Genomic DNA, 288,346 nt, shown 5'->3' on the forward strand with positions numbered 1-288,346 from the left:
CGTCAATGACCACGGTCAAGTACAATCCTTGTGCCATCGTCAGGGTCATCAGAACACCATTAGGGAAGTTGCAGGTGTTCTTGCTCACAGAAATGACCTATAATGAAGACATTGACTCAAGTAGGGATTAACACCTTCACAACGCTCACCCACGAAAGTTAGGCTAAATTGAAACCTCTGAGGTTTTATCATTGGTCTGTGTTCGTATTGCATCTTTGATAGTGGGTCATTACGGTCGTAGGATGCTGCTTGACTCATTGTGAATAGGGAATTATCACGTTCCGTGTGAAAAGCTGCTTTAGTGGTTCTATTCTGGACAGGGATCAATTGTCCTTGCCAGAATCATTCTCACTATACTACTACTATTATCACCCATTCACATAATGGACAGGTTCCTGTCGTGCTGTCACAACCAGCCCACTCGTCCACCCATCCTGTGTTGCACACCACTTCACAGTTGATGCTTGTGTAAGGCCAAACCTTTCAATTGTTTTTGTTTGTGGATTTCTCAAAATTTGAGGGTTATACCGTATTCGACGTAATAAGCGCCCCGCTTTAATAAGCGCCCACGGCGATATTTGCTGATATATTGGCTAGGGAACAATCCCAATTAGCATCCCTTCCGACTGATCAATGTACACAAGACTTATTTATTCGCGTATAATACACACTCGTGTGTTATATGCCCCCTTAATTATGGGCAATTAAATTCTGGAAAAATATATCTGTCGTACATAAACATTTCAGGCTGTCACTATAAACCAAGAAATTTATCTTTTAACTCTGTTTTTTTCACCAAAATAATATTCTTATAAGAACCCCCTATTTCTAATTTTGAGAGCGCACTGGGCGCTCGTTATGTCGAATACGGTAGGTGGAAACAAATTCAAAGTGAATTGTACGGTCAAATACGTTTATAACAAACACGCTTATAACAAACTGATGGATATAACGAACTTAATTTCTGGTCCTGGTCATTTGCTGTATAGATGTTGTATATAGGGTTATAATGAACTGTGGATATAAAACTTAGTGGTCCATTTGAGTTTGTTATAACAATAGTATACTGTCCATTTTTTTATTATCTTAAAGTTCTTTTGGATCAGTAGGTAATGAAAGGAAAACACCAAGTCTGGTTTGGGTCTTATAAGTATTATAAATTTAAAATCTGAGTTGTAGTGATGAATTATTGTTGGAATATTTTCTGTTTTAGTCATATATAATCTCTTTGATTATTTTTAGTATCAAAGCAATCTTTACCATCAGTACAATGTAAAAAAACACTTGTCATTCCGTTTTGTTTTTTTTCTGTATTTTCTATTTTCAGTGTCAGTGGATTTGTAAACCAAGCAAAAAAAATGCATATAAGGCCTAATGAGGAATATATGGCCATGTCAGGATTACAATGTTATCACCACTTAATACAGCTTTGTGAACTCTGGACACTCCTCTTGGGGGGGGGGAATTTACTTTATTCAGAAAAGATTTTTGGTTCCACAACAAGAACCATTATGGATATTGACTTGTTCATTGCCTGATTTAAGCTACCCAGTTCGATTGGATATGGTTATTATGTTTTACAAAATATTTTAATTGGACATTGTTCAATGTATTGAATTTATTTTGTATGAATCATTTTTGTTTGTAAAAGTTATTTTTTTAGGTCATTAAAGCACGGAGCTAGGATTGATTGATTGTTTGTTGTTTAACGCCACTCTCAGCAATATTTCAGCTATATGATGGCGGTCTGTAAATAATCAAGTCTGGACCAGACAATCCAGTGATTAATATCATGAGCATCGATCCCATGATTGGAATCGATGACATGCATCAACCAAGTCAGCGAGCCTGACCACACGGTCCAGTTAGTCACCCCTTACAACAAGAGGTAACTAGGAAATATATGAAGGTGAACATGTAAAATGTCATGTTCAAGGATGTTATCATCCAACAATATAAATTTCACTTAAGATGAATAAAGTCTTTGAGTGATTCTTTAAAAAACATACACTGAAACTGCCCTAGCATCTTATCTCTAAAAGGTACCTAATCATGAATTCTCTAAACCATTTCTCCTGAACAAATAGACTCCAATGTTGGACAGTTTACCAACACATACACTGAAACTGCCCTAGCATCTTATCTCTAAAAGGTACCTAATCATGAAATCTCTAAACCATTTCTCCTGAACAAATAGACTCCAATCTTGGACAGTTTACCAACACATACACTGAAACTGCCCTAGCATCTTATCTCTAAAAGGTACCTAATCATGAATTCTCTAAACCATTTCTCCTGAACAAATAGACTCCAATGTTAGACCAGTTTACCAACACATACACTGATACTGCCCTAGGATCTTATCTGTAAAAGGTACCTAATCATGAAATCTCTAAACCATTTCTCCTGAACAAATAGACTCCAATCTTGGACAGTTTACCAACACATACACTGAAACTGCCCTAGCATCTTATCTCTAAAAGGTACCTAATCATGAATTCTCTAAACCATTTCTCCTGAACAAATAGACTCCAATGTTAGACCAGTTTACCAACACATACACTGAAACTGCCCTAGCATCTTATCTGTAAAAGGTACCTAATCATGAATTCTCTAAACCATTTCTCCTGAACAAATGGACTCCAATGTTGGACAGTTTACCAACACATACACTGATACTGCCCTAGCTGAATCAGGGATTTCTGAGTAGCTGTCTTAAGATTGACAAGTTGTGTTTAATGTAATTTTTTAAAGTGCATTGTTATCAAATTATGTTCCAGGACTACAGTCTCCCTTCAGGTTGCCATAATCATGAAGATAAACAAACAAATGATAGACAGTGCTGCTTTGTGCCCACCGTAAATCAATTTCTCCTGGATGCCTTCAACTCAAGGAACATATTCTACCTTAAAGACGACTCCCAGGGCTTCCTGGCAACCATCAAGCTAGGGTGTTTGCAATAACCTTACCACAAATTATTCAAATTGATAAGAGTTAAGATCTAAATCCACGAATACCTTTTTTCCTTGGCTATTTAAGGGGTGTTGACCTTATTAAGGGATCGAGAGGTGTGCAGGTCACCATAATATGTCAAACATTATATTTTGAGTTGTTTGATGTTTGAGTTTTAAAGGCAGATACAGTGCTAGTTTGTCTGCCATGGGGTCTTCAGCTTAACAACGGTGTAGTATGTCACGTAGCAGCATTGCATTGTGGGTAACTGCGGAGCAGGACATTACAGAGACTCCCTGTACGTAATAGCTTTATTGTCCATTCAGGCACACTTCACTTTCTACTTAACAAAGGTCGATCGGATTCCTCTGTATTATAAACAAACTTTCAAGTGAATTTTTTAAACCTAATTGAGTGGCTTTTTGTGTCATTGAGTGTTTAAAGAGGGAATATTTTGTGAATCCAGCAAGTCACAACATAGATTTATTTAAGAGTTTTCTTTCATGAAATCATAACAATTTTGCGTTGATGTTTACAAGACAGTAATGAGTTTTTTGTCCGTTTTGTGCTGTATGTTTGAACTAACACTTTCAGAAAGTTCTTAATTATAGAACGGTCCATATTAACATGACAAATCATCAAGCACTTTGGAAACTTTTTTGAGAAAGCTGAATATTAATTTATTTAATATTTGTGACTGCGCAGAGCTTCTATGGTGATCCTCCGCCTGCTCCCATGACACCAACACCTGGGACCCAGATCACCACCAGGGTCTGTGAGAATGTGATGTGCTGACACAAGCTTTTTTCCTCTTTTGGGAGGGGGAATCCTGGAATTTGAGACCCATATTCTCTAAAACTCTTCAAAATGTCATAATTTAAGAAAAGGCAGTCACATGTATAATCTTGAATCCTTCAAACATTCATATGTAATTATGTCAGACATATATATCCTCATAATCTCTTCACACAGTCAAATCTGGACAGTCATCAGTTTGCTCTTTATCCCTACATACATTCCTGACTGAAGACAGTCATACTGTCTGAATAACATTCATGTATTCTCATTCTTTTCATTAAGTGACAAAAGTCAAATACTCTCAAACTCTTTTTAGACAGAAGTTGTGACAGTCAGATATATCAAACTCTTCACATAGTCAGAAGTGGTGACAGTCAGATATATCAAACTCTTCACATAGTCAGAAGTGGTGACAGTCAGATATATCAAACTCTTCACACAGTCAGAAGTGGTGACAGTCAGATATCTCAAACTCTTCACATAGTCAGAAGTTGTGACAGTCAGATATCTCAAACTCTTCACACAGCCAGAAGTTGTGACAGTCAGATATCTCAAACTCTTCACACAGCCAGAAGTTGTGACAGTCAGATATCTCAAACTCTTCACACAGCCAGAAGTAGTGACAGTCAGATATCTCAAACTCTTCACACAGCCAGAAGTTGTGACAGTCAGATATCTCAAACTCTTCACACAGCCAGAAGTTGTGACAGTCAGATATCTCAAACTCTTCACACAGCCAGAAGTTGTGACAGTCAGATATCTCAAACTCTTCACACAGCCAGAAGTTAAGAGAGTCAGATGTATCAAACTCTTCACACTGTCAGAAGTGGTAAAAGTCTGACATCTCAAACTTCTCACAGCAGTAAGCGGTCTAATTTTATTACACTCTGATAGATTTGAAGAACACACTTTAATATTCATTCCAACACACACACAAAAGATCCTCTGTGAACATGGATCCATGTGTTATAGCTCCATCTGTGAAGTGACTATGCATTATAGATGTAGGATTTAATTGTAGGGGGTGAGTTTACATGTTGTAACTTATTGGAGTGTTGACACGCAGTCACTTGGGGATGAAGTCAGTTGTGAGATACAAACAACGACAAATACTCCCGTGTTGTAATTGGCTGTCACAGACACACATATCTATCTCCATACCCGGAGAGTGACACCTACTCTAGAGAATTGCCTATGGCAAAAACCACGATTGATTTCAAGTGTGGTCTATTTTCAAGTGTCGTGCATACGGCCCTGGGGATTATTTAGAACCAATATTTGAGTGTAGTTCTGCACCAAACCTTCAAACTTGAGTGATGTTTCTCATATTTGTAATTTAAATTAGAGTTTTGACACCTTCTCTCACTTTTGCTGGGATTTGAGGAGGCCATCTGAGGGAAACATTACTTCCTAGTGGTTGTTATCTGAAGTGGATCTGGCAGCCCGATAATGACCATCATTCATAGTCTATCCTGAACTTGCGCATATGATTTGCATAAAGACCCGATTCACTTGGCAGAACTTGGTGGGTATATACGCCCTGCGACTCGTCAGTGATAGCCAGCGATAATGACAGGAATGATCATGATTTGAAATGGGATTAAATGTTTTGCTTGATGCACTCAGGCTCCCAAGGTGTAAATCTACATCAATGAAAATATTTGATGAGAATGTTGTTTGTGATCAGATGGATTAAAAGATATATACTCCAGAGAATCTATTTTGTGAAGGCCAAAATGTTTATTCTAATGAGTGAAGGCTCTTAACTCAAGAGGTTGTGTGTTTTTGTTTTTTAAAAAGCTCTATGCTCTTAGTGATATATTAAGGTAAAGGCTATATTGTACTAAAGGTTCTATGCTCTGAAGGCATTACTGTATCAACAGCTCTATGCTCTAAATGATATATTGAGGTAAAGGCTCTATGCTCTATAGGCTATATTGTACTAAAGGTTCTATGCTCTGAAGGCTTTACTGTATCAGCAGCTCTGTGCTCTAAATGATATATTGAGGTAAAGGCTCTATGCTCTATAAGCTATATTGTACTAAAGGTTCTATGCTCTGAAGGCGTTACTGTATCAACAGCTCTATGCTCTAAATGATATATTGAGGTAAAGACTCTATGCTTTATAGGCTATATTGTACTAAAGGTTCTATGCACTGAAGGCTTTACTGTATCAACAGCTCTGTGCTCTAAATGATATATTGAGGTAAAGACTCTATGCTTTATAGGCTATATTGTACTAAAGGTTCTATGCACTGAAGGCTTTACTGTATCAACAGCTCTATGCTCTAAATGATATATTGAGGTAAAGGCTCTATGCTCTATAAGCTATATTGTACTTAACGTTCTATGCTCTGATGGTCTAACTGTATCAACAGCTGTATGCTCTAAGGATCAATTATAGTAAAGGCCCTATGCACAATATGCTATATTGAACAAAGCCTCCATGCACTAAAGGCTCTTGCTATAAACACTATATACAATAGTTAAGGGTCTATGCACTATATGCTATGTTGCAGAAAGTCTCTAAGCCCTAAAGGCTATATTGTACTGAAGGCTCTATGCTATGAAGGAAATAATGTACATAAAGTTTTATGCTATAAGGCTATATTGTTGTAAAGGCTCCTGCACTATAGGCTTTAATGAAATAAAGGCTTCAGATTCTTGAGGCTATGTGGTACTGAAGGGGCTAAACTCTGGAAGAATATGTAATCATATAGCCCTTTAAGAAGGCGGTATGCCAGTCCCCAGTATTGTATTTTAGTATTCAAACAGAAATGCATAACTTCAAACCAAAATGACTTTTTGATGGGAATTTATGTGAAGACCCATTGACAAATGTAGGTCAGAACCTGAGACAATCTCCAAGAGTCTGCAGATTCATATATCTCAAATACCTTTGACTGTGAACAAATTCCTGCAATGCAAGGATTATGTAGACATGTTTAGTGACCCTGTTTAGATGTTGATGGTGTTTGTGTTGGTATTGATGATGATGATGATGATGATGATGATGATGTGACGGTAAGACTCACGGGACATTTTTAGTGACCCTGTTTAGATGTTGATGGTGTTTGTGTTGGTATTGTTGATGATGATGAGGAGGAGGATGATGATGATGATGATGATGATGATGCGACGGTAAGACTCTCGGGAGATTCAGGATTCATAACGTACCATGTTTCACTGGCCACATACAAATCTTAATATCACTAATGGTATAACAACTGAGCAGGCAACAACAGCAACTCTTCTGGGAGTAAATATTTGCTGCTAGAATATGAGCATGACTAGGCCTGCCTCAATCTGCTGGGACGTAAAGTAGACTTTTTAGTCGGGAGACGTGTGAATGTCATCATGCTAAGCTTTCTATTCCTTTTAAACTTTGAAAATGTTTCAAAAGCTCATCAATTTATTTACAGTCTTGACCAAACTGGTCATAAACTAATTTTATGAAACTTTAAACTAAATAAACTAAACTAGATATATCTTAGGGGGAATAGTTTATTCTAGAAGCTGATCAAAACAGGCAAACTCAGTGAGTATGGTAATTCCTGGCAGTGTCTAGGGCTATGATGGATCTCTGACAATGTCCGTACTCCTCTTGGGGAGGAGATGGGAGATGAACCATCTCCTCCACCCGACTCCAGCTCAGGCCCAGACATCTTGACTGACAACTCATTTCATATCTGGTCAGTCTTCAGGGAAATCATACACCTTTACAGACAGGAACAAACTCACGTACAATAGGAGATAAGTTAATAATCTGGCGTATATCTTCGCTAAATCTACATAGTCTGGTAAGTGCTGCCTGTGAATACTGGGGTACAATCTGGGGAAGCAATGTTTTGTTGGTGCAGTCCTGTGAGGAGAAACATATTACATAACAATCGAGAATTTTTACATGATGGACAAGTGAACTGAGGATTCAGCGAAATATGTGCATTGTCAGCATCTTGTAGAAGGTGGTATTCTTCTGCATGGTCGGTGTGACTCTACACATCACCTGAAGGACTAGTGAGTGAGTGAGTGAGTATGGTTTTACGCCGCTTTTAGCAATATTCCAGCAATATCACGGCGGGGGACACCAGAAAAGGGCTTCACACATTGTACCCATGTCGGGAATCGAACCCGGGTCTTCGGCGTGACGAGCGAACGCTTTAACCACTAGGCTATCCGACCACCCCCTGAAGGACTAACATGAATTAGTCCCAGAAATAAAGTTGTCTTATTTAGAAATATATATCTTGAACATATAATGTGAAATTCAGTTGGAACCCAGAACAATCCTTAATTTTCCGACTCGTTCAATTATCTGTAGCTATGTGATCATGCTACTGTGACGTCTATGGAAAGTCCCAGATCAGCCTTGCTCTGTGGACCCATGTAGATCCGGGGTAGAATAGGTCTTCAGTAACCCATGCTTGCCATAAAAGGTTAATCACTGGATTCTCTGGTCCAGACTAGATTATTAACAGACCGCCGTCATATAGCTGGAATATTGCTGAGTGCGGCGTTAAACAACAAACCAACCAACCGACCTTGCTCTGTGCAATTTCTTATTTTGTTACAGATATAAAAATAGAGTGTCTATTTTGCAAGAATGCCCATTAGCCAAGACTAAGGCTCACTATTGAATAAATTTAATTTGTGTGGTTTTGTCACAATGATGTAGGTTTGTATAAATCTAGACTTGAGTCGGATAAAAAAATAATTTATTCTCTGATGTCTGAGAGAGAGTTGAATCTCCTGCGCACAAAGACTGCAATAATTCAACTTTAAATTAACATCTTAACACCTAGACCTAGTAAAACATCAAAATTGTTTTTTCTCCTTATTAGATTAAAATATAAAATTATCAGATAAGAAATTCCAGTTTTGTTATGCCATGGTTTCATTATTAATGCATTTATTGAAAGAAATATGGTAAGAAGTGTTTTTTAATGAAAAACCCATTCACTCTGTATTTAATCTGTTTCAAGATGACTAGACATTGTCACTGTATGATATAAAATTGGCAGAATACCTTTTCCTGGAACAATATGACTGTGACTGGGAGTCGGAGTCGCAGACAATGGCAGGATTGGTATTTTCTACTATGTCTCCATCCTCAGCGTTATTATGCATGCAGCCAGGCCAAGTGCAGAAAATGAAAACATTATGATGACAGTGTGGTTCGCTGACGGGGATAAGACAGTGCATGAATGTGGATGAGGACTTGACAAAAATATACCCTGTCTGGTACAAGCACCATCATATGGCTATCACCCTGCTTATTGAGGAATAAATACCATCCACAGACTACTTGCTCTGTAAACAGGATATCTCGCTCTGGATATCAAGATAACACTGGTAGCTCAAGAAATGATGCATGATGCAAGAAAAGTGGATTACATTTATTTCTTCATCCAGGGGGTGGTTGGGTAACCTAGTGGTTAAAGCATTCGCTCGTCACGCTAAGGACCCAGGTTCGAATCCAGACATGGGTACAATGTGTGAAGCCCTTTTCTGGTGTCCCCCGCCGTGATATTGCTGGAATATTGCTAAAAGCGGCGTAAAACCCAACTCACTCACTCACTTCTTCATCCAGACCAACTGGGGAAAAGTTCAATTTGTCAATGTTCACTGTACAATACTTTCTCCATTCTTTGACAATACATCTGAAACAGTGCATCAAATAGTTTAAAAATTAATTAATTTAAGCTTGTTTGTTTGTTTGTTTGTTTGTTTGTTTTGTTTTGTTGTTAATGCCTTGTTGAGCAATATTCCAGCTATATGACGGTGACCTGTAAATAACGAGTCTGGGCCAGACAATCCAATGACTGAAATTATATATATTGGGGTACAATGGCAGGCAATCACCAAAGTCACCGAGCTTGACCATCCGATCCATTTCATCTCCTCTTACAGACAGCATAGGCAGCTCGGTACCAATTCAAACGCAGTCCCCACAGAGATTATTGTAGGCATTCGCACGCAAAGTCTTGATTCAACTTTTGCTTAAGAAAAGAGCTTGTGTGAGAAGATGATAATTGCGTGAAATATTTATGAAAATGTAGACGAAAAGAGAGAGAAAAAGGTTAATAGTGAGGTCTTTAGACGCACACTGACCCATCACATTAAGGGTCATGCACTTAACATCATCAATGTGGTTTTCATGATCCAAGCATTAATTATTCAAGTTTAGCAGAGATGCGCACAGGAGGTCAAGCATAGAACGGAGGTTTCAGACAGTCAAAATACCATCATCGTCTCTTCAGTGTCTCAAGGAATTATACCATGTTGTAATACAATTTAGGAGCTGTTTTTGATGCAGTAACTCAATTAACGTATTCAGTTTGACTGCATGCGTTAAAGTCGGAGTGAGACATAGAGACTACTTGGCTCGCTCCCTCAAGCATTTTATCACCCTAATTACGAATATTCATTAATATTTCAACATCCTTGTAAAGCCTAGCTGTTAGTGAAGACACTAGGAGGTCACTGTGACATGGAATGTTAACAATAGTACTATGATTCTGACAAAGGGGTGTCACCCTACTTCATGGTAGGTTTCTAATTAAACCTGTCAGTTCATTTGAATTCAATGGTTTTCTTTTGTGAGGATGCCAGCTACAATCCTACCCAAATTATTTCTTCATGCTCTGGATGTGATATCTAGATATGATTTGTTAGCTGTTAGTTTGATCAGTTATTAATTAATTCCTGACTGCATTTGGTGACAATTAATAAAACATGGGTCTAGTTGAATTTCTGTGTATTCATGCAAAACTCCCTCTTGCAAATGGTTTTCAACATATATCAGTTTCACTCATCGGCTTCAATGATGTTTATAATATTTTTGGAAGCACTTCACAAATATCCCTCAAGCCAACAACTTCAACCCCAGATGCGCCCATTATTTACTCTGACAGATTTCTGAAATCTGCGCACATTTTGTAATGACAATTTGGAGGGTATGCCATCTGCGTCTCGTGCCTCCCTTCAGGTCATTTCAGGAAGTGTTCAACATTCAAATCCATTTACTAGTTCTAAAATCTAGAATTTCACTTACGGATTACACATGCAAATCTGCAATCATGCTGCATGTAAAAGCTTACTGTCATTTTTTCCCAGACCCAAAGTGAGGTTCGGTGACAAACACGTGCCGTTGTGTGAGTGTAGACGCACCGTCGTCAGATTTCACTGATTTTCCCACTTCCTTCGATACAATTACTAATTAAATCCTCTTAATTAGGATAATTGGCTTTCTAAAATGTTGGATGGGTTTATCAAATTTGAACATTGTTGTCAAGTTTCAAGTTGAAACTTGGCAGTTTGGTTAAAATTGTGAATAAGAGATGTCATGTTGGTGCGGAAAAGATGTCTCTCCATGTTTACTTTGTACAGAAGCCTGGCCATGTAACTGCTTTTTCTTAATCATCCTGGATTTAATCTCAAGAGATATATTTCCAATGTATATGTATTAGATATAAGAACAATATTATTTCTATTTATGGATGTTAATTATTGATGTTTTCAAAAATGGAATATCAAATTTGCAACATAAGTGTAAGTGAGAAATATTTTTCATGTAATTATCAAAGTTGCCTGAGCTTGAGATGACTTTTTGGTTCAAATCAGTAACTCATTCAGTAAAAACGCCCAAAGTTTCATTTCAGACGGCAGTTCAAATTTTTAAGATAAGAGCTTTGAAATGCAATGCGTGTTATCAAGATGCACTTTCTATAGATTTAACTAGCTGAGAATAGGTCATAGACAAACAGTATCATGTCGCCTTCTAGGTTTCTTATAACATAGTCCACAGACATGACTCAACAACAAGCACCAACACATTTGTGTGCAGTAAGGAACTCAAAAAGAACCATTTTAAGCACCATGGGATAGAGGTCAAATAGTTCTCATCTGCTGTTTAATTCATGCTATAAAAAGTGCATAAAATATTGTCATCTGTGATCATGTTGTCGAAGACATAACGGAAAAACAGCTGCACTTGCAGCTGTGCAGCGGCTAATGTGCAGACATACATATACGTAATAAATGCCAGCTTGATGACCCTGCATGTCTCTGGCGGACTGCTCAAGTTTGCATTATATGGGTGTTACAGGGTCCATTGCACTTGTGTTTTTATTAATTCTTTTAATGTTTCTGATACATATGATGTCGAAATATTAACAGCTACAAAAGTGACACAACCCTTCAACCTGTGAAGATCCGAGTTAGAATAGGTCTTCAACCCATGCTTGCCTTAAGAGGTGACTATGCTTGTCGTACGAGGCGACTAGTGGGATCGGGTGGTCAGGCTCGCTGACTTGGTTGATGCATATCATCGTATCCCAATTGCGTGGATCGAAGCTCATGACATCAATCACTTGATTGTCTGTCCAGACTCAATTATTTACAGACCCCTGTCATAAAGCTGGAATATTGCTGAGTGCAGCGTTAAACAACAAACAAACAAATAAACAAACATAAGAAATCTTGGCTAAAACCAGAATCGATTGTATGATTCTGACTATATCATATGCATGTGTTTATGTATCACTATCAAATAGTGATGATGCCAGGTGAATGCAAAAAGGTCAGCGTATCCTGCCCCACTGATGGCACTCATCACAAACACATGCAAAGGCAAGTCAATTGTTTACTTTTTTTAAAATCGGCAACACATGGTACAAGTCAAAATAGAGAATTGCATCAGACATTATTTTTGTTACCGAAGTGACAACTTGGACCCTGTTTCTATCAAACCAGTTCAGAGAACACTTGTTGGAAATGTGTCACTCGGTATCTTGAAGGTGGAAATCAGCGTTTATTGTAAGTATGCTGCCATGGGTTGTGTGAGTGGTGGGTTCTACCGGTAGAGCAGGACATGCTTACCCTTTTGGCAAACACCTGGACCCACTTGATCAAAGCGATCTTAGCGCAAAGATGATCATACCTCCCATACTTTATCATAGGCTTCAATAGTCTCAGGGCTAAGATCTCTTTGTGCAAGTGGGCCCTGGTGTCATCACTGATTTTCAATGATCCATTCATCATAGTTTCACTGTTTTTTCCCCCTTTGATGCCCAATGGAATCTGTTTTGGCAAATGTTCGAGACATGTAATTCATGGACACTGAACAACTTCGGGCTGAGATCACACAGTACAAAGAACAGGAATACAATGATGCTCTTTTTCACATTACCAGATTCCTTTTGTTTAAACAGGATCATCAGGTCAAAATGGAAATTTTGAAAAAAAAATCATTTCACAGACTGATAGAAGAACAATTTATGGGGAAAGTTTATCTGATGTTATCTTGCAGTGTTATTTTCAAGGATTAGCTGTCAAGTGTAATGCAGTACTGGGGGTTCTCATTTACGAGCTGAGAAAAAATCACGACCTTTCACTTTGCGAGTGTGAAAGCTGTCATTAAGGAGAGAGAATAATATACCCCGTGGAGATTGCTGGATACACAAGGACTATGGAATATATATATATATTGTACTGAAAGCCTAGGCAAGTCTAGATCAAAATAAAGTAACTCTTGTTTCCTTGACCCCAAAGTAGAGGAGGAAAGGTTCTTTTGAAAAATATTAATTACAATGTTGAGTAAGTCTAGTCTGACATGAAACTGATCCTGTGAAGGTGGGGTGATAAAACACAATGTGGGAAGTTAGCAGAGTTGGGTTATTAATTAAGTCTAGAAACTAATGACCTTTTCTGAATCAAATCAATCCCATCTTCGTGACAGTGAGTTCTTATTTCAGGTACTGTCAAAATACCATCAGTAGATTAAACTTTGGTATTCACTTGTTGACGTACATTCTATTTCAACCTATACCTAAATGTCATTCAAGGAAGTTTTCATGTTTCTTGGAACTAAGTCTAACAATGTAGAACAAAGAATTCATTCTCAGAAAAACAGTTCTTAAAAGTTTAATTTCTGTCATAGTTGACATAATAAAACTTGAATCACCAACATCAACATCATCAACATCATCAAACCATCATCATCATCATCATCATCATCATCACCACCACCACCATCTCCAACAACACATCATCATCATCATCAACAACAACACCAACAGCACATCATCATCATCATCATCATCATCATCATCATCATCAACACCATCATCATCATCATCAAACCATCAACATCATCATCATCATCATTATTATTGTGTCCTTTTAATGTAAATTGAATTATTTCGATCTCATTTAAAGATTACTTGCCATTTGTATATGTGTTTTGGAGAAGAACCATGCAGGCATTTAGAATCTGTTTACTGCAAAAACTCTTTGATTCAACTGCTTAAAAACATTGTTTTGAGGAAAAAATCGCACAGTAACTTATCCCTTAAACCATCTCAATCATTTTGGTGTCTTTGCTAAAAGAGTATTTTTTTTCCCCCGGCAACATACAAAAAACTGTTGTCTAGGCTTTCCAACAAAGCCTGAAGAAGAGTGCAGTATTTCATAGGACTGAATGTATAGAACGAGAATATGTCCAGCAGACATTCAATCATTCTTGAAATTATTCTTTTATCTCACATTTAGAATATCAGTTAAATGTGTTTATTTAATAACAATTGAAGCTAATACCGCTTTCGGAATTTTTTTTGCCTTGCATTTGAAGCAAACACCAATACTTTTTGTCCAGACGTGTTAGTTCACAAAGGTTTCCAAAGCCATCTTCAGCCATATGCTAAAATGCTTATGGACTGTCTAGATGTTTAACATTGGCAGACTGTTTACCATTTGTGAGGCACCTATTGTTCTGGTTCGGTGTCTGGTTTGGACAGGTCCTGATGGACTACAGTTCAGTAGCGGTCAGATTGTCCTAATTATGTTGGTCTTCCTATGGTCATCTCTCCCAAGTTATGTCTGGCCCGGCTGGTGATATGTAAATTTCTGCGTGACCGAATTGATGGCCACTGAATGACCAGTCTAGACTGTGACATAGACAATTAGAAGACAGTCTTGGACAAGCAGCATCTCAGGAAACAGCTCCCCCTATGGTGCCTCCACCTCTTCCTCCTCCAATTCCAACATTGGTCAAGTCAGCTCCCATTACACGGCATCTCATCCTGTCATTCTGAGTATCTTTGTCCTTTTCCAACTCTGTTTATATCTGATCTTAATTCAGTCATTATCAGGACTGTCATACTGACTTCAGGAGGATTTTTATCACAATTGTCATTCTAATTTGTCTACTTGTTATCTTCTTGATGAGGTGTATTAGTTGGATTTGTTTCTTATCGATTCATATGATATGTCATAGTTGAAGATATTCACATACTTTGCATGGCTTAGGATTTCATTTATATGGAGGAAATTGTCATAAACATCCTTATTTACTTGTTATATGAAATACAAGAGTAAGTGAGTGAGTATGGTTTTATGCCATTTTTAGCAATATTCCAGCAATATTATGGCGGGGGACACCAGAAATGGGCTTCACACATTGTACCCATGTAGGGATTCAAACCCAGACCTCCAGGGTGTTGAGTGGACTCTTTAACCACTAGACTACCACAGCACCCCAATATATAATAGAAGGAGCACAAGGAATCTCGAGAAGAAGAAGAAGGAGGTGGAGAAGAAGAAGACAATGAAGGAGGAGAAGGAGGAGAAGAAGATAATGAAGAAGGAGGGGAAGACAAAGAAGGAGGAGGAGAAGGAGGAGGAGGAGAAGAAGGAGGAGGAGAAGAAGACAATGAAGAAGGAGGGGAAGACAAAGAAGGAGTAGAAGAAGAAGGAGAAGACAATGAAGGAAGAGGAGAAGGAGGAGGAGAAGAAGGAGGAGGAGAATAAGACAATGAAGAAGGAGGGGAAGACAAAGAAGGAGTAGAAGAAGAAGGAGAAGACAATGAAGGAAGAGGAGAAGGAGGAGGAGACGAAGACAACAAAGAAGGAGGGGAAGACAAAGAAGGAGTAGAAGGAGGAGGAGGAGGAGGAGAAGAAGGAGGAGGACAAGAAGACAATGAAAAAGGAGGGGAAGACAAAGAAGGAGTAGAAGAAGAAGGAGAAGACAATGAAGGAAGAGGAGAAGGAGGAGGAGAAGAAGACAACGAAGAAGGAGGGGAAGACAAAGAAGGAGTAGAAGAAGGAGGAGGAGGAGGAGAAGAAGGAGGAGGACAAGAAGACAATGAAAAAGGAGGGGAAGACAAAGAAGGAGTAGAAGAAGAAGGAGAAGACAATGAAGGAAGAGGAGAAGGAGGAGGAGAAGAAGACAACGAAGAAGGAGGGGAAGACAAAGAAGGAGTAGAAGAAGAAGGAGGAGGAGGAGAAGAAGGAGGAGGAGAAGAAGACAATGAAGAAGGAGGGGAAGACAAAGGAGTAGAAGAAGAAGAAGGAGAAGACAATGAAGGAAGAGGAGAAGGAGGAGGAGAAGAAGACAACAAAGAAGGAGTGGAAGACAAAGAAGAAGGAGTAGAAGGAGGAGGAGGAGAAGAAGAAGGAGGAGACAATGAAGGAGGAAAAGAAGAAGAAGATTATTGTTCAAACACTTTCCCAGGGCAGGGTACAAAGTACTTACAAATACTTTAACATCAAGTTATACATAAAAGGATGTGTGTAAACATAATGCAATGTTGTATATTGAAGTAATAGACAGCACTGGAATAAATGATAATGTATTCAGGAAGGGGGGAAGGACTGTTTTGTAAAAAGCATTTGAGATATGATGAACAAAAACAGTTAGCGATCATGAATATTTTTGAGAATTTTTGGTGATGAAGAGTTTATTTAAATGTGTAAGGTATATAAAAATATTTCATGATCCCAAACTTTTTTGTTCAGTGTGTAATTTTGGCGATGATAAGGAGAATTAGTTTCAGGATTTCTATAATCTTTCATCTAGGAGGGAGGTAATAGCATCTCTCTGAGGTTGTATAGATGGCTGTACAACAGAAAGTGGGCCGATGTAAGCAGGTTCAAAATAAGAATATTGTACATTTTGAAACAAACCATAGAAGACTCAATGAACTATTATACATGAGATGTTTAATATGGTGTTGGGTTTCACAAAGAGACACATGATGCCATTCTGATAAAACCTCATCACATGGAATGTTGCCTCGGAATATTGATACTGACTGTGCAGCAACTTCTTATGTACATATAAGCCTAGTTATCTGAAAAGAGGCTAATTTATGAAATCGTTGTTTGTTTAATGATGGCTATTTGATCCTGGCTTCCAACATGTTCAGAAGTTTTCAAAAACATCAAGATAAATGTCGACCAAAAAAATACTTTTCAGAAATCTTGTGTGAATAACACGTTAGTTGTTGGGAAAATATCATAAGTTTTACTGTTTCACATCAGTAGTTCATGCTCAGTCAGTTAAACTTGTTAAAAACTGCTGAAAATAATGTGTTTTATCAGTATCAGATATCTAAAAGTCCAGACAGTGAAGTTACGAAAATGAAATATGCATGAACATGTTTTTGTTACATACAGTGATAAAACTGAATCTTGGATAAGTACAGTATTGAAATATGCCAGTAGCTTGGTATAACAGAACATGTGACAGTGCCATTTTTGTCGTGTTGGATAAATGCCAATTCTTTGAAATTGAAACAAATTTAAAAGAACGCTTATCTCACACGTATATTTCTGTGTAGTTCGAGAAAAATATATTTTCAAAATGTCAAAACTGAAGACACTTGTAAAGTTTTGTAAAACTGAGTGTCCATATTCTCAAGCTAATGGGTATTTTCAATATTTTGCACTTGAGTACTTGAGGTCGGGTGTCTGATGAGAACGCTGCTTTGTGCTTAATAGATTGCACATTGCAACATCAGCAATATTGTACAGATCAAATTAGAAATTGCTCTATAAAGTGATCTTCTCTGTCAGGATCAAACAAATAAAAAAAAGCGAGCAGGCAAATTAATCCCTTTTGTGTAAAAGATTGTTTACTGGCAATAATTAGAACAATCTCCCATACCCTCGTTTACTATGTAATGAGCCCCATCAATTGAGTCTTCTGTTTATTTTCAAACTCTCATCAACTACCTGATAGTCACCTATCTTGATGGAGATAATTACGACAAGATTCTGCCACAGATTTCACTTTGAACTTCTTCAATAGTCTTGGAATGAGAGCAGTATTATCTCCCAGTTGGATTGTTTATTTAGATTTGTCTTGAGGTAAGCAGCATGATGTAAGATAATTCCTGGTGCTCTACTGGGACACAGCAGGTGCTCTTGACCAGGTGGCGGAGTGGTCAGGGAAGATGGGGAGACGAGGGGGGACCAGGGGAAGATGGGGAGGGGTCATGTGGTTAAATTAACACTGCATCATGATCTCATTAGAATTTTGTAGTCATCATTTTGTTTGTGGAGTGGAACGATTACCAACTGGTCTTCACATCAATATTTAGAATCACAGAAGGGGGTGTATCTTTTCATCTTGTCAGTTTACATTTCACAGAGAGATTAGTTAATATACCTCGATATTCTTTCTCAGGAAAAATGAATTTTTTTGGTTATGAAGAAGAAGAAGAAGAAGAATATTTATTGTACAAAACACCCACAGGGAGCAGGGTACAAAACATGAACATGACTAATTAAAAACATTGACATACAAAACAGAATACAAATATTACTATGATTATATTGTTAGGGAGGAGATGCAGATTTTCTTTGCCTGAACATTTTGCGAATGAAATTAGATATAGTTTTTGCAAAGGGCTCTGGTGGATTTAATAGCATTTTTAACGATAGTAGGTACATAGCAAAGCCGGGTGATGAATGTGAATGTGACAAAAAAAACTAACAAAATTAATATGTTCAATTAAATATTAATTTTGTATAAAAATTCAGTGCTATAAGTACAGTTGGGTCTTTCAAAATATAATTCAGTTCAATTTTGTATTCAGTGTCAATTAAACTATAATTTGCTTTGCATTTCATTGAAGTTCAGTTCAGTTCAGTTCAAATAAATGTTGGTGCTTTTTCCTTATATTTTCATGAAATATTAATCTCATGCATTATTTACAGATTGATAAGGGAATAGAAATAGTTCGCTCTAGTTATTCAAAGTTAAGTTCATTTTTAACAGAGATGTTTCAACGTGACAAGACCTCGTGGAAGATACAAGTAGATTTTGTCTGAGGTTCATTGTTGAGCATCTTTTGTCTTGGTAATACTCGAGTTGGACAAAAACTCTGTGACAATGAAAGCACCTCAACGACTAACGTGAATAAATCAAGTCTGATATCTGCATATTGCAGCAATTGACGACAGAGATATTTCCAATCTGTTAAATTAAGAGATAATTGTGACGTCAAAGAATTAATCTTGATTGGAATTTACGACCACTGTATGAATATTTTGATAGGGAAATATTGAAATTTAGGCCTATGTTTTTGGGGCCCAGATGTGGAAGTATTGAAGGTAATCTAGGCATGTGATACGTGAGGCAGTTTAGTATGATTGTCCGAGAGGTGCCTGTTTTATGCTCATTGTTCTGTGACTATATTTCTATTTGATGTGAAAGAGAGCAATTGTCCTCAGACCGCTGGCCTATACAAGTAATCACTGTTGGGATGACGACTAATCAATTCCAACATTGTCAGGATTAATTAATTATCTCCTAGTAAACAAGCCTGGTCACTGATACCAAGAGTGATGTGTTAGTTCTTGGATGAGAGGCTTTAGTTACTAGAGGACCTGTCTTGAAAAAATGTGATAAATGTACGTCTTTGACCTTAATGATCCGACATGGCAGATATCTGACACAAGACACTAATTTCAAGCAAATGAAAGTCATTGAAATATCTTGAATCAAATACAGTGATGTCCTCATCTTAGTAACAAATAAAAACTTGATATATTACTGAAAGAACAAAAAAAAGGACTCACAGTAAGTTATGAACACACAATGCCATTTAGAAAGTGATCAGTTGTAACAAATGTTATATTTGGGATTACACTTTCTGAGTTAAGTACAGATTCTCATACTTTTTTGGGTTGAGTCCCATCCAGGATTCGAACCCACACCGCCAGAGTGAGGCACCTTATTGCCAGCACACAAAGTAAGTTGTTGAATATAAATGTTCACATGAATCAGTAGTAAATTGAAAACATGTAAAATGAAAAAGCAGAAATGTGTATATCTGTGAAATGTAGGTATGGGTATTGGACGTTTAAAGTGTATCACAATATCTTGCAATGCACAAGACTGTATTGCGATACGTATCACGATATATTGTATAATTCTAAATTTTTAATTCAGAAGCAATCTGATACATTAAGGTTTGAACTGAAGTTCATAAATGGAACAAAACAAGATGCTGGTATAACATAATGTTTACTCCTTCAAGAAATGTGAAGCCATCTTAGGGTCCAGGATGCTCGCTCCTGGGCTGCGAAGACATTTAGCAAGTTTATAACATTAAACACATAATGAAAATCTCAATTTGAAGTCACCCTATATCGGACATGAAAAAATGATATTGCGATACGTATTGTGGAAAGAATGGACCTCAAGTTACCAATATACCAGTAATACCTCAAGATTATTCCTAATTTATGTAAGTAAGGTATTTTCAAAAGTGACTCCAATTTCAATTAACAATATTCCTGCAGCCTTGGTGTCTGCATTTGGTACAATCAAGCATGCTCTTTCTATGATGATTTCAAAGAGTTTCTGATGCATTTTGACTTGTACCATTTGTTCCCATGTTTTTTTAGGTGAATTGACTTGCCTTTGCATGTGTTTGTGATGAGTGCACCAGATGGGGCAGGATACGCTCACCTTTTTGTGAACACCTAGGCCCACTTGCACAAAATGATCTTAGCGCTAAGACTATTGTAAGCCTATGTTAAAGTATGGGAGTTACGATCATCTTAGCGCTAAGATCGCTTTGTGCATGTGGGTCCAGGTATCGTCACTGTTCATGCTCATGATATAGACGGAATCATATCTTATAAATATGGAAAGGGTTTTGTTGCTCTTATTCTATGTAACATTTAATGAAATGTCACCATAATTGGATATTTATGTTTGACCTTTTCATTGTCACTTATTGTCTTTCTGATAATTTTTGTAAACAAGGTCATCTCAAACACCCAACTACAGGAAAATGTGTCCATGAAAACACAGTGATTTCAAGCTGAGAACACCAAGCCATATGCAAGTAACTATTTGACTGTGTTTCTGAAATACAAAATAATGAGTGACTGGGGAGATAAATCATATCAAATGGTATTTAAAGTGAAATGAACACAGGTTGCAATATTAGTCAAGTAAAGTTCAAAAAGTTAAGCAGACCTTGACAAATGGGGAAACACCTGCTGTGTATGTGCTGAAGTAGGTTGAATTGCTAGAAAATGATTATTAATGAATCCATGTTTAATTGCTCATTAATATCAGGTCATTATTGAAACTATCCGTCTGACCAGTCCTCCCAATGAGGGTTATTGATAGCCTTCTGGACAAATGACCGCCTCATTACAAGCGAGAGGGCTACTTAGGGCGACCCTTTTGCTAATGGTCATTTGTCCTCACTCACTTTTTTCAATTCATTCATTCTTGTGTTTGGTTTGTTTACAAGATCCTTTTTCAAAAACAAATATGTGAGTCATAGTGCATTAACTAATAAATCTGATGATATTTTTAAAATCCGATACATCCATTTTCAACATTTTTTTAATCAATTTTTCTCTCACAAATCAGAGACAAGAAATTGTTTTGTTTATAGATTTATGTTTTCGAGATAGTACCATGGTGTTTCTCTTGTTATCGGTTCATTTAACTCAAACCAGAATAAATCTCATCCAGGTATTGATTTGGACATATTTTCAAGGTTAATTTGACTTTTTGACCTTGATAAATCAATCCACTATTTTCTTAAGATGCTCACAGCAGATTTTTTGAGAGTAATCAGAAGTAATTAGAAAACATCCAGGATTATCTCCTCTGTTGCCCCAGGTGCGACAAAAATCAACCTAATCTGTCGCTAAGATCAGTAAGATGTCATCGTACCCAGTGCCAGTAGGTACTGGGGAGGTAATCCTGCTCTTGACACTCTGGAGAGTTGAGCAGATGGCGGCACCGAGAATGGCTGCAGGAGACGAGACAGGAATAAAGGCCAATGATTGCTGGAGTGATAGAGCTTTAATGTGCTATAAAATTTGGTTTCATGTTGATTACCAGATTAAGGAAAATGCTTTAAAAGGAAAGGAATGCCCATTGGATAACTGGTAGACATGGTTAAGTTGCAGTGTATTCACCCACTGACTGTACACATGGAGGTTACGCCTGACGTTAGCATGAACTTGCTATTAAAATCAGAGCTTTATCAAGGCTTGGTTCGCTGTACATTATAAATGGGAATGATTACACAATAAGCATTGAATAACTGGCAGAATATCTATAGGCTGTGGGGTTGATAAAATACATGATTGTTATGTTTTGAAAAAAATAATTATGCTTCTACTTAATGTCAGACCAAATTGTGTTTTGTTGTTTTAAATTTTTCCAAACAAATATGCATTGATTCAGATAAAACATGAGGTCAACATCACAAATAAAATGACATGTAAATAAATAAGAAATTTTTAAAGCCAGGCCTTTGTTTTGAAACAGTGTATAAATTACTATATTACTATATCACGTATCTGTTTGAAATAAGAAGGAATTATCCAATAAGATGAAGGAGTTGCAGTCAAAGTCAGGCAAAATATTCATTAATATTACAATAATGATAAAGAAAATTAATGTTACTTTTGTTTACGGGACATTTTAAATCTCAGTATTTCAATAAGGATCTAGGTATGCTTGTGTCTACAGATGCACAATTTTGTAGAATAGCTTGGCGGCCCTAATGGGTTCTGTTCAGGCTTCCAGACTCCATTCCTACCCCATAAGGTCGTATTCCCACTGAGGTAGGACGAGAAGATTGCCAATAGCAGTATTCGCTTAGAATTCTTAGTGCACCTGCACCTTAGGGCAATAAGTGGTGGAAAGTGTTGCATTGTCTGTCATCTTTCTTCTCCCAATTTCCAAAAGATTTCCATGGCAACCATATTGCAATAGGTATGTTGGGACATGTATCAGACATTTTTTAAGATAAATTTAGCATATAGACAGTTTCTACATAAATTGTGTGTATTTCCCAATAGCTTGATTTTATACCTACAGCTTCTTTCCTCAAATGTGGTTGGAACCAGGTGAGCTATGAAGCCAGCATTCAGATCCTATTACCATCAAATCAAACGCAGTCTGATTCATGATTCATGATCCAAAACAACCATTTGTCACCACTGCTGTACTTTTATTATGACAAATATGGCAGTTAGTTTTAAAGAACATTTAACGCACATAGGCCAAGTACCTGTCTCCCTGTGTGTTGGTGAGGTCTTGATGTGTCCTTGTGAGTCATAGAGGAGATTTATAGCAGTGTAAAGTAAAGTGATGATTGTAATGGTGTATGCTTGTGATTTGGGGCACGCACTGGCTGGGTGGCGGACCCTGGCAGGCAGACACATTAAGGTGGCGGGGCGGACAGATGATGTCCACCGGGACTTGACAACTCTGTCACCCAATCCACCATCACTTTGATGTCATCCCAGGTCCAACTCACTGCATCCATTATGGAATTTGATTTATATAAGTGGCATTAGTTGCTTAAGGCAGAGTAGTGAGATTTAAGATGTGACCAGGTTTTACGTGGAGTCTGTGTGTGAAGAGCTTTTGAGGATGTAGATGGGAAGTGAGTGAGTGAGTGAGTAAGTGAGTATGGTTTTACCCCACTTTTAGCATTATTCCAGCAATATCACGGCGGGGGACACCAGAAATGGGTTCACACATTGTACCTATATCAGGAATTGAACCCGGGTCTTCGGCATGACGAATGAACACTTTAATCCCTAGGCTACCAGACCGCCCTATAGATGGGAAGGGATGTCCCCCGTCATCACTCATACTTTGTCATTTGCTGGTACTTTCACTAAGATTGTTTGTTTGTTTGTTTGTTTGTTTGTTTGTTTGTTTGTTGTTTAATGCCACACTCAATATTTCAGCTATAAGATGAGGCCTGTGAATAATTGAGTTTAGACCAGACAAAGCAGTGATTAATATTATGAGCAATGTCACATAGACAGTGTTTGACAATTACACGTTTTATAGTAGACATGTGGAGGACATTTTCAAATTTGATGCCTTATTGACCCAAATTATGCCTGATGAAGTTCCCTATTTTGACTTGTACAATACTTTCCCATGTTTCTTCAGGTGAACAATTGACTTGCCTTGGCATGTGTCACAAACACATGCCAAGGCAAGTCAATTGTGTGATGCTTTCACATTTTCGGAAAAACCTGGTTCGATTACTATTTGATAGTGATTCATACTTATGATCTAGTCAGAACCGTACGATGGACTTTAAGGAGAGATTATTTATGATTGTGGAAATGTTACTTTTAATTTAGTTTTTCCCGTCACCTATGCTTACTGCAGGTCTGAGACATGTCGGCCTCTTGGTCCCCTTGTTCAATCTTCGGCATGAATACTGTACACTTGTAAAACAGAAGGTTTCCCCTTGTGTTGAGTCGGGAGAACAAGGATGTCCATTCTTCCAATTCCGTACCAATTCCTCACGGCAGGTACTGGAGACCGCAGGCCTCGCAGGTTTCACACCTCGCAGACTGGCATACATTCAACACAAGCATGTAATGCTTACATAATGCCCCCGGGACATAAATATGTCAGTGTCTTGTACTGGGAGGATCAGGGACGGATACCTAAAGTCAGAATCAGGAGGAAAATCAAGAAAAAACACATATTTGCACAGCTATGATCTTAGTTTAGTTTTCAAACATTCAAACTTTCCCTGATATATCATCACTTAATTGCAATGAGGTGCATGGTTGTGTATGTGAATTTATGTCCTCTGTCAAATAATGGCCTTATTTTACGATCGCTAGTTAAACAATATGTATAACATATGTGTTTTTAAAATGACTTAGAAAAAACAGCAATTACATTTGTAAAGAAATAATTTATCTTGGCATTAATCTTGAAGGAATGTTTGTGCGTGCGACACGGAGCAGTTTCAATATAATAAAGTAATATTGATATTGGTATGCTAGAACCCCAAGTGTCAAATATTGATCAGTTACTATGGAAAACATTTGAATGATGGCTTCTTCCTGTGATGCTTTCAAAATTGAATTGTTGGAATATTTTCATGTAGCTACGACTGTCAATATTTGAAATATTAAATCCAATATAGTAAGATTAAATTTGAGAGGGTATCCCTTAAATTTAAGATTGTAGAATGGAGTTATTCCGATGGATATTGTGCAGGGACTACAGGGATCAATATGCCTAAGTCAGCAAACAGACTCAGTGAAAGCTTGAGGCCTGGCCAACTCACGAAATCCAATCATGGGAGATTTATCAATAATTCAAACTACCTTGGTCTACACTGAGGCTTGCCTGTCTTGTCACAAATTAAAATGCCACCAGAACTTTGCTTCCACATGTGATTATGTGGCTTTATTGGTGAAATAACCACTCACTTCCCAGTCATCCTTTGTGCTAATTAATGATTTAAGAATGTCAGGGAGTATTTTGTCGGGTCTGGTTTCTGATATGCTCTGGTTTAGCCTGAACCAATATGTCCACTTTGTCAAACCTCGAACTCTCCATCTGGCGGCATTCATAAATCGGTAAATCTCCATAGATTCCTGATTCCTGGAAGTACAGATACACTAGGCTAACATTTAGTCTATGAAATCTTATATTACGCAATACTCTTCTCGCCTCTAAAATTAAAGAAATAATTTTATGCTGATTTCATAGACTTAACATATATGGAATAGAGCTAGCTAGAGCTGGCTGGACTTGCTTTTGTATACATATATATCTAGATTGTGGTTTTTTTCATAAAATAATTATATTCCACTGTCATGGTGTTGGACTACAGATGCACATAAGAAAACCAATAATACAAGTTATTTAGCAAAAGTGCAGATATTTCATGTTATGGAGAAACTAAATATATACTTCGCACATTGTATATACCCAGATGAAGAATCTTACCTAGGTCTCAGCATGGCATGCTTATACTAGCTACCAGGCTACCAGATGCACAACTGAAATGTGGCTAAACATTTTATGTTTAACTCTAATTATTAAGTTCAGTATGCAAAATATGAGTGAAACTTAGATTTGGGGATGGGCGACTGCTGTATCCCCTGTTCCAGATGCAAATGGTGAAATTTGGATTCAGGAAACCACATTGGTATGATGTGAACTGCTTTCTTAAGTTCTATTTTGAAATAGTGAAATTTTGATTGAGAAAAATACCTTGGTATGAAGTTCCAGGTGCAAATAGTGAAATTTAGATTTTGAAAACTACATTGGTATGAAGTGAACTGTTGTCTTTAGATCTAGATTCAATAAGTGAAATTTTGATTGAGAAAACTACATTGGAGTGATGTGAACTGCTTTCTTTAGATCTAGATTCAATTAGTGAAATTTTGATTGAGAAAACTACATTGGAGTGATGTGAACTGCTGTCTTTAGATCTAGATTCAATTAGTGAAATTTAGATTTGGAAAACTACATTGGAGTAATGTGAACTGCTGTCTTTAGATCTAGATTCAATTAGTGAAATTTAGATTTGGAAAACTACATAGGTTGGAAGTGAACTGCTTTCTTAAGTTCTAGATGCAAATAGTGAAATTTTGATTGAGAAAACTACACTGGTATGATGTGAACTGCTGTCTTTAGATCTAGAGACCTAGTGAATCAGTTTCCTATCTACACCTTCAGGCCTGTTCCATGTATAACCACAGAGCTAGCTTAGAGACAAAACTCTTAATCATCTTGTTTGCATCAACACCTACACTGAAAACATATTTAACCGGTGGCTACATGATGTTTGATAAGATTTATCCCCAGGTTGATCAGTGGTGTGTGACATCTACAAACGCTTAATGGCTATTGCAGTAGGTATGCAGGGCATTGCTGCTCACTGTGAGAACTGATACAACTAGATACTAAGGATCCTGTGAAGAGGTGAGGTGAGGTGAGGTGAGGTGAAATGGGGTTTAATGTCGCGTCCAAGATTATTGCAGTTATATAGCGATGCACATGCATGTGTGTGTGTCGGGTTGCTTGTACGAGTCCAGACTGATGCCGATTGATAGTGCTAGCCCACTGAGATACCATGCCGCAGTTTTACATGAATACCCCACTCAGATACAGTATACTCCGAGCTGACCAGTCCTTGTTTTAGCCCCTTAATGCCGAGCGCCAGACAGGGTAACAACAAGTACCATTTTGGGGTATGACGCGGCTGGGGATCCGGGCAGAAGCTCTACCACTAGACCCAAAGGTGGTCCTATAAGATCTGGGTTAGAATTGGTCTTCAGCAACCCATGCTTGTTGTAACAGGCAACTAAGGGATCGCGTGATCAGACCTACTGACTTTGTCAATGCATGTCATCATATAACAAATGCGTAGATCAATGTTCATGATGTCAGTGACTGGATTGTCTGGTCTAGATTTGATTATTTACAGATCGCTGTCATATGGTTGGAATAGTGCAACAAAGATAAACAAAGATATTGAGGCCATGCAGTGTGATGAACAGAAGATGCTGATGGAGAGAGGGAGCCAATGGTTACATTAGGTTCTGTGTGTAAGTGCAGCTACATCCATAGCCACCTCCACAGCAGGGTACAAGGTGACAAGTCCGCTAATGCAAGTTCAGCACAGTTCAGGAACTTGTGACATATCCTTGTGGACTTGGGACATATCCTTGTGGACTTGGGACATATCCTTGTGGACTTGGGACATATCATTGGCAAATGGTCACCTTCCTGACTGTGATGCATCTCTATCTGAGTGATGACAGTGATCGTCTTCTTGACTGTGATGCATCTCTATCTGAGTGAAGGCGGTGATCACCTTCCTGACTGTGATGCATCTCTAAGTGAAGGCAGTGATCACCTTCCTGACTATGATGCATCTCTGTCTGGGTGAAGGCAGTGATCATGTTCCTGATTGTGATGCACCTCTATCTGAGTGAAGGCAATGATCACCTTCCTGACTGTGATGCATCTCTATCTGGGTGAAGGCAATGATCACCTTCCTGACTGTGATGCATCTTTACCTGAGTGAAGGCAATGATCACCTTCCTGACTGTGATGCATCTCTATCTGGGTGAAGGCAATGATCACCCTCCTGACTGTGATGCATCTCTACCTGAGTGAAGGCAATGATCACCCTCCTGACTGTGATGCATCTCTATCTGAGTGAAGGCAATGATCACCTTCCTGACTGTGATGCATCTCTATCTGAGTGAAGGCAATGATCACCCTCCTGACTGTGATGCATCTCTATCTGGGTGAAGGCAATGATCACCTTCCTGACTGTGATGCATCTCTACCTGAGTGAAGGCAATGATCACCCTCCTGACTGTGATGCATCTCTATCTGAGTGAAGGCAATGATCACCTTCCTGACTGTGATGCATCTCTATCTGGGTGAAGGCAATGATCACCTTCCTGACTGTGATGCATCTCTACCTGAGTGAAGGCAATGATCACCTTCCGGACTGTGATGCATCTTTATCTGAGTGAAGGCAATGATCACCCTCCTGACTGTGATGCATCTCTATCTGAGTGAAGGCAATGATCACCCTCCTGACTGTGATGCATCTCTGTCTGAGTGAAGGCAATGATCGCCTTCTTGACTGTGATGCATCTCTACCTGAGTGAAGGCAATGATCACCCCCCTGACTGTGATGCATCTCTACCTGGGTGAAGGCAATGATCACCCTCCTGACTGTGATGCATCTCTATCTGAGTGAAGGCAATGATCACCCTCCTGTCTGTGATGCATCTCTATCTGGGTGAAGGCAATGATCACCTTCCTGTCTGTGATGCATCTCTATCTGGGTGAAGGCAATGATCACCCTCCTGACTGTGATGCATCTCTGTCTGGGTGAAGGCAATGATCACCCTCCTGTCTGTGATGCATCTCTATCTGGGTGAAGGATACGATCACCTTCCTGACTGTGATGCATCTCTATCTGAGTGAAGGCAATGATCACCCTCCTGACTGTGATGCATCTCTATCTTGGTGAAGGCAATGATCACCTTCCTGTCTGTGATGCATCTCTATCTGAGTGAAGGCAATGATCACCTTCCTGACTGTGATGCATCTCTATCTGGGTGAAGGCAATGATCACCCTCCTGACTGTGATGCATCTCTATCTGAGTGAAGGCAATGATCACCTTCCTGTCTGTGATGCATCTCTATCTGAGTGAAGGCAATGATCACCTTCCTGACTGTGATGCATCTCTATCTGGGTGAAGGCAATGATCACCTTCCTGTCTGTGATGCATCTTTACCTGAGTGAAGGCAATGATCACCCTCCTGACTGTGATGCATCTCTATCTGGGTGAAGGCAATGATCACCTTCCTGTCTGTGATGCATCTCTATCTGGGTGAAGGCAATGATCACCTTCCTGACTGTGATGCATATCTATCTGAATGAAGGCAATGATCACCTTCCTGACTGTGATGCATCTCTATCTGGGTGAAGGCAATGATCACCTTCCTGTCTGTGATGCATCTCTATCTGAGTGAAGGCAATGATCACCCTCCTGACTGTGATGCATCTCTATCTGGGTGAAAGCAATGATCACCTTCCTGACTGTGATGCATCTCTATCTGAGTGAAGGCAATGATCACCTTCCTGACTGTGATGCATCTCTATCTGAGTGAAGGCAATGATCACCTTCCTGTCTGTGATGCATCTCTATCTGAGTGAAGGCAATGATCACCCTCCTGACTGTGATGCATCTCTATCTGGGTGAAGGCAATGATCACCTTCCTGACTGTGATGCATCTCTATCTGAGTGAAGGCAATGATCACCTTCCTGACTGTGATGCATCTCTATCTGAGTGAAGGCAATGATCACCTTCCTGACTGTGATGCATCTCTGTCTGAGTGAAGGCAATGATCACCTTCCTGACTGTGATGCATCTCTATCTGGGTGAAGGCAATGATCACCCTCCTGACTGTGATGCATCTCTATCTGGGTGAAGGCAATGATCACCCTCCTGACTGTGATGCATCTCTATATGATCGAAGGCAATGATCATCCTCCTGACTGTGATGCATCTCTATCTGAGTGAAGGATATGATCACCTTCCTGAGTGTGATGCATCTCTATCTGAGTGAAGGATACGATCACCTTCTTGACAACTGAGTTTATTGAATCTATTGGGCTGTATATTGTATCTGACCTTCACCTTTGCCTAGCAGTTTTAGGCATTCATAGATGAGAAGTGAAGCGCACATATCACGGTAAGATAGCAATAAGTGGCAACTCGATGCTGATGCCCTTTTTGAAATATGTATGGGTGGTATCAGAAAGAATAGGCAAGCACAGTTTAAGCTTCATATAGCAGTCTATACCAATACTGCTGACATTGCATAAATATTTGATATCACTTTCTATTGCTGTCTATTGCTTTTTCGTCAGAACCATCATCCACACTGTTCCACCATCCACACTGTTCCACCATCATCTACACTGTTCCACCATCATCCACACTGTTCCACCATCATCTACACTGTTCCACATCCACACTGTTCCACGTACTATCCACACTGTTCCACCATCCACACACTGTTCCACGTACCATCCACACTGTTCCATCATCCACACACTGTTCCACCATCCACACACTGTTCCACGTACCATCCACACTGTTCCACCATCCACACTGTTCCACCATCCACACTGTTCCACCATCCACACACTGTTCCACCACCATCCACACACTGTTCCACCACCCACACACTGTTCCACCATCCACACACTGTTCCACCATCCACACACTGTTCCACCATCCACACACTGTTCCACCATCCACACTGTTCCACCACCCACACACTGTTCCACCATCCACACACTGTTCCACCATCCACACACTGTTCCACCATCCACACACTGTTCCACCATCCACACACTGTTCCACCATCCACACACTGTTCCACCATCCACACTGTTCCACCATCCACACACTGTTCCACGTACCATCCACACTGTTCCACCATCCACACACTGTTCCACGTACCATCCACACTGTTCCACCATCCACACACTGTTCCACGTACCATCCACACACTATTCCACCATCCACACACTGTTCCACCATCCACACACTGTTCCACATACCATCCACACACTGTTCCACGTACCATCCACACATTGTTCCACCACCATCCACACACTGTTCCACCATCCACACACTGTTCCACCATCCACACACTGTTCCACCATCCACACACTGTTCCACCATCCACACTGCTGCACCATCATCCACACTGTTGCACCATCATCCACACTGTTCCACCATCCACACACTGTTCCACCACCATCCACACACTGTTCCATCATCCACACACTGTTCCACCATCCACACACTGTTCCACCATCCACACTGTTCCACCATCCACATACTGTTCCACCGTCCACACACTGTTCCACCACCATCCACACACTGTTCCACCATCATCCACACTGTTCCACCATCCACACACTGTTCCACCATCCACACACTGTTCCACCGTCATCCACACTGCTGCACCATCATCCACACTGCTGCACCATCATCCACACTGTTGCACCATCATCCACACTGTTCCACCATCCACACACTGTTCCACCATCATCCACACTGTTGCACCATCATCCACACTGTTCCACTATCATCCACATTGCTCCACCATCCACACTGTTCCACCATCGACACTGTTTCTTGTCGGAGGTGAATAGAACAACTTCATGCACACAAGTAGGTTGCTGTTATAGCAATGATACAGCCCCCTTGTAACACCCTTCACAATGAAGATACAAGACCCACCTCCAAAACATTTTTTTAATAATTTTAAGTCTTCCTGTCATGCAAATATGTAGTCCTATCATGTAGCAATCTTGCTAGGATTCTGCAGATTGCTTTTTCTCAGTAAATCTACAAAATTCAATAACTCCGCCGGCCTAAAGTATCATTTTGTGTTCATTTAGCTTAATTTCTGTCTGACTTATTTGACCCATTTTGACATCATGGTTGCTAAGGAAACAACTCTTATTCTTGGAATACAATGGTACATAAAAAAAGCCAGCACCAGAAACATGTTTGTTCTTCCTTACATAGATTTATTAAACTCTAAAGACAACATCTGATAATATATCATATTTGCTTTACACTTTAAGCATCAAAGAAGATATTCAATAGTATATAGAATTGGAGAATTAGAAATTATGAAGAATATAAGAAAGGGAAGATGTGATCCACTTCACGTTGGCATATCCAAATTATGATGTATTAGAGACAATGATCGATTTCAAATTTTAATTTGATTAATTTGTATTAATTTATGTTGATTTCCTCAGTATTGTAGTCCAACGTTCAACCACTGGAACACTGTCTTTATATGTAAAACATGACTCTATGCAGTCTCCCAGGAGCTGAGAATGAAAATCAAGTGCACACTGATCCATTGACCAGGGTAACAGTGCTTTGAGCACTCTTTAGAGGGCATCTTCCCGAGGATAGAGAGTTAACTGACTTTAAAAGTCCAGTTTCCACCCTTGCGAAACTAGGCTGGAATTTCTAGGCTCGATCGTAGTGCCACCAGTGGTTATTATGAATTATGTCCCTTCTATGCCCCTCCTATGGACCAATCAGATTCCACCTATCGTATCACTTGCATTTGCTTCAAACAAAATGGCAGCGCCCAGTCAAGACGATCTGACTGATAATCAAGATTTATATTGTGATAAAACGGGTCTTACATCGTGAAGTTCATCAAACCATGTCAGCACCTTGATTAAAAACATGAAAAGATTCGGAAAATATCTGTTGACAACGAGTTGGCGGTGCATATGCTTTGCAAGTCCTGCAATCGACCGACATCTGAATGATTTCGATTTCCTTGCACGATTTTGATTGGACTATGCATAGACTCATTAGTCCAGCCAAAATGTAACTCCATAACACCAGCCCAGTTCGGCAAGGGTGGAAACTGGACTTTTTTAGTCCGTTAACTCTCTTGCCTCGGGAAGATGTTTAGAGGGTGCATTTGGTGCATTATAGATCTGCACATTGTTACCATGCTCTTCACCAGTATAATAATATTCACAATTTTTACCTATTTACCTTCTGTTTTTGTACCACAATGCTGTGTACATTCCAAGTGTCTATAGTATTTGGGCCTGGCCTTACCTCACGGGAGCGAGTTAAGTATTTTATTTATCACTGGCCATTTATAACGTTTTTAGAAGTATACTGTTGAGTGTGAATAGGCTGACACCTACACGATCCACGGCATAATCCAACTGAGTTTAACACAGTAACACTTCAAACACGTCAAAAGTTGAAACGTATGAATTTAATACCATACAACGGTCCACCTTTAGAATTCAGGGGTCCGTTCCACAAAATTATCGTAGCGTTAAGGTTATCGCAACTCACATACTTTAACTTAGACCAACGACTGTCGTTGCGCTACAATACGATTGCTTGTGGAACGGGGCCTTGCACCTCAAAGTTTACAATCACGTCACAATACCCAATGACGTAATTTGTGGAATTTTGTTGCAAGATCCATCGTCAAAACAATGCCATGTGACGTCAGCCTAGCAACAAGGTTGCTGGGGTCATCGAGTGTGCATAAACTCCTCTCAGTGATCTATCATCTCCACACGCAGTGTCGATAAGCACAATGTGTAATACAGCTGTATGTTTATTAAATGGGTGATCTCTTCACGGCCAAGTAATAAATCTTATATATCTGATGTCCCCAAATATGGAAATGACAAATAATGTATCAGAAAGTGATTTATTCTGTCTTTATTCTTTGATTAATGGCTTTAAAACAAAAAAAAATTATATAAATAAATTGACATCAATATGTCGAAGACACCCTGAAGATCATCTTGTAGCTGATGATTGTCTTGAGGCTGATGCGGAGGCTGCTATGATGCAGCTCTGACCTTTAATTTCCTCACATCATTTACAAAGCACCCAGGGATATCATCCAAATTGTAAATGCAATGCAACATAGACGTTAAAATGAGACTTTCCACTTGGAACAAACACCGTGTACCAAGGCACCGACTACATGAAAAACACACAATATAATGCTGGGAGACCATTAGTGACTCTTTATAACTCAAAACAAATGTCCCTGGCGTCAAAAATGAATTTCATTTGGCAAAAACTGAACTTCTTGTGTCGATAATGCCTTACCTTTTTCATACACTTATCATAAATAATATATATGAAACATATATGCTGTACGGATGCTAATTAGAGCTCTTTCCTGGGAAAGGGAAACCCTTGATGTTGGGAAAGCCTTTGGTTGAGACCTCGTTTATTTCTGTAATCTACATTTATCACTGCTCATATTGTCACTATAAATATTCGTGGCTTTACTGTCCAGTAGCTATATTTGTAGTGAGAGATTTTATTATCTTGTTAAAATGGCCAGCACAGGTGATGGGGTGTGCAACGCAGCTTGGCAAACACAGGATAATTGAAAGAAAATAATGTGTTCAGCAAGGACATACCTATCATTAATATATATGTTGGTCTGTTCACATATCACTGGACACCTGCCCTCACAGAGCATGCATGGAAACTAACTGGAGATATATAGGATGTCAGATGTCGTGTTGAGGGTCATTGTATGGTTGAAACAGAATTTGTTGTTTTTTCAAAATGTTGTCATCCGATCTTGAGAGGTATATGGTGTGATGTACCCTGTGTTAGCTTATGTACCCTGGCTATCAGGCTCACACAGAGAACATCACACCATATGACCCATAAAGATCTGGGTTACAATAGGTCTTCAGCAACCCATGTTTGTCGTAAGAGGCGACTATGCTTGTCGTAAGAGGCGACTATGCTTGTCGTAAGAGGCGACTATGCTTGTCGTAAGAAGCGACAAACGGGATCGGGTGGTCAGGACTTGGTTGATGCATGTCATTGTATCCCAATTGTGTAGATCGATGCTCATGATATCAATCACTGGATTGTCTGGTCTAGACTCGGTTATTTACAGACCGCTGTGACAAAGCTGGAATATTGCTGAGTGTGGCCAATAGAGTGGGTTTCCCTGTGAAGACCTGAGTTAGAATTGGTCTTCAGCAACCCATGCTTGTCTCCCCTGTGAAGACCCGAGTTAGAATTGGTCTTCAGCAACCCAGGCTCGCTGACTTGGTTGATGCATGTCATTGTATCCCAACTGCATGGATTGATGCTCATGATATCAATCACTGGATTGTCTGGTCCAGACTCGAGTATTTACAGACCACTGTTGTGGTCTGAAAATGGAGCAGATGTCTTTTTTGTAATATATATCAGACTCAGATTAATTATTTGTAGAAAATTGCTTGACTGCAGGTAAACAAAATGTCATCTCCTTCAGCCTTGCACAATAGTCAGTTACATAGATATATGATAATTTGGGTGTTAGTTACAATATAACAGTATAACAATATATATGATTTTGAAAACTATCTTTGGTGGAGTAAGATATAAAAATGGTCTTACATGGTGTATAACCTCTGTTTCCTGCAGTCAAGGTATACATATTACATATGACTGGGAACCAATCTGTTCTGGTATTTTGAACAGTTAAAGGTCACCATTCTATAGCAGTAATGAAAATGTTAAATATTTCAATTTTATGTAGTCAGAGCTAGCTAGCAAGCAATTGATATTCAAGTCACACAGCAAATTGGACAGTTATGTGAAACAGTTTTACTTATTTCTTCCCAAATTGGTGGTATTATTCCAACTGTTAACACTGGCAAGGTCATGTTTAGACAAAGGTTTCTTGTAATGGAAGGTTTCGGATATGGTGCTTACAAAGTCAACCATTCAAATACATAGGGTGAATTTAAATTCATCGGAATGTTTGTGTAGGACTATTTAATGTTGGAAGGTGACAACATGGCCGTGGGCTGTCATTGTCATGACAATTATGTTTGTCTGGGTTCACACCTACTTCATAATTGCTGCTCAGTTGACTGTAGTTTCTTTCATAACGCTCCATTTGTTAAAAGTAAATAATGATTAGCGTCCAATTAGTCATGTTAGATCTGATAGCTGTGTCCACAAGACTCCTAGTTGTGATGGATTTGAACTGTTCACAAAGTGAAGTCACTTGAGAGGATTTGTAGCAGTGTCGGCCACACCATCTGAAATGTTTGTGAAAAAGTGCTACTGGTTTCTTAAATAAAGACAAGAAATAACTTACCATTATTGTTAATCTTTTCTAAAAATGGAGTCCATTGTAAGATTCCCAGTATATTACAAGCATATGTTTTTGAATCACTATCAAATAGTCGTACTAAGTGTTTGTAGTACTTGTCACAAACACATGCAAAGGCAAGTCAACTGTTCACTGATAAAACATGGGAACTTATGGCACAAGTTAAAATAGGGAATTGCATCGGACATAATTTTTGTCACTGACGGGTCAAATTTGGAAATGTCTACCATAAAGTATTTTGAAAGCTTTACAAAGGCCTTGAATGTTGTAATCCTGTAATTATTACACAATACATTTCTCTCCTCCAAAATACATCCTTTATTACACAATACATTTCTCTCCTCCAAAATACATCCTTTATTACACAATACATTTCTCTCCTCCAAAATACATCCTTTATTACACAATACATTTCTCTCCTCCAAAATACATTTTTTATTCCACAATTCATTTCTCTCCTCTAAAATACATCCTTTATAACACAATACATTTCTCTCCTCTAAAATTAAAACAAAAGATTTTCCTGATGCTGTGGAAAAGAGCTGGCTAGTTTTGCTTTTGTATGTACCATATTTGACGTAATAAGTGCCTGGGGCGCTCTCAAAATTAGAAATAGGTGGCTCTTGTTAGAATATAATTTTGGTGAGAAAAAAAAAAGAGTTGAAAGATCGTAAATTTCATGGTTTATGCTGACAGCCTGAAATGATACAAAAGAAAAGTATGTGTGTATCATACATGACAGATATATTTTCCAGAATTTAACTATCCATAATAAAGGGTGCATATAACACATGAGTGAGTATTATACACGAAGAAATAAATCTTGTGTACATTGATCAATCAGAAGGGGTGCTAATTGGGATTGTTCACTAGCAAATATGTTAGCAAATATCTCCATGGGCGCTTATTACGTCAAATACGGTATATATATATATATAGATATAGATATATATATATAGTGGTTTTGTTTTCATGAAATAAAAATATTCCACAGTCATGGTACAGGGCTAAAGGAAAGTCAAAGTCATCCCTCTTGTTTCACAGTCATGTGGATAATAGCTTTTTTCATGGATCTAAATATTAAACAGATGAGGCAGTTTCACTGATCTCTTTTGTTTCTGGCTCAGTGGTAAATCAGTGGCATGGAATGGGCTATTTGAACAATATCAGATCATCAATATACCTGAAGCTTAAGTTAAACTTGGTCAAATTCCCTTGTTTTGACTTTGCCAATCCGAACAGAAATACCCATTCATATGCATAAAGAATGGATCAGCTAGGATTGGAGCCCAGTTGGTGCCCATGGGGATGCCTACTTCTTGCCTAAATGTCCTATTACCAAATTTTACATAGATGTTATCAATAAGGAAGTTCAGCATTTGACATATTGTTGTCTCTGTAAACTTCAGATGGCATTTGCATTATATTTGACAAATAGTCCTGAATGTTTGAACATAGAGGTGAGGTGAAATTGGGTTTAACGTCGCATCCAAGATTTTTGCACTTATATAGCGACGTGCTTGTACCTCTGTATGTTTGTGTGGCTGCTTGTACTAGTCCGAACTGATGCCAGTTTATAGTGCTAGCTCACTGAGATACCATGCTGCAGTTTAACATGAATACCCCAATCAGACACAGTATACTGACTCCGAGCCGACCAGTCTTTGTTTTAGCCCCTTAATGTCGTGTGCCAGACAGGGTAACAACAAGTACCATCTTTTAACGCCTTTTGGTAACGCCTTTTAACACGGCCTGTGATTGAACCCCGGACCTACTGCGCTCAGGGCGGACGCTCTACCACTAGATCACGGAACACTAGATCATGTCTTTGAACATAGAGGTGTAACTATATCTATGGTCATATTTAGAACATATTTTGTGACAAATGCCCATGAATCAAGGAATGATGTTGTCTCTTATGTTTGTCATGTGGGATAGTGATGTACAAAGTTAACGTTTTGACATAATTGAACTTGTTTTTTTTTGGATATTGCAAATATTCAAGCAAATCCTTCGAGTTTTGGAGAGTCCACATAGTATTTAGAAATACTGATCAATTATTTGAGTTGCAATAAGCTGTGTTTCTGGGACTTGTTCCAAAAAATGATCTTAGCATGTAGACTGCAGTAAATCTCCAGGAAAGTATGGGAGGACAATAGTATTAGTGGGAAGACTGCAGCAAGTCTACAGTAGGACTGGGAGTCATGCACATGAACAGAGTTGGTCCTCACTCATGGAGAGTACAACTAAATGCTCTTTCCAACTTTGTTATATTGGAGTGTGAGTGAGTAAGTTGGGTTTAACGCCTCTTTTAACAGTATTCCAGTTATATCACGGCGTGTCAGCTTAATGTGGGAGGAAAGCCCGAGGTGATGCAGGTCTCAGACGTTTACCACTTCGGTGAAACCCACGAGCACGGGTATGGTGCTGACAAACCTAGAAACATAATCGGGGCAATCCGGGATTCGAACCCACAATCATAGGTTTCTGGCGCGACCAGGGGATGCAAATCTGCCCAGCGAATCGCGGTGCCTTAGACGACTGGGCCACCCGTGCCCCCTGTTATATTGGAAGTTTGTACAGCATGCAAGAACAACATTCACAAATACAGTGTTGTAATCCCAGATTTGGTTAGGAAGTATCTATTTGATTTCAATGGGGAGGGGGGTATTTTTTAAATGAATTGTTTGTTCGGAAATACACCCAAAATGAATAGTTTGGTGGAGGTGGTGAAAAAAATAAATAGATTGTTTGTGGAAAATACCCAACGTTTGTTGATTACAGCTGGAAAAAAATAAATCCTTCTCAAATCAACCCTCACCTATACAAATTAAATGGATACTCCCTTGTCTGTAAAAAGTATATCTATTTAACCCATGATCTAAAAGGCATGTTATGTGCTTCTATGCTTGAATTTGAGACTCTACTTATTTCCGAGATATCATTGATCCCTTTATTTCATCATAGGAATATTTATCTGATTTTAATCGTGAAATGTTAACCTCGTTTTACCTTTTTCATTCAAGTAGGGATTCCTGCACTCTCATGCTATATTTTTTCTAATTCTATCCTATTTGCAGTTCTCCGCAAGTATGGACATCAAAATAAATCACCTGAGCCAATATGAAATATTACATAAAGCAAAGTAAGGATCGTAATGATAGCAGATTAAGGCTTCACTGTGTCATCCCTAATAGATGCCAGGGGCATTAATGGAGTAATAGAGCTTAAAGCCATCAACATATTTTACGTAGTGAGTCAACGTTAAGGGCTGCCACAGCTCCAGGAGGCTGTAGGTGTCAAACTGGACATTGCGGCTTGGTCACTCTTATTGGTTTGTAATTGCCTGGCAGACGTCAAACATCCCTCTTCTCATATCTTCACTGGTCAAGCGGTCAAGCGTAACTGGCTATACATCATGGTCACAATGTCACATGCTAGCTGTGAAGCTGGTACACCTCTGTTCTTGTAGGGCCTCACACAGCAAGCTCTGAACACTGTTGAACTCTTTTCAAGAAGGTTTGTATTTAATGTTTTGTACTTTTCGGAGATAGGTGCAAGTATTTTCGGCCTTACAGTTCATTGTAAACTAATAATAAGGAATCAAAGACATATACGTCTTTGAATAAATGATAAAAGGAGTGGCTCGCTGTAGGTCTTTTGATGGTTATTTGTTTATAAAAAAAACCATATGGTTAAGGACACAACAGTTACACATACAAGTATTATGATTGATCATATTTTAGTATTTTGAATATGGATAAAGTTTCATCTTTATAAAAGCAATGAAAAACATTTCCTTATTCATAAGGGTAAACATAAGAAGTCTCTACTAAAAGCAGGTTCAATTCTGAATTCAGACTAGATCATAAGAATGTGTCCAGGTATTTGCAAACACATGCAAAGGCAAGTCAATTGGTCACCTGAAAAAACAAAGGAACGTATGATACAAGTCAAAATAGGGAATTGCACTCTTACATGTGCATAAAGAATTGCAAAAAAGATTCTGATGGTATGAACTCAAGTTCGCAAGCCATGGATAGCTGAATTTACCAAACTTTATTAAATATGTTTTATTAGGGTCTGTAGTCACCCCATTTGAATGCAAATACTTGATATAATATAAAACATCAAGACCAGAAAATAACCTCAATTATCCCACAAAACAGATTCCATTGGGCGTAAAAGGCAACATAGCAGTGAAAATTATTTGAATGGATCACTGAAATCAGTGATGACACCAGGTGTTCGCAAAAAGGGTAAGCACGTTCTGCCCAACAGGTAGCACACGCCAACGATACAATTTGCACAGGTAGCACACGCCAACAACAGACACAATTTGCATAAAAAGTATGTATCTGTGTCCAGTTTTCAATTCAGAATATTTTTTGGGTATCATAGCCACCTTACCATTGAGATAATTTTATCACAACAAAGTGTATCATCAACAATAATAATATATACAGAATAAATAGGTTGTTCATGCAGATCAAATGTCCAATATCTATACTGTCGCGATGGGATCGCTTCAGAAACCAAATTTATGATACAACTGTCCATCTAGAATATACATAAATATATTCTGTGTTCAAAAATAGTACAGTTTGGGGTCCCAGTTTACAGCTGAGAATGTATAAAATATCCATTATCGATTTCTTTATTTAGCGTTACAGAATGTAGGTTAGTCGTTGGTACAATTTATCAGGTGATATTATCAAAGTCTCATTGGTAACCATTTCCTGGTGCAACTGTCTCTAGTTTACACATCACGAGTCAGCTGTAATCCCCCGGAGACACAAGTCCTGTGTATTTCCATTCATTACGGTAGCATCTTTTGTAAACATTAACCGCATCTTACCACGAGAAAAAAACACAGGGCACCTATTATCTAAGCTATGAATAATCATTCAAATGTTTACAGAGTAAATCAGTGGACAGTTTGATAGGAAGAAACAATGTCCTTGTTTGTTTATATCATCATTATTCATCATTTTTTTAAATAAGTGGAAAACATTGACATCCTTGTATATCAAAGTTGACATGGACACCACAAAATGATTAAAGCTTGGTAAGAGTCACCGTAGGATTAAGCGCAACAACAAAAAAACACAACAATACTTTTGTATCGTGTATGCAGCTATCTGCGCCATCTCTCTCCCCATGACAAAGTTATGCTGGTCTGTAGTTAGGGTCTGTAGTCACCCCATTTGAATGCAAATACTTGATATAATATAAAAAATAAAAACCAGACAATAACCTCAATTATCCCACAAAACAGATTCCATTGGGCGTAAAAGGCAACATAGCAGTGAAAATTATTTGAATGGATCACTGAAATCAGTGATGACACCAGGTGTTCACAAAAAGGGTAAGCACGTTCCGCCCAACAGGTAGCACACGCCAACGACACAATTTGCACAGGTAGCACACGCCAACGACAGACACAATTTGCATAAAAAGTATGTATCTGTGTCAAGTTTTCAATTCAGAATATTTTTTGGGTATCATAGCCACCTTACCATTGAGATAATTTTATCACCAGAAAGTGTATCATCAACAATAATAATATATACAGAATAAATAGGTTGTTCATGCAGATCAAATGTCCAATATCTATACTGTCGCGATGGGATCGCTTCAGAAACCAAATTTATGATACAACTCTCCATCTAGAATATACATAAATATATTCTGTGTTCAAAAATAGTACAGTTTGGGGTCCCAGTTTACAGCTGAGAATGTATAAAATATCCATTATCGATTTCTTTATTTAGCGTTACAGAATGTAGGTTAGTCGTTGGTACAATTTATCAGGTGATATTATCAAAGTCTCATTGGTAACCATTTCCTGGTGCAACTGTCTCTAGTTTACACATCACGAGTCAGCTGTAATCCCCCGGAGACACAAGTCCTGTGTATTTCCATTCATTACGGTAGCATCTTTTGTAAACATTAACCGCATCTTACCACGAGAAAAAAACACAGGGCACCTATTATCTAAGCTATGAATAATCATTCAAATGTTTACAGAGTAAATCAGTGGACAGTTTGATAGGAAGAAACAATGTTTGTTTATATTATCATTATTCATCATTTTTTTAAATAAGTGGAAAACATTGACATCCTTGTATATCAAAGTTGACATGGACACCACAAAATGATTTAAACTTGGTAAGAGTCACCGTAGGATTAAGCGCAACAACAAAAAAACACAACAATACTTTTGTATCGTGTATGCAGCTATCAGTACCATCTATCTCCCCATGACAAAGTTATGCTGGTGCAGCTCTCAGCCGATGATACCTGCCCAGGTAGCTCTGACAACATCAAAAGAGCTTTTGAAGCAGAAAATTTACGGTAGCCCTTTTTTACTCTGTTTCACAATCTCCTATTCACTTAATGTATATAGCAGTTCTTTGTATTGGATGATATCCGTCAAATGCCCCAAACTGTGATTACTATCAGTAGAAAAGCTTGTGTCTGATATGATCATCAACCGATTCAGACATGGTTCAAGTGGAGAAATTTAGTTTTTTATGCTTAGTTTACAGTTAGTCGGTTTCTTTAATACTCTGATTTGTACGGAAAACTTGGGTTGCTTGACAAAAGTGACGTCTTAGAAGGTTTTATGGGAATGAAAGAAAGATTTCTACACATATTATATAGGATGTGAAGATCATTATGCAGTAAGTTAACAGTCATCTGTGTGTGGTGCTTCATATATTGTCACAGGCTTGTTATGGTAATGAACCACAGAATGTTTTATGTTAGAATAGCAGTGTATAGTGTTGCTGAAGTTTCTTTGAAGATCCGTCTTGTCTTGAATACAACTTTGTGACGAGAAATTTTGTTATAACATTATGTTTGAAGTACATATTCATGATGAGGAATGACCATGTTTGACTTTGAAATAATTCTCAGACCAATTTTATGGCTGTTTTTTTTCTTCTTTTTCATTTTTTACTGTTTATATGCTATGAGCCAAAATAGCATCATGTTGAATTTTTTCTTGATATATTTTTTCATATGGGTGGAAACATATTGAAAATTGTCAGGTTTTGTTGTTGTACTTACTTGATATTGTTTACAGTTGTAAAAAAAGCTCTGAGAAAATAAGTTGTCATGACTCTGCAGTCTGACATGTTTATTCAAAGAAGAATTAATTTTACATGGCAGATGTGCATATTCAATCACGGTGTGTTCAGAAAAGGTAAAAACAGGCTGCGGATCACCTAATGTGTGAAGCTCCCAAGCACAGAGTTTGGGAAATGTTCAGTTGTTAAAACAGAAGCAAACATTACCCGTGTTCATGATCGAATAAACTTACATGTTATCAGTTTAGTTACTATCAAATCAGGATATGTCACTGGATAAGAGCAATAATATTGAATGGCATTGTTAAACCCCATTGCATCGCTCCTTCTGTCTGTCTGTCTGTCTGTCTGTCTCTAGAGATAATCAAGCTCTGGGACAGTAGTCTGAAATTATTAAAATCTGGACTATGCAGTCCAGTGATTGACATCATGAGCACCTCTCCCTCTGTCTGTCTGTCTGTCTGTCTCTCTCTGTCTGTCTGTCTCTCTGTCTCTCTCTCTCTCTCTCTCTCTCTCTCTCTCTCTCTCTCTCTCTCTCTCTCTCTCTCTCTCTCTCTCTCTCTCTCTCTCTCTCTCTCTCTCTCTCTCTCTCTCTCTCGTGAGTATGGTTTTACGCCACATATAGCAATATTCCAGCAATATCACGGGGGGACACCAAAAATGGGCTTCACACATTGTACCCATGTCGGGAATTGAACCCGGGATTTCGGCGTGACAAGCGAACGCTTTAAACACTAGGCTAACCGACCGCCCTCTCTCTCTAGAGATAATCAAGCTATAGGACAGTAGTCTGAAATTATTAAAATCTGGACTATGCAGCACAACATGAAATCTCACAATTAGCTATTGTGTGTGATAGCTCTATGAACGTTACCTTTGTGAATGGAATCTGGAGCATTATAAATGGACGTATTATCATGATTACAGATGTCATGATCAGCTGCCTAATTTGTGGAGTTGTAAACACACCCATGTTAGCTCAATTTACCAATAATGTTACGTCAAGAATAGAATATATATATATATGTACTGGTCTGTTTATCAGCTTTGTAATTTAACGGAAATGTTTTCAAAAGAATATATAGATATTTTCGTTAGGTAAAGTACAACCATTAGACTGAACGCACTCAATTTTAGATTGAAAATTATACAATCTCTGACTCCAGCAATTGTATGTTGTCCAGACCAGTATCAACTGTGAGAGTGCAAAATGCTCCAGGGACTATGAGAGACTTCACTAGATACTCAATTTCAACTTCAGAGCAGTAAATATATAAAGAATGGTAACCTTTACCCCAAAGGCTTCCTTTTATTTGGCTGAGATGACTGTGATTGTCCCCAGGACATTTCTGCTGTCCATACTTCACTCGGACGCTGACTGGCAATTACATACACGGCAACAATATCACAAGCTTTTTTCTAGTGGGTATTATGAACTGAATGTTTGATGTGAAACAAATTAATTAGCAACGTCTCAAGTTGTGGCAGGATATGGAGACTGTTTGTAGAGAGAAGAACTTGCCAGTGCTGTGCTCTTTTTAAGGAAACTTAAGGTTTACAGGTACAGAACTGTTTTAGCATTTAGCAAGTTTATTAAGTATTCTTTCAAATTTTTAAAATAAATTTGATAAAATTGGCAGACATTTGCTTTTAGCTAAACAGGTCTCCATTCCACAAAGTGATCTTAGCCCTTAGGTGATTGTATAGACTAACAATCATCCTCACTAACATTGCTTTGTGGGTTGGGTTCAGAACTTCCGGGCAAGGTCCATTTCAAAACTGTGAAAGGGATGATTCTGAAACTGTAGGAGGATGTCCAACACCATAACGGCACCCAATATTTGTTCAAGGCATTAAAATATAAAGTTAAGCTCTTTTTTTTAAATTAATAAATCAAATTGTGAATGTTTTCAAGAATCTTCTTCTCAGACACAAGGTCTAGGAATCTGAAACTTTGATACGAGGCGTAGCAAAACAATCGTTTTCAGACATGTTTATACCACTAAAATAGAAAAATACCATCTTTTAAAAAAATAGAAAATTGGTAAAATCTTAAACTTTGAAAATCTTTAAGAAGCAAAAGGCCCATAAGGATGAAGTATAGAGTCATAATGAGACCAGAACTTGTTCATAGGATGGAATTCACAAATCTTGAATTCCTAAATTGAAGAAAATATTCTTTACTATGTGGAAAATGTTTAAGCCCCATTTCTACAGAAAGAAAAAGGCTCAGAGAGATGAAATGTTCGTAGGGTTCACATTTAATCATGGTACAATGTAATTTCATAAGAAGAAACTTGTTTTTTGTGTTTAAATTCACTGATAAAACTAAAACTTTGTATTTAAGAAAACAATTAGTTGCTTCTTTAAGGTATCATCATCTGCACCCAACCTTTGTCATTGACATTGTTGTGAAAATAAAATATCTCAGAAACCGTTTTTCCAAATGTTACCATTACCAAAAAAAAAATAAGGCTAATTATTTTACAACATAACTTATTATGACAGGTGAGCAACAGTCCCTTGGCACTTATTAGTATGACTACAGGACGTGAATTCCCAGTGTCCAAGTATTTTCATTTTTCAAATAATGAGCTTTGTCACCTGAAACACTAAACCATTCTGACATCCAATACAATATTGTCAGTAAAATGACTAAGTTTGACACATCCTTTAAATAATTTAAACATAGTGGTAGACAAAAAATGCAAGTTGATTGATTACTTGCTAAAAAACATCCTGGGTGGTTCGACCTCGTATAAGTAGCATTAAAATTTGGAATGATCCCCGTAGTGGAATTTATGAGACGATATTAAGACATCCTTACTGAATGAACCTTGATTTAAAAGGTTGATCAAAGTTCTGCTTTTGCCAGCTGTTGTGTGAGAGTACCCGTGTTTTGTGAGACATTTGTACAGGTGATTTACCCGTCTCCTCAGGTGAGCAATCACTCACCCACATCAGGGGGGCACAGAAGATGCTAACAGCATAACTTACATTGAAATTACAATTGCCAAATCCTTTAAAGCTATTAAATACTTATCCAGCTGTTCTATTGAAATGTTTGACAATATGATCACCGTAAAAATTAGCAGTAGTAAATTATCCTGCTCCTAAATAATTTTTGGGACATTCATATCTGATAAAGATTTTATGGTTTAAATCTTCAGGACTCTAGTTGCTGATTTATACAGCCTCGATTAACTATAAGTGGAAACAAGGGGATAGCCTGCATTAACCTCTCAATACCTGGGATGTTTATGTAAAGTCAGTGTGTGTTTTTTTCGGAGTGGATTAACTACATACTTCCAACAACCTGAGGCCACATGGGTCCGTGATCAAGCTGTGTGCCGATTTGATTAACCATACATTATTTTTCACACTTGATTTCTCAAAAACCTTTGTAAGTATGGAAGTGTTTGGAGCAGTTGTGAAGCTATTGAAGTTGTGGTCATGACTAGCAATGTTGACACAAGGCATTGAGGTGTGAAGGGACCCAAGCCTCAAGTCACTACCAGAGGGTTAGAAGTTAGGTATGTGTGAAATGGGGGGTAAGATTCTCTATAGCCTTTGTACTTGCCTCTACTCACCTCACAACTCCCAACACCTACTTTGATAGGTGTAGCTTGAACATACCTGCATAGTTGAATTTGCTGGTGAAGGAAATCTATTGCCCGGGATAGCTTTGTTTTTAAGTGAAGAAAGCCTCGTTGGTTTAACGAGATTTTCCTTGTGTAGTTAAGCTGTGGCTACATTTGGTTTTGTTACTGTTGTGTGGTGCATTCATTAGACCTGTGTATACTATTCAAAAGAAGTTAAGGATCACCTGATTCTTTCGTATTGTATAGTTCATGCAACTGTAGATTAACTTTAGTAATATGAAAGAATTGTGTGGTCCTATAACTTCTTTTGAGTTATAGAGCTCATGGCTCATGGGACATGTGTAGTCTTGGTGTATGGACACATACTAATCTATTATGGTGGATGTTATTCAATGATTATGCAACCCGTGAAGATCCGGGTAGAATAGGTCTTCAGTAACCCATGCTTGCTGTAAAAGCTGACTGCTTGTCATAAGAGACGACAAATGAGATCGGGTCGCTGAGTTGGTTGAGGCATGTCATCGTATCCCAATTGCGTGGATTGATGCTCATGATGTCAATCACTGGATTGTCTGGTCTAGACTCAATTATTTACAAACCGTCGTAATATAGCTGTAATATTGCAGAGTGCGGCATTAAACAACAAACAAGCAAACAATGATTTTGTGTTATACACTCATCAATATTTCAGCTATGTGACGGTGTCATGTAAATAATCAAGTCTGGAACAGACAATCTGGTGATCAATATTATGAACAACGATCAACGCCTTCAGGGTATGATGACCGCCCAAACCATTTGATGGCCTTTTATGATCAGCACAGGTTGCTTGGGACCTATTTAAACCTGGAATCCCCACAGGGAAACAGTATATAACTTTGTATAACTTCTTGTCACATATGCAATATGTTTAACATCGTTATTTGTAAAGATATGGCCATGTATTACATAGCAACTGTAACTATGCATTAGGCGCCAACTAGGGGAATGCTAGCTAGGACTGGGGGGTGAAAAACGGTCACCCAACACTTGGACAACCTGTGATGGGAGCATTCCAAATAAAAAGAAATAAAGTTTTAAAAATCATATGCAGGAACAAAACAGTTAGGGATCATGAAATATTTTTTGTTCGTGCACGTAAATAAACTACCAAAAAAATATAACCAAATATATTCATGATCCTTTACTTTTTTTGTACAGTATAGTTAAGTAAATTTGTAAAAAAAAACACAGTGAAAATGCAGTGGAATCATTAAGTTTCTAATATTTCTTTTTTAAATCATATTGATTATTGAAGTTTTTGCCCAAACAGTAGCACATTCATATGATTTTACCACATGAAAGGAAGATAGTTTCTTATTTAGTTTTCCTCCAGGCTATTCCAAATAAAGCCACATCCTGTATGTTTTACAAGAATCCCTTGTCTGTTCAATTCAATCTGAGCTTGTAATTGTTCAATTTAGTTTCACCGAAGAATTAGGGAAGTTCAAAATGATTAATTTCTAGACATCAAAACCATTCCTGGCAGACTAACACATCAAATGTTTCTGTGTAAAAACTAGACTGTACAGGAGGGATTGTTCACTGTTCAAATGTCACTATGGCGATGTGAATGATACAAGGGTGGAAGATTAACTATTCCTGTGAACCATAGGATATGTTGATAACATCATGAAATAGCTTAAAAATTATCTCCCAACATTACTGAATCTATTTTATTTTGAAATGTGTATAAAACTTAATCATATATTTTAAATTTTATAATTAATTTTATATAAGTTCTATACTGTTATACTGTTAAAATGTGAATAGGCTTCAAATACCTAAAAATTATTTTTTATAACTGAAAAGAAATATATACTTTTAAAAGAAGTTAAGGAATATGGATTTTTCGATTACTTTACTTAATCTGACATGGCATAGATTAACTGTAGTAATATGATATAATCTGCATTACAGATTAACTATAGTAATAAGAAAGAATGATGTGTTTCTTAACCCTTGCTTGTCATAAGAGGCGACTAACAGGATCAGGTGATCAGGCTCGCTGACTTGGTTGATGGATGTCATCGATCCCAATTGCGTGGATTGATGGTCATGGTGTCAATCACTGGATTGTCTGGTCTAGACTTCATTATTTACCGACCGCCGTTATATAGCTGGAATATAGTTGAGCGCGGGGTTAAACAAAAAAGAAACAAACAAACGTTTCGTAAGTTCTTTTGAGCAGTATATGTTTTAATTATATCTCGTCTAATGTACACGTTTAAAAAATAGTTAATAGGTTGAAAGTTTGAAGTTAACTTCATGTTATAACAGAAAAAGCTGACGGTGTTGAAAATGTGTGTTCCCACATCACACACATGATGTTGAAATATCTTTAGCACCAGTTAGAAGTTACAAAATATCTGGTCAAGATCAACTCTATAATCCCAACTTTAGTATTCCGTTTTAATGACGAGTAGGTGTGGAAAGACCTTATAATGAGTATAACACACATGGCCAGCCTGGGGGTAGTCCTGCCCTGCTATGTGTGAAAGCACTTATGAATGGGAGAAAACAAGGGGCAGCCTTTAGCACTATAATGTTAGACACAGCACAGCACCCTCACAGGGGGTTTTCCACTTAGAACAACCCACCTCCTACATTCAGCCTAGCCACATTTCCCACCTACCCCCCTTTCTCATAATGAGTCTGCCCCAGCTCCATAATGAACCTTATATTGAAAGACATTGTTGGCTGTTCCACAGTGCTCCTAGCAGGGAGAGAGGCTGAGAGGGGAGTATGCTAGCCTGCTGCCGCATGGAACGTCAGTTAACGGAGACACGGACGTCCTGCATTTGGTCTTAGATTGTGTGTGTATAAGAAGGGGACACCCTCCACATGAGGTGTGACAAAGCCAGGATTGTGTAGTTTACTAGACTTACAACATCATGGATTACACATGGACTGACATGGCTAGGAGAAAGACTGCTACATCCTTCTCTCCTCTGTCGTTACGGATGCTACTATTGCTATGGATTGTGTACACTGGATGCTACGGTGATGTTTTTGTCGCAGGTGAGTACTACCACCAGGGCCATGGTTTCTATAGAATCTTACAACCAGTGTTGGCCAGTCTTTGGCCTGTGTCTTGTGCCTCACTTTTCAGCCGTTTCTTTGATTCCTGTCAATATTCAGATGGATTTGACCAAGGATTATCCAGTCTTTGTTGTAGTGTGTGTGTGCCTCGTATCGACAGGAGACAGCCGTTCCAAGCATGTGCCACCATGGATTTTACCGCTAAATGGATTATTATGTGAATATGTCGTTACAAAGGATTAATAAAACTTCAAAGGATACATACATTCTCCTCATGGATAAGTATATGATGACATAGAATGACATATTTTTGTTAAATTTTATGGATGCACACCTTCTAATTTGCAAAATTATTTTATTTTTCTGTCCACAAATTATTCATACATTTCATATGATAAGTTTCTGATGTTTCACTGAGTCTCTAATATTCTTATGATAAAATATTTATACTTGAATATTGATCTGTTGAAAACTTATATAAATTCCTTATAATGAAGGTCCAGCATAAATCAACCCATTTTCATTATAACACACACACAAAAAAAGATGAAATGTCATTTATGAATAAAGGTCATCGTGCAGATACATGTAAATATTTATTTCAAATATTGGGGGTCGGTATAATTATTTATTTATCAATTTGTATTTTGAAGTCGGTGTAACTGAATAAATTGTTCAGTTAGGCTTTGGTGTCATGTTTCACTTGTTTTAATGACTGAATATTTAATGAGATTCGGGGGTACTCATGTATGTTAATTCGGTACATAAGTACAAGGGTGAATAATCCCAACATGCCAGGCTATAGGAAATACACAATGGAAGTGTCATATCCCCTCATAAGCCTACCTTGAATTACAAGTTACTTCAATTAGTAAAAAAATGTCTCCCCGAACAAATATACTTATTGAATGATTTTGAATCAAGAGGTGAATGCATGACAAGGTGTGTTCATTTCTTGGTCACCCCTGAAGCCGTATTCTCTCCATTCTGAAGCACGCATTATTCTCCTCTTTTAGCTTCCCCTGGGTATTTGCTCGGCCGAGGCTCGGCAGACATGCACATGTCGACCCCCATAGTATTTTCTGCTGCCGAGTTTGAGTATTTCTGTTGTGCTTTCAATTCATTTCTGGATCTTTTTAATCTCCCCATTGTACGTATTTACATTGGCACATATGAGTGTTATAATATGCATACACAACACAGTATTTGATGTCTGTGCGATCTTATAGCGGGTTATTGAGATTTATAGTCATGCTTGTGTTGTCTTCCTTTGACACCAAACCCCCATCCCATTATGATTTAAATGTTTTTTGACTTACAAATATGCAGATGTATAGCTCAAGGAACTATATTTCACATATTTTGAAGAAAAAATTATGCCAATTGTTTTGATTGAAAATATTAAATCCACTATCATTATGATATGATTTCAATTATCATGAATATATTTTGATGAACTGTAATGTGTTAGTAGTCAATTAAATTTTGCTTAAACCTTGAGCTTAAAAAAAGGTTTAATAAAATTGTTATTGATTGATTTTCTGGTGTGGAGGTATTACAATATTTGTGATGAATGATGGTATGATCAGGCAAATAGAGGATGTATTGTCATTCGGAGATTGAAAAAGACACACTTGAGTGTTGTAGCTGAATTTCTATAAGAGATAATAGCAGCAGGCCTCTTCCGAGACGTGGAGACTCCATCGTACAAGTTTTTGGAATTATTGTATTAATCTTGTCGAGTTATTGTAAATCCTTCTGATGTAGGCTGAGGGAAATGTGTGTGTTGGTTCAAGCAGTGCTCGTATCTTCCTTCTTCTGTAGCAATACTGACACCATAGTTCTATTTTTCTCAGTCCACATAACTTTAACAGGAATCTATCAGCAGAAAATGGGCTCCAACCGCTTCTTTTTCCCCGTTCTATCATACAGAAATCTGTAGAAGCTAAAAAAAGAGAAATGTAATTCTGCCACGTCAAGTCGTGGTATTACAAAATCCATTCAGATTTGCAAGTTTGAAGCTAACCAAAATTTGCTGAAATACAGTTGACACACAACAGTTAGGTATTGAGTTGGCTTGAATATTTATGAATCGAGCAGAGTGGATGTGCACTGTTTAGAACAGGCCATGTGACTAAGCTGAACGGCTCAATGCTATACAATATGCCAGTGTATGACAGATGTTCCGACTTCTCATAGTAATCCCCGCAGGAATTCTGGCCACTTTTATCAGAGTGAGCTCCGTCCTGATCCAATTATTTGTTTTTACTTTCACTGAACTCTCAGCTGTACCTCCATCTAAAACCATCCACATGGAAATTTGTTTTCAAATCCATCCAGTGAGAGATAATCCTGTCTTTCATCTCCGCTCTCCTCGCTTCTAGGAACCTCTAGGTATTCTATACTCTGGTGGTACAGATATAGAGATTATTCTACGAGCATGTGTGTTATAATGATTTACAAAAAGAGTGTCAGAATTCTTGTATTTTCTGAGCGGAAACAAGGGTAATACATGACTTTTTACATTAGTTTAGAAAAATCAGTATGACACAAATGTGAGTGTAATAATTTCTTTAATACCCATTTTTTTAAATCCTTTTGATCTCCCCTTTAGAAAAAAGCACTCATCACGACCGCTATCTTAGAAAATCTCAATTGTTGAAAGATCTTCAGCTATGATGTTGTTTCTTGTGTGACGTCATCCCGACCTTACATCACAATAAGATTCGAATGACATGAACAATACACTGGTATTGGCACAAGTGCATGTACGTTTTTTTTAACTCGGTTATTTCTAAGCCTATGAGTAATAATATAAATCCTGTTTTAGAGGAGGTCTTTCGTCTTCACTCTCCACACCTCAGGACATCTCCAGATATGCTTTGCTCTGGGTATTAAGTCTCTGTCTTCCAGTTTATGTGGAGGAAATCCTTGGTAATGCTTGTTCATACCTACATCTAGTTGTGTTTGTGCATGGATTATTTATGGATACAGAGAGTTTTCTCAGAGCTTCTTTCACAGTTTCAAGGCAGACATTGATTGAGTATGTTCAGCATAGATAAGCACAAACCTTCATTACAGTGGTGAAAGTGGATGATGCTTAGTCGCTGAAAATATATCATTTTGATAGAACCAAACAACTCCCATTTAATTTGAAAAGGAGCCCCAGTGAGATGGGAGATTCAGAAACAGTGTTTATCAAGTTAAATGTTTGTCCTCATCTAATGTTTGAAACTCACAGAGTGTTATTTAGAAGCAATTGCAATTGTATTCCTGTGAACATGAAAACGCCATCATATAGTTCCCCGTGAAGAGCAGTTGTGAAAGGATGTACAATATATTTGATTAACCATGCCACCAATTGATGCAAACTACAGGCAGCAAGGGTTCGGCTGAAACCAAAATAATGCTACTGCCGCATGGGAAGTGCCGAGAAATTATTCAGAGGTGGCAATTATCACAGAGCTCGCACAAGTCTTAAAGAGAACTCTTCAATGCACTGTGCATGACAAAATTCATTTCAAAATATTTCCATGTCAACAAAGCAGGTTATTTATAGGTATTCTTGAAGGAACTGAAGTGCATTTCCTGAGATTCATATCAAGTTCATATTGTCTTACATATTGACATGTTTACGTCGTCTGCTCGAGTACTTTCACAAGGTGTCCTGTTTTTCCTCTCATCCAGAGTATGTAGTTGTATAAAAACGAGACATTTTCCTTGATCTGCCAACCAGGTAGGGGTAAATGAGCTTATCTGTGAAGGAATGGAACTTTTTAGTAGCCTAGCAAATGGGAAAAATTCATCCAGAGAGAAAACGAATCTGGAAAAAAAATGAAATGTAACATTTGACACGCGGTACTCTCGTATTCAGAGATTTAGTACCTTTTGTCAGATAGTTTCAGACATTGTTCATTGGAAAAAAAATCTTATTAGACAACATGTTCTTATTAGAGATTGGTAACAGTAACTTTTTTCCCTTCCAATGTGTGAAATCTGCATTTCAGATGGAGTGAGGGGGTAGACTAACGCTGTGTTCTTAATAATCCTGGATTGCAATTAAGAGAGGTAGTCGAGTGGCAATGTTATTTGCTGTGCTAATCAAGTTTGCCACAAATTGCTTCACTTGACAATTTAGGCATAAACAATTGGACGATACTAAACTCCCTCTGGAGAGTGCGGGGGAATTTTGCTCTTCAGCCAAACAGTGTGTGCATGATTTAAATTCCAGCTCCCCTAGAATATTTCACCCCCTACAGACTTTAATTTTCTAAAAGTTTGGAATGCATGAAATCTCATTTTGGTCCCTGTTCTAATCAGGAAACCCAATATTAGCACACATGTCATGTGCCCAAGTCAGTGGTACTGTTAGGATTTCTAAATTTCATTTCATCCCATATTATCTTTGCTTTTTTTAAAAATGACATTATGAAATTAATTTAGAGATCAATTTTAATTTGAAGCTAAAATTTGGAAGTGAAATGGAGGTTGAAATTGGATAGCTGACATTTTCGTATATGATTATTCATAATGAAAGGTCTGGCTCACTTTGATAAACAAAAAATATGCATATATCCCGAGCCTAATAAATAACACATGAGTACGCTGATTGTAACAAATGGAGGTCACAACACTTGTGACCCAATCCCTTGTTTAGTATTTGTTGGACTGTCAAAACTGAATCAATAAAATGAAATTACCACTTGATACGAGAAACAGCTGTTGTGCCTGAGGCAATGCCCTATCTGTATATTTCATTCATAAACCAAACAGGCATTTTCCTTCAGCAATGGTGTTCAAACAGCTCCGATCTGCTCACAATGAGCCTTTCAATAACATTCCATACTCATGCACACAAATGAACAGTTAAAAAACTGTTAAGTTCTTTGATCTTTAAAGATTCCAAAACCATTTGCTGGCCTTCGGCACCATGCAGGGTTGATAAAAGCTTTGCCGTTAGTACACATAAAATACATGATGAGAAGAGAGAAAAGGTGAAAAAGCATTGGAGTGATCCTTTTGACTTGCAAAGGTGGTAAGCCTGCAACAGTTTTGATAACTGTGTACGAAGTTGACACCATCTCTAGAGGTAAAGTCCCAGAGTGGCTGTAGGTTTACACTGAATAGAGTCTATAGAAGCATGCTTTTGTATTTGATGTATTGCGCATCACTGTGCTTGTAAACATTGGACAAGCTCCGCACACTTCAAAGCTGGACAGCCTCGGAAAGTGCTGGACGTTCAATAACCTATCATGCAAATTTCATTCCCATAATCACCTGATTTTGATCGGCATCTGCTGGAGTAAGAAGAAAGGTGAAAACCTGCCCCGGCCAATCATCGATAGGCATTTTCTGATCTATAGGATTGTCAGCAGATACCGCCGCACCGCAAGGCATGCTGGTATTGATTCCCAATCGTATACATCACACGTTCCCGTAAAATTCATTTAGGAAAGTCTGGAGCGTATCTGTTTGGCTTCATTACTGACCCCTCATCCACCTTGTAAAGATTAAATTTCATTGGATATCGATTCTCTCTATGCAACCCTATACTAGGAACAGTTGAAAGTAAACCATTTTCTTAATTTTGATATTTTCTCTGGAAAAAAACACATGCAATCTGAGATGTATTGTTAATTTTTTGCTTTAAAATTTGATCCCTACGCTCACATCCACCGTTTTGAATTATCATCTAACATTTTTGCCGAGTCCAGAATAATCCAACAGACGTACAGGCCCAGGAAATTGCTAGGGAATTTCATCAACAGAGTTTAATTATTAAACAGAAACTAAATACATAGTTGATCATTTCGAACCTAGGTTGCTGCTATGCAAATCAATACTGAGGTTTGCCTGAGAGGTAAAACAAGAAATATTCTCGATATTTTATATTTCGTTGATAGTATCAAACCAGGCAAAGGTCGGCCATCATTGATTTCTCCCTGTATGTGGCATATTGAAGCAAGAATTCATTAATTCTTAACATGGTCGACTGTCTTTATTGAGGTTGAAAATATTGCATCGCGACGGGCTTCCTGTTCTTCAGAATTCCAATATATTGACTGTCATGGCAGCTTCAGCACACAGACCAGATCTGTTCGCAGCTCTCCGCCAAGTCGGCCCGCAGGGCTGATTTCCATGCAGCCTATAGTCCACAGCTTCAGTGCCCAGCATTGACTTGTCCCCACCGCTCGCATGTGTAGTGCTCTTCTGACCTGCAATGGGAAATATTGCTTAGGAGGTGTTGCATGTATTTTCTGTAATAGTTCATCTGGAAGATAAAAACCATGAGACTACCTGTCTGTATTGCATTCCAGAAAATAATCTGATTTCTTTTATTCTCTCAAGGACGTATTTTGCGGAGTTACATTGAGTTTGTATCTTCCTTAATCACTGAAGGAGTATCCCCATGGTGAGATAGTCTGAAAAAAATGAGATGGTGGCAGATCCCAAGCCTGTGCCTCTTCTGTCATGTTCCCCAGTAGCGTACACCTTATTATCAATCAAGGGGTTCTTTGATGTAAGTTTGTAGGTTAAATACAGTCTTGATGAGAACTTGCCTATCAAGGCCGTATAAGGCAATATTACTTTCGGCCTGCCATGGAGTGTGTGAATTACTGCTTCCATTTCGTCCAGGCTGATGGTTCGAAGTGAACGCTTCAGTGCAGTAGACAGTGCAACTCGCACATTGCATGTTGTGGCTAAATTAATCACAGCGCATTGATTAAGTGGAAAATGTGACTGCACCTAAGCGTGCATGGCTGCCTTTTGCATTAATCTATCAGCAGAACAATAAATTGTATCATTATTATTATAACTGCATCCTCCCAATATTTTTGTCCTATATCTCTCATTATTCAGCTGAAAAAACCCAGAACTGTTTGGACTCGTATTTTACAGTTTGACAATTTGGTGCAGCGTAGAAACGGTTGGGTACAGATTTTGTGGATGACTATGACTGATAAGTAACTAAGTATTCGTTGCAATGATTAGCAATGGTTAGTTTGGCTGCTTGTCCACACGAGACAGATGGCAAATTCCTTTCCCCCATAATGTTTAATCGGTCAGAAGGCATGCATCTTTAATGATAGCATTTGTCTCTTCATAGCTCCTCTTCCACTCGACAGACCCCCCTGTAGACCAACAAAATGTTTAATGGGAAGGACATTGCCAACTGGAAAACTGTAAATGTAATCTTTTGTTCAAAAGGAAAATTTGAATCACAATCAAATCTGGATCAAAGTTGAACAGAGCCTCACTGTTTCATCGCAGGAATTCCACGCTGGCGATAGTGGAGATACGATTTGGTGAAATGACGATAGTGGAGATAGGAAGCAGATAGACTGATCCATAGACAAGATAGTGTTGATTGATTTAGATGCAATATTTGATAACAATCTATCAATTACCATCTTAATTTATCTGACTGGATGTGAAACAATATATTTAGTATACCTTGGTATTTTGTGATAACACATTTTTGTAAATGTTTGTATATTAGAATTGAGGCACAATTACTTAATGTTTAAAATATGTGGTTCTGATTAGCGTTTCTAGAAATTCTCTCAATTAATTTATTCCAGCTGTGATCGTACATGGAAGAGACTACACTTTCTTTTGATATGCACGCTTCCTATGTGGATTCTCCCCAGGGAGTTCAGGAACCTGAATCTGATCTTCTGGGGGAGGGGTTGGGGGGGGAGCTGGGTTGCACACTTAGCTGATAAGTATGATGGGTAATTATGTAGTCATGTCAGGTGACCTACTGAGAAGATGTCCTTTTCGTTAAGTTATTATGCCAGAGTCGACATTTGATATGCGTTATGTCAAGGAGGATGTGAAATTAGTGATGGCACTTGTTGGAGCAATCAGAGATAAAGCGGCCACCTACTGGTCTATAGGGTGGTCTGGGATGAACCAGCACAGGAACCACTGGAGCAGGATTAAGGTAGAGGAGGGCAGTAAGATAGCCCATGGTCAGAATGCCAACTGCCATATTTTGCGATAACTTATCTGTAAATTCTCCCCTTGAGAAGACCCCCATCATTTGTGAAATAGTTTATTGTGGATGATGTTACTGGTGGCTAGGTGTTGCATGTTACGAAGGCATTATGGTCTCAGAAACATTTGTCTTCCTACATAATATTTGACAGCATAATCGATAATAAATAGTGCGAGGCTAGAACACTGCTAAATTTTACGTCTGTGTTTTCATAATATGCTGTGGTGTGCAGTTTGAAGGACGGATTGGACGCTTCAGGTTAAACTTACTTATTTTACTTCAATTCTTTTTAGGCATTTTTCTATGATTCATACATTTGGTTCTATATTTAAAAAATAGATAACTGTATCATTTCCATAGTTCCATAAATACACTCACATAATGCCGTGTTCCTGTTCTCCAACATGATTGTGCTACTGAATATTTTATCATGATGACACAATGGTGAATTTGTCGAACGTTATTGATACGATTCTACATTTATGGTCCCCGGCTTAGACACGAGCCTCCTTAAATCCCCCCATTTTTACAAAACACTTCTCGGGTTATTGAGGCTGACGCACTGGTCAAATGATCCTGTCATTGTTGACTAACCATTCAAGGTCTTTGTGGTGGAAAGCGATCATATTTTTACTTGTCTGGAATAAAATAAAACCTTGTCCATGGTTGAAAGGAACTGAAATTGTGTATAAAATAACAAAATGGATCACTTTTATGGTGATATTCTCCTAGCAACTGATCAAAAGAACTCCCCATGTGTGAGAATTGGCTCACACTACAATACCTGCTAAAACTGTTTCAAGGGGATCCCGTATCGCCTTGGTTTCACCATACACTATGCTCTGTTTTTCTTTGTCGATTAGGAAGGACGAAATTCTTGCCCGATTCTAATGATCACTCCAGTCGCGTCTTTAACAAAGAGATTCTGGGTCTAACTGATTAACTCGGTTCCTTTGTTGTCTGTTAGCCGGATAGCAGTCCATGTAGCCGTGAAAAGACTGTTCTAGGATAAACGGTGTTTGGAGATATTCCGTGATAAATCATCCCTAGCCCTTTTTGATCAGACTCTTTTTGAATAATTATTCCAGAGGGTTAAATTTTATGAAACAGTTTTTGCTCAAACAATGACAGGTGTGCAGTTAAAAGGATTAATGCTGTGAGTTATTATTCAGATGCAAATTTTCAAAATGGATTAAAATTTGGATCGATGCCATTGTGTTTCTGTGAATCATGGCATTAGAGTCTGGTACTTTAGAATACTTTTAATTCTGTAATTGTATGCTAAATTTTGATTATGACTGAAATATATGTTATGCATAAAGATGGCTATGATTAAGACTATGTAGAGTTGCTGGATAGCTGTAATTTGGCTGTGAAGAGGTAAATCCTATTGGTGTCTGCTTCTTGGTATTGTTGTGACTGTTAATTGTTATGGATGATACTTGCTAAACGAGGAGACATACTCTCCATGAAGCGCTACATTGGATATGTTCTAAACCTATGCCATCTAATCATCGAAACTGGAGATGCGTATTATCAAAGACCGAGCAGTGATGCTGTTATCTGCTCATCTGTTCCGTCAAATACCTATCTCTGTGTATCTGTAAGTCGTGACATTGCGTATTATCGCTGACATGGCAGCCAGAAAATCCAAGTTCCCATTGTCAGCCATCTTGGAATGATCAATGAGGGATCTACGCACTCACTTTTCTTGCCATCATCATTTTTCACAGGAGTTCCTCCCTCCTTTGGAAGTCGTCCATTATTGAATTTCCTGTCATGCCTCCTCCTTCTCCCCAGGTTCCCCATCCTGCGGAAGTAGGTACCCCCTCCCACCCAACTCTCCACAGTGCGGCATCAACAGCTCACTCCCCCTCCCAACTCGTCACAGACCTGCATCAACCACCAAAAGCTCCCTCCCATCACCTCCCCCATCACCTTGGCGCAAGCTTAATGCTTTAACTTCAGATTGATTCTTGACACATCCAGTCATCATTATCAAATTTCCCACAAAAACTATATCCACCCTAAGCTTCCCTTGTTGAGCCACTTGCAGGGGTTTAGAGACTGGTGCCACACACCTCCTGGAGTGTCGTCAGTCCTGCTACTGATGATAAATGGGGTCATCCAACTCCAGTTTGTGGTTGCAGGTCGTGACAGGTGACACTTCCAGACAAACCATCGCAGAATATATTGGCACGATTGAAATATAATATCAACATGATAAAATGCAAACATAATTAGGACAAGACCACTGCAACTATTATTTCACTTTAGACAGTCTTAGGAACCCTGTTGTTCAAGATAGTATTTGTTGGCCTAAAATGTACAAACATATTTTTATTGAGATTTATGTATATATTATTTTTAGTTTAATAGTACATTTATTTGTAAGTTATATATCATTTTGTTTTGTATGTCATAATGCCATAATGATTAAATATGTCGATAAGATAAGATAAGATAAGATACGATAAATTTATTGCAAGAAACAGTCCATTTTGAACAGAGGCAATTTTGTACACATACACATAATCAATTGACATAAACACACACACACACACACACACACACACACACACACACACACACACACACACACACACACACACACACACACAGTGTTGCTGTTATATGTACAAAAATATTAGTTATGTCTGTACCCTGTCCCAATTGGGTGGTTTGTGGGATTAATTGTATTGCTTCCTCTTATTAGATGGTTTTGATGCTAATGTACAATGCTGTTGTGAATAATGAATGTTTTATGTTAATTCATAGTACCGAAAGTTATAAATGGATGCTAGTTACAAAGTCAATACTGCCCCATTATTGAGAGTAATTTATGCACTTTAGTACAGAACAGTGATAATTATAATGACATTACAGACTTGTATCCTCCAAGCATGACTCAAGAGTTAACATGATGATGTGAGAAAATATTTCCTGCTAAGGACGGTTAACAACTATCCATCATTCAAGGGAATAATTGGTAAATGGACAGTTTCCTTATAAATTGGTGATCGCTTCGCCTTGAGCTGTTAAGAACATATTCTGTTGCGTTTCACGATGGCACTACCCTGAGGGCTTGTCAGAGAGAATAAAAAAAACAATAATTAACAGTCTAGTAGTGTAACATGACCCAACTTGGTGCCAATTATTTGAGATCACTTTAATGTACTGTGATTGTCATAATGAGGCATTTCTGAAAACCATCAACTCAAATTTGTACCATAACACTAAACAGGGTGGCCTTTGTTGCTGATGATGTTCTCTGACATCACACAATGAAACCAACACATTGTCTTGGTTGTATTCCACACACAAAATTTTGATCACCCACCCAACGTCTGGATCAGATTTTTTGGAAGACTTGCACAAATCTCTAAGACAATAATCATTAGTTTAATTCATAAAATAAGTTGTCCCTATTAGAGACTGGAGTCCTCACTGTCCACATATGTAGACTTGCCTATTAGGAGGATAGAATTACTACACGTTCATGGACTTTTCTTTCAGTAGCGCCTTGGAGCAAGGCTAACATTTTGGTCACTTAAGAAATTATTGAACATGTGCCTTCCTTCATGGAGTGTTGTCGTGAAAAGTGTTTGCTCACTCTCGCTCCACACCTAAGACAGGGAATATAGATTCCCCATGTGTGAAGTCCATCCCCGTTGCAATATTGCGAACATGTAAACCGTCACGGCTACTCTGTTGGGAGATTCTGAGGTGGGACTTGACAGTGGATGATGGTGACCCACCAGCAGTGACAGGCTGCCACTCAAACCACTGATGCCGCTGTCCCTACTTGATAATGATTGGCCAAATTGCTTATAGTTCCTGAGGAAGTGCCTCATTTTCGGTGACACATTTTGATTGGCTATTTCCTCTGTATCTTGTCCCATATACTGAGCCCGCGATACGTATGTCTGGTAATCCTGGTAAATCAAATAATGACAGTAATCTCCGCAACCTGACATTATCCAAATTCATGAAATATCATTCAGAAGGAACTATCCTCTTTCTATTTTCAGTTCAATATATGACCCCAAAAAAATATGAATTATAATTTGAAATAAAAATTCATGATCTGTGATAGCTTCAAGCTAAATGATTTTCCAAATGTCATCATCAGTTATAGAGGAAATCTTGTACATTTGATGAAGCAAATTACCAGAGCGAAGGTCAAGACATTTAATTATTTCTCTATCTAAATAAATGCCCCTAATCAAATAAGTTTGGAGTTTCGTTTGAAGGCATAGAAAATCTCTATTTGTCTACATAGTCACATGTTATTTTGTTCTCAAAAATCAAAAGAAAGTATTTCAGGAAATATTTTTTTTCCCCGAAATCCTCTGTCCTGATGGTTAATTAAGCAATCACAAAGGTCATTGTAGCAGCTGAAGGATAGAGATCTTACATGGAGGCAGAGACAAAATTTTAGCAGTTAATGGCTCTAAGACAGGAGATTTAGACAAAACGTCAAAATCAATAATTGTGGGGTTTGATGGTAGCCTCTGGCCAAAGTCTTATTATGCAAAGACGAGGGCCTGTCAATGACACCAGGCCTGCACAATGACTGCAAGGAACAAGACGTCAGTGTCTGGTGGAAGGAGAAATCGGTGAGAAAATAGGCAGATTGGACCCCTAAAGGGGTTGTGATAAATCACTCGCAATTGTAATTTAGTTTCAAATCAATTGCAAACACTCATTGTTTTTAGTCTTTAATCAAAGCTGAACTTTTGAAATTAATGTTTAAACTGTTTTTTTATATACAAGTTTGGAGTTCTTATTATATGAATTATTCCAGATTTGAGGTATTTTGTATGACATTTGTATCAGAATATTTCAAATCCATCATGGGTTTGACGTCACTGAAAATAACAGAAAACAATGCTAGAAAATAATACATTTAGAAGAAGATTTTGGGATCTTAGCCCCATATAAAATGAGTAAAATCATATACTCAAGTTCATTGTCACAATGTGGAATTAATTCATCCGAAACATATTTCCCAAAGAGCAATATAACCTGGATATGGTTCAATACATGTGTGGCTCAGTGTCCCTTTATTTGGCGGAGACAAATGAATATCGCTTACTACACATTTTCTTTGTGATGGCAGAAATCATTTCCGTTATCCAATATGCCCCACATGCTGAGCTATTTTCATATCCAGTTCACTTTATTCAATAATTCAACAATTATTGATTTTGTTAATTGAATGACACAGATACATGCATTATTGAACACATGTTTCTTGTGAACCACTCTTACCCCCAGACATGCAGGAATCGGGAGTGTAAAACCTGATCTATCTTTTACACCGTATTAACGAAGGAAACAAACAGAGTGTCAGTTTTGGAGGATGTAATTAGCAGCTGTTAATAGTGTTACTAAATTATGCATGTAATCCAGTAGTTGTGGTAACTGTAATGTCAGCTTGTATATAGCACACGATCTTCATCAATAAGATCAATATTTAGAAATGCTGGATGTAAAAACTGATAATTTCCTATTAGTATTGGTGAGATACTTGGTTTCAATTCTTTTCTTGTGGTGAAGAATTTCATGATCAGCAAATGAAGGCATTTATTCTAAGCTGTAGTTTGTTATCATAATCAGTTATGGATTGGCACATTACTCCTTTGGCTGGCTGGAAACCAATGGGTTTGTTTGAAAATCGAAACTCAATTTTGTGTCCTTTAAGTCGTCAATACCTGTGTTAGTGATCTCGTCACTACCAAGCGACCACAGGCAGGTTGTGAGTCATCCGTTAGGACTTGTCATTCTATTAAAGGGGAAGTGTACACGCAAAAATCACTTTCTTTCTTTTTCTAATCAAAACGCAATTTTAGAATTAGTTAGTATCTGTGTTTGAAAATATACACTCATTTTTTTCACAGTGAAAGTAGGAAGCTCACAATAGTGTGAAAGTGATATGCCGTTATGAGGCCTTCGTTTTACGAGCGAAATGGGCCTGAGTTATCCCCCTTAGATTATGACGTAATTGGTGCCAATTCAACTGGGTCCCTGTCTATTCTCAACGCAAAAGTTATCAAGGACCAGTTTGCGGTAAAACAACATGGTCTACGACACACTCCGGCGCAGTGGTGACTCAGCATAACACAATTCTGGCTGGCATCTGAGAGTGCTAGAATCACAAAACTGTACCTACACCACGTGAAGCGGCTCTAACAAAGCATGATGACGTCATAATGTTTATCAATTGGCACCAATGACGTCATATTGCAAGGGGCATAAGCCATGGTGTTTTTGTTATGGAAATAGAACACTTGGTAAATGTGAAAAATATAAATCGTTTTAGTGCAATAAATATGTTAATTAAATATGATGTTTTTATATTTTTGTCTATGACACTTCTATGTTAACACTTTTAATGTGGAAAAAGTACAAGAAAAAATGGTTCATTTCCGTGTGAACTTGCCCTTTAAGGTAGGGTCCACAATGATTAATACTGTCACAGGCCTTCAGTCTCTGTATGCAAATTATCTACAATGCTTTCGAAGCGGCTGTGCAGACAATCGTGAAAGGCTCTCGAGCCAAGCGCTGGACCACTGATCCATGAACTGATGAGGAGACGGATGCCAACCCCTGCCGTAAACTACAAGCAGGAGTGTTTATGTTGCCTGTAGAATTCATCACACCAATCATGTGCATGTTTCCAAAATATAATTTTGAATGAAGTTATGGTGACCATGCCGTCGTCCATTGTGAAATGGTCTGCTGAAGTCTTTGAAGTGTAATAGGGGCCGTGAGACATGATTAGATCATCCACATCCTCCACCATTTGGCAACTTCTGATGACCTTTTAAAATCTTTTTGTTTGAACATTATTCAATATTTGTTGTTCACTGACATTCATCAAAGTGTAAACATTTTCTCAATTAACGATTTATTAACTCCTTAAACAAGATAGGAACTTAATTGTCTTTTGATGGTGTCGATGATGAAGCTAGGAAGCATAATGAAGCCAGCTTTTAAGGAAAACCGATAAGATGCATATTTTTTTTGTATTTAATAAATATTCATAAGAACACTGCACTAGTGCACTGGTAAAGAAATTAAAGCTATCACTTGATATTTATTAATGATTAAGTATAAGAAAGTGATAAAAATACTTGAAAAAAATCATGTCGAAAACAGCTGTTCGAGAGAAACTGAACTATGTTTTTGCACTTGTTAGTATCGAGACAAAAACTAAAACGTTAAAAAGGCCATATTTAGATTTGGGCCACCCCCTAGTGGTTGAGTCACCCACAAACAGCTGCAAAGAGAAGCAGTGATATTGACTTATGCACTCCCTTGGGTATATGAACTGAAAGAATTGGGCAGCTAACGAATTGGTCGAGAGTGCTTCCTCAATAGACAGATGACTGTGTGTTTTAGAGACCCCAAGAGGGGGACCTGCTTGTGTAGGAATTGTTATTATTGTTGTACATGGTTGTCTCTGGACTTGTGATCCTGCAACTGTTGTATAATTGAAATAGCCCACTGGGATGTTCATGTCATGCCATGGGACATATGTAATGCTAAAGTTGATAGGCTACGCATCCTCATCAGGATGTGTCACACAAGATCGCTATTCCATCATTCAGAAATAGGCACTTTTTCCCTAGACATTGTCTGGGAATAGAGTTCATCAGTATTTAGTGTTAATGATTCAACATATAGCTATGAAATATTCAGACATCAACATTCTGGTCATTGTTTTTCGGTTCTGGCGTTAAGGGCACCAGTTTGATTTCCTGAAATATGAACCTTTCTGACTTCAGTATTGAGCTGAAACAAAATAATTTAGGATATTGGATATTAAGATTTCAATTTATGGATTTTAAAGGTCAAATCAATTAAATATTAATTTGATATTAATTGAAACAGCCTAACATTTTCTCAATAACCACCTATGTACATAAAAACTTGAATGTGGGCTATATCAGGACTGCCTTCATTTTCAGACAAGTTTTTAATAGTGTACCTAATATAAAAAGTGTTGTTCCCACTGACAGACTTACCCGTGAAGATTCAGTTTTCAGCAATCATTTTTTCTAATTTGGTTGATGAAGTCATTGTATCACAGTTGTGTAGATCGATGCTCATGACATCAATCATTGGATTGTCTGGTACAGACTTGATTATTTACAGACCGCTGGCATATAGGTAGCTGGAATATTGCTGAGTGCGGTGTTAAACAAACAGATTTGTATGACTTAAAAAGTTTCTGTAAAAACAAATGTGTTAATTTGTTGTAACTTTGGGGCAAATCTTCATGCTAAATGCAAAGTTTCTCCATGTCTTTAAATGGTTCAACATTCCAACTGTGTATCCAGGGATTGTATGTGACATCTTTGTAAGAGAAGAGATCAGACAGTGAGCATCAAAGGAGATCCCAAAACAAAATTCTAGTGTAATTACTTAATTAATTCACCACTCAGTTTAATTAGAACAAATTGTATCAACACCCCGGTCTCCAATGCTGAGCCTGGCATGAGATTATACAGCAAACCAATATAAATAAGTGCCATTAGCATCATCACGATGGCTAATTCAGTCCACAACATGACTGAGCATGGAAAGTGTGAAATAAATGCCTATCTTCCCATGTCACTGCGATTCACCTGCCTGGCGAAAAGGAATCCTGGGTCCGTTCAAACAAATTAACTGTCTTTACTGCTGAAAGGTTAAAAAGATTGGCAACCTGAACATGACTGGACATAAATTTGGGATGGCTTTGCCAATATCGACAGTCCACACGGGTAAGTTGGACGACAGTGTGTGTGTGGTAGGGTGCCCACGATCACATCAACAAATAAAACGTATCAGGGGTCAACAGAGATTCTTTATTAAACACAGGCCTGTGATACGGGTGTGCCATGCAAAATTCTCACTTTGAAAACATATCCATCTGTCGTATGGCTTGATCAAATGAATAGTGAAAGACCTGGCTACAAAATTTGAGCTGTTGTAGATCTGTGCCTCAGCTATCTCTATTTTTCCCACTAAGTGGATAAACTTGATGTTTTATTTTGTAAGTCGTGGAATCTTATTGAAGATATTTTTGGCTACAAAATTTTAGCTGTTGTAGATCTGTGCCTTAGCTATCTCCAGCTCTCCTAAGTGGATAAACTTGATGTTTTATTTTGTAAGTCATAGGATCTCGAAGAAGATGTTTTGGAATAGCATATAGTCTGTCCTGATTTACCTCTATTTGGGGGGACGAGATGGATGATGGAGAAATACCTCATCAGGTTTCACGTTTGTTTCCATCGATTCAGATCTTCCAAGTAGATCTGATCAGGAGTCTATTTCCTTTTATAACTGTACAGCTTCTATAGCCAGTGGAGCCCCTGATGAATGAAGCAGACACTTTTTAAAGCCTAGAAATTGTCTCCTTTCCTCTTTGTTATCGTGAAATCCATTGAAGAGATCGCAGACCTTTAGCAGACCTTTCATGAAAAGCAGACAAGTAACTCCTTAGTGATGAACGGTCTCTCTTCCTGCCCGGTGATCCTCTCTCACTGAGGTAAAGTACGTCTCAGTTGGCAGCATCAGCAACTTAGAAATACAAAAATGAAGAAGGTGTAAGAAGTTGCCCCTAACCCTCCCATTCCTTGGTATATAATGCTCAAAACAGTCAGACACCCATTGAAGATGTTGGGGATAAACAGCACACACTCCAGGAAGGTTTGTGGTTGTATAAATCGGATAGCTTTGAGGAATTTTTAAAACGACATAATTAGCATCATTTAAAGAAGGACAAAGTTTGTTTTAGATGGTGCCATAGCTTCTTTGTTTGTGGATTGATTTTATCGCTATTTATTTATGAACATTATGAAAAATGGTATGGAAAGAAAACAGAAAAACAATATTTCCTGTTTTTGTATTGCTTTTATTGACATTTTATTGAGTTTTATAAATATATTGGTTGAAAAATAACATCCATGTTTATTTTTCCATTGTTGTTATTGAAAAATAAATATGAGCTGAAGAGGGGAATGTAAGCTGGGGACATGAGTGAGTGAGTGAGTTGGGTTTAACGCCGCTTTTAACAGTATTCCAGTTATATCACGGCATGTCAGCTTAATGTGGGAGGAAAGCCTGAAGTGATGCAGGTCTCAGACGTTTACCACTTCGGTGAAACCCACGAGCACGGGTATGGTGCTGACAAACCTAGAAACATAATTGGGGCGAACCTGGATTCGAACCCACAATCATAGGTTTCTGGCATGCCCAAGGGACGCAACTCTGCACAGCGAATTGCGGCACCTTAGACGAGGACATCATCCACCTGGGCTGTATGTATACTGAGCAAAAAAAGTTAAGGATCATGAATATCTTTTAGATATTTTTATTGAAGATTGTGTGCTCAGTCTTCACTGCAAACAAATATCCCAAAAATATTTCAGGATCCCAAACTTGTTTTGTTCTGAATGTTTTATGTTTGGGATCAAAATACACTTGATAAATTTTTCCTGTGCTTGTCATGACAAGCTTAATCTGAACTGGCCTGGTTATATAAATCACCATGGTGATTAATGTGTTGTATGACCAAAGCAGATATATACATATAGGGCATGATAGACAATCTGTAGTTTTGGGAAAGCATCGGGTGTTCTTTACTTTTACATTTAATTTTAACACGTACCTTCACATATTTGTTGTACTTGTATCCTGCTAATTATAGAAAAAGGAAATAAAAAATAAAAGGCACAACAGCCTTTCCATAATCATAAGAAATCGCTCATTGTGTGATTCCGACTAAAAATGAGCATGTGTTTATGAATCACTATCAAAAAGTGACGACACAAGGTGTTCGCTAAAAGGTGAGCATATCCAGCCACTGGTGGCACCCATCACAAACACATGCAAAGGCAAGTGAATTGTTCGGCTGTGGTAGAGTTGACAAGATTGTTTACATTAACAGCCTGAAAATTGTGGCAGTGATCAAAATACATTTGCTGTATGAAAAAATCAGCTGTTACTATTTGATAGTGGCATAGTCCAATACAGTTTTTGTTTTTGTCAAAAGCCAAAAGCCAAAAGCAGATGAACTGACTGTAGAACTTGTTGAGAACTGTCAATAAACCCTGATGGGTTTACGATGGTGTTATCTAAAGATGTGTAAGATAGTTCCTCAATTAATACTGCCTATAAGAAAGGAGAGATGGTTCTGGGACTTGATGGGATGACTGACATGGACAGACATTTGGAGACTGGTGTGAGATGCAAGAAAGTGGCAAACTATTTGTGGATCCACAATTTGTTTGGAATTGGACTTGGCCTTGTTTACATTGTCATCTGTGATGGTAGTCTTCCACCCTAGTAAATAGAAGAGCTGCCTTCTATTCCAAAAGAATGAATTAAAAGCACGGAAATCTCCTGTCGACAGACTACAGCCAGCCCGTGTTTGTTTGGTGTTGTCGCCTTCAACATTTTTGGGTTAATTTACCAGGCTTTTTTCATAGTAAGCGCCAGAAAGTCGATGCAAATTCATCAAGTCTGCTTACATATCTGAGTCTGGCTGTTCTCAATCGAAGACTCTTATATTGGTGAAAATGGGTTCTCTTGATTTAAGTGTGTCATATCATTGGGTTATGTCCCAACAACCTAATGTTTGTTTTTCTTCAGTCGTAGAACACAGGAATGATAAATGACTAACACTGCTTATCTGGCTTGGAATCTTGGCTCAACACGATAGTTATGCTCAACTTTCTTTCTTATACAGCAATATTATTTGGCAGCTGTCCTATTTTATGATGGAAGCAATCTGTGTCTGTTCTATTTTTGTCCATGCGTGTTCACATTCGTCTAATCCCTCCAAACGTCTGAGACCTGCATCAATTTTGGGATTTCCTCCCACATTAAGCTGTCATGCTGTTATATAACTGGAATACTGTTAAAAGCAGTGTTAAACCTAGTCTATCATACAGACCCAGAAACAAATATATCCAACACAGCAGTATCTGCAGTATCTGAAAATGAAGAAAGTGTCTGGGCTCCTTTTTATAATATTTTAAAACTATAATTTAACAACTGTTTTTTCTTTAAAATATGTTCATTTTAGAGACAAGACGTTTGCCTACAGTAAACCCAAACTCATTCTCTCTAATCCCTCGATTTTGAGGTAATTACTTTCTGGTGACAGTATATTGTACTTGAAAATATGTGTGGACAACACTCTACTTCCCCTCTTATCACCTGTATGTCCACCAGCGTGCACTCCGTGACCTTGTTTACCTGGTAACGGCTGCCACCACACACGCCCCATCCATCATCCTCAACAACACCCTTAGTGTATGTCCAACTGACTTGGACACCATCTTGGTCCTCAGACCTCATCTCCTTGTCAAATCTTAATCCATGCTTGATAAATCTGACACATCTTGCTACCTCTCGGCTGCAATCATGGTCTCAGTAGGATTCGGAGACAGTTATCCCTAATCCTGTATTCTAATCCCCATTTGATAAGGCAGTATGTCTGTTTATCAGTGGGACGGGTTTGCTTCCTGGAATGTTCATGGTGGCATTATGTTTCAAGTCATTGATTTATTACAGGCAGCACAACTAGTCTTTTGAGATGGTTGTTTGTGGTAAGTTGGCCTCTCATTGTAATGGCAAAGACTTTGATTATACACCAGCAGAAAAAACCTGTAACAGTGTCCAAGATCAGCTTCCATAGGTCTTGTCACCTGGAGATCATGTTCTGGAGTTTCAGCGAAATTGGGTTGCATCATCTGATAGGTTAATTTCCAAGCTTATAACAAAGTCAGATAGGCTTCCTTAGATCAGCCTTCGTGAGATCGTGTTCTAACAGTTCAAACAAACATGGTGGGAAGTCCAATTTGCTTATAAATTATAATTAGCAAACCCTATAACAGGGGTCCAAATAGTTTTACATGGTCAGTCCATTGTCCTGCATCACAACTCTCGATTTTGGTTTAAAAAAAAAATATATATTCCAGTCTCGATTATAAAAATGCAAATCTGGCAGTTCTATTCACATATGAGTATTTATTCTATATGTAGATAGTTTGTACCCTGCCCTACGAGGGTGTTATGTACAATAAAAATTCTTGATTCATGATTCTATGAAATCAGCATCAGCAAAACAATTTAGAGGAGAGAAATATATTTGTGTAATATAAGATTCCATAGACTGTGTTTTAGTCTGGTAAGTCAAATGGTCGGATCGTGTTTACAGAAATAACAAGGTGGCATCGTCTTGGGAGTCAAATGTTGAAATATTTTGCATGATCGTGATTATTTCACCAGTACAGTTCCATTCTTTATGACTTGAACTTCTTTCAGAAGAATACCCTCTTTATTCCCTTCGATCATAAATCAGAACACCTGGCCGAAACCACTTGAGTTACCTCCTTCACTTGGAACATATACCACTCCCTGTCCTAAAGACGAGGACCTCAATTTCCGTCTTACCTATCCCCCTAAACATGTGTCCCACCCCCTTCTCATCAACCTATCAGACGCTACCCCCAGGCCGTCTCTAATTACCCCCAGGCTTGCCTTCTCCCACCCCCCTGCTGGTGTGGATATATAAATATTCCTTCTGCTGTAGGTCTCCGTGCTTTATCAGTCAAGTTCCAAGTCCATGATTCACATTGCATGATTTATGCCAATATTCCTGGAAATGTCTCTTTGCAGCAAGCTGATTACTGGTGTGTTCATGGTATGAAGACGTTGTTTGTGGTTGATGACTTAAGCATTCACGACATGAATTTTCTGACCCTTTCACAAAACTGAACATTCTGGAGGCCCCATAGGGGGAGGCCATGTTAAAACAAGCCAGAGGCAACAAGTGTTGAACTTTAAATGTTACGCAGATAAAATAGAAATAAAACGTGAATGCTGCCTTTAGATATCCTCCTAGAGACAAGCCTTTTAGAAGCTCTTTATTCCTGACGATACTCACAGTTAACAGTTAATATGTAAAATATTCTACGAGTGCACACATGTCCACTTGGTGAATATCCCCTTGGTGGTCTCAACGGTGTATTTGTTTATGGCTAGCTTTGTTTACCCTTCAGAGCCCCTCTAATCCTAATGAGACACTGGTTTCCTATGGGACCAGGGGGCAGGGACTCTCCTGTAACCTTCCCCACACATTCCATGTGGAACTTGTCGTATGTGACTTTCACACTCTAGCATATCGACACCAACATAGTGGAAAAAAACACACACGCCTAATTGGAAAAACACCATTTCATACGTGTTAATGTTTCAGTGTTCACACAGCTTACTGTGGCAAACTATTTGAGAAATAAACAACCTTTCCACGTAGCTTTCACATGAAAACATGAAACTTTTATGGATAACAACATTTTGCCCTGATGAAGGGGCAGGAAGTAGACCTGATGAAGAAGAAGAAATTGCTCTGATGAAGGTCAAGAAGTTGCCCTGATGAAGGTAAAGAAGTTGCCCTGATGAAGGTCAAGAAGTTGCCCTGATGATTTTCAAGAGGTTGCCCTTACAAAGGGGCAAGAGGAATCCCTGATCTTTATCGATTTGACAGTGGATTTTGAAGAATTTATTATCCATAAAAGTTTATTGTCTACATATTGTTCCAACTTCTAAATGCCTATCAAAGACTATCTTACATTATAGCTTAAATTAATGGAAGGAGTTTCATGTGATAATGAGCAACACTGCTTGTAACATAACTAAATCATAGGCTAAGAAATAATTGCTCCCAAGTAATTCAACTGTATACCATAGATAATTCCACCAATTACCTCTAATATACAAGGTTATCAGGTAATTATTGTTACTTATGTATGTTTGCAAATATATGGCAATAATTAACTATGATTGAGTCTGACAGCATGTTAACTTGCTATAACAGTAGGGAGTTGTGTAATATTTGGCATCTTGAACAATCAGCATAAAGTATTTCATGACAGGAAGATTCGATAGTTGATAAACTGATTTCTACACCTGCGTACAAGCACTGATTAATCACTACAATAGCTAGCTGATCTGTCTGTAAGAGCAGGGGTGGTCGGGTGGCCTAGTGGTCAAAGCGTTCGCTTGTCATGCCAAAGACCCGGGTTCGATTCTCGACATGGGTACAATGTGTGAAGCCCATTTCTGGTGTCCCCCGTCCACTGGAATATTGCTAAAATCATACTCACTCAGCAATCTTTGAATACAAATTGCCATTTACAAAAAGCTTTTTCAAAAAGTACTAGAATCTGTACTTTATTAAGAAAGTGTTGTCCCAAATATAACTTTTGTTGCAGTAATCTTGACCACAACATTTTACCCTATTTCAACTGACACCTCATACTATCTAGTGGACCTGCATGTTTTTGCTTATGGTATATATCTACCCATTACTGACACTCCATGCTGACAGGTACAACCTCTGGGGGCCGATCCAGATGCTGTCTTACCCTTTGTTAGGTGTATGGCCATGTTGTGAAGTGTTTGCCACTGTTCCATATAACAACCACCGTTATTCTTACAGATAAAGCTTACACCATATGATGTGTTGAAAGATGCAGACTTTCAAAATCTATTATAGTTCTAGTTTCAGCCAGGTAGAACAATGGAAGGTCACAAGGTGCTCTGCCAGGGAGTAGAGTTGGAGATTTATTTCAGATAATGTTATGCTGTGTTCCCACAGCCCAGTGTATATTTTTGAAGCCTGTCACTTCATCAATGTGCTGTGTGTATGCTCAGTCAATTTACAGAAAATGATACTGGCGAAAAAAATTCAAGAATTTTTATAAATTCTTCACTTCAGAACTAAAATGAAGGGTTTAATGGTAGTTCCTTTCTTGTTGGAAATGATATTGCCATATGGTGTAGTGTTTGTATCTGTTCTTGTTAGTGTGTAAGATTTGCATTAAAAATCAAAACAAACACGTCTTGCAGCTGAAGAAACTGAAGACACTGGTCCTTCAACAACCTAGGATCATCTCGGGCCATTTTCGAATTTGCCCTGGCTACATGGTGTGATGAATTACAGTGGAGGAACAACCTCCCTCTGGAAATGGCTGGAACGGTTCCCATTCTTCAATGATGTCTCCATAAATTGAATTTGGGACTGGTTCTTTATGCAAACTTACTGAATATTCAAATCATTTCAAAGTGGAGCCAGGATGATAAATCTTAGCGATCATGACAGTCAGATCCATCAGCGTGTAAAATAATTGGCTATTTTCAAAGGAAACTTTTTCTATCATGTTATGCAAATAACACAGTAACATAATAGATATCATGCACCACTATCAATGCTTGCTCCACTTATAGATGATTGTAATGAATAGTGAAGAGTCTCCACTCAAGTTCTTACCAGACGGTCGCTTTGAGAAAAACCTAATGGTATAGAAATAACAGGATTTTATCATTAAAAGAAACTAAAAACTGTAGCAAGATCTTTCTGTTGGGTAAGCACCGAACAATTCTTTGTAGTTAACGATGACATTCGCTTCTGATGAAGCTTCAAGGTCATATCACTTAGCAACGTGGTAAAATACTCCAGATAAAAGCTGTCGATGAAAGCATGCTCAAAATCCTCATCAGAATATTCCGAATTTCTTCATTAGTCTGGAGGAGAAGGACAGGTGAATGCTCTTCTTAAAACAGGTATTCTGTTGAAGGATGATTAATGAGGGATGAAGATAGGTGGAGTAGGGCTGGCTGATAAATGCAAGGTCCGTGTTGATTGGTGTCAGGGGTTGAATCGTCATTAGGGCGGTTCGTTTCAGTGTGGCTGCGTAGGAGATATTTAAGTAAAAATAACAAAACTCTTCCCATAATCGAAGAAATCTTTGCAAAAAGGAAAGTTCATTGTCCGATTCCGATTCTATCATGAACATGTGTTTATGAATCACTATGAAATAGTGAAGATAACAGATGTTCATGATAAGTTAAACATATCCTGCAAGGTCATTGAAATCGATCATCAAATGGTGCACTTCAATGTCACTAGGCCAGACGTGCAGTACCAGTGAGATAAAGATTCACCTGACAGAGTTTATATCGGACCTTGCAACACACATATTGGGCCTTACAATGCACATATTGGACCTTGCAACGCACATATTGGCTGCAATTGGTTGAAGGATATAGATCTTGGACCTTGCAATGCACATTTGGACCTTGCAATGCACATTTGGACCTTGCAACACACATATTGGGCCTTACAATGCACATATTGGACCTTGCAATGCACATATTGGCTGCGATCGGTTGAAGGATATAGATCTCTTTTCATGATTTGCTTATTTCGGAACACCACAATTCACTGTGGGTTTGAATCCTGCTTCACCCTAATTATGTTTCTAGGTTTGCCATACACATGTTCAAATGGTAATTGTCCAAGACCTGCTTCACTTAAGGCTTTCCTCCCACATTAAGCAGACACACCATGGTATAAGTGGAATACTGTTCAAAGTGGTGTTGAACCCAAATCACTCACTCACAAGTTTGCAACACAGACGGAAAGCGATGCAATCATAGTCTTCTCTCTCCCACATGTCAAAGAGGCAACAGAAATATAGCACCACAAAATGTATTTAATGAAGCCTGTCTAGACTGCAAATACCTGGGCTTGGATTGAACTATCAAATAAAGCTTATCTACGCAGTGGCTGAATGAGAGCTGGACAGAGAGTCCAAATTCAGGGCATTCCTTCTTCACAGCTATTTGTCCCAAATCCTTTCAGACTCCCTTCCAAGATAGCCTCTTTTGAACATATCAGCAGAAATGACTCTGTTCTGATAAAACCTGGCTACCTGAAGCTCCTGAATCCACCAAGATTTATATGGAGCCAGTTTGAGATACCGCTCCAACCAAATTGACATGTATTTATGTGTAGTTGTCTACACGAAGTGTTTCGTCATTTTCAGAGTTTTAGGAGTTTTTCAGTCCCTGGAGTGAGAATAGATACCAAATGGTGGTGATGGCACATTCATCCTATCATCTGAAACATATTAATGTATTGATTGGTGCATTGTGCTGTCCTGTTTTCTTGTTAATTCACTTACACACTGTTTGATATATATTGAATTCCCTATGACTTCAGGAGATGATTTGATAACCACTGGTATGTTTCCAATAGGATGAAAGTAAGCCAGTACCGTTTAGATCTAATTTGATAACCATTGAATTGCTTTCCTACCAAACATGTCACTTCGATGTCTTATGTACTTCACATAGATGGATCACCGATCAGACGAAAACAGGAGAAATGATCAGATGTCTTAGTGCACTTGAAGGAATCAAGACAGGAATCTAAGGCAACAGGACCTTATTGGTGCCTGTCTCTAGAGGATAGAGGTTAATCATTTTATGACAGACTGTCTGGCAAGATGATATTCAGTTGATATAAGTCAGTGTTCTTGTTGTCTCCTGGGTGCCATAATCTAATCACATAGACAAGAGAAATACCAGATTTAGTCTGGATTTAGGAAGTATAGTTCACCAGCAGATTGACAATGTCTTACTTTCATCAGAAAGACCTGAACTGGAATAGCCTTTGTGTGGAATGTCTGGTCTGTGATAGAATGTTTGGAATATTGGTCTCTATCCAAAAACAGTCAAGGCAAACTTTCTGCACATTACATCTTGTGTGATGGTGACAAAGGATAGCAATGCCCAACGCTCGTGTTAAAAATTGTAAATGTCTTTCTTTGATGGTGTAACAAATGACAAAAAGATATTGATAACACAAGGCAGGCTTGTTTTCCCTTTCTTTCCTTGCAAGACTTGCAGGTGTTCCTCTCCCGGGGATTAAATTCTCCTCAAATCAGAAGATGGTGGATGGTATTTATGATACTGAGTCCCTCAGGATGACTAGTTTGCCTATGGCATCCTTGAGAAGGATGCTGATAGTGTTTGCACTGCTTCATCAGGGACAGATGAGTGGCAAAGGAAGTGACCAGAGCTACAGCCATGCCAGTCCATGAGGTCACCTGCTCCCAAGGGGTCCTCCGCAGCAAGGCAAGAAATTGCTTCTGGATTGTGGCTTGCTGTCTATTACAAGATGTGAAATTTGTCCTGGCCCATGACAGGAAATCTATTGTGTACCGGGGAAAGAATACCACACAATTTGTCTAGCCTTCAGCCTGGAGTAGAATGACCGCAGCTGTTGTCATATCTTATAATACAATGATATGGTCCTAATGAAAACTGAAGAGTTCCTACAACTTGGCTTTCTCTTGGACTTGAACATTGTACATATCTCAGTTGAGTCGGTACATTAGTGGGTGGCAGATGTTTGCTTGTTTTATGTTTCATTCTGGCTCATGAGGATGTATAATTCAAGGGTTTTCAGCAACTATTAACATATGGATAAAATTTACTTCAAGTCAGCTATTAGCAATCACTTCAACAGTAACACTGCACTGGGCTCCTAGAGAAATTTATGTGTAGAAGAACCTGCTACAGACAAGTAGGAATTTCAGAATTGCTTTTAGGAGTTGCAATGAGATTCTTATCCTTCTAGCAACAGCTTGACATTGCCTATGACCATTTCTGTAAAAGTTTCACTAATTCTCCCACCCTATTTATGTCCAGGAGAAAGACTAGTGGCAGGAAACAATCAGTTACTCCCCATCCATTCAGTCAGTGTTGAGATGCTGCAAGCACCCTCTAGATCAGAAGGCAGTCAAGCACATTCACCTGAGCCCTCCACTGTTATACACTGTACAAGTGTTAGGTGGTGGCAGATTTTCACTCATGATCAAACAGAGACTAGATAGAAGGATTCGCGTTGCCCTTTGGTCCAGAACTGTGCTGATAGTAGGCGACAAGAGGGTTTGGTTCCATGCAGAGACGGTTTTCATCAGCAAGTTATTCTCAACCTTTTCACCGATTTCTCTCATGTGGTGACAACAGAATTGAAACTTCACATTTCTCATGTCAGGCTGTCTGACAGTCACCTGTAGCAACTGTTAAAATGTGAATTTCTACATTCTAGGAATAGGATCTTTTCAAAAGCGGAAAAAAATAAAGGCATTAATTACCAAAAACTTGTGCATCTCAGATCTTCATATGACAATGTTCCTGCTGAATATTGAATGTGAGAAGAACATGCATTATGGGACTAAAATACTTCGATGAAAATTACCATAACTTCAAGCTTTAACATAAATTGGGCCTCAAGAAGAATGCCGAGTTTCCTGTCTTGGTAAAAACATTGCAGATCAAAAGAATACTGGAACATTTCCTGCAGGCAGAGAGTTCCAGATGCAATGTTTGGGAAGATGCTGACAAACATATCACTTAGTGATGCCATTTGGCCTGTCACACGCTGTGATCATGTGTCAGAGGGTCAAGAAATATGGCTGCCTTCCCCAGTTTGGCTGATCTATGACTTCAAGGAACAGACCCATCACACTACTGCTAGGAAGGTGAAGGCCTTAAAGAGGCCATTATTTGTCTTGTTAATTGCTCCTAATCACACAAATGCTGTTCCTTGGCAGATCTGGTGACATTCCATGATTTTTTTGTGTGGATGGTAAATGGATCATTTATTTACATATATTCAAAATAATTGTGTCTAAAAATTATATTCTTTTGAGCATTAATGTACAACCATGTTATGGCATTCATGTGCTAAGAAAAATTGAATGCAAATATGACAAAAGACACCATGTCTTGTATGAGAAAGTTTTAACATACTTCCCAGAGGACAAAAATAAAATGAATGCAGAAAAGTGCCATATTTTATGGTTCACAATTCCGCAAATCAGTTTTCAAGAAGAAATAAAACACAAAGAAACTAGGCAAGTCCCAGAAAGTATGACACTGATAATGAATAAGCTGATACACATCGTTCTATTATTCCTTTGTTTTGTACATCAAAGCATTTCTTGTTTGCATAACTTACTTCGGGAGACATATTGCTCTGAAATAATAACGCCGAGCCTGCATACATATCTGCCCCTGCATCAACGTTGTTCGTTGTTCGTCATAACAACATCAGTTATGAGTGTCTCACCTTCCCCCAACATGTCCTTGCTTACGGCACTGCGGGGAAAACACATATCCACCAGGCAAAACCAGATTGGGAGTTTAATGGTGTACATGTGTTCGTACTTAAAGCATTTGTTACAAGTATGCTTGGATCTGTGGATTGTTCAGCTTTTGCCAAGACTTGCCACATGAGCAGGCTTGTTGGTAAAACTCTCGTGTTTTCACATACACTTGAAAAAATGTTTTGTATCAGTGAATTGCCATGCATGGTCGATGGTGATGGAACAATGCCAGGTTTGAGGATGATTGGAGTGCACAGTTGGTTCATCACCGACACGACTGGGCTTAGTTCATGCTCTATATACCGTATGAATGGAACCATGAAGAAATCATTGGAGAAAATATGCAACAAAGTCAATGCATGACAACTGCTGTCAGTGTCAGTTGATGTCAATATGAAGACATTGTTGTTTCCAAAATGAAGGGGTAGCCATGTTGTTATTTGGCATTTGGTCGTTCCCCATTTGGTGTCCCCCGCGGTGATATTGCTGAAAGCTGCATAAAACTATACACACTCACTCCAAAATGAAAAAATGGCACAACTATTCTTTGAATCATTCTTATCCTCAAATTGCAGGACATGTAAAATTCGAAGCATATTTTGACCTCATTCAACATCGTCGTATTTCCAATATTACATTTCATCCATTGACCATCTTTGCTGGTACCAACTGGGTTAAGCTTAAGGAATTGATTAGATGGGTTTTGAGTAATTCCAGGAAAGTCCTGCATGATATATTGAATCCAAATCCTTTGATAGTAGGTAATTCCAACCATGGCATATGGATGCAATGAAGGCACAGAAAGAAGCTATATTTGAATCTGAGTCCATTTGTCTGATTGACTGCAATACGGTAGCGATCAGTCCAGAAGGACTTCCTTTGTCTGTTAGCACTGTCAATTTGTTTGACATATTCACCCTGAAATCCAAACCAAAATGGATTCCATCATTGACGGACAACTTCCATGATATAAATTGGGTCCAAGAAACAAAGAGGATCTGTTAATGGGAACATGATATGTTTAGAGTTCAGAAAAGCAAAGCAAACATGATTGGTTAAAGAAGAGAAGAAAAAGAAAAGTATATAATGAACAAAAAAAGTTAGTAATCATGAATACTTAAGGAGATATGTTTATGAAATTGTGCTTCAGTTTTCACTACAAAAAAAATCACCAAAAATATTTAGATCCCTAGTTTTTTTTGTTCAGTATATTTGAAGGAAGGGATGTTAATTGGTTATGTAAGCTTTTGTTTGACCATGGAATTAAATGGATATCATTTTTTTTGTAGAGTTCAGAAATTGTCAAGCAAGCAATGTGTTTCAGGAGAAACTAGCTTCATCAATCTAATGCCAACCCAACATTTGCCATCAAAGGTCAGGGCAGTCAGGTAGCCTGGTGGTTAAAGCATTCACTAGTCACGCCGAACACCTGGGTTCGATTCCCTACATTGGTATAATGTGTAAAGCCCATTTCTGGTGTCCCCCGCTGTGATATTGCTGGAATATTGCTAAAAAAGCGGCGTAAAACCATACTCACTCACTCCATCAAAATTCTTAATGGCTTAAACCTACATTTTCAGATTTGACACACTTTTATTCTTCACAAATTAAGGGGCATTCTTACCAAATCTTCAGAAAGGATTCTCCCTTTTAAAATCATGTGGATTTCACTGGTCAGATGGTCAAAGGCATTCCGCTACCCGTTCCATATATCCAGGCAGAAAGATTAGGATACTGACAGACATGATTCCTGTGTAAACCCTTCTATCGTAAACAATGAGGCAGCTTGATGACTTACCTGATGCCTTAATACATGGAAGCAGCACCCACAACAGCTACATGATTTATAGCATTGGGCCGGATCAGTAATCTTGTCAAAGTGTGTGTGGAGGGGTCTTGTCTATGTATTAGGGCTCAGTATATCTCCATATATGTGGCAGGTTGGAGTAAATATTTAGGTCCAGGTGCTTGCTAGAACTGCCTCAAGGTGTAGAGGTGCTTGGAAACATGAATTCTACACCTCCTTATCAGGGTGTACATTTGGTGTCAGAAGCAGTGTTTACGGTTGATGGATATTGCCCATACTGGTCCGTTGGAGTGGGAATCTACACGAGGGTGTAGTCGGTCAGCTACAGTGTTGCCAAGTTTGTGAATTACAGGAACCAAGTGAATGGCTGTACTTTAAACAAACTATGAAGCCTGTTCAAACCTTGTTTTGTACAGCTTTTCAAATGTAAACTAAAGACCATTTACCGATATATGGTCTCTGTGTAAACTGATGTGTGTATATCAATAAAATTGCCTGTTCCATAACGGAATGTTTTTTTCAATAAATACATCTTATCTAATCTTATGTGATGAAACAAACTGACAAACTGTCAAAATGTATGATGTGTTTTATCTGTACTCAGCCCCTAGTGGATCTATGTTATACAAAAAATAGCTAGACATATTGATTCGTGTTTTGAGCTCAGAAGATGTCCAAAATACTAAAAAATAGTTGTAATAATAGCACATCAGAAGCATGAGGTCAGAGCTAGACATTTAATGGCCATCTTTGTATATACTCATATATTATTGGGTGCGGTCGGGTAGCCTAGTGGTTAAAGCGTTCGCTCGTCATGCAGTAGACCCGGGTTCGATTCCTGACATGGGTACAATGTGTGAAGCCCATTTCTGGTGTCCCCCTCTGTGATATTGCTGGAATATTGCTAAAAGCGGTGTAAAATCATACTCACTCACTCACTCATATATTATTGTTGTCAAAAATAACTAACTGTAAAGTTAGGTTCATATGAATAAACATATTGTATTGTATTGTATTGTATTGTATTGTATTGTATTGTATTGTATTGTATTGCACAATAATCTTTATCTTCTGAATGTTCCAATAAGACCTAAAACTCTGCCTGTGTTTATGGTTATGGCGTTGAACGTCTGACGGGTTCCTCAAATGTCCTGTATGATTCATGGACCATAAACTGTGAAGTATTGACCATCCAGATAAAATACACAAGACTTGTAGCCACAATTGCCCTTGATGGTCGTGGGGAAGGCTGTACTGATCTGACCCTACACTGATAAGTATGCCCTCTCTGATCAAGGCTAAGATAAGCAGCTAGCTGATCAGTGTATGATCTGCTCCTTAGGTGAGGAAAACATCCTCTTCATTTCAATCACCTTCATGAAGCTGTTTCCCTGGATACAAACTTCAGCAATATCAGCAAATATTGTCTTCTTGACATTAATGATTTATTTGTTTGTTGTTTAATGCCAACTCATTAATATTCCAGCTGGTCTGTAAATAATCAAGTCTGGACCAGACTGGCCAGTGATTGACATCATGAGCATTGATTTACACGATTGGCATGTGATGACATGCATCAACCAAGTCAGCGAGGCTGACCACCCGATCCCCTTAGTCGTGATTGCATGTATTTGTACAAGAGGAAGAGGATCTGGTTGGTCCCGTTTACTAGTACTAGTACCAGAGGGAGAGGGTCCGATTGGTCCCGATTACTAGTACCAGTACCAGAGGGAGAGGGGGCGGTCGGGTAGCCTAGTGGTTAAAGCGTTTGCTCGTCACGCCGAAGACCCGTGTTCGATTCCCGACATGGGTACAATGTGTGAAGCCCATTGATAGCCCGCCGCGATATTGCTGGAATATTGCTAAAAGCAGCGTAAAACCATACTCACTCACTCACCAGAGGGAGAGGGTCCGGTTGGTCCCGATTACTAGTACCAGTACCAGAGGGAGAGGGTCTGGTTGGTCCCGATTACTAGTACCAGTACCAGAGGGAGAGGGTCCAGGTTGGTCCCGATTACTAGTACTAGTACCAGAGGGAGAGGGTCCGGTTGGTCCCGATTACTAGTACTAGTACCAGAGGGAGAGAAAACAGCACACAACGAATTGTGTTGAAGATCCCCAGACATATTGGAAGTGATGTGTAGTTTCTGGCGAGCCAATAACAGTCAACGCTGACCAAGCACCTCCGACAAATTCATGCCAACAGTGACCAGCTTTCTGCTCACAGGCTTTGAAGTCAGTGCCAAGTTGTTCATCTTGCTGATGGTATTTTGTCTAGGCATAATAATGTCTGTCACTGGCTCAAACAGGGTGAATGCAGAATATTTTCCTGGTGGGTTTCATCAGTTCGGCCCTGCTGTTGTTCATGACAGAGACTATTCTCCTGACAAACACTCCAGACAGTTGCTTGCTCTGGCCAAACTTCTAGATTGGAATATGGTCATCAGAAGACAAGAATAGCACTGCGTGGAATGTCTTAGACATGAACAAGTCTCCAAGGAAATTATTATTCTAGAATTGTTGATTATAAGGATAGAATTGCTATACAGTAAACTACATTTATAACGAACATTCTTATAATGAACTGACGGATATAACAAATTAAAAATAGTGGTCCCTTTGAGTTTGTTAAAACCATAGTTTACTGTACATCCATGGACTTATTATTCAGTACAGACTAGGAGCAAGGCTAGGAATGTCCGCCCTATACCGGATGCTGCACCCTACATGGAAGATAGGGAACAAATCATTATTCCCATGTTGGGTGGGAAGGGATAGGGTGCTGTATGTAGTTCCAGCCTCAATGTCTATCTTGATGGTGTTCTATGTTAGTCTGTGATCACACTCCCAACTTTGTCTGTTTTTCCATCTGCCAAATGATGTTTTTATTGAGCTTTCATGCTCTGGGGCTATATCACCAGTGCCATTCCTGCTGACAAATACATGACAAATCACTATACTAATACAGAATACAAGAGACTAACTGCTAAAAAATGACAGATGATGTCGTAAATGCATTGCACATAGAGTATTTGATGATGATGGCAGTTGATCTCCTAATTGTAGGTTGACAAGCACGATGACAGCATGGTGAGGTATATGAGTCCTCTTACCAAAAGTATCTGCTTTGTCTTTGATGTTGGCGCCTGTCAGGCATCAGACCCTGATTGTGATGGACGCTAAGAGCTACCTGTAATATTTCTGTTTATTCTTTCCTGCTGCAATTATCATGATGAGGTGTAAACGTCAACATGTCTGTTTGTGATCAAGTAGTACAAAGTACGCTGTCGCAGTTGCTACAGAGTACCGCAAACCCTGAAAAGTATTCAGACTAATTTTCACCTAAAACTATCACGGTAGGGAAGTTTTTTCAGTTTCATCAAGAGACCAACCACAGAGGTGCTTGTGGATTTCATCCAAGACATTTATTACTTTGGATTCAAAATGTCAATGCCAGACAATAATCAGTATTGATTATCAGCTGAAACAGATCCCATGGTGTAAAAGGCAAATTAGTGATGAAAATTTTATCAATGGATCTTTGAAATTCAGGGATGACACCAGGTGTTTGCAAAAAGGTGTTCAAGAAGAACAGAATTGATTTTGTCCATTGACTATTAGTGTTCTGTTCTTTCACCAAACCTAGCTTGTCCAAAAGTTAATTCCCCGGCTCCTTCAAGCCAGATTAAGTCCACGACGATAAAATGGTTAGTTTTTGCAGAGAAGCTGTATTCATAACCTTTATTGCCCTTGGTAGAGTTCCAAAGACAAGTTTTGTTTTCAACATGACCTCATGGTAAATCTTGAACACATGGTGATAAAGTGGAGTAGGGTAGCAGAAACACGGGGGTATTCATTAACTATTCCTTCCATGGTTAGTTTCTTTTGAAAACTAAAATTAAGACCCAATTATTACGGCCATCCCATTCAAAAAGTCTGTGTACGTCTTTTACTCATATTTCCAAACATCCAGGAATATCAATCACTGTGATGTATCGCGCCATATTCGTGCATGTTGCTTATACATGTGCCATTGCTTACATCTCATTACATCTGAAATAGATGATGTTTGACAGATGGTTAGCCAACTTACACAACTTCCCAGTAGAGGGCGCAAATGCTTTTAATCTTGCCATTTTGCTCTAAAAGCTTCCTTCTTCGCAGGCACAGACGTTGTCACTACTTTCCATTCTGCTCGCCCCATGGGAGAGAGTTGAGATACGTTTTACCAACATGAAGCTGTAGGCAGACGAAGGATGGGTAGTTTTATGCATTGAACCGAGTTTTTACGACCATGAGGCGGTCACTGGCTATTAAGCATGTATATGTCCACCTGGCAGGGTTAAATATGAGGCTTGGCAGAAGCAGACGTATACTGTGAAACTAGACTCTCCTGTAGTAAGGGCTAAGATAGATGGTTTTATTGTATATACACCACAGACATTTCATGTAATATACTCAAGAAGTTAAACATCTGATTCTTTCAAATTACTATAGTTAATATGTCATGGCATGACAGATTAATTATAGTAATATGACAGAATTGGATGTTCTTTAACCTTTTTGATCAGTAATATGAAAAAATCAGGTGAGTAGTATAGAACAAGACCTGAAATTTATACATTATAACAATGATAATGAAAATAGTACTACACTAATATACATGGTGGATCCTGTGTAGAATGGTAATCATTTCGTCTTTCGAACATCCTGTGTACTAGACGTGTAATTGAGCTTTAGTGCTCTTTTTATTAACATTTATCATAAGATGGTACAAGCACCTTTTGAAATACCAGATGTATACCAGATGAAAGGAGCTGATTCAGGCAGGCTGAATAAAAAAAAATGGTGGAAAACCTCAAAGCCGATTAAACTGACCTTTCAGTGACCTACTGGTTTATTTCAGTTCCAGGATTTTTTAAAATCTTTGAAGAAGATGGTAGCTGTCCTAAAGCAGATGGTACTGCTATGCTCAATGAAATACTACTCAAATATTTGAAGGCATTTGGTTTTATCCGAGTTAGATTAAGTAATCTGAACCTAAATATGCCCTTACTTAAAGTACTTGAGTCTCCAGCGATGTTGTCGTCCATTTCGAATAATCGTGGAGTATGTTTTATCAGCCAGTCATAGAAATAGGAAACTGTCACAGCCACTCCACTTTCTCCTCCAGATTTTCATACCATAGAATGGCTCTTCCATATCAGAAAGCGAATCGTGTTCAAACAGGAGACATTTTCACATCTTTATCGCTTTGATCATTGGTGCATTGGTTGAGTGTGCAGGAATCTACCTTCACTGACTCCATTCTATCTCTCTTTCTCCCATTACAGCCCTTTCCACCTCCATTCCTCTCATCAATGGCTGGGTCAAGATGAGCTTTTGTCCGAGAGGTATTGAATTTTTGCCGGAGTTGTGCCACTTTTTATGGCTTTTCGCCATTTAAAGCTTCACATTGTTCCGCGGGTATTGAATTGTGGGTAGTACACAAGACGTAACATAAATCAGATCACTCCACTATTCTTCCCACCCGATAAGCGATGTTCACGTATTTCTTTACCACTGCTCGTATGGGAGGAATTACGAGTCTGCAAACATATTATTTTCATAATAGGTGTATTGGTGGTGCTGTGGAACCAATACGCCTCTATTTGTGGTGTTTCAGATTGGGGTGGGGAGACATACTGGCATACACAGTTATCAGTGAATTGTTGGTTTTCCAAGTCAATAGTCGAACAAAACAACCAGTAGAGGATATACAAACACATGTCTGTATCACACTGAATCCATCTGAACAAAATTGATGAAACATAACTTGCTTTATATCACTAAGACAATGAGTTTCAAGAGACAATAGCATCAGGACTTTCTATGATTTTATCACCTATTTATAGGGCCTTCCACTCTATATCATCTCTTCCCCCCCCCACACACACACCTCTTCCCCTGGGGATTCCAGGTAAAAATAGGTCCCCCCACAAGCTTTGCTGGTCATAATAGGTGTCCAAATGGATCTGGTGGGCAGATTCAGTGATCTGGTTGATTGTGTATCATTGTACCCCGATGTCGTACATCATTGCTCACAATATCGAACACTGGATTATCTGGTCCAGAATCAATGATTTGCAGGCCATTGTCATATAGTTGGAATATTTGCTGACAAACAAACAAATATCATCATATCATCACTTAGTTTGAACAAAATCTTTCAGACAGTGTGGATTGCAATCAGTCTTTATCCTAGAAAATGAACCGATCTGAAACCGTAAGAGTTTTATACAATTTCACTGGTGATGTGCAAACCTGAAGCCATTAGTATTGAAAAACAATCTATTTCATCCTTTCCTTAGTCAAGCAGAATCATCATTTGATAATGTGAGATACAATTTTCGTATTTTTTAGTGTTTGATGATGAATGTGTTTATGATGTGAAATAGGATTCCAGCATTAAAATCCAACCCATCTTCAATAGAATGAACGGACTCCATTTCTTCAGTGGAGATCACTTCAAAGAATAAGGCTCGTGTGACTTAATCAGGAAGTGAAATAGATGAAAAACTTCAAAGGGGAATTATGTGCAAGACTGGCAAAGTATGAGTTAATCCTGTGAGTAATGTGCGGGACTCTGAAGAAGGCTTGATGGCCGCTAGGTAAGAGATTTGGAGAGCCAAGCATGGGAGATTTAGCAATCTGAGATGTTGTGAGACAATGCAGGTGAAAGATGAAGTAAATTGGATCTTGGATTGGTTTCAGGATTGGGAAATCTGACTCAGTGTCTGACCATCTGCTATTACCGGTCCTTGTGTGGGGGAAGTATCCTAACGGCCAGTAGCATGAATTTCACCACACGACTTCTTAAACCCTCAACAAAAGCAGGAAATTTTATCTGCTGGCAGGCAAAAGGGAACAATCCGAGGCTCCAAGCTGGCTGTGGAGGTTGTTTTGTGGCCACGTTTGAAGTAAACCAAACACATGAGCTTGATAACCAGGGAACAGGCCAGATTCACGCCTCCACAGGTCGCCACCACACAACAATCCCGAAAAATATTAATTAGGTTGTCAAATAAGATTTTCATTCATCAAACCAGTTGAGAAACAGTTTAGTGGTTTGAACCTTCTCCATTCAAGCGCTGACCTCAAAGGTGACTAGCTACTGACCTTGTAAAAAGGAATGCTATAAGTGTGGGCTTATCTGGACCTGCAACCCTAAACAATGTCAGACACTTGCTAATCAGTTGACTGATTGCTTAACAAGTAATCAGGGAGAAAGGCAGTTTGAAACTTTACAAAGATCAATGTAGTGTTAGCAGCCTACCAAGACTAATGGAGTGTGATTAAACATAGTTATTTGGATGGTTTGGACAATGGTTCCATAGTGAATATGTTTTACATTGCATCGCTACTTTAATGGAATGTATTGCAATGTATCCATCCATCCACCCAACTAACCAACATCCTTCCATCCATCACTTCACCCATCCATCCATCCATCCATCACTTCCCCATCCATCTCTTCCATCATCCATCCATCCATCCATCTATCCATCCATCCATCATAGTTGGTCTATCATGAATATATAAAGAACACTATTCCATGTCTTGTAGTAAATATTCAGATGTAAGACATTCCCTATTTAATTCTCTTTCCACAAAAATCAGTAGATTTCTTCTGCTCCTTATCTACAAAATACAAATCTAGAATTGATTTATGTATATTGAGACAGCATTATGGCCCTCAAGCATGAATAGGATTAAATGTCATTAGATTCTGTCTTCAACACTGTTTATGAAGACGTTGTGAGAAACTGAAGACGATAAATTAGAGTGCTCGCTTTCATTCATACTGATCACATTGAATCTTTGACATCTTCACTCCTCACTTATGGTTCCATCCAAAGTAATGCATAGTATTCTCACCAGGACGATAATACGCTTCCATCAGAGAAGGGACAATGGCTGAAAGCGGGTAATTTTCTGGTAATTATCATGAATACTGTGGACATCCTTCGAGGGAGGGACAGCCCCCTGAGTGGTCAACAGTGCATTGTCTGGTCAGTCCAGCTCGATGCCAATCGGAAGTCTGCAGACGTCAATCTAATTAAGTGGTCACCACAGATCACCATGGTCAACTCCGCCTTGTTCACTGTGCATGCTTTCTGAGCATGTCCCCAGTAATGGCGGTTCATAATCATGGTCCATGCACATAGCGTGCGAACTATCATCCAATAATGAAGTAATTTCCACTGGCGTCTGCTACTGGTCATCCTTTGACCACCATTGCTACTTTTCTCCACACCACTGATTCAATTCCAGTTCAATAAAGAAAACTTATTATTGGATAGAATGAGCTAGGTTAATAATATAATATGAAGCTGTCTGTTTATGACTTGTAGGCTGCCAGAGGCTGTTGGAGACTGGATCATGTAATCATTTAAAGAAGGTTCTTTTTTCCTTTGCCTTCTCTGCATCAGCAACAACTGGATTTATAAATATGCATGCAGTTAATATGAAACGTCAACGCGAGAAAATAATCAGTCCCGATTATCTGTCGAAATGGATTTGATTGGGCGTAAAGGGAAAAAAGTGATGAAAATTATATAAATGGCTCATTGGAAATCATCAAAAGGAATGTGTTGGCCTGCCTAATTTTAACCTTCAGTTGCATCAGTAGATTGGAGAGCACTTCATATATACATCAGTGACTTGGGAGAAACAAAGGTCACGCAGACATTTTCATGTCTTTTTTAGATTTTGATAGGATATTCTTCTATATCATTGCCAACATTGAAAAATGTTTGGGGACATTTTTAATGACCATCACTCAATGTCCCAGAAAATGAACTGATCTGAAATCCTGTACATTTATGCATTTACAATGCACCAACCACTCTCACAATTTGCACTAAAACGTAAGTGTATGTAAGTGCAAATAAGTGTATGTAAATTTAAGTTGAAATAGGTGTAAGTAAGTGCAAGTGTAAGTAAGTGCAAGTGTGAATAAGTGTATGTAAATGTAAGTGGAAATAAGTGTAAGTAAGTGCAAGTGTAAATAAGTGCAAGTGTAAATAAGTGTATGTAAGTGCAAGTGTAAATAAGTGTATGTAAATATAAGTGGAAATAAGTGTATGTAAATATAAGTGGAAATAAGTGTAAGTAAGTGCAAGTGTAAGTAAGTGCAAGTGTAAATAAGTGTATGTAAACGTAAGTGGAAATAAGTGTATGTAAATTTAAGTTGAAATAAGTGTAAGTAAGTGCAAGTGTAAGTAAGTGCAAGTGTAAATAAGTGTATGTAAATGTAAGTGGAAATAAGTGTATGTAAATTTAAGTTGAAATAGGTGTAAGTAAGTGCAAGTGTAAGTAAGTGCAAGTGTAAATAAGTGTATGTAAATGTAAGTGGAAATAAGTGTAAGTGCAAGCAAGTGTAAGTAAGTTCAAGTGTAAATAAGTGTAAGTAAGTAGGTGAGTATAAGACATGCATATCCTGAAAGATGACATAGTGTGTCTTCATGACTTTATTACAGAAACATCACAGGTCTACTGACATTTTGACATGCAATCTATTATACTGTCCTGACCAATGACTGATCAGCCAAAGGTCACTGTCAGGTCACATGACGTGCGTCCCATCAGAGAGCAGCACGTGAGGTGGCGTGCGATACAAAGACAACAAAGACAGGAGCTGTTGTGTGAGTGGTCAACTGTCACATTATCAGTGACTTGTTACACCTGCCCGGGGAGCTTGGACACTGACAGCATCATTCAGAGCAGGAAAGAACAATTGCATATGGGGGGGGGGGGGGGTCATTCTCTGTAGTTGTTGAACGAACACAACTGCTCTTTGCACTTACTCAGTAATCACCCGAGGGGCAAGAAAAAACTCTGAAACATGTTACAAAGAATAAAAGAAATTGTTGTCTATTAAAAAGTGTCATGTATTCATGGTCTTCCAACTTCTAAATGTTTGTCAAAGACTATAACTGTGGTTCTTCAGAAAACATGATCTAACATATTTTAAAATGTTTAAACCCTTCTCTTGACTTAACCATGTTAACAAGCGCTTTTTAAGTTTTGATGAAGCAAAATTGGTTTGCATGTGTGTCGATGTATTTTCTTCTCATTCTAAAGATATCTCAATGGTATCATCAGCTGAGGGACGGATGTTTAGCTATATGGAATTGATATACATTTTGTGTGTTAAACATTCTGCTTTAACAAGACACTTTCTCTGGTTGCGGTGGAGCCATGACCAAGTGCTCTTAAGTGGAAAGTGAAAAATCACTGCACAAATTCTAATCTTGTTTCCGTTGACATTTTGCTGGTTCTGACAGGTGTGTTGAGGAGGCAGGTGTAATTAAGTAGGAGCCTTGGATAATGTAGACAATAAATTCCCCATCTGACTAATGATCTGCCGAGGACGGTTGCACAAGTCTCTGCATTTAGTGCAGGAAGGACAAACCATGGTGATTTATGGGAGGGATTGTGGTAATCAGTCATACACTAATAAAACAGGTAGATGCATCCCCAACATACTGGTATGAGAGTAGACAGATGGTTCAGAGACAAAATGATGTGATTTGAGAGTGTAGTAATTGGCATTAGTTGTAATTAAACAGGTAGATGTATCATTAACACACTGGTATGAGAGTAGACAGATGGTTCGATAATAAAATGATGTGATTACGAGGGTAATTAATACTAATGAAACTGGTTTGTTTGTTTGTTGTTGAATACCACACACAGCAATGTAATGACAGCCTGTAAATAATTGAGCCTGGACCATACAATCCAGTGATCGATATTATGAGCAACGTTCTATGCCATAGGGGATGCCATTGAGTATGAGGTCACGCCATCAACCAAGTCCTCAAGCCTGACCTCTTGGTTGCCTCCTACAACCAGCATGGGTTGCTGGGGACCTTTTCTTACCCAGCATCCCCAGGGGGTAATTAAACTGGAAGATATATCATGAAAACATATCTATGTTGCAAATAAGTAAGTGGTTCTGGGTCAAATGAACTGTGACAAAATAGAAACAATCTCAAATAGCACCATGCTGTTCACCTTCTTTGGAAACTTGCTTTTGTTAAAGAACATTTTATAGACTAGAATATACTGTACAAAATGCCCTCATGGGGCAGGGTACAAGCATCCTGCAAGCTTCTGCATGTGCAGGAAGATGTTTTTATTGGTAGAATTCAGTGGCTTTAGCAACATGACAGCATAGTTGTGTCCCATGGGGGAACCCTGGGGGATGAGAGGTGGAGATAATACAAGTATGGACACACAGTATCCAGCGATCTGACAGCAGACATTTGAAAGCACATTCCGTGGTATTCCAAAGACTTTGTTTTGTTTTCATGTTGGGTTTTTATGTTATTATGTTTTCCCCTTTGATAAATGTCACCAATATTGAATTTTATATAAAAAAACTTTTTCCGTCACAACTTTTTAAGAACTGGTTGTGTGTCTTTTTAGATCTTTTTGAAGGAGTGAAGTTGTCCTCTTCAGTATATTCCTTCCTAAACTTGATAAAATGTAATGTGGAAAAATTATAATGCAACAATTCATTTAATTTCAAGCTAGCACATAGTGAGTTTTGTTTCAATGGACTTTTGTTTTTGTATTTCTGATAGCCAAACTCATAGACTTAATTTGGGGCTTTAATCTGATTACCTCTGGCTTTATAAAAGGACAAGTATTTTATTGAAGAGAAAGGGGGTGAGGTTGGGTCATAACCAGGGGCGGTGTTTATTCAGGGAGGAATTTTCAAGTTCCTGTTTAAAGTAATTTAAACTTCAAAGGGATAAAAGAACTCCATAAAAGTTTTAGGGAAAAATAAATAGTCGGCACTAATCTAGCCATGTGCACTTGTCATTCATCAGTGAAGAATAAAAAGTGAATTAAAAAAATGGTGTTTTTACACTACACAAGAAAAATTGAAGCCTGTAGAATGTTTGGGAGTTTTTATACTGAATGAGATTTTACAATGTATACTACTCAAAAGAAGTTAAAGAACACCCCCAATTGGAAGTCAGTGTGTTGCAATACGCACCAGCCATGACAAATTAACTGTAGTCAGGTGAACAAATTGGGTGTTCCTTAACTTCTTTTGAGTAGTATATGTGACATCATTTCTTGCATGACAAATAAGTGTGTTTTTCAGCTTTTTCATTTTAAACTTAAGAACTGACATTCGAATTCAACAAGCAATTTATATGTGACAACTTTATTTCACCAGAGTGACATATCTGAGTGACATATCTGGACACAGTTGTATAGAAATTAATGGATTGAATGAAAATATCTCATTTCTGAGGAAAACAAAATTCTCCAAGTCAGAGGTGTGATTGGTTCATTCCGATTCAGCTTTGGCAGCTGACTTGAGTGGGTATCGCACTGGTAGACCTCAGAACCAAGTGCTGTTGTTAACAGATGAAATATTTATTGGTTTATGATTGGTGAAATCTTCTGGGAACTTCGTCTTTCAGTATACATCTTCGGGGTGAGGATGGTAAATGAACAGTTAAGGTAGCACGTGTAGCTCGCGCCACACATGTGTAGCAGACGTTCCAGCGAGGGAATTACGGCTTAATTAACCCTTACAGCAATACTATAATCACTGGATTCCGCCTAAGGACCTGTTTAATATACTGATATTACCTCTATCTGTGGATGTATATTGCTACATGTTTGATTACTGTGAATACAGAAATGGTTATATTTTCATCATCATCATCATCATCATCATCATCATCATCATCATCATCATAATAATGTTTTATTAATAATAAATAATAAAACATTAATTACATGACACTTTTTTTTATGGAAAACCATTTTTATTCTTTGTAATTATGTTTCAGAGCTACTTCTTGCCGCTTCATAAGATAAAGTTAATATCTACTTACATGATGATGTTTACACTTGGTAGGATTAATGTTCAAAGATAACATTATAATGACGAAGTCAGTGAGGTTTTCAGGAGAGGCCAACCTATCAAAGACTAAATAATGTTTTAGTTGTATCACGTATGAGAGAATTAGGCGGCAATGTGTTAAGATTAACTGCAGAGATGTTTGAATAAAATCTAGCAAATGTCATAAATTAGTTTCAGGAAATAATGATGTTTGTCTGTTCTGTGAAAAGGTCATTTCAATGTGAAATTAACTGACATTAGCAAATCTATCCTATTGTTGCCGTGTTTGAATTTTTTGGTAAAAAAAACACTGCCCTAAAGCGTTCCTCAAAGAGGAAATGTCTGTCAGCTTACATGATGAAAGGTAGGGAAGGATGTGCAGTTTGGCATAGCTGCCACTGGCCTTTAGTCTGTACTATCAACACAGGGATGCTACTCACTGAGTCCCCCCTCCCATGGGCCACCAGTCTGACTTCGTGCCCCCCCCAAGGGTGATACGATGTCAGGAAAAAATATCATTTGAGATGCGGTGATAATGTGGGAACAATAGGTCAAGCACTGTATGTCATTGCCGTGTCGCACTGCATGATGGTCTTTATCTCAACACAGCTCCAGTCTTGTTGGTATGGTAACCAGTGGGAATATGTCAATCCAAACAATTATACCATTGTTACATTCTGTAGGACTTTAACATAGTTATCAACATGTTGAATAATTGTCTAGAATGGAATGATGAACGGTTGTGAAAGAGGTAAAGGATGATGTTTTTTTCAGTGATGGATTATATACAGGTATCTGTGAAATACTGATGACTCATCAGTAAATGATGCAGTAGCTACTGTTATGTGTGTCAATGTATCTGTGCACAGATCAACAGCTGCGCTCTACCTGTAGCAAAACTGTCTCTGTGGTGTAGTGGATAGAGCATCTGCCTGAAGGTCGCGTGTTCGATCCCCCGAGCGTCTTACCGTAAGACGTTAAAGATGGTAGTTGTTGTTACCCTGCCTGTTTGGCATTAAGCGGATAAACAAAGACTGGCCAGCTTGGAGTCAGTATGCTGAGTGGGTATTCATGTTAAATTCATGGTATGTCAGTGAGCTAACATTGTATAAAAACTGCATAAAAAGCCAGACTACTACAAGCAGCAAACAAAGAAGTGCATGCACGTCGCTATGTTTGTGCAGTTATCATGAACGTAATGTCATACCCCATTTCACCTCACCTCACCTCAATAGCCTTTGAGGTGTTGACAAACCAGACTGACAAGATAAACTTTGTACTCGTCAGTAGTCATGGACTTATATCACATGGAATACAATGAACAGATTCTTCTTGACCCATGAAGATGTGGGTCAGAATAGGTCTTCAGCAACCCATGCTTGCCGTAAAAGGCGACTAACGGTATCGGGTGGTCAGACTCGCTGACTTGGTTGATGCATGTCATCATATCCCAATTGCGTGGATCGATGCTTATGTTGTCAATCACTGGATTGTCTGGTCCAGACTCGATTATTTACAGACCGCTGTCATATAGCTGGAATATTGCTGAGTGCGGCGTTAAACAACAACAAACAAACAAACAAATGAAATATGTTCTATGATCATAGTGAAACAGCCATTGTTAAGACTTGGATGGATGGCCGATCACACTCAGTCCTCATAGTTCAATTTCTATTTTACACTCGCAGTCATGTGAGTTATTCTATTGGGATTCTCCATGTCAAGCATCTTCAATGATTGCGAAATGAGTTTGAACAAGGAATTGTACCCTCCAAAACAACAGTGATTTATTTCAGAATATTTTTGAAAATCATGAATAAGGGATGAGAAGCGAAATTTATTCAGAATCCTGAGGGGTGGATGTGGGAGTGAGGGGTATGGAATTTGATCAAGCTGACCCCTTTCATTACCACTACCGATAACAGGGAGAGCCGTTCAGCTCCCAGCCCCCATGGGAGCAAGGTGGAGGCTGGAGTCATCTGGCCTCTAGGTGGGGCATAATCAGACTCTATCTAAACTTGCAGATGGTTACTGGCACATGAACAAAATTAAAAGCTATTAATTACATGTCAGGTTGGTCTCGTTTATTTATGAATAATTCAAACATTTAATGATAGGATATTAGTCTGGTCTGGCTATGTAGAAAGACCCCCTTGACGTGAATATTTCATTTGTCCACTGGGGTATGATGAGATATCACTGAATGTCAAAGTCGGCTCTGGTGAGAAATATTCTATGTCTGTGTCTTTCTCATCTAACAATGGAGCAGTGGGATAGCTTAGTGGTTAAAGTGTTCGCTCTTGATGCCAAAGATCCGGATTCACTTTCCTACCTTTCCTAAGTCTGGCCCAAACTCTATTCAATATATTGACCAATAAAATTGCTGTATTCTACATATTGACCAATAAAATTGCTGTATTCTACATATTGACCAATAAAATTGCTGTATTCTACATATTAACCAATAAAATTGCTGTAATCTCCATATTGACCAACAGAATTGTGATTTTCTACATATTGATGAATAAATTGCTGTATTCTACATATTGACTAAAAGAATTACTGTATTCTACATATTGACCAATAAAATTGCTGTATTCTACAAATTGACCAATAAAATTTAGGTACCTCAAAACATGGAGACTTTAAATGTCCCTTTCAGACACAGATACCGCACCCTGTCAACACAAGACATGAGCACATATACTGCTTTTCATAACAGAAAAATAGATTGCGAAAGAAAACAAAAACAGTCCTACAAAACAAAAGTGTCTACAGTAGAGATATAAAGTGAAAACATCATTAGGCTTCATATAAGTATGGTGATGAAAGCTGTAAAGCAGACATATTGATTTTCAACACAGGGGTCCAGATTAATATGAAACTGTGTAGACTGCACGTCAGCTAATCATGATAGTATTATTAGAGACTTGAGACTTGTGCAGATAGCTTGGCTTCAGTTGAAGCTCATCAAACTCAAGATTGGGGAGATAGAGAGGCTGTTAGAGTGTGCTGCTTATCTGTGCTAACGAGGAGGCGAGGATGAAGATTCATAATTAAACTGATATGCCTTACGTATAAACCTTTAAGAAAATATTGTACTGATTACTTTACATTTAAGTATTTTAAGTGGTTTTGAAAGATGACACATGCTCTAATTTATTTCATTTGCTGTTAGATAATGAGTGTGCATGAGTGAGTGAGTATGATATTACACCGTTTTTAGCAATATTCCAGCAATATCACGGCGGGGGACACCAGAAATGGGCTTTACACATTGTACCCATGTCGGGAATCGAACCCGGGTCTTCGGCGTGACGAGCGAACGCTTTTTCCTCCAGGCTACCCAACCGCCCCGATTGTGCATGAAAGACATTGAATGATGCATGCCTTGCATTAACTTCAATATCATCGTATCCCAATTGCATAGATCGATGCTCATGATGTCAATCACTGGATTGTCTGACCCAGACTTGATTATTTGCAAACCAATGTCATATAACTGGAATATGACAGGTGTGGCTTTAAATAACCAACAAACGAGAATATCAGCATTAAGGTCTTCATGACATTCGTGTTTACAGAAATAATTTCTATTCAAGCTACATATAATTCTGAAATTACTGATATTATCAAGCATTAAATATTTTTCATATGATATAGACATGTGTGAATTATAGTCAAATAATACTGCAGATCAAGAAATGGTGTATTGAACTATGTGTACGGATCATTGATTTTATTTTGATCAGGAGTAATATGCTGTGAGAAGAGGAAGCTATAAACGGTAGACGTATAAACATTGCAAAGCTGAAAGGCATAAAATGTCCCGCCATGCAAATAAAACATGCATCATTCACAGAACTTGTTGAAGATTTCAGACGTCAAACTCACTAAGATTTTTTCTTCTTGCATTAAGAGCTGAAGACTATAACCGGTCAGTTTACTCTCAAGAAGTTTCAGATGCTGATTAGATTCTGCCAAGTTTTGTATGTGCATTGAAATGTGGAGATGTGCTACCAGCCCAACACAAGAGATGTGCAAACAACTCTTGTGGTATAGCCAGACAAAGAAGCGCAAGTACCGTAGTTATCCACAATAATGTAGCTGCTCGGCAGCATGCCTCTTCTTCAATACCTACAGATGCTGTATGTATGAAAATATGAAACATCAAAGTCTCGATTATCTGCTGAAACAGATTCCATTGGGTTAAAGGCAAAATAGTGACGAAAATTATAATTCGATCACTCAACGTCAGTGATGACACCAGGTGTTCTCAAAAAGGGTCAGCATGTCCTGGTCTCTCAGTGGAAGAAATGCATTGGCCTGCCTAAGTTGAACCTTCAGTTACATTAGTACATAGGAGACCACCTCATTCAGTCATACGCTGCTGTGTCGAAGTTGAAAGGTCCTACGTAAATACTTCCAAGTTATCCGAAGTTCGACTCAACCGAAATGTTGAAAAAAGAAGGAATATGCAGGGTCCAATCTCTACTTTGAGAAAACCATAAGTTCACTAATCAAAATTCCACACAACAGTGTTAAATTATATATACAACAGTGTTAAATTATATATACACCAGTGACTTGGGCAGAGACAGTGTCATTGGAACATTTTCATGATTTTTGCAAATTTTGATAGGACAACATTGTTCTGTGTCATTAGAAAAATTTATCAATATCTTTTGAACATTTTGGATGATAATTGATCTGAAACCCTATATATTTACAATAACTTAACTTCACAATCTTAAGTGAGTGAATGAGTATTGTTTTATGCTGCACCATGCAACTACCCCACGGCTGCTACGTGTTTATTAACCAACAGACTGGTAACAAGTTCTCCTGCACTTTCTGAAACCTGAATCCAGATTACACTCCGTCTGATTCAGCAGTTTTCGATGCTCAGGGTGCTATCAGGTTAAAGACGGTATTGTCCTCTGTTGGAAGATAGATGAGGTAGTCTGGCCAATAGGCATGCAGGTTATTGGCGGAACATGTTATATCCATGGAAAACATGATTACAGCACAGACTAGTGGCTAGCTTCAGGTTTGATAACTCTAGCTTGTGTATTTTCTATCACTTGACACAGATAGATGCAAGGGTACATCAGGCTTTATCGGAATCAAGCTGTGCCTAACAAATTTTGATGTTCGATGTAATTGAACGCTTGGCGGAGTAATAAATCAAACCATCCCAGACGAAGGTAAAGAAGATTGCGCAAGTTGTGGTCCGCCACCAGCTGTTCTGATAATCTACATAAAACTGCTGAACACGTTTTTTTCTTAATGCCTCCGTAACGTAGTGGAAGAGGCGTCTGCCCAGAGAGCAGAAGGTTGGATTTTAAAAGATGGTACTTGTTGTTACCCTGCCTAGTGCTCGGTATTAAGGGAATAAAACAAAGACTGTCAGCTCTGAGTATAACAAAAACTGAGTGGGGTATCCATGTTAAACTGGCATGGTATCTCAGTGGGCTAGCACTATAAAACAGGCATACCTCTGGCCTTACACTCTAATATAAGCACACACACCCAAGGGTACTAAAAAGAATTGGACACCAGTTGATGGGACAGATTTGAGGGTGGCCTTTACTTAACAAAACATCATTATTCAAATCACATGTTGTTGTTTTACAGCATATTAAAATCGGTTGTAACTTATATTGCTTTTGAAAACATTATCCTCACCTTTCCTCTAGTTTTTTGTTTTCGGTTTAAACCGATTCCAAAGGTGATGTATGAATATGATAGAGTGGGTGGGTTGTGAGGAGAAAATGACGGATTTGGCCTTTCAATTGAATATTTTCACAAGGTAGGAATACTGTTTACAGGTCTATCCATGTCAAACAGTGAAAGGTTGGAATGAAACTAAATATGAAAGAAATATGTAGATTTATGAGAAAGAAAGATAATATTGTCAAATGTGGCCCTCCACCTCCACCTGTCCAAACAATGCGTGGTAGCGAAGAGTCACTGAACGCTCTGCACCTAAAACATACCGCTAATAATGAAGAGGAAGTGTTTCCTTCTTTTCGTCTTGTCTCGGCTTCATTATCAGCTAACATTTCACTCCCTAAACAAATCTGTTTGTATGTAAAGAATTGATATTAGGAGTAAAATTGTTGTCAGTTTTCACCCATGGCTTAATCTTACATCCGCAGACATTGAGAAGGAGCGGGAATGTTTCTTTGTGTTTTTAGACAATCCAGGTGCTTATGGAAAACATTCCAGAAGTGTGTAAATATATCATTTTTAAATTTGATAACTTATGCATATACCATTAGAAAAAGGGTAGAATTATTTTTGTTGAATTTGAGAAATATTATACTGAATTGAGTACATTCCTGTACGATGGATCTCATTGAGAAATATTTGACACGTGTTGTGGTACTTCTTTTCCAAGGGCTGTCCCTGTAAGAGCCTTATATATCAGCAGTTTACAGGAAGATAGTACCTAGCTTTATCAAGGGGGTATTACACCCTCAACACCTGCCGATAAGAGTCAATTGACGAGTTATACCTACACTCAGGTGTGTCTTACCTGTGCAATATATAGGTATTGTAGGTAATCGAGATAGTTCCTAGCTAGAGGGGGTCTTTGTTGACAGCGGTATCATAAATAACTACAACAGAGAGAGTTGACAGATGCTATGTAAGCCCACGGTTGGCCTGTCACGCAGTTACACCTTGGTCACCAGTGAGATCAAATAAAGAATGAGGTCTAATGCATGGTATGAGTGTGATGCCCCAGTGGTGATCAAGGGGGTTACATTTACACTTTGGCCATAAATTATTACATTTGTAAAGATTTAAGGGGATTTCCTGGGAGTTACCTCAAAGTATCCATATCAACTGATAGAGAATCTTCTCCTGAGAATTACAACTGTAATGAAATCGGCCGCTGGCTACGCCCGAGTGGCGAACATTGAACATAAACCTGGGACCTTTGAAAGTCTGATGCATTAGAACCTGCTGTTAGGAGAATAGGGCTCTCACATCAGGGCTGGGACGAGTCAAAATTTACTACCTGGGTACCCGACCCCCTGTTACCCGATCCAGGTACCTGCTGTAGGTCTCAAATTGGTACAAAGTGTCCGATTTGGAATTGTTTTCCTGGAGCCCAGGCAAAAAGTATTTAGATACATGTATCAAACAACCTTGTCCTGCATACACTGAGGTTGACTGAAGTTTTATCTTTATTCAAACATATAAAAGTCAGAAGGAATGTGTGCATTGTCAGAAACAAATGTGATCATTTGTGACTAGTAGTGTATAACCATGGAGTTGAGGTGAATATTTGTCAGTGCTATTCAGTACCCGAGTACCAGAGTAGGCAAGTACCCGAGTACCCGAGTAACTGTGATGCCCAGCCCAGCCCGGCCCGGCCCGGCCCAGCCCAGCCCAGCCCAGCCCACTCCAGCCCAGCCCAGCCCAGCCCAGCCCAAAATGACACACTAGCTGCAGTTTCACACGTTTAATGTGAAAATATTTCAAACCTTGCTGAAAACTGTTGACAATATAGCATGGCTTTCACGCTACTTTTTTACGAACATAAATATAAAACGTCAACGTCAAGAATAATCAGACTTGATTATCTGCAGAACAGATTCCACTGGGCATTAAAGGCGAAATAGTGGTGAAAATTTTATGATTGGATCACTGAAAATCAGTGATGACACCAGGTTTTTCCAGAAAGGGTAAGCATGTCCTGCCCTACCAGTGGCAGGAAATGTGTAAATTGTGTTATGTAGGTGTCAGGGTGATAAGAATTGTATCATTAAGCTGCAGACACTGCCTCATCACACAGCCTTCCCTCATCACCTCTCTGACAGATCTAGACCTAGGCAAACTTATCACCTTCCAAAAAATTCTTAGGAAAGTCGGAGTCAAAGATAGGTTAAGAATCTTTAGATTATATTTTGGGGGATAATTGTTTGTGACTGTGGCTGCGTGACTGAAGGTATAGCTGTCTCATATAACGCTACATTCAAGAAACACAGCTATAAATCACTTTTTCAGTAACTATTGAAATGTTACAAAACTTTTCCAATTACAGAGGCTTCCATGGATGTTATTTAATACAAAACATGTATTCGAGGTCAATACTGTTTGAATACCAGATAACTTACTTTTGGCTCACATGGATATGAGTTGGGATCTTATTACTGGTGTTTGAAACAATTTCAATCAGTTGAGGCACACAGCTTTGCGTGTCCATTAAAAAAAATATGATTAGATTTACATGATAACAGCCCTATTTTCTTTTTGAATAACATGTTTCATCAATTTAATTTCAATTCAGTAGAAGCAACAGTACTCCCATGCATCCGTCATATATCAGTTAATTTCAATTGTCTATGTCACTAATACATCTATATCATTCCATGATATATGGCTCCATTAAAAGGAGACTTTAAGGCCTATAAATGTCAAGATATCAATGTCACAACAAAAAAATGAATTATGTTTCTGTTTAAGTTTTTAAACGTAAATTTTTATGATGGCCACTGTTATCATGCATGATCGACACCATGTTTGAGTGAATATCACACAACAAAAGGTAGTGAATGTGTTACGGATATAAGAGTACATACGACAGTGAGGCGTTGTAAGCACCTTGATGAGGCGTAAATGCTTTGATAGCAGGGTCTTTACTGTAAGGCAGGTAAATAGCTGGAAGGGTTTGTTGGGGATATTTCACACTGAGTATCCCGAGCCTAACACCCTCTGATAGCAAGCAGGGCTTCTAGGCCTTGTTCAGCGGAGGTGACTTGGCCCTGGTGTTTGTGTGTAAACTCAAGCATGAAGCCGGCTTGGCTGGGCTGAAATGGTTAACATGAAAAAATATTCTGGCAATTGAATTGAAATCATATTAATTTTGACAGTTTGTTCTCAAACAGTGTCGAATTCATTTGAAACTCCCTCAGGACAATTTTTTTTTTTTTTGAGGAATAAAATTTTATAAAAATTAAACTATGAACAAACTGATTTTGTTTCTTAGCTGTCATGATATTTAGTTTATTGGTAGTTGTATGTATATTAGTTTCTCTAATAGTATCAGATAGGTTTGGATTCTTTCACCAACGATACTTGACAGACATCCCAGAATAACAAGCTGTATGACATTAGCATGGGTTTAGACTAGGCATGTGTTGAGTGCCCAGGGTACACAAGAGTTTATCTTCGGAAACCGAGGATGTAAAGCTTACATGACAGTATTCCGGGATGTCGCACGCCTGAAGTACATCAAGTTTATTTTAGGAAATGGTGGGTAAAGCCCCATTGCCCTTCAGGTGTTGATATCAGTAGCTATGTTTGGTATTGTTGCCAGAATCGGTGAGAGTCAAAGCACATGGGAACCATTTCCTATATATCTGCATCCACTCTCCAGCATAGGAAAATGTCTACACATGGTTGTGATTTCATCCCCCACCCAAGCAGTGTAGTTAAACTTCAAAATGAAGGTATACTGGCTATGGGAGCACATCCAGCCAGTCCATGATACTCTCAATTATAGATAGGTCAGAGGCTAGCTAGCCTTGTTCCAAGTCTGTACTGAATGAGAAATTCTTGTCTCTCTCCCTGACCCCAGAGAATAAATTACAAAAAGGAATCATTTTGTGAGTCGAGATTGCTTCAGCTGTAGCCTAAAATTAAGCATTGTTTTTATTTTGTAGATTTGTATTTTTTAAATAAGATAACTTTATTTCTGGGACTAAATGCAGGTCTAGACAAGTGGACATTATGAATGCCAGTCTTTTATTGGGACAACTTGTTATTATTTGTATAATCTAGGAATTAGGATTTAAACTAATAATCATTGCCTTAGAGACTTGAGCAAGTCTATTCAAAGATGTACCACTCTGGAAACCATCAAAGGCGTTTATTGTCAACTGACTTAGGTTTTATTTTAATTTGTTCTGGTGTGCACACTGTGTAACTCTAGTTTCCTGTAACATGACCCCAATAGAAAACCTGTCAAAACCTTCCTCATTAGTTTACGAGTCTTCAAACTCACTCAGTTCAACATGCCGAGAAAGGGACTCATCTCTGAATTTTGGCCTGGAAACTTCATTTCTAAAAGGGAACACATAAAATGCAGGAACACAGATTCAGGATATTAATCATAAACATTCTCATTGTGAGATGTGCATCTGATTGTATGCTTGCCTACTATACTACTCAAAAGAAATTAAGGATCACCCGATTCTTTCATAATGGTAAAGTTAATCTGTCATGACATGAGAGATTAACTATAGTAATGTAATATTGATTATTTTGTTTTTGTATGTGTCTACAGGAATGTAAATTATGAATGTCTGTATATATGTATATATGAATCATAATGTCTTGTCTTTTAAAATTGCATCTGTCCCGTAATGGAACGTTTCTGCAATAAATATTATCTTATCTTATGAACGAATCAGGTGATCCTTAACTTCTTTTGAGTAGTATACATTGCCAGGCAAAAAGTGTCATGTATTTATGTCCTTCCAACTTATAAATGCCCATCAAAGACTACATTGCCTAAGTTCCCTAATGGGATTTTTTGCAATCAATGTATCTTATCTTATCTTATCTTAGTTCATTCGGAATTTGGCAGAGGAACACACAGATACCTGATACAGATTTTTGGAACCTTTCCTTTAATATTGAGATGTCTGAATCATGTTCAGTGTTGGTTATGAATGGGAATCAAGAAGAAATAAGAATTTTCATTGTACTGAACACCCTCGTAGGAAGGGTACAACTATCTACATATGGGAATAAATATAACTATAGCCATGAGAGGTAGATATACATAATGTATGTTAAATATAGAGATATTACATGTTATTTTCATTCATGGTATATAAACATTTATATATATCATGAGGCGGCTGGCAGCGTACACTTAGTGTAGATACTGTATTGATGAAGTTGATCACCCAGATCCATCACAAAGTCACATGACACGGATCTGACTAGTGATTCAGCATGGTGAGTGACCAACTTTGAAGTGACCAGTGTGTGACAGCTGACTGCGCCCAGAAGACAACCATCAGACAGCTAACATGATCCACCGAGTCTTGGTTGGCAACTCCTCCGTTAAAGAGACATGCAGTGACTTGGGAAATGAATAATGATAATCCCATGATCCTTTAGAGATGTCACACCTCACAGACACTATTTATTTTGTTATGTAATCACACCTATGTGTGGACCCTGCCTAGCACACAGCGAGAATAGAGCTATGAAGTCATCACTTTTATGAAGGGATTTCATTCCATCAGGTACTCATTGTAAATTTCTTAAATTTTTGGTCTAAAGTGAAATAAAAGTGACAAAACCCTTTCAATATTCATAAGAAATCTTTGCTAAAAGCATACATACACAGACCCTGGAGCACCTCAAAATATGGTTTCAATAACTGAAATGCATGGACTGAATTCTTCTTCTTTATTTGTATGAGTGAGTGAGTTTGATTTTACGCCGCTTTTAGCAATATTCCCGCAATATCACGGCGGAGGACACCAGAAATGGGCTTCACACATTGTACCCATGTCGGGAATCGAACCCGGATCTTCGGCGTGACGAGCGAACGCTTTAACCACTAGGCTACCCGACCGCTCCCTTTATTTTATGAATGGATCACTGAAAATCTGCAATTTAAGGTTCATAGGAGATAAAAATGCATGTTGCCATTGTTCTGGGTTATCTGTTTTTGCTGTGTACTTCACTCTCGTGATGGTCAGAAAGGGATGTACATTGAAAAGACTTTTTTATCGACCCTACATCGACCATCTTGTGAAGAGATTCACAAAAGCAGGACAGAGGTCATAAGCCTGACATAATGATAAGGCAGGTAGTAAACACGCCCCAGGGTAGTAATAAAGACTGATGAAAGGAGCAGCGTTGTACTTACAGAATATTAGGAGCCTGTGTGCTTTATTGCCGCAGATATACTGAAGAGACAGCGAACTAGTACACCACCTTGTAGGACACCAATTTAAAACCAATTTAGAAATACCAGAGGAATTGCCGTTACTAAGGGGATGTAGTAATTCTTGAAAGTGTCATGTAAACCTTGTTGTAGTTTATGGTTATTGTCCTCAATAGAGACCTTGTCAAATGGATGGCTCGCTCTGTCCAGCAGGGGGGCTCCTGTTTGGTATCAATCACCTGTATGGTCTATGGCACTGTCACACCGATTTGGTTGATAATATTTCACCTGTCATGATGTGTCCCTTACAATTATGTAAATATTATGGTGACAACAACTGGAAAGGTGACATTAATATTATACAGTTCTGAGGGCAGCCATTTTTTATGGATCAATGTGTAGGCTGTCAATGCATTCATAGCATGTTTTTTGTATGAAAAGGCTTAATTTAGAGGTATCAAATTTCCATTTTCATTAGATGGGTTAACGGCAGCCATTTTTTTATCGATCGATGTGTAGGCTATCAATGCATTCATTCACATTTTTTGGTATGAAAAGGCTATTTTAGAAGTTTGCATTTGATACCTCATTTTAACCAATAAGAATCAAGGATTTTTCAATTTCATGGTAGAATCATAAATAACCAGATCCTGGTTTTACTGTATCATTGATATGACCTGTGTTCTAAATATATCATCACAATATGGCTGAAATATTGCCAATGTGATGTTAAATATTAATTGGTTGACATCTGTCATAGATATGGTCAGTGGCCCGCCCATCCTTAAATTTAGCTAATTTGGACCACTGAGATGTTGAGGTATTTATTTACATCATTAGCACACAGCATCAGGAAGCTCCTGATTCACATGGTCATCAAATTTCTGGGGTATTAGCATGGACATTTGAAACCCACTTGATAAACTGGCCCAAACCCAGCCAAAGATTGACACCTCCTGGAGGGATGAAATCAGTCCTTTATACTGAGTCTGGCCACTAACACTGATGTGGAGGCTAACTCAATGTAAACAGTGAAATGCTCGTATTTAGAAATTACAACCCTTGGGTCAACAGAGATGAGAGAAAGGCATCTCTCACCTACCTCAAACATTTAGCTACATGCCGTTAGGATATTTACCTGCGCTGGTAATGAGGTGTTAGACTGGATGAATGATTCGCTGGACAATCGGTCAGTGCAATGGCTTTCTATTGTCAAAAGAGCAGTGTAGGGGAGGTACTTTCATCGTGGGTTTGTTCAGTTCACCAGTTTACTCATCTCCTTCATTTCAGGGGGCGGTCGGGTAGCCTAGTGGTTAAAGAGTTCGCTCATCACGCCGAAGACCCAGGTTCGATTCCCGACATGGGTGCAATGTGTGAAGCCCATTTCTGGTGTCCCCCGCCATGATATTGCTGGAATATCGCTAAAAGCGGCGTAAAACTATACTCACTCACTCCTTCAGTTCAAGTGTCAAATAATTATGAATAAATGATAACAAGTCATAAAAAAAAATATAATAATCATGAATTGTTTCACTTGTGAAAAAAAAAACCTCCATATTTTAAAAGATTTCAAAGAAATTTATGGCTTGGAGAACATAACATTATAAAAATGGGAAAAAAAATAGGACTTGATCATGAATAATGGATGAGAACAGATGTCTTTCTTATGGTGGTGCACTCATTGGGGCCTGTATTTTCATGACATGTTTGTTTTTTACATGGAGTCAAGCAATAATCTGGGTGATATTTTTTCAAAACGGGAGTCATGTACTAGAGGAACATCCCCGTTGTAAAATAAGCATGCTACTTGCCTGTATCAATACATGTGAACCGTAACTATGGTTCATTTCTGTAATAGAATATGACAAATGTGTCTCATTGTCAGGAGAGCTGTTACCATGACAGTTGCTTGTAAACAAGTTATAAGCAAGGCAGTCTTGAAAATACATCAATAATACCTATTTTTTATATAGCAAAATTGTTACTTTGAGCACTCTTGTATGGATTCTGACTTATATCCTGAAAATATTGCATATTTGACCCCAATTGAATTGTGGGAGAAAGTTTTGTTTTGTCATGGTAGCAAGGCGATAATCATCTTGGTTCTCGGAGAACAGCTGGCTAGATAACAATGGGGTGTTGGCCTCACGGATGGACCGTGCTACGCCAGCTGCCTGCTCATGAGAGCGTAACACAAACTCTATAGAGAAATTTTCACAAAAAAATTGAATATGTTATATTACACTTGATGTAGATAAGTACTAAATATTACATTATAACATAATCAATAAAAACATCAAATGGATGTTTACGGCCAATTCACAAAGAAGCATTTTGTACCAATGTCAATTGTGAGTTATATCAATAAAATGCTCCTAAATCCATCGGGTCTTTTTGCAAAAAGTATCTCCTCTTACATTTACAAAATGTTCATGAAAAGAAAATCTGCATTTTTCTAGACCTTAAGATTGTAATACTTCTGTTACATTGTTTAGATAAAGAGTTAATGGCCCATACATTATGCCACTTTTCTTTACAACTAGTCATGGTCATGCTTTGAAGCTTGGACCCTGTGGATGTTTCTGTACAACAAAGTTGTCTTGATGTAATTGGAATACTGTTTAAAGCAGCATTAAACCCAACTCACTCACTCACCCACTCACTCACTCACTCACTCACTCACTCACTCACTCACTTGTATATGAACCAGAGAGGTCGAATTTTCTCAAAACAAGTAACCAGTAGAATCCCTTTCAAAAGACTGATTCTCAAGGGAATTTCTTCTTGTATCATATAGTTCCATACATTTCTATCCTGTTACCAACTGACCTTATATCTAATTACAAGGACACTGTGTATATTACATGAGAATCATAGGTGAAGTCGTTATTCTGACCTCAAACGTTAACCCTATTGTACACAACATAAGTGAAGAATCAATACAACATTCGATATTTCAAAATGACCAGTTAATGGGTTACTGTATCTACAAATTTGACTTTAATAGTACATTCATAATTCTTTCAAAACGAAGGGTCACTATTTGAGTAAGTATGTAAGGGTTAAACTAGCTGGAAATATGCACAATAATTATGTCGCTGAGGACAGGAAGCTGTAAGGAGTTATTACACCTCCTCATTGCTCTATGACCTTGTATACACAATACAATGATGGACACACAGCCCTGCGAGGAGTTATAGCACCTCGTAAATTCTTTCTGTGGTGATACAGTGTCCAAGTCCCTGGGCAGGCTGAAATGGGTTATTTATGATAGAGGGGAAGTCTGAAGCACTCTCTATAGTGGAATTCTTGTGTATTGGGCTGTTAACTAATTCGTCAATGGTAGCTTTCTCCGTGAATACGCTCACGCTACTGCTCCCATTGTACTTTGTAGACAATATTTTCCGCTTGTTAAGAAAATTTCATGGACGTACATAATATGATGTGTCGAATTGTGACAAATCTGTCTCAACATGGGGTCACAGGTTGATACGTTTGTTAGTGTTTATTGGTACGGGTTTCATGTGCGTCTGCTCCAAACTTGTTTGATCAGGGATGCAACATTCAAGTCATTAAATCATTTTGAAAGACATGTGGAGGACATTTCCAAATTTGATGCACCAGTGACAAATAACGCCCGATATGACCCTTTTTTCACATTAGTTCCTGTGTTTGTTCAGGTTAACAATTGACTTGGCTTTGCATGTGTTTGTGATAGTGCCAGACGGGCAGGATGTTCTCACCTTTTCACCTGGTATCACCACTATTTGATAGGGATTTATAAATAAAAACTTTTGGGTCTCAATATCTTTTAACCCAGCCTTGATGAAAGAAAACCATGTGCAGTGAGTGCATAGATTTTCAAATCACTATCAACTGTTCAGATACACACTGCCCCTGTGTTTAAGGTCATGGGATTGGTTCAGTGAGTGAAACGGATCAAAGCGAATTTGTGACCCCCTTCCCCCCTTCCCAAATACCCACAGGATTGGCTTAACCAACAGGACAACACCAGGATAGTGGTCAGATTACTCCTTCACCCTAATTCCTCAACTTGCGAGGGAGATAAAAATTTATGATCTCTCTTCATTTGGCTTGTCAGTTAATCGGATGTTAGAATACTTTATCACACGATCAACAAATATTTGCACCCATTCAAATCACTTTTGTTTGTCGTAGCAGCGCTTGGCCTGCCCTCATTGTCTGTCAGACAACAGTCTGGTAAAACAAGTCATTGTGTAATGTGTGTGCTGTTGGCAATATGTCTAGACATTTATTTCAGGTGTGGATAGATTATGTCTTAAACACTGATATCATTATTCTTTTTTTCAAAACAAATAGTTTTGTAGGATGAGAGGATTAGTGGCGTTTTATTACTGGACCTGACAACCAACTGCAAAGTGTCATGTTTAATCCTAGTTGTATGGCACTCACGACAAATATATTATTAGACTTTTCGTTTTAGCTGATATTTGTAGATTATATTCATTCTTCATGTTAACCTTCAGTGAATGGCTGCACATGATAAGTAGGCACCGAGATAAGCACTGGTTTCTGGGGCAGCTCATGCACCATTTGAAATATTCATGGGCAGTGATTGTCTGAGGTAGGTACTTGTGTATGTCTCTCGTTTGATGCCTAACAATCATTGAGTGTGTAAATGGAGTACTTATCACAGTCCTTTCCCTGTCCAATCCAACCTCCTCTGACCCCAACACCCTCCGACCCTGACCCCGACCACTCCAATCAGATCCCTCTGATACCAACCCCCCTGATTCCAATCCAACCCCCTCCGACCTGACCCGTCCAATCCAACCGCCTCTGATCCCAACACCCTCTGACCCTGACCCCCCTGACCCTTCTGACCCCGACAACTCCAATCTGACCCCTCTGATCCCAACCCCCCTGATTCCAAACCCCTCTGAGCTGACCCCTCCAATCCAACCGCCTCTGATTCCAACCCCCTCTGACCCGACCCCTCCAATCCAACTCCCTCCAACACCTGTCAAATCTGCTTACTTTCGTACACTCAGTAAATGTGTCATATTAAATTAAATCAAGATGAAATAGATAAGGAAAACCATCTTTAAAATTATATTTTTCATTGTGACATTTTATGGTTACGGTATTTACAATTTTTATGAATTTATGTGTGAGATACAATGTCTTTCCTCCTAATGTAAATCAGCTGCTAAGAGCCTAATGTGACAACCTGTCTAAGCTTCTTGAATTTTAATGATAATCCTGTCAACTTCTGACCATGTAATGTTAAAACTAAATGGTACAGCCCTCAACTTTATAACCCAGAGGCTACAAAATATGATTGAAACCTGCCTTACTGCCTGTAAATCTCGTCAGGAATAAATCTCACTTTGAGTAGCAGGTGCCTTATTATCAGTGTGAAGCCAAGTATGATAAACTTTAATGTTTTATCTGCCATCATTGTGACATAAAATCAAGAAATTCTGAAAACTGCAGTTTTCAGAAGATAAAGTTTAGTGGCTATTTCGCATTGAAAGTGTTGACAAAAAGCAGAGTCAGAAATCTCTTAAGCTGTACATATTAATTTTAAATCATGAATAATATCTCCTCCTTACATCATTTCTGGTGTCCCCCGCTGTGATATGGCTGGAATATTGCTGAAAGAGGGTAAAACCATACTCACTCACTCTCCCACTTTACTTCCGTACTGACCCTTTCTGAGAAGACATTTTCGTAAATGTTCCCAGCTGAAAAAGTAATTGCAGCTTTATGTGATTTTTAATGTCACAGACAACCATGTGTTTAGCTTTGTTTACCAGACTTAAAAATTCTTGGAGTGATTGAGGGACTTGAGTTCTAAGCAGTACTCAGCACTATAAAAGCAATATCACATTATCTTTAATTTTAAGCCTGGGTCAGACAATGTTAACATCTAGTCTCTGAAATAAACATATTTTACAAAAAAAGGTCTTAAATTTATAGTCATGAAATATAATGAAAAGGAGCCCAGAGACTCTTCATCCTGATACTGCAGTAATCTAGACTTGTTAGACATTATAGACTTGCATGGGCTGTATTAGATATATTTGTTTCAGGGTCTGTGTGACAGACTAGGGTCAGACCAACCCATGTTAGACTGTGTGAGTTATGATCCATGATGATTGTAACCTCTCATCATCGCTATTAGATCGACCCGTGAAGATCCGGGGTAGAATAGGTCTTCAGCAACCAGTGCCTGTCGTAAAAGTCGACTATGCTTGTCGTTAGACGTGACTAACGGGATCAGGTGGTCAGGCTCGCTGACTTGATTGATGCATGTCATCGATCCCAATTGCATGCATCGATGCTCATGATGTCAATCACTGGATTGTCTGGTCCAGACTCGATTATATTCAGGCCGCTGTCATATAGCTGGAATATTGCTGTGTGCGGCATTAAACAATAAACAAACAAACACTATTGAGTCTTGATTAATGAATACAGACAGAATTGTACAATGAATTCTACTTGATGGCCCAAGACTTTAATTCTACAGGAGCAAGTATCAAGGACCAGGATCCCCAGTGAACACATCCTCCATTGTGAACACCCAATCACCATGGAGTTATGACAAGTGTAATATACAGAGTGTCTGTTGTATCGCTATTCAACATTCAATTCAGAGTACAAACTCTCCTTGAGGCCATGACGAACACTTGAAACGAGCAGGGAGAGGCCATCTTGAGTCAGTCATATTTACAGCTCGCTCATGATCTACGAGCTTTGATTGTCTGTAATGAATAATAAGGGCTCAGCCGCACAATTGTAAATCGTGATTGCTCGGGATTGTGGCTTGATATGATGTATATCAACGCTAACCAGGGATGATAAGGGATAAATCAATACCGCAGCCTATAGCCTAATAGGTCAACATGGGTCAAAGGCCATCATCGGATTCCATGCCGGATGGCTCAGAAATGTGAAAATGTGTGTTGTCCATCAATCAATTACACTCATCGGTCATGGGTATTGGTGGTTTCAGTCACCCCATTGTTAATGGCAGGAGGATCGATCACTCAATAGGGGCTCTCTGCAGGGAGCTGGGCAAGGCATAATATTCTCAATACCATCCTGACTGTGTGTTTTATTTTGATCAATTTACAGTGTTGGTCAGGTTTCTACCTGTCAAGATCATTACTACTTCAAAGAGAAATCCAACATCTGAGGTAGTTACCTGAGAAAATGCAATCAAGTGGAAACCCATAATGTTGTTTTTCTTCTTGATAATGTTCATTTTGAGAATCAGTTCTCCAGTTTCAAACCACAGTTTTCTCTTGATATTGCATCTGTTCATTTCATGAGCTGAAAATAATGAATTTATTTTGTCAGTTTTGAATTATTTTTCAGGAATTGATTAGAAAATATGTTTTTAGTTGGTAAAAAAAATAACATTTTAATGGCCGTTTATTTTAGCCACAAGTCATCAATTCATATGAATGCTTGTTACATTTCATTGAGAGATAACTAAACTATAGGAGGGATGTAATAAAAGGAATAAAAGAAGGTATAGCTCTCAAGGCTGTTTGCTATTTTTGAAATAGCGTCTAACATGTTCCATGTCATTGCTAAATCTCTATCCCAACTGTCAAAAGTAGCACATGTGTTGATAATATTACACATAGAAAATATTGACCTAACAACTAGCTTTCCCTGGTGGTATTGGATTTGGCTGTACATTTTCACGTGTACAGTGCTTATTTTGATCAGCAGGCTGTGTGCTGCCACACACGTGAAATCCCCGTACAAACACACGTCTCATGCACATGTAGGTGCAGGCAGTGCCTGGCAATATAGTCAGGAAATGCTTCCAATCAAGACCAACATTCCCGGCTTCCACAGCTGAAGAGTGCATATTGTCTTGTTTAGATTATCTTGAATTATCTCCCTTAGGGCAGACCGAAATATTTTCATATGAGCAAATTTTAGTCACACGGTGTAATGAATCTCATGCGGATTGATTACACATTCAGGTTTGGAATTCTTTTGCAATCACATCTGCTTCCAATAGTTGGAAAGGGGATGGTGAATCTTCAAACTTGTAAAATATCTATTTCTCAAGTATTCTCCATATTCAACATCAAATGAACAACAATCATTTTTTGAATAATACTGAATCAGAAAAAAAACATAAGGATCTCTGGCAGCATCAAACCAAAAGACATTGCAAGATGGTGCTTGTTGTTACCCTGCATGGTGTTCAGTATTATGGGGATAAAACAGGACTGGTCAGCTCAATCAATAAACTCTGAGTGGCATAAAACCGGCATTAGTCCGGACTAGTACAATTATACACACAACACACAAGCACACAAGCACACACACACACATACACCAATCTTCCTCTCACTCACCAAAAATGATATAAAAAACCCCATTTAACTCCCAGATCGTAATGAAAGTTTTTGTTAAACAGAAAATTCAAAGACAGATGCCACCACCCCGTGCTCCACCATCCTTGCATAATGAACGCTATGGCTACACACTCAAGCCTAAAATGTGACTTGCTTGTGCTGATCACGAGCCTGTCTTTCTGTGTTTTACTCTAAATTCAGACAATTCCGGAAGATCCCCTTGCAAGCTAATGTTGCCCGCTGCACAATATCACATGCATAGCATGCACAGATTACCATTTGTGCCGATTATGTCATGCTTGCATGACTGGAAGTGTAGAGATGAACGCCAGGCAGCATGGCTTCCAAATGAAACAGATTTGCAACAATTTGACAGATGCAGCTTACAAGATAATCTTTACACTTTGATTTTAGTTCCTGCAATTTAAGAAAACATTAAGGATAGATAGAATTATGCTAATAATATTTGTGAAATCTTGTCATTTTTTTGGTTTGTATCAGACACATTATCAGCGATCAGGGAAGCAGTATATGTAAGGTAGACTTGTGAGAATATTTCATATGATTACTCCTTGAAGGAAAGACTTTACCAAGTTTACATTTCACAAACACTTGGTGTCATCACTGATTTTCAGTGATCCATTCATACAAGTTTCACTGCTATTTTGCCTTTTATGCCCAGTGGAATCGATATCTGTTTCGGCAGATAATTGAGACTGATTATTCTTTGGCGCTGACATTTATATTTACCACAAATTACGCAATACTTCACTTAATTTGGTAAACACTGTATACAGGTACCAGTGTTTAAGTCATCATATCGTACCTGGTTTTAACACACTTGTAACTGTACCATTAGTGATGGGGGAAGCGATGCTCCAAGTCTGAACTGAAAGAAAGGTCCATGGATGTTTAGTAATTCTATCCTCCTAAAAGGCAGTACTCCAGTCTCTTATAGGGACAACTTGTTCTTATTATTTACATAATCTGAAATTATGATTTAAACTAATAATTATTGCCTTAGAGACTTGTGCAAAGTCTATGATAGGGGAAGCAGTGGCCACCTCTTGGGCTGAAAGGACAAATGTTCCCACTCAATCTTACAGCTGAAAATTGGGTCCTCATTCACTCCAGCATTTGACCTTACCATCAAATCCACAACATGGGTTTCATATGGAAAGAAGTTATCATGGAACACACAATGTGCACGATTTACCTGTTTTGAACAACAAAATGAACATTAAGCAAAAATAGCCTTCTCCTGTGTACACGTCTATGAAATGAGCTTTCTGACAATGTTTGAAAAGAGGCTTTTATCAAAGGAGAAGTCTTTGCATTTTTCATGTATATTGGGCATATCAAATCAGCCTGAGACTTTGCTGGTGTTTGCCGTGAACTGTTTCCCATGCAGCTAGTAGCATAATGAGCATTCAGGAGGTTAATGTGAAATATAGACTTGTTTACACTTAAGCTTTTTCCCCCACAACTATTTAAGAAAATGAGTTTAATATGCCAATGTTATAGCAGCCTGGCGGTGGTCTGACTATGGGTTGAAGGTGGGTAAATATGGGGCCGTTACTGCCAACTTACTTGTTTTGTTACTGTCGATGTTTCTTATATCGTGATGGAAAGGTTGAACTCAGATGGGGTATATAACCTTACTGGTGATATCCAGCATCTTGCTGGGATAGAAGTAGCTGCATTGGTACTTTGCCAACTTGCCCTTCATTCAGTTGTGAATGGTTATTTTAACATATTGGTGAAGCTCATTCTTTTGTGTCTCCAGCTTTGGTATTTCTACATATTGACTGGAATATTTCTAAAAGCAGCATGTAACTATTATCGCTTGCTCGCTCGCTCGCTCACTCACTCACTCACTCACTCGTTCACTCACTCACTCACTCACTCGTTCACTCACTCACTCACTCGATCACTCACTCACTCACAAACCCACACACGCACTCACTCACTCACTCACTCACATTGCTTTTCGTAAGAGGCAACTAACATGATCGGGTGATCAAGCTCGCTGACTTGGTTGATGCATGTCATCGATGCTCATGATGTCAATCACTAGATTGTCTGGTTCAGACTCGGTTATTTACAGACCGCCATCATATGGCTGGAATATTTACTGAGTGCAGTTTTAAACACTCACTCACTCACTCACTCACTCACTCACTCACTCACTCACTCTGTGTGTATAGAGATGTATATTCTCCATTAATACTCAATACAAGTTTATGTTGTGACATGGAAGATATGATATGACTCAGGCAAGAAAAACATCCTCTGACCCAATTTCACCTTAGGCATAAGGTCTATTTTCCCTTATTTCAGTATGTTTTTAGATGGAGAAAGAAATCTCAGTTTTGTAGATGATCAAATTTTGCATAATTTTTTTCAAAAGCAAAGGTTGAAGTTAAATGTTTCCAAAAGCAAAGGTTGAAGTTAAATGTTTTCAGTATGTTGTTTTGTTTTCACAGAGCTATGCTTTAAAGTATTAAACCACATACAACAATAAGCTTGATGAGTTTAACAGTATCATCCTAGGTGTAACTGTGTTATTTTGTTATGAAACAGAAGATAAACAGTGTACAGTGAATGCATCTTCTGACAGAACATTAGTGTTATCAATCTGTCGATCGTAGTCCGTCACTCAAACACTGCAACCTAGGATTCAATTTAACGCAATCTACATCTTGTCAAAGTCAAACCTGTTGATCCACAAAGAATTGATGGCCCAGGTAAAATTCGTATTTATTTTCTTTGCAGCGTAGCTTCTATAAAAATACACCAAGCCTATATGTCTTATCTGCTCCGTCTGTTAGAAATACATTTCTCGCCAGATTTTGTAACTGAACAGGAGCCATATTTTACCTGTTTCCGGAAATAAGATGTAAACAACAGTTGAAACAACAAAAGCACAATTTGTTGCAAATTGCTGATATGCGTTCAATGATATAATAGCATCAGGAACAGACGGACGATTATGAAATATCTAGGTGGCGCTCAGGTGTTGTTGGAGCTAGCTCTGCAGCACACACTTGTACACCATTTGACCAAAAAATGGCAATAATTTCGGCAGAGCTTTTCCTAAGCGTTGTGTAGTAACCTAAGACTGCAACATTATGATGTCACTTCTTCAAATTTTAAAGACAGATTTTATTACTTTGTTGCTAGGCGTCAATCCTGACAGCTAGCTGTTAACGAGCGCGTATTTAAGACTTATCACACTTTGGAACACTTCTCACTTCTTTTCTTTTCTGTTCCAAAATGTTATGTTCATTAGCAACATATATATTACAGAAGCAGGCAATAATTTTTTGTAAGACATTAAGATTGATTAGAAAATTATATCTCACTTTATATTCTAAAATTTTGTGTTTATTAGCAACATATATTACAGAAGCAGGCGATGTTTTTTAGTAAGACATTAAGATTGATACGAAATTCTTTCTCATTTTATGTCTTTGCTGGTTGAAGAATGAAATGTTCCTTAGTTGTTTGAAGAATGACTTTTCAAGGTTGATGTTTTGAAATTTAAAAGATGGCAGAAATTTGTGTAATAAAGAAACATATGTTACAGTTTCTTCTAAAAAATATTGTGAAGTTTATATTAACATGTTGGTTTCTCTGAGCTGACGGCCCCGTGAAGATTCCAGGGTAGAATAGGTCTTCAGCAACCCATGCTTGTAGTAAAAAGGCGTCTAACGGGATCGGGTGGTCAGGCTCACTGACTTGGTTGATGCATGTCATCGATCTCAATTGGGTGGATCGATGCTCATGATATCAATCACTGGAATGTCTGGTCCAGACTTGATTATTTATAGACCGCCGTCATATAGCTGGAATATTGCTGTGTGCGGCGTTAGACAACATTTTAACCAACCAACCAATCTGAGCTGACTTGTATATGCACCACCATGGACTCCGGGGCCCACTTGCACAAAGCGATCTTAGCGCTACGACTATTGTAAGCCTATGTTAAAATATGGGAGTTACCATCATCTTAGCGCTAAGGTTGCTTTGTGCAAGTGGGCCCTGATTCTGACATTTCATGATTATGTGACAATACTTTTGATAAATAACAGCTTTTGCTTCAAGAGTAATCAGGAGACTGCCATTGTTTGAACTCACCTAGTCACTAAAAGTGTTTTAGTTATGGATGAGTATCAGACATGACAGGTCATTAGCAATTTGAGACCATCAGCTTTGGTATCTCTGCTGGGACTTTAGCTGTCTTGCCTATGTGTTCAATAGTTTTCAAAAATAGTACTTTCTCACCGTTTTCCTGACATTTTAAAGAGCAAAGTGTAGAGATATCGGCTTCTTTGACATATTTGTGCTTTCAGAATTCTTCCCAAGATACAAGTATTACAACTTTGAGACGTGTCTGTCATTTTGAGTCAAAATTGCAAATCTACTTCTTGACAATACATGGTATTTGTGTCAAAACATTTGATAGAAGAAATGTATTTATCGCATTTCGTTCCTCATATTTGGGCAGCCAAGATATTAAAAATCACAGAGAAGTTAAGCTAAAATTGAGTGTAATGCAAAAACATGTCAGAAATAACTTGCTATCGTCAACATTAGATTGAGGCGGCTATATGTGATAAGTCTGTCGGAATGTATTGATTTCTGCCGTATGGTTCTCCAATTAATGAAGGATAATTTCCTCCACAGTGCATCTTCCTTGTCACATGCTGTCTACAGAAGTGTCTAGGTACTTCGCTTCAAATTACTTGTGTCAAAAACGTTAATTACTTCCAAACCTGATTCATCAACCCTCTCCCTACGATTTCGTGTTCGATATATAATTGTAGATGCCATTCCTTGTAGCTCTCTTGCTTGAAATGCCAAGTTCCCATTAGGGTAGATGGAGATGTTTAATTCGATGTCTAGTTTTCGTGCTGTGCTGCCATTTGAGACCTGGTCAATTATTGGTCAGGAACACACTCTGTTTGTCAGCTTCCGATGTTTTCTGGAGGAAAATGGATTCCAGGATGGGAGGACTTAAGCATCTAAATAATAGATATAAAATGTGATATTTATGCAAACAATGAACTTGGTTCCATGTCTGGACATGCAAGGTTTGATTTCAATCTGTTGTGAACATCTGTCAACACTTAAGACAATGTAATCACTGATGATTGGAGGATTGTTTTTTGCAGTTACATGTTTCAGGCAATATTTGTCTTTAAATTGAATAAAATTTGGAGGGATAGTCAGAAAGTGGCTTTGTGAAACGAGAACAAGAACTAGTGGCTAATAATTAGTGCTGCACAAGAGTCACAATTATGACCATACCCATGATGCACTTGGATGAATCATTGGTCACTGTGGAATTAGTCTCTCAATAGTGACGAGGTGCCCATGCATAATTTATTTGCTTGAACTAATCTGGTTTGATGAAATCTGACAAGTTGTCAGTTTTGTGAGAGGAATAATTAAGAAAATATGAAGAAATGATCAGCTCGTTCCCCTGCCATCAGACCTTCCCATCCCAACACCACCCTAAACCTCCTTCAAACCTCCAAAACACATCATAGGTGTTGCTTGATCAAGTAAATGAAATTAGGTATTTGAAGCTGTGAAGGAAGTCATCTGATGTTAGACAACTTGCTGATACCACAGATCCATTATACAGTAATCAGTATCTGCCAATGAACAAGGTGGAAATATTACCGATGTTTGAAAGGGACAGGTTTGACTGTCTGCTTTCGTACCAAGTGATAATTGCAAGCAGTGATGGGTTTGTGGTTTGTGCTGGAAATTAGTTGTATCTGAGTGGAGAGTATTACCTCGTGTTGCTCATCCCTGTCAGCAGTTGGAGTTTGCCCAGTGAAAACAAACTGCTGAATAGTCCGGAAATGAACAAGGAACCAATAACAGGCAGACAAAAATGGAGGCAGACGTCTATTGAAAAAGCAGACGGCGCTTTATCCAAATGGACAAATTGACTATCATAGACTTCAGATTGGAGCATCCATCAGTTAGCTGATGATGTTGGTACTGATGGCACATTTGAGCCGCCTGTGATCTTTGGATTGAAAATATGGAATAAACTCTTAAAACCTCCGCCTTGATCATAGCATCCAGACACTTAGCTATTATGTCAGGGTGTGGAGTCTTCCAACATATGTCTTCAGCTTCTTTCATCATTTGTAACACTGTTTTAAATCCTCAAACAGAACAGATAAACTGCCATTACCTGGACAAGCAGAATTATTAGTAAGGGGCATGCATAGATTATCCTGTTCAATGCTATTCCTCAGGACATCTAGTAAAGCCGTCTTGATCATCAGGATGTCAGAAATATGGACCAGATACCTTTTAACCTCTTCATGCTATTCTTGGAGGACATTACAGTTACTTACCCAAATGTCAGATGAGGAAATGAAGATTGCACGACACGATTGCTCTTATAGCAAGTAAAACACTTTTTACCTTCCCCTGGGGAGTGCAGATCTAAATGTATGTAATATTACTCCAGAATTCATTTCCCTTGGGTACTGTGGTTTATCGCTGATGGTAAGCAGTTTGCAGTGTTAAAAGAGGAACTCACTCCCTTGCCATGTGAGTGATATAGGTGTTAATCCCCTCCTTGTGGGTACTGTGTGATATTCACCTCATCTGATGGCATTGCTATACATCTGTGGCTATGAATTAATCAGGTGGACATAAAAATGCAGATTTTCTTCAATTCTCCTTGCAAGTTGACCTAGGCCGTTCACAGGTTGCGTACAAATGTGTGTTCTGAACTAGACAAACACTGATGTGTAAAGAACAGCGCATTTACTTCATTCAAACACCTGCTGGGTCAAACGGATTCTTTTACGCAGTTCAATTGAGATTAACTTTCAAATAGGTTTGAGATAAATATGATATGCCTGAAATACAATCTTTAAAGGATATAATATGGGACAAATATGGGATTAAGAATAACAAACAAGAACAGTTTTCGTTGTTTGTTACACCTGTACAAATGAACCTGTCTCCGAAACAGGTGAGTGAGGGGATTAGTGTTCTTGCCAGGTACATAGTTGTGTTTTTAATTCTTAGGTCTTCTTCCATCCTAGTTTCATCTCATTCCTTGGTTTACACCCATGAAGATCCGGGGTAGAATAGGTCTGCAGAAACCCATAATTGCCATAAAAGGCCACTATGCTTGTCGTAAGAGCCGACTAACGGGATCGGGTGGTCAGACTTGGTTGATGCATGTCATCATATCCCAATTGCATAGATCGATGCTCATGACGTCAATCACTAGATTTTCTAGTCAAGTCTTGATTATTTACAGGCAGCCATCATAAGAATGGAATATTGCTGATTAAAACAACAGACAAACAAACCAACAAGCTCACCTCATAGTTTTAAGTGCTTGTCTTGTTGCAAATGGAAGCCATGAACAGACTCAGAACAGACGACCATTGCCCTTCCTCTAATCAGAAATGTTCTATTAATGCCACAACCAATAAATAACAATATCTATCAGATCAGCTGTTCCGAGCCTCATTTAGACACTGATTTCTGTCATTGAGAAAGGTTTATCTCTTCTTCAGCTGATAGACTGAGCGTTCTCCCGTGAGAAGTGTATATTGCGGACCATAATACTGATACACTCTCTGGTACATACAATGCATGGCTTCTTAACAGATTTAAGGCAATCAGAAGTGTTCTATCACTGTCACGTTCACTATTGGTCCAGCAAACCTTTCCAGCAAACCGGAAACACACATCCTTCAAATCTGAAATAGTTGCCTGCAGCTTCGACTTCTTTCTGAGATGGCAATCTAGGCTTACGTAAATAAACCCCAGGAATACTTTTAAGATATCAAGAAGTAAAAGGTGCATGATATTTACTGTTTATTCGAATCATAGATGTAAATTCAAAATGTCAACGCCATAGAATAATCATAGTCTTGTATATCTGCCAAAACATTCCTTTGGACATAAAAAAAAGTAAGTATTTGTTTGGGCCTCATTTTCATTGTCTTTGAGACAAAAAGAATCTTATTTCATAATAATTATGCATGTCCTATTCTACTGGTAGCACCACCACTCACATAATTTGCATAAAAAATAAGTATTTGTTTTTTGTTGTGGCATGTGTCATTTAGTCAAAAAGAATCTTCTTTTCATGATAATTAATAATTAGTAATAATGAATAAGGCAACAAAATCCTTTCCATATTCATAAAAAATCTTTGCTAAAAGGAGAGTCGATTGTACAATTCCGACTATATTGAGCTATCACTATCAAATAGTGATGATACCAGGTGTTTGCAATAAGGTGAGTGTATCCTGCCCCACCTGGGCACCCATCAAAAACACATGCAAAGGCAAGTCAAAGTTAAAGTTTTAGCATAACAAAAGGATAATGGTATGAATATTCCTGTTAGGGATTGCTTGGCTTATTAATAGTTCTCCAAATCAGCTGATGTTATAATAATTGATACAATTCTGACATGGGAGTCATATTTGCATGACAAAATATTAATTGGGTGATGTCAATTTGTGTTTTCCTACAAAATTAGCTTACTTCAAGGAGATTATGTAATCTGCAATTAACACATGTCGCCTCACGTCTGCTTCGTCCATTTCTGAAGGGCTGTGTTTAAACATGCTGGTTATCAAACTTGACACAAGCAAGGAAAGTCTGTCATCCTTTGTTCCAAACTATTTTTTCCTGAACATTGTCTTGTCATCAAACCAAGCATTCTCCTACAAATTTCATTCATGGAAAACTGTTGAAGTGTGAGTTATCAGATTTTAATGAGACAGGTATGAAGGTTGCATTTACTTGGGTTTCGGTCGGACACGTAAACTTCATTCTTGCCTTGATAAAAGGATGGTATTCGATCGCTGTGCCCGTTTTCATTTCCGACTTGACAGCCTATGCACAACTTAAGCAGGATGTAGCAAGTACAATGCCACAAAATTCAACGAATTTAATCCATTTTGCCTGGGCCATACTGGATGCTATTAAATCCATTACGATGTATTGATCTGTGAGCCCTGGGACTCGGCAAACATGGTCGTGCAATGATCACTCGGTGACATGCAAATGTGCGATTTTATTCACTGGAGGAATTCACAGAAACGTCATCCCGGTTTTATCTTTTGTCAAATTTCACGGGAGCACTGAGCACAGAAATCTGATAAGCCTCCATTAATTAGAACAATGACAAGACCTGGTGTTTGTTGCAGTGAAAATTGTCAACCTAAATCTGTCTTTTAAAGTATGCTATGAATTTGATTATCTCCATTAAGTGTTTATTGTTGGAGCATGCCTTCATCGGCGTTCTACAGATGATGTAGCCACAACAAACCCAGCCAGAAATAACCTGTGATAACAGCACCTAACAGGACAACACCAGTCTCTGCTGTATGCAAGTCGAGCCTTGCTGCAAGGTTGTACTGAAAGAAAAGTCCATGGATGTGTTGTAATTTTATCCTCCTAATAGGCAAGTCTAGATATGTGGACAGTACAAGTCTTTACTAGGGACAACTCGTTCTTATTATTTATGGAGAGCAGAAGGCCAGGGGTTCGATCGCCGGCCGCATCATACCAAAAGACGTTAAAAGATGGTACTTGTTGTTACCCTGCCTGGCATTTGGTATTAAGGAGGTAAAATAAGGACTGATCGGCTCGGAGTCAGTATACTGTGTCTGAGTGGGGTATTCATGTTAAACTGCTGCATGGTATCTCAGTGGGCTAGCACTATAAATTGGGATCAGTCCAAGACTAGTACAAGCGCACACACACATTCACGTGCATGCATGTCGCTATATAAGTGCAATAATCTTGGACGCTACATTAAACCCCGTTTCACCTCACCTCATCTTATCATTTACATAACTAGAACTTATGATTTAAACTAATAATTGTTGCCTTATAGACTTGTGCAAGTCTAGCAGGAGTCCTATGCTCTTTGTTCATTCATCCCCACATAACATTGAGTTGCTTGGCCCACACCAATGTTATATAAACATATCAGTCACGATTTGAGCAACACAACATGCAGCCAGTTCCTCCATGCTATAATTGTTCATCTCAGCAACAAAGCAAAAGAGAAAGAGATTCTATTATCTTTCCATTACTACCTCCGTGGCTGTTACCGAACCATCTCCTAATATATTATGCCATCCTTCAACAATAACAGGTTTGCATCAGGAGTTATACTGGAGATACGTCCATCTCAAAGGGATATACATAGCTCTTCTTTAAAAAAATCCTGAAGTTAGGAGACTATACCTCCTTCTTGTATCAGAGTGAGATGTAAAAGATGCGAAGTTGACATTGTAAGGAAGACTCATGACATTTTCCTTGTATCAATAACTGTTTCCATCGCAATGTCATTATAGTTCTTCCTGTGAACCAGTAGCACAAGGGAGGTAACTCCATCTTGTTTGTGAAATAACTCAACTGTAATATTAGAACAGATGCAAAAACTATTTAATTCTTAACTAATTAACCTGGATACAATTTGGTAAAAAATGAATTTACTGCTGAGATAATGATAAAGTAATTTTGATGTATGTGAGAAAGGATTGTGTTTTTGAGCGGATCTCATTTTACAAGTAATGCGCAATCGGGAAATTGTTGTTGATCGATAGTGAATGATATTTCCCCACAGCATCTGAGGTTTTTCATCATGGATCATAGATAAGACGCTTTCTGATGAGACGATGAGCAAATGACAAGTTTTACTCCATGATGGCCTTGTGTAATACCTCGTGTATGAAAGGATGAAGCCGCCTTTTTAACAGCCGACAATCAATAATAAGGTCAGCGCCACCTATCTCCTGTCGTCACAGAAAGGGCTGTACAACCATCTTTTCCTTCAAGTCAGGAGCACGACAGTGCTGACGCGATCTCGCTGTCAAGCATGTCACTTCGTATGTTTGTAGCAAGTCTTAGGGAAAGTAGACGCATCAACTCTGCTGCGAATAACTTGAAAAGCATTCATGCATTAAAATATTTGATGAAATGGGAAGAGAAGACGCTGACTGATATGCTTAGTGGAGAAGTAAGAGGATTTACAGTATTTGACATTCTTCTAATAGGAAAACAGTACTGTCGTATCGAGCATCCCCTGCTGATTGGAATACAAGACCGGTACCAGTATATGCAACATTTTGGCAGCGTGCAAGAAAACCGGAATTGAAATAATGGTGCAATCTAACTTAATGATTTGCTATTGCCCTTACTGATGCATTTTTAATAGTTGTTTAATGCGGAACTCAGCAATATTCCAGCTATTTGACGGCACTGTAAATAATCACACCTGGAACAGACAATCCAGTGATTGATATCACGAGCATTGATCCACACAATTAGGATATGATGACATGCATCAACCAAGTCAGCAAGCCTGACCACCCGATCCCATTAGTCGCCCCTTACGACAAGCATAGTGGCCTTTTAAGGCAAGCATGGGTTTCTGCAGACCTATTCTACCCGGATCTTCATGGGTGTAAACCAAGGAATGAGATGAAACTAGGATGGAAGAACTATCAAGTCAGAGAACCTGACCACCCAATCCCTTTAGTTGCCTCTTCTGACAAGCAGTTGCCTACATGGGGTTTGAGTTTTGAAATGACTGAAAATTAGAATATAGATTTTCAAAAATAATGTTGAAGAGGGGTATGCTTTTACAGATTTAAAAAAATGCTTATTGTCATTATGCAGCTATGGTTTTAAGGAAAACATGATTCCTCCAAGGAGAATGGAGGTTTAGACTTCCTATTATGATTTGTGTGGATCTTAGTTGGCGCCAGTGAGTCTACGCCTCAAATCTGACATTACGTTCCCAATTCGAACATGGTATTTTATAGTCACCAAGGGAGACACTGTCACACAGAATACGGGGCTACGGTTGATGGGTTCCCTGTAGACCCCAAATGTTTTACTTTATCACCGATGGAGTTTGATGCCTGTCATCTTCCTGATGATGTTGAGCTTTATGTGTCTTTGTTGGTTTTCACAAAGTCTTTGTCTTGAATCATGGTTACTCTTTGAAACATTTTCCACTTACAGATATTGGTATAAGAAATTGTTGTTGTGAAATCATTAAATTTCAATTGATGTGCGTAGATATAGACATATTCTTTTTGTCAAATCGGCAAGACAATAGCTGCGTTTTTGTATTTGGAATTTTAAATTACAGAAATATATTGTTTGAAAAGTATTGTTTCTACAACATGTGTAGTATTTACACACATTGAACCGGGCTAGATGAGAGAGATTCATCAGAGGGCTATTCTGCATGAATGTGAAAAATATTTTAGACTGGTATTTTTATGAATTATAAATGAAAGTTTATCATAATTTTTATTTTTTAGGTCTTCAGCAACCCATGTTTGTCATAACAGGCGACTAATGGGATCGGCTTGGTGACTTGGTTGATGCATGTCATAGTATCCCAACTGTGTGGATCGATGCTTATGATATCAATCACTGGATAGTCTGGTCCAGCCTCAGATTATTTACAGACTGCCGTCGAATAGCTGGAATATTGCTGAGTGCGGAGTAAGCAGCAAACAAAACAAAATCCGGCTGCAGGAAAGGAATTTTGTTGATGATTGCCTTTCATATTTGGTTTTGCTCAGTTTAACTAATTCTAGTCCACAGTAATGAAATTATGTCTTTTGATTTTCAGAGGAATGTCTGAATGCTTTGGGTATGCAGTCTGGCGCCATCCCAGACGATGCCATAACAGCTTCTTCATCATATGACAAAGCTCAAGTTGGGCCCGAGAATGCCAGGTAGGTGTCATATTTTAAACCTTTTGTTCTAAAATGTGCAGGGTTGACTGTCACAGAAAGGCTGATTGTATTTGAAGAAGGCAGGACACACACTCCCTATAGACACCTGGTGTCTTTGTTTACGTTCATACATCAGATGCTCAATGAAAGCAGGATGCACACTCTACCTGTGGACACCTGGTGTCTTTGCTGGCATTCTCACATGAGGGGCTCCACCATGGAGGCGGACTGACCTCAACACCTGGTGTCTTTGTTTACGTTCATACATCAGAGGCTCAATGAAAGCAGGGTGCACACTCTACCTGTGGACACCTGGTATCTTGGCTTGAATTCTCACATTAGGGGCTCCACCGTGAAGGCAAGGCACACTCTACTTGTGGACACCTGGTGTCTTTGCTGGCATTCTCACATGAGGGGCTCCACCATGGAGGCGGACTGACCTCAACACCTGGTGTCTTTGCTGGCATTCTCACATGAGGGGCTCCACCATGGAGGCGGACTGACCTCAACACCTGGTGTCTTTGCTGGCATTCTCACATGAGGGGCTCCACCATGGAGGCGGACTGACCTCAACACCTGGTGTCTTTGTTTACGTTCATATATCAGAGGCTCAATGAAAGCAGGATGCACACTCTACATGTGGACACCTGGTGTCTTTGCTGGCATTCTCACATGAGGGGCTCCACCATGGAGGCGGACTGACCTCAACACCTGGTGTCTTTGTTTACGTTCATACATCAGAAGCTTAATGAAAGCAGGATGCACACTCTACCTGTGGACACCTGGTGTCTTGGCTGGCATTTTAACATGAGGGGCTCAACCATTGAGGCGGGGAACACTCTACCTGTGGACACCTGGTGTCTTGGTCGACATTTTCACATTAGGGGCTCCACCATGGAGGTAGGTGACATCAACACCTGGTGTCAACAATGACATTCACATGGGTGATCCATCCACCTTATGGACACCTGGTGTCATCAAGGTTCTACCTAGGCATGATCAATGTCCCATAATCCTAGAGTACAATGACATTGAGGTCACAGAGAACTTCTCACTTTGAACAACTCTAAGAACAAGCATGAGGTATGGGACTCAACCCCAAAAAGTACTAGAATCTGTACTTTACTAAGAAAGTGTCACCCCAAATATGACATTTGACACATTTGACCACATGAGGTACTTTGAACTCAGATTCACACGGTAGCAGTCGTAAAGATTGGTACTATGATATGACCTCTCTCTTTAGCCTTGCTCCAAGGCTGTACTGAAAGAAAGGTCCATCGATGTGTAGTAATTCGATCTGCGTAATAGGCAAGTCTAGATATTTGGACAGTAAGGACTTCAGTCTCTTATAGGGACAACTTGTTCTTATTATTTACATAATCTAGAAATTATGATTTTAACTAATAATAATTGCCTTAGCGACATGTACAAGTCTGCTGTCTCTTGTACAGTTAAGTTTAGTAGACTACACATCACCTGCAGCAACGGTTCCCCATCTTTTCCTTGTAAACTTTTACAACAGGTGTGACAGACAGCAGGACCAGAAGGATATCACTTCTTCAGAGAAGAAGCTCAAATTATGTGAATAAAGCCATTTTATCTAACAAGCCGACAAAATTCAAAGCATGTTTGCTGGAACTCCTGGGTGGCTCTCCCAGAAAACCACAGGATTACAATCTTTACACCACAAAGGTGAAGCAGATGAAGAGAATTTCCTGTGAAGATTCTTTTTGTCACTTTTCTAAATCTCCAATCAAGAACTATGGAAGAAGAGCCATGCTGGGGAAAAAAATGAAATGAAGTTATAATGTATTGTGATCCTGCATTGTGGCATGGGAGAGACAAGTTCTTTGGAGAAATGAGACTGGAAAGCAAAGAATTTCTGTCGGCTTCCCCACCTTTGAAGTGTAATATCTCTTGTTTTTGATCAACACTGTAAATCCTGGCAATAGAAAGTCTCTGTTTATCTCTTGGCTGGTGTGTCGTGCTTATTTGATATTGGCAGGATTTACGTGTTGTATTTCTAGATGAAAATACATTGTTAATTCAGGTTGATAGAATATGCCCAGCAAAGCTATCCATCTCACCAAATGAGCTCCACTGATTTAATTTTCACTTGTAATTCATTCAAGACTGGTGCAATAGCTATTTACACTATCAGCTTACACTAGATCTGTAGCAATGAACCTCGGTGTGTGCAGGATGGAAAGTCTGGCTGCTCTCTGATGCTGTGAGATGCATTCAAATTGTTTCTTGTTTATCATAAGTCTATGTGACAGATAAGAATTTATGTGCTTAAAATGAAGTGATGTGTATTGAAACTTGTAAAGGAAAGATCAAAGACCCCAGTGTATCATATTTACTGACGTGTTATGGCCCAAAAACATCCTCTATGCTTGTGTTTGGGACATTTAAACAGCCTCATTTCACTGAGTAAGGAGGATTCACTGCCAAAATATGCAGACATCATTAAACCAAAGCAGGGTGTCATGATATGTTTATATACTATCAACGTCTGATAGGGATATTCAGAATGTCTTGGAGCATGAATGCGTTTTGTCATTTGGAACTGTTGTCATACAAATAGTATTCAGTTTTGCCATGCAATCGAGGCATTTTGTAGTTTCATTTCAAGTCAAGATGAAGTGCAAAGATACATTTCCAACATCTGTATCGGTACAGTATGAATTGGCTCTGTATCCTTCCTGCTGTTGTACAGTAAGGTACAGAGAAACATAAGCTGTGTATTGTGCTCACACTTCACCTGTATTTCCCATCAGAAAGTTGATTTAATGAGCCTTGGTTTGGGACAGCTCTGTACACAATTTACACAGCTTCCATGACAGTTGTTCTTTGGTAAACGGCCTCCCATTTCATGGTTCCTGAAACTTGACATTCTTTCTCATTCATGAAGGTGACTTTATTGTTTGGTACGGCCTTGTGATCTGTGGAAGCGTGCACTGTGGAGTATGTGGCAATATCTACTCCCTTGTCAATGCAGCCGATTGACACACAACATCTCTGTTAGGGCTGGGATGGGTAACTTGGGTACCCGGGTCGGGTGGGTCCAGAGTAGGACCCGGGTACCCACAGGACTACCCGAACCCGTGGTTAGTCACGTGATATATTGTTTAATGACAAAAATTATCTAGAACTCTATGGTTACACTACAAGTCACAAATGTTCGCATTTCTTTCTGACTATGCACCCATTCCTTCTGATTTTTCATGTGGTTGAAAAAGATATAACTAAATTCAACTTCAGTGTATGAATGACCAGATTGTTTAATACATGTATCTAAATACTTTTTGCCGGGGCTATGCTAAAAATGTTCCCAATCGGACATTTTGAGACATCTCCTGAGATCTACAGCGGGTACTGGGGTAGGGTCGGGTAATAGAGGGATGGGTACCCAGGTAGTAAATTTGGACTCGTTCCAGCCCTAATCTTTGTAATGTTTATGAGGAATGAGGCTTAAATGCTATATGTCACGTACGTATACTTATACTTACACACATACAATACACATATGCAGTTTTATTTGGCGTTAGTAGGAGGTTTCAAATGGTATGATTTCAGTGCATCAAATACTCAATAAAACACAAAGCTTGAAACAAGTACTGTTTCTTGACATTGTAATACCCTTTTGATTTTGTGATTTTTTTAATACATTGCAAACACCTGGTGGCATCAGAGATTTTTAGTGATCCATTCATAATTTTTATTCATAATATAATTTTCTCTGCTATTTTGTCTTAACGCCTAATAGAGTCTGTTTTGGGCAGATAATCAAGACTGGTTATTCTCTGGCATTGAGGTTTTATAGTCTATGGAAGCAGTGTTTGTCTATGAGGCCACAGCACCTACTTCAGTACAAGTCCATTTTCTAGTACCATTTAGATAACAGCTGGCACAACCATTACCGGAATCTCACAACAGTTGTTATATAACAACCTTGTCACTCCTGGCTGTCGGCCATTACACTTCCTCTGACTAGAAACAGTACCCATTCAATCAGGGACACTTGGTGGTGGCCAGTCTCACATTCCATGCATAGGGAGAAAATCAAAACGTAATCATTTGCATCATAAATCCAAGGCTTTGTCAAGAACCAGAAGAGAAATCTTTGAGTTAATGACAGACTCTCTAAGTTTGTTTATTTGGAGACCAACCACCAATGGTGGAAAGGCTTGAGAATTAGGCATCGGTCCTGGTAAGAACTTCTTAAGGCTGGAATTGTCTGTTTAATTGCCATAGTATTTTTTGTAGAGTAAATTTCTGTCTGAATTGTTTCATCAAGCAAGCTAACTTTGTTTGAGGTTTTTTTTCTGTTGAAATAATATTTACGAGATGCTTTTTCAGGAAAGAAACTGGAAAGACTCTCAAGTTAAGAATTGTATTTGATAAAATGATATGTGTTTTCCTGATAATTATTTACATTAATTAAATTGTGCTGACTATTGTTCTTTCTCATCTTTCTCACAGTCTAGCAGTCATCATTGCAATGTATTCCATATTCAGTGTCCAGATTCCATTTCATTGCCTCTCTGCAGTTAATCAAGTTTAGATTGAAACAACAGTTTTTTTAACACTGCTACAGTGATTTCACTTCATCACCAAGGAAATGTGATGCATTGTAAGCCTCGCCTTGAAATAATACCTGGATGTTGGAATAATTTATTTACATTAGTATCTGTTCTGCAAGACCTTGTAGATATGTCAAATGTACCAGGAGTAGTGCATATTGAGGAGGAATGTTATTTCAGGTGATTTTGAGATTACAGCAAAATACAACCACCCTCTTGGTAGTTAAGGTGGCACTCTCCTAACACTGAGCAGTCTCTCTGTACTACCTACAGGGATACTAAACTGTAAAGCCAGTATGGTAATGTAGGATGAGATGGTAATAGGACTGTTAACCTTCTAGTGCCTCACACGCAAATGGGTTGTGTACTCCCCAGGGAGCTGAGAATGAATTGAGTGCTCTCTGATCCATTGACGTAATTAATATCTGTGTGCTTTGAGCATGATATCAAGCATAGAAAAGTGCCATACAAATAGTTGATGATGATGGTGATGATGGTGATGATGGTGATGATGAAGATAGTTATGATAGTGAAGATAGTGATGGTGATGATGATGATGATGATGATGATGTGAAGATAGTGATGATGGTGAAGATGATGATGATGATGAAGATAGTGATGATGATGAAGATAGTGATGATGATGAAGATAGGGATGATGATGATGATGATGATTCTTATTATTGGTATTCCTGGTATTAAGTAACGATTTCTGAGTCTATGTCCTTTATTAGATTTCAAGGTGTTTCCTTGTGAAATCCCCCCTAAAAACCATATTGAATTTGTCTGTGTGGAAGGACTATAAGCCACAGCTGAGTTCCTTACCGTTCAATAATGGAATGAACCATCAACTGATCTCTGGTAAATGTCAGGCTTGGTTTGGCCCCGGGGAGACATTATAGAGTGTAAGCAATGGTTAGCAATGAAATTACCTAGACTACAATGTATGACCTCAGCTGATGGCACAGTAGATAGTCTGCTATACTGCATTATGCTTATGCTTGATGGCAAAGTGTAGAGTCTTGTATATTGGATTAGTTCACCCAAGTCATCACAGCTGATATTGGGCTTCATATTGTTAAGGTGTTTCACTGAACTCTCCGTAAAGGCTGGGCAATTTAATAAAGCTCATGTTACCAGGATTTTTCCATGGCAGTTGGTGTTAATCAATGCTTTTTGCTCCAAAGTATGATGTTGGTGTGTTTTTAGCTTTAGAACTAATTACATATTGCCTGTTATGATTTTGATGTCTAAAAATGAAATTCATGAAAAAATATTATTTATGAGGGTACCTATCCTTCAAAAAGACTGTTTAATATCCTAGAGAGAATTCATCTTCCTGATAAAGACTGTACATTAAATTGGATAGATTCTTGATCAAAGAGTGATCAATGAATCTCTCTGAACAAACTTCCTTTATGGCCATGAAATAACATTAGCACCAAAGTTGCACTTAGCGCCAGTGGGGTTCAAGTCTAGATTGGTCCTGTCCCCCAACACTGATGGAGGCTGGATCAGCAGGCAAACTGTTGAAACTACAGTCTGTTTCAAAATTACCTGATACAGCACAGCAGTGTCATAGTCAACCATTTTTGTGTTAACCTTAGATAGAGCACTAGATGAGTCACCAGAGTGAATTTTGATATCCAATATATTATCACGAGGCTTGTTATTCTATTTCTTCCATCTTATCACTCCATGTAAACAACAAACAACAGTGTCTTGAATGTACAAAGTACTGCTAACCAGCTTCAGTAGCACAGATATTAGTGATGTCAACAGATTGTGATGTCAATTGATTGTGATGTCATGGTAATCGGTGATGTCCCAATGGTCTGCAAAACATTGTGATGTAATTTCATTGTAATGATACCTCCTAGGCAGAGTAGACTAGGGACTAGGGACTGAAAGAATTGGCCTCACAGGGTGTAGTTATAGGGGGAATAGAACCTGGGTTGATAGCAAGATGAGCAGACACTCTAACCACATGGCTACCAGACAGATTCAAGGAAGGAACCAATTTGCATGGACTCTAGCAAAGCCCAGTGTTCCACTGGCTTTTGAAACTGCCAGTCCTAGTGGACTTGCAATGGTAAAATTACCAGTTCCCACTAGATTTGGTGCAGTGCAGTGATGTCATCTCTGAAGTAACTTAATTAGATCTACATATCATTCACACAAACTTCTGTCACAATTTTCTCTTCTCCTTTTTTAAAGTCGCTTCAAATAGATATTTAACCTCGAAGCAAAGTGAAACGTTATTTCCTTGCACTAAAACTAGACAAGGGCAAACCCTGACTTCATTCGGAAAATATGCTTATATGAATATTGTTGATGTTTTGTTCAACAACAAAGAGTTATAAGGTATTTATTTGCTGGTCCACAGGGACTGGCAGTCACATGAATTACTGGTCCAAGCCAAATTTTACCGGGAACAAAATGGTAATTATCAGTAAACAGGAACACTGAAAGCCTTCTGTATCACCACAGGAAAAGCAAATTTGCAAAATAATTGTAACATACAGTTATTGAATTTACAGATACAAGTTTTGTGTTTTTGTTTTTTGCCTATAAGAAGTATGTGTTACATCTCCTCCCATTAAGTTTAATATTCCTAAACAAAATGAAGTGTCAAGGAGCTCAAGTTAATGTGCGACGTTCTGAAACAGTTCCGGTGACATCTTGACATTCTGGTACGAATGATACAGGAAGGAAGTTCAATATCAGCTCTAAACATGAGGGAGGAATAAGCATGCCAGGGATGAGCCCTCAGCCGTATCACTGTACAGAAATGTGTACAGAAACCGTACAATAAACAACTATGTGTGTCTATTCAGCTGGTTCTGCCCAGTGGTTCCCGTTTAGGTGAGGTCAGAACTTATCGTCTGTATAACACTGGATGCCCTAGAGTGCTCTCATCCACATCAGGCTTGCCTGGGAATGCATGTTTTCATTCTCCAGAGGTCAAGTGTCACTAATGTACCTGTACATGCACATGAGGTGATCAGGAAGAAGCGTAACGCATCCTACACCTCACTAAGATTATCCTGTGTGTAATGTTGCGAGCTTCGAGTAGCCCAAGGTGGTGTTGATACACTTTCTTTGATCCAGGGTTGGCTTTCCTGTCGATCTGACACTCAGATACATCCCTCGGAACAATGTGCATTGTATAACGTCAGTAATGCCATGCATTGTATATGGATACTTGCACTGCATGTGTGGTGTATAAATGTGATAACATCCTAACTGTATGACATGGCGACAGTGGAGCTTAATGGCCTATGGATCCTAATGGCGCCTATATCAGATAGGGCATGTCAGTGTTGTGCAGGTTTCAAGAATGCTGCAACACTCCTCTCAGCTATTATGTAGACCAGGCAATGATATCATTCCTGGAATTGTGGATGAGGTGAGGTAGTGAAGGCACAGACGCATCATGCAGCGGAGAATGTCAGTGTCTGCAGATGTGTCTTGTTATATTCCCAGGGAAGTTGACTGGGTATAAACTCTTTGAAATGATTATATTTGGAGGATGTGTATATCTTAGGGTGCAACTTTCTGGGAGGAACTCACAATATCACACACCTAATGTAATACATCAAGCACTTGAATATCGAGACATTTATTCAAGGAAACGTGCCAAACTGTAAACAAAGGCGATATTTTTCAAATATCAAAATATTCAGTGCTGGCTCCTATTTCTCTTCGGTGGCAATCATATAGATGGTGGGGGACACCAGAAATGGGCTTTACACATTGTACCAATGTGGGAAACAAACCCAGGTCTTCAGGGTGACAAGTGAATGCATTAACCACTAGGCTACCCCACTGCCCCTCTAAGGCTAGATTGGGTGGTGGGGTAGCCTTGTGGCTGAAGCAGTAATCGGTCACACCGACAACTTGGGTTCGATTTCCCAAATGGGAAATTGTGTGAAACCCATTTCTGGCGTCCCCCGGCATAATATTACTGGAATGTTGTTAAAGTGGCATAAAACTATACTCACTCACTCACTCTTGGACACAGAGCATCAAATTTTCATCAAAACCCCTGAAGTAGAACACGTAGAACAAAAGCTACACAGCACACTGTTTATCATAAGGAGACCAGTCATAGTTTTATCAATATCAATACATTTCTAGCTCTTACAATTATTGGTTTCCTTTGAACAAGAATCTAAACTTCATGTTCTATTATAGTCAATATTTTATGACGAAGATTTGATTCCATTCTTCGTAAAGTCACCATCCACTTCCAAACCAATCAGGAATTCTTTCAGACGTGAAACCCTGGCAATGCAGGCTTCAAGGATCTCTGTAATTTCAGCATGCCCAGCAAGACAAGGATTCAGGAGCACACTGCTTGTGACCCGTGGTATTGTTAGGCATATCCGAGTCATCATGAGCTTATAATCACCACTCAGAGGAGTTCCATGCACTGAGTGCTGTGACCAATGGGCTAATATGCTTCTTTGAAACTGGCTGCTGAACCCAATAATATGTCACAAATTGCCAGATAAACTGTTTTTGATAAGTAGTAGACCCTATAAAATTCTGCTTTCTAAAATATTAAATCAGTGAAATGTTGTTAGTATGGTGTCTTTTCCATCTGTACATTAAATAGTCTAGTTTACTTCAATAATAACCACAGCAAAGTGTGGAGCCCATTTCTGGTGTCCCCTGCCGTGATATTGCTGGAATATTGCTAAAAGCGGTGTAAAACCATACTCACTCACTCATTTGATGACAAGTGTGACTTGGTCTGTCTCCCAGAACCTAGAGAATGAATTATGTAATGAACTCAAATTCTAGAATGATTTGACATTGTTATGGGCTTGGATTATGTTATTTTGAAGATATGTATTTACTTTATACAGATATAACAGATAACTTTATATTTGGGGCTAAGAATTAGTCTAAACAGGAATCTAAGCAGTTATTTGTGAGACCAGTGCCATTGTTACCAATATTTCCGTTCAGTATTTACCAGGAATCCTAAAAGTATGTTCCATATAATCATCACAGCAATCCTAAGTACACCTAGGTGTGTAGCCTTTGGGGATGAAGCGCTGAGCATTCAATCATCATCTGGCCCATATAGGCCATGGGCAGTGTAAAGAGTTGGCCATTAATTTGCAAAATAGAATCCATTCTTCATTCCCATCCATTCTTCTTTGTGGGTGGGTAATACCCTCAAGGTTACAGAAGCTTTGTTTCTAATTCCATTAGTCTGTGATTGCAAATTATGGGTATGAGTTACACTGAAATTATCCCTGAAGGTTATAGTGTTACCAAACACTTGACTGAACAGAGACGTTCAGGGTCAGTAGGAGTATATCGAGGCCATTGTCCTATTTGCAGTTGTATTGGCAATCAGAGTAATGGCCCAAACCTGCTGGGCCATCTTGATGATGTTGAGCAGCACCAAATGTCAGATTGGTGGTCGCTCTTTGAAGAACCTGTACCCCACCAGCAGCCATTTTGCCATTAGGCAAGGGACATGCTGAGATACTTTTTGTATGTCACACAAATAATTCTCTTCAAACATGACCCTTGTGTCCTTGGTGACAAACTTTGTATCAGGTTCGGTACCCTGACCTATTGGAATGAGGTTTAAAATTCTAGAAAAATAGACATTATGATATGTCATGTTTCCCCACTGCTAGAAGAGATTTAATGTCCATGTTGAGTTGTGTTGTGCTTTGATGAAAGCTTTCATATCTCAAAGAAAGCTGTTTGATACATCTAGTTGACTTGAGGCTGTCGGGATCGTCTTTGTGAAAAAAATAGAGTCAATCACAGAAAGTCGGCCTGCACAAGTCTTTGATATGTTTCCTTTGAAATGTTTCAGCTTTAATCTGTTCCAATTGTAAGATTATACGGTAAAGCGTCACAATCATGAATGTGTCTACCTTCTTTTTATTCCAAGACAGTTGTTGAAGTGTAATGGTTACAAAATGTTTCTAATATTCCATATCATCATCGTGTGATTGGTTATTCATGATATACTACAACGGGTGTACAGACATCTTGCCATCAATCCTTCATATAGTAAATGAATTGAAATAAGCCTGAAGCACATCACCTGTTTGAAGTGTACTATGATGAGAGTTGCTTGTTTCCACATGCCTAGCGAAACCATAGCAGTCCCTGACTTTTAGAGTCCGCTTCAGTGGGCTTCCACAAGCTAAAAGATATGCATCACCTTTGTTATTTAGGGTAATATTTCAAATGGAAGAAGCTCTTCAAGGTTGTGTAATGGCTTTTGCTAAGAGCTCATGTCGAAGGCTGAGTTGTGTAAAAAATCTTTGATGTTGTGAATCCCACCAATTTCTCCATTCCTCCATTGAGTGATGTGTCCACCAAGACACTCAAATCAGAGAATGTGAAATTGAAGACTGCAAGGCATGATAGCCGGTTTGTTGGAACGGTAATTTACTCAAGGAATTCAACATCAGCAGACGTCACAGCAGATTGTGGTTGGCCACTCTCCTCTGCCCTGCAGTTTGTCACAGATCACAGTTTTATATCCCAGGATGATAGTCCCACCAGGAACAACGTGTTTCTATTAGCATATTTACTGGTGGAGGAGAGTACATATCCTGTTGGATGAAATTCTCCATGTTCATTCATGTCTTCTACCTTTGGATTAAATTCCATTACTTCCGTTATCTTTCCTCAGCCAGAGGAGGTGGCATGATAAACTATGTATTTATAATGAATTCCTCACGCTTTTCACCATATTTTCTGCCATGATATATCCAGCTTCTTGTTTTTGCAATGAAACCCTAACTGGCCAAAGATGCCCCTGTGTGGGTCAGGTAGTTCATTTGGCGTCTGCTCACGGGTTCGTCTGCTCCCTGCGATACCACAGCCATCTTGAATTACCCTTTTCCTTCCTTGCATGTGAAGTTGTTTAATTTGCAAATTTGCTGCAATCCCTTGAAAAATAAACTTAAATGTTGGCGGACACGCCACCTTACAGCAATATTCCACTAACTATAAACAAACAGCTTAGTTCAAGACTAGAGCACCTGATCTAAGTGTGATAGTAATTTAAGATGTATGGCAGAAAGGTTATGTTCACACCTATAGTTTAAGATCAAGAAATGTTTAATCCTTATGCAATTTTTTTTATTTCACATAAAAATTATGAAGTGAGTGAGTTTTCTTCTCAGCAGTTGCCATGGAAGACATCCAAGCCTTACTTTGATGAACAAACACTTTACCACTGTGCTATACAAACTCCCAAGAAGGTTTAAGAAGAGTTAATATGTCAGACAGTCTGAAAAGAAAGACGCTATTGTCAAGTTTCTGACGAGTCAGACGGATTATAAGACAATGGTTCAAACATCAAAAGAGTACTTCTGAGTCGTAGCAGCTGAGAGAATGGTCATTGTGACCAGACTTGATAATGTATTTGTTTTTTCTATGGATAAATGTACTGGTTTTGTGCTTTATAAGGGTGAAAAAGGAAATTTAGTGCATATTTTTGAACTGGCTATTAAGTGATTACAACATCTGTTTTGTCTGAATATGACTTGTGGAAATAGCATGAAGAAGTATTGATCTAGGGCGGTATCTGCGTTCTGGCTGCAGCCACCATATGGGAAGTCATTATACTTTCACCTCCCTCCATGTGAGAAACAGTAAAACATTTAACTGTTTAGGTTCATATTTGATTCTACCCAGGAATCCTTCCTTGTCCAGTGTCATGTGAAGTAAGATCAGCAGTATTCTGTCAATATTAGGAATCAGACTGTCTCCTGAAATATGGTGTGGTGCTGCTATCTGATGTTTGAAGATACATTTGGATCAATGAGTATGTTATTGTTCAGACCACAATTCACACAGACTATAATAGTTAAGATTATTGCTATTAACATTCATTGTGGGAATTTTATGGGAATTTTGATCCAGACCGAATTGTTTGCTTTCTGCTTTTCTGATAAGTGGCCTGTAACAAAATTCTTTTTCAGTGATAATTTATTCATGCCATTCAGATAATTAGTTTACAATTCTACATGGAGTCAAGATGTGTGTGGTGGACCATGTATGTAGCTGTCACAGCCTTATGGTAAAGCATTGTTTCACTCACTCACTCACTCACTCACTCACTTGGCCCCCGGGGGATGTTTCTGTACAATAAAGTTGTCATGATGTAATTGGAATACTGTTTAAAGCAGCATTAAACCCAACTCACTCACTCACTCACTCACTCACTCACTCACTCACTTGGCCCCCTGTGGATGTTTCTGTACAATAAAGTTGTCATGATGTAATTGGAATACTGTTTAAAGCAGCATTAAACCCCACCCACTCACTCACCCACTCACTCAGAGCAGACTATCGACCACCAGGTGGAGTACAGAAGATCGCTGCTAGTGTGCTCATGAAGGACATGGAGTGGGCCTACTGTGTTATAAATGTCTACCCTTTGTGATACAAATATGCTTTATTTTTCAAGAGGTTCCATTTGACAACCCACTTTTTCCAACATCCTTCTTTGTGGTAGGCCCGCACGGAAGATTATAGGAGTTTACGTGGAGGCATCTGTTTTCAAGTGGTATGTGTTTCGGTGCTCCACACATCTGCATCAGGGTGGATTTTCTAAGTTTGGAATCTTGGAGGAGGCAACATCTTGTCAGGTGGGAAGCTTACATCTCGTGACATCTTAGACACCAGACTTAATGCCACAGTTCTGGAACGGGCTACGCTCACATCAAGAGTCTTGTGAAGCTTCCCTGAAACTTGTTTTCAAACATTGTTTGGTAGACCTTTTGACATCCAACAAATTGTTTAAGCATGATGCAAAATGTGAATCACCATCTCGGGCAAGTTGTTGGGAAATCCCTCTCTCATTCAAGATCTTGTTGCTTAGTTGTTAGGAAATCACTTTCTTGTTTCTACATGCTGATTGATGACTTAGACCATGTAAGGTTTAGGATCTTTTAATACCAGAGTGTTGTCTTGTGGTCTGGTGTATCCAACCCTGCAGAAACACTGATTTGAATGTTATCAAGTCACAGATGGTTTGATCAGATGTAGAAAATAAACAATCAAAACATTTATGAGTGAATTGCAGAAATTGGAATGGAAATATAATGCATAAAAAGACAGTCAAGTCGGATAGATGTATAATCATTTTCTTGGTATCTCTTCTGAACCAGGATGGCTTTTTCTGCATTTCTCTTCAATGATAGTTGACCTTGGCAATGATAATGATGACTTAGAGGTCACCTTGATGTTAACCCAAATATTAGCAGTTTCACAGATGCCCACTTGATCAAATCTATTCCAGGAATATTTACAAATATGCCATTCATCAGCTTTAACTTCATAATTCAGAGGGCATTGATAAAGGTCAAAGTTGACAGAAGACTGAACAGCGAAGGTGATTTTGAAGAAGACATATACAAAATGTCCATGGATATGATATCGAGATGTTTGATGTTGGTGAAGTCCTTCCATTTTGATCCGTTAATTAGTTTAGTTTATGCCAAAGGTCGCATGGGTTATTTTGTGTGTACAACTAACATGATATTGGTGTAGAGATTAGCTTAGTTTATACAATTCATCCATAGCTGCTGCAGTCCTGATGGTAGGAGTTGGGAAGGTAATTGTTGCCATCTGATCTGGGACTACAAGCCTGAGATGACAGGTGAAGCTAGGCTATATTGTATATTAGCATATTCTGACTTCAATTTCCATCGGTGTGCCCTGGCAGGGCAGTCGGTATTAAAATCTGTTTCTGTTTTCACGTGTAAGGTTTGTTTGTTTACATGCAGACTTCCATTACCTGCTGTGCATATAATGAGGCAGGTATGTTCACTTGGGTGAATAGAATGTACAGGGACACAGATAATTGTTAATGCAATTGGAAATGGTTACAGAGGAAATAGTGTTGGTATGTGGAACTTGCTGGTCACATTTTGGTTAAGACTTGAGCTAATGAGTGTATCACATACAGTGATATCTAACAATAGATGACCTCGGATGACAAAGGAGATGTTGCTGCAATCAAATTGCATCACAATGCTTTGCAGATCATTGTGATGTCATTGGTTACCATGATGTCACAATCAAATGACATCACTTATCTCCTGCTGATGAAGCTGGTTAGCTGTACTTTTTACCCACAAGACACTGGTTAATACTGTTTACAAGCTGAAAAAGTTGGAAGAATTATTTTGAAAGCCTTGGAGTTTTAAACTTCTATTGATTCGTGTAATTGATTTCAAATGACTTTCAGGTTACATTTTCTGATAGGGAGTAGAGAGGAGATCAGTATAAATCTGATTAATGTCATGACACTATTTCCTTACGATGAACTCACTGACTCAATACCAACTGGCATTTATGGACCACTAGTGTTTATTACATGGTACTTGGTCACCAAGCTGACCACTGCTGTTTGCTGGCAATATAGTATCGGAAATTACCAACTAGTTCTACTGTGGCTCTTATCCTCTCTGACATGGCCCTCCATAAGGAATTCCCTTTGATTTTAGCTTATGTTTCTCAATGTTTCTTCTCATGAGCAGCTACAGTAAGATCGTCTCTTTGATATACCCGATAGGTTTTCTAATTTGGCTCAGGTTTAGACTAACCACATTCACTGCAAGGCTGACAAATTGAATTTCCTCCACAATGAATAAAAAACTACAAACTGCTCGGTCCTGGCTCTAGAAGTAGGTGCCTCGAGGGAGAAGAAATCTAAGCAGCATTAATCAATGAGAAAAGTCCAAGAATCCAGTGGAATCCTGACAGCCAAAACCATGACCTCCAAATCAAATAACAAAATACATATATGCAAACAATTATAAAGCTCTGTATTATGCAAATCGAGTGTTTTGTGCGGTTCACAGGCATTGAAAGTTTACATGACTGTTTTGCTGAGTTTAAACAGACAGAAACGCATTATGTAAGTAAACATGTCTATGTATTCAAGCAATTGGGAAGTTAATTGATTTATTCTGGCATGCCATCACTTGGGCTGCTTTCAAGGAGGCTGTCTGAAGGAAGTGCAATGTGGTGGAGGTTTTGGGTAGCTAGCTTCATGTTCTCCGCTCATCCGTCATTAAACCTATCACCTGCTCCCAGCATATGTCATTGATAGAAGACTCTGCAAGATTGACAAGGAATTTCAAAAACTCCTTACAAGATTTGGACATGGGCCAAAGCATATCTTGCGTCCTTGTATCTGGTATTGTCAGAAAACACAACTCCACTTGGGCCTGTAATAAACACCATGTTTAGGTGAGATCCAGCATTGTGTTTTGACCTTTCCCCCTTGTCTTACATATGGAGGTAATACTGGATAAATATTTATGTTACAGAACGGATAGGTGATTTCTCTATACCTCTGAGATTTGAACCTTTTAACCCATGTTCAGGGCTCACTTGCACAAAGTGTTTTTAGTGTCAAGACTACCATTACTGCCATACACTAACATGGCCTTGATTGTATGTAGCATTAATGTCGACTTGTGCACGTGCCAGTTGGCGTCTTGTGCCAATTGTTCTTGGTCCGACTGAAAGTACTTATACTTGAAAATTGAAACTGTTTGGTAAATATTGCTTGGTTTGGCGTCATTGATGAGTTTGGGTATACAACAAAGCAGCCTATGTCATTCCCAGTTGCTCCCCTAGATTCAAAATAACCCGGTGAGGATTCCGAATTAGAATTGGTCCACTGCAACTGATGTTGGTTACAAGATGGTTATGAAATGTGCCAAATCTATATTCGAGTTATATCGCGGCATGTCTGCTTAATGTGGGAGGAAAGCCAGAAGTGATGCAGGTCTCAGACGTTTACCACTTCGTTGAAACCCACGAGCATGGGTATGGTGCTGACAAACCTAGAAACATAATCGGGGCGAACGGGGATTCAAACCTACAATCTTAGGTTTCTGGCGTGCCCAAGGGACGCAACTCTGCACAGCGAATCGCCCTGTGAAGGCATCTTATACAATATATGCAGCAATTTAATTAGTCGGGTGGTCAAACAAACTCGGAATCACCACATGTGTATGAACTAAACAAGACAGGCTCTTCTGTATATAGACTAACACTAAGTCCATGAAAACATTTCTTTAAAATAATTGTAATTTATTTTTTTCAAAAGAACCTTTCCTTCTCTGCTGTTTTCATATAAGTAAACTAGACTTGGTTTAGTTTGATCTAGACTTGCCAAAGCTTTTAGTAAAAATAAATAAATATATGTATAAATTCAAGTCATGGCGCAGGAGTATTCTTTATGATGCCTCATGAATTGTCTAAATGCGGACTTTATTTGTTCTGATGTGGCTTGAAAGTTAAACTCACAGATAATAACTAAGCTGTCACGAGACAAAAAAACTGAGGTTAAAGGTCATTCTTCTTCAAATCGTAAGAATTGTGGGTATGGGCTCGAAGTGTGGGGAACTCATGGATACTGATAGACCTGTGTTTCAAGGTTGCCAAAGATGGCAGACGATGGTAAAAAAGCCTTCACTCTGTGTTCCAGCAGAATCCAAGTGACTCCAGGCGTGATGGAGGGAGCCATTCTCACCCGTCACTATCTCGCTAAGATAGCCACTATCCCTCTGCAGAAATCTTATTTCACCTTATCAGCGCTATGAGTGACAGGAGTAATTCAAATGTGTGACCAGCCTCTTTTTTAAGCTACTCTCAGGGAATAATTAGCAACTTTCCATTGATAAAAATTTTGGTTCTTGAATCAAATCAAATTTTTGTAAAGACTGTTTTTGTCAGGATGTAACATTGATACTTTTTAGATCGGGGAATATGTGGGCAGCGATATGTTGGAGATAGAATCATGGCGTGCTGTCGAACTTGGTCCTCGGATTGTTTGTTCAAGAATAGGAAGCCAGTGCACATGTTCAATATTTAAAAATAATAGATTAAATTCCTGCAGTCTGTTGAGGAGAGTTGTGCTTGGCATACTTGCCTGATGCAGTGAATGCATAGTTGTGAGTCGCCGCGAATAGCTGCAAAATTGCTGATGTGGTGTTAAGCAATATTCCCTCACTCACTCAGTCACTCACTTAGTTGTGAGAGCATGCTGGGGGGGCACAGGTGGCACAGGCGCTGCAATTTGCTCTGCAGAGTTGCACCCCTTTGTGCACGCCAGAAACTAATTGTGGGTTCAAATCCTGACTTTCTCCCACATCAAAACTGGAACACTGTTCAAAGCAGTGTTTAACCCACACGATTCTTTCATAAAGGCAGGCAAAGTTTGGGAACATTTTTACGACACAAAATAACTTTTAAATGACAATTTTGTGAAGCATTAATTCTTTCCCTATATCCGTGACGGATGGTTTGCCATAATGATTGTGTTGTTTAGGATGATTAGGATGATTGTGGATGGATGATCGATAATTTTATTGATCCATTATTAATCCATTATTAGCAAAATATACTACTCAAAACAAGTTAAAGACCCTTCACAAGAGGGAGGCTGAGTGCTGCAGTTCCCGCCAACCATGACAGGCTAACCACACACCCCTAGAAAAAATCGGGTGTTCTTTAACTTTTCTTAGTAGTATACAAAACTTTCCGTATTCGACGTAATAAGCACCCAGGGCGCTCTCAAAATTAGAAATAGGGGTCTCTTATTAGAATATTATTTTGTTGGAAAAAACAGAGTTGAAAGATAAATTTCGTGGTTTATGCTGACAGCCTGAAATATTTATGCTAGACATGGGTGCAGCAGGGCACTTATTACGTCGAATTCGGTATGTGCTTGAATCTCAGAGCCTCACAACACACATAGTAGTAGTGGTCACTTTTGTATATACTCTATTTCCAGTCATCTGTACTATACATACAGTCATAATGACTTCCATTCTTGTAAACTTCACAAGACGCATGCATCCTCGCATTATTTGTTATACAACACATCAAATCTGATATATGTTTCGCAGCCACAGCTGATCTTGTCTAAACATCAGAAGGCCAAGGGTTACACGACGTGATGTACAGTTTTTTAGTCCGATTGAAGAGGCTTGGGATGTTTTTTCTGGTGTGTTGTATGTTTGTTCAAGGAAACTATCAACGTTATCTTACAGCCATATATGATTGATTAGTAAATGAGGACACTGCTGTTGACAACTAAAAAACCATACACACTCCGGCAGGGAAAAAAAATATCCCGTGACCCTTTTTCATGAATTTCAAACTCGTAAAGATTTTAACTGTTGTCTCATGGAACAATTTGTCTTGGATTGAGAAAAAAAGAAGCAGATTAAATTTCTCAACAGTCAGTATTCCTAGACAAAATCTCAAATCGCACAAAAAATTGTCAGGTTGGATTTCAAAATTGGAGAGAAAGGAATTCTTCACAAGCAGTAGATTTTGACACTTTTTAGATCATTGTCGGTGATACGATCTCCCTGTGGAAATCTTGGGAGAACAAAGAAAGTTCAATTGTTTTTGACAAACCATTTCATGTGTTATTCAAGTCACGGAATTTGACCTCCACTTGTATATGTTACTTCATGTTATTTTTATTGTTACTATCCATTTCAAAATTCAAGATGTAGATAAGGCACTCTTAAGTTAAATAAACATACTCGCAAATGGTTGCTGTACAATGAATTTGGAAATTCTCAATTCTGATTGGTCAATCAGAGGTTTCCTAGCTCCACATGGAAGTATTGTTGAGTTGTGGCTACCCTAATGTTACAGGGGCGGTCGGGTAGCCTAGTGGTTAAAGCGTTCGCTCGTCACGCCGAAGACCCGGGTTCGAATCCCGACATGGGTACTATGTGTGAAGCCCATTTCTGGTGTCCCCCGCCGTGATATTGCTGGAATATTGCTAAAAGCGGCGTAAAACTAAACTCACTCACTCACTAATGTTACAACTGATACAAGAAGATGAGTCATTTAAATTGACCAGAATTGATGTGTTGAGCTTTTGAAACCCCCTGAAATATCCCCAGCAGGGACCATCCAGGTAGTCCTGAGTAATCAGACCTCCATGGGTCAACTCTTCATGTCAAAATAATGATACATGTATTTTATACCCTTCAGGCAATATCACGAAATGCATTGTTCGCCACTCAACTGTCAGTGGTTCTATTGGAGTTTGCAGACACCAGATGCCTTCCCATTATCAGATATCAACCAGCTAACATCCTATGTATGACCAAAAGTCTTAAGTCTATGCAACTTATAAAGTTATTGATATCAAATATTTAATTCACAATAAATTGGCATAGGTATGGCCATATTTTCCTGAATCAGTGTTAATGGTAAACATGTAAACAGGCAACACTCAATAGCAGACGTTTCATTTACAAGTTTTGTATTGTGGTTATGTCCGTGTCTTTTGAATAATTCATGACTTCTGCTACCAAATCACTAAATAATTCTTCATGATCTGTGTCAGTACCCAATATATCTTTTACCATCTGTGTTCTGAAATAAGATCATCATGGCCATATTGCCTCAGACAATCAGCTCCGTCTCCACATCCCCCCCATCTTGGAATAAATTACACCATTCTTGATTAACTCCAGTCTTTGTGTTGAGTTGCCTTCAAATACATACATCTCAAGACTTCCTTCAACAAACGAGATTTGATTATCCAACAGGGACTCATAAACTTTCTCCATCTTCGCAGGGTGACAAAATTAAGGCGCCTTCATCCCTAACATATGCTAATGCCCTGTATGGCAATACGATTTGCCATTTGTGACCTTCCGATCACTGATTTTAATGGGGTATTTATATGTAGTTAGAGGCAGTAGTTAGGAAAGTAGTATAATTCCATCACACTCGTACCCTTTTAGGGTTCTGTTTAAATCAGCAACCAAATTTTATTGACTTGGCCACAGGAAGGGGATGATTTTGTTCTAATGAATGTATTGGAGTGGTACTCTCACATAAAGATCCATGTTATATTCAACATTTGCTACCATGAACATTACGTCAGGTCATTGTGTGAACTTGGGCAGAAAACAAGAACGTAATTGGAAATAAATGGCTCAAAACTTTTTCATATTTGTGATATCATTTGATAATAATGCTATTTTCCATTATTCGTGTTACATGGGCTATAACATCCCATCTGTGGAATACGCTGGCATCCAGGATGATTTCCTGCGGACCATGGACAAGATTGATAATGTGTGGGTGGTGCATGATGGGCTTGATAGTTTCTCTTGTTTCAACATCAGGATATTGGATAAAGAGGGTTGATACTGTCTTGGATGTTGTTCTGCTGATCAAAGTTGGTGGGAGGACACTGTGACATTTGGATGCAGTATTAGGTGTTGGTTTGGTTGGTTGGTTGGTTGGTTTGTTACAAATCAACAACAAGGTTTGAAATAGAAAGAACTTGGGGATACAAAACCTACAGAAGATCCAGGTTAGAATTGATCTTCAGCAACCGATGCATGTCGCAAGGGGCAGACCCTTGAAGATCCAGGGTAGAATTGGTCTTCATCAACCCATGCTTGTCATTAGAGGCAGACCCTTGAAGATCCGGGGTAGAATTGGTCTTCATCAACCCATGCTGTCATTAGAGGCAGACCCTTGAAGATCCAGGGTAGAATTGGTCTTCATCAACCCATGCTTGTCATTAGAGGCAGACCCATGAAAATCTGGGGTAGAATTGGTCCTCAGCAACCCATACTTGTCATTAGAAGCAGACACATGAAGATCCGTGGTAGAATAGGTCTTCAGCAACCCATGCTGTCATTAGAAGCAGACACATGAAGATCCGTGGTAGAATAGGTCCTCAGCAACCCCTACTTGCTGTAAAAGGTGACTATGCTTGTCGTGAGAGGCTACTAATGGGATCGGGTGGTCAGGCTCGCTGACTTGGTTTATGCATGGCATTGTATCCCGTTTGCGTGGATCGATGCTCATGATGTCAATCACTGGATTGTCGGGTCCAGACTTGATAAACACAGACCGCCATCATATAGCTGGAATATTGCTGAGTATGGTGTTAAACAAACAAACAAACAAACTTTAGATAACACCTGCTTTATTCATCTGTAGTTGACATAAAACCAGCTGAAAACTGAATTGTGTGATTTATGAAGACTGGTGATGAGAATGGAGGCACTGAACACCCTTTGAGCTTTCAACCCTTTCCAGACCTACTGATTTTGATAGGAGATGAGGGACTTTTTATGATGCTAAAATTACTTCTCGGAAGAGGGACCTTTTAGAATTTACAAGCAATGGACAAATTATGATGGCTTCAGAACATTCATAGTGATGTGATTGCTGTTGTTGGCTGGGAATAAGTGTTTCTCTTTACTAACCTATCTTTGTATCGCTGATGTTTATCCCATCACATGGAAAACTGTAAACATGAATTCCGATTGTGTGAAGTGTTGTGAGACAAATCTGTGAAGGATAAACCAGTTTAATGTCTGAGAAGCTTGGGGCTTTCCATGGTTTGCACTGGATAACATAAAAGGGGCATGCAATCACTGGTAGTGTAGACTAACGCTTGGTCTCTGTAAATTTATAATTTTGATAGAAACAAGCAGCTACATTTAAATTAAAATGGATCCCCAATGAGATGGGTTTTCAGAATCTCTGGAAAATCAAGACTTTTTCCATTTAGGGCTACGGCATTACAGTAAGGGTTGGGTGGAAGGGAAAATAACATGGTTCAGGGACTGAGAGACTGACTGTGGCAAATCTAGACTTGGTTCATTTAGGGACATAGCATTACTGAAAAGGCTGGGCAGAAGGGAAAATAACATGGTTCAGGGACTGAGAGACTGACTGTGGAAAATCTAGACTTGGTTCATTTAGGGCATTACAGTAAGGGCTGGGCAGAAGGGAAAATAACATGATTTAGGGACTGTGGGACTGACTACAGGTAGACAGGTTCTTCAACGTTTCTTTCTAGTTTCTGTTGTACCAATTGCACATTAGCTGTGTGCATGTGATTAATGAGTTTTTGAAACGTTAAACAAACCAATTTAAGTGCACCTGATCTCAAAGAAGACTCAACCGGTATGAGTCAGTAAGGGTTTGTTGAAATCTGTGATTTCATTTGCAAAAATAGATTATTTCTTCTGTTGAAATTATGACCTAAAACATTATTCCAAATAAAATATATATTTTGAGAAAATAGATTTAAATTTGAGCTTGCAGATGTTCTTGTAACTAAATGAAAAGTTTGTGAAAGAATAAAGTGTTAAAAAAACAAACTCTCATTAACTGGCAGGAAGTTGATAGAAACTTTCTGCAAGTCTGAATCCGATATAATACAGTTTCTCTGTAGGGTATTTCTTTTTTGCGCTTAGTTATTTTTGAGTAATAACAATGTTCAAAGCCGTATACAATCTATCTCTGAATGAGACATTGATCTTGGAAGATTAATTTCATGCCCTTAAGCACTAGCTTTCAACAATGCGCTGCTGAGTTGAAAATGTACACATTAAAACTCGCGGTTCGCACGCTGGCACTTTCACAGTATTGATTTTGTGATCAGATGCGTATATTTGAGGCACAACTCTGGTCGAGGGGCTGGTTCGGTATTGATTCTTGAAGCGCAGCCATTGTTGCCAAAGAATTGCTAAGGGAAGTTGACTTCTTAGAGTAAGTAATACTGTACAGGTCTGAGGAACTACATCATGGAGAAAAAGCATGGCGTGTGTTCATGTCAAACCTAATATGATTTGAACCTGCATAAGGCAGTTCCAGGTTGGGATGCACATTAGGAATGTTTTCAGTTGGGTTTTCAAGAAAGTATATGTATAACCAGTGATACTGAAGATGAGTTTCACCTTGTACTTAAGTGTCCACTTTATATCTAACTATGGTTTGTTTGTTTGTTTGTTGTTTAATGCTGCACTCAGCATATACCTGCAATATTGCTGAGTCTGGTGTTACACAACAAACAAACACACAAATGATGCATGTCATCATATCCCAATTGCATGGATTGATGCTGATGATATCAGTCTCTAGATTGTCTGTCCAGATTCGATTATTAACAGACCACTGTCAAATAGCTGGAATATTGCGGAGTGCAGTGTTAAACAACAAACAAACAAACAAAACAAACTTATGAATAGGGCAAGAGTAGCTTTTACTTAATGAATCTCTGTCCAATAGTGATGACACCAGGTGTAAATTAATAGGTTAAAAATATTGATGATGATTATGTGTTGGAATATGCACACATCCTTCATATCTAAGCTCCAAATCTCCTTATAATAAATGTTCCTTATTGGTTCCGAGATCCTTCTGTGAATGTCAATGAGTAATCAGGACTATCACCGACCTAATCACAGCTGTAAGCACCTCAAACCATATTAACATGAAAAGAACTTTTGAGAAAATAACGGTACTTGTCTGAAGAACTTCCTTGAAACATGTTGAAGAGGCAGAATGCCTGGTCAAAGATCGCCCGAAATATTGCTAGTTCCACAAAGGCATGTTTTGGTCCTTTGAGGATGGCCCTCACATCAAAGCAAAAACAGCTTGTGCAACTTCCCTGATGTCGTGTGTTGGACATTTCTTCCAGCCACTATTTCTTCTTGTGACTCAGGATGTTCCTCTAATGAATGCTGGGTAATTGCTTTGGACAGAGGCTCAGGTTGAAAGGTGTAAGCTGGTTGATGCGTCAATAGCACATGACATTAATGGGGTTCTTTAGCGTTAGAGAATAGAAATTACTGCTGCAGGTGGTAGTTTCTGGACTTTATTTCGGAAGAGTCTCAAGAATGTCCTGTACCGAAGTGATGAAAGGATATGAGGGGATGAGGGTCTGTCTCATTCTGAGAACTGTCTGGTTTTGTCCTTAATGATGGTATTCACTACCCTGTAGTCACAAGCTGGGCTACACAAACAGAGTCCTGCTTATACAGAAGAGTTAGGAAATATATATATACATTGTAGTCTCATTCTGCAATAATTGTTTGAGTTAAACCCAGAAATGAGTGAGTGAGATTGGTTTAACGCCGCTTTGAACAGTATTCCAGTTATATCACTCATACCAGTTTAATGTAGGAGGAAAGCCTGAAGTGATGCAGGTATTAGACGTTTACCACTCACCAGAAGGGGATGGTGCTGACAAACCTAGAAACATAATCGGGGCGAACCTGGATTCAAACTCTCGATTATAGGTTCACAACTCTACACAGCGGCCCACCTAGGAAATGATGATCTTGAGTCTAAAGAAGTGCAAATTCGAAAAAGCAAAATGTTTATATGAAAAATATGCAAACTTGCTATATATGAAATGCTGAATATTAAATAATATGGCTACTTCCTATTGCTTCAGTCCTGAAATATTTATAGGCTTAGGAAAGAAATAATAGATTGTTATGCTGCCAAGGCTGTGGTAGACATCCAATATTGTTGATAGCCTCTAATACCCTGTCGTCTGCACTACGAATACTGTCGAAAGACGGTCTTCACTAGGCAACAGCCTCTGCTTTATTTTTGGAGTAAAATAAAATGTGACATTTCTTGTATTCCATTTGTGGGTTTCCTGTCGCACATTTGTAGTTTCTCGTTTTCGACGACCTCTTGCATCTGTGATGGCATATAGTCAGCATTGTTAGCTCGCCTTGTTTTCCAAAAGGATTTGTTGACACTTATGTATGGTGCACGTGCACATCAAACGTTCACACCACCATTAACCTACTCACCTATGTTCAATCATCAACTAACAATGTAATTCTAAAATATTTTCCTTTGCTCAGATCACTGTGTGATTGAAAACACATTTCATACTTTAGGCAAACAATAAGCATGTGGATTGTATTGTCCATATTTCAACAAAATACATTTGCACAGTATTATTTGTTCATAGGATAGACCCTTTTATGAAAACTTTCTTTGAATGCATATTGTTGGAATTCCATCTTGGATTGGTTCCAGCAACCTCTGCTGATTGTGTGGGTGACCAATTGGATTGGGTCACAGACTCGGTTACTTGCATGTCATCGTACCCCAAGTGTTGAACATTCTTCACAGTGTCTATCACTGGACACTTTTTACAAATAACTCACATTGTAGAGGAAAAAATAATGTCCCCTTTTCTTGCAGTCAAGCGTCCAAAGAGAACATTTTGTTATTTTTATTTATTAAAAATAATAATTGAACTTCTGTTTATGTTGGAAAAAATAACGGAGCTCCTAAACATTAAAAAAAATAATGGTCATCTCAAATAAAAAATCCAGGCCCCAAATTGTTGCTCCCTAAGAGATGTGGGAGGGGGAGTGTTCTAATTTCACCCTTCATCCCTGTAAAGTTGTATCCGACCCCTTTCTACCTCCATCCCACCCACCCATCATGCAAACCCAGTATCAGTTGCAACCCTATAGGTTCTGGTTCATGGACTTCAAATGCTGTCATTTTCATGCTTCGTTGATGTCATGTCATTGATATACTTAGCACAATTGCCTTCATGTAACTCAAGCCAACATTTGACAAAACCTTACCTATTAAACGTGGGCAACATACAGGCTTGATTTTCTTTAGTCAAAAGTAGTTAGCCCAAGGGGAGATAATCCAAGACTTAACACAGTTGTGTTTCCGTTTGATAATGACATGATTGGACTGTGATGATCATGTTTTGTTATCACAGGTATAGTAAATATTTCAGGGTTATACACCGGGGAGGTGTGAGTTACTGCCTTAGGGAAGAAAAATTAATGAGGGGATAGAGAGACTACAGGTACTGAAATGGAAAATTGAAAGCAAGGCCTGACAGGAAAAAACAAGAGGATGTACCTTGTAAAATACAGGTTCACGTATCACAGGTCCTTTGGGCATTTAGTGTGGATTATGTGTGTTTATACACATACTATCTAAACATTTTAGAAATGATCAATCTCAAAGACTGGGTACTTGTGATAAAGCAGACATGGAAGTAATGGCCCATGCCATGCTTTGTTAGAATGTGTTTACAACATCATGGCTTTGAACTAGTGTGGTAAGAAAACATAGAAGAGAGATAGCTGTCTAAAACATACAGTGTGTTATATGTAAAACAAAGTTTGTGTTTGTAGGAAATAATAGCTCTGTATGAACTGGCTGCTGCCATAAAACATAATGCAATATTGATAATGGCGCTGGGGGTCTGTGTATGCCATCAACAGCGAACCTATTGTTTCAGTGCAGTGCACTCATGCGTTCGAAGATCTGAGGAAGTAGTTGACAGTGACTGTGCATTGTACGTAGAACATGTTTTGTTTGTTTGTTGTTAATGCAGCATTCAAAATTCCAGCTATGTGACGGCAGTCTTTAAATAATCTAGTCTGGACCAAACAGTCTGGTGATTGACGTCATGAGCATCGATCTAATATATCTGTTTAGCCTTTGTTTCAAAACAAGACTAATTTTGTCTTTTGTATTTTTCAGGATACGAACAGAAAGAAAGGGCGGTGCCTGGTGTCCTACATTAGCCATTACCAAAGATGTTTACGAGTACTTGCAGATTGACCTTGGAAAACTAATGGTCATTACCATGGTGGAAACACAAGGTCGATTTGGAAATGGAAAGGTAAGGGCCATGTTAATTCTTTGAAAGGCATTTAGAAGTGATACACATATGGAAGAGAATTTATGGATGTCAACTTCCTTATTATGAGGAACGCTATGTTTCATTCACCTGATGAAGGTGTAAGTATAAGTAAGTACATACTCCGAAATATTGAGTGAGTGAGTGAATATGGTTTTATGCCCCTTTTAGCAATATTCCAGCAATATCACGGCAGGGAACACCACAAATGGGCTTCACACATTGTACCCATGTCGGGAATCGAACTCGGGTCTTCGGCATGACGAGCAAACGCTTTAACCACTAGGCTACCCAACCGCCCCCCAAAATATTGTTCCTCATAATAAAAATGTTGACATCCGTAAATGTTCTTCCTTAAGTGATATGTTGTTTTGCCAGACATCAAGGAACACTACATGCTAGGCACTAGCTATCACCATTTGGCCTCACACATACACAGGTATCCTGAGATTAACAGAATTTGGGTGCTGTGTAAAGATGGTGTGACATGATTCACTGAGATAGTTTTCCAGTATCAGACACTATCTGACCTCATCCGTGGTTCTAGTGGATAGAGTGTGCGGAATGTTCGATCCCCGGACGCATCGCACCAAAAGATCTTAAAGGTGGTACTTTAAAGGTTATCCTACAGACACACAGACAGACACACACTGACACAGAGACAGACACACAGAGAGTTATATATCAGTGTTCTCACCTCACAGATGCTGTCCAAAAATCTCAGAATTAATTCATACAGATTTCCATTTTACAATACTGACTACCTAGTTGGGAGAAAGTTCTAGACCCCTAAGGGCAAGTAAGCCCACAAGCAATTAGTCACACACTCCGATGCCACACCTGCCATATTCACAGGAAGTGCTGACATCTCCAGACTACAACAGAAGGACCTGGATTGATTCCGTGGGTCAAATACACTTTTTGTAAGAAAATAGCTATGTGTGCACCATTGCCCTTCTCAATGGCCCATTAATTATAAAGAAACAGATGATTCAAGATCTGTCCTCCGTACAGTAAAGTTCATTTGTGTGATGGTAATGCAGTTGAGAAAAAGTCATTACGACAAATGAATTTTCTTTTTCTTCATTAATCCTGGAGAATAAGGTGCAAGAGAGGCCACTCTTTACTGGCCATTGATTTTTCAGGGCGACAGGGGTGAGACTGAGATCAAAGGTTGCTGCTGTTGTAATTAAGGAGGTGAAATCTTGTTGTTTTTCTTGGTCTAACTACTCTCAGGGGCAAACTAATAGACATCTCTTGTACCTCGCAAAGCTGGGGCTGTTTCCTCGTGATCAGGCCATGTTAGAATTATTGGACTTTTGGTCTTGAGTGTCTAGGTATTGACATTTCTGTCAACTGGCCTAATCCTTTGAAGTGCAGTGATAGTTGATGGAAGGTCAAGTGATGTAGGATTACCTCCCCTTGATGACACCCTTCGCTGCAGGGAATACATGTTCGTCTCAAGAGATGGAACTGATTCTGTTCAAAGAACATATGCTTCATCTTGAAATCTAACCTGCTCCTTCTCCAGGTTTATTAATGCGAGTAGAAATACCATGCCAGACCTCTTCAAGCTGTTAAATTGTCAGACAAGTAGGAACCTGTGTCCATTGTTTCAACACTGTATTTTAAACATGTTGGACACCCCCAATAAAAAAGTTAAATTTCAATACAGTAAATACTTTTATATCGAACACACTTATAACAAAACAACACATATAACAAATTGTTTCAGGTCCCATCCGTTTTTTACTGTGTATGTGCTTTACATATGCTTATAACAAACTACGGTTGTAACAAACTAATATCAGGGGTCTCTTTGAGTTCGTTAAAACCATAGTTTACTGAATCTACAATAGTTATGCTTTTTTGCTGATAATGAGATTAAAGAAATGCAAGGGCCATGACATTAATGATATCATTTCAATAAATCAATCAATCGCGATATGATTTCAGTAAATCAAACAAGACGCGTTTTCTTTTTCTGAAGACATTTTGCAAAGTTTCAGAAATCCCTTTTATTAGTCTTCCTTTCAAGTTGAAAGAAAGACAAACTGACGGACAGACAATAGGATTGATGGAAATCACCAATGTTCATATATGCCTCCCTCAACATGGTAAAGACATGACCTATTGTTCACAATGGCCAAAGGAAGCAGGTACCAGCACTCCAGTCAGGATAAATCAATGGTAGCTACAGAGTTCTCTGCCCTTGCTCTCCTGGACTTACCTTCTCCTCCAATCCGGATCTTCGATCAATTCTACGTCTTCCGTTTTCATCTGTGCAATATTGACCCGAGCCTGTCACTGTCATTAAGCCCTACCTTAGGCCAATATCGATTCTACTCAGTAATTGCTTCTTCAATGCAGTCGGACAATGCAGCACCAATGGCTGCCATTCCGATACTTTCAGCGTGCCTGCAAATTGGATCAACTCAGTGTTGAAAATACTTTTGCAAACATGTCCATATTTATTTCATTCAACTATTTAAAACCATTGTTGCAATATGGATTGCTGTATGATATTTTCAAAGTAGTGTTAATGTAGTGCGTACATTTTTGTTTTGTATAAAAAGAAAGGTGAACTACGAACCCTCATCAGTCATGTTTCACGCTGATGAAAATGGTATGTTAAATGAAACTGTAATTATATAAGGAGTATCAGCATGACTCTGTCTGTTGTTTGAATTGGCCAGCATGCAAGACAAAAGAAAATCTTCCCAAATTACAGGAACAGCAATTACTCAGGGCAATTTATTGAAATGCATGGCATTAATTGAATTAGGTGACAGAAATCTCACAGGGCCAAGAGATTTTGTGTTTGATGTCATCTCTGACTGATATTAAGAATGTCGTTTATTTCTCGAGAGGATCTTAATGACACATTTCTCAACAAGACATGAAACTTGTTTTGTTTGAAGGCGTGTTACCAGGGATACAACACTTGAGAATTGGAAGAAAAATGAATGTGTCAAATTTTCACTTTTGCTTTTCCTGATCTAAAGCAATTAGTTCTCATGAATATGAACAATCATTTTAAATATCTGCTTCCTACTTCAAAGCATTCGCTTCAAAGCCAAGAAAAATACAATGACCTTTTGAAAAAAAGGACAAAGAACAGTTGCCTTGCCATGATGACAAGTTAGAATTACGATTGGTCAATTATTGACCAATTAGAGACACCGAGGTGTTAAACCATGCTGGATTGGTGGAGCGAGTGAGGAAGCAAAGATGGTGGCATTTGAGGTCATAGTGAGGACCCAAATTGTTTTACACAGAAAAACATCCCAATTCAATGGATTTGAAATGGCCGGGAGTTATCATAGGAAATCAGTGACTATTTTGTCCAGTCTCGCACAAGAATCAGAAGTCAGATGAACACTGTTGCTATCTTCAGAATAGGTTTGTTAGGCTCTCAATGCCTCAAGCTATTTTCAATTGTAATTATGAATAACAAAAATATTGAGCTGTAGGTAGGCCAAGAGTTTAAATTATTGGACACTGTTCCCGAGTGCCTCAACAGACAAACAAGGAGGTTCAAGGTCATTGGTGACATTGGTTTCACAGGAGGCTAATGGAGCAGGAATTACGTGCAATCTATCTCCCTGAGGTCTTCCTGAGAGGTTGTGGATTTCCTCCCATTCCCTTCATGTCATTTAGTCTCAGTTGAGCTGGAAACTAGATTTAACAGCATCGAGATTCCGTGATGTGCCCCAGGGAAGGACATGTGTGGGACCCAGAGTTAGTGAGTGAGTGAGGTTTTACGCCGCTTTTAGCAATATTTCAGCAATATCACGGCAGGGGACACCAGAAATGGGCTTCACGCACTGTACCCATGTCGGAACTCGAACCTGGGTCTTTGGCGTGATGAGCAAATGCTTAACCACTAGGCTACCCCACCGCCCGGAGAACAGACATGATGTTTATGAGACTATAGGAAACCCCTGTATGCTTTTTTTTGGAGTTTCTTTTCATCTAGGGAAAAGGAGAAAATTTGGCATAAATTAACCCAGCAATCAGAAACATACAAGCAAATCCCACATATACATTGAGTTTGAACGTGAAGAATAGCCAGCATTATCAGACATCCTATGTTAAACCTAACATTAAGTTTCAAGAGCAGAGATTGTACAAGTACAAGATAACCTGGTGTAATTAATCAGTAAAATAATCACAACTGTGGAAGGGGAAGAGTATGAGTCCTTTCAAACTGCAACTAAGCACATGGCAGACAAAAGGCACATTGGAAAGCTGCATGGTCGGATGAAGAATACAATATGAATACAATTATTGGCCATGTATCTGGGCCGAGCTACCTGGCTGGTCAGTGATGAAATATTGATATTCTATAGGGAGGCGGTGTCAGTGTGTAGGTGTGACTCATCTCACCTCCAGCAGGAGAATAAAAAATGCCACATTGTCCAACACCTTATTTACATGTATGATTCAGAAGGTGCCTAGGCTTGAGGTGAGGTGAAATTGGGTTTAACGTCGCGTCCAAGATTATTGCACTTATATAGCGACGTGCATGCACGTGTATGTGTGTGTGTGGCTGCTTGTACTAGTCCGGACTGATGCCGATTTATAGTGCTAGCTCACTGAGATACCATGCCGCAGTTTAACATGAATACCCCACTCAGACACAGTATACTGACTCCGAGCCGACCAGTCCTTGTTTTAGCCCCTTAATGCCGAGCGCCAGACAGGGTATCAACAAGTACAATCTTTTAACGTCTTTTTGTATGACGCGGCCCGGGATCGAACCCTGGACCTTCCGCTCTCCGGGCAGACGCTCTACCACAGGACCACGGAGGCGGTCGCCTAGGCTTGAGGCAGTGGTTACACTAGTGTATTTGCTTCAAACTCTGTGTGTCATCTTGTCTCATCAGCATTAGTGGATAGTGTTCGCACCATGTCGTGATGTAGAAGTTATTGCAGCCATGATTTTATGTATATCGAGGAGCTAGTTTCAGCTGCAGTTCCTTGTTCGACAGACACAAGAATAATTATCTTGTAATCTTTTATTTAATATCCACTAATCAATTTTTGCTAAGGATATTCTTTGTCTAAAAATGACTATTTTGATCCTTAGCAGTATAACAGTTACCACGTGTAGGTTTCATATCTAATAAATAAAATAAGCAATTCATGCCACACTTGTTTTAGGCCAATTCTGATTATTTGTCATGTTTTATTTACTATATACTATTTAACATTTTCTAAGAATCGCTCCTTTAACTGAAGATGACTATTTTGGTCCTTAGGAAATGTTGATTAGTATAACATCATCACCAAGGTTTAATATGTAATAAATAATAAGCAATACATGCCACACTTGTTTGGGACCAATTCTGAATTTTGTTAAAAGTTAAAAGACACTACTATGTGTGGTAGCGCATTGATATGTCTGTTCTCTTCAGTTTATGCTGGTGTTTTTTACATATCCGACCCCCCAGTTTAACATAGTTTAGATTCCATCAACAACAGCTGACACAAAGCAGTAGGATCTGCTGGTTAGGGCATCATGGTTTCAAACAACATACAAGAAACATATGCACAAGGAATTGGATCTTGTTTAAATTACAACAAATTACATCGAAACCTGGTATAATCATCTTCAGTGCAACTGTGATTATCTCCATCATCATCGCGGTCATCATCATCATCATCATCATCATCGTCGCCTTCATCTTCATCTTCAGCAGCAGCAGCAGCAGCAGCCGAGAATAGCTGCACGATTGCTGATGCGGCTTTAAGCTCATTCACTCGTTATCTTCATCAATGTCATCATCATCATCATCATCATCAACATCTCCACTATCATCATTGTCTTCAACATTTTCATCATCACATCATCATTTTTATCATCATCTCCATCATCAACGTCATCTCCAATCTAATCAAGAATGAACATTGCTCTGCACCAATGTCATCACGCTGAAGGCCCAGGTTCAATTCCCCACATATTCACAATGGGTGAAGCCCATTTCTGGTGTCCCTGCCATGATATTGCTGGAATATTGCTAAAAGCGGTGAAAAACAATACTTACTCACTCATCGCCACAATTATCATTATCATCGCAATCCCAGTCATTCATTAGCATCATAACTGCTCATTGCTCATCACCAATATCATCACAAAAGTCATCATCATCATCATCATCATCATCAATGGCATCATTATGTTTAAATTATTCTTGCATTTTAGGAATTTGATCACTCATTTGGTCTCTTCACTATTCCTACAAAAGGGAAATGGTATTTTGAACGTGTGGAGCTCTATGTGAATACTACACTACAACACTAGGGACTGGTGTGGAATACTGCAGGCACCAGTGTGGAAGTCCTGTGACCATGTGTGTTCATCTTGTGTCACTTAAGTTGCAGACAGGGAGGTTGGGTAGCCTAGCGGTTAAAGCATTCGCTCGTCACACCAAAGACCTGGGTTCAGTTCCCGACTCACTCACTCACCCACCTTAGTTGCAGACTCATCTGATAATAGCCATTCCATGGCTGAAATATTGCTTACTGCAGCATAAATCAACATTCCCTCACTCATCTCATAATGAGATGATTCTTCCAGTGGAATGAGATGATTCCGGCTACCAGTGTCATGTCCCGCCTAATATTGGTGCATGCTTTTACAACTTTTTGATTCTAGTGCCCTCTAAAATACCAGACTGAGTCATCCAAGATTAAGTTTTATAACACTGCCGGTTTAATTACCTTCCTGCAATTCTCATGAAGCATCCAAGTATAAAAGTTGACCTCCAAAGTTCAAACTGTCAACGCACCAGGTGATAGTTTTACTAGTAATCAATATCGCCAGAGACAGTGTGATGGACATTAGCCAATGGAATTGCAAGACCACAGTAGCCATTAGCAGCCCTAAACCCCTCAAGGGTATCGGATGTCTCATTTTGATCCCAACTTTGGGATAGAGAATTACGGAGCATTTGAGTGCAGATCAATGCCTGGTATAAAAGACGGCTTTCAGTGGCTTGTGATAATCCCACTTGGCACCGAGATGTAGATACCTTTACAGACTAGCGCTGTCGATCATGTTTGTTAATGAAATGGCAAACGAGTTTCAGTCGCTTCAGATTTGGCCTCTAATCTCTGATTAAGGGACAGTCTTTTCAGTGTTTATAATTGCTGATTCTTGTAACAGGGCGTAGGGCCATTTCATGATTTTCTTTGCTTTCTTTCTGACTGGGTTGGTTCATCCTGTGGATACTATAATGATCAAATTCAAGACATTTTTCGAGACTTGTTAAATCCTGGAAATGGTAATTTTCTGATGTAGAGAAGATCTTGTGTGATAATATCATTAAACTCTATCACATACCTAAACTTTCAGGGAATCTTGGAATGACCATTAATTATCATGGTAAGCAGTCAGCCTTTTACCCTAGCTTCACTTTTAGATAATACCGACAACACTACAAAAACTTTGGGGATCATTGACAAATACATCAGTTTTGATTTGAAGTCTCTCTGTTTATAATATAATACATTGATATCAAAGAACAACTTGTCTCGATCATACACTGAAACAGATTCCATTGGGCATTAAAGGCAAAATAGCTGTGAAAATTATATTGATTGATCACAGAAAATCAGTGATGACACCAGGTGTTCGTAAAAAAGGCGAACTCGTGTTTATGGTGGTATGTATAGTAACAATTACTGCTGTATGATTGTTCCACTGAATTCATAAATAAAATCTGTAGGTAGCAAAGTAGGGTGTCAAAATGTAATATTTTCAATATCACTTGAAATTCTAAGAGCAAATTACCTCCTTCTTTTTATTTTGCAGAATAGATTATGAACTGGATATTAAAACGAGCCATTATCAAGACTATGGGACATGGTTGTTATGATGCAAGGGAAACAACTCCTGTTGGCATTGTGTTGTCACTGTTTCAAATGAATTATTATATCATATTCATATTCAACATTATCTAATGGTTATTGTAGTTATATCGTATTGCAGGCTGCAGGATAATGTCCTCTTCACCAGCCCTCTTTCAATATCACAGTGCAGAGATATCGTGATTGGAGGCCAGCAAATCAACACAATCTGACAAAATCGCTTAGCCAAATGTCAAGATGTCACAATGTGCTGACTCATACAAATAAGGCCTGTGTCACATTTCATTTGGAATTAAAATCTACGATTGAGCTGGGCTTAAGTCATTCAGTGTTTTACCCACAAATTGCACCCCATTTCATTTAATTTACATTTTTCTAATTGGCACATGAATCTTTTTCTCTGCTTTCTTCTGCAAAAGATTTTGTACTCAATTGAAGCTAATTAGAACCCAGAGGCTCTGTAATTTTCTCAGACAAGTCACACTGATTAAAATGAACAATAGTTTGTGAGACTTCCATTTCATTTACACACAATGTTGTGTTTCTGTTGCGATAAAAACATAGGCAGATTCCATTTCAAAACAAATTAAGATCAAAATGAAAAACAGAAGCTATTGTGCAGTTGTTTTCTTATGTCCCCTGAAACTTCGTATCAAACTACCCTCCACAAATTTTGTCTGACAAAATATTTCCATTTTAGTGATTTGGACAAGGAAGTAGTCAAGATGAAGACCTTTGTTCCAGATGATTCCTCCTGAGTGATTTGTTGCAGGAAGCATTCACCTATTTAGTTTTTTGTTTAGGCTCTTTCTTGGTGTACAGATCCGCCGACTTGAAAAATTAAAACCAAACAAAATCAAAATGACAAGGTTTTTTTATAACATCAATGGTAAAGTTCGCTTTGACATAAAAATGACAATAAAAGGCTGCCATTAGAATTTAATATATTTATAAGGATCCAAACCAGGGCCCATGTTCACAAAGCTATCTTAGCGCCAAGACCTTGTAAGTCTATGTTAAAGGGTGGGAGTTACGATCATCTCAGCCCGTAAATTATTTAATCTCATCCCCTACCGATCCAAATAAAAAATTGAAAAAAAAATCCTATAAAGTGCATTTATTGATTTATGTTTTTCGACCTACCAAGCAAATGTTTCACTGAAAATCTGTAACCCTTGAAAAAAGGCTGACCTTAACGGCTTTTTGTCTTTTCCTGTTCACACCTTCTTTAAATGAAATGTTTGTGTGAAGCAAAGCCATTGTGAATTGTCTTTCTTCAGCTTTATGCACTCTTTAACAAAGTGTGCAAAATTGAAATTTACTGCAAATGGAACTCATAAAAAGTGGGTGAAGTTTTGGGCTAAGAGCCTTGTAATGTTGAAGGGCCATGGTGTTAATTCATCCCCACTCCCAAGTTGCCTAGAATTGTTCCTTTGAAAGCACCTTGGGGTGTTCCCATTCTGCAAAGTGTCATTAAACTTTTGTTTAAAACTTGGGGTTGTCAGAGGTTAATCGACTGCAGTGATAAAAATGATGACAATTTTGTTGAATTGGTCACATCTGATGAATCATAGAATCACGATCAGCGTGGACACATTCTCTCCTCCTCATTCTTCAATACTTTACCCTGGGAATCAATCGTAGTTTGGCTGCATGTCACTCACATTCAGGGAGGGGGTCCCTATGCCAAACGGCTGCCATGGATCCTTTAATACACAAAACAAAGATTCATAGCAGTGTCTTTTATTTCGGCCTCTGTGATTCTTATCTTCACTATCCATAATGTTTGTTGTTTGATTTTCTCTTGGCATGTTTTATTGGTCATCAATGAATATAATACGTCAAGGCCTGAAAGTAATAAGTCGCGATTATTGCCCAAGCAGATTCCATAGGGCGGCAAGAGGTAAAATATTCATGAAAATTCTATGAATGCAGTATGTATAACTTGATATTTCCTACTTTTGATAATACAATAAACTACGGTTATAACGAACTCAAAGGGACCGCTAATTTCAATTCATCATAACTTTAGTTCATTATTAACATATATCCAGCATGTATACATCCAATATACAGAAAAATTACAGGATCAAAAAACATTTCATTATATCCTTCAGTTCATTATAAGCATGTTCGTTATAAATGTAGTTTACAATACATGTTTTGTCTAATTGGTTACAGAGATTGTTGGGCAGAGCCTGGAGAATAGAGATGTATTCAGAAGAATATTCAATTCTTTCATATTACTGTAGTTAATATGTCAAGCTATCGGTTATTGTTTGTTTGTTTTGTTTGTTTGTTGTTTAATGCCACACTCAGCTATATTCCAGCTATATGATGGTGGTCAAGCTATAGGTTAAAGAACACCATGACAGATTAACTTTTGCAATATGAAAGAATCGGGTGTTCTTAAACTTCTTTTGCGTAGTATACATGTTATACCAGTAACCTGAATCAGGCTATGGCAGTTATATACCGTGATTTGGAGACCTCCACATCAACCTTGTGTAAATATTATTTGATGGTAGATTTGTACAGGAAATGAGTTAAAAGCTTAGAGCCGAAACAAAGTGTTGCCACTAATTCGTACATGTTACAGTAATGTTGCCATAATTACGTTACTGACCTTGATTTGTCTGTGAACATGACATATAACTACGACCAGTAATGTAGTCATCAGAAAGATAAGATAAGATCATTTTTATTGCACATTTGGAAAGTGTAGAAAAACGAAAAATGTTTCATGCTAAATTTTCCCAAACCAGGATCTAAACTTAGTGATGGCGGCCATGCAGACACAGAGGCCAGTGCAGCTGGTAAATGTAGGTTCTAAATGCGGAATGGTTGCTGCAGTGATGTGAGAGAATTTGTCAGTTTTACTTAATGGCTTGGTGTTTAGAGAAGTTAATGCATTGTTTAGTGCAGAAGTAATCTATCCCCTTGGCACTGTATACACCTTGACAGTTCCGATATAGAACAAAAGTCCATATTTTAAACACAGACCTGGAAGTGTTGGAGCTAGTTTGACAGGTTCACTAGAGATTATCTCCCCTTGTCTCGGAGGAAACTCCTCACAGCTCATGACAGAGACTGGTGTATGTCTGAAAAAGCTGTGATCCGGTGTTCTGAGTTTAATAAGGAACAGGGTAATTATAGAATGCAAAGTGTATTACACTTAAAATGGCTTTGGAAACTTGTGATGTGGTATTTTTAATAGATGTGTGTAAGGAAAGAGAGCATATGTTTTAAAGTATGCACCATGCTTCTTTTCCATTTAAGATGGCGGAACATATAAGATAAAAGCTCTATTTCTCAAACATATGTTTGGAAGTATTACTCAATGTTCTTAGTCTTTGAGAAGGAGCGTTGCTAAGTTTATTTAGGGTTAGTGTTTCTTGTGCAATGCCGGTTCGCCACGATTGTTTCTAGTTTTGTCAGTGCCATACCAGTGCTCATGGGTTTCACCAAAGTGGTAAACATGTTTTCCTCCCACATTAAGTTGACATGCCTTGATATAACTGGAATACTGTTAAAAGTAGCGTTAAATTCACTCACTCACTCACTCACTCCCACATTAAGTTGACATGCCTTGATATAACTGGAATACTGTTAAAAGTAGCGTTAAACTCACTCACTCACTCACTCACTCACTCACTCACTCACCCACCCACCCACCCACCCACCCACTCACTCACTCACTCACTCACTCACTCACACAATGCCAACAAAGCTGTGAACACTCGAAAACTCCTCATTGTGAAATTGGTCATGTTCATGTGAAAAACTAAACTAGTTGGTATGAAGTCTAGGCCATGTACAAATATCTATGCTTCTAGCTTTTTGCAGTTATTTTGGCAAGTCTCTATGTTGACAGTTTGGCGCAGATCCAAATGAATTCACTTCATCTGAATTATGCCTTCAAACTCTTAACGTGATGTCTCGAGGAAGACGATAAATCCTTCCATACTTTGACCCTTTTCAGGTAAAAGCACACCCATATATCTATTAGGCTGAGATCAATTTGCTAGCCGCAAACTGCATGCGATGGTACTTGAGGCACTTTGAGAAATGGAATCGTGAGGAAAGGCTCTCCCTTGGCCCGCCGGTACTGACAGGTTTCCAAACCTAATTAGTAAAGTTAGGTAACGGGATTGACGTTGTGGGTAGATGTAATTTGTTAGAGTGTAGATGCTGATGGTGAAGCTTCAGTCGGGAGGGGAAAAGTCCACAGACCAAGTCATGCTGTCTGAAGCTTGATTTGCCGTTGACAATATGGAAACCTCTGTGACCAGGTTTTTTCACTTCAAAACATTTCTCTCCGACCTCTTTGTCAATCAAATATGATACATTGATTATTTTATGCCATGAGTGCATTTAGCTGATTTGTGTCAGGTTCTGAAATAAATACTTCATTTTATTGTGCGTAGTTTGTCAGTATTGGTATGTCTTTACAAGATACATGAGCTGGCAACTTTTCAGTTAAAGTTGTTTTTTTTGCATATCCTTTCTATCAATATCTTTGTGTTTCACGGAATTGACACATATTTGAAACTTGTTCATAATGACATCCGGATTAGAGTTGGTCTTCAGCAACCCATGCTTGTCTCCCTATGGAGATCTGGGTTAGAGTTGGTCTTCAGCATCCCATGCTTGTCTCCCCCTGTGGAGATCTGGATTAGAGTTGGTCTTCAGCAACCCATGCTTGTCTCCCCCATGTGGAGATCCGGGTTAGAGTTGGTCTTCAGCAACCCATGCTTGTCTCCCCCTGTGGAGATCTGGTTTAGAGTTGGTCTTCAGCAACCCATGCTTGTCTCCCCCTGTGAAGATCTGGATTAGAGTTGGTCTTCAGCAACCCATGCTTGTCTCCCCGTGGAGATCTGGGTTAGAGTTGGTCTTCAGCAACCCATGCACCATCATATAGCTGGAATACTGCTGAGTGAGGCGTTTAAACAACAAACAAACAAACATTATTTTATATGAGGCCAAACTAGGTCTGGTCCACACTTTAAGTATCTGCAGGTGCAACTTAAGACTTCTCATGATAAATGAACTGTTCACTGAGGTGTTCTAGTAAATTTATCTTCATTACTAATGAAGTAAACTTAGTGATTACCATCTTTCACACCAAGAAAACTATTTAGCAACTAGCTGACAAGGATGCCTCGGGGCAAATACTAGGACAAGGCTGGTAATCCTATGATGAAATTTAGAGATGCGATATTGACAATAATGTGATTATTGACAAAGCAAAAACAATTTTCCAAGTTCTTAAGTAAAAGGATGTCCCATTATAAAGTGTACGTTCGCTGATTATCAGTGGAAAGATCAAACACTCCTGTACATTAAGTCAGTGATGCTGAATGTGAGGAGATAGCAGATCTAACCCAGTTGAGCTTGTTAAAACTGTGACCGGGATTTCGGATTACAGGCTTGATCAGTTGCGACAGTGCGAGTTTATCAGGCCAGATTATCAGGTAGTAGAGAGCGTAGGAAGAGTGTTGTGGAAAGCTGGGAGAGTGGTGCTTGTTGATGGTTGCCGCCTCCTTCACAACATGGGGAGTGGATAAATACAACATGGATGTACATGCTGCTCCACTGATGATAGGATATGTTTATCTTTCTGTGATACACAAAACTGATTCTCATAATACGTCAGGGGCGGTCGGGTAGCCTAGTGGTTAAAGCGTTCGCTCGCCACGCCGAAGACCCGGGTTCGATTCCCGACATGGGTACAATGTGTGAAGCCCATTTCTGGTGTCCCCCACCGTGATGTTGCTGGAATATTGCTAAAAGCGGCGTAAAACCATACTCACTCACTCACTCACTCATTCATAATACGTCAGGTGTATGTCTAAATATATATATCTAACGTAAATGATTATCCCTTTCAAATGTTGTGTAGTGTATGTATTCTATTGGTAAGTACTGCAGCATAGTGCCAGCAGGGAGCTTCACTCTATCTTCATGTACAGCCACCATCTTGAGATACTGAAACCCAGAAAGGAGTGAGTGAGTGAGTGAGTATGGTTTTATGCCGGTTTTAGCAAAATTCCAGCTATATCACAGCGGGGGACACCAATATGGGCTTCACACCCAGAAAGGTAGAGCAGCATATTTAACAGTTATGGATGATATACATACTGGTCTGGTGGTCATTAACTTTATACTTGTTGTTACCTATCTCAGTGGGCTAGCTGTATATGACTGTCATAGGTACAGACTCAGTACTAGCACACACACAGACCACACACAAAACCACACCACACCACACCACACCACACCACACCACACCACACCACACCACCACTCCACACCACACCACACAAAACCACACCACACAAAACCACACACACACACCACACACATGCATGCAAAAAATAAAACACTCGCACGCATGCACACACACACGCACACACACGAACACACACACACGGACACACACACACGGACACGGACATGCACATGCACATAGCTCTACAAGTACATTACTCTTGACCGCAACGTTGAACCCCATTTCACCTGCCACCTCACACCTTGTGAAATGTGACCGAGGGGTATAAAACTGTATGAAGCATATCCTGTCCAGTCTCCTCCCCGAGTCAGTCACCCAGAACTTCTGTTGATCCCCGGGGTTAGAGAGAACAAGAACCTCTCCCAGACCGCACAAGATGATCCAGACAGTGGTATTTAATACTGTGAGAGATAAGAAATACCTCTGTCAGAGAGCGTAATACTGTCAATTATACTGTAAACATGGGAATCAACTCCATGTCATTGTGTAGATACAGCAAGTGTACACTAGGGTATACACACTGACATAAACATACAGTGGGGACTACAATACAATGCAATGCAATACAATACAATATGTTTATTCATATGAATGTAATAGGGCTGGGACGAGTCCAAATTTACTACCCGGGGACCCACCCCCCTATTACCCGACCCTACCCGGGTACCCACTGTAGATCTTAGGAGATGTCTCAAAATGTCCGATTGGGAACATTTTTTGCATAGCCCTGGAATTTAGATATTTAGATACACATTTTAAACAATCTGGTCATTCATACACTGAAGTTGAATTAAGTTATATCTTTATTCAATTATATGAAAAATCCGAAGGAATGGGTGCATAGTCAGAAAGAAAGTAGTGACTTGTACTGTAACCATAGAGTTAATTTTTGTCATGAAACAATATCTCGCGTGACTAACCACGGGTCCGGGTAGTCCTGTGGGTACCCGGGTCCTACTCAGTATCCACCCCACCCAGGTACCCGAGTTAACCGTCCCAGTCCTAGAATGTAAATGTACAGTTAGTTGTGACAACAATGATATGTGGGTATATATAAGGACGTTAAATGTATACTCAGACTTCATGCTTCTGATTGGCTATTATTATGATTATTGTTTGTTTTTGGACATCTTCTACCTTCAAAGCTTGAGTCACCAATGAATGTAGCTGTTTGAAACAGTTGACCCAATGCTACAAAATCCACATTTAAAGAGATTCAAAGCAACAATAAAATCAGTATTTAGCACAGGATCTAACACTTCAACTCCTTTGACTTATTTTGCCCCAGATGAAAATATAATATTCCTTCCCTAAATGAAAATCCCAGTAGAGGCAGATCAAGGAGTTGAAAAGGTTGAATACGCATAACACCTCAGTCAGGAAGTGACTCCGTCAAGGGCACAGTTAACATGTAAGGTGTCTGAAAAAAGGGTGGGTGCATACTCACTTCGCTCCCCTCCTGGACCCCGGAAGATGAAAGGACTGCCCCTTTGTTACACTAGCTACTTATGGAATAACCACAAGCGATGAGGAATTTCAGAGCATCTGTCCTGCGAGAATAATTGATGTAGGCCCTAGTTTCAGTAATAAATCTATGGATGAACAAAGTTTCACTGCAGCTGAACCCTTTTGCTTGACATTTTACCAGGAAAGTTCATAGCAATTTATGTTTTCATGAAAACAGTGCCTTTTTCCTGTTGAATTACGTCCGTTACAAACTTGACTTTATTTAGAAGAACAATCACTCAGTGTAATTTGTTCTAAAAAACACACATTGTATTTTTAAAATGTCCGTCATTGATCTTAATGAATCACATTTGTGGCCTGTAACAATAAGAAAAATCACAAAATAAACACTATTTAAAGAAAAGACAACATGCAAGGCCCAAGCAATATCATTCAAATGAAGGCATGGTGTTTCAGACAACTTTAACAATGTTTTTGTTCAACAAGAAGGCTGGTAGGTGTTGCTATCTTGGCATTTGGAGCCAGGCCTTGTTGTGTGGCAGAGAACAAGCAGGATTCAGAAGGCTATTGGCGATATCAAAAATGATCCTCACCTGTCAGGGTGGACTTTAATTGGTTGTTTGTACAAATTCTACAAATGCCAAGCCTGGTCTAACTAGATACTAACTTCGTAAAAACCTAACATTTCTAAGCGTTCTTTTCTCATTCATTCGACATCATTATTTCCAATATTTTGGTAGAAAATATATTGTTGAGAGAAGTTCCAGACTGTGTCCAAATGTCTCACAAGTCTTACAATCGAAGAAACAAGCACTTTAAATGTATAGCTTTATATTCTCCTGTGAGTACATTCAATACCTTGTACTTCCCCCGGGGATGGTTGGAGTATTGTGTTGAGACATGGCGTATCAGACTCCCGATAACATTGAACTGTTGATGACAAAGCATGACAAATAAGGCATCAGATATGTCCTGTCAAAGACCCTCAAATACACCATTTGTCTTGGGTGTGTATCAGATCCCACAATGTCATAAAAACAATCTTTCTATCTCACTGCTTCAGCTTGCTGTGTTTTATATGTGGTGAAAAATCTCATCCCAGCTCTGAACACAAACTCATACAGAAGGTCATTAGATAATGCCTAATCAGGGTGAAACTATATTGGCTGTGAAAGTAGCACACAATCCAAGAATATCTGGAGAAATCTGTTTTTGAGTTTCGTCAGTCAGATATACTGACTGTGAAAGTGGCATGCTGTCTTAGAATATCAGGGAAAATCGGGTTTTTTTGGTAAATAGTCTTGGAGTGTTTGTGACTATGTTCATATCCCTCAAACAAGATGTTTATCTATGTTGATGTCAAATTAGGGATTTGTTCTTCTACAGCAATGAATCAACCATTCTTTGCAATGTTTTTTCAGACATTCATCTCTTGGATGACTTCTGATGATAGGATTCTGAAATCTGCCCGTGAAAGTTTTTTTGTGAACACCTGGTGTCATCCCTGATTTTCATGTACTCTTCATCACTATTTTCTTTTTATGCCAATGGAATCTCTAAGGGCAGATAAACGAGAATGAGTACTGTCTGTTTGACATTTTGAATTTAATACAGTTCAGTTTCTAAATAAGTACCAGTACAAATTACCTTTCTCCAAAATTATCCCTGAACTGGGATGTTTGGTGATCGATGAAAGGGATTTTTAAGAAATAGAATTCTATACGCAAATCACTCAGAATTTGCAACGACAAGAAAGCTCAAAATACAGCATGAAGGATCACTATGTAATAGGATTCCTGTAAATATGTTCCCGCACTCAGAGAAAATCAGTATAAAAGACATTTTGCTTTCCAACTTTGTTTGACATATCAAAATACTGTTGGAAAATTGACCACCTAACAAGGTTGAATTCAACAAAACCATTTTGACAAATTCCTGTTTAAATCATCAAGATAAATTTTATAACAACAATTTGACTTTTTTGTCAGCCCAGTCATCCTGCCTGTGCTAAGGAAAGGTGAAAGGTGTCATGTGATCAGGCAAATAGCACGCATTTTCACTTTGTTTTATTTCTAGTCTGTCATCCATTGATGAGTCACAGCATTGCGACACAGACTCGTCTGTTTTATGAAGCAAGATTAAACTCAGATCCTGTAGTTCAGTGGCATAAAATGAATCCTCCATTATGCTTTGGTTTTCTTTCCTGTCTCAGGAAATAATGCTCCCTGGTTACAAATGGCCGCCAGGGTTGCAAATGGCTGCCAGTAGCAGACAGTCGTGCTCCATTTCAGGAGGCCAGATTGTTTAGTGTCACAAATAGTTTGATAGAAAGTTTGAGTGAACATGTGAGATTATTTCCATAGCCTAGCTACCATGTATTATCTGATCCACCTCAAAGACTCTTCAGACATCATCCACATAGAAATAATGATCAATATCTTCTCCTTAAAGATTATGGCTACTTATTTGCTGCACAGATTAAGTTCTATGACAAACTGCAAGCAATGTATTGAAAATCGGGAATGCAATCATTATGGCATCGTTGATACAAACCTAAAATATTGCCCTTCTTTTTCTTCTTTTAGCAGAGATTTCTTATGACTATGAACTTACTGGAAGAATATTATTTGATGAATTTATACAGGCCCATATAGGATAACTTAAAAATAAGAGAAAAATGGATCTGTTATGTATTTTGTCCACTTGAGTTTTTGTGGGGCCTGAGAAGATATCCTTTGTACAGTTTGGAAGTTGATTCATGTAAATAAATGTAAAAGGGTTCTGCAAATCAAACATTTTCAAGGAAAGTAAATTAATGAATTAAATGAGGTGAGAGGTCAGTGCTAGTAATTATCTTCTTCCAACAAACCAAGGCCAAAACTGACAAGCAAGGAAGGTCATCTTCAGTTAACCAAGACGAGAAAATACTGAAACAGATGGCTACAGGATTCTCATTTTTCACACTCAATTGGATTAATCCCCTTTAATAAGGGTCTGGTGCTGGGTATTAGCATTCAGACTACGCTGACCACTTGTCCAAAGTCAGCAATGCTCCCTCCTTGGGGAGGAAACAAACTGACATTGACATTGGTGACTCAATCTTCGCCAATGCTAGAATGCCTTTAAATGACATTTCACTTGATAAATTTTGGGCTTATTTCACCATATTATGACGACTGATTTGTTTCATAAGTTTAACTCAGTTTCAAAACTTTTCTTTGATTGAAGTTTAAGTGTATCCATCAAGATTGTCTGTTGTAGTTAGGGTTAATTATCTCATGTTATTCTTGTTTGTGTAATGAGTTTGTTTTATTACCGTGTCTAATGACAGGGTGCTGACAGAAGGCTCATGCGAAGTGTAATATAAGATACATAAAAAACCTTGCCAGAAGTGCTTACTTCGAACATTGGGCTGCATCTTTAGATTACAGTGATGACATTCAAATGAAACAGATCTGACATAAAAGTCATAGAGTTTATTCAACTCTCATTGCATCTGAAAACTGTTTATGTTTTCATTCACAATTCAGAAAAACATAAGCGCAAGTTGAAGAGAAGTAATGCTTATCAAATTGGGCATCTAAACAGTCCTCTTCAGAATTACCATCAATAAGATAAATCTTAGAATGAAATATTGCCTGTTTGGGGCCTTTGTGTGATAGCTTTCATTTTTATAGTCATTAGTAATGGTCTAAAGAACCATTTTCCTGGCACCTTAGATGCTGGTCAAATATGATTGAGGAATATGGTGCCAAACTGACTGAGTTTGAGCAAGAATTTGGATAAAAAAAAGAAGATGAGTGGCCTTTTCCGTGATTCTCTTGATTAGTTCACACTGTTATTTTCGGGTTCAGTGATCGTGTCAGTTTGAAAAATGCAGAATACATCTGGCTGCAGCAGACAACATTGGCGGCCATTTTGAATGGTGTCTGCTTGACATGTTTGCTGCACTGATTAATTCTGTAAAAAGACTTCCTGGAAGGACCCAACCTGCCTGACAGTAGTCGACATGGAAGTGCCTAAATGCTTTTGTTTAATGAGATCATTATTCCAAATGTTTCATCCATCTGGCATATGATTTATAGGGATCAGAGAGGGATATTCAACATAAATTTGCAATTGTACTTTTTAAAGAAATGTCAGTTTTGCTGTGTTTCTCGTAACCTTGGACCCCAAAGTTTTATCATCAGGGACAGAACTCATTCAACATAGAAAACAACTCATTTATCTTAGCGCTCTTTGCAAAAATTGATAACGTAAAGGCTGACTGCAAAATATGAAAGTTTCTACTTGCCCGGAGGATGACTTTAACACATGGTTTGTCCATTCATTACAGAAGGTATTTCTTTTAGCTAAAAATGGCTTGTTACTTTCTATATCTGGCCAGAGTATTCCTGTCAAAGATTTTTCCCCTCCCCATTCAAAAAGAAGATAAGTATACTACTCAAAAGAAGTTAAAGAACACCCTATTTTTTTCATATGACTATAGTTCATCTGTCATGCCATAACAGATTAAATATAGTCAGATGGAAAAATAATTGTCGGGGCTTACTTCTTCTTTTTCAACAGTTTGAAGAATATCAAATGGTCAGCCCCTTGGTAACTTCAGTAGGAAAGATACATATTATTTCTGCTATAAAACAAAGGGGTATTTCTTGTTATCTGTGATATGGGAGGACTAGAAATAGAGATAGCTCTTCTGTGAAGAAGGATGACAATTTATGTGAAAAGGTAGCCATTGTGATGTTCATTGCTAGTTAAGTGAGAAACTTGATGTGTCTAATTTGTTTCCGTTGATATCTCTGGCACTAGTTACGCTGCAAGTGTTGATATTGATAACATGAACAGAGAATAAAACTAGATAAAATGCAGTAAATGACTGGTGTAATCTCCTGCTACACAGCACACATGCTTCATGAAACAGATGGATGGGGAACTATGTTCTGCTCTGTTAATGGGACATCCATCTACAAGATTTTATGTTCTAAATTTGGAGAAGATCTTCAACACAAAGACTCTGTCTATTGCAAATTCAGATGCATGTAATATTTAATTCTGGTTTGTATAATACAATGATTTTGGGGGTCTACTATATACTATGCAAAAGAACTTTTAAGAACACTTGATACTATTGCAATAGTATCAGGCTAATATTTTTAATTAAATATCCATCCATCCATCAATCCATCCATCATCCTTCCTCCTTTCCTTCCTTCCTTCTTTCCTTCCTTCCTTCCTTCCTTCCTTCCACCCATCCATCCATCCATCCATCCATCCAACCAACCACCCACCCTTCCTTCTTTCCTTCCACCCATCAATCAATCTTCTTTCCTTCCTTCCTTCCAACCACCCACCCTTTCTTCTTTCCTTCCACCCATCCATCCATCATCCTTCCTTCCTTCCTTCCTTCCTCCATCCATCCAGCCATTATCCATCCACCCATCCTTCCTTCCTTCCACCCATCCATCCATCATCCTTCCTTCCTTCCTCCATCCATCCATCATCCTTCCTTCCTCCATCCATCCAGCCATTATCCATCCACCCATCCATCCACCCTTCCTTCCTTCCTTCCTTCCACCCATCCATCCATCATCCTTCCTTCCTTCCATCATTCCTTCTTTCCTTCCACCCATCCATCCACCCACCCACTCGTCCGTCCTATTGTATCACAAGATGATTTGTGAAGCGTGTGGTGAAGACCATCCTAAGTCTCCACGGCTGATCCTGACTCTCCTCCATAGGTCTTGGTTTATGAGTGAAGGTAGTTGTCCCTTCAAGGTAGATTGGTGAGGTATTCCAGATTAAGCGATGACTGCCAACTATCTGTGCTTGATTGAAATGTTCTGAGGCATGGGATATAAGCAAGAGATGTATTGTCCTGATTGTAATGATCCATGGAAAATGCTGTTTCTGTTTCTTATCATTTGGTTAATAGAACTTGTTCCACTAGTTATCTATGTCCAAAAATAGTCAAGTATTTTGACAAACTAAATTGAATTAATTTACCCTTCCTGTGAAATGTAATGGCATTTTCAAACTGTTTGAAATAAGCCCAAGACAAATAGACAGTATAAATATGCTCCCAATCAGCTAAAGCAAATAAATCTGTTTCTTCTGTTGATGTGAGGTGAAAAACATTGAAGATAAACTGTCAAAGGTTTTCACTGATAGGGGGAAAAAATTGTGAAATATTTATTCTTATCAAAAGCTGTAAATTCAGTTCCAATTAAGTAATAGGACTAACAGCCTGAAAATCACAGAGGTGTGTCACTCAGAGAAAACATGTGGAACCATGCTTTCAACAGCTGTTTATTCCACATGTAATACGAACGTAACCTGTGGCCTGAATAAAACACCAAAGATAGAACTAGCCAGGAGAGATTTTGTACCCACATTACTGCATCAGGTCTGGAGACTCATGTCTCCACTCCAGCTGAGTATATGATTGTTACAATTGTCAAAAAATATATATCAAACATCAGAAACGGTCAATGGAGGCCACGTACATGCATGTTGTTATATAAGTGCAATAATCTTGAAACACTCTCACCTCATATATACATATATCACAGACACAATGACTTACAAAGTTAAAACATATGTTTTAACCCAATGAACATACTTTCTTGGGAGCACATTATTTTTCTTTTGTTTTTTCCTTCAAAATTTGGCTGGCCCATCCCAAACCTAAGAAAATAAATGGCGTGTAATAACATTCGTGTGATCCTCTTGTTTGTGAGAGTGTTTGTCAAGAGCTACTACTGGATACCTTTGCTATAATCTCCCTAATCTGTGAACACACATGCATGGTGTCAGTATGCAAGGGCCTCACAGCTGGTAATCCATGCACCTAGATAAGACATGTACCACATCACTCAGCTAGATCCTTTATGCCTTGGGTCACCAGCATATGATAAATGTGTTATACACCAGGGTGCCGTTGTACAAAATAACCTTAGCACTACGGCTGTCCTAAGTCTATGTTAAGATATGGGAGTTACGATCACCTTGGCTCTAAGATCTCTTTGTACAATGGCACAAATGACAGCCAGACCATGACACATATATGTCATTTTACTTTCAATAAGGGGTTGAATAACTGTTTGAAATGCATCTGTTTTATGACATCCTTTTAAAATCAGACCAATATCAGACCAAGAAATGATTATATGTGACAGTAGCACCTGAAGGAGCAGGACATCCACGATCTTGTATAATATTAGACATTATATGTTTCTCGTGTATGTGTTATACATCAGACATGTTCTCTGTTTCAGGGTCAGGAATTTACCAAACTGTTCCTGCTGGAATACCAGAGAGAAGACACTGGTGGCTGGCTCAGGTTCAGGAACAAGAAGGGTGTAGAGGTGAGTACATTCAGCATCAGCATTGTCACCAAGCAACATCTTAGTGATGATGAAACCTTAGTTGGCTAACCATGGGCAGAGGACATGAGCAGGTAGAATTAAACATCCGCACTGGCACCAGGACACCATCTTAGTGATAGGGGCGGTCGGGTAGCCTAGTAGTCAAAGTGTTCGCTTGTCTCGCGAAGAACCAGGTTCGATTCCCGACATAGGTACAAAAAGTGAAGCCCATTTCTGGTGTCCCCTGCAGTGATAATGATGGAATATTGCTAAAAGCGTCCTAAAACCATACTCACTCACTCATACTCTTAGTGATAATTTAGACTAGAGTAGAATATAACAACAGCATTGACACAAGGACAACATCTTAGTGATAATTTAGCCCTGATTGTGAAACTGTGGGTAGAGGACATGAGCAAGTAGAATAAAACATCAGCATTTATACAAGGACAGCGTCTTATTGAAGTAGAGGGTGGGTAGAGGATGTGTGCAAGATTATGTTCACTTCCCATGTGTGACCTTGAACAATGATATTTCCATATGGTGAAAATATACAATATATTTTGTTTGATAGAACTATATCAGATTTTGTTTCCTACGTTGAAGCTGGGAAACATATAACAGATGAAACAGTCGTTATTGTCTGCTGATGTAGAAAGACTTGTTTATTCAGTGAGAACGTGTGTTGTTGACTTATCACGTGACACATGTATATCTCATCAGGGAGGGCAACACTGCTCATAAACCAGTGACAATTGACCAATCAAATGTCTAGCAGCTACATGGAACTGCTCAGATTGAGCCAGTCACAACATTCAGTAGTATTTATCACACACTGAATAAATATGACCTGTCATAAATGGACCCATTTAGCTACAAGTATATGGCAGACGGGTCAACATCAGTTTGCTTTTGTGCCGAGAAAAGGTCTTTCCTGTAACTGCTAGATGAAGAGCTGACATGTGTAGAGCTGTTTGTGTTGGTTGATAGGAGAGACTTGTCCTTTTGCTGTTTATAGTAAGAAATACTACTTAAGACATAAGAGGGTTATGATGTTATAATTCTGTAACATGATTCACAGTGGGAATGCCTCATATAGATAGAAACTTGCCTGTCAATACATCGTGGGAACTATAGTTTATAGGACTAGTCAATACATCTTGGGAACTATCATCAATAAGACTAGTCAATACATCTTGGGGACTATCATCAATAAGACTAGTCAATACATCTTTGGAACTTGCAGTTATATGACTAGTCAATACATCTTTGGAACTTGCATTTGTATGACTAGTCAATACATCTAGGTAACTTGCCTTGCAGGACTAGTCAATACATCTTGGGAATTATTATCAATATGACTAGTCAATACATCTTGGGAACTTGCAGTTATATGTCTAGTCAATACATCTAGACAACCTGCCTTGTAAGACTAGTCAATACATCTTGGGAACTTGCAGTTATATGACTAGTCAATTCATCTAGGCAACTTGCCTTGTAAGACTAGTCAATACATCTTGGGAACTTGCAGTTATATGACTAGTCAACACATCTAGGCAACTTGCCTTGCAAGACAAGTCAATACATCTTGGGGTCCATCATCAATTTGACTAGTCAATACATCTTGGGAACTATCTTTTCCATTATATAATTGGGTATGTTTTAATGTAATCACTAGTAAATTGGGAGAAAATGTGTGTAATTCTTGTTTAGTTTACGAGACAACACACATGGTAATCTTTATCCCTGCATATAAAATAATGCCTAGCATGACAAGAAATACAATCAAAATTGTAAATCATCATGTCTATGGATGTTTAATCACAAATTTACATTTTCATTGACAAAGTTTGTTATAGCATTGTTCATTCACCAGAAGTGATAAAATTTAGTTTTTTATTAAAAAAATGGTATTTGATGAAGGTGTAACCCATACATAAGCCGATCCCTTTCTACAGAATCTTTTTTCTGGTCTTCAAAATTTGGCTTATCTACGGTCATATACAGTATATGACTATTCAGTATTCCTGGGAAACGTCCCTTTATTTGACTAGTCAATACATCTTGGATCTTGCATTCATATGACTAGTCAATAGGTCTTGGGATCTTTTTATGACTTCTAGCTCTCAAATGTTATATTCTATGTTGTCATGGTTAGTGGATAAAAAATTCAACTCTTCTGAAGTGCTTAGCTATTTATGTGCATTTATCATAAACATTTGATAGCATGGCATGATTAACCATTTGGCATTGAAATATTGGAGGTTTAAACCACTTGAAGGTGCCCATCCATTCTACATGGTCCCTTCTGGAAATTAAGCTGTCAAATAACAGGGAACCAAAATGGTGTTTCAATCTTACTCTGTCATCCTGTCCCTTTTCCTGATTTTATCAGTGAAAAAAATACCTTATTTGGAGCATGGCAATTTTAGGCATCTCATTGTAATCAAAAGTGTCATGGCTTGGGGATTTGTGAAATTGTTGTTAAACTACATGTATTATTGAACACGCTTTAAGTTTTGTGTTGGATATTCTTTGCACAAGGCTAGCACCTCATCAAAACTTTTTTCAGCTCTTTATTATGTATTGGCCAGTTTCCATGTTTGTCAGCCTTGAAGGATTAAATATTGGTAATCTGTCCAATGATAAGAACATTTTACCCAGTTATTTCTTTTTTATTTATTTCGCTCTGTGCTGACTCTTCAACAGGGTGTCCAAATAGTCATCACAATCCTTTATTAAGAATGGACCCAGTGCGGAACAATTCCTGTTCTGAGAAAACGTATTTATGAGGACATTTTCGAAAAAAAATGCATATAATTGACGAATGACGTAGAAGGACGACTTTTTCGCAACTGGCGTTGATAACCAGAACATTAGTTTGTACCTGACAGAAAACTGTGAAATACGTTATATTGATTTTTCATTATTTCATGAAGGCAAGTCAAGGAAATGGCTTCCTTAGTAACGCGAGTGTGATCACCTTCTATTTCTCCCTCCAGGCTTGAAGAGGTTGAAAAAGCATTTTTCCGCAGATAGTGGCAACTCTCTGTGCAATCTGCGTGTATTGTTGTAATGGTTGAATTCGTAGTCTTTTAAACATTTTTATTTTAATTGATTGCATGGAAACATGAAGCCTAATTTCAGCCAACTCGTGAAGCAAGAATTTTGTATTATGGTACAGCGTTTGATGGTCCTTGTTTCCGTACATTGTTTTAGTATGAGCAGGGGCACATCATCTAAACGAAGCAAGGAGTGAGATTGATCCCTGTTTAAGGTCCAGTTAGATGATGATTGAGTGAGCTTCTTCCCAAATTCCCCAAGGGCCAACGCTGACCTGTGTTGACAGAATCGTTATTAGGAAGACAGAGCAAGATACCCTTACTCATTCTCTTGTGAATCATACCACTCGAACACTACACAAAAAAGGCAGGGAAACCTTCTCAGAAGACCGATGAATAAAATGCTTGTTCTAGTGTGTTCATCTTTACTCCAAACAGGCTCGTCAATAAGAGCTAGTATGCTTTTATACAGCTGTTAGCAATCTTCCAGCAATACCTCGGCTGGGGTATACCATAAATGGGCTTCACACATTGTACCCACATGGGGAATGAAACCTGGGCCTTTGATGTGATGAGTGAACACTTTAACCACAAGGCTACCCCACTGTCCCTTGTCCTAAAGATGTACTCCCAAGTTTAAAAGAATAGCAAACTTTTCTTCCATGTTTGAATATGGTGTTAATTTCTGTGTTGCAAAGGGAATCTGAAGGAATGCTAGGCACTTATTTCTTACTTATAAAATATGTAGTCGAAGTTGCAAATATGTGCATATTATTTCTGTGTGCTGAATTAGGCAGGTTTCTGTCAGACAAGAGAGTTGCCAGCTATTTGGTATTCAGTGCTACTTGAGGAAGGGGCAGCTTTATTGTAGACGGAGATGAATACCTGACTAGAACTCCTAATGAAGCCCTGTCTTTGTGGGCATGAATCATGGGGACCCCTAAACACTTGGAAACTTAATTAGTTCAGGGCAGCAGGAAATTAAGACAGGCAAATTCTGTTCTGACTTTGTTCATCAACTTGTGAATAATGACAGCCACTGCACCGCTCCAAGATACTGGAGTCCTTCAAAATGGCCGCCCATGGCGTCTGCTACCAGATGGGGTGACTCGCCCCAAATCATCAGAGTTTGTAATTGGTTGATGGAGCATTAGAGGTTAGATTGGACTGAGAATATTGTCACAGAGACCTGCATAGAAGCGGTGGGTTGTGGCACACCCCAGTGGACCATCTCAGTTAAAACACGGAATTGACTTGGTTGGGTTCTTGCGTTGGTGTCAGAAGCTGGATTGTTCCAAACTGACCGTCCAAGCTGTCCACATGCTTAATGAGGCCGTGATTAATCACCACTGAGCCTTGCTATGGAATTACTGTCAGATTAATGTGTGTTTTATAGCTTACCAATCGCTCGTGGTTGATAAAATGTCGAAAACAATCTCTAGTTATGGTCTTTCATTTGAGATGTTGGAAACGTCTGTTGATACGAGGATTATGAAGGCCCAAATAGCCAATGCAAACACTGTATTAAGGGTCCTTGGAGATGAATAAAATCATTGTTTAGACTTTTCTTAGCGACTATCTTGGAATGTTTTTACTATTGAGATTCATATTTCATGTTCAAGATAAGAAATACTTTATGGTTATGAAAGATTGGCTGTGCGAGCAGCCTGCTGTGACAAGCAGACATTGATTGTTCAGGAATATACATCATCCTGCTCCTGATAACGACAACAAAAAGGGAAAAGTCATTTGTTTCCAAAATGCACACGATACACATGGGGAATTACATTGCAGCCTTTACTCTTTTGTTTTTAGTGAGGGGAGGTGAAATGGGGTTTAGCGTTGCGTCCAAGATTATTGCACTTATATAGTGACGTGCATGCACGTGTGTGTGTGTGGCTGACTGCTTGTACTCGTTCGGACTGATACCGATTTATAGTGCTAGCCAGCTGAGATTCCATGCCGCAATTTAACATGAATACCCAACTCAGACAGACACAGTGTACTGACTCCAAGCTGACCAGTCCTTGTTTTGGTGCCAGACAGGGTAACAACATCTTTTAACATCTTTTGGTAAGACGCGGGTGGGGATCAAACCCCAGACCTTCCGCTCTCCGGGCGGACGATCTACCACTAGACCACAGAGGCAGTCCTTCTGTTTTTGGATAAGACAATCTTGTGGGATGTGGTACCTGTTGGTGTTGAGTGATGAGCCCATGATATAGAGTATGGGGTATTCGGGTAGTAGTGAGGGAGGGTGCATAGCGTAGGTAGCACGAATGATGTATTAGGGGTAGGGTTGTTGATTTGTTGATTGTTGTTTAACGCCGCACTCACCAATATTCCAGCTATAAGATGGTGGTCTGTAAATAATCGAGTCTGGACCAGACAAACCAGGGATTGGCATCATAAGTATTGATCCACTCGATAGGGATACAATGACGTGGATTAAACCAAGTCAGCGAGTCTGACCACCCGATCCCGTAAGTCGCCTCTTAAGACAATCATATAGTCACCTTTGACAGCAAGCATGGGTTGCTGAAGACCTCTTCTACCCCCGATCTTTACGGGTAGTTTGTATGAAGTAGATGTTGTAATGAATGATGTTGTGATGTTGAGTGACAGGGATACCGTATTCGACATAATAAGAGCCCAGGGCGCTCTCAAAATTAGAAATAGGGAGCTCTTACAAGAATATTTGTTTTATTTATATTATTTTGGTGAAAAACAAAAGAGTTGAAAGATCTTAAATTTCGTGGTTTATGTTGACAGCCTGAAATGTTTAAATGACAGATAAATTTTTCCAGAATTTAATTTCCCATAATTAAGATTGCATATAACATACATATTGTACATGAATAAATAAGTCTTGTGCGCATTGATCAATCGGAAGGGGTGCTAATTGGGATTGTTCACTAGCCAATATATTAGCAAATATCGCCATGGGCACTTATTAGAGCAGGGCGCTTATTACATCAAATACGGTATTGGGTGTAGGAGGGTTTAGGTGTAGGGCATGTGTGGTGTTGGGGCTTTTCTGTACAGTAGTAGAGATGTGTGGTGTGGTGTTGGATTTTGTCAAGAAGCAGTGTGTGCAACAAACTCAAATGACACTGCAGAGAAAATATTCTTTCAGAATGTGTATGTACAAAAAAAATAACGTTAGAACGAAGCACAGCTACGAGCTCTTATCATTTATGATTATAGAACTGGCTTTCCAGTGTAAGATCAAGAAGGTGTCGGGTAGTGCATCTAAATCTCACAATTTCGATAAGACAGGGACACTTTTTATCAACACCGATGATTGAATTTCACAGCTCAACTAATTGCAAGTTTATAAGACTGTCAAAACATGTCTATAAGAGCCATGTTTGTTCTGTTTGGTAACTTGAAGCTAGGTCCCTTGGAGAAAAGCAGTCAAGAATTTGATATTTCTGTGGAGAATGTCGAGAGGCTACACTGATTCAGGAAATCACTCTACCCATGGTTTCTCAACTTCTCTGGCAGCGAGAATAGACACAAGATCAGTCAGTCGAACATTTGATTGACTGCGCTCCTGTTTGTTCGTGCTACCACGTGGAATAAGAAGACGTACTGTATAACCCTACAACAGAAGGGATGGACGTTACAAAATGAACACCAATATGACAGCCAATATGAACATGGATAAAATTAACAGTTTGAACAGCGCCCTCCTGTGGTAGTCTCCCTATGTGTGAGTAGATCAGCTGCAAGCTTCCTTATAACATTCTTAGATATTTTGACTTGGCTGGAGAAATTGTTGGTAATGATGCGATACCTTTCCACTTCGTGGTTATACCTCCCTCGTGGTTAAAATCCTGTTTTAAGCATGGTGGCTTAGTAAGGGCTTTGAAGATATGGTTCAGAGAGAAAGAGTTCCTACCTAGTGAACCCAAGAGGTACATCTCAGGTTACCATAGGAAAATGATGGCCAAAAAATGTTTTCGTTAACACCTTGATATTTAGTCTTACAGTGAGTGAGTGAGTATGGTTTTAAGCTGCTTTAGCAATGTTCCAGCAGTATGATGGCAGAGGACACCAGAAATGGGTTTTCACATAATTTTACCCATGTGGGAATCGAACCCAAGTCGTCGGTGTGACAAATTACTGCTTTGACCACTAGGCTACCCCATCTAGTCTTAGAGGGGAGATGGGGTAGCCTAGTGGTTAGAGCATTCGTTCATCATGCTGAAGACCCAGGTTCAATTCCCGACATGGGTACAATGTATCAAGCCCATTTCTGGTGTCCCCCACCATGATATTGCTGGAATATTGCTAAAAGCAGCATAAAACCACTCACTCACTCACTCACTCTAGCCTCAGAACAGTAAAACAGTATGTGTAAATTCATAAAAAATAACTTAAATCCTTGTTGATAGATCATAATTTGGAGGGCATAATTTTATTTCTTAGGCTAATAAAATCTTGTTTGGTATTTTTGGAACATGTAATTGATTCTCTCTTATCTGAACATATCTCCTTCAATAAATGGATCATGTAAGACGATATCCCACACTCCTTGTGTTGTATAGTGGGGTTCCTGTGCCGGACACATGGATCAGCAGGGTTCCAATCACTCTTTGAGTAGTGTCTTGTTGGAAACATATCCTCATTTCAATCCCCACCTTCCCCTTTTCCAAAACCTTGGATCCACCTCGACCTCAGTGGCTCCTCAGCCTCAGTGGCTCCTCGACTCCAACTGTAAACACAACGTTTTCAACATGTGTCCATGTCGATGTGTCAAAGACAACAATAGTACCACGTCACCTGACGTTCCTTTATTTACGTTAGTCCACACACTCCCATAATGCACTATTTACTTGTTGTGTACCTTGTTTTCTTTTTAACGTGATACTTCTCTACATGGATCGCCCTTATCCAAGTCTGTCACAAGTGTCACTCGCAACAGCTGAAATGGCAGTTGTGTTTTCTTAGCTTCTGTGCTTTTTGTGGCCAAGAGAAAAAAACAATGTTACATCCCTTTCCAAAACCTTTCTCTCATGGAGGAGCAGGATGAAGAATAAGATTACCCCAGGGAACAAAAACCGTCTAAAGTGGCACAGATTGTGTTTAAATGTTCTCTTGAATCATATATTTGTTTGAAGAGTGATAAGCATCACGAGTGATAAGATACAACATTTTACTGCGCAAACATTCCATGCAGAAACAGTGACATTATTCTATGAATTATATAAACAGATATCAGGATAACTATACAAAGTGCCAACACAAAATATTATGTTATGACCTAGTATTATAAATACCGTATTCGACGTAATAAGCGCCCCGCTCTAATAAGCGACCATGACGATATTTGCTAATATATTGGCTAGTGAAGAATTCCAATTAGCACCCCTACCGATTGATCAATGTACACAAAACCTATTTATTTATGTATAATACACACTTGTGTGTTATATGCACCCTCAATTATGGGCAATTAATTTCTGGAAAAATATATCTGTCACATATAATCATTTCAGGCTGTCGGCGAACCACAAAATTTATCTTTCAACTCTGTTTTTTTCACCAAAATAGTATTCTAATAAGAGCCCTATATTTCTAATTTGGAGAGCGTCCTGGGCGCTTATTACGTCGAATACAGTAATAAGTATTTTCATAATAAAACAAAACATTTTTAGGTTTTTATATATACTATGTAAGTCTTTCTGTTTGTAGATTGAGGATTCATAATTACATTTGTACTCCTGTTTGCAGATACATATTATTCCAAGGCAATGACAATACCTACAATATGTTCCCCCCGACCCAAAACAAGTTGACCCATGAAGATCCAGGGTAGAATAGGTCTTCAGCAACCCATGTTTGCCGTAAGAGGCGACTATGCTTGTAACAGGCGACTAATGGGACCGGGTGGTCAGACTTGCTGACTTGGTTGATGCATTTCATCATATCCCAATTATGTAGATCAATGCTCATGATGTCAAACACAGGATTGTCTGGTCCAGACTCAATTATTGACAGACTGCAGCCATATATCTTGAATATTGCTGAGTGGGCGTTAACAACAAACAAACAAGTTGACCCATGAAGATCCAGGGTAGAATAGGTCTTCAGCAACCCATTCTTGCCGTAAAAGATGACTATGCTTGTTGTAAGAGGACACTAATGGGACAGGGTGGTCAGGCTTGCTGACTTGGTTGATGCATGTCATCATATCCCAGTTACGTAGATCGATGCTCATGATGTCAATCACAGGATTGTCTGGTCCAGACTCGATTATTGACAGACTGCAGCCATATATCTTGAATATTGCTGAGTGGGCGTTAACAACAAACAAACAAGTTGACCCATGAAGATACAGGGTAGAATAGGTCTTCAGCAACCCATGCTTGCCGTAAAAGATGACTATGCTTGTTGTAAGAGGACACTAATGGGACAGGGTGGTCAGGCTTGCTGACTTGGTTGATGCATGTCATCATATCCCAGTTACGTAGATCGATGCTCATGATGTCAATCACAGGATTGTCTGGTCCAGTCTCGATTATTTACAGACTGCAGCAATATATCTGAAATATTGCTGAGTGGGCGTTAACAACAAACAAACAAACACAAGTCAACCAAGTTTATATATACTGTGTAAGTGTTTCTGTGTGAGTTGCTAATGGTTCTTGTTTGTTTGCAGATATTCCAGGGTAACGACAACACCTACCATGCTGTGCTGCAGAACGTACAGCCGCCTATCATAGCCAAACGTGTGAGGTTTATTCCCTACAGCCAGCACCCACGGACAGTGTGTATGCGAGTGGAACTCTATGGATGCACATGGGATGGTAAGGTTTCCCTCTAGCATATTTCTTTGTATTAGAAGACAAAGAAGGGGATGGGATTGGCAGGAGATGGGATGGTTTGTGTGCTGTCATGATGGCTTCAGAGGCTGGGTCATGAAAAGTTTATGTCTGGTTTAGGAACATGGTTGAGTGAGTGAGTGAATGGGTTTAAAGTATTGATGCCTGGACCCCTGAGAGTGGAACTTCATTGGCTGTCATGACCCTAATAGTAATCACATGGTGCTGACATTGTAACCAACCAATACACATTTCATTGGTGACCTGTGTTGCCCCAGGATCCTGACAGGGTACTGAACCATTTGACTAACATCTAGTCTCTGAAATGAACATATCGTACAGAAAAAACAGTTGTTCAGTTATCTTAATAAAAATATAATAAAAGGGAGCCCAGTGACTCTCTTTATTTTCAGATACTGCAGTAATCTAGACTTACCAAACATTATAGACTTGCATGGGCTGTATTTGATATATATTTGTATCAGGGTCTGTAAGACAGACTAATGAACCATGACCGATAAGTTCATTCTCATTCTAGCATTGCTCCAAGTCTGTACTGACTGATATTCCCATGGACGTATGGTCATTCTATCCTAATAATAGGCAAGTTCTTGATAAGCAGACAGTACAAGGATGCCAGTCTTTTGTAATGACAACTTGTTCTTATAATTTATTAATCTAGGATTTATGATTTAAATTTATTATCATTACCTTTCTTGTGCAATTGTACCAGACTTGACCCCTGTAGGTGTCCTGAAGCTTCAACATTTATCTGATACTAAAAAACTGCCAAATCGGTAACTCAGAAGGAATTATTCTATGAATGCAAACAAATTTATTTCATTATTCAGCTGATTCTTACAATTTAAAAAGAATGTATTGGCCCTGGAGGCCCTGTTACTCTTGTTGACAGGTCTGGAGATTGTACAGCTTCTTCTGTTAACCTTTAGCCTGCTGAATTATTTTCACACTTCTTACCCCTGCCTGCTGGATTAATTTTAGCATAAGGCGCTCTAAAGAGGGTGGGTGATTTCAAACAGTCAGTGCCTCATTAAACAAGGGCCAATTGAAGAAATATTTTGCACATTTATTCCTGATAGAAAACTACACAATTCTATATAAAAATATCCTGGTGTTTTCAATCATACCAAGGTTAAGACCAAAGCGAACACAAAATTTGTTAATTTTCTTGAACTTACCTGAATTGCGTTATTGAAGGTGGTTTGCATTTCATGCTAGGAACCCTCTAATATCGTAACATTTTTGCAAATTGATTTCAATAATCATATCTCCGATATCATAATTTTAATTGAGTAAAAATTCGGGATTTATAATCGGCATATATCAGCGCGATGGTAAATTATGAACCATTTCAGTGAATTTATTATCTAAACGTTAAACAGAAAAATAACTTAATTTTCGAGGTCATCATGTCGGTTGCAGAAATACGAATATTCGGGTTAATCTGACGTGTCATGTTATAAAATTTGCAGGAAACATTAAATGACTTATAAATATTCACTAATCCTAATTTCAAGCGTTTTGGTTGAATATTTACGATATACAAAAATAAACAACCCGTGTCATGATGCTAGTAGACGTCCTAAAATCAAACATGGCGCGCTTCGCCCAACCTCCGCATAACTTATTGCTATTTTAATATCAACAAAGTTTACATTGCCTTTATAAATATAATTTGGCGAAAGTTGACGATCTTCTCAATCGAAGAATGTTTTATTCGTCATATTCCAATAAATATGACGAGAGAAAAATGAAAATAAAGATCGTGAATTCTGACAGCACTATTTCAATTAGTGCAAAGGTCACCGGATGTGATGTCACAGACAGGGGTAGTCTGCTGATAAGCTTTCGAAACAAAACAATTACAGTAAATTTTGAAATAGTTCGCCTATCACATACAGCAAAAATATAAGTCGATACACAGTATCAGTAATCACCACTAACATGAAATATAAATGTGACTTTGACGATATAATTCGCGTATTAGTTAATCCGTTTTACCTTGCATGCTCCCGTGACCCGGAAACGGTAGACGATAAATCAACATGCCACATGCAAGTTTCTCGGTATCTTTTATTTGAACTTCTGTTGATATCTAAGAATCACCATTCAATGTTGTGAATATAAATGGGACATGATTCATATTTCTGCGATGTACATGCTGATAAGTTTCACTACAACAAGTGTATCCCACGTAATACGTCTATGGATATCGTCGATCAGCAAGATCACCCTCAACAACAGGTGCGCGAAAATGGGCTTGACAAAACGTGTTTCAAAATAACATCCCCGCGTTGCTGAAAATGATAGGGTATATATAAGCAATAAAATTCTACGTACATATTTTCGGTGTTAGTTCCACATTACATTTAGGATAGTTTTCCTTTCGGGAATACATTCATAGATTCTAGCATGATTTTAGAACAGTTTCACGAAGGATTTCTAAATTTATTCCCAAAAAATGAAGACCACCATGATTGCGCATTGATGATAGATTTGTAATTGTTTAATTATTTACAGCTTTTTACAGGTTTTAAAATTTTAAGTTATATTTAATAGTTATTTTTCCCACAATGATGGTGTGTGGGGACAGTAAATATTAGTCTTTGCATCAACACAGTGTAACTGATCAAACTTCAATTATTATCTTTAGTTTAAACATATTTATTCAACAATTATTATCTTGCACTCTGAAAATCAACTATGTGAATAAGTAACTCTCTGATGTCATCATTTTAATTTTAGTATTCCATGAATAATGATTAAATCAGATCCTTAACATATACATACTAAACTCATATGGACATTAATTTTGTGCATTATGTGGTTTGTTTCCAAATAAAACAATTCTGAAATATAATTTAATAGGAATTAATTTAATTTAAATACAGTAACAGTACATGACATTTTTGTTTGTTTAATCACAAGAACCATGGTGGCACATAAGCTGGTAAGTTTGCCATAGGTTTCTTAGAAAATGCTATCTCAGTCTTCTGGTTGGAATGAAAAGAAACATGCCTGTGTACATGTTTACCCTTGCCAGGTGTATTTTTTCCAGTCAGCCAATCCATTACTTTTGTTCACCTTATATGGTCTATTTTATACATACAGGTACTGCTTCCAAACTGTTTTTTCTTTGTATGCAATCACAGTATCACAACTTCCTCAGCTGGTGTGTATAAAAGTTCCCCTGTCATCATGAAAAAAGAATTATAAAGGAAAGTCATATTTTCATTCAAAAACATATCTGTCTTTCCTTGAATACTCTTTGTCTAAGTGCCAGAAATGTAAGTGTCATAAAAAAAATTAAAATTTTTTTTTCATAAGGACTTTTCTTAGATAGACCTAGGTCTAAGTCAAACCATGTGACTAGTTAGGTAGAATTATAACCTTATAAGCCCTCATTTCTGAGGTGTCCATATTTTTCACATTTTTAGGACTAAACGTGATCCGTGTAGATCTGCCTGTTTTGTTATGTAAAACAATTTCTTGTCTTAAAAAATGAGAAAAGGAATCATTCAGACGAATTTCTTTTATCCCATTGATTCACGAAAATCAGTTGAAATGTACAGTGGTGACTTTTGTACCCGAAATTTCTAGTAATTTGTTACCCAAATGGGTATGTGATTTTGTAGATCTACCTAGAATTATTTCAAAGATATACATTAATTTGGTGTCTTAAACTTAACATAATATCACTTTCCTATCAAAACAATTCATTCTAACTTAGGTTTAACCAACTTAACTGGCCTCTCCTTCAGTGACAATACGTCAGTTTTCTCTCAAAACTAAACAATCAATTTCAAGGATCACAGTCATAATCATATTTGGAACTTGATGAAATATTTTATTATGTGTTCTGTTCATCTACATTAAAACATAAATATAATTATAGATCTATTGTCTTATTTTCTTAGGTACAAATTCACAAAGTATTTTGGGTACAATTTAATTTGTTTTGGGTACAAAATCACACATATATATAAATAGGAGCCTAGAATCTATATATATTTACACTACCTCGTTGTGTACCAAAATGTTATCGGTTCAGAGGACGGGAGGTTCTCAGAAAGTTTTCAACAACATCTTTAATATTTAAATTGTTCTTTTTGTAATGTTAGACCAATAACAATATTATGTTATTATGGCATATCAATACGTTGGATCGCTCTCCGTTGAGCTCGTTTATAGAAAATATTTTAAAATTAAAATCATCGAGCGTGAAATCCATTACGGTTTCGGATTTAGACTTACACATTTTATGGCGACAATCACGAAGAAATATGAAACAAATAAGAGTGAAGACTGCTCTCCAGATCAATAAATAGTAAATAGTTGACGAAAAATAGTAAATTATGTATTTTCTTTTGAATTTGAATCTATTTCGGAATTTCTTTATGATAGCTTACCAACTTTTGCATATTTTGCTTCCATGTGTCACATGCGGTACGTGCTTCCGGTTTTAGAAATGATAGCTAAAATTGCAAGTATTTTGATTATTTCTCGTAAAATGCATTATTTTGCTATTGAATGGTTTACCTAGAATGTATATCAGTTCAGATTTTGCGTATCATCCAATATTTGTCATTTTTCGCAGTGTTTGTTGACTTTGTTCGACTCAACAAATCGCGAGTTAGGCCACGCCCAAACGTATCGCTGACGTTTGTCGGCTTGGCAATGTGTCGGAAAGTTTATCAAACGAAATCATTTGCAAACTCTTTAAAAATGAAATTCTTTTTACAAAGATTTATACATGCGTGTCAATAATTCTAGAAAATTAAGTTAGATGTAACAAAATGATTGTAATAGTCTAACGGGATAACTATGCATGTGGAGTTGTTTGTTTACCGCCGTTGCCATGATCGTACAAGTTCCATCCAATCGATGATGTTACGATTCAGATTGTTTTTGTTTACAATTAATTACACCGAAAGTTGCTAATTTTTAGAAATAATGGAACATGAGTGTTTTCCTTTCGTCAGCAAACAAAAAATTATGATCGAATAGGAAAAATGATGAAATTATAAAGAAAATATCGGACTGCATGCCGCTCAACGTGAAGTGCCAAAAGTCAACAATGGCCGTTCCTGGTAGATGTGTGCCGAGAAGTTTGGCCGAAACTTTTTTAACTCGCGATATTTTCTTTTTGAGGTAAATAAATGACTGAACGTTTTGATATTGAGCAAGCTGAGCATTTATGCATGTCATACGTAATTTAAATGTTACGCAAAGCCTTCTTGGTAAAAAGATATGGCGAGTTTTATTTTGGGCTGTTGTTATGCTATTCGCCTGTCGAATGGGTTCGACATCAGATGCACGGGGATGGACACCTCTGTCGAATGGGTTCGACGTTAGCGTGCAGAGCTTTAAACAAACATGTCATCTGTCAAAAGCTGGAGTTTGAAATTGTTTCCTGTCTCTGACAGACATCCAGAGTCTGTTCAAATCTTGCCTGCTCCTCCTATTTCACTCTTTGAGAATTTTGATAATGGATATCATATCATCTTCATCCTGTGCCCTGTCGTGGGATAAAAAGTCTGGGATAAAAAGGCTTCTTCTATCATTGAAGTACCTCAAGAACTCACTTTGTGTTATTGTGAGGCTTAGATCACATCAAAAGGAATATCTGAGTTATGTCTGAGTTTCACATTACTGCTGACTTTCTGTAACGTTGTCTTTAATGCTCACATGTATCCATTTAGTACACTTTTCAACAAAGGCTACAGGTATCACTGTGGAATAGATATATATATACATTTTTACTGAAAGCCTAGGCAAGTCTAGATGAAACTAAACCAAGTCTTTACAGAAGAGGAAAGGTTCTTTTTAAAGAAAAAAAGTTACAATTATTTTTTAGAAATGTTTTCCTAGACTACATGTTAGCGTATAAAGTTAAAGTAAATCTGTCAGTTTTACCTTGAACTGAAATCATCACGGACCCAATACTGTGAAGATTCAGGTCAGAACTGGTCCTCAGAGGCTACGGGATTGGGTTGTCAGGCTCGCTGACTTGGTTGATGCATGTCATCGTATCCCAATTGCGTGGATCGATGGCCATGATATCCATCACTGGATTGTCTGGTCCAGACTCGTTTATTTACATGCCGCCATCATATAGCTGGAATATTGCTGAGTGTGGCGTTAAACAACAAACAAACAAATAAACAGGCCCAACTGTATGTTGATATCAGATAATATTGTATCATCAGCCTCTATTCGTACAACTTCCAAGGACAGGCCTCAAATAAGACATTCAACAAACCTGGCTTTGATTCCCTGTGAGTGTTACAAAGCAGATCAAGGAAGTTCGTGAGACATGACAGAAGCGCCATTTTCTTGAACTGCTGTAACCAGATTCTGTATCTGTCAAAGAGACCGATGCTATCTAAACAAGGCCCAGTTTCAACCGAAATTCTTTGCAAATGTTTTACACCTATGTTTCTGTAAACAGAACGCCCAGGTGCTTTTCATTGGTCGTCTGTTTGTTGTTCCACCTTATGTGAAGCTTAAAGAAATAAATTATATAACGCCCCAAAACCTTTAAATTGTAAGTTGTAGCCGATTTTTAAACAATTATTCACCAGCTAAAACACCACAAAGGTGTATTCTATAGTTCAATATACATAACATGAACATCGATAACAGACAACAAGATCGCACAAGTTTTCTACACTGCAGTCGGTGTCCCAGACCCTGGAGAATAGGGCTGGGACTGGTAACTCAGGTACCCTTGTCGGGGGGTACTGAGTAGGACGCGGGTACCCACAGGACTACCCGGACCCGTGGTTAGTCACGTGATATATTGTTTAATGACAAAAATTATCTAGAACTCTATGGTTACACTAAAGTCACTAATGTTCGCATTTCTTTCTGACTATGCACCCATCCCTTCTGATTTTTCAGATGGTTGAATAAAGAAAAAGCTTAATTCAACTTCAGTGTATGAATGACCAGATTGTTTAATACGTGTATCTAAATACGTTTTGACAGGGCTATGCTAAAAATGTTCCCAATCGGACTTTTTGAGACATCTCCTGAGACCTACAGTGGGTACCCGGGTAGGGTCGGGTAAAAGAGGGGTGGGTACCTGGGTAGTAAATTTGGACTCGTCCCAGCCCTATTGGAGAGGACATTAAAAAATTCATCAAACTCAAGTCTAGAATGATTTAGCAAGTCTAAATTGAAATTAAGTCTTGTTCCGGGCTCCATTTGGATTTTACTTTTTATTTTTTAGATGTATATTTTTAAATAAGATAACTTTATTTCTGGGCCTCATGTCAGTCTAGATCTGTTTCTGTGGGTAGCCAGGCTAGGTACTTCACTCAGTCCTCTCCATGCTGTGAAACAGGAAGCCTGTTTTCATTGATAAAGACAGTCTACTGGCAGGAATGGCTGGTATTTCAAGTCTTACTGGTAGCAAAATACTGGCAGAATGTTCATAAACACTAGAACTGGGGTTCAGATGTGGAGAGAGAAATTCCCCAAACACACCTTGGGATACTCTGCCCCACTACTGCCTGAACAACAGGGCTTTTGGATGACTGTAGAGCTCAGGCCTTTTCCTACTTACTCTATTACCATACAATAGAGATGGAAGTTAGAAATCAACTAAGAGAAACTACCAATATTCATTACAAAGTTGAAAATTAAAACAATATTCGAGCAATAAAGATGGAATACTTATTGGTCAAAGAAGGGGCAAGTTACATGCTTGAGAGATTCATAAAAAGAGTGGTAGACTTTTGGTTAAAGCATTTGCTTTTCACGATAAGGACCTGGGTTTGATTCCCCACATGGGTACAATGTGTGAAGACCATTTTGGGTGTGCCCCTGCTTGATAATGCTGGAATATTGCAGGAATATTGATGAAAAGGGTTAGAACCACATTCACTCAGTCATAAAAAGATGCCACTGTCTTTGTTTAAGCAAGTAAGCTGTTGAGCGAAGTATTGGCTACAAGCCACCAGTTAGTTTACATAACACTACAACAGCCCTCCAAACACCAACTGGGCCATCTACCAACACTGTTTTTTGTGTGGGATATAGTTTAGATATGACTGTCTGATCATGGGGAGATGGTAGGGAGGAGGATGTGTCAGTTTATCATATCATGACCGAATCAACACATCTCTGTTGACGGCCAGCCACCACCTCACCTCTCAGACCACATTAATACATCCTATATTCTCGCTGTTTGTTTCCCAACCCACCAGCTGTCTATTCATCTACTGAGAATATTCCTTTGGCGCCAGAGCGGACATACCCCACCCAAGGCTTCATCTGTGAAATAGCTAATTTTGTATCATCTCATATTCTAGGATGTATGTAGCATTTCTTGGCTGAGGGTATTTTTATAGACAAGGGAGAAGACGGCAGTCCCTCCTGGTGACTGTTTATATGCAATGGTTCTTCAGGTGGCCAATAGCCTCCCTACAGGTGGCGCTAACAGATCTCCACCTGCAGGTGGTGGCCATCTTGTCTGTGTGTCATGCGCCATGTTGACCTACACTGGTTAGAGGGGATTACGTTTAGTGGTGCAGATGTCTTCTCAAAAAAAAGCTTCATCTCAATATTGGTATTTATTATTGGCCAGCAATGGTAGATGACATGACCACTAGTCTGTTGGTCCAAGACTTGTAAAAATCCAGAGGGACCAGTTGTTTCCTCCCAAATCTAGCTATTTTACATAAACCACAATTTTGAAAGCACCTGTGATCTAATTCGACTGGTTGGGTATTCTAGTTTGGTGATGCAGTCATGAATGAGTGAGTGAGTGAGTTTGTTTTTACGCCGCTTTTAGCAATATTCCAGCAATTAATTACACATTAATTGTGCCCATGTGGGGAATTGAACCCGGGTTTTCAGCGTGACAAGCGAACGCTTTAGCCACTAGGCTACCCCACCACCCCCAGTCATGACTTTGGATGATGATGATGATGATGATGATAAGGAATGATAGGGTTCTTGTGAAGATGAGATAAGGTTTACGTAACATTTTATTTAGAAGCAGTGACAATATTCTACAAACTACATGTGTATGTACATGAAGGACAAAACACACAGATACACTCCACATACAAATGAGGTATTTTATAACGATTTCATTTCCAAACAAATGTAATATGATATGTTCTTCTGTATTACAATGGAATGCTATTGCTGAATGCAGCTTGAAACAACAAACAAACAATATAACAAGGGAATGCATTTACCATGTTTGTTTGTGGTTTAATGCTTCACTCAGCAATATTCCAGCTATATGGAGGCGCATTTACCATGAGACTGCTCAGAGGAAAAGAAGTGTTAGACAGTCTGAACGATTTTTTACCAATCAAACGTTTTCATTAATCTTAATTGCATATCAGTGTACTTTTGCCTAATTGAGAAGTAATTAACAGTTAATTAAGCTTTTCTTTTTATGAACAAATGAGTTGAAAATTTCTTATGTACACACTCTTTCAAATTTGATAGAAAAACTGCAAGGGAAACCATATCCTGTGCAGTAAAACATTCAAGGTAGATTAAGTGAAATTGAAGACATTTTTTCCCTCTCTTTCTGTTGAAATCGTCTTGAATCCTATTACTACATTTTTCGTGTTTTCTTCTCCCACTCGTGGAAGTTCTGGTGTCACAAAAGTAGTTTGAGCTCCATCTGGAAGCGTTTCCATGTCAAACTGAAGTTTCTACACTAGGAAATTTAAGATTGCTGAAACTGGTATGAAATCGGCCTTTGGTGTATTTTTGGGTAATTGTCCCAAGTCGTCCCACATCTGTCAGTGAAGCCTTGACAGTAGAACCAGGATCGGTGAAATTTGAACATCAGAGAGCAAAGTCTGTTACACATCTGTGCCATCGTGTTCTTTTTACCTGTTCTGGAAGCAGCTGCTGCAACCAGTGTGTTTAAAATAATACTGACAGGAATATGTGCAACACATCACAATATGGGGACGTTCTGTCACATCATTGCCTCACACAGAACATCAGAGAGTTTGGAGGGTATCTTGACGGCTTATTTTTGCCAATTGCAATGAGCAAAACTTCACCCCTTGCCATTAATCTCATCTCACACATGACCTCGAGTATGAATTGCTTCCACTGTGTGGAACTGCTCTGGTCATGTGGACACTATTATCTGGAAATTGACATATTTTGGTGGCCAGCAATGGAGGTCTGTGAGAAAAACATCTGTTCCGCGGCTAATTTCCACAAAAGGGTGAAAAATGCATGGATAAAGTTAAGGCAAGATGGAAAATAAACAGTGATTAACAAATTAGCAAAAAGTGGAAATCCTGCAAAAACATGCCATGCCACTATTCAGAGTAAGTCAAGCAGAAAATGCATATATCAGGAGAGACCACACCAATATGACAATGCGTAGGGAAGTGTGCATGTCTGTTAGAAATACTATCATTATTTAAAGCAAATTTATGGTTCTGTATGAAGGTCTGTTGACTGCAATGAGACAAAAAGTGCCACCAAGGCTTTCTGACAGATTGGTTGTGAAGAATCCATCTGGTGAGAAAATTCTCAAAACGTAAGAAACTCCACCAAGTAATGAAACACAGATCTGTGTTACCGCTTTGGTTAGTTACGCTCATACATGGCCCATTGTGTGATGACGTACGTAGGACAACACAGAGATAGGTGGATTATATCAGACCACCATCATAAAGCTGAAATATTGGGTACAGGGTTAAAAAACAAATAATTTTTTAATTTGACGTTTACATGATATACAGCTTTTCCATTTGTCATCGCAAGCTCCGACGGTCATACAGTTTATGGGCGGATACAGCTTTTTTTAAAATGGGGGTGCATAATTAAGATCTATTTATTGTCTTTGGGGATAATTTATACAGAAATAAAGATTTTTTTTCGAAATAAAAAGGGTGTGTGCACCCCCACCCCCCCTTCCCCCCCTCCCCCCCACCCCCTCTGTATCCGCCCATGCAGTTTTGCTCTCACTCTATGAAGGTTCATACTCCAATGAACTCACATAAAGTGAAGGTCAATTCTTAAATAAACTAATAAACAAAGAAGAGTCACAAAGTCTTGCCGTACTAATGTCTATCTTTGTTTTCAGATGGTTTGGTGTCCTACTCCATGCCACAGGGAGACCGACGGGGTTCTGAAGTTGATTTGTATGACTTCACCTACGATGGAGACGTCAAGAACAAGTACCTCAAGGATGGCCTTGGTCAGCTAACTGATGGGGATGAAGGTCACACTAACTTCCGATCAGACAAGAAGGGCCTTGGTGTCAAAGGATTTGAATGGGTGGGATGGAAAAATGACACAACGTCTATGAAGCCAATCACCATTGTTTTCAAGTTTGAACATGTGCGGAACTTTTCCAAAATTATGATCCACTGCAACAACCTTTACAGCAAGGAAGTCCGGGTGTTCCGGAAAGCAATCGTCCATTTCAGTATAGGCGGAAAATACTACCCGGGACCTCCTGTCAGATATAATTTTGTGCGGGATGACTATTTTGAGGATGCTCGTCAGGTGATGATACGCCTCGAAAACAAAGTGGCAAAATACATCAAGATGGAGCTGTATTTTGAAGCGCGATGGATCATGATAAGTGAAGTCAGCTTCGAGTCAGGTAAACATTTTACGATGGCTAATCAAATTTGAATAGTTTCACTTTGGAATTAAACATGCATGTTAGCACCATAGGTTAAATGTCCAATGTTATGTGTTTAAATAAGTATTTGGAGAATTTGAGTTATTGACTGTTATTGAACTATATCAGTTTATGATGGGAATTATTATAATTGTCAAATGCGACAATAAATGTTATCAGCAAAATTCTGGCTTTAGAAGAACCCCATCATGATCCAAGGATGCCAACATTATTTTCGTGAATCACTGGTAACAGCAGGTTTTGGCTGTGGGTATTTTGTCTTAAGTGTACTTCAGGACATAGAAAATATTGACTCAGCCACCAAAGAAAGTTTACCCAATAACTTTTCAGGTAAGAGGCAAGCAATAATAGGAAGGATTTGTTTGTTTTCAGAAATAGTCACAGGTAACTTCACCCCAGAGACTGCTCCGCCCACAACGCTAGCTCCATCTACGATATCTACGACTCTACAGAGAGACCGCAGTGGGCAAGATGTGATTTTCAATATTGAAAATGAAGGCTCCAACACTCCCAAAGTAGAATATGGAGATCGTGAGTAGTTGTACCTCTGATAAATCATGATTTTATGTATAAATACAGATGATGTGTACGTGAGAAGCAGGCAGCAATAGTGGTCAAAGGGAGGCAACTCTTACGGTCTCCTATCATTCAAGTTTGAGCAAGTTTACTCTTCCTTCTCAATTCAAGGGTGGCAACCTTACAGTTTATTTTATTTTATGAATATACAATATCATTAATATACTTAAGGGAAACAACTCTCTTAATGATATACTAGTTTACACGCTTAATTCAAATCATAACCTTTGCTATGTCACAACTGCCCCAGTGAAGATCCAGGTTAGAATGCTTGTCGTAAGAGTCAACTCACAGGATTGTGTGGTCAAACTTGCTGATAGTGCTATGATGTCAATCACTGGATTGTCTGGTCCAGAATTGAATATTTACAGACTGTTGTCATATATCTATCATAAGGGTGAGTGAGGTGTATAACAAGAAGCAAAACCAAAACAGTTCTATCCTTATTATTTTTTCATGTTTTGTTAAATAGTATTCATGTGAAGTTTGTTTCACTTCAGGCCCAGCATCACAGAGCACAGATACAATTACGAAAAAGGGAGAAACAGCTGAATTCGATGATGGATACATTGGTGTTATCATTGGTGCTCTCGCTGCACTGATTGTCATTCTTATCATAATCATCGCTATTTTCATCATTCGGCACAAACGTCGCAAGCACAACAATAACCGTCGCAACCTCAAACCAGTGGTGGATCGCCATGTCACAATAAACCTGAACGACTTGCGTGGATCCACAAACGGTAAAATTTCAAATGGTAATATGTACAACAGCGTGGCAACAGAAGAGGGGGAATCGGATCGAGAGACTTATAGTGCCGCTGACAAACTGGGCAAGCCGGCCTACCTGGAACCCAAAGACACGATTCAGGGGAGAGAACTCCCTGAGCTACCCGCGAGTCCTGAATCTGGTGGTTTGTAGCCAAATTTCGATCCAGCATGATAATTTGAAATTGTGGACTACGCTGACTTCTAACTCTTGTTAAATGTATTTCTCAATGACAGAAGTGTTTCTTATTGCACCGAGTTCACCATGCACTTTGGTCGTGTGAAGAGTCAAGTAGACAGACATGTTTTAACTGTAGGAGGAGTGACAGTAGATTGTGATGTCATGTGACCTGTCTGAAGTGTTGTGTTGTGTTTTCAAATGTTTTTCTGCTTCATTTTGTGTCATAATCTGCTGCTTCTCTCATGATAATTTTGTACTTCAGCATGACGGATTCATTTCATAAATTTGTAAGCATTGTCATCTGAAGAATGTCAAAATCAGCTTCAAGACAGATGTGTTTAAGGACAGTTGTTAAAGAGATATTTGAATGTTTTGCTTTAACAGTCCAGATCTGAATCATTGCGAGTGATACCCTTTTATTTCATTCAATTTCTATTTTCAACTATTAGAAGTTTGTGTGAATTGCATGACAAAACACATCCTCTCTATCTCCAGAGCTGGAATTTCAGTAGCCCCACACTAACCCCTGGTTCCATTCCCATTTTTTTCGCAATCCCAAATGACCTGCTCTTGATTTTCAATAGCCAATTTGATTTGCTATGCTACTCAGTCTAATGGACCAATCAGAATGCACGTTAGAAACCAGCCTCAATGTTTAGTTGGCGAGATCAACAACATGGCAGCCAGTCCCACTGATTATTTTACAGTTTGCAAGAAATTCAACATGGAGAAACTGTACTGAAAGCCTCAAGAAATCTCGTTGATGGGAAAGGATGTCTTCATGTCCATTAAAATTGGCAATTGCTTTAGTTTCTATGTGATTGGAGTTACTTCCCTTTCCTTTATCTCGACTGTGTTTGGTCGGAAAATGTTAATGAAAATCAAGGATGGGTAATTTGAGATCGCGAGAACCACGGGAATGGATCTGGGAGTTAGTGTAGGTTTACTGACATGTGAGCAGTGGAGATACAGAGGAAGGACAAAACACAGATCTTAGTTTTTTTTTATCTTTTGTGGTCACCCTAGATTTTTAGTTTCCCTCATTTTGGCCACACAACACTTCACGCTGGTCAGCTAATATTTTCTCATGTCTAACATCGTGTTCATCATTTGCCACCTAGACAGTGCTGAATTTCCTGCTTTGTAGACGCCATTTCATTGGTTCTATTTCTCTCACCGTAGCTTTTGGTACCCGATGTTTGTCATGTGACCAGTTTGACAAAAAGAGACACTTCTGTCATGTGACCTATCAATTCTTTCCAAATCCATATTATCTCAGAAATCATAGGCTACAAAGTCACAAATTCAGCTGCAAGTTAAACATTATAGAAACTCAGTTGCTTGTAAACATTAGGCTTGTTCAGTTCTGCCATTGGACTATAATTTTATGCAATTAATCAAATTCAATAATTCCATCAAGTGGGGTTTCGTCATTCCAATGGTGATGGTTGAGAATTATGAGACAGTCACAGAACTCCGTAGAGTATTTTCTGTCTTCGCTAAAAGATCCAAGCCGCCAACAGTACTTGATCCTGTCATAAAAATATACCTTTTGTGTTCCCTTATGAAGGGCTGATGCCAAATTACCTCCCCTTGATCTACGGTATCCTTGGTAACAATCATCCTAAAATAAAATTGACAAACCTCGACCTTATTACACTACACATGGGGGTAGATCAAACTTTATTTATTAAATATGACCCATTAAGTTAACTTTTAATTCCAGTTATTCACACAGGTAGTTTGCATCATAGAATTTAATTAACACATAACCACAGAACTTGTCTCTAAAGTCGGCCATCCAATAAATGAATCTCTAAAACTTACGAGGTAACCTATATTTTCAATTTCACTCCCCCCTCACCCCTACCCTGTGTAACAAATGTTTCAGTATAGCATCCCAAAGTACATAGTACCCCAGCCGTTACTGGTGATAATAACAGTCATTGTTATTGTTTATGATTTAATCATGATATGCATCAGTTTTTGATGTCTGCTAAATATGTGGCTTGTTCTGTGATACTAATTTGCCATCTTATTTACATGTTCTAAAGCATATTTGTGTTTGTATAATTATGGAAGAACACCTATTAAACAGAGCCTCCACATGTCCGTTTATCATAAGTTGATGCATGTCATCGGATCACAATTGCATAGATGGATGCTCATGATGTCAATCACAGGATTATCTGGTCCAGATTTGCTATATACAGACCGCCGTCATTTAGCTGGAATATTGCTGAGAGCGGTGTTAAACAAAAACAAACAAACATAGGTCCTAATTTCCTGTACAATCAAAAACTAAAATAACTCCCATGTTGACTAAACTTACAAAACTAAAATTTGAAACACTTTTGTAGTTCCCAGCGTTTCACTTGTACTTTTCATCAGGAAGGGATATATCCAAATTAAATCACTATCGCTATGCTATAACTGTATATAACACTATGCTATAACTGCATATAACACTCACAGAAGACGGTACCTTAACCTAAACCAGAACACCGGATTGGTCAATTGTTCCTCTTACAATGGCATTATTTCATATATACTCGTATATCAAGAGAACCAGTAGTGAGATCAGTTGATCATGAGACCAGATCCTTGTATTCCAGATTCTAGAGACTATGCTGTACCTGACATTACCAAGTCTGCACTGGTTGTCAATCTGCCGCCACGACCTCCACGACCTCCGATGTTACTTCCTGCCATGAATGGCAGTCTTGACAAACCTCCCAACTACGACGCTCTCTATGCTGCAGCTGATATTGTCAATGTCCACGGCCCCAACATTCCAAGTTTACAAGGCGTCAGTGGAAACAACGTCTACGCAGTACCAAATGCTGACCTTCTATTAAGCATTGACTATTCTGTGATGGAATTCCCAAGAGAAAATCTCCGCTTTGTGGAGGTGCTTGGGGAAGGACAATTTGGTGAGGTAAATGACCAACTTTGTTCAAACAAATTGGCGAAAATGGGTAGAAATTAACGGTAACTAGCCACCAGAAGAAATGGTAACTTGATACTTTGTTCTTTTGAATATTGTAGAGATTCCAAGATAAAATAGGTTCCATGTTTGGCACCAGGTTCTCGTTCCACAAAGGGTCGATCGTAACCTCTGTTCTATCATCTATGGTCGTAACACTTTTGTGGAAAGGAGCCCAGGCCATGATTTAGCATAAAATCTTTGTATTGGCATGACCTCTGTAAAAGACAGCTGTCACTACTTGTCTGCATTAAAGTGTGGATCGATGCTCATTCTATCAACCACTGGTTTGTCACATCTAGTATCAACTTCCCAACCGATCTCCATTCTACAGCTAGAATTTTCTGATGTAGTGAATTCCCAATAATTCACTTACTCTCAAAGTACAAAGAACAGAAAAAGATGATTTTGTTTTTTCACGTGTTTTGCATCATTATAATAGAGTGTATATTTATAATGCACAAAATCCATACTAAAGGATGCTCAAAGACTGCTTTATTATCCCAGTCAAGGGATTAGTGTGCATTCAATTTTCATTCTCAGCTCCCTGGGGAGTATACATTCCAAGCTGCCTGTGAGGCGCTAGAATGGTCTTGTTATTATATAATTAAACCAGGTACCATTCAACGCTGAGTTAACAGAGGTATATTTCGAATAAAGTCGAACACGACTGTTGTATTATTTCCATGATACCTAACTGGCCTTGGTTCTGACTCTAGGTCCATTTATGTGAGGCTCTGCGAATCAACGACATCCTTGGTGATGACTACACTATGAGCAGGAACAACCCAAGGTCGATGCTGGTAGCCGTGAAGATGCTGAGGCCGAATGCTGATGACAGGGCCAGGTAGGGCATGAACTGCAAGTCTCACAGTTTGAAAGGGGGCGGTTGGGTAGCCTAGTGGTTAAAGCGTTCACTCATAGTGAAGATCCGGGTTCAAATCCAGACATGGGTACAATGTGTGAAGCCCATTTACAGGAGTCCCCCACCATGATATTGTTGGAATATTGCTAAAAGCGGCGTAAAATCATACTCACTCACTCAATCACAATTTGAAAAAGATGAATGGAAGTTTGTACTCGGAAATTCCAAAGCCACTTGTCCTAAGCCTGAGTCTAGTAATATTCTGTTCAGTCTAGTAAGCTCAGGGAATAATAGTTCACATAATAACACTAATTTCTACTGAAACTCAAGCCAAGAACCAAGTTTGGGCTAGTAGTCGTTTTTGGCACAGACTACCACTACGGCCCGCACAACCACATCTACAATTATTACACTCATAACCACATCTAGAACACTAGTCCACATGCCCAAGCCTGTCTCACAGTCCCTGAACCATGTTATTTTCCCTTCTACCCAGCCTTTACAGTAATGCCAGAGCCCTAAATGAAGCAAGTCTAGATTTGCCACAGGCTGTCTCACACTCCCTGTGCCATGTTATTTTCCCTTCTGCCCAGCCCTTACTGTAATGCTTTGTCAGTAATTGAAGCAAGTCTAGATTTTCCTCAAGTTCAGGCCCCATCACTGTGGCTCCTTTTCTTTTAAATGAAGTTGCATGTTTCTAAATGTTTCCAAATATTTGCATCCAGTCTACTGCTGCCCCATCCTGCTGACATGATCTTTCTATTGCAGATCTGACTTCCACAAAGAGATTAAGATAATGTCGCAGCTGAAAGACCCCAATATAGTGCATGTACTGGGTGTGTGTACACGAGAAGAACCACTCTGTATGATTGTAGAATACATGAAATATGGCGACCTCAACCAATTCCTTATTGATCATGTTCCTGAAAGTCCAGTTGCCGAGGCAACGAATGCCAAGACACTCAGGTAAGGCGTTCTTAGTGAATTTACGGGTCTGTGATCCGTTCTGGAAAAATGATTAAGTTTTTTTCGTATCTTATGTTTATGTGACATACAATTGCAGTTCCTGTATGAGGTGCTGTCCTATGTTGGTTTTATCGCCCACACATATATGACGGTCATTAGGGACCTGGGTGCCAATGTACAAACCGATCCTAATGCTAAGGTGATCGTAACTCCCATACCTTAGCACTTACTTACGACAATAACTGCAATGGCACCCTGGCAAAAGCTATTTAGATAAACGTACAAAACAATCTGATCCTGCATACACTGAATTTGACTAGAGCTTTATCTTTACTCAAACATATAAAAGTCAGAAGGAATGCGTGCGTAGTCAGAAAGAAATGTGAAATTATGACTTGTGTGTAACCATGGAATTTTATTTTTTATTGTCATTAAGCAAAATATCACGTGACTATCCAGGGTGTCCGGATATCCCTGTGGGTCTGCGGGTCCTACTCAGGACCAACCAGGGACTACTTTCACAAAGCTATCTTAGCGCTAAGATGATCGTAATGCCCATACTTTAACATAGGCTTACAACAGTTGTAACGCTAAGATCGCTTTGTGCAAGTGGGTCCAGATCTGAATCCCCAAGTTACCCATACCAGCTACACAAGACTCGGACACTGCTACCTTCTTTTGCCCAATCTTGACATCATTCTATCCAATTTTAACCGTGTTTTCTGATTCGTTTCAGCTATGGCTGCTTGATCTTCATTTCATCTCAAATCGCCTCTGGCATGAAGTACCTGGAATCTCTGAACATGGTGCATCGAGACCTGGCCACACGAAACTGCCTTGTTGGGACGAACTACACAATAAAAATCTCTGACTTTGGCATGAGCAGATCTCTGTACAGTGCCGACTATTACAGGATTGAGGGCAGGGCAGTGCTGCCAATACGCTGGATGGCTTGGGAAAGCATTCTCCTGGTAAGGCACATGGCTGTATGTCTGTGTGAGACAACGTATTGTGCAGGGGTAGAAACTCATTTTGTTACCAAGTCCTTGTGATGACATATGCTGGTGTGGCAGTTTCTGCTCAAAGGCTCTTTTGATCAATGTCATACCTTATGTTAAGGCATGTTAGACTTTGGAATATCTACACTCACTCCACAAACTGACCATTGTAGTTTGACTTTGTGAAACCATGGTATACTTGTACACTCACTCACTCACTCACTCACTCACTCACTCACTCACTCACTTGACAAACTGATCACTGTAGTTTGACTTGGGGACACTACGAAGTAAATCTACACTCACTCACTCACTCACTCACTCACTCCACAAACTATTTTCTTGAGGTTTCCTGCTTTTAATATTATAATATAATTCATTATTTCAACATAATTGCTAGTCCAAGGGCACCTTGACCTCATCAGGATTTCAGATCAGTTCAATTTCTACAGACAGTGAATGATTGTCATCCAAAATGTCAAATCTGTTCATGTCATAGAGGGGCGGTCTGGTAGCCTAGTGGTTAAAGCGTTCGCTTGTCACGCCGAAGACCCTGGTTCGAATGTGTGAAGCCCATTTCTGGTGTCCCCTGCTGTGATATTGCTGGAATTATTGCTAAAAGCGGCGTAAAATCAAACTCACTCACTCACTCATGTCATAGAAGAATGTTCTATCATAAGTAGATAAAGCATAAAATTATCCTATTGCCTAATTCGATCACTGCTTGTTGTTTACTTTGTAACCCTGCTGACTGTTTACATTTCTTTCTATCACAGGGAAAGTTCACATCAAAGAGCGATGTGTGGTCATTTGCTGTGACACTATGGGAAGTCCTTACATTTGCCAAGGACCAACCATTTGATGTACTGACTGACGAGCAAGTTATTGAAAATGCTGGCCATTACTACCGGAACGATAACCTTCAGGTGTATTTACCACAACCTCCAAACTGTCCAAAAGAAATTTATGACCTAATGCGAGAGTGCTGGAACCGTCAGGAAAGTGAGCGCCCCTCCTTCAGGGAAATCCATATGTTCCTCCAGAGGAAAAACATGGGCTACAATCCAAAAGACGAAAAACTCAGCCAAATAACTGTACCAGTATGTTGATGTCCCAGAATTCCTGTGACAGGAAGTGTGTGGTCCGCGCGACGAGCTAGTCAGACAGAAACACATATCACATGACTTTGAGAGAGATCAAGTCCTGTTCTCGTTGCCATACTCCATGGTTGTGCACTTGCTTCCCTTCCTGAGCTGGAGAGCTCCAATCAAGGGAGGCAACAGCCTTTAGGGTGCTATAATTTTCAGAGTGTGAATAACTGTGTCGTTTGTGAAACCAAAGGTGTATAAGGTACACTGTGAACAAAGATGGCCGGGGTACAATGTATAGTATCCATGGTTACGGAGAACTCAGTGTGGCTATTTTTTGACATTAGTGAAATATGTGTAGCAACGTAGCCCTGGGACTAAGTCACAAGATGAGTGCAGGGGTAGATTCATTATTTTGTGTTTGAAGGGCGACTTTGGAAGAGAATACCGATGAACAATGGTTGTTACAGTGTGATTGGATTGACTCACTCCAAGGGGTCAAATCAGACCTATGATTTCACAAAATGATTACACTGCTCAAAAGTGACAAAATATGGTTACAATGGACAAGATTCCATGACCTTTTAATTCATGTGTTTGCTAGGACACGAGATATATGTCCCATTCTTGGAAGACTTGTATTTTCATTTCAAGATTCTGTTCGTAGAGCAGTGTGTTAGATAATCTTCTACAAGATACTTGAGGATTTCTACGCGTCCCTGTTGGATAGTTTGGGAGACAATGAAATACAACTCAAGTTTGTCGGACGTCTACGCAGAATCCCAAAGACAATTCAAGCCATGATATAGTATATAAAATACTTGTACGGGACACTTCATCCCTCTATCAGCATGTTAGAGGGGAGTGTATAGAATTTTGTACTTATTTTTGTTTAAATACATGTGAAATCATGTCAAGAGAAACTATTATAGCCATGCTTTAGTCTGAGACTCAAACATATTAGTCTGTCTCTCCTCATTCATTCAATCTTCCAGAAATCAGATGCATCACTCAGTTTGGTTTACCTAAATACGAAATATTTATTAACAAATATTTTATACCTTCTATTCTGAAAGAACATAGGGTTATTAATCAAGGATTTAAATGTATAATAATAGCTCAGTGCCTGTGATTAAAGAAGATGATTCATGTTAATATACCTGTAGATACTGGAAATCATTCCACAAGTTTGACAAACCATTTTTGCACCTTTAGCCTGTTCTGTAGGTCACATTATTTATTCTAATTGTAAATCTTGACATGAAACGTAGAAATGATACGACCCAGATGTTTTCTGACGGACAAGATAACAACTAGTCTATGAATATTTTAATACTTACCGTATTCAACGTAATAAGCGCCCCGCTCCAATAAGCACCAGCTGCGATATTTGCTTATACATTGGCAAGTGAACAATCCCAATTAGAACCCCTTCCAACTGATCAATGTACACAAGACTAATTTATTCGGGTATAATACACACTCGTGTGTTATATGCACCCTTAATTATGGGCAATTAAATTCTGGAAAAATATATCTGTCGTACATAAACATTTTAGGCTGTCAGCATAAACCATGAAATTTATCTTTCAACTCTGTTTTTTTTCACCAAAATAACATTCTAATAAGAGCCCCCTATTTCTAATTTTGAGAGCGCCCTGGCGCTTATTACGTCGAATACGGTAACCTGATTTGTGAGTTTATGTATTTACGTTTGAAGCTAATACTGTACATGACTTCAGTATCATTATGTTATGACATTATGCTTAAGAGCTGTATGATATTTTATAATATGTATATATGGCTATCCGTCACTGGTCATGTCCCCTCTTGTATGTGGAGTTTTGGTAGTGCTTGTTTGTAACTGGGAGGAGAAACAGTGATATTATAAATCTTGCTACATTAATAATTCCATTTTCTCAAATTTTCCAAAGATGGCGTAGATTTTAGAATTGTGTTTTTGCTTAGAATGATAGATCTATCTTGTTAGCAAGAGAATGGATAAGTTATTTAGGCCATTTTATGATGGATGAATTACACATACTGGTGGTAATCCATTGTAGGATGATTTCATGTCAGATGACAAATATATTGAAGCAAGTGGAGAGTGGTGTCTTACCACATCCAGCCCATAACATACGAGGGTACAATTCAGATATATTCAGCATTCGGACAAGTTGTAATTCTGAAAATGTTGACATACAGGGCAAGACATTTAGGTTAAATCTGAAGCAGCCATGTGATGGAGATTTAAGAAAACTTCTTATTTCCTTAGTTGACAGATGTGTTTTTGTTGAAAACAGGTTATGTAGCTTAGATAAGATCTTTCATCATTTGACAAATTGATAGCTTAATGATTTCAATTAACACTAGATTGGCATTTATTGTTTAAATGTCAAAATATTTATAATTAAAATTATTTTATGTCATTTTCAGATTTATTTTGGTCATTGTTTTTATATTTGAAATTGGTGAGCCAGCGAATCTAATACCAAGATTTACAAATGTGTACGGCCTTGTTTGAAGACATGATCTCAAGCAGGTTATCAAAACGGACACTTAAGAAACTATATCAGAGCATGACATCAGGAACCACTCAAGATATCTTTGAACTTTTCTATATATATATGCTTGGAGCTTTAATTACTATTTTATTCTTGTATTCTTTTTCATTTGTTGTGTGTTTGGAAATGGCAAATAAACACTTTAGCACATAAATATAACCATTGTGCCAAAATCATATGCTTGACAATGATCATTTAATCGACATGACAACTTTGCCAAGGTTGGACAGACACTCACTTCTCTTTTGTTATATACTGTTACAGCATTCGGACTTTGTGTCACCATCATTTCGTAGTTTTGTATCCATGTCTTGTGTGTCGAAAATGTCAGCTGTTTTCTCTCTCAACCAAATGAAGACCACCGTTCTGGAACTAGTGTAATCTCAAATATTTTGTTTGAATTCAGAAGAATCAAGTTAAAGGACAATTATGATCATCATTCAAATTAGTATACATTCATTCTAATTCAAGTGGAATTGATTTTAGTCATTGTTTGTGTTGTCAGTGTTATTTTCATAAAGATTCAATCCAATTCATATATACCACTGAAAAGAAGTTAAAGAATGCTTGCTTTTTTCCAAATGACTATTGTTAATCTGTCATGTGAAAAAAATACTATGTCCTTAACTTCTTTTAAGTAGTATATATGGTATGTAGTAAATATTCGAGAACTTGAAACAAAATTATGGGAATAGCGTATTGAAGGAGAAATATTACATTGTTTATTGGGCAGAGGTGTTTTCCTGCTGAATAAGCCTGTATTTGACCATTGTTATTGTGATCAGAACCGCACAGATCGACACAGATTAGAGGGAATTGAGTAGCCGCATGAGATGTCATATGTACATACGCGTTAAAGGGAAACTCCACCAGGCGGTTATCCTGGGGGCTGTTATCACTTCCAGGCATATGTTATCTACAGCATGAGCTGAAACCAAGCACTGCTGATATGTTTTGTATATGCAGCTCCCCATTCTCTCATGGGACAGCTCCATTAGCTGCATGTTTCAATAGAGCAAGCTGTGTTGACAAACTATACCACTCAAAAAAAGTTAAGGATCACCTTTTTTCATATCAGTATAGTCAATCTGCCATGGCAACAACTATAGTATGATGAAAGAATCGAGTGATCCTTAACATTTTTTAATTAGTATATTAGTCCAAGGTAGGCCGGACATCTTTATTAGGATATAGTATCAGGAAGAGGAGGCACTAGGGACATTTCAGTTGTGAGTTTTATGGAAGATGGTACGTCACAGGGTTTCTTTGTTCCAATTAATTATAAGTCACTGGTCATTGGTCATGTGATTTCTAACAGCCAATAGGGTTTTATGGCTAACATGATGCTCTGTGTAAAAGATTGCACTGAATGAGATGCCTGCCACACCTGCTAGTGGAATTAGGCGCAACACCAAAACTGTGTTTAACATTCATTGGTTGTGATGCTCTTAATTCATGTCTTCATCCTAGGACTCTGTTCGCTTCAGAGATGTACTGCTATGCAACCAGTTTCATCATCAGCACACTGACGCAAATGTCTGTTTAGTTAGCTGAAGCTTCTGACGTTAAGCGTTTTGCGTTCTTCTTTTGGCTTTCTTTGAGCTGTTACTACATATTCTTACCGACATCCCATCAATATGCCATTCTTGAAAAAACATCCTTTGTGACAATATTTAAAGACATTTTTATGTTGTGTGCAAATGGAATTACTTTTGAACTTTGTTGAGAATGTCATTTTATTTAGTCCTCTTACATAGCTGCAGTCAAATTAAAGTCATTACCTCAAACATAATTTTTATCCTACTGCTTCAAAACATTTTTCTATGATGAACTATACTACTCAAAAAAGTTAAGTCAAATTCAAGTCATTACCTCAAACAATTTTTATCCTTCTTCAAAACATTTTTCTATGATGAACTATACTACTCAGAAAGGTTAAGGATCACTTTATTCTTTTATATTACTATAGTTAATCTGTCATGCCATGACATTCAAACTATAGCAATATGAAAAAATCAGTTTGTCCTTAACTTATTTCAGTAGTATATTTAATTTCTGTTACTTTCTTATTATTCGCATTATTCTGTTATCAAATAAACAAGACACAGGTCATGTGAAGACAAGAAGTGTTTACAAGCTGAACATCTTTGGAGCAAACAGACTCGGGTTTCGTCAGACTAACACAAATTAGGCATAATATCAATGTCTTACCATATATTTTTCTATATGGATAAATACATCTGTACAAATTATACTACAATTTTGACCCTTTTTCAAATCCATAGAAAAAGGGTGCATTACCTCCCCATGTTGTCTATTGTGTACAGATATTCCGTAAATCCTCGAATAGTGTCTCAACGTCTATCTGGAGATGTATGGTAGTTGGTGTTGTCTTGTTCTAGACCATTGACCCACAGGTAGTCATGACCTAGTTCACAACTGTAACAGATAGTGCGCAGTCCACACGGTGGTAAATGGTATTACCTTTTGCAAGCATAATCGGACATTATTTCCATCAAACTGACGACATTTTCATGTGTTTTGATATTGTGCAAATGTCTATCTCTCCTGGAACAGCTCAACATGGCCATACCTTCAGTTCCAACTAAGTGTTGTGGACCTAGGTGGTGGAATTATTTCTGACAAGAATTATATATTTTGACCTGAGAAATGTTAGTAATTTGTTTGCCAGATATTAGTGTCATTTGCTTCTCATTGTTTAGATGCTGCTTAGCAACAACCTTTCTAGGGTATTTTGTCTCTTAAAAAAGTCCAAAAGCTGTACAACATATTACACAGAAGTTGTGATGAGGGAGAGGCCAGTGTTCAGACACTTGTTCAAACCCAAGATGATGTTCCTAGACTTGTTGACATAGGGGTTTGTCTGAGCCAGACTAAACTCATGGTTCCACTCAAGGTCATTCTAGAGTTCAAGCGTATGTTGACCTGCTGAAAGATTGCTGAATAATATTCCTAGGCTTGTTGACATTTGTGGTTTATCTGAGCCAGACTTAACCATGGTTCCCTCGTGGTCGTTCCAGGAGTCAAGCGTATGTTGACCTGCTGAAAGATTGCAGCATAATGTTCCTCGATTTGTTGACATTTGTGGTTTGTCTGAGCCAGACGAAATCCAGGATTCCACTCAAGGCTGAATAGGGGTTCAAACTCTGCTTCCTCACTCACTGATTGCTCTGGAGAGTATGTTGTATAGTATATATGTTTGTAGAAAAAACTAACCAGTGTGATATTTTGTTATGGCACTGTAGGGTGTGGTTGTCTTCTGTGGGTGGAGAAACAACCAATACAAGGTAGACAACTCTTATCATTACAACGATGACCACAACATCCCCGATTCATAATGCTCATTATAGATAACATTATGGTATACCTTGACTGTACCTGATCGAATTGTTGGTGTATATTCTATAAAGTAGTCCTGTAAGTACCAAATGATCAGTTCACCTCTGTGTAAAGTTTCGTATTTGCACTTTGTTAGCTCTTGCAACACATCTCCCCTAAGTGTATTGTGTTACTACATGCATGTAGTACAGAATATTGAACTACGATCTTTTTCACGTTTCATTTCGTCTTCTCATAAATGTATATTGATACCAATCAAAGTTGCTGTTCACGAGTATTTGATTTTTACGATATTTAAATGTTAACCGAACTACGAGTATATGTTGTTTTCTGAAACAAGACTTCCACACATTTTTCAATATTAATGTTCGATAATGGTTTTACTGACATCAAGTTGACTGAATTCTGTTCCAGTTGATTCATTCATAAATCTCTCTTGAATCTCACCAGTATTAGTTTATTTGTTGACAGTTTTAGTTCCATTACTATACCCGATCTAAGTCTTTATTTGTAGTCCTGACAATTCTGTTGATACCTAATTTATTTCTTGATTATATCTTTATATTTCTGAGTGTTCGTCTCACAGATGATATTCAATGGTGTTGAATAAATACCAATACAATATGGCTGACTTGACAAGAACTCAGACCTGGCTTTTCTATTTAACGTGTCGCAGATGGTATGGGTGCAGAAGTTACTCTCTAGGGAGCTTGCTGTATGTCCTCTGAATCTATTGTATGACTGAGGCACTTTTCCATTCTGAATTCACTATTTGATACATTGTGTCTCTCCTAAATGATCGTCACGAACTAGAGATAATTACCGTCGTCAGATTTCTTGTCAAGTGGCTAGTCCTGATTGTAAATGCCCATCTGGTATATTTAGCTGCATGTGTTGTTATAGAGGAAGGGCCTTCTACACAGGCACGGAGGATGTAACTTTTAATGTATGTTTATTTGCTGAAACATGAAAGAGACGCGCTTCATTCTTTATCTGTAAATAAAAGCGCATTGTCAAAATACTATTGTGAGTTTGGGTTTTTGTTTTAATCAGCATGACAGATTTTTACAAATTAATGACAATGGAAGAATGTAACTGATATTGCCTCAACAGTATAGGCATGAGGGAGATCCCCTGGAGGAAAAACAAACGAAGAACCATGTCAGTATCCTGCAACACAGAGCATCTCTACAGATTTAATCAATGTTGCAAAACATTAAAAGTCCAGGAAGCTCAGAACAGACTTAATCAACGTTGCAGAACATAATTAAAAGTCCAGGAAACTCTCTACAGACTTGCTCAACGTTGCAGAACATTATTAAAAGTCCAGGAAGCTATCTACAGACTTAGTCAATGTTGCAGAACATAATTAAAAGTCAAGGAAGCTATCTACAGACTTAATCAATGTAACAGAAAATTATTATATGTCCAGGAAGCTCTCTACAGACGTAATCAATGTTACAGACACATTAGTACATGTCCAGTAAAATCTCTATAGACTTAATTAATCAATGTTGCAGAACATAATTAAAAGTCCAGGAAGCTCTCTACAGACTTAATCAATGTTGCAGAACATAATTAAAAGTCAAAGAAGCTCTCTACAGACTTAATCAATGTAACAGAACATTATTACATGTCCAGGAAGCTCTCTACAAACTTAATCGACATTGCAGAACATAATTAAAAGTCCAGGAAGCTCTCTACAGACTTACTCAATGTTGCAGAACATAAACAAAAGTCCAGGAAGCTCTCTACAGACTTACTCAATGTTGCAGAACATTATTAAAAGTCCAGGAAGCTCTACAGATGTAATCAATGTTACAGAACATTAGTACATGTCCAGGAAGCTCTCTGCAGACGTAATCAATGTTGCAGAACATAATTAAAAGCACAGGAAGCTCTCTACAGACGTAATCAATGTTGCAGAACATTATTAAGTCCAGGAAGGTCTCTTCAGACTTATCAATGTTCCTGAACGCCATTAATAGTGCTGAAAGCTCTTTACAGACTTAACCAATGTCCAGAACATAAAGAAAATACACATAAAACCCCAACGCCAGAGAATTGTAAGTCGGAATTATCTGCCAAACAGATCCCTTTGGGCGTAACAGACAACATTGCGGTGACATTTATAAGAACGGATCACTGAAAATCAGTGATGACACCAGGTATTCATGAAAAGGGCAAGTATGTCCTGCCTTTCCGGTAGAACCCGACACTCGCACGATCTGCACAAAATTGAACATCATAAGAAATCCTGTAAGGATCATAATTTGAATGGCGCAGGGATAATACAAATGAGAGATTCCTATTCGAGTCTGGGCCAGACAATCAAGTCATTGACATCATGAGCATTGATCCACGCAATTGAGATACGATGACATGCATCAACCAAATCAGCGAGCCTGGCCGTCCGATACCGTGAGTCGTCTTTTACCGCAAGCATAAATTACTGAAGACCTATTGTAACCCCGATCTTCACAGGTATGTACCCATTATGATAAACGCATGGACATTGAGATACTATACAGATACAAATAAACTTGCAAATAGTGGACGAAAATCAACATACACTGCATGCCACACAGCCATGTTATCATCATGATTTTGCCACCTTGAGCCAACGTACTGATCCAGTTTAGATCATCTCCATCTCCAGCTATCTTGCACAAAGGTTTATTAACAATTAGTCCCATGGATACAGTTTGAATATTATCATGTACAGTGAACCAACATTTCTATCAATGTTTCTCCAAAAGAAAAAGGGCTGACGACACTAAATTTACAAGATGCCACCTTCCTTGATAGTGGTGTTTGTTTGTTTGTTTGTTATAAAGCTGGGGCCAGACATAGAGTGACTATGGAAACGTATTAGTGCAACAGTCTAAAATATCTTTATTTAGATGATACTTTCATCTCCGTATATGATATTATAGTCATACGTATCGCTACTCAGACAGTGATATTGTCTGAAAGCAACATTCGTCTACGTAGACTGTGGCACTTATACGCTTCCATAAGTGACAGTTGGTTGTAATTCCGAAGATTTGTTTCACATGACTCACCGACAAAGGAAACGTACCACACATGTTTGTGAGTGAGTGAGTATGGTTTTACGCCGCTTTTATCAATATTCCAGCAATATCACGGCGGGGGACACCAGAAATGGGCTTCACACATTGAAAAATGTGGGGAATCAAATCCGGGCCTGCGTCGTGACGAGCGGACGCTTTAACCAGTAGCCCTACCGCCCCATACATGTTGGTTAAAATATGAAGAATTACTCATTTTCAAAAGATTGGTTCGATGCGCGAACGAACATACGTTGGTCTGTTATGTTGTGTGAACCGACGCTCATGAACGCATCACGTGTGACGTCATAGATCCATGACTTGAGATGCACCATTTGCCTCGTGCAGGATTAGCGTGTAAAGTTTGGAAATTACGTGCAGCATATCCTGATAAGAATAAAGTCACTCTGTGATGACACTTGACTGGTTGTTAGTTTTGTCATTAAGCGGTACACATTGGAAACATCTCTTCATAGCGTACATGGGGCGGTCGGGTAGCCTAGTGGTTAAAGCGTTCGCTCGTCACACCGAAGACCCGGGTTCCATTCCCGACATGGGTACAATGTGTGAAGCCCATTTCTGGTATCCCCAGCCGTGATATTGCTGGAATATTGCTAAAAGCGGCGTAAAACCATACACACCCACTAACTCTTTAGGTACATACTTTTGGCGGTTAATATATTATGAGTGAAATAACCAGTTGAGTTCAAAACTGTTACATTGTTTGCTTTTACTGAATTAAAGGTCCTTCGTCTTTGACGTTCATATAACTGAACGCGGCCTATAAAACCCAACTCACTCATCGGTTTTATAGTAAAGTGATGTCTCTACCTAGATTATTGTACTTATATAGCGACGTGTATGCATGTGTGTGTGTGTGTGTGGCTGCTTGTTCTAGTCCGGACTGATGCCGATTTTATAGTGCTAGTCCACTGAGATACCATGCCGCAGTTTCACATGAATACCCCACTCAGACACAGTATACTGACTCGGAGCCGATCAGTCCTTGTTTTAGCCCATTAATGCCGATCGCCAGGCAGGGTAACAATAAGTACTATCACTTAACGTCCTATGGCATGATGCGGCCTGGGGTCGAACCCCGGACCTTCCGCTCTCCAGGCGGACGCTCTACCACTAGACCACGCAAGCCGTCTGCAGAGGAGAGTATTGGTAAATTTAAAGTATGCGTTAAGAAACATGATGAAATTGACTGAGAGATTTTATTACAATACAGAAATTGACCGTTTGGGCTTTTATATCCTACAGTGACGTTTTATCCTTTGCGTCAATATAAAAATGAATGCAAACAAGTAACATGTAAATCTGTGTCTGGTTTTGTCTTACGTCAGACAAGCAGGCCTGGGTCCGGTTGTCCAGAACCGGATTATTTTAACCTCACCAACCGTTACATATAATCAACATAACCATTTGGTAAAATTTAACGGAAAGTTAACACTGACTTAACGGATGGTTAAGAGTTAACCAGGTTTTGAACAACCGAGCCATGTGCAATATATCTGAAACAGAGATATCACAAATATCCTCAAAGCCTGATGCAACAAGCGAACACAACCGTCAAGATCCGGGTTAGATCCGGTTGCCTAGGTCGATGCTCATAATGTCAATCACTGAATTGTCTGGTCCAGACTTGGCTATTTACAGACCGCTGTCGTGTAGCTGGAATATTGCTGAGTGCCGCGTTAAACAACAAACAAACAAGCGTGCGTAACAATATCGAACCAACTCATTAACGACAATTATCGCAGTGGTAGCCGGCCCCATGTAAATATAACTAAAGATCAGGGAACTATAATAAATGACTGTAAGGAGAACACACTATAGTATTTTTGAAACTTTAATTTATTTTTCTTGACAATTTCGTAGTAGCCATGCCATGGCTAGAGAACGTTACCGTCATCACCATCGTTAATTTTAAGAACGCCGTGATATGATAAATGCTTACAAAATAAATAAAAAAGTTATTCCAAGTATATGATATGTAAGCCATTCTCTGTCATATGAGAAATGGGTTAATAAAATGAAAATACAGAATATAATTCTTCAATTAACATGAAAGTAAATTGGAAGATTTTATGAACGCCAATAACAGTATTTTACCGCCCCTTTCTTCAATAAAAGAAAACGCGGTGCCCTCCCTTGCCGGAAGTATATAAACGGCTCCTTGTAGGGTCTTTCTGCTGCTATTTATGCTCATAGTGGCAACAATTGCAGTGTTGCGAGTTTGTGAAGCTTCACTCGTAAACAAAAAACATGTTGACTTGGAACAACGACTAGGAGACGATTTCAATGCTTATGCTGAAATAATACGGGTATTGTAAATGACAGCATGCTGTTGTAGCAGGGTTTTTCAGAGCATGACTTTAAGGACACATATGCAATCAGAATGACAATTACATAACTTCTTTGATTGGCATTTAGAAGTTGGAGTACTAAGTAAGGATAAGAATTTATGGATGAACAACTTCTTTATTACCATTAAGAGCGACGTTTCGGTGTAGGTTCTAACACCGTTATCAAGCAAGTGATTTACAGAGTGCAGTAAGCAAGTATATATACACGTAGGAGGCAATGTTTATACAGTAGGGTAGACAATTACATAGTTAATATGCTTCCTTGTAATATTAACCGGCGAACTGTTGCTGGCTCTTGCCTGGCCCGGGTCTGCGTTTGTGTAAAGCGAAAGTAAGTCTCCTGTGAGGCGCTAAGTTACCATCTCATCCTACTGGAGAGCCTGTCACTGCTGGGCGAACAGGGGCGTATAACAGTGTTTCCGGTAAAGAGAACTCCGGTGTATACTGAATGTTGACCGTTTTAGTGAGGCACCTAACACACAAACTCAGCGATCTAAACCACTCAGCCACAAAAATGAAAGTCCGACAACTGGTAGTCTAGATCACATACTTTGTATACCTCTCTGACAATTAGGTGCCTCACTCTGGCAGTGTGGGTTCGAATGGTGAACAGGACTCAACCCCAAAAAGTACGAGAATCAGTACTTTACTAGGAAAGTGTTATCCCAAATATATCATTTGTTAAATATGACATTTTTGACCACTTTTTAAATGGCATTGTGTGTTCATACATAAAATATGGTAATGCATTACATATTGTATGTTTCAGCTTCTAGATGGGACCGAAAAGGAAACGCTTTGATTCTTATAATACTCTCTCTCATCAACTAGATCCAAGTTCAAAGGATAAGGTAGAGAAAATATTCAAAAAAAAGTTCAGCTATTCTACTCTCAGACACAAGACCCTGAGACTACGTTGTCAAGGTAATAAACAGACACAGGGGAAACAAGGTGGCGAGGGAAGGAAGTTAATGGTCAGCGATGACAAGTCCAAGACGGAACACGAGGAAACCTGTGAAGCGTCGGTGCAGAAACCAGCGGATCTTGAAGATAATGAAGAGCTCTGCTGGAAAGTACCAGATCTCATCTCCCTGAAGGAAGATCTCAATACACTGAAGGATGAGCTGAGTGATAAAGATGTTCTGGAGTGGCACAAGCACACCTGCTTCACCAACCTAGCAGGCGGAGTTGTACAAGAGCTGAAACAGGTGTTCCATGCAGAGCTGTGTACACAGGCATGGGGCAAGTTTTTCGAGATTGTGTCCACCTTCACACTTGTCCCCCTGACGACAGAGGTGTTCAACTCGGTCCATTTGTGTGAGGCACCCGGGGCCTTCATTGCTGCTCTCAACCACTTCCTGATGTCTCAAGGTATTCTGGGAAATAGCAATGGCCTATGCATATTCAGCTTAACATCATAGGATGTGAACTTCTAAGAGACCCTAGTGGGGATTCCAGGATAGAATTGATCTCCAGCAATGTATTCTGGTCAGACTTGAACAGGTTCAATGCGTGTCATCATTCCCCAATGTCATGGATCATTGCTTTCAATATCAATCACTGTATTGTCTGGTCCTGACTCGATTATTTACAGGCTGCCGTCATGGAGCGGAAATATTGCTACAGTGTGGCGTTAAATTACAAACAAACAAACAAACAAAACTTGGAGATGTCATATTTCTGTTTTTCATGACATGTCTGTTTGTTCAGATGTCATAATCCGTCTTCTCAGAGTAGAATAGGGACCCAGCACTCTATTACCATTTATAATGCAACCAAGAATAATAATATTTCAGAACTAATTAAAAAAAACATGAGGCTTTTAGATCCTTGATGTTAAGTGGTGAGGTGAGGTGAAATGGGGTTGAATGGTTTTTTTTCTATGATTATTGCATTTATAGGGAAGACCATATAGGGCTGGGACTAGTACTCGGGTCAGGTGGGTACTGAGTAGGACCTAGGTACCCACAGGACTACCCGGACCCGGATATATTGTTAAATGACAAAAGTTATCTGAAACTTCATGGCTACACTACTAGTCATTAATGTTCGCATTTCTTTCTGAATATGCACACATTCCTTCTGACTTTTATATGTTTGAATAAAGATAAAGCTTCAGTCAAATTCAGTGTATGTTTGACGAGGTCGTTCTAGACGTGTGTCTAAGTGCAAACTAGTTCCAACTAGTGTGTATGTGTGGCTGTTTGTACTAGCACAGACTAATGTCCGTTTTGTAGTTATAGCCCATTGAGATACCATGCCATAGTTCAGCATAAATAAGGGGGCGCGGGTGGCCAGTCGTCTAAGGCGCTGCTATTCAACTGTGCAGAGTTGCGTCCCTTGGGCTTGCCAGAAACCTTTGATTGTGGGTTTGAATCCCGGTTTTCCCCTATTATGTTTCTAGGTTCGTCAGCACCATACCTGTGCTCGTGGGTTTCACCGAAGTGGTAAATGTCTGAGACCTGCATCACTTCGGGCTTTCCTCCCACATTAAGCTGACACGCCGTGATATAACTGGAATACTGTTAAAAGCTGCGTTAAACCCAACTCACTCACTCAACATAAATACCCTACTCAGACATAGTATACTAACTCCGAGCCGACCAGTCCTTGTGTTAGCACCTGAATGAAGATTGCCAGGCAGGGTAACAACAAGTACCATCTTTTAATGTCTTTTGTTAAGATGTGGCCAAGGATCAAACTACCGACATTCTGCTCTCCATGCATATATGCCCTATCCACAAGGCCACAGAGGCTCTCCTTGATGTTAAGTTAAGTTAATTTCAAACTCTCTTTACAGTTTGTTAATGAGGCTTAGTTTCTGTGTACAGCTTTCTCTGGAACATGGTCGTGGCTGGGTACGACACTGAGTCCGTACTACGAGGGAAACAGCCTGGTCCAGATGATCGATGACGACAGGTTCATCAGGTCGACACTGGACAACTGGTACTTCGGGGAGGATGGGACAGGGAACATCATGGACTATGAGAACCTCCAGGGCCTGAAGGACAGAACACAACACATGGGAGATGTCCAGCTGGTGAGTTACCATGGTGACTGACAGGGTGTGTGAGTGAGTGGTGTTGCAGTCAGGAAGACCAAGGCCTGTCAGTAATGAGGGTCTTGATGGGGAGGTCACAAGTCATTTGTCTGTAATGAGGGTCTTGATGGGGAGGTCACAAGTCATTCGTCAGTAATAAGGGTCTTGATTTGGGAGGTGACTGGTCAGTAGTCAGTGATGAGGGTCTTGATGGGGAGGTCACAAGTCATTCGTCAGTTACAAGGGTCTTGATGGGGAGGTCACAAGTCAGTCGTCTGTAATGAGGGTCTTGATGGGGAAGTCACAAGTCATTCGTCAGTAATGAGGGTCTTGATTTGGGAGGTGACTGGTCAGTAGTCAGTAATGAGAGTCTTGATTGGGGAGGTCACAATTCATTCATCAGTAATGAGGGTCCTGATGGGGAGGTCACAAGTCATTCGTCAGTAATGAGGGTCTTGATTGGGGAGGTCACAAGTCATTCGTCAGTAATGAGGGTCTTGATGGGGAGGTCACAAGTCATTTGTCTGTAATGAGGGTCTTGATGGGGAGGTCACAAGTCATTCGTCAGTATTGAGGGTCCTGATGGGGAGGTCACAAGTCATTCGTCAGTAATGAGGGTCTTGATGAGGAGGTCACAAGTCATTCGTCTGTAATGTGGGTCTTGATGGGGAGGTCACAAGTCATTCGTCAGTAATAAAGGTCTTGATTTGGGAGGTGACTGGTCAGTAGTCAGTAATGAGGGTCTTGATGGGGAGGTCACAAGTCATTCATCAGTAATGAGGGTCCTGATGGGGAGGTCACAAGTCATTCGTCAGTATTGAGGGTCTTGATGGGGAGGTCACAAGTCATTTGTCAGTAATGAGGGTCTTGATGGGGAGGTCACAAGTCATTCATCAGTAATGAGGGTCTTGATGGGGAGGTCACAAGTCATTCATCAGTAATGAGGATCCTGATGGGGAGGTCACATGTCAGTAGTCAGAAATGAGGGTCTGTGGTTGAATCTCATGAGACTTAGATGTTATGGCCGCTGCAGTAGGATAGATTACTAGTTTGTTATCTTTGTCCCGTGTACACTACTGTAAGGTTCTGTGTTTCAGGTGACGGCAGACGGCAGTATCGACTGTCAGAACACTCCGGCAGAACAGGAGGTGGTGGTGTCCCGTCTACACTACTGTGAGGTGCTTACAGCTCTTCACATCTTATCACCAGGTGGAGCTTTTGTGGTGAAACTCTTTACCATGTTTGAGTCCTCCACCGTGTGCCTTATGTATCTCCTTTGTTCACAGTTTGAACAGGTAAGTCTACTTCACATTCTCACAATGATTTGTACTGACATCACATTAGCATGTGGCATCATCTCTAAACTAACACTGCCATGAAAACTGTTCATCCTTGCAGACTTTTACATTATAACACATGATCACCCTCTCTCTGGGATGAGGTGGGGTAGTCCCAGAGAATGGTTTAGGGATTGTTTGCCACGCACTAAACTTCGGTTTGAATCCCCACATGGGTACAACATGTACAATGATTGAAGCCCAATTCTGGTGTCCCTGCCGTAATATTGCTGGAATATTGCTAAAAGCAGGGTAAAACCTTGCTCGCTCACACACACACACACACACTCACTCACTCACTCACTCACTCACTCACTCACTCACTCACTCACTCACTCACTCACTCACTCACTCACTCACTCACTCACTCACTCACTCACTCACTGTTTTATGTCCAGAGTGAGTGAGTGAGTGAGTGACCCACCCACCCAGAGTAGGGATGTTGCTGGGGCACAGAGTATAACCTCTGACTCTAAGCTCATTGTCAGGTTAGCATGCTTAGGAAAACAAAACAACAGTCCATCTACTATCACTGTCTCCACTCCCTTGCTGCCTCACTTCTCCATGTGACCATGCTAAAAGAGACTATGTTATAAGGGAGCTAATGGCACAGGTGACCCAGTCATCTAATTTGCTGTGCAGAGTTACATCCCTTGGGCAGACAAGGAATAAAGCTCCTTCCCAGCACAATACACCGTCATTACATTCCCGGAAACATCGCTGCTACTAGCTGACTAGTGTGGATGCAGCCATTACAAGAATGTTGAAATTTGCCCTCTAACCCAAATGTTGTTATGTTTACACTTTTGTTTATGTCTTTGGGAATGCCTAGTGGTTAAAGTGTTCGCTCGTCACACCGAAGACCTGGGTTTGATTCCCCACATGGGTACAATGTGTAAAGCCCATTTCTGGTATCCCCCGCCATGATATTGTTGGAATATTGGTAAAAGCAACGACTCACAGATTGGCTAATGCTCATGATGTCAATCACTGGATTGTCTGGTCCAGACACAATTATTTACAGACTGCCGACATATAGCTGGAATATTGCTGAGTGTTGCGTTAAACAACAAACCAACCAACCAACCAAACACAGATTTGGTGCCTCCAAAGATATAAGTTAGTATATTGTGCTACCCCAAAGCATTGCTGTTGGTGTGTTTTCCAATACTCTGAGGAAGATATGGTATAAGTAACTTACACCCCACTCGGGGTAGGTACACGTTTACATCTTTTTACTAATGTTTTATGTATCATTGCTGACAAAAGTTACTGAAACATACATAAAATATTCACAGAAAGTCTTTCCTTAAAACATAAATGTTTGCCGTGTGTTTTTTCCACCACTCAGCTCTTGGCCCACTTGCACAAAGCGATCCTAGTGCTAACTCCCATACTTATAGGCTTAATGCCGCGATATAACTGTAATACTGTTAAAAGTGGTGTTAAACCCAACTCACTCACTCACTAACATGGCTTACGATAATCTTAGCACTGAGATGGCTTTTTGCAAGTGGGCCCATGTGTGGAGCAGTAATGTTAGTGATTTGACAGGCAGAAGATTTAGAGTTTATATCCGAGGCCATCGTTTGCAAATCCTCTAGACTTGGTTCATGTCTGGAATTGTAGGAATTGATTGAGGTGGTCTGAACTATTGTTGTCATGTGAAAAGTGACTGCTTTATCGGTCTATGAACCTATGGATAATACAAATGAAACCATGGCAATGATTGAGGTATAAGTAGTATTCCACCATGATACTGGAGGATGCTTCATTTTCATTGGTCAAAAGAGGATTAAAATCAGGTATAGGTCCTCAGCAACCCATGCTTGCCGTAAAAGGCGACTAACGGGATCGGGTGGTCAGGCTCGCTGACTTGGTTGATGCATGTCATCGATCCCAATTGCATGGATCGATGCTCATGATATTAATCACTGGATTGTCTGGTCCAGACTAGATTATTTTCAGACCGCTGTTATATAGCTGGAATATTGCTTAGTGCGGCGTTAAACACCAAACCAAAAAATAAATAAATAAATAAAATCGGGTATGTAATTTCTGTTCAATACTTCAGAATTAACATGCCGTTTCACACAAAAACCTTGTTTATGAAAACAACAATCTTTCAATAGCATCGATGCATATAACAATGGCTGCCGATAATTAGAATTGTAATTCTTTTTGATTACATGGTGTAGGAACAACAGCTTACCAAACATAGACTTAAGGATTTAGTTCCAAATTAAAAAAAGAAGTATCTTATCTACAGTTAAAGTACCACAAAATTTCAAAACATAGTAGGTTTGTCTTCTAATCATGCTTATGATTAAAAAAATATAAGAGTTGGTTCTCAGGCAATGGCTTTTGAAAATATAATGCAGGCAGGCAGTGTCTTTTCTTTTCTATTTGGTTGTACAAATTAGTATGTAACCAACAAACAGTTATGTAACCAATAGACACTTATGTACAATCAACCTGGGAAAGGACCTCCCAACATAAATGTGTTCCTTGATGAGTAAAATACTGCAATACAGTATTTGACTACCGTTGGACTTGGAATATTTAAGGATTTTTTGGTTTGTTTGTTTTAAAATGGAAATAAAAACGAAACGTGCGGTGAACTTTGTGATGATGCTGGCGGTGCCTGAGAACCAAGACTATTATAGTTTTTAGCCTAATGGTATTGATTTTGTTCAGGTGAATGTGTTCAAGCCGCCGACCAGCAAGTCGGGTAACTCCGAGGTGTACACAGTCTGTCTGGGGTACAGGAAGCAGATGAAAGGTCATACCCTCAAGGCGCTGTGTCGACATTTCTTCTGTGAGTATTTTGGGAGGGAGCAACGGGTACTAGTTCAGCTCAGGTTTCAAATGATATCCACTGTGAGTCCCATTGGAAGCAAAAGTGTGTGGAGCTTGGATGATTCAATTGAAACCTATCAAGTTGATTTATCCGATTTTTCTATTCTGTTATAAAATCAAATCAATGTCCGGACAGTCCATGTCAGACTTTTCTTTACTCAATCATTAAGTTTTAGTTGAAATACAGATGAAGCCATAATCATTCTGATTTTTAACATTTTTTTAAAAAACGAAAAAAAAAAAGTGAACTTTTTTTTAAAACAATCAAACCTTGAAGTTGTATCTGAAAGTGATATCCCTGCTCACGCATGCACACCAACCCCCACTCTCTCTCTTTGCAGATTAATAGTTTAATATTTCTATGCACATTTTCAGCTGAAACAGCCCCTGAAGAAATCCCAATATTTGAGAAAGCAGACATACCTTCTTCATTTCTGCAAGAACACATTGAATGTTGCGGATTCTTCACAAAGCATCAGTCAGACACGATCCGCGGCAACCTTCACTTGTACGGGGACTTCTCGCCAGACCAGAGGACGAGGATGCAGGCCATGAAGGACTACTGCACGGAGCTGTTCGTCAACACCTACAACGTGAACACCATCCCCGGCTACATGAAGATCACACACCAATCACACAAGGTGGGTGGAACAGGGTCTCCAAAGTCCAAAGTTGGTGTACGGATTAAGAAATGTAACCTAGAGAGTCTGCTTGACTTGATTGCTTTTGTGGTCTAGTGGTAGAGAGTCTGCCTTGAGAGTGGAAGGTCCGGTGTTCGATCCCCAGCAATTTTCCGGCTAAATGAAATCAGTCTTTAAATGGGTCCGGGTAGGATGAGATCGCAATGTGGTTGTTAACTTTCTAGTGCCTAACAGGCAGCTTGGGTTGTATACTCCCCAGGGAGCTGAGAATGATTCTTGAGTGCACGCTGATCCAGTGACCGGGGTAATAATAGCGCTTTGAGCATGCCCCTGAGTGGAGTGGAAATATGCACAATATAAAGACTTCTGTTGGAACATTGTTGAGAGTTTTTCATTCTGTGTTTAACATGTTGAGGCCCACAACTGGAATTCTACGCCTTGATCTGTACGAAAGCTATAATGCTTCTTCATATGTTTTGTTTCAGAAGTATGCGTCCAAATTTGAAATCATCTCTTCGTCTGGGAAACAGGGCAGTGCCTATGATAAGCCAGTCACCCAGCGTATACACTCGGGGTCGTTCAAGTGCCGGGTGGAGCAGAGTCAGTTGCCATGGAAACAGAGGGTGCAGCTATTGGATAAGATGGACTTAAAGGATGCCAGCTTGTCACTGGAGGTACGTAGAAATATTTGGTTTTGTTGGTGTAGAGGTGGAATTCCCCTTAAATTTAACAGGTTGGATACACAAAATGCAAACATGTTTTCGAATGTCCGCGAAATTATTGTATCAGATTTTGCATTCTTCGTTTGCTTTATGATTGCCACAGTTACAAGTGTTTTGCTGAATGGATGCATGTCATTCCTTGTTTTACAGTGCACAGACCCCCTACATCCAGCCGAGATAAACTACTGGACAGTCGGTAAAGGGAGGCCACTCTTGCGTGTTATTAGCTCACGGCTCTGTGATGGCTACCTCACCAAACAGATGAACACAGTCATAGACAATGCACAGGTTAGCTACCATCACATGAACACAGTCTTAGACAATGCACAGGTTAGCTACCATCAGATAATCAGTCTTAGACCATGCACAGGTTAGCTACCATCAGATAAACACAGTCTTAGACCATGCACAGGTTAGCTAGCATAAGATAAACAGTCTTCGACCATGCTCAGGTTAACTACCATCAGATAAAATTTCTTAGACCATGTACAGGTAAGCTACCATCAGATAAACATTCTTAGACTATGTACAGGTAAGCTACCATCAGATGAACAATCTTTGACCATGCTGAGGTTAGCTACCATCAGATGAACAGTCTTAGACCATGTACAGGTTAGCTACCATCAGATGAACAATCTTTGACCATGTACAGGTTAGCTACCATCAGATAAACAGTCTTAGACCATGCACAGGTTAGCTATCATCATATGAACAGTCTTAGACCATGCACATGTTAGCTATCATCAGATAAACAATCTTAGATCATGTACAGGCTAGCTACCATCAGATGAACACAGTCTTAGACCAAGCACTGGTTAGCTACCACCAGATGAACATTCTTAGACCATGTACAGGTTAGCTACCCTCAGATGAACAATCTTAGACCATGTACAGGTTAGCTACCACCAGATGAAAATTCTTAGACCATGCACAGGTTAGCTACCACCAGTTGAACAATATTGGACCATGTACAGGTTAGCTACCACCAGATGAAGAATCTTAGAGCATGCACAGGTTAGCTACCACCAGATGAACACAGTCTTAGACCATGCACAGGTTAGCTACCACCAGATGAACAATCTTTGACCATGTACAGGTTAGCTACCAACAAATAAACAGTCTTAGACCATGCACAGGTTAGCTACCATCAGATGAACAGTCTTAGACCATGCTCAGGTTAGCTATCATCATGTGAACAGTCTTAGACCATGTACAGGTTAGCTACCACCCGATGAACACAGTCTTAGACCATGTACATGTTAGCTACCATCAGATAAACAATCTTAGATCATGTACAGGCTAGCTACCATCAGATGAACACAGTCTTAGACCAAGCACAGGTTAGCTACCACCAGATGAACAATCTTAGACCATGCACAGGTTAGCTACCACCAGATGAACATTCTTAGACCATGTACAGGTTAGCTACCCTCAGATGAACAATCGTAGACCATGTACCGGTTAGCTACCACCAGATAAACATTCTTAGACCATGCACAGGTTAGCTACAACCAGTTGAACAATATTAGACCATGTACAGGTTAGCTACCACCAGATGAACATTCTAAGACCATGTTCAGGTTAGCTACCACCAGATGAAGAATCTTAGACCATGCACAGGTTATCTACCACCAGTTGAACAATCTTAGACCATGTACATGTTAGCTACCATCAGATGAACATTCTTAGACCATGTACAGGTTAGCTACCACCAGTTGAACAGTCTTAGACCATGCACAGGTTAGCTACCAACAGAAGAACACAGTCTCAGACCATGCACAGGTTAGCTACCATCAGATGAACAGTCTTAGACCATGCTCAGGTTAGCTATCATCAGATGAACAGTCTTTGACCATGTACAGGTTAGCTACCATCAGATGAACAATCTTTGACCATGTACCGGTTAGCTACCATCAGATGAACAATCTTTGACCATGCTGAGGTTAGCTACCACCAGATGAACAATCTTTGACCATGTACAGGTTAGCTACCATCAGATGAACAGTCTTAGACCATGTACATGTTAGCTACCATCAGATAAACAGTATTAGACCATGCACAGGTTAGCTATCATCATATGAACTATCTTAGACCATGCACATGTTAGCTACCATCAGATGAACAGTCTTAGTCCATGCACAGGTTAGCTACCATCAGATGACCAGTCTTTGACCATGTAAAGGTTTGCTACCATCAGATGAACAGTCTTAGACCATGCACAGGCTAGCTACCATCAGATGAACAATCTTTGACCATGCTGAGGTTAGCTACCATCAGATGAACAGTCTTAGACCATGTACAGGTTAGCTACCATCAGATGAACAATCTTTGACCATGTACAGGTTAGCTACCATCAGATAAACAGTCTTAGACCATGCACAGGTTAGCTATCATCATATGAACAATCTTAGACCATGCACATGTTAGCTACCATCGGATGAACAATCTTACACCATGCACAGGTTAGCTACCACCAGATGAACACAGTCTTAGACCATGCACAGGCTAGCTACCATCAGATGAACAATCTTAGACCATGTACAGGCTAGCTACCATCAGATGAACAATCTTAGTCCATGCACAGGTTAGCTACCATCAGATGAACAGATGAACAGTCTTAGACCATGTACAGGTTAGCTACCATCAGATGAACAGTCTTTGACCATGTACAGGTTAGCTACCATCAGATAAACAGTCTTAGACCATGCACAGGTTAGCTATCATCATATGAACAATCTTAGACCATGCACATGTTAGCTACCATCGGATGAACAATCTTACACCATGCACAGGTTAGCTACCACCAGATGAACACAGTCTTAGACCATGCATAGCCTAGTTACCATCAGATGAACAATCTTAGTCCATGCACAGGTTAGCTACCATCAGATGAACAGATGAACAGTCTTAGACTATGTACAGGCTAGCTACCATCAGATGAACAGTCTTAGACCATGTACAGGCTAGCTACCATCAGATGAACAGTCTAGGCCCATGCACAGGTTAGCTAGCATAAGATAAACAGTCTTAGGCCATGCTCAGATTAGCTATCATCATGTGAACAGTCTTAGACCATGTACAGGTTAGCTACCACCCGATGAACACAGTCTTAGACCGTGTACTGGTTAGCTATCATCAGATAAACAATCTTAGATCATGTACAGGCTAGCTACCATCAGATGAACACAGTCTTAGACCAAGCACTGGTTAGCTACCACCAGATGAACATTCTTAGACCATGTACAGGTTAGCTACCCTCAGATGAACAATCTTAGACCATGTACAGGTTAGCTACCACCAGATGAAAATTCTTAGACCATGCACAGGTTAGCTACCACCAGTTGAACAATATTGGACCATGTACAGGTTAGCTACCACCAGATGAAGAATCTTAGACCATGCACAGGTTATCTACCACCAGTTAAACAATCTTAGACCATGTACAGGTTAGCTACTATCAGATGAACATTCTTAGACCATGTACAGGTTAGCTATCATCAGATGAACAATCTTAGACCATGCACAGGTTAGCTACAATCAGATGAACAGTCTTAGACCATGCTCAGGTTAGCTATCATCAGATGAACAATCTTAGACCATGTACAGGCTAGCTACCATCAGATGAACAGTCTTAGACCATGTACAGACTAGCTATCATCAGATAAACAGTCTTAGACCATGCACAGATTAGCTACCATCAGATGAACAGTCTTAGACCATGCACAGGTTAGCTACCTTTAGATGAACAGTCTTAGACCATGCACAGGTTAGCTATCACCAGATGAACAGTCTTAGACCATGCCCAGGTTAGCTACCATCAGATGAACACAGTCTTAGACCATGCACAGGTTAGCTACCATCAGATGAACATTCTTAGACCATGCACAGGTTATCTACCAACAGAAGAACACAGTCTTAGACCATGCACAGGTTAGCTACCATCAGATGAACAGTCTTAGACCATGCAGAGGTTAGCTACCATCAGATGAACAATCTTAGACCATGCACAAGTTAGCTACCATCAGATGAACATTCTTAGACCATGCACAAGTTAGCTACCATCAGATGAACAATCTTAGACCATGCTGAGGTTAGCTATCATCAGATGAACAGTCTTTGACCATGTACAGGTTAGCTACCATCAGATGAACAATCTTTGACCATGCTGAGGTTAGCTACCATCAGATGAACAATCTTTGACCATGCTGAGGTTAGCTACCACCAGATTAACAATCTTTGACCATGTACAGGTTAACTACCATCAGATGAACAGTCTTAGACCATGTACATGTTAGCTACCATCAGATAAACAGTCTTAGACCATGCACAGGTTAGCTATCATCATATGATGTAGTGATTACTGGAAAAAGAGACTACAAAGTGCAGAATGGATTCCATTGTTTGTTTCAGTTGACTTCAGACAGAGACCCTGGGGTTTGTTACAAGGAGGTGGCACGTGTCATCTCAGAGTTACTGTCGCAGCGCTGTGAATCAATCAGTGCTAACAACCAACAGGTGGCACTGATGGTGGCAGATGACGACTTGCATCTCTACCTTCAGGAGCACCTGCCCTACAGGTGCAGCACCTTGGACAACATTGGTGACATGCACATCTCCGACAGTGGCAACGGTGTTGTTGTGCTGAGTGTCTGTGACGTCACCTTGGAGACTGGTGGAGAGGAACTGGCTGTTCGCAGGAAATTGCTGTCAAGATTGATCCAAGTTCTCAAGGTGATTATGTTTTGACAGTGAATTTTGTTTCACCCTCAAGGTCACAATAGTACCCCAGTATGTGGATCAGACTATCAGGCTCCCCGACTGGGCTGATTGTGTGTCCTCTGCAGTCTAGTGGTGAAGTGTTTCCTCAGAGAGCAGAAGGTCGCGGGTTCGATCCCCGGCCGTGTCACATCAAAAAACATTAAAAGATGGCACTTGTTGTTACCCTGCCTGGCACTTGGCATTAAGGGGCTTAAACAAGCCCTGGTCGGCTCAGAGTCAGCATACTGTGTCTGAGTGGGGTATTCATGTTAAACTGTGGCATGGTATCTCAGTGGACCAGAGCTATTATTTTGTCACATGCATGTACACACACACACACACACACACACACACACACACACACACACACACACACACACACACACACACACACACAAAAAAGATTGCTAGATCATGTTAAGGGTGTTTCTCTTTGAGGCCTATTGTGTTTGAGAAGAATGCTTCTTTGACAACTCATAGTATATATTTCTGTTGCCCAGGTGATGCCTGAGGGTGGCCACCTTGTGCTGCACCTCCACACATCGCTGACTCTCTTCACCGCCGGCCTGCTCTACATCCTGGCACGCATGTTCTCTCAGGTAGACACCGGTCTCACAGCCCAAATCAGCTCTGTTGTGACAAGAAATTGTATGTCGTGAAACCTGTCATGCTGCATCCCTTTTCATCCTGTCATCAGGGTACATCATGAAGTGACCCGTGAAGATTCCAGGACGGAGTTGGTCTTCAGCAACCCATGCTTGTCATAAGAGGCGACTAAGGGGATCGAGTGGTCAGACTCGCCAACTTGGTTGATGCATGTCATTGTATCTGAGTAGCGTAGATTGATGCTCATGAAGTCAATCACTGTAATGTCTGGTCCAGACTCGATTTTTTTATAGACTGGAGTCATTTAGCTGGAATATTGCTTAGTGCAGCATTGGATCAAAGGCCCTCACTCACACCCTCACAACCCGTAAAGATCCAGGTCAGAACTGGTCTTCAGCAACCCATACTTTTCATAAGAGGCGACTAATGGAATCAGGTGGTCAGGCTTCGTGACGTAGTTGATGCATGTCATCATATCCTAATTGCATAGATTCTGTGGTTGAGTTTGTCTTCAGCAACCCATGCTTGTCATAAGAGACGACTAAGGGATCAGGTAGTCAGACTCGCCAACTTGGTTGATGCATGTCATCATATCCTAATTGCATAGATCGGTGCGCACGATGCCAATCACTGTATTGTCTGGTCCAGACTCAGTTATTTACAGGCTGTTGTCATATAGTTGGAATATTGCTGAGTGTGGCATTAAACAACAAACAAACAAAACATCATGAAGTTTTTGATTGAACTGAGTTAGCAGAGATATTCATTTGAATGCATTATTATGAGTGTGCTGGAATCATTCATGACTCACAATACCATGAAACCTTGTTTACTTGCCTTCCTTCATATTGAAATCTAATTTAAAGTTTATGGTCCCGGTTGAATAGACCTGTGAAGATCTGGGGTAGAATAGGTCTTCAGCAACCCATACTTGCCGTAAAAGGCGACTATGCTTGTCATAAATGGCGACTAACGGGATCGGGTGGTCAGGCTCACTGACTTGGTTGATGCATGTCATTGATCCCAATTGCGTGGATCGATGCTTATGATATTAATCACTGGATTGTCTAGGTCCAGACTCGATTATTTACAGACTGCCGTCATATAGCTGGAATATTGCTGAGTGCGTCGTAAAACAACAAACCAACCAACCTGTTGAATATGATTTGTAACTGAGGCCTAATGATGCTTCTAAACACAGATTATGGATAACTTGATGTATATATGGTTTGCTCAGTTTGGAGGGTCACAAAGTTACACATTACATATGTTGTTGTTTTTTATTTATGTCTGGCAAGATACGCATGCCTTTTTGCAAACACCTTGTATCATCCCTATTGGATAATGATTCATTAACACATGCTTTTGATAGTCAGAATCATGCAGTGAGATTTTTTATGATCATGGGAAAGTGTTTGTCGCTTTTATTTATGTAGATTTTGTTTGTTTGGTTGTGAAGGGAGAAGTGAATAACCAGAGCACGATCCTACTCATGTTCCAGGTGTCGATGTGTCCACAGTTGCCAGGTGTGTGGTTACAGCAGGTGCTGTTCTTTGAGGGGTTTGGGGACCTGCATCCCAGTGTGTTGACGTACTTGGAGTCTGTTGACTCCCAGGTGTCAGGTCACACCAGCCAGGACATGGAAGTGTTGGAGGTTCTTCCCAAAACAATCATCATTAATGGTAAGGAGGAAGCAGGATTCCATGTTAAAGTTTCTTTTAAAAAATTTTGTATTTGATATTTACATGCTGATTGTGTTGGCAGATAATTGTTTATAAAACTGGCTCCCTCAGGAGATATCGCTTGTGTGAGATCAAGCGATATCTACAATATAGATAGCACTGCAGTGAAATTGCATCACAATGCTTTGCAGACCATTGGGACATCATTGGTTACCATGACATCAAATGACATCACTAATGGCTCTGCTACTGAAGCTGTTAGCAGTTCTTTTTACACTTCAGACACTGATAATTACTGTCGACAAACTGAAAAAGTTGGAAGAATGATGTTGAATGATAAATAAAATCTCACCCTAGTGTCTTTTGATATCAAATATATCAACACAAGTTGATAAAAGTGGAAAAACTCTGAGTCTTGAAAGAGATTCTCTATTTAACATGCATGCATGCTCCTAAACTACCAGTCCTTGTTTAGCCCCCTTAATGCCAAGTGCCAGGCAGGGTACCAACAAGTACCATTAAAGTCTGTTGGTATGATGGGCCGGGGATCGAACCCCTGACCTTCTGCTCACCAGGAGGATGCTCTACACCTAGAACATGATGGAGGTCTAAAATTTTATGAGGATAATGTGGTAAAGATTTCTTCATGACATGAAAATGAATAAATGTTAATTCAAGTCCCAGTTGTATAAAGCACAGCAAGTTGTGTCCCTTGGGTGTTCCAGAATCCTATGATCACAGGTTCCATTTCAAGATTTGCCCTGTTGATTCTTGGTTCATGAGCACCATACCAATGCTGATGGGTTTCACCAAAGTGGTATGAATTGTATCATAATATTTCTCACTCACTGGAAAATCTCTTTGTTTCAGATGTTGTCTTTACCAGATTCATGTTGAGTGTGAACAGAAGTTTCATAGGCAACTTTGTGAATGCTGTGATTGATGCAGAGAGAGCACGTCTATCAGATGGTGAATCAGAACCAAACACATCCAGCCCAGGGAGCTGACAAGAAAAGGAAACATCCATGCTGGAGACCTGACAAGATCTATTCCTTTCATACCATCCAGCAGACATGAACTAAACACATCCACCATCAAGCAGACATGAACTAAACGCATCAAGCAGACATGAACTAAACACATCAAGCAGACATGAACTAAACACATCAAGCAGACATGAACTAAACACATCCACAATCAAGCAGACATGAACTAAACACATCAAGCAGACATGAACTAAACACATCAAGCAGACATGAACTAAACACATCAAGCAGACATAAACTAAACACATCAAGCAGACATGAACTAAACATATCAAGCAGACATGAACCAAACACATCCACCATCAAGCAGACATGAACCAAACATCCACATCAAGCAGTCATGAACCAAACACATCCACCATCAAGCAGACATGAACCAAACACATCCACCATCAAGCAGACATGAACCAAACACATCAAGCAGACATGAACCAAACACATCAAGCAGACATGAACTAAACACATCCTCCATCAAGCAGACATGAACCAAACACATCAAGCGGACTTGGACCAAACACATCCATAATCAAGCAGACGCAAACCAAACACATCAAGCAAACGTGAACCAAACACATCCACCATCAAGCAGACATGAACCAAACACATCCACCATCAAGCAGACATGAACCAAACACACCCACCATCAAGCAGACATGAACCGTACACATCAAGCAGACATGAACCAAACACACCCACCATCAAGCAGACATGAACCAAACACATCCACCATCAAGCAGACATGAACCAAACACATCATGCAGACATGAACCAAACACACCCACCATCAAGCAGACATGAACCAAACACACCCACCATCAAGCAGACATGAACCAAACACATCCACCATCAAGCAGACATGAACCAAACATCCACCATCAAGCAGACATGAACCGTACACATCCACCATCAAGCAGACATGAACCGTACACATCAAGCAGACGTGAACCAAACACATCAAGCAGACATGAGCCAAACACATCAAGTAGACATGAGCCAAACACATCCACCATCAAGCAGACATGAACCAAACACATCAAGCAGACATGAGCCAAACACTTCAAGTAGACATGAACCAAACACATCAAGCAGACATGAACCAAACACATCCACCATCAAGCAGACGTGAACCAAACACATCAAGCAGACATGAGCCAAACACATCAAGCAGACATGAACCAAACACATCCACCATCAAGCAGACATGAACCAAACACATCAAGCAGACATGAGCCAAACACATCAAGTAGACATGAACTAAACACGTCAAGCAGACATGAACCAAACACATCCATGATCAAGCAGACGTGAACCAAACACATCCATGATCAAGCAGACGTGAACCAAACACATCAAGCAGACATGAACTAAACACATCAAGCAGACATGAACTAAACACATCCATGATCAAGCAGACGTGAACTAAACACATCAAGCAGACATGAACTAAACACATCCACCATCAAGCAGACATGAACCAAACACATCAAGCAGACATGAACCAAACACATCAAGCAGACATGAACCAAACACATCCATGATCAAGCAGACGTGAACCAAACACATCCACCATCAAGCAGACGTGAACCAAACACATCAAGCAGACATGAACCAAACACATCCATGATCAAGCAGACGTGAACCAAACACATCAAGCAGACATGAACCAAACACATCCATGATCAAGCAGACGCGAACCAAACACATCCACCATCAAGCAGACGTGAACCAAACACATCAAGCAGACATGAACCAAACACAATGATCAAGCAGACGCGAACCAAACACATCAACCATCAAGCAGACATGAACCAAACACATCAAGCAGACATGAACCAAACACATCCACCATCAAGCAGACATGAACCAAACAGATCAAGCAGACATGAGCCAAACACATCAAGCAGACATGAACTAAACACATCCACCATCAAGCAGACATGAACTAAACACATCCACCATCAAGCAAACGTGAACCGTACACATCAAGCAGACATGAACTAAACACATCCACCATCAAGCAGACATGAACTAAACACATCAAGCAGACATGAACCAAACACATCCATGATCAAGCAGACGCGAACCAAACACATCAAGCAAACGTGAACCATGCCCATCCACCATCAAGCAGACATGAACCAAACATCCACCATCAAGCAGACATGAACCAAACACATCCATTTGAAGTGCTCATAAGAACATGGGTGTTTATCTTTGGAAGGAAATAATTGTGCAATATTTATCCCTGATGATATTTTGGTTACTTTCCTCGTCTGCACCTTCAGCATTTTCATTGGCAGTTTTGAATCCACCCTTGGCAAAGCCGTTAGGTCGGAGTTCAAGATGGCTCTATCATCCTGTGCTCATTTGGCTGTGATCCCTCCTCTCTGCTTGAAGCTTTCAGTCCAGGCTGCGTTGTACTTGCAATTCTCGTGTCAGTGCCGGAGTAGCTTTCATCTGGAGCGAAGGCCCACTTAAAGGGATATTTGCACTTCAGATGGTTCTCAACCAATTGTATAGGGCGTCTTCTACATCTTGGTGATTGGCACCTTAAAACTGTTTCCGAGGAGGGTGAAAATCAGCTGATTGTGCCAATGACAGGATGGAATCCGTCTTCTTCATGATCATGCCAAGTATTGACATTGCAATCCCGACTCAGCAATTTAGACCCAAATTGGCAGCTGCAACCAGTGAGATGGCAGCCTCTATCTGAGACATATATTCCGGCTATAGGATGGCGGGCTGCAAAAATTCAAGTCTGGATCATTCATTTTGTGAACAACAAACCACACCACTGAGATATGAGGATATGCCAGCAACAAAGTCACCAGGCCTGACCACCCAATCCATTTGATCACCTTTTACCACCAGCATGGGTTGCTGGGGACCTATTCTAACCAGGTATCCCCATGGGGTTTGAATAATATGGCTGGAGTACCTCAATCGATCCTCCTCTTGGTATTTGTATTGTACAAGCCATTTTGCTACTGTGGTGCTCTCATGTTACAGCATCCTTTATATTTATGCTGAAAGCAACGAAAACCCAACTCACTCACTCACTCATTTGTACCTATGCTACCAGTTATTCCCTGAATGCTGACATACAACTGAGAGGGTGTTAAACCCAACTCACTCACTCACTCACTCACTCACTCACTCACTCACTCTTCACCAGCAGAAGCAGCAAATGTCTTCCAAGAGTCATGTTACACAGCAGTAAGAAACTGGCGTCTCTGTCTTCTGGATGTCAAGTTCTTAAATTTACAAGACTTCAGTGTGAAGTGTGTTTTTGTATATTTTTGGTGGATATTGTTTTTATCCAAGCATAAATAATGTTCACAACAGCAGATCTCTACCATCAGTTTGTTGCCTTAATGAACTGGTCAGTTCAATGAATGAATGAGAATGGTATGAATACCAAAGTTTTTGAAATAGAGTAAGTAGTACATGAGTATTTTGTTTCTGAGAATCCGAACAGATTGGGAATTTTTCTATGTAGTATTCTTGTTTGCCAAGTTGCAGGATTAGATTTGATTCATTGTCCCTCTTTGTTTTTCATTGTTTAATTATCATTGTCCATCATTGTTCTTCATTGTCAATCATTGTTCATTATTGTCCATCATTGTTCTTTATTGTCCATCATTGTTCATCATTGTTCTGCATTGTACTTCATTGTTCTGCATTATACTCATTGTCCAAGGGGTCATTTGCCCTTACACTGGTAATGGTGCGTCTTTGGTTTGACTCCTCCAGACAAATTGTTACTCTCCTTATGGAACCCTTGAGTGGTATCTCATGTTGTACAAATGTTACGGCCATTATAAAATATCTGAGGTTTATCCCAAACAGCTCATCTTCCCGAGGCAAGAGAGTTAACTGAATTTAAAAGTCCAGTTTCCTCCCTTGCGGAATTAGGCTGGAATTCCTGGGCTCGATAGTAGCACCACCAGTGGCTATTACCAGTTATGTCCCTTCTATGCCTCTCCTATGGACCAGCGTTTGCTCGTCACGCCGAAGACCCGGGTTCGATTCCCGACATGGGTACAATGTGTGAAGCCCATTTCTGGTGTCCCCCGCCGTGATATTGCTGGAATATTGCTAAAAGCGGTGTAAAACCATACTCACTCACTCTCCTATGGACCAATCAGATTCCACCTCTCGTATCACTTGCATTTGCTTCAAACAAAATGGCGGCGGTCAAGACGATCTGATCGATATTCATTGTGATAAAACAAGTCTTACATCCTGAGGTGCATCAGATCATGTGAGCACTATGATTAAAAATGATTTAGAAAATATCTGTGACAACAAGCTAGGGATGCACATGCTTTGTAAATCCTGCATTCGACCGAAATCTGCATGACAGTTTACGAACCGGATTTCAATTTCGTTGTGCGATTTTGATTGGACAATGCATAGACTCTGCCTCTGCCTCAGTATTGAAACAATGGAAAATAATAGTATCAATTTTGTACTATTGCGAATGTACCATTTAGATGGTATATATTTTTCATATCATGAAACAAAATCTACAGTTATTTATGCCTGTGAGCTACAGTGCCTATGTTCTGATATATCATTCATTTAATGTGTTCCTTCATAATCAGCAATTTTATTAACTGTATCTGTGATCAAATAAAATCTCTGTCTTTATCACTGTGTTTTGCTATGTTAAACTGTTAACTCATAGAATATTCCTAGAACCTGAACGATATAAGCAACTGGAGTGTAGCTTGCTAAATCCATCAGCTGTCTTCAATTAAATGAATTCCCTTACTGGTAATGACAACATCATGGGATCCATGCATTCTAACATATGGACCAATAGTGAGTGAGTTTGGTTTAATGCCACTTTGAACAGTATTCCAGGTATATCATGGCATGCCACTTTGAACAGTATTCCAGTTATATCATGGCATGCCACTTTGAACAGTATTCCAGTTATATCATGGCATGCCACTTTGAACAGTATTCCAGTTATATCATGGCATGCCACTTTGAACAGTATTCCAGTTATATCATGGCATGCCACTTTGAACAGTATTCCAGTTATATCATGGCATGCCACTTTGAACAGTATTCCAGTTATATCATGGCATGTCAGGTTTCAGTTTACTACAATACCCAAGGGATGCAACTCTTCATTGCAAATTGTGGCGCCTTAGATGACTGTGCAACCCGTGCCCCCATAAGGACGGATAATTAGATCAGTAGAAAGTTACTGGAAGATACTTTTGTAGGATTTTAGAACTCTCAAATGAGATCATTTTGTGGTTTTATGTTAGTGAGTGAGTTGGGTTTTAGGAATAATTCAACCAAATCAAGGCAGGGAATACCAGAAATGGGCAAAGCTCATCGTACCCATGTGGCACATTGAACATCCAGGGACACCACACATGAACTAAGCTCTGCAATATTCCATCTGTATGATGGCAATCTGTAAAGAAATATTTCTGGAACAGACAATCCAAAGATTGACATCATGAGCATCAAAATACACAATTGGGATATGATGACATGCATCAACCAAGTCAGTGTGTCTGACAACCCAATTCCGTTAGTCGCCTCTTACGACAAGCATAGGTTCTGAAGACCAATTCTAACCTGGATCTTCACTAGGTGAGACAAGCATGGGTTGCTGAAGACTAAATCTAACCTGGATCTTCACTAGGGGAGACAAGCATGGGTTGATGAAGACCAATTCTAACCTGGATCTTCACTAGGGGAGACAAGCATGGGTTGCTGAAGACTAAATCTAACCTGGATCTTCACTAGGGGAGACAAGCTTGGGTTCTGAACACAAATTCTAACCTGGATCTTCACTAGGGGAGACAAGCATGGGTTGATGAAGACCAATTCTAACCTGGATCTTCACTAAGGGAGACAAGCATGGGTTGCTGAAAACCAATTCTAACCTGGATCTTCACTAGGGGAGACAAGCATGGGTTACTGAAGACCAATTCTAACCTGGATCTTCACTAGGGGAGACAAGCATGGGTTGATGAAGACCAATTCTAACCTGGATCTTCACTAGGGGAGACAAGCATGGGTTGCTGAAGACTAAATCTAACCTGGATCTTCACTAGGGGAGACAAGCATGGGTTGATGAAGACCAATTCTAACCTGGATCTTCACTAGGGGAGACAAGCATGGGTTGCTGAAGACTAAATCTAACCTGGATCTTCACTAGGGGAGACAAGCATGGGTTCTGAAGACAAATTCTAACCTGGATCTTCACTAGGGGAGAAAAGCATGGGTTGATGAAGACCAATTCTAACCTGGATCTTCACTAAGGGAGACAAGCATGGGTTGCTGAAAACCAATTCTAACCTGGATCTTCACTAGGGGAGACAAGCATGGGTTACTGAAGACTAAATCTAACCTGGATCTTCACTAGGGGAGACAAGCTTGGGTTCTGAAGACAAATTCTAACCTGGATCTTCACTAGGGGAGAAAAGCATGGGTTGATGAAGACCAATTCTAACCTGGATCTTCACTAAGGGAGACAAGCATGGGTTGCTGAAAACCAATTCTAACCTGGATCTTCACTAGGGGAGACAAGCATGGGTTACTGAAGACCAATTCTAACCTGGATCTTCACTAGGGGAGACAAGCATGGGTTGCTGAAGACCAATTTCTAACCTGGATCTTCACTAGGGGAGACAAGCATGGGTTGCTGAAGACTAAGTCTAACACAGATGTTTACGGGGATAGTTTGTTCCATTGCCTAAAACCCAGATTAAACTTCTGTACAACCAAAGTGAAGTGTTCTGTCATACTGTTTCTTGCATAAAGACGACATACCTGATACACTCTTTCATCTGAAATCTGTTAAATCATTTTGTAGACCAACATCTAATTACTGCAGGTTGACGACCTTGTGTATACAGCTCTCCATTGTTGGTGTCTATTTATGTCCTCGTCAGCTGACTACCGTCTGTGTATGTTCCCACTGTGAACAGCTTAGTGTCTATTTGTAACAGTAATTAACTGCTCCAGCATCGGAGTCAATCAGTCTCAATTCAGAATAAAAAATTATTTAAATAGTTATTTTCGTGTTAGGCAGGTGAAATGCTGCCCTGAACTGACCTTTCATGACAGGCTCCATTTCAGCTGCAGCTGTTGTTTCTCATTGTCCAGAGTTCTATGTTCCTTCTTAGAATTTCGAATTGAAATATATAACTAAAAAAAGTTGAGGATTACCTGATTCTTTCGTATGGCTAAAGTTAACCTGCTTTACCATTCTGAACTATAGTTGCCATCAGGTGTATCAGTTGATCCTTAACCTTTTTGAGTAGTATACTTATTATGACCAAGTTCTGTCTAATGGTAGAGTAGACTAATGTTTATGTCTCGACGAAGATCTAAGCTCTGTTTCCTCCAAAATACTGAAATGTACTGCTTTGTTAGTTTGTTTGTTTGTTGTTTAACACAGCTCTCAGCAATATTCCAGCTGTATGATGGCTGTCTGTAAATAACCGACTCTGGACCCGACAATCCAGTGATTGACATCATGAGCATCGATCCACGCAACTGGGAGACAATAACATGCATCAACCAAGTCAGCGAGCCTGACCACCCAATCCGTTAGTCGCCTCATATGACAAGCATAGTTGCCTTTTACGGCAAGTATGGATTGCTTTAGACCTATTCTCCCCCAGATGTCCACAGGTTGAAATGTACTGCTAAATAAAAGAACATCAACATCTGATATAGAACATCTACATGAGACACCAGTGTGATATAGAACATCTACATGAGACACCAGTGTGTGATATAAAACATCTACATGAGACACCAGTGTGTGATATAGAACATCTACATGAGACACCAGTGTGATGAAGAACACCTACATGAGATACCAGTATGAGATAAAGAACATCTACATGATACACCAGTGTGATATAGAACATCTACATGGTACACCAGTGTGTGATATAAAACATCTACATGAGACACCAATGTGTGATATAGAACATCTACATGAGACACCAGTGTGATGAAGAACACCTACATGAGATACCAGTATGAGATAAAGAACATCTACATGATACACCAGTGTGATATAGAACATCTACATGGTACACCAGTGTGTGATATAAAACATCTACATGAGACACCAATGTGTGATATAGAACATCTACATGAGACACCAGTGTGATACAGAACATCTACATGATACACCAGTGTGATATAGAACATTTACATGAGACACCAGTGTGAGATAAAGAACATCTACATGGTACACCAGTGTGATGAAGAACACCTACATGGTACACCAGTATGAGATATAGAATGCCTACATGATAACACCAGTGTGATATAGAACATCTACATGAGACACCAGTATGAGATATAGAACATGTACATGAGACACCAGTCTGATATAGAACATCTACATGAGACACCAGTCTGATATAGAACATCTACATGAGACACCAGTGTGAGATATAGAACATCTACATGAGACACCAGTGTGTGATATAGAACATCTACATGAGACACCAGTGTGATGAAGAACACCTACATGAGATACCGGTATGAGATAAAGAACACCTACATGAGACACCAGTGTGATATAGAACGTCTATATGAGACACCAGTGTGAGATATAGAACATCTATATGGTACACCAGTGTGATGAAGAACACCTACATGGTACACCAGTATGAGATATAGAACGCCTACATGAGACACCAGTGTGATATAGAACATCTACATGAGACACCAGTGTGAGATATAGAACATCTATATGGTACACCAGTGTGATGAAGAACATCTACATGAGACACCAGTGTGATACAGAACATCTACATGATACACCAGTGTGATATAGAACATTTACATGAGACACCAGTGTGAGATAAAGAACATCTACATGGTACACCAGTGTGATGAAGAACACCTACATGGTACACCAGTATGAGATATAGAACATGTACATGATAACACCAGTGTGATATAGAACATCTACATGAGACACCAGTATGAGATATAGAACATGTACATGAGACACCAGTCTGATATAGAACATCTACATGAGACACCAGTCTGATATAGAACATCTACATGAGACACCAGTGTGAGATATAGAACATCTACATGAGACACCAGTGTGTGATATAGAACATCTACATGAGACACCAGTGTGATGAAGAACACCTACATGAGATACCGGTATGAGATAAAGAACACCTACATGAGACACCAGTGTGATATAGAACGTCTATATGAGACACCAGTGTGAGATATAGAACATCTATATGGTACACCAGTGTGATGAAGAACACCTACATGGTACACCAGTATGAGATATAGAACGCCTACATGAGACACCAGTGTGATATAGAACATCTACATGAGACACCAGTGTGAGATATAGAACATCTATATGGTACACCAGTGTGATGAAGAACACCTACATGGTACACCAGTATGAGATATAGAACGCCTACATGAGACACCAATATGTGATATAGAACATCTACATGAGACACCAGTCTGATATAGAACATCTACATGAGACACCAGTGTGAGATATAGAACACCTACATGGTACACCAGTGTGATGAAGAACACCTACATGGTACACCAGTATGAGATATAGAACGCCTACATGAGACACCAATATGTGATATAGAACATCTACATGAGACACCAGTCTGATATAGAACATCTACATGAGACACCATCGGATAAAGAACATCTACACGAGACTCCAATGTGTGATAAAGAACATCTACATGGGACACCAGTGTGATAAAGAACATCTACACGAGACACCAGTGTGAGATAAAGAACATCTACACGAGACACCAGTGTGAGATATAGAACATCTACATGGGACACCAGTGTGATGAAGAACACCTACATGAGATACCAGTATGAGATATAGAACATCTACATGGGACACCAGTGTGATATAGAACATCTACATGGTACACCAGTGTGTGATATAGAACATCTACATGAGACACCAGTCTGATAGAGAACATCTACATGAGACACCAGTGTGATAAAGAACATCTACACGAGACACCAGTGTGATAAAGAACATCTACACGAGACACCAGTGTGAGATAAAGAACACCTACATGAGATACCAGTATGAGAAATAGAACATCTACATGGGACACCAGTGTGATATAGAACACCTACACGAGACACCAATGTGTGATATAGAACATCTACATGAGACACCAGTCTGATAGAGAACATCTACATGAGACACCAGTGATATATAGAACACATACATGAGACACCAGTGGGAGATATAGAACATCTACATGAGACACCAGTAAGATGAAGAACACCTACATGAGATACCAGTATGAGATATAGAACATCTACATGACACACCTGTGTGAGATATAGAACACCTACATGAGACACCAGTCTGATATAGAACATCTACATTATACACCAGTGTGATATAGAACATCTACATGAGACACCAGTGTGAGATATAGAACACCTTCATGAGACACCAGTCTGATACAGAACACATACATGAGACACCAGTGTTAGATATAGAACACATACATGAGACACCAGTGTGATATACACAACAGAGTTATGTGTCTGCATCAGGCCCTGATGTGTGTAACTTTAAATGTTCTCCAAGGTGCAATATGTGTCACCCCCTATAGCTATTCAGTAGCTGTGTGTGTCACTGCTCCAGATGTACATCAGACTGAATGTGCCAGTGATGACCCTCAAACTCCTCCACAGGATGGTACACCAGAAGCTGGTGTTTGGAGCTTGTCACAGAACACTGCAAGACAACTCTAGCTCTGTGGTAAGTAAAAGGTGATAGTTGTGTTGTGAGTTGTTTCACATGTCAATTAGAAAACATTCAGAACTATTGTCATTGAAATATATGAGGCAAGAAATGAGTATTTGTCAGTCCAAAACATCAAATAAACTACAAAAAGTAATCCAAAATAATTAGCCTACATTGTTACCTTGATCTAATTATTTAAAATTTAATGTTACCAATTACTTTAGACTATGGTTACAGTTGATAAATTCATTAGGGTGTGAATGAAAATACTTTGATATTCATGACTTTGGAAAAACAAAGGTGTGCTGCAATTTATGATGTTTCTTTTTTGGCTCACCTCAAATGAGAGTGTATGTTAGCTTGTGTCATTTCCAGCTTTCACTGTGAACCATTCCACACTGTACAAGTCCTCTGTATCCACATGTACAAGGTTTGTGTGCACAGATTATATTTTACACATGTCATTGTTTGCTCTCCTCACTGAAACTCTGTACAAATCTTCCCCTCAGAAACCAGTGGAGCAATGATACTGAAACTTGGCATACTTGTAAACAAGATTTGGTTCCATGTATATATATAGAAGTCCTGGTGGAACTTTTGCTACCAACATTTGTTCCTTTGGAGGTGCATATTGTGTCAAGTTTGGGTTCCTGTCATTTTTTTAAACAACTAAGAACTAAAATTTGTGGTCCACTTTTTTTTGTTAGCTAAGAGATTGAAATTGTTTTGCAAATGGTCATGTCACATGTCATTAGGTCATACAAGGTCATTAGACAAAACATGGTTACTTAAGTTTGTGGTTACATTCTTCAAAAGGTACTCACGTTTCTATTCCCCAAAGTAGGACTTATAGTTTATTATTCTGCTTGCTTCACAGATCCACCAGCCTTAACTATTTAATAATTTTACAGATTCAAATCAAGCTTTAAGATGATTACAAAAATGCTATACAATGCTGTTTTCACCATCAAAATCAGTTAAAAATGTCCAGGTGAGCTACGGTACTGAGGCACTTTCTTTCCAATGACTCAGCCATTTCTGCATGTGAGAAGAAATGGGGTTTAATGTCATGTCCAAGATTATTGCACTTATATAGCAATGTGCATGCACATGTGTGTGTGTGGCTGCTTGTACAAGTCCGGACTGATGCCGATTAATAGTGCTAGCACACTGAGATACCATGCCGCATTTTAACACGAATTCCCCACTCAGACACAGTACACTGACTCTGAGCCGACCAGTCCTTGTTTTAGCCCTATAATGATGAGTGTCAGACAGGGTAACAACAAGTACCATCTTTTATCGTCGTTTTATTGACGAGGCCGGGGATCGAACTCCGGATCTTCCGCTCTACGGGCAGAAGCTCTACCACTAAACCATGGAGGCAGTCCATTTCTGCATGTAGAATTGTTACATTTGTTAGAATCAATGTGTTATTCAATGTACATGCAGTTAGGACACCAGCTGCGTAGAAACCTCCGTTACGATTTTTTGCATATTCATAATTATGGTTATGATTATGATCATATAATTTTGCAAATATTGCCAGAATATTCATGAGCCGAAGAAGATCTTGTCTCTTGTTCTTCACAAAGAGTGAATTATAAAACCTATCCTGTCAACATAGCACTAAATATAATATATGCACATAAACATCTCATCGTTTAATGTATTTGCATTTTTTCTCCACACAGACTTTACAGCTGTGAGAATTAGCACAATACTTATATTATGAAGTATATTCTGTGACCAGAGCCCAGCTGTGGTGGATATGGTGATATATATCCTGACATATATTGACTAATCAGGATCTATTGCTGGAGGTGTACTGGTTTTGACAGGGAATATTGATGGTAGACGAGCAGTTGGTCTTGTTTTGCAGTTGGTGTACTCTAAACAGTTTTTCTTGTAGTAGTAATATTTGTACAGCACGGCACTTTTAGCATGAAAATATTATTTTAAATGAAATGAACAATTTTGAAAGCAATATGATTTATTTTAAAAGAAATTGAAATAATTAATTTGGAAGAATGATTTTTTAAAATGTTATATTACTTTTAATATAGATGACTATAAATTAAATAGTTTGTGTTGTGAAATTATGTCACTCTGCAATGTGGAGAGGTGAACACATATCTCTCAACATTTTGATTTTGTCAGTGAGATATTATACAAATGTTGTTTTGTGGTAAATATGATAACTTCTAGTATTGAATTTCTGGTTAAATTTTTTATCATAAGGCATTCTGGGATTGCAACCAAATAAAATATTAACCTTATGTAATCCTAATTCTGTAGGTTACAAAGTATACCCTCTAATTTGAATTTTACCGAGTCAGGAGAAGCCCTGGAATAGTTTTGTATCTCCGTTCGTTAAAACCTCTCCCATTTTTTCAACATAGGATATTGACATTTATCACCTGCTTGTCAGTGATTGGCAGGTCAGTGTTGCAATGCCCTCTGGCCATTGGATGTTTACAAACGCTCAACAGTGCGACCAGGGTCATGTGACTAATTAGCGCTAGATTAATGGCTTGTCAGGGCTGTGGTGATAGACTGGGGCTATCTGTTTATGTACTCACATCAGAAATATTTGCATAATCTTGTTTTCAACATTCATCCAGCATGTATGGCATTTAGATGAGTGGGAGGTTATTTGCTTGGTTGAAAAATGCTAAGTTTGTACAAACTGTGTTGAAAAAAAAAAGACTTTTTTTAACAGATGGACTCTCTTCGAGTGGACTGTGTGTTTAGGCCAAACCAATGGTAATACTTGGTGTGCACATCAGCCTGTTGCTTGGTAGTTGTTAAACAGGAAAACAGGAAAAAAACATATCCTATTCCTCTACAAATATATTGTTACTGTGAGAATCTCACCCAAATGTCTTTTGATGTCAATTATCTACACAAGTCTCTAAAAGTTTAAATTCTGATGCTGATGCTGAGGTGTTTTTAAACGTTTATCAACAAGTGATGATAAATTTGATATCAAAAGACAAGAGGTTAAGATTCTATTTACCATCCAACATCATTTTTTCAACAGTTTCAGTGTGTATAATAAGCAGTGTCTTGAGTGTAAAAAGTATCTTACCAGCTTCTCTGGCAGAGAGAAAAGTGACGTCATTTGATTGTCATGGAGACAGTTTTGGATGATAAATTGAGATATTGACTGTTATTCTCTCCCGCTAGCCCCAACAAGGACTTCAGCTATATGATTGGCTTTTTTTCCTCAAAACAAAAGAATCCCAAAATGGTGGGTGTTTTACTTTGACTACTTCAAAGATTGACTCACGATGGTGGGAATTGAAAGAGTGCAATTCAAGTTTATCAAAGTGCTGTTCGCAGACGAGGTCCACTCTTCAAAAATTGAATGCAAGTTCTTTTGAGGGAGAAATCTCAGCTGTGTACTTTACCTACGATTTTTCTATATAATCCCTTCAAGTGTGTTGACATTTCTGGTGTCCCCCGCTGTGATATTGCTGGAATATTGCTAAAAGCGATAAAAGACCATACTCACTCAAGTGTGTTGAACACAAGAAAAGACTGTAAAAGGTGAAAAGATAATCAGTACAGACACTAAAAAAGTACTAATTCCCTTCTGCTTTTTATGTATTTTTGGAATAAATATCTCTTAAAGAAGTATTGAGTTTAAGTGCAGGGCTAACACATGTGCTTTCACTGGTATATTTTGCACTTAGCCAAACACTAATATTTGGACAAGTATAATTGCACAAGCGTCCATTCATGAATACACAGGTGAGACCGTTTGTTTATTCCTCATGGGACATAGTAAGAAGTCTGGCATGTATTATTTATAGTTTGTAGTTCGAAAAGTACAGAGGAAAGCTTTTCATATCTGTAAAATTTCATTAAATCCTGAAATAGTTCATTGAAGTTTATGGCTATTTCGGTTAGATACCTATTGCTTAAATTGGCATCACTATATACTGGTATGGCAAATATCTGAATTTTAGCTCACCTGGCTGAAAGTCAAGGGAGTTTATGTCATGGCATGTTGTCTGTCATCTGTACATGTGGTTGTTTGTCCATCCATCCAGTTGTCTGTCACCTGTACATCTGGTTGTTCATTCATCAGTCTGGTTGTCTGTCCATCCTTCCATCCAGTTGTCTGTCATCTGTACATCTGGTTGTTCATTCATCAGTCTGGTTGTCTGTCCATCCTTCCATCCAATTGTCTGTCATCTGTACATCTGGTTGTTCATTCATCAGTCCAGTTGTCTGTCCTTCCACCCAGTTGTCTGTCATCTGTACATCTGGTTGTTTGTTCATCAGTCTGGTTGTCTGTCAATCCTTCCATCCAGTTGTCTGTCATCTGTACATCTGGTTGTTCATTCATCAGTCTGGTTGTCTGTCCATCCTTCCATCCAGCTGTCTGTCATCTGTACATCTGGTTGTTCGTTCATCAGTCAGGTTGTCTGTCCATCCTTCCATCCAATTGTCTGTCATCTGTACATCTGGTTGTTCATTCATCAGTCAGGTTGTCTGTCCATCATCCAGTTTTCTGTCCATCATTCTGCTTGTGTGATTATGAAATTTTATGGAGCAAGTGGTATAAGGAATCACATATGATACGTCTTTTACATATCGTAATATTTGATCAAGCTATGAACTTTTGACCTTCACATACCCGCTTTTTTCTGTGTTACTGATTTTTTCACATCTCCTCTTAGCTACAAGACCTATGGAACTGAACTTTAGTGTCTTAAAAGTAAACACACAATTTGAATCAGGCTTCAAACATGGCCACCATTATTTCTTCATAATTCAGGTGAGCTACGGAGCCTTGTGTCGCTATATTAAGTTACTAAACAAGAATCACTTTGATTTACCATATGAAGTTGTGATAGATTATGAATCCATTGACCGTTCTACATACCGTATTTTCTTGAGTATAGTGCTCACCCATGTATAATGCGCACCCCCCTCTAGCGGATTCAATATTTTGGAGAAAAAAATAATTTGAATACCAAGTGCAGAAATTTTTTTACACCGTACCCCTTTAGCGAAGTCCGGCAAACAAACAGGTGATGAGAAACTTGGTCAGTACAAATTCGAAATGTGAGATAAAAAATCACCAGACATGTTGATTTACCGTATGTGGTGGTATCACCTGGTTCATTTAATGACAGGCGTAGCACAATGTAATACATTGTAGTCTAAACAATGATTAGATGTGATACAGTAGAAATGATTGTTATCAATCCCACTGGCTAATGCCCTTAGGATATGTCAACATATATCAACATATTGTATATCTTTGAAAATATAATCAAAGATGTACAACGGTGACTGTGAGTAGCCTGAATTCATGATAAATAACATTTTAAAAAATATGAATCAATAAAAATTAAAAATATTCTGGAAGCAACAGTTTGTCATTGGCATCATCCCACTGAGGCATCATATATCGTATCTTCTATAGTGTTTTGTAAGATAGCTACGCAATAAATACCAAAGAACAATTAAGAAAGAAGCATTGTTTATTTCATGATGAGACCGCGCCATGGTCTAGTGGTGGAGCGTCCGCCCGGAGAGCGGAAGGTCTGGGGTTCGATTCCCGACCGCGTCATACCAAAAGACTTAAAAGATGATATTTGTTGTTACCCTGTCTGGTACTTGGCATTAAGGGGCTAAAACAAGGATTGGTTGGATCAGAGTCAGTATACTGTGTCTGAGTATTCATGTTAAACTGCGGCCTGGTATCTCAGTGGGCTAGCACTATAAATTGGCATCAGTCAGGACTTGTACAAACACAAACACACACACACACACACACACACACACACACACACACGTGCATGCATGCATGCATGCATGCATGCAAGTCACTATATAAGTGCAATAATCTTGGACGCGACGTTAAACCCAATTTCACCTCACCTCACCTATTTCATGATGAAACATTCTTCTGTCATGACGTCATGGGCTCACAACTCGATGACGTTGTATATTGTGTGTTGTTCCCCACAGATGTAGCTTAGCAACATAGATAAACACTATGGCCGAACGGTTTCTTCCAAAAGTGGAAACCCATGAATACGGGTATGGTGCTGACTAAGGGTGTGACGTATTACTGGTATATCGGAAAATTGAAGTTCATTCTTTCCACGATACGTATCACAACATAATTTTTTCAAGCTCGATATATCAGGTGATCAAATTTGGATTTTTATCATGTGTTCAATGTTATATACTTGCCAAATGCCTTTGCTGCCCAGGAGCGAGCATCCTGGACCCTAAGATGGCTGCATATTTATTGAGTAAACATTATGTTGTACCAGAATCTTATTTTGTTCCATTTATGAACTTCAGTTCATACCTTAATGTATCAGATTGCTTCTGAATTGAATTTTTTTTTTAATTATACAATATATCGTGATACGTACCACAATACGGCCTTGTGCATCGCAAAATATTGAAATACACTTTAAACCTCCAATACCCATTTCTAGTGCTGACAAACCTTTAAACATAATTGAGGCAAATCAGGATTTGAACCCACAATCAAAGGTGACCGGCGTGCCCAAGGGATGCAACTCTGTACAGTGAATTGTGGCGCCTAAGACGACTGGGACACCGGGGTCTGGAGGGTGTATTGGAACTAGGGAAAGCAGATAGATTTGGACACTCTTTAAGTATAACTGATACGATGAAATATACCTTGACAGTTTAAATATACCGCACCAATGATTAAGAGACCAGTCATTGGTTAGATAGGGGCAGGTCATAAACAGTATATAACCTTGGGCAAGGGACTAAATAAGAATGGAATATTTAGATATCAAAACATCGAGTCAATATTCTTGAAAAAAGTTCTCAAACAACTGAAGCAATTTGGTGTTACTTGCAAGGCCATGAAAATCTGTGAACAAACATATGAAGAGGTACACCCCTATCATGAATCCCCAGTACACACCCAGATTACCAGACTACTCATACTACGGGACTGGTCTAAAACAAACCCGCATGGAATGTACTCTGAATTTTTAAGATTGTGCTTTCATTGTTTTTTTACTGATAGACATGTTTATAAAACTGAGTGTTATCTATACAGATTTCTCTTCTATGATTTAGTTATTTAAGAATTGACTTCAATATGTTTTGCATTTATGGAGGTATAAATGGGGAAAACAGTATGCATACTGTGTAAATACACTTACCTGTGCAAACATTTATTGCTCCTTAAACTAAAAAATATATTGAAATCAATTTTTATGAATAGATGTGTCAACAATAATAACTTCACAAACTGATAATTTAATCTTTGACCATCTTCCTGAGGCAAGAGAGTTAACTGACTCTGAAAGTCCAGTTTCCACCCTTGCCGAACTAAGCTGGAATTCCTGGGCTCGATCGTAGCGCCACCAGTGGCTATTACCAGTTATGTCCCTTCTAATCCATTCCTATGGACCAATCAGATTCCACCTCTGGTATCACTTGCATTTGCTTCAAACAAAATGGCGGCGCCACATCAGGATGATCTGCTCGATAATCAAGATCCTATTGTGATAATCTTACATCGCGAAGTGCATCAAATCACGTGAGAACCTTGATTAAAAACATGAAAAGATTTTGAAAATATCTGTTGACAACGAGATGGCGGTGCACATGCTTTGCAAATCCTGCAATCGACCAAAATCTGCATGACAGTTTACAAACCGGATTTTGATTTCATTGCGCGATTTTGATTGGACTATACATAGACTCGTTTGTCCAGCCAAATTATAACTCCATAATACCAGCCTAGTTTGGCAAGGGTGGAAACTGGACTTTTATAGTCAGTTAACTCACTTGCCACGGGAAGATGATGTTTGACGCACAAAAACTGACACTAACCGAACGAATTCAATGACATTGTTAAGGGCAATAATACAACACAAGCCCCTCCCTTTTTGTTACCAGCCAATCAGGGAACAGTAGATCATTAGTGGGTGTGGCCTATTTATTATTTTTTATTGAAACATAAATGCAAAAATAACTGCTTGGTAAGCAAATCAAGTGCCATGGAGTCACTTGAAATTTCTTTAGTCCAATTTGTATAAGTAGGCAATGCAAGGGAGTATAGGCATGTACTGTCGAGGCTGCTCATGTTTCTAGATGTGGAACGCGTGGATTATCAGTACTGGTGGGTATATTGGGTAATGTAAGGGTAGTTAGTTCCTGGTTGATAACATCGTTAAGTGTCATGTGTCAGCTTGGTACAGGTGAGTACAGGTATCTCAGCACAGGTGTAATTCCGGAGTTGTGGTGATCTGACCAGTCTGCCAGAGGCTTGTCCTATCCCTGTGTCAACCTCATCAGCCAAATGAGCTTTACATCAACCTGTTTGTGTTGATGGTCTCTAGTTTGCGGATACACTGCAGGAGAGGTGGGGTGGAGAGGTGAACGGCAGGATACAGCCGCAAAGTCTGTAGATAAATGTGAGTGAGTGAGTGAGTGAGTGAGTGAATGAATGAATGGCAGGATACAGTCGTAAAGTCTGTACATAAATGTGAGTGAGTGAGTGAGTGAGTGAGTGAATGAATGGCAGGATACAGCCGTAAAGTCTGTACATAAATGTGAGGCATCTCAGTGAGTGAGTGAGTGAGTGAGTGATTGAATGAATGGCAGGATACAGCCGTAAAGTCTGTACATAAATGTGAGGCATCTCAGTGAGTGAGTGAGTGAGTGAGTGAGTGAATGTCAGGATACAGCCGTAAAGTCTGTACATAAATGTGAAGCATCTCAGTGAGTGAGTGAGTGAGTGAGTGAGTAGGGATGGAGAGGTGAATGGCAGGATACAGCCGTAAAGTCTGTATATCAATGTCAGGCATCATGTATTCCCTATCCAAACTGTCAGGTCAGGTCAGTGAGTGAGGGAGTGGGTGAGGGAGGGATAGAGGGATGGATGGGGTATTGTTTGATGAGGTGACATCAAGAGAGTCTCTAGGAACTTGGTCCTTATTTTTGCTTGGACTCATTCTGGTTAGAATAGATCCCCCGCAACCCAACATGGTTGATTGGGTGTCATCGTACCCCAGATTATCTTGTCTAGACTTGATTATTCACAAGTCACTGAAACAAAAAAAACAAAAAAACATATGACTGAGGGGGCCCACATGCTATTAATTAACTGTGCAGAGTTGCATCCCTTAGGCATACCAGTATCCTATGATTTGAATCCTAGATTAATTTGCCTAGGTTTGTCAGCACTACCCATGGGTCACAATGATGTGGTAAACATCAAAGACCAACATCTTTCCTACCACATTTAGCTGACACTGTGATATAGGTGAAACATTGTTTTGAACAGTATTAAACCCAACTCACTCACTCACTCACTCACACACACATTCGAAGTGACTGAGCAGTGAGCATGAAGTCTCCACGGACTTTAATGTTTGATTGAGTCTGGTATAAGTATGACCTCAAAACACTCATGCATTTATTGAACTCTATTTTTTTGTCTGAATTCTTTGCCAGGTGTGGTTTAGCTTGTATGCACTCAGTGAAGACATTATCACACACATCCACACAGTACACCCGCTCAGCGAGGTGAAACTGTCAGTCAGACTCTGTCCCGCTGTATATACCGTTGTGAGAACTTCTATATCTACATTCAAATATCATGCAGCTAGAGCATAATGGGAGAGGGTGTTGCTTCAGCTTGATCAGGGCTCTTTGTCCCTTGCAGTACTTGAGCCCCCTGCTGTAAGTACACAGCTAATACATTAACAGGACAGACATAGACTTCAGAGAAGTACTTCAATCATGGACTGTATGTTTGCACACCAACCCTAAACAGGATCCAGTCTATGTAGTCTGTCAACTGACGGAGGAATTCTGGTTGCTGCTTGGCTGTTGAACGTTTCAAGTACCTGAGTGAGTGAGTGAATATTGTTTTATGACACATCAGCAGTTTTGATGATGATGAGCTTTATCTGAGTGAGTGAGTGAATATTGTTTTATGACGCATCAACAGTTTTTCTGCTGATGACTTGTACCTGAGTGAGTGAGTGAATATTGTTTTATGACACATGATGAGCTTACCTTAGTGATATGGTTTCATTTGTTGCACACTCTTTCAACCAATTGTTCAGTTCAGACTTGCGGACTTCTAGACGGTTGGGACAAGTCTGTAATATTGGTGATTTGTACAAACTTCACTCACACACTCTACGAAACCAACTCACATTAAATTTGGGCTTCATAGTCTCGTTTAAAATTATTATGTCTTCCTTTTTCCTCCATGTCAGTCTGGGTTTATCTAGGTTTGTCCACGTCTGACTAGATCTGCCTAGGTCAATCTAGGTCAGTCTAGGTAGGTCTAGGTTTATCTAGGTTTGTCCAGCTCAGACTAGATATGTCTAGGTCAGTCTAGGTCAGTCTATGTTGGTCTAGGTTTGTCTAGATCAGAATAGACCTGTATAGATCTGTTAAGATCATTTTAGGTCAGTCTAAATCAGCCTAGATCGGTCTAGGTTGGTCTACTTTGGTCCCTGTCAGTCTAGGTCATCTGTGTCTAGTCCTGCATCTGTAGCCATTATACTTGCATAAACACATCTGTGACGTCATTTCTTACCATCTATCACCTGCCAGGAATTTCAATTCCTTCTATTAATGTACACTTGGAATTGATGGAACCTTTACTTGTCTGAAACTCAAGTGAATGATTTCAAAAGATTTCTGGAAATATGTGTTGCCAGTGAGGTTCAAACCTGCATATGGTATCATTTAAGGATGTGTCATATAGATGTAATGCCAGCTTCAGCGACCCATGATAGAATGGTGTGAAATTAACTTTTCCAATATTTCCAATATTTTTAGGATTCTTAAGGGGTTACAAAATCGTCACAATAAATAAGGTGTGTTTTAAGCCAGGGAAGGTCCAAATATCAGTCCACTACACTTCAGGAATGGACAGATACTCGGACTTTCTTGGATTTGTACTCAGACTTTTTCCTGTTCATGTTGGGCCTCAGTTATTGTTTGATTGAAAAAAAAACCCTTTTAAAACATCACAGATTTTGTTTTTGAAATTCTGAAACATATATTGTTTGTGATGTGTTGTTTGGCCTCTTGTATTTTAAATAAAACAACAAATTAAATTGTTCTGGCCTTGATGTGTGGTGCAAAGAATACTCACTATTTTTCGCGCAATTTTTGTAAGTTGTGGTAGTTATTTACTCCTTGGCCTACACAGCACACACTCTATCCAAACAGCTCACGGGACACTTTTTTGTATGACTACGGTGTCACACAACTGTCACAGGGCAATACTTGTACAGTTAGTACTGCATGAACCCATGACAGATCCCACCTCAATTTGTGCGTGTGTGTGTGAAAAATATTTTCAGAATTTCTTCAACAAGCTTTGTAATGAGATCTGAGTGTGTCGGCTTGATTGATGATAAATGGTACCATTTTTCGAATGAATTTTTTTCTAAATCTTGTGAGAATTCTGAAATTTTAATTATAAAAGAACCTAAATGCATCACACATGCATCACATGCAGGTTTATCCAACTGCATAACACCATATGTTTTGTTATAATCCATTCATTTTATAAAACCACGTAAAAAGAAAACACAGTTAAAAGTAGGTTGTGCCGTTCTCTGATCTCAGCAGGAGTTTCCCAGCATGCCTGTGTCTGGTGATAAACTCCGTAACACCCTGTCAGCTGGACATCCCAGCACACCTCCAGGTGGTCAGTGGGTTGGTCAGTGATTGGTCAAGCATGGTCAACAACTTGTGTCATCATTGGCTAATGAAACATAACATGGGTGTATTACCTGGTGTAGATGGCAATAAACTAATGTATTACTCTGATGAGATTCAATACAGGTGTAATAAAGCAATTAAGGTAATCAGTTGAATAAGGTAAGAATGCTTTGAAGTTTGAGTGATCACATTGTTCTGTTAAATACAAAGAATACTGTATGTAATAAATCATCTCAAATAAGGTATTGAAAAGGAAAACAGTTTAGATCTGCTTGTTTTAGAATACTGTATGTAATAAATCATCTCAAATAAGGTATTGAAAAGGAAAATAATTTAGATCTGCTTGTTTTAGAATACTGTATGTAATAAATCATGTCAAATAAGGTATTGAAAAGGAAAACAATTTAGATCTGCTTGTTTCAGAATACTGTATGTAAAAAATCATGTTAAATAAGGTATTGAAAAGGAAAACATTTTAGATCTGCTTGTTTTAGAATACTGTATGTAATAAATCATCTCAAATTAGGTATTGAAAAGGAAAACAATTTAGATCTGCTTGTTCTAGAATACTGTATGTAATAAATCATCTCAAATTAGGTATTGAAAAGGAAAACAATTTAGATCTGCTTGTTCTAGAATACTGTATGTAATAAATCATCTTAAATAAGGTATTGAAAAGGAAAACAATTTAAATCTGCTTGTTTTAGAATACTGTATGTAATAAATCATCTTAAATAAGGTATTGAAAAGGAAAACAATTTAGATCTGCTTGTTTTAGAATACTGTATGTAATAAATCATCTTAAACAAGGTATTGAAAAGGAAAACAATTTAGATCTGCTTGTTTTAGAATACTGTATGTAATAAATCATCTTAAATAAGGTATTGAAAAGGAAAACAATTTAGATCTGCTTGTTTTAGAATACTGTATGTAATAATTAAATCATCTCAAATTAGGTATTGAAAAGGAAAACAATTTAGATCTGCTTGCTTGCTTTTGCTACTCAAAAGAAATTAAAGAACACCCAAATCTTTCTTATTATGTACATTGTTAATCTGTCTTGCCATTCCTTCATATTATTATAGTTCATCTGCCATGACATTCTTTCATATTATTATAGTTCATCTGTCATGACATTCTTTCATATTATTATAGTTCATCTGTCATGACATTCTTTCATATTATTATAGTTCATCTGTCATGACATTCTTTCATATTATTATAGTTCATCTGTCATGACATTCTTTCATATCATAGTTCATCTGCCATGACATTCTTTCATATTACTATAGTTAGTATTTCATGCCATTCCTTCATATTATTATAGTAAATCTGTCATGACATTCTGTCATAGCACTATAGTTCATCCGTCATGACATTGCTTCATATTACTACAGTTCATCTGTCATGACAGTCTTTCATATTACTATAGTTCATCCGTCATGACATTCCTTCATATCACTATAGTTCATCTGCCATGACATTCTTTCATATTACTATAGTTCATCTGCCATGACATTCTTTCATATAACTATAGTTCATCTGCCATGATATTCTTTCATATTACTATAGTTCATCTGCCATGACATTCTTTCATATAACTATAGTTAATCTGTCATGACATTCCTTCATATTACTATAGTTAATCTGCCATGACATTCTTTCATATAACTATAGTTAATCTGTCATGACATTCCTTCATATTACTATAGTTATTCTGTCATGACATTCTTTCATATTACTATAGTTAATCTGTCATGACATTCTTTCATATTACTATAGTTAATCTGTCATGACATTCTTTCATATTACTATAGTTAATCTGTCATGACATTCTTTCATATTACTATAGTTAATCTGTCATGACATTCTTTCATATTACTATAGTTAATCTGCCATGACATTCTTTCATATTACTATAGTTAATATGTCATGACATTCCTTCATATTACTATAGTTCATTCATCATGGCATGTCTAATAAAGTATAGTAATATGAAAGAATCAGGTGTTCTTCAACATTTTTTGAGTCGTATACAAAAAATAACTCTAATTTACTTTGGGTGATTTATGGTATTTATAGAGGGTGGAGACATGTTCATGTGCTTTTTAGTTCAGATGTATTTTTAGTGTTTAGTGTTTAGTGTTTAGAGCATAGTGTTGGTGTTTGTTGCATTTATAAGCCAAGTATTTATTTTGACATTGGGAGCAAGAGAGATACGTTATTTCAATATTTGACTACTTTCAGTTTTCAGTAAAAAATCAAACTCTATTCAGTAATTTTCAGCCATGGGCCTCTTTGTACAAACAAAGTACAGTTTAGGTGCAAACAGTTGTGAATACACCATGTGTTTTGACAACAGCAGGTTTAACATAATTTCATGTTATGAAAGTTGAAGTATTTGAGTTCTAATGGCATTGGCTAGAAACAAGTACTTTAGTGTTGATATTGATAATAGGCTCTTGAGGTGAAATATTTGGGAAAATGTAAAATTTAATTTGCATGTTACTGTGCCAAAGATGGCTATAAGCTGGACAACTTAACAAAAAATAGTATTCTTTCATTTCTGCTGATTATGACCTTACGCAAATACTTGATATATGATTCATAAAAATACAATTTTGCTAAATATCTTTATATATTTGTCACATGCTTAACTAAACTACTCAACTTTTGATAGGGATAATCAGTTATGTCAGATATATTCAGATATACCCTTGACATACAGTAAACTACGGTTATAACGAACTCAAAGGGACCACGAATTTTGGTTCGTAATAACCGTAGTTCGTTATAAGCATATATACAGCATATATACATCAAATGGCCGGGACTACAAATAAGTTCGCTATATCCGTCAGTTAGTTATAAGTGTGTTCGTTATAAACGTAGTCTACTGTATTATGAAATATATTTTTGTGTATCAAAGAGGGAATGTACATCCCTTAAAATTATCTTTCCATCATGTTTACCCTGAACCCCTTTGGTGATAGTTTGTACAGTTACTAAGAACATAACACACGAACAATTATGTCAAAAGTATTCAAGCATGATTTTTTAGGCCACAGTTGCTTTTTGGATCAGCTGACTGTAAAGTTTTTGAAATGGAACAAAAATAAACTTTTAATTTGCATCTCTTTTTTCTCTGCTGATGAACTGATTGCATATTGCACCAAAAACATATTTTTTAAACAAGGACCCACTTTGAATAATTTTGCATCAATGTTTAATAAACAAACAAACAAAGTTTTCATCTAGAAATGTAGAGAAGCTCTTTTTTTACCACCCTACTTGTAGTGGCTGAGAAAACTATAAAAAATCTGACTTGCTCTTTTTTTCTTTTTTTTTCTTTTATCTACAGACAGCTGTTTTCCTGTAAAAAAAATGTGTGAAAGCAAGTACAATATGTGTAAAAGCAAGTAAAAAAAGTGTGGTATTAAGTATGTACTTAATTTAATGTAGCATACTTAAAAACAAGAAAAAAGTCATCTGGGTGTTATGGCACTCCCTTGGGGCAGGTAGATCAAAATATTTACAGTTCATGTGTACTTATTTAAAATCCAAATGAACCTTTTACGCTCTTACAAATACTAACTCCAATTTGTCACTCTTCAGTAAATTTCTCATGTAAATTTAGGTAAGTTCACCAATGTGTGATTTAATCTCCTACTCATGTCGTCGAACTACCTGACAGTTGACCTGACCTGATTTTCACCTGTGACACGATACTTCCACTCACTTGGCGATGGCCTAACGATGTCACCTGTGTGAGGGACTTGCCTGTAGCACTGCATGTGTGTGCTCTGGCTTCGCTGCATGCATGCAGAGGTTCTCGGAGAGTCGCCGTGGGTTAGCGTGTGTTTGTTCATATTGTAGGACACAGCCCAGACCAGGAATTACAAAGATTACGACCGGTGTCTACCGTCGGACGGCGAAGTCTCCAGACAGCTGCTGGTACCTTGTGGCGCATGTGCTTGGAATCGTGAGTACCATTTTCCATATTTCCAATTTTGGACTGTTCTGTTTTTTTGTCTAAATATTTATATACACCTTTACCCCTTAGGCTCTTAAAGATTTGATGTTTATTCAAATAACTTAAAGATGACTGAAAACAGGGATTATTCCAATGTATTGGCTATTTTGGGTGACTTTCAAAGAAATTACTCCAAGGATACCGGTGTAGATATGGAGATATTGGATCAACGTTCATATTTTGATGTCTAATTTCAACACTTGTAAACTTGATACGGTAAATATAAATTGTCAATGCAAGAAAATAACTAGCCTAGAAATTTTGCAGTAACTGATTCCAGTGTTTAGAGGACATTCTGCTGCCGTTTTCACATGAATGTAGAATATAAAGAAATGGTCAAATGGTTCGTATCAAGTTGACTTATACAGTTTATTTATAATGTGACTAATATCTCAAGAAGTGAAATAACAATTGTAAAACCATGGCTTTCTTTTTATGACTGGGCATTAACTAAATGAATTGTTAGTGAAACACCACTCGGCAATGACAGAACTTCTTTCCTCCTGCCCTAGAACTTGATGATAGAACAATTTCACAAACTTGTGTCGCCAACGGGATTCAAACCCGCAAAGTCTGCCCTGAAGGTTACCAAATGTAGTCTTCTGTCACTGCGACATGGGACACATTTTATGATTCAACCTATACATATGGCATGACAATCAGCCACACCTGTCAGCGCTAGTCTGTGCTAGAGTTGAGTATGTCAGGGTTAGGTAGCTCAGTGGTTAAGGCCTTTGCTTGTCCCTGTTCAGTCCCAGGTTTGATTTTCCTAATGTGTACAATGGCAAGCTACTGTATTCGACATAATAAGCGGCCAGGGCGCTTTAAAAGTTAGAAATAGGGAGCTCTTATTAAAATATTAATTTGGTGAAAAACAACAGAATTGAAAGATCGTTAATTTCGCGGTTTATGCAGACAGCCTGAAATGTTTATATACGACAGATATATTTTTTCCAGAATTTATTTTCCCATAATTAAGAATGCATATAACATACGTATTATACACCAATAAATAAGTCCTGTGTACATTGATCAATCGGAAGGGGTGCTAATTGGGATTGATCACTAGTCAATATATTAGCAAATATCGCCGTGGGCGCTTATTAGAGCGGGGCGCTTATTACATCGTATACGGTATATGTTTGAGTTTCCAGTATGGATGTCGCTGGGATATTGTTAAGGCTACATAAAATCAGTCACTCACGGATGATGAGTGAGTGAGTGAGTATGGTTTTTCGCCGCTTTTTGCAATATTCCAGCAATATCACAGTGGGGGACACCAGAAATGGGCTTCACACATTGTACCTATGTCGAGAATCGAAGCCGTGTCTTCAGCATGACGAGTGAATGCTTTAACCACTAGGCTACCCGACCGCCCCCTCACGGACGATGCCGGTATGGTTCATGAAGTGATGTATTCCATGTGTTTGTTGTGTAAGTCTTGATGTAATGAATGTACAGTAAACTGCGGTTATAACCAACTCAAAGGGACCACTTTTTTTAGTTTGTTATAAACGTAGTTCGTTATATGCATATATACATCATAACTACAGCAAATAGTCAGGGCAAAAAAGTAAGTTCGTTATATCCCTCAGTTCGTTATAAGCGTGTTCGTTATAAACGAAGTTTACTGTAGTATATATTTGTTTGTAGAGTATATGCCATGCTTTCTTTTAAAAATGAAATGGAGGGTAAAATTAGTGAAATGGTACATATTGACAGTGTAGTTAGCAAATGTAAAACCTGTTTGCGTTCTGTACCTTCAGTGATTAAATCATCTTTTTAAAAAGCAAAAAATAGATAATGATAAAGAATTGATCTGTACAAGGAATATACCAAAAACCAGATCCATCTGCTTCACATTTTTAAAGGGCAGGGGCGGTGGGGTAGCTTAGTGGTTCAAGTGTCTTAAAGTCACGCTGAAGACCCGGGTGATATTTCTGGAATATTGCTAAAAGTGGCATAAAACAATACTCACTGAAAGAGCAAGACAAACGTAAGAGTTAGTGAATATGTTTTGTGCCACTTTTAGCAATATTCCAGCAACGTCACAATGAGGAACACCAGAAACTGTCATCACACATTGTATCCATATCGGGAATCGAATCGCAATTCTGCTGACAGTGCTTTGGTTTGACATTTTGAAGGAGTGCTATTTATGTTTGTTTGCACTTTATCATGGTAGAACATAAAAAATAACTAGTTTTAACTGCCGCTTTTGATATATTATTTTCGTGTTTGTTTTGTCCTCTGATTGTAGGGGGTTGGTAGGGTAGCCTTGTGGTTAAAGCGTTCGCTCTTCACGCTGAAGATCCAGGTTTGATTTCCTGAATGGGTACAATGTGTGCTCACTGTAGCATGAACTGCTACATGGAGGCTAGTGCATTATAAGTGCACATTATTATTATTATTAATGTATGAAGCCCATTTCTGGTGTCTAACCCGCCGCCATGATATTGCTGGAATATTGCTAAAAGCAGCGTAAACCATACTCACTCACTCACTCTGATTGTAGAGTCTCACCAAAGTAGGTTTGTTTGTTGTTTAATGCTGCACTCAGCAGTATTCCAGCTCTGTGACAGTGGCCTGTAAATAATTGAGTCTGTACCAGACAATCCAGTTATCAATCTTGTTATGCCATTGGGGTACGATGACACGCAATCACCCAAGTCACCAAGCTTGACCACCTGATCCATTTGGTCGCCTCTTATGACCAGTATGGTTGCTAGGAACCACTTCTAACCCGGAGTTCCCCCTGGGCTCATGGAAATATGTCTGTAAGCCCAGTAATAAATAAGGATCTCCAAATGAGTTTCTGTTTTAGCCGTTACATATAAGTATTGATCAACTCAAATTACTATAGACGAAGAGATACACTAGTGACAGTGGACCCACATCCGCTGTCTTTATTGCCAGCTTTATTCAAATGGCTATCTAATACTGTATCATGTATTCATGCTTCAAGCTGTGGTAGCGTAACAGATGTGCAACTCTTTTACCAGAACACAACTACACTTGCCAAATTACATTTCAAAACACACAAGGGAGACAACTCTTTTACCGGAACGCAACAACACTTGCCAAATTACATTTCAAAACACACAAGGGAGACAACTCTTTTGTAAATTCTGTATACCAGCATGGTAACTGGAACATTGATGTATGAATAAATTGTAAAATACAACATTTCATTACTTTAAAAAAAGTTAATTTGTAAAAATGTGTTATTTCTTCTTTTTTTAATTTAATAATAATTGTCATATTGTGTTTAATAAATTTTATTATCTTACTACAGAATAAAGTTAATCAATGATCTGAATGACACCACTGATAGATAATCAGGGACTAACTGTATCCAGAGAATCCACAGGCCCTATTTCTTTTGTCAACTTTCAAAACATAGGAAAGGTAGATTGGTGATGAAATCATTATACAGTTATGTACATATATGTATAGTGTTATATATACACACTGTGACTTTCCAATAGCATACTTCCACATGATTAATTTCCACTGTACATAACTGTAACACTGTATTATTGAATGAAAGATATTTACTTGTCTGGATGATGTGGTTAGTAAACACAATTCAATGACAGGTAAGACTTTTTGAAAAAGTGGTCAAGCTGAAAAACAGTTCAGTTTTATTTTATTTTTTTAAATTTTATTCTGCCAAATGTAAATTTACAGATTCACCACAAAAACAATGCGCATACAAAATGTGAAATGTCAAGACTCCCAATTTGCATAATATAACAAGATTTTTATAAAACCTGAAACCAAATATGTGGCCATAGTATCTGGTTTGTACATCATATTGAAAGAAGCACTGGTTAATATTGCTGTTTAAAACTGCTTGTTAATATCACTGCTTAATATCACAGTTAATGTGTCGGTCAAAATCACTGGTTAATATTGCTGTTTAAAACCACTTGTTAATATCACAGTTAATGTGTTGGTTAAAATTACTAGTTAATATTGCTGTGTAAAACCACTTGTTAAAATCACTGGTTAATATTGCTGTGTAAAACCACTTGTTAATATCACTGGTTAATATTGCTGTGTAAAACCATTTTTTTAAATCACTGGTTAATATTGCTGTGTAAAATCACTGGTTAAAATTACTGGTTAATATTGCTGTGTAAAACCATTTGTTAAAATCACTGGTTAATATTGCTGTGTAAAACCACTTGTTAAAATCACTGGTTAATATTGCTGTGTAAAATCACTTGTTAAAATCACTGGTTAATATTGCTGTGTAAAACCATTTGTTAAAATCACTGGTTGATATTGCTGTGTAAAACCACTTGTTAAAATTACTGGTTAATATTGCTGTGTAAAACCATTTGTTAAAATCACTGGTTATTATCACAGTTAATGTGTCAGTTAAAATCACTGGTTAATATTGCTGTGTAAAACCATTTGTTAAAATCACTGGTTAATATTGCTGTGTAAAACCATTTGTTAAAATCACTGGTTAACATTGCTTTGTAAAACCATTTGTTAAAATCACTGGTTAATATTGCTGTGTAAAACCATTTGTTAAAATCACTGGTTAATATTGCTGTGTAAAACCATTTGTTAAAATCACTGGTTAATATTGCTGTGTAAAACCATTTGTTAAAATCACTGGTTAACATTGCTTTGTAAAACCATTTGTTAAAATCACTGGTTAATATTGCTGTGTAAAACCATTTGTTAAAATCACTGGTTAATATTGCTGTGTAAAACCATTTGTTAAAATCACTGGTTAACATTGCTTTGTAAAACCATTTGTTAAAATCACTGGTTAATATTGCTTTGTAAAACCATTTGTTAAATTCACTGGTTAATATTGCTGTGTAAAACCATTTGTTAAAATCACTGGTTAATATTGCTGTGTAAAACCATTTGTTAAAATCACTGGTTAACATTGCTTTGTAAAACCATTTGTTAAAATCACTGGTTAATATTGCTGTGTAAAACCATTTGTTGAAATCACTGGTTAATATTGCTGTGTAAAACCACTTGTTAAAATCACTGGTTAATATTGCTGTGTAAAACCATTTGTTAAAATCACTGGTTAATATCGCTGTGTTAAACCACTTGTTAAAATCACTGGTTAATGTCAGGATAGACATAAGATAACACAACTAACAAGTTCTTCTCTTAATATATGTGAGACCCCCTCCGTGGTCTAGTGGTAAAGCGTCCGCCCGGAGAGCGGAAGGTTCGGGGTTCGATCCCCGACCGTGTCATACCAAAAGACGTTAAAAGATGGTACTTGTTGTTACCCCGTCTGGTGCTCGGCATTAAGGGGCTAAAACCAGGACTGGTCGGCTCGGAGTCAGTATACTTTGTCTGAGTGGAGTTTTCATGTTAAACTGCGGCATGGTATCTCAGTGAACTAGCACTATAAATCGGCATCAGTCCGGACTAGTACAAGCAGCCACACAGACACACACACGAACATGCACGTCGCTATATAAGTGCAATAATCTTTGCGACGTTAAACCACATTTCACCTCACCTCACCTTAATATATGTTCCCTTTTTTGTTTCCTCCAGTATATGTTTTTTTATGTTGATGCGGATTTGATGATAATTTTTGTAGTCTATAATTCATTAGATCTGAGTATTGTGTAAAGTTCTCATAGCGTATAGATTGTGTCATTTCAATAAGTGTTTCAATGTATTGAAAGTGATGCAGATCACTAGTCATGTGTAACTTAGTATTCATTCCTGGTTACAATACTCTGCAACAGATGCTGCATTGGTCGAATCCATAAACTAATTAATTAACCACACAGAACTCTAAAGAAAATTAATAATATTTTCAGCTAAAAGATTATTGCCTTCATTTTAATGGTCTAATATTTTGTATAATAGAAATTAAAAAATATATCTTCTAATTCATTGACGTTTTTATTATTTTTGCTATGATAGCAAGAAAGCTAAAATATTCTTGCCTTCATTTTAATGGTCTAATGTTTTGTGTGCTACAAATTCAAAAATAAATCCTCTAATTCATTGACATTTTAATTATCATTTGCTATGATATCAAGAAAGTTAAAGAAATCATTGCTTTCATATTAATGGCCTATTATATTGTATGATAAAAAAAAAAAATTCTTGAATTCACTGACATTTTAATTTTTTTTGCTCTGATATCAAGAAAGTTAAAGAAATCATTGCTTTTATATTAATGGCCTATTATTTTGTATGATAAAAAAAAAATTCTTCAATTCACTGACATTTTCATTTTTTTGCTCTGATATCAAGAAAGTTAAAGAAATCATTTCTTTCATATCAATGGCCTTTTATTTTGTATGATAAAAAAAAATCCTCTAATTCACTGACATTTTAATTTTTGTTTGCTCTGATATCAAGAAAGTTAAAAAAATCATTGCTTTTCATATTAATGGACTAATATTTTGTGTTTGGAAATAAATCCTCTAATTCATTGACATTTTAATTTTTTTTGCTCTGATATCAAGAAAGTTAAAGAAATCTTTGCTTTCATATTAATGGCCTATTATTTTGTATGCTGAAATTTTTTTTCTTTAATTCACTGACATTTTAATTTTTTTTGCTCTGATATCCATAAAGTTAAAAAAATCATTGCTTTCATATTAATGCCCTATTATTTTGTGTTTAAAAATAAATTCACTGACATTTACTTATTTTTTGCTATATCAAGATGAAAGCATGACAAGGAATAACATGTGTACAAAGGATTAGAATCTAACGAGTAGAAAAACTGCTTCTGGCCACCGATGTGTTAAGTGGGAGGTTTGTGGCCGCGGTTCAGGGACGTGCTTCGCTAAATACTTGGGTAATGTTTGGATGTGCCTAGGCAGCTGCTTCGCCCTGAATCGTGGGCGACAACAAGCCGTGTATGCATAGTGTGCTTTCTCACCGAAAAGGAACAGATGATTAAATAAGTAAGTACTATGTTACTTAGCCTGGGTGCTCCATACAATACAGAGGGGCTATATGTAGACATCTTGTTTACTGGGAGTTGTTGTCTGAAGTTGTGTGAAGTTGGGTATCTGTGAGTATTTATTTTAATATACTTGTATTCTGGTGGGTTTAAAAACATTTGTTGAAATTGTGGAATTGATGACAGCAGTAGTTCAATAATGTATGAACAATTGACATTTTTTTTGCCTCTGTAGAATTCAGGTAGGAGAGGTAACAGACTAGTGATTTAGATATCTGGAAATATCCTGATAATATTTGAGAAAACGCAAGTGTCCAGATGAGTGAGGTTTGACGGCATGAGATAACTTATGTATATAAAACATATGATGAAATTATTGAATAAGTTGAGGTTAGCTTTAATGCAATATTTCACGAATGTAGCAAATATGGATACATGATAAGTATGTAAAACATATGATGAAATTATTGAATATAGTGAGTTAAGCTTTAATGCAATACTTTAGCCATGTAGCGACAATGGCTTTCTTCATGTTTGATAGCCTAGTGGTTAAAGCGTTCGCTTGTCACGCAGAAGATCCGGGTTCAATTCCCGACATGGGTACAATGTGTGAAGTCCATTTCTGGTGTACCCCGATGTGATATTGCTGGAATATTGGTAAAAGCGTCGTAAAACCATACTCACTCACTCACTCATGTTTGAGAATGGATGGATGTCTGACGGAGCCAGATCAGGAGATTAGGGTAGGTGATGAAGGAGATCAATGATAATCCCGTAATTGCATCTTAAGTGCACCATAATATGGTCCATTTACTGTCTAGCCTTTTGGAAGGTGGTCCACCATGATGACACCTTCAGCATCCCAGAACACAGAGGCCTTTCCAGCTGATGGGACAGTCTGCCTTCTTTGGTGGTGGGGATGTCGAATGCTTCCACTGTTTTCATTGTTGTTTGGACCCAGGTTTCACATAGTCATAAATCGTAAGAACCTTTCTGGATCAGCTTCAAACAGAATTAGATTATCACGAGGCATTTTGTGCCTGATGTGTTTTTAATCAGATATCAGAAGCCTTGGAACCCAACAAGTTGATACTTTCTTCATTGCCAAAGTGTCTTGTGATAATGGAGTGTACTCTCTCCTGGGAATGCCTACTGAACTAGCAATATGATGTCATCTTCAAGGCTCTCCCTGCTGTTCTTAAACTCTGCTACCCACTTCATTATGGTGGCATAGGAAGGGACATCCTTCCCTAGTTTTGGACTCATATCGTCATGGATGCCTTTTGATGTTAAGGCCTTTTTCTAAAAGTGCAGGGGGCGGTCGGGTAGCCTAGTGGTTAAAGCGTTCGCACTTCATGCCGAAGACCCGGGTTCAATTCCAGACATGGGTACAATGTGCGAAGCCCATTTCTGGTGTCCCCCCGCCGTGATATTGCTGGAATATTGCTAAAAAAAGCGGCGTAAAACCATACTCACTCACTCTAAAAGTGCATGATCACTGCACTTTCCACAAGTAGGTCCATTTTTCAAAGGTCAAAGATCCCTGCTTATTTTACCTATTTGTGACTGAATAATTTGTTTAATTGACTCAAGTCTAGGTGGAGATACCACTATGACATCCTGTAATGTCCACAGCAAAAGATTTCACTCTTACACAATTCCCTGTATGTGATGCTCATGAGTTGGGATGTCAGTAAAGGAAACACAAGACTGAACCAGAGGATTTGACCTACATGTTGAGATCTATCAGTTGAGATGTCTGACTGTAAAGGAGACACAAGACTGAAGCAGATGACATGACCTACATGTTGAGATCTATCAGTTGAGATGTCTGACAGTAAAGGAGACACAAGACTGAAGCAGATGACATGACCTACATGTTGAGATCTATCAGTTGAGATGTCTGGCAGTAAAGGAGACACAAGACTGAACCAGAGGACTTGACCTACATGCTCAGATCTATCAGTTGAGATGTCTGGCAGTAAAGGAGACACAAGACTGAAGCAGATGACGTGACCTACATGTTCAGATCTATCAGTTGAGATGTTTGACAGTAAAGGAAACACAAGACTGAAGCAGATGACGTGACCTACATGTTCAGATCTATCAGTTGAGATGTCTGGCAGTAAAGGAGACACAAGGCTGAAGCAGATGACGTGACCTAGCAGATGATGTGACCTACATGTTCAGATCTATCAGTTGAGATGTCTGACAGTAAAGGAGACACAAGACTGAACCCGAGGTCTTGACTTACATGTTCAGATCTATCAGTTGAGATGTCTAACAGTAAAGGAAACACAAGACTGAAGCAGAAGACGTGACCTACATGTTGAGATCTATCAGTTGAGATGTCTGGCAGTAAAGGAGACACAAGACTGAAGCAGATGACGTGACCTACATGTTGAGATCTATCATTTGAGATGTCTGACTGTAAAGGAGACACAAGACTGAAGCAGATGACGTGACCTACATGTTGAGATCTATCAGTTGAGATGTCTGGCAGTAAAGGAGACACAAGACTGAAGCAGATGATGTGACCTACATGTTGAGATCTATCAGTTGAGATGTCTGGCAGTAAAGGAGACCCAAAACCAACATTGCCAAGTATGCCTTACAGAATACTTTTTGGATGTGGTCGTTTTGTGCTTTAGATGAGAGCAGCTCCCAGCTTTAAGCCTCTGTGTTGACACTGAGAATCATGTGTGCTTATCACATATATAAAACCTCTCAAGACACCCGTACCAGTTTAGCATGTACTTCAGGGGGCATCTCAAACTTCCCTTATGTCAGACAGAATTTCAGGGAAAAATTTATATATTTATTTATTCTGTCATTACACTATGACAAAGAAAATTTGTAGGTGGATAATTGATATGGTTTAATTTTCCCAACCTAGTTATTTTGTATTTTTTCACCTGAAAATTGGCATTTACAAGTTTTGAGACAACCAATTTGCAAGCACATGTTGAACAGGTGACTTTCTTCACACATCTATTTTTTAAATCATTGGAAAAATATTACGATAAATAGCTTAACTACGTTGCTGAATCAGACAATATGATTATTTTACAACTTTTTAATATTCCAAAGCATTATTTGTTAATTCATTTTTTGACTGTTTGAATTATTGAAATATTCATCGAGAATATTTATCATTGAGATGGGCTTCACACATTGTACCCATGTCGGGAATCGAACCCAGGTCTTCTGCGTGACGAGCGAACGCTTTAACACCTAGGCTACCCGACCACCCCTGTGTGTAAATTTATGATCAGTGTTGTTTGTCATCTGTGACCTTGGGAAACTATGGGTAATGGACTCATGGGTAATTGAACAGAAAGTACATGCATTTCTATTCCTTTAAACAGTTGTTTATGACATGTCATATTTAGTCTACTGGTCCTTAAATTCTGTGATATATTGTCAGTTGTTTTGTTTTGTTTTATCTAAAGCCTGAAAAGCATGACATTTTTTAGACAAGTCATCGCAATAATGAAGGGGAGACAAGTTTCTGAAAAGTAAATGGGAAGGGAACAGGTCGAAATGGCCAGACGTCAAAATGGCCGCAGACGCACCAGTCAAAACGCCCAATGACTTTGGTTAGTGACCATTTTCACTTTCTTCATGTGACATATTGACTAATTAACCAGGCCTGTGTTGATTAAGCATTTTGGGACAAATGCTTTTGAAGGCTATTGATCAACAGCATCGAAAAGATAAATTACCATTTTTATGATAAGTTCACTTTGAGCTAAAGTAATTGCCGCCCACTAGCTGATAGTGGCCGATAGTCGGCTGGTCTTACAAGGTACCTCCTTTATGACTTGGGATGTATGTGCACTGGATTTATTAGACTGGCTTTGTACGGCAAAGGACATAACTTGCAAATAGCTGTTGGGATATTAAATGACCAAAGGCTCATCAATATTCTACTTGCTATCCTTTTGAAACATAAATTAATCATTTATGAAATTGGTTCCCTAACATGTCCGTGTAGTGCTGTATACATTCATGATGTCTGACTTTATCATACCCTAGATACACTTATCTTGTACCTTTGGGTTTCTACCTCTACTGCTGGGCATTGGCCATACCTTGTCATGGCACTGTTATGGTACGAGAAGCACTCTTAATATATTGTCATGGTGTTGGCGTACTAGAAGCATTGGCCATACCTTGTCATGGCACTGTTATGGTACGAGAAGCACTCTTAATATATTGTCATGGTATTGGCATACTAGAAGCATTGGCCATACCTTGTCATGGCACTGTTATGGTACAAGAAGCACTCTTAATATATTGTCATGGTATTGGCATACTAGAAGCATTGGCCATACCTTGTCATGACACTGTTATGGTACGAGAAGCACTCTTAATATATTGTCATGGTATTGGCATACTAGAAGCATTGGCCATACCTTGTCATGGCACTGTTATGGTACAAGAAGCACTCTTAATATATTGTCATGGTATTGGCATACTAGAAGCATTGGCCATACCTTGTCATGGCACTGTTATGGTACGAGAAGCACTCTTAATATATTGTCATGGTATTGGCATACTAGAAGCATTGGCCATACCTTGTCATGGCACTGTTATGGTACGAGAAGCACTCTTAATATATTGTCATGGTATTGGCATACTAGAAGCATTGGCCATACCTTGTCATGGCACTGTTATGGTACGAGAAGCACTCTTAATATATTGTCATGGTATTGGCATACTAGAAGCATTGGCCATACCTTGTCATGGCACTGTTATGGTACGAGAAGCACTCTTGATATATTGTCATGGTATTGGCATACTAGAAGCATTGGCCATACTTTGTGATGACACTGTTATGGTACAAGAAGCACTCTTAATATATTGTCATGGTATTGGCATACTAGAAGCATTGGCCATACTTTGTGATGACACTGTTATGGTACGAGAAGCACTCTTAATATATTGTCATGGTATTGGCATACTAGAAGCATTGGCCATACCTTGTCATGACACTGTTATGGTACGAGAAGCACTCTTAATATATTGTCATGGTATTGGCATACTAGAAGCATTGGCCATACCTTGTCATGGCACTGTTATGGTACGAGAAGCACTCTTGATATATTGTCATGGAAGTATTGTTGTGGTACAAGAAGTATTGTTGTGGTACAAAAAGTGTTGTTGTGGTACAAGAAGCATTGTTGTGGTACAAGAAGTATTGTTGTGGTAAAAGAAGCATTGTTGTGGTACAAGAAACATTCTCAATATATTGTCATGGTATTGTTGTGGTACAAGGAGTATTGTTGTGGTACAAAAAGCATTCTCAATATATTGTCATGGTATTGTTGTGGTACAAGAAGCATTGTTGTGGTACAAAAAGTGTTGTTGTGGGACAAGAAGCATTGTTGTGGTACAAGAAGTATTGTTGTGGTAAAAGAAGCATTGTTGTGGTACAAGAAACATTCTCAATATATTGTCATGGTATTGTTGTGGTACAAGGAGTATTGTTGTGGTACAAGAAACATTCTCAATATATTTTCATGGTATTTTTGTGGTACAAGGAGTATTGTAGTGGTACAAGAAACATTCTCAATATATTGTCATGGTATTGTTGTGGTTAAAGAAGCATTCTTAATATATTGCCATGGTATTGTGGTAAGAAGAGCATTGCTAGTATATTGCTATGGCATTGTGGTAAGAAGAGCATTCTTAGTATATTGCTATGGTGTTGTTGTGGTACTGAATGGATGATGGAGAGGCTGGACTCTTTCACTGACAGGTGTTGTGGTCAAGTAGTCAACAAGCATGTTTATACCTGTGTCAGTCATGAGTGTCGGCGACCGGGGAAGGTGAAGGACCACTGAGAGGCAAGTCTTTATCTTCACAAGTTTATGGAGTCTGTCGACTCTAAACAATGATGGTTGGTTGTTGTTTAACGCCGCACTCAGCAATATTCAAGCTGTATGATGGCAGTCTGTAAATAATCGAGTCTGGACCAGACAATCCAGTGATTGACAACATGTGCATCGATCCACGCAATTAGGATCGATGACATGCATCAACCAAGTCAGCGAGCCTGACCGCCTGATCCCGTTAGTCGCCTTTTACGACAAGCATAGTCGCCTTTTACGGCAAGAATGGGTTGCTGAAGACCTATTCTACCCCGGAATCTTCGTGGGTCTCTACACAATGAAAAGTAGAGATAAGAAACAAATTGTACTGCAGACAGTAGGTTACATAATGGAGAAATCACTCGAATGTATTGATTCCATGTCCGGATCCACAGATTCGAGTGATTTCTCTGACTTAAACCATGTTGTAGTTGATATATATTTTCTCCATGATTTTGCAAAATGGTTATACCTGTAGTTGCGTCAGTTTTACTTGCACAGAATGCAAGTTTAGAAGGCATAGTGAATTCCTGGTTCAGTATAAATTGCAACAACAACAGCGTGATGTCTTCATAATGTTTTGAAATACAAAGCTTACTAATAACTATGCACACAGGTAAACATATTCAGTAGCAGAAAATGTTAATTGTTTTCCAGCCGAGATTTCCACCCCAAAATCCATGAACAGAGAAATAAAAAAGTCTTTCCTAAAGTGTGAATTCTTTTTGAAAATGATATACAAAACATAGCTCCTGTCAGAACATTCATGATGTTATGGTTATTTGAACATACTGACTGCTGAATGCTATCCATTTAGTTACAAGGAGAAATCTATCACCATTATCCTGAACCAGTTCACAAATGGCAATACCATGAATAGGCATTAAATATACAATGTTTGTTGTATCAACCTCAATAACCTCTAAAGTTTGTATATACTTTCATGCTCATGAAATATACAATTTGTCAGCTAAACTGATTTTGTTTATTTAAGTTCTGTATTTCATAAAGTATATTTCCCCATGTGCTCCATATTGGCCCAGTTTTTGAGAGATATGAGTTATGTATAGTATATTTTCCTATGTGCTCCATATTGTCCCTGTTTTTGAAAGTTGTGAGTCATGTAGATTATATTTCCCCATGTGCTCCATATTGTCCCTGTTTTGGAGAGATGTGAGTTATGTATACATTGTAGTATATTTCCATATGTGCTCCATATTGTCCCTGTTTTTGAGAGATGTGAGTTATGTATAGTATATTTCCCTATGTGCTCCATATTGTCCCTGTTTTTGAGAGATGTGAGTTATGTAGAGTATATTTCCCCATGTGCTCCATATTGTCCCTGTTTTTGAGAGATGTGAGTTATGTATAGTATATTTCCCCATGTGCTCCATGTGTCAACATAAATTTAACAGAATTAGTCAGAATGCAACCTTCTTTCAGTTTATTAGCAGATAACTGTAACTCTAGCCACCTGGTTATGTTTAAATATTATTATAAGTATCTATAGTACGTCAAACCGTCAGTAATACATACGTATATCATGCGTGATGCTATTATAGAGTATATTGCCCCTGTGTGACTCCAGCTGTGACCAGCTCATCGTCCAAGGAGAGTCTACATCAGATTTATACCATGTTCCATCAACTGTGTCAAGTTGATAGCTCCTGGTCAAATTAGAAGGTAATTACCTGCCCTTTATGGCCTACTGCCCACCTATTTAATGCTTGTTTCACTCAGGTGCCACTGGCAAAATTTGCTTTGATTCTTTCCTTATATAATAACGGGAGGTTAATTTTGTTTTCTTTGGTATGCTACTGCTAGGGTTATAAAAAGTTATTTTATTTTACATAGTATTAAACATTACTTAAGTGCTTCATTTGTAAAGAATAGTGTCTAATGTTGCAGGTTTATGTTGAACATGTGAGTGTGGGTTGAATTTGGCCTGTACCTTTATCTATGATTCATGGAAATTTATTCAAATTTGTGCAATTAGTTTTAAGGATAATATGAGATGTTGGAGTGGATGGGCTAGAGGAAACGTCCACATATTTTCTTCAAGACAAATCCTTATAATTCTTGTAAGGTTTTGTCTACATGTAGTATTTATGGCAAAATTCTGAAAATGCAGCCTAACTGATATTTTCAATCACTTGTTTAAAATTAAATTGATATTAATGATCTGTTGCTATGGTGAAAACATGTATTGCAACCGCGATCAGTGTCCATGTTTGTATTGAAGTAGAGCATCTGCCCAGAGTGTGGAAGTTGGTGGTTTCATCCCTGTCCTCATCATACTTAAAGACGTTAAAAGATGGCACTTGTTGTTACATGCCTGGTGTTTGGCATGAAGGGGATAAATCAAGCACTGCTCGGCTCTGAGTCAGTGTACTGTGTCTGAGTGGGGTATTGATGTTAAACTATTGCATGGTATCTCAGTGGGCTAAAACAAGGACTGGTCGGCATGAAGGGGATAAATCAAGCACTGCTCGGCTCTGAGTCAGTATACTGTGTCTGAGTGAGGTATCCATGTTAAACTGTGGCATGGTATCTGTTTAGGCTAGCACCATACAAATGGCATTAGTCCAGACTTGACAAACAACCACACATAGTAGTACACACACACACACACACACACACACACACACACACACACACACACACACACACACACACACACACACACACACACACACACACACACACACACACACACACACACACACAAACACATTGCATGCACAACGCTATATAAGTGCAATACTCTTGGACGCGACATTAAACCAATTTCCCCTCATCTGTATTGATGTACCTCAGGTGAGTGTTGGTCAGTCCTGACTGACCCGTGATGCACTGTAAGCCTTGTATTGATATAATGTACTTCTATTACCGTATTCGACGTAATAAGCGCCCAGGGCGCTCTCAAAATTAGAAATAGGGGGCTCTTATTAGAAAGGTATTTTGGTGGGAAAATAACAGAGTTGAACGATAAATTTCGTGGTTTATTCTGACAGCCTGAAATAACAGATACGACAGATATATTTTTCCAGAATTTAATTGCCCATAATTAAGGGTGCATATAACACACGAGTGCGTATTATACACGAATGAATAAGTCTGGTGTACATTGATCAATCGGAAGGGGTGCCAATTGGGATTGTTCACAAGCCAATATACTAATAAATATCGCCGTGGGCGCTTATTAGAGCGGGGCGCTTATTACGTCGAATACGGTACCCATAGTTCATTGTCCTGTTGACAGGAACTTAATGACAACAGTATGGATTTCCCAGATTGTACCAAGTTTACCTTTTCAGACCTCATTCTATAAACATGTGTTACATTGTGTTGTTATCCCCAAACAAACAAAGGCAATATATCACTAGCTTCGTCCCTCCATCACGTTTCTCTATCATAGCTCCACATCACCAATATGTCCTCTTGAAACTCAACACACACATGGACTAAGTGATTGAGAGATGCCTTTACCATCAGACTCCTTCAACACACAAGCCGGTACACCAGCCATGGCGTCATGAGACCCCAGACACCGCAGGCCGGTACACCAGGCAGACTGTAGCCAAGTCAAAATAGTATATGATTTATTCACAATGTCTGAAATATGTATTTTAATTCGATTTATCATATTTCATTGATAGATTAAAAATTTATTCAGATTAAAAATTTATTCATTATTTCCGACAATGTTATTGAAAACAAAATTCTTGGACACGTGCTTCGACAACAGGTCAATATCAAGTAAGTCACAGTTCATAACCTAGCATGATATGTCCATGAAGTTCCATATTTTTAAAATAGGTCGCGATTTCCTGCTTGAAACATTCAGAATAACACTATTTTACCAAAACCTTTTGCCTAAATCTGTACTTTATCATACACAAGCATGGCATCCATTGCTTTAATTTGATTGGTTGCCTTAGGTCACATGCTCAACTTTGACCCATCACAATCCTTGTAGCAGATATTTGGCAAGAAAGTGTCATTAGAAACCAATTTCTATCCAATAAAATTGCATGTGACAGCTACAAAAATTCTCCAGGGGAGGTTACTGTCATATTATTGAAGTCATAAGCTTTCTAATGATACCAAAGATCAAAGGAATGGTCGCATATGTTATTCGTACAATTAAGCTTTGAAAACAGAGGTATTTCCCCGGAGAGCCACTTTTATTGGGAAATGGTTGATGGCAGATAATATTTAAATTCTTTTTAAAATAATTTTCTGATTACATAACCATTGAAAATAGGAAAGTGGATATTATGAAAACTTACACTTGCCAAAAATCTCCACAATTTTTGCTTCCTTGGTGCTTAATCTGGATGTTATGAATATGTTAGCTTACACTTTTCAATTAAAACAAACTTAATTTAGTTGTAAGAACATTCTTTAAATAATGTGATAACAGTAGGATTAGGCCTTTCAAATGGTGTATAACATGTAGTAGCAAAGATGTTTGACACGCAGATAATGTCCTTGATAAATGTAAGCTTTATCTATCACCCCAGGGACTCTGGTAACTCAATTTCACAGCAGTAAAAGCTGGTGGTTGACTGGTGTTGAAAGGGTTAGAATATTGAAGTTGTTTGATCTGGGTTACAACATTCAAGGTTTCAGTAAAGCTTTCAAAACATTATGGTAGACATGTGGAGGACATTTCCAAAGCTAATGCATCAGTGACAAAAATGATGTCCGATGCAATTCCCAATTTCATCTGCAGTAATGTTACAACAGACTTGTCCATCAAAAGTGAGTTTTTCACGACGTTTAGCCTTGATAAACTGCCAATCATTTGATTGTTTGATCCAGACTTGATTATTTACAGATCGCCGTCATATAGCTTGAATATTGCTGAGTGTGGCATTAAACAACAAACAAACCAACAAAAACCTATCTCCTGATTGTTGACATATTGGCTTAGAAAAGACATTACCAAAACTATAGTTGGTCTTGTTGAAGAACAATAGAAATGTCACTGGTTACTGACATTGTATGGGGGCACGGTGGCCCAGTCATCTAAGGAGACGGGATTTGCGAGTTGTGTCCCTTGTGTACCTATGATAGTGGGTTCGAATCCCGGTTTGCCCCGATTATATTTCTATGTTTGTCAGCACCATACCCGTGCTCGTGGGTTTCACCAAAGTGGTAAAGGTCTGAGACCTGGATCACTTCGGGATTTCCTCCCACATTAAACTGAAATGCCGTGATATAACAGGAATACTGTTAGAAGCGGTGTTAATCCTAACTCACTCACTCACTCACTACTGACATTGTTCAACAAACAGGTAACTAACATTGTCCTGGAAAAAGAACTGACGAGAATTCGAAGACCAGCACATGTCCTTCATCACAGCTGCTGCTGCTGATGAGAGAATCATGGTAACGATTCCTGATTCAGGTTTGTCGTGTCACAATGTCAGTCCAGAAGGACCACTGGAGCAAAGTTCACACGCTACTGTGTTCATTTCATTGATAAATAAATCTTTCACCATTCCATTCCAACCAGGTACCGTATTTGCCACCATATATACCCTGTAATATTTGGAGGATACTTCCTGCATTATGACAAAATGTCAGAATTAAGAAATTATATTGTTACGCTTTAGAATTAAATTAATGAACTTCTTCAGAAGCACACAATCATGGCTTACCCATTATCACCTGATAAGGGAGGAGGTCAAAAGATTAATCATCATGTGTGGTTTTAATAAGCACCTCTTGTAGGGCTGGGACAATTCCGAATTTACTACCCAGGTACTCGACCCCCTATTACCCGACCCTACCCTGGTACCCACTACAGGGCTCAAGGGTTGGGAACAAAATGTCTGATTGGTAATTGTTTTACCGCAGCCACAGGATAAAACTATTTAGATACATGTATCAAATAATCAGATCATGCGTTCACTGAAGTTGACTGAAGCTTTTTCTTTACTCAAACATATACAAGTCAAAAGGAATGTGTGCATCGTCAGAAAGAAATCGGAACATTTACGACTTGTAGACTAACCACTGACCTACAGTGAGTTTTTGTCATTAAACATTATATCACGTGACTAACCATGGGTCCGGGTAGTCCTGTGGGTACCCGGGTCCTACTCAGGACCCGCCTGACCCGAGTACCCGAGTTACCCATCCCAGCCCTAACCTCTTGGTCATTTTTCTTATCGCCCTGAACGTCTTTTACGGCAAATTTTTGGTTTTGACTATTCCAGGCCAAATTTGCCATGGAGGTCTTTACAAAAGTAAGCTAACTAAACTTGGGATCAGGTGGCCAATATGGTGGTGGCATTGATTGTTGTTGATACCGTCGACAGGCTTGTTTACATAGGCTCTCTAGGGTAGGTGTAATACTGATGACTGGAGAGTAAAACCCCATTTACATATTAACTTCTTGAAATAAGGAGAAACATAATATATGTGGTCAATCATGACTTCGACCGCCTCTGTGGTCTGGGGGTAGAGTGTCAGCTCGGAGGGCGGAAGGTCTGGGGTTCCATCCCTGGCCGCATCATACCAAAAGACGTTAAAAGATGGTACTTGTTGTTACCCTGTCTGGCGCTTGGCATTAAGGGGCTAAAACAAGGACTGGTCGGCTTGGAGTCAGTATACTGTGTCTGAGTGGGGTATTCATGTTAAACTGTGGCACAGTACCTCCGCAGTACCTTAGTCTGGACTAGTACAAGCAGCCACACACACAAACATTTGTATGCACATTGCTATATATTAGTGCAATAATCTTAAGCATGATGTTAAACCCTATTTCATTACAACGCACCCATCATGAGATCATGTAAACAGTAAACATGAAGACAGTAGGATATATTCTTTTTTGTCCAAATCAATATAACATCACTGGTTAAGTATTATACGAACTAATTAGTTCACTTTTGAATCAATACAGTTTCTGTCTCTATTACAAGTTGGTACTTAAATTTTTTATACATACGAAATTCTGACATCATATGTGTCAATTGTATTTGATTTATAACTAATAACAAATACATATGATCTTTATAAACTGGACAAAAAAGATCAGGGATCATGAATGTTTTGGGGAATGTTTTTTATGAAACTGTCTTCACTACAAAAAAATATCCCCAAAATATTCATGATCCTTTACTGTTTTTGTTCAGCTTCTTTCAATTAACACAGGGCTAATAACTGTTAGTTTCTCAGCAATTATTTTATTTAGGGTCATAAGGTTTAAAAAGGATAATGAGTTCATTATGAGAATAATCCTATTACATGTATTATGACAAGAAGTAGACAGATCTAGGTGGGCAACCCCTCAACCACTACCTGCTACAGGAAGATGGGGATAAGCAGAGGTAACGCTCGTCTCTTCCGCCATGTAATACTATAATTACCTGTGTGGTACGTAAGCTATGCTGGTCTGACTGTATGGTTATTTTGTGGTCCTAGGGTGTTTTGTATAATACTAACCCATACTTTAGCCATAGGAAATGGGAAGAGATTACACAATTTCACATCTGAGTTACCTCCCTTGTTTGAGGTCCTATGTTGTTGTAAACTCAAATTACGTATCGTAAACGGAATATGCCTTAAGGCGTATTTAGCCTTAAAAGGTACCGCAATTCATAAGCATTTGCATCAGAGGTAGAGTAGATTTTAAATGCTTCGATCTTTTCAATGTGGTGAAGGTTTAAATCGATGATAGCTATTTTTGGCTTGTCCCTGTTTTGAATCAAGGAGAAGTTATTGATTGCCTATAGATTTGTTATGGCTATTTTAATGCATACTCAATACAACAGGTTTCACAATGTTTGTGATTTTAACAAATCAGAGCAGCAGCCGGTGTCTGTTCATAAAAACCTGAACGCGATATCGCACATGTTGGGCAGGAATAATTGCAGACTCAAGAACAATATTTAGCTTACAAATGTCAGAATAGATATATAATGAGGAGTTTGTGTATCCATCTCTCCATACATTATTGTTTCCAAATTCATTTCATGTTTAATAAACCTTAAACAAAATGTCCACAACGGCAGCCATTTTGAAAAATCATGTTTGTGGCTTACTAAGGATTGTCACAGCGCCTTTGGTTTGGGTTCTACAAATTAGCATTTCAAAATGCCAACTGACAATTACAGAATTCTTTATAAGTATAAATTATAAGTATTAACTTCTATGGTGATGTGGCAATCAAATCAGATGTTTCGGAGGTTGTTATTGTGATTTGAATCAGATTCTCATCTGATAAGGACCAATCAAAGTTATGTTAGAATGGTTATTTGATTTTTTTGTCAGTTTTATACAAACTCAGTCAGATAAGAATGTTGTTGAAAGGTATGTTAACAGTTTTATCACCTAAATTGTTACAATAACATGGGTTAACATTAGATTACAATAAAATGGGTTAATCCTTGATAGAGATCAGTGACCTGTGAGGTAATTGGCTCTCACTATTCTGACTTGTGTTATCAGATAGAAGCTAGGTTTGGCAGAGTCTGGGATCAGTTGTGGGCCATATACTATTTACCCAGGACTTATTTTGCTCAGGCATGTTTACTCATTTGATTAGGATTAAGTTGTGGGGTTGTTTGCATTATATATACAAAAAAGAGTTAAGGATCGTGAATTGTTTTTGGAAATTATTTTATAGTGAAGACAGTGCATATGAATTGATAAAACTATCTCCAAAAATATTCATGATCCCTAACTTGTTTTGGTCAGTATAGGTATAATATATGCATGTACTACAGCTTTTGTATGTAGATGCCACCGAACTATACCACAAATTATCCACATTGTCAACTCATAAATATATTGAATTAAGATGTGTTCATTGTTACATAAATTTAAGAGTGCATTTGAATGTAAATAAGATTTATCTTTTGTATGTTGCTTTTCTCAATACATGATTTTTGTACAATTTTGAAACAAATAAAACGTGACAAGTGTACAGTAATTGTGTACCTGTATATGATATCAATATCTAGGCATTTATATGTTAATCAAATTTGTCAATCTTTATTCAACAATGCTATATATGGGGTTTCCAAAAATAGATGGATTATTTACATCTTTGAAATGAAATGGATCATATGTAAAGTAAATGTTTGCATAATGTCAAACTCCAGCAACTGTGTGTCTTTTGTACACCTGTTCAGGTGTGTTCAGGTGTGTTCAGGTGTGTTCAGGTGTGTTCAGCTACCACAGCTAGATGGTAACAGGACTACGTTTAGAGCTATCAGGAGAAAGGCTGTCATTGAGTATATTTGGCATTGTGTGGTGTGGTGCTGGGTTTCCGTTTGGCGTGGTGTGGCGTGACATAGGGTGGGTGTGGGGCGTGGCGTGGCGTGGCGTGTGGCGTGGCGTGGCTTAGCATGGCGTTGTGTGTGGCATGGCATTGAGTGGCGTGGCGTGGTGTGGCGTGTGGTATAACGTGCCATTGCATAGGATGTGGTATGGTGTGGCAGGCGGTGCATAGCATGTAGTTTTTCTCAATACCAATACAAAGTGATATTCACCCTCCGCAGAATATAAATTACATTGTGAAAACAGTCTCTGAGTTCTAGGTATATTACTATTCCTCCCTCATTTAATCTTTAAACTGTGTGCTCTACAGCAGAGCACTACAATAGCGATAACAATGTTCTAAACTGTCTCAGGTGTCCATCCAGTAGAAGTATATTTATATCGACTGTAGGTTGTTGTTTGTTGTTTGTTGTTTCGAGTCTGGACCAGACAATTCAGTGATTACATGCATCAACCAAGTCTAGTCCAGACTCGATTATTTACAGACCGCCGTCATAGTGCTGGAATATTGCTGAGTGCATCATTAAACAACAAACAAAACATTGCAAGCAAAAAAAGATGAAATGTGAAAGTCTGACAACTGGTAGTCTAGATCACGTACTTTGTGTACCCCCTGATAAGTGCAAATTGGCACGGCTCCGATGGCCGAAATCTATGAATACACAATGTCATTTAGAAAGTGGTCAAATGTAACAAATGTCATATTTGGGATAGCTACCTTGTCAGGAAAGAATTGTCAGCATTTATAAGATCATCACTTCTACAAGCCACCAACTCATTAACACATACATTTTTAAAGCAACCTTGAGAGACAGAGCATGACTGACATCGGTGGGAGGTATTCTAGACTGTCTCACAGTCCCTGGAGCATATATTTTTCCCTTCTGTCCAGCCCGACTGTCATTTTGTAATCTTAAATGAAGCAAGTCTAGATTCTGTACAATCTCTATCACAGTCCCTGAACCAATATCCTTTCCCATTCACCCAGCTCTTTCTGTAAAACTAAAGCTCTAAATGAAGCAAGTCTAGATTTTCTACAATTTTTTTCTCAGTCCCTGAACCAATATCCTTTCCCATCCACCCAGCTCTTTCTGTAAAACTAAAGTTCTAAATGAAGCAGGTCTAGATTTTCTACAATCTCTATCACAGACCCTGAACCAATATCCTTTCCCATCCACCCAGCTCTTTCTGTAAAACTAAAGTTCTAAATGAAGCAAGTCCAGATTTTCTACAATCTCTATCACAGTCCCTGAACCAATATTCTTTCCACCCTGGGCCAATGTATAACAGTATATTGTACCCTGGACCGATGTATAACAATGTATAATTGTTACCCTGGGCTGATGTATAACAGTGTATTGTACCCTGGGCCGATGTATAACAGTATATTGTTCCCTGGGTTGATGTATTTTGATGTATTGTACCCTGGGCTGATGTATAACAATATATTGTACCCTGGGTTGATGTATTTTGATGTATTGTACCCTGGGCCGATGATAACAGTATATTGTATCCTGGGCCTATGTATAACAATGTATTGTACCCTGGGCTGATGTATAACAATGTATTGTACTCTGGCCTGATGTATCTTGGTGTATTGTACCCTGGGCTGATGTATTTTGGTGTATTGTACCCTGGGCTGATGTATAACAATGTATTGTACCCTGGGCTGATGTATTTTGATGTATTGTACCCTGGGCTGATGTATAACAATATATTGTACCCTGGGTTGATGTATTTTGGTGTATTGTACCCTGGGCCGATGATAACAGTATATTGTATCCTGGGCCTATGTATAACAATGTATTGTACCCTGGGCTGATGTATAACAATGTATTGTACTCTGGCCTGATGTATCTTGGTGTATTGTACCCTGGGCTGATGTATTTTGGTGTATTGTACCCTGGGCTGATGTATAACAATGTATTGTACCCTGGGCTGATGTATAACAATGTATTGTACTCTGGCCTGATGTATCTTGGTGTATTGTACCCTGGGCTGATGTATTTTGGTGTATTGTACCCTGGGCTGATGTATAACAATGTATTGTACCCTGGGCTGATGTATAACAATGTATTGTACTCTGGCTTGATGTATCTTGGTGTATTGTACCCTGGGCTGATGTATCTTGGTGTATTGTATCCTGGGCAGATGTATAACAATGTATTGTACCCTGGGCTGATGTATAACAGTGTATTGTACTCTGGGTTGATGTATAACAATGTATTGTACGCAGGGCCGATGTATAACAATGTATTGTACCCTGGGCTGATGTATAACAATGTATTGTACTCTGGCCTGATGTATCTTGGTGTATTGTATCCTGGGCCGATGTATATTAATGCATTGTTTCCTTGGCTGATGTATTGTGACGTATTGATGCAACAATGAATGCTGCTCTGGCGACCAGCATTACATAAACACATTTGTTAAGAAACAACCTTTCTGTAATTATTAATAATATTGATTTATTTTAGGAACAGTCAGGGAACCATGAATTATTTACCATCCCCTGTGGAGGACCGATTGTGCTGATCACAGGGAATAATGACACATAGCATACTTATCATCCCTTCAGCTGGAAAACATTCTGATTGTTCTCTCTGTTATTTTGTGTCAGTAAAACTGCTAGATTTGCAGCGCTATTGCCGCAGAAGGGCATTAGTGTGTGAATAAGCTATTGTGGAAGCAGTGTTGTCCACACCGGCTGAAGTCGCCAGATGTGTGGACCAGCTGACTAACTGAGTCACGCGTACCCTACCTTCATACTTACTCTGTACTTTCAAGCCTCTGGATCTGATTTTCATTTGACGGATTTGTTGTTCAAGAAAATAGCCAGGATTGCTGGTATATTTTAAACAAGTAAGGAGATTGTTTTTCAAGTGATTTTCATAGGGTGGTAGTGAGCATAAAATGATCAAGATTATTGTAAAGATATATGTAATGCTTTAAGTTATTCTTGCACTGATATCTGATTTTCAACTATGGAGGTGTCCTTGGATCTCCATGATGCATCATTGGGCACGCCAGAAACCTATCGTGGGTTCGAATCCTAGTTCACCTTGATTATATTTCTAGGTTCACTCTGATTATGTTTCTAGGTTTGTCAGCACCATACCTGTGCTCGTGGGTTTCACCAAAGTGGTAAAACGTCTGAGACCTGTATTACTTAGGGCTTTCCTCCCTCATCAAACTGACATGCCATGTACTGTTCAAAGCAGTGTTTAAGCCAACTCACTCACTCAAATCAGAGTAATTGATCTGATCTTGATGAGATTGCTCAAGATATAAATTTAACAATAACTGCATCGATTGTTTCATTAAGTTGAAGAAATGTGAAGGTTGGGTCTGCTATGCTCGATCTTACTCACTAACATCAGTGTTTTCTTTTGATTCTAAAAGTCACAAGAATTATTGTTTGGTAGCATATTTTAGGACCTCCAACTTCACCCCAAAACCCCACCCACACTTCACCCCAAAGCCCCACCCACACTTTACCCCAAAACCCCACTCACACTTCACCCCAAAGCCCTACCCACACAACACCCCAAAGCCGCACCAACACATCATCCCCAAAATCTACCCACACATCACCCCAAAACCCCACCCACACATCACCCCCTAAGCCCACCCACACTTCACCCTAAAGCCCCACCCACACTTCATCCCAAAACCCCACCCACACACATCACCCCAAAGCCCCACCCACACTTCACCCCAAAGCCCCACCCACACTTATCACAAAACCCCAGCCACACATCACCCCAAGGCCCCAGCCACACATCACCCCAAGGCCCCACCCACACTTCACCAAAAGCCCCACCCACACTTCATCACAAAACCCCAACCACACTTACCCCAAAACCCCAGCCACACATCACCCCAAGGCCCCACCCACACTTCACCAAAAGCCCCACCCACACTTCATCACAAGACCCCACCCACACTTCACCCCAAAACCCCACCCACACTTCACCCCAAAGCTCAACCCACACATCACCCCAAGGCCCCACCCGAACTTCACTAAGAGCCCCACCCACACTTCATCACAAAACCCCACCCACACTTCTTCCCAAAGCCCCACCCACACTTCTTCCCAAAGCCCCACCCACACTTCTTCCCAAAGCCCCACCCACACTTCTTCCCAAAGCCCCACCCACACTTCACCCCAAGGCCCCGCCCACACTTTGCCAAGAAGCTCAACTCACACGTCACCCCAAAGCCGCACCAACACATCATCCCCAAACCCTACCCACACATCACCCCCTAAACCCACCCACGCTTCACCCCAAAGCCCCACCCACACTTCACCCCAAAGCCCTACCCACACACATCACCCCAAAGCCCCACCCACACTTCACCCCAAAGCTCAACCCACACTTCACCCCAAAACCCAACCCACCCTTCACCAAAAGCCCCACCCACACTTCATCCCAAAACCCCACCCACACTTCACCCCAAAACCCACCCACACATCACCCCAAGGCCCCACCTACACTTCTTCCAAAAGCCCCACCCACACTTCACCCCAAGGCCCCGCCGACACTTCACCAAGAAGCTCAACCCACACGTCACCCCAAAGCCGCACCAACACACCATCCCCAAACCCTACCCACACATCACCCCAAATCTCCACCCACGCTTCACCCCAAAGCCCCACCCACACATCACCCCAAAGCCCCACCCACACTTCTTCCCAAAGCCCCCCCCATACTTCACCTCAAAGCCCCACCCACACATCACCCCAAGGCCCCACCCACACTTCACACAAAAGCTCAACCCACACATCACCCCAAAGCTCAACCCACACCCCAAACCCCTCCCACACTTCACCACAAAACTCCACCACCCTTCACCACAAAGCCCCACCCACACTTCATTCCGGTTCCAAGTACA

General features: G+C 38.9%; 3 protein-coding genes and 1 pseudogene across 4 annotated transcripts; 3 read left to right on the top strand and 1 right to left on the bottom strand.

Annotated features, from left to right (window-relative positions):
• The first annotated feature begins 15,511 nt into the window (after positions 1 to 15,511).
• LOC139458547 (sodium/potassium/calcium exchanger 1-like) lies at positions 15,512 to 16,293 on the top strand. Its single transcript, XM_071239976.1, has 2 exons — positions 15,512 to 15,591; positions 15,624 to 16,293. The coding sequence occupies exons 1-2, from the start codon at positions 15,512 to 15,514 to the stop codon at positions 16,291 to 16,293; spliced, it is 750 nt and encodes a 249-aa protein (XP_071096077.1).
• Positions 16,294 to 49,531: 33,238 nt separating this feature from the next.
• LOC139459799 (discoidin domain-containing receptor 2-like) lies at positions 49,532 to 209,019 on the top strand. 2 transcript variants are annotated; one of them, XM_071241478.1, is made up of 13 exons: positions 49,532 to 49,824; positions 126,559 to 126,664; positions 153,606 to 153,747; positions 176,677 to 176,766; positions 186,496 to 186,643; positions 197,763 to 198,287; positions 198,702 to 198,860; positions 199,406 to 199,819; positions 202,470 to 202,792; positions 203,560 to 203,687; positions 204,474 to 204,671; positions 205,408 to 205,642; positions 206,446 to 209,019. In XM_071241478.1, the coding sequence occupies exons 1-13, from the start codon at positions 49,698 to 49,700 to the stop codon at positions 206,776 to 206,778; spliced, it is 2,928 nt and encodes a 975-aa protein (XP_071097579.1). In that variant the 5' UTR covers positions 49,532 to 49,697; the 3' UTR covers positions 206,779 to 209,019. The 2 variants fall into 2 exon arrangements, with proteins under 2 accessions (XP_071097579.1, XP_071097581.1); XM_071241480.1 differs by having other exon boundaries at positions 199,406 to 199,648.
• On the bottom strand, positions 55,888 to 59,705 carry LOC139459368 (uncharacterized; annotated as a pseudogene).
• Positions 209,020 to 218,002: 8,983 nt separating the features above from the next.
• Positions 218,003 to 235,024, top strand: LOC139459109 (cap-specific mRNA (nucleoside-2'-O-)-methyltransferase 2-like). The gene is made up of 12 exons (XM_071240556.1): positions 218,003 to 218,082; positions 218,894 to 219,495; positions 220,956 to 221,164; positions 222,262 to 222,459; positions 225,199 to 225,319; positions 225,736 to 226,001; positions 226,487 to 226,675; positions 226,874 to 227,011; positions 231,134 to 231,454; positions 231,982 to 232,080; positions 233,589 to 233,769; positions 234,640 to 235,024. Exons 2-12 carry the CDS (start codon positions 218,901 to 218,903, stop codon positions 234,774 to 234,776), a joined length of 2,454 nt encoding a protein of 817 aa, XP_071096657.1. The 5' UTR covers positions 218,003 to 218,082; positions 218,894 to 218,900; the 3' UTR covers positions 234,777 to 235,024.
• Positions 235,025 to 288,346: the final 53,322 nt, after the last annotated feature.

The sequence above is a fragment of the Haliotis cracherodii genome, unplaced genomic scaffold (assembly GCF_022045235.1).
Source record: "Haliotis cracherodii isolate W230 unplaced genomic scaffold, xgHalCrac1.p SCAF_13, whole genome shotgun sequence".
Lineage (NCBI taxonomy): Eukaryota > Metazoa > Mollusca > Gastropoda > Lepetellida > Haliotidae > Haliotis > Haliotis cracherodii.

Coding starts and splice junctions, on each gene's coding strand:
- LOC139459109 (XM_071240556.1), top strand. CDS start 218,901: ATGGGACCGAAAAGGAAACGCTTTGATTCTTATAATACTCTCTCTCAT. Junction 225,320..225,735: donor GCTGTGTCGACATTTCTTCT/GTGAGTATTTTG, acceptor GCACATTTTCAG/CTGAAACAGCCCCTGAAGAA. Junction 233,770..234,639: donor CAAAACAATCATCATTAATG/GTAAGGAGGAAG, acceptor TCTTTGTTTCAG/ATGTTGTCTTTACCAGATTC.
- LOC139458547 (XM_071239976.1), top strand. CDS start 15,512: ATGAAGGAAGAGGAGAAGGAGGAGGAGAAGAAGGAGGAGGAGAATAAG. Junction 15,592..15,623: donor GAGGGGAAGACAAAGAAGGA/GTAGAAGAAGAA, acceptor CAATGAAGGAAG/AGGAGAAGGAGGAGGAGACG.
- LOC139459799 (XM_071241478.1), top strand. CDS start 49,698: ATGGATTACACATGGACTGACATGGCTAGGAGAAAGACTGCTACATCC. Junction 176,767..186,495: donor GGAACAAGAAGGGTGTAGAG/GTGAGTACATTC, acceptor GTTTGTTTGCAG/ATATTCCAGGGTAACGACAA. Junction 198,288..198,701: donor TGAAGTCAGCTTCGAGTCAG/GTAAACATTTTA, acceptor GTTTGTTTTCAG/AAATAGTCACAGGTAACTTC.